At 39.5% G+C, this 238,999-nt stretch overlaps 4 protein-coding genes and 3 long non-coding RNA genes across 9 annotated transcripts; 3 read left to right on the forward strand and 4 right to left on the reverse strand.

The window, feature by feature from the left end:
• Positions 1-5,984: 5,984 nt before the first annotated feature.
• On the forward strand, positions 5,985-226,857 carry plpp4 (phospholipid phosphatase 4). Of its 2 annotated transcripts, XM_065249199.1 has the most exons (7): positions 5,985-6,260; positions 33,072-33,180; positions 34,545-34,635; positions 119,298-119,361; positions 140,504-140,628; positions 184,077-184,247; positions 223,645-226,857. In XM_065249199.1, exons 1-7 carry the CDS (start codon positions 6,172-6,174, stop codon positions 223,854-223,856), a joined length of 861 nt encoding a protein of 286 aa, XP_065105271.1. In that variant the 5' UTR covers positions 5,985-6,171; the 3' UTR covers positions 223,857-226,857. The 2 variants fall into 2 exon arrangements, with proteins under 2 accessions (XP_065105271.1, XP_065105281.1); XM_065249209.1 differs by lacking the exon at positions 184,077-184,247.
• LOC135731215 (uncharacterized) lies at positions 25,094-27,071 on the reverse strand. 2 transcript variants are annotated; one of them, XR_010526230.2, is made up of 4 exons: positions 26,573-27,068; positions 26,162-26,307; positions 25,448-26,001; positions 25,094-25,233 (listed from the first exon to the last, which is right to left on the reverse strand). It is a non-coding gene; the product is annotated as an uncharacterized lncRNA (long non-coding RNA). The 2 variants fall into 2 exon arrangements; XR_010526229.2 differs by having other exon boundaries at positions 25,448-26,307; positions 26,573-27,071.
• Positions 157,041-159,085, forward strand: LOC135750827 (uncharacterized). Its single transcript, XM_065269842.2, has 6 exons — positions 157,041-157,259; positions 157,335-157,463; positions 157,611-157,804; positions 157,941-158,088; positions 158,447-158,651; positions 158,734-159,085. The coding sequence occupies exons 1-6, from the start codon at positions 157,041-157,043 to the stop codon at positions 159,042-159,044; spliced, it is 1,206 nt and encodes a 401-aa protein (XP_065125914.1). The 3' UTR covers positions 159,045-159,085.
• On the reverse strand, positions 159,218-162,155 carry LOC135750855 (uncharacterized). The gene is made up of 5 exons (XM_065269876.2): positions 161,020-162,155; positions 160,664-160,854; positions 160,456-160,546; positions 160,109-160,296; positions 159,218-159,618 (listed from the first exon to the last, which is right to left on the reverse strand). Exons 1-5 carry the CDS (start codon positions 161,103-161,105, stop codon positions 159,422-159,424), a joined length of 753 nt encoding a protein of 250 aa, XP_065125948.1. The 5' UTR covers positions 161,106-162,155; the 3' UTR covers positions 159,218-159,421.
• On the reverse strand, positions 174,836-176,065 carry LOC135730147 (uncharacterized). The gene is made up of 4 exons (XR_010525908.2): positions 175,973-176,065; positions 175,781-175,875; positions 175,559-175,677; positions 174,836-175,474 (listed from the first exon to the last, which is right to left on the reverse strand). It is a non-coding gene; the product is annotated as an uncharacterized lncRNA (long non-coding RNA).
• On the forward strand, positions 175,469-178,902 carry LOC135730133 (uncharacterized). Its single transcript, XM_065247991.2, has 3 exons — positions 175,469-177,107; positions 177,422-177,513; positions 178,059-178,902. The coding sequence occupies exons 1-3, from the start codon at positions 176,972-176,974 to the stop codon at positions 178,512-178,514; spliced, it is 684 nt and encodes a 227-aa protein (XP_065104063.1). The 5' UTR covers positions 175,469-176,971; the 3' UTR covers positions 178,515-178,902.
• LOC135730126 (uncharacterized) lies at positions 184,570-185,877 on the reverse strand. Its single transcript, XR_010525891.1, has 3 exons — positions 185,625-185,877; positions 185,479-185,533; positions 184,570-185,053 (listed from the first exon to the last, which is right to left on the reverse strand). It is a non-coding gene; the product is annotated as an uncharacterized lncRNA (long non-coding RNA).
• Positions 226,858-238,999: the final 12,142 nt, after the last annotated feature.

Here is a 238,999-nt window from a genome sequence, read left to right on the forward strand (position 1 = left end):
CTGAACAAGATGATCAAGTTAAGTTGGATTTCTCCACTTAAACGCAATTGTAATTGCCATCTTTGTCACTTTCACCTTTGGCTTGCTCACTGCTAACATTGCTAACATTATGTTTTGGGTCAGGGTTGTATACTCTGTTAATATCAATTTACATGTAATTGTCTAACTGCAAGCGTGTAGATACTTCACATTTTTTTGGGTTAAAAATGCTATTGTAGTTTTTTTTAAATGTTATGGTATTTTATGTACCTATCATGTACTGTAAAACGCAAAAGCAGCTTGACTTAAAAAACTTACTTCAATTGGTAACACCTAATATTTAAACATTTTTAACTTTAATTATTTCACTTAAACTGAGAAAATTTAAGTTAATGTGAATATCAATTTTATTTGTATAGCACTATTAAATTCAATGAAAGCATGGTCACCCCTGCATTTTAACCTCAACTTAGGAATGTATAATAACAGTGTTGGGGGTAACGCATTACAAGTAACATGCATTACGTAATAATATTACTTTTCTGGAGTAACGAGTAAAGTAACGCATTATTTTTTAAATGTAAACATTTATATTTGAGTTACTTTTCTAAAAAAGTAACGCAAGTTACATTTTAGTTTAATTAAGTCAATAAAAAAAAATTATGCACTGAATTAAACTGAACGTAGTCACATTATGCACTCGCCTGTCTGGGAATAATTTGAGTCAGAAACTGAGATGGCAGGCCAGAGATCGACATTTTTGTGATAAAATATGCAATTTTTTGAATGCAGAACTTTTCAGTCATAAAAAACACCTGCAAGGCATGAAAGAGATCAAGCCTCAGCCAAGAAAAAGTAACGCAAAAGTAACTTAAACGTAACGTAAGCATTACTTTCCATGAACACAATTGGTTACTTTTTTGGGGGAGTAACTTAATATTGAAATGCATTACTTTTAAAAGTAACTTTCCCCAACACTGTATAATAATCTCTGCTTGGACAACCGCAGAGATAAACGGGGCCGGTGTTCGATTAACAAGTAAGAGAGATAGCTGGGGGCCAGACCGTTCAGTGATTCAAACACAAAAAGTTGAATTTTAAAATCCACTCTATAACGTACAGGTAGCCAAGTTGATAAAACATCAAATTTTTGTTATTATATTGTGTAATTTAATATACATTGTATAAAAACCCTATACTCTTTATTTTTCATAATGTTATATAAATTGCTGTCTATTTTCTATATACTACTAAAATGTATTTACTGTAAATTTTCTGCTCTGCAACAATGCAACAAGAAATTTGTCAAAATGGCTATAGAAATACATTTGAATTTAAGCACAACCCCAAATCAGAAAAAGTTGGGACACTATAGAAATTGTGGGTAAAAAAGTAATGGAATAATTTTACACAATAAAATATAAGATAGTGAAACTTATTCAAGTGCTTGCACAGTACCAAGATTTTTTATGGGACTATCAAGAGAGCATACTTAAATGGTATATAAATTTGCATAATATACACTTTAAAAAGTTAAAGTTGGATCAAATTATTGATACTACCTAAAAATTTTATATTTTTTCAACTTACATTTTCTCAGTTTAAGTGAAATAATTAAAGTTAAAAATGTTTAAATATAGGTGTTACTAATTGAAGTAAGTTCTTTTAAGTACAGCCATTTTTGGTTTTACAGATTATGACAGGTAAATAAAATACCATAAAATGTAAATAAAATCTACAATAGCATTATCAACTTCAAAAATTGCTAAGTATATATAAGGTTGCAGTGACATCATTACATGTAAAGTGATATTAATAGAGTATAAAACCCTGACCCAAAACATGATGTTAGCAATGAGCAAGCCAAATGTGAAAGTGACAAAGATGGTGTTTAAGTGGAGAAATCCAACTTAACTTGATCATCTTGTTCAGGCTTGGTCATCAAAGTTGTTTTTATCTAAGTGTTTGCAAACTTTAGTATTTTCTTATCAACAGCTTGTCAGTGAAATCAAAATGATATGATTAATCATCTTCATTTTTTAAATAGCACTACATTTGTCTATTTCATTAACATGTTATAAACTTAATCAAGATCGTGTAAAATAAATGTATGTACTTATTTGTAACATTATTAAACATTTCTTGAAGCAAATTTAAATTAATATATTTAAATACAAATATAATTGTAATGTCTTCATGATTCATGAATGTGTGGTGTCACATGCTGCTGTGAATGTACCGTTGCCGGCTTTCTATTGGCTGATTCAGAGGTGAAGGGCGGCCATTTTAGGTTGAAATCATTGTAGTCCTCAGTTTGCTGCATTTAAGACAGCACTTAAGAATGAGTCTTACACTTTACTGAAAGTTGCTTTCAGCTTCTTTATAAATGTCTCCTATTCTCAGACTGGTCCTTCTCCTTACTAAGAATTTTTTGACACTTAAGTCATAGCTTAAGACTATTCTTAAGAGCATTTCTGAGATGTTTTATGCATACAGGCCCAGATCATAGATTGTTTTGCTTTAATCCAATTTAAGCTTCAACTTTATGTCATCAACGTGTGTTTTTTTTATAAATCTGCAATCATTGGAATTCGGTAATCCTTGAGAAGAAAGCTTACTGATCTGTACAGCCTTAAAAATCACTTATAACATCAATTTTCTATTTGTCCAAATGTCTTATGTCTGTCTATAAATCAGACACTGTGTGCCCTGGGCTCTACAACCCACAATCTAATGGAAATATGTGGTTCATACTTGAATAGCATGCAAACTTTAAATAAAGTCTGAAAAAGAGGATAGATTTCTAACTAGAGAATATTTGCAGTCTCTTTTTAAATTTTTTAACATATCTAGTTTTATGGCTTTAATGCAAATATATTTTCTGCTAAATTATTTATTGCTCCTGAGAACGTCTGGGTTAAGTATGTAACCCTCGTTCCCTGGAGGAAGGGAACGGAGACGTAAAGCTGTGACCGACGAATTGTGAACTCGCTTAGAAACCAATTTACTTCGAGAACCTACCAAAAAAAAAAGGGCGTTCCATAATGGTGGTGCATTCACCCTCTCCTGGAGCAATCCTCTCCATCTCCAGGTCGCCGGTCTCAGGTCCTTTTACCTCCATGTTTGGCGGGCGGTACAGGTTGCTGATGGCCGGTTCCCTTGCACTGCCGAGATGTAGTCCGAGGTGGGGGAACAGACTGAGGAGCCAATGTAGATGCACCAGGGGCAGCTTTTTTCCGTCGGGGCATGATCTGAGCGATTGACTCAGTCTGCTTCTGGGCGGCTGAAAACTGTTGGGTGAAGCTCTCTACCTACTTGCCGAAGAGGCCTGCCTGGAAAACCGGAGCATTCAGGAACTTGTTCTGTAAAAGTCCTTCATGTCGGCCAGGCACAGTCAGAGATGTCATTCTTGGACCACCAGGGTGGACATCACATGTGCGATGACCTTGGTCGCACGAAGCACCAGGTCGGTGGCCACATGGAGTTCCAAGAAGCCAGCTGCGTCGTTCCCTCCCTCATGCAAATCCCTCAAAGCCTTAACCTGATGGACCTCAGCATGCTCGAGGCCCTGGCACAAGAGTCAGAGATCATGACCATCCTTGGGACCCATGTACTTGCCACATCCAGAATGGCCGGATGAAATGACATCTTGAAAAAGACGCACCTCGCGTTGACACGAGAGAATGGCTGCCTTGACAAAGACACAAATTCTACTAGTGCTGCTCTTTTAGAGAAATCACTCTTATAAGGTAAGGTAAGGTAAACTTTTATTGTCCCACGTGGGAAAATTTGTCTTGGGCAATCACCCATGCTGCAGCTGTACAATACTGTGGGTGATTTAGACAAATACAATTCACAAATACACAGAATATTAAATAAGTAAAATTACAACTCTATACTTCCCCTATTTAACAACTTTACCGTCACTGGGATAAAAGAGTTTTTAAATCTATTTAATCTGCAGTGAGGAACTCTGAACCTCCTGCCAGAAGGCAACAATTCATACTCTGTTTTTAAAACATGGGAAAATCACAGACAATTCTCTCAGCGTGTCTTACAGTAGCATGTTCGTAGTCTGCAATGGTGTCAATTATTAGATTTCCAAACCATACTGTGATACAGTATTTGATTAAACTCTCAATTATTGCCTGGTAAAATATTAACAAAAAATTTTTATCAACCCCATGAACTCTCAGACAACGGAAAAAAAATGCAATCTTTGTAGTATCTCACAGAGATTATCTACATGGATATTCCATGTTAGTGAGTCATCAAAAGAGACACCAAGGTATTTATATGATGAGACCTGTGTTACATGTTGATTGTGGATGCTCAGTGGTCTTTGATCACCCACTCCTCAATCAAACACCATAGTTGCTTAGTTGATGAAGCACACAGGGGAGAGGCAACGCACACACTCAAACTCAGGTTTTAAATCAATCAAAAGAAAGACATGGAACCCATGAGTGTCCACTTTGGTGCTGTCTGTCAATCAAGGTCAGCAAACCGGTGTACTCCGAGCAGGAAAGGAAAGCTTCTCAATAGCAGATTACTACTGGCTTTCGAAGCTATAAAAACTGCCTCTTGTTAAGTACTTGCACAGTGTGGCGGTGCCAGCAGATGCAAATACCTGCATGCCAACGTTATTGGCACTTTAGTAGCTTCTCGAAGTAGATTGGTCTCTCTAAGCGAGTTCCCAATTCGACGATCATGACGTGACGTTGTAGTGACAGACTGAAAGGGAACTGCAGCTGCTCGAATAACATGTTATGTCTTCAGTCATATGCGTGTGTTATTTATGTCTGTCTTGTGTATATTTTTGTGTGGATATGCATTTCATGTATTTATTTTATGATCCAGTTTAGTTTTATGAGAAATGTGCTTGCAAACACAAATACTACCATACATGTTATTTCGAATGACACTATGCTGTGTAATTTATGTGCAATGTGCACCACAGAATGGGACCCACGTAACAGATATTCCATTGCACACAGCCTGTGCTACATAAGCAGAATGCATCATCATTTAAGCTCAGATATTTGTTTATTTCAGCTGCTTGGCATGAACTACTGGAAATTTGACAGTACACTCAAATGGACCAAAGACAAAGTTATGTTTGTGTTAAAGCAAGATTGTTCTTTAAAGATTATTGATTAATTCTTAATTTTAAAGCCAAAATGTTATTTTAAAACAAACTATTATGTACCATTGGCTTTATTTATACTGTAAGACACTACTCATATAAGAGGATGGAACTCCTAATATGCAAGTCTGGGTAGTACTTCATTACATGCTATTTATTATTAGACTTCTATCAACCGACTGCAGTACATGTGCATTATGCTTAATGTATTCTGAAGTGTTTCTTAGATGATCATTTATGTTGTAAGTGTTGTACAATAAACAAGCAAGGCTATCTGTTGTGTATTGGTCTTTTTTGGCAAGAGCAGCTGGACTAATTAGCTGTCCAAGCACAGAGAGTAATTGTAAGTTATTTTCTTGATAGGGCCCTGGCATCTAGTGGCAAGCTGGAGGTGCCTTTCCAAAGTCCCAGAAAACGCTGGAAATGCAGGTGTAAGTGTAGAAAAAGTTACAGTATGTCTGTCAAAATTTGGATATATTTTAGAGTAGTCAATGTGCTGCTCAGTTTAATTAAAATATATTATGTGTTATCAATTGAAATATGTTTTTTTTTTTTTTAAGTAGAGCTGCTTTTACGTTTTACAGTTTATGACAGTTAAATAAAATACCATAAAATGTACAAAAGCATTATTAACCTAAAAAATTGTGAAGTATCTAAGATTGCAGTCACACCATTACATGAAAAGTAAACCCTGACCCAAAACATGTTACAGTAGCAATGTTACAAGTGAGCAAGTCAAATGCGACAGTGACAAAGATGACAAAAATTACAATGGTGTTTAAGTGGAGTAAATCATATGCGAGGAATCCAATCACTGATAAGCACGTAGATCTCATAGGGAAGAAACAAAACGTGTATTGTACGATACATGCTGTAGGGTGGATTTTAGCAGTGCCTGGTATTTATCCAAATGTGCACAAGACGCCAGACTGTTGCTGAGTAGGCTACAGTTTCGCGTTTATAGGACAGCTGTGCACTAGGCAACCACTGACTTCTCTGGTTTGTGATCGCGGTTTCTTCAGCAAAAATCGGATTGTTTGGAAAACATGAAGATGTCTCCTCCAGACAGAAGGAACTATATGCTGGATCTGGGGCTGGAGGTCGGCATTAGAGTGCTTCTTTTCGGAGTTTTTGTGTAAGTAGGCTATTTGTGTTTGGAAGATATGCATCAAAATGCCTGCATATTATAATGCTTTATTATATGCACCTACATTTGCCTATATAGTGATATACTTAACTAGAACATTTTTGTTTGTTTAACCAGAGAATGCTGTTCTTCGTTTCTGTAGGCTGATTTGTATTTGCCAAATATTTTCAATACATTATTGTACAGTATGCAAAGAACATGATCGTGTACAAGCTAAATTATGACAAATAATAACAAAATACTGATACATATTTTCCTAACAGTAATACAGATAGGCCTATTGATCATATTTTAACATACTTCTCCTGGTTGGAAGTGTTAATGAAAATATATTTATTTGATATAAATAACATAGGCATATGTGTATGAGCATTTCTATTTTCTTGTATTCTGTTATTCATTATAATCAGTTGTAGACTAGTTACTGTTTCTTGTCAATAATTCTACGCACAGTTATATTACATAATAATATTTTACAATGAGTACAATGTATTTACAAGACGTGATTAACACAAAATCTATTTTTTATGTCAAATTTTAATATACAATATAATTGGATAAGCATGATTAGGGTTCAAATATATTTGACTGGAAAATATTGAATGCATTACATTGTGTACTCATTGTATACATTCATTGTAGATGCATATTAGAATGATGCATTATAAAGGATTTGTAATTCTTTTGTATGTATTATACAAGCTTCAACCATAGGGTTACCATAGCTTCCTGAAATGTGTGGTGTTGAAAAAGGATAAGCAAGGATAAAAGATGAGATGCAAGAGCAACAGAATAAGATTTGATTTTGTATAGCTGTAGAAATCCTGCAATCACGGTGAAAACAGTTGCCATTGTTCTATAAGTTCATTCATAAATTACTGAAGGCAGACATACATGCAACAAAGGACAAGCCTGTAATTCTCATAACTGACTCTTTTTTATTTTGTTAAAGGTTTTGTAAGGTAGGCACCACCCACTGGTCCAATAGCGGTCTCCAGAGGCGTGGCGGAGGATTCTTGCGCGTTTCAGTCTTTCCTTTCACATTGGATAATAAGATATGGATTTATACATTCTTCATTTAGATTATTAAGCTCTTATCTGACTCCAATTAAATAAGACATAATTAATATTTATGTGGATTGTTATTTATTAATAGTATAATTTGAATGGATGTTTGTTTATTTATTCTGATAAAGCTCTGGTATTACACTCGTTCATTCGGTTCTCACAGTCGCACATGATCCTAGTATGGGCCTCATAATTAATATACTGGTCAACGGTCATAAGCGAATCAGTGTTGGTCGCTGCCAGAGGTTGGACTATACGCTTAAGCGGCCGCTTTCTGCGTGCTCAACTTTAAACATACTTTATTTAGTCCCCTTAGAGGTGACACTTAATTATTACAATTATTATTTCTAATCAAGATTAATGAATAGAATAACATTGAAATAAACAGAGGTTGAGGCTGACCCTATTTAGAGTAATCAGAAATGTTACTCTAAACGGAAACACAGCCTCCACGCTTCTAAGTACACTTAAACTAACGCCAATTGCTATTCGTATCTCACAAATCCTCAGCTGATGTATTATTCACTATCTAACTGGGTTTGGGCCGATCCTAGCCTGATTTCAGTCCTTACGGTAACTACGGATACAACGATATTACTTGCAGTGTCAACATTTACCGAGCAACACAGAATAAATCAAACTTAACAATTTATTAACCAGGTAAGAAAATCACAATTCAAAGCCAATTCACAGTTCAAATAAAATGTAACACAAATACAAACCAATAGTATTTACATCAAACAGGAAATATAAAAACCTTTCATACCTGGTAAAGACGACACACAGTAAATTGTGCGGGATATCTGGTTACAGATTCCCAGAAATGTTTTTCAGCTCTCCTTATATACCCAGATAGAATAAACATTATGTAAACATTATTTATCAATGGAAGTTTGCAGTGATTGGTTCTTACAGACCTATGGGAGGCACCTCGTCCTGGATACATTTGTAGTGGGGTGTACGCCCCTTGGGTAGAGTTAAGTTTTCTTAACTCTATTAAACCTTTTTACTATTTGTTTTATTGATGTGAGAATGAGACCTGTGTACCAGTCGCGATAAAACCTTCGTAATGAAATGAAACATGAATATTTTCCACTGTTATTTACATTTGATATGACCTTTCTTACACATAATCATCTGGTGTGCTGTAGACTGTCCTGTGTTGAGGAGGTAACAAGGAAAGGAGGGGTAGAGGGGTCAGACATTTGTCTGCAGGTCCATCATTTGTATGGAGATGTGGTGTTTGAAAATCAAGTGTAACTCTCCAGGGAGTCTCCTGTAATCGAGATAAAGTTCTGGTTCCCGAGAGGGGTGTTTTGGGGGTCTTGGTCCCCTGCCGTGAGTCCTGGAGGAAAGTTGTTGTGTTGCAAAAGTTCTCTTTTGATGTCCTTGCTGCCTCGGGCACCTACAGGGCACACACACTGCACTCTCGGGCATCCATGCTGTGTTCCCAGGAAGGGCTGACCTTTTGGTCAGGATCAATCAAAATTCTTACAGTATTTCTCCGCTTGGCCCCGCGGGAAAATTGTAATAGGGTACCTGCGGGGTCAGACAAAGCAAAGTATTTTTTTTTTTTTTTTTTTTTTTTTTTTTTTTTTTTTTTTTTAGAGTCTTTGGAACACAGGTATCTGCAGTGGGCTGAGGGCAAGGGCAGCGTGTGTGGATTCCTGTGTAGATTGGATGAGATGCCTGAAGTAACAACACTGGAAAATGGTGAAGGTGAAGATCAGGGCACTGCCAATGGCACACCCCCGGAACACCCAGTCCCACCAGGTGTATGTGTACTGTGCCGACCGAGTGGATGAACTGGATAACAGTTGTGCAGTCTTTCGTGCCAGGTTAATCTCAACCTGCGCTTGGTTGAGGTGGTATTCAGTTTGCAGGATCAGTCTTTGTGTTAGCTCCATCGTGTCAACCACAGCTTGGGTACTTTGTTCGTAGAAAGTGTCATCCCACCATGGTGAGGTCTCTGTGTCCAGTGGCACTCTTCCTAAAATGTTGACTTGACCCATCGAAAAGTCCTCTGTCACTTCCAAGCAAAACGAGTGATTAGCAGAGCAGGCCAGTCCTCCGTAGGTAAAAGAGTTCATCTCACTGACCACGCACCACTGTGAATGTGACACCTGGATAACATCATAGTAACCATGCAGTGACTGAACATTTATAAGTTTGGTGTCATTGGGGGAGAAAGGTTGCAAGGTGTTACATGTACAGATAACATAATTGTGTGTTTCATGGCAACATGTGCGACTGGTAAACAAGGTCTCATTACCCTTTTGTGTCATGTATCCAGTGAGGTGATCCCATTTAATTACCTGATCCTTCACTACCACGCCCATAGAGCGTATGGTAGTGGAATTTGGAAAAACCTGATCTGGGTGTATCAAAGGAAAACTGACGAAAAACCCAATGCATCCATTACATTCATTTCCTGTAAACATCATTATGGTGGATAGTAGTTTAGAATACCTTACATTTTTCATTTTTTCTGATTCATACCACCTATGTAGATCTAAGATCTCTATGAGGTCATTTAAAACATGTCTAGGTGTCTTGTACAGACGAAGATCTAGGATTTCTTGTCTAGCAGCAGTGAATAGATCTTGTGCATATGTCCTACAAGCTAAGTCACGTTCGATGGTACGGGTCTGATTGAATAATGTGTGGCTGATCGCAAGAAGCGCCTGCGCTTCGGATCAAACCGCTTTTATGATATTTTCATTGCTATTTGTGATATGCTGAAAACCAGTGGCTACCTGGTTTGCCAACCATGTTGAGTATTGTGATTGTTTGGTTATTTTGTAGTTGTTGGCAATGGAATTAATGGAGCCGAAGAGACCCGCTATGTTTCCGAGCAGGTCTCGTTTCGAGCGTGCAGGTGAGATTTGCACGGCAAGTCTGTTTTTGTAATCAGAAATTAAATCATCGATTCGTGACTGTAGCCATGCATATGTCTTGTCATTTTTATCACAGTGATTAACATAAGCAGATAAAATGTAACACAAATACAAACCAATAGTATTTACATCAAACAGGAAATATAAAAACCTTTCATACCTGGTAAAGACGACACACAGTAAATTGTGCGGGATATCTGGTTACAGATTCCCAGAAATGTTTTTCAGCTCTCCTTATATACCCAGATAGAATAAACATTATGTAAACATTATTTATCAATGGAAGTTTGCAGTGATTGGTTCTTACAGACCTATGGGAGGCACCTCGTCCTGGATACATTTGTAGTGGGGTGTACGCCCCTTGGGTAGAGTTAAGTTTTCTTAACTCTATTAAACCTTTTTACTATTTGTTTTATTGATGTGAGAATGAGACCTGTGTACCAGTCGCGATAAAACCTTCGTAATGAAATGAAACATGAATATTTTCCACTGTTATTTACATTTGATATGACCTTTCTTACACATAATCATCTGGTGTGCTGTAGACTGTCCTGTGTTGAGGAGGTAACAAGGAAAGGAGGGGTAGAGGGGTCAGACATTTGTCTGCAGGTCCATCATTTGTATGGAGATGTGGTGTTTGAAAATCAAGTGTAACTCTCCAGGGAGTCTCCTGTAATCGAGATAAAGTTCTGGTTCCCGAGAGGGGTGTTTTGGGGGTCTTGGTCCCCTGCCGTGAGTCCTGGAGGAAAGTTGTTGTGTTGCAAAAGTTCTCTTTTGATGTCCTTGCTGCCTCGGGCACCTACAGGGCACACACACTGCACTCTCGGGCATCCATGCTGTGTTCCCAGGAAGGGCTGACCTTTTGGTCAGGATCAATCAAAATTCTTACAGTTTCATTGTAAAACTAAATGTGATATAGCAAGAGCTGATGTCTTAATGAGATCACATACTGTGATGATTTGGAGGCAATAATGAAATGAGATGGCTAAGGGTGGGGGCTTCCATTAAGATATAAAGAGTGATACCTGAAATCCCTTATTTTTTGGATGGGAGTGTCAGCTCCGTTTCACCCAGATGTATTTTCAATCTCTGGAAAACTAAACTGCTCCCAGAAAGGTTTTCAGCTCAGCTCTGGTTTGTTTAAAAGGGCTCTTCTTTTAAAATGTTTAGAGATATATGTGCAGTGCCTGCTTGTCTGACAGACCTATTTGTAGCAATTTTGAGAGAAAGATTTGTGCGTGCATTCGTGCGTGTTTGTGTTGTGCGCCCTAGCTGTCACTTTTGAGAAAATCAAATTCGAACGGATTTCGAATATCATGAAATGTATCCGAAAATATTCAAATATCTAGGCACCAACCAAACCCCCCCCCCCCCCCCCCCCCCGCGCATCAAAAACCCACCGTAATGGAGATTCAGGCTATATCCACACGAAGCCGGTGCATTCCCTATCCGATCATTTTTTTTCCTTGCTCTAAAAAAATAATCCGTAAACACGAAACCACTGAAACCGACTGAAAGCGGTGTAGTATATATGCCGGACCAGTATGGGGCGCTGTAATTCTGCCACAGATATACACTATACACGGAGAAGAAGACTTTGAGCATGCGCATAGCCAACGTATGGTGTTGTCCATTATCGCTTGTTGGTCACCACAATTGCATAGACGCAATAGATTTTGCTGTAATAAAGCTAGTAGGCTTTAGTAGCTTCTGTAGCACGAACACAATCACGTAATCCGCCGTTATTGTTGTTGCTGTTACGTGGGACGCTTCCGACACGTGATGTGATGACGTTTTCGCTTCACAAAATATACGGATTGGCTGTACAGACGAAACCGCAAAGGTGTCGGTTTCAGATTTATCCACTTTAGGACCAGGTTTCAAAAAATAGCGGTTTCACTCTCTGAAATCGCCGGATCCGTGTGGATGAAACGCCAATACGATAACAAATTTATGCGTATACAGTGATTCGCGTCTCCGTGTGGACAGCCCCTCAATCACAAAATTATTAACAGTGACAGTCATAAACTGGGCTGTCTGGATTACCTTTTTACTTAATGTTTGAAACAGCAGGTTATCAACTTATGAATAAAAAAACTTGTATATGAAAAAACGATTCAGAACAGTTACAAACAATAACGTGTCAACAGCAGCAGGAGTATAGGAGCCCAAACGGAATTCGCGCCCGCAGATTTCGGCAGAAAACTCCGCGGAATTCTGCGGATGTAATGCCCGTCATTGACAAGCACATATCCCAAGCGTGTTTGTGAGAAGTAATCTCATTGACAACAAGTACACATACATAGCCTATGCGGCGCATTTGTGAGCAGTCAGTGACAAGTACATTAACCCTGCGCGTGCTGTTGCTCGGCCGTTTTCAATGACGCGTCATCAGAGCGGCAGTCGCCATATTGGAGTCACTCATCACAACAGAGCACAGGCACTGATGTATATCCCGAACGTCGTCAAGGAAAATGGTTAATTATTGCAGTGTTTGAGGTTGTACCATTAGGACAGTTTGAGAAAAACATTCGACTTCCAAATGTATTAAAAACCAGGGCCCGTATGTATAAAGCCGCTCAGAGTAAAATTTTAGTCTTAAGTGTGTCAAAATTCTAAGAATGACGTCATATTCCTAGACTTAAGAATAAGTTTGATTTATAAAGCCTTCTAAGCAGGGGCGTAGCCAGTAATGGGCCAGGGCGGCACTGGCCCGCCCACATAACTCCCTGGCCCGCCCAGGCAAGTTTAACCAAAATACATTTTTAGTTTATTTTTATTATTCAAATGTATTTAAGAAAATATATTAATATAAACCGGATTTATTGTTGACTGGTGTGTGTTTAATTTGCTTTCTAAATAAAATGGAATTGTTGAAGTAAGTTAGGAAGCCTCCAAAACGTAATTGGTTGCTTGGTTGCTAGGAGTTCTGACAGATAGACTCTGTGGGGGGGCGGCTGGCGGGCTCTAGCAGTTTGCCAGCTAACTTTGCTAACTGCTTTTTTAGCTAATATAAACATTGCCACATTTATGGCTAAAGTTTCTTTAATGTGTTATTAAAAAAAAGCAAGAGTTGATGAAGAAGATACTCCACTGCCTCCATCTACCGAGTCTTACCAGCCCAGTTCTTCAGACTCATTAACCCACAAGAAGGCTAGTCAGGCGCTGGTGGTGCCGGCTGCCGCTTGCTCCCTGGCGGCAGTTCCAGTGCTCTCTCCCGGTCAGTCTGACACAGGTTACCCGCCGATCTAACTGCAATTGATGAACCACCTTCGCAACCCAATTTGCATCCATGAGTTACTACCCGCCTCAACAACCTTTTGTTTTTTTGATTGTGAAAGGCCCAAAACAATCAACACCTGTCGAATAAAAAGCTGGGCGGTAAAGACGGAGTCGAGCTGGTGGTAGATCAGCCATTATTGGCACTTCAGGCTTTCCACGCCATTTTTTGCATTCATGACACTGGTGCTGATGCAGCCGTACTGCTTCTCGCCCTCTAATGATCCAGTATTTACGGCGTAACTCAGCAAATACTCTTTCTGAGCCAGGATGGTGAAGTTTCCCATCATAATGTTGGATCAGTAGTTGACTGAGCGGGTGTTTGGGATCAAGAACGATTGGATGGGCAGTATCTGGCCTAAGCAGCTCACTTCTTCGCAAACGGCCACCAACTCTTATGAGCCCAGTAGACTGATCAATCTCTGGTGCGATTGAGACTAATCTGCTGATGGAAGGCAAAGATTTGCCACGTATTAATGCATCGAGCTCAACTGGAAAACTCATAGCTTGGGCTTGTTTCAAGAGTGAGATCTCAGCATCTACATAGTCTTGGGCGGATAGATCCCTTATCTGATTGGCTTGTTTTAACTGTTCCTGTGCTTCATGTTCCACAAGTTGATCAAAACTGCAGTATGATGAGAATTTTTTCCTTACATCTGAGAAATCTACTATGGTCAGGCTGCAGAAGGTTACCTTCTTCTCTTCGTCTGTTTCCTCTGGGACCAATTCCTCTGGGTCCTTAGACCAGGTACTTGGGTCCTGCCACAAAAATTGTGGTCCCTGTTTCCAGTGACTCGACACTGATAGCTGATGAAGTGTCTTACCATGAGTAATATCATCTGCAGGGTTGTTTTCAGACTTCACATAATGCCATGCTTGAGCAGCTGTCAACTCCTGGATTTCTGCAATCCTTGTGCCTACAAACACTTTATATCTGCAAGAATCTGATTGGATCCAAGCTAAAACTGTCTTCGAGTCACTCCACAATGTCACCTGTCCAATTTCCAGGGTGAGTTCCTTTTCCAGAAGTCTTGCCAATTGAGCTCCACTTAATGCTGCACAGAGTTCTAGCCTTGGAACAGATAACTGCCGCTTTGGAGCCACCCTTGATCTCGCTGTGATAAATGCAACCTCGACTTGGCCTTGAGGACTCTCTGTTCTAAGGTATGCCACGGACCCATAGGCATGATTTGAGGCATCACAGAATATGTGAATGTCCCTTTTGCACATTTTAGAATCCAGTTCCATGCTAGTGTAGCATCGAGGTATAGCGATCTTGTTCAGGTACGGCAATTCTGCTTCCCATTCACGCCAGGCTTGTAGGAGATCACTTGGTAGCAATGGGTCATCCCACTCACGTTTCTTATCCCAGAGTCGTTGTATCAGTACTTTGGCTCTAGTTGTGAAGGGGATGATAAAGCCTAGTGGGTCGTACTGACTAGCTAAGACCTGATAAATATACCTCATCGTAGGAACTTGTGGTTCCTTCAGACGAGCTTTGTAACCAAGTGTGTCTGCCTGGCAAAGCCAATGTAGACCCAAGGTGGATTCAGAGGCGTCGTTCCATTGCTTTTCAGTAAGCCAAAGCTCATTTGTCTCAGATCTGGCGTCTACAGGTAGGTGTGCAATGACAGAAGGAATGTTGCTAGCCCATTGTCTTAACTCGAACCCACCAGATGCTAAGAGAGCTTAAAGCTTGTTCACCAGTGCAGTCGGTTTGTCAGTAGAAGTTACACTCTGCAGGAAATTGTCCACATAGAAGTGTTTCTCCACAGCCACACGTGTATCTTCTTCTGGATCAGTGTTGTCATGAACATGATTTTGGACAGCAAATGTTGCGCAGCATGGGCTGCATGTAGTCCCAAAAGGCAAAAACTGCCACTCATAGACACTGACTGGTGTATCACGCTGCATATTTCCGGCTCGAAGGACCAATGATAAAGAGGTTTAAGGACTGTATTGACTGGTTCTGACTAAATTGGGATCATCACGGGGCATCGGTAAGAATGCACAAAGTCCAAAGGTCCAATCACTATTTTAATGTTAGTGTGGTTTCTATAATAAACAAAAATATAAATAATCAGTTTACAACAATAATGATAAATGTTTAAATCAAAGAATAAACACGTGATGATACATGGCTATAAATGTAAACAATTTACTATCAATGTACACGTGATTACCATCTTATAACCATATCTCAATCGAGTGTAATCTCACAAACCACATAAATGTATAGCTCAATAACATCTGTAAAGTGTAAATACTTAAGTAAACATATGGAAAATAGATCGTTATTACACTTATGCAGCGTGCATCGGAACACACGTGCATATATAATGCACACAGTCATACCGCTAGCATTAGCGTCACGGAAATCCAAATACACTTGACATCAGAACGTTTCAACACATAATACAACAGTATCAATATAATCGAGAGTAAATACGGTAACATATATGTGGAAATGAAACTTACTTTTAAATGTACGCACACTTTCCTATGGCTTGAATACACGCGAGCCCTCTACAGCTTTCAAGCGAAACATAACAAGTTGCGTCAACTCTGGGGCGGGACTAAGTAACGACTGTCAATCAATTACAACACACCAATAAGAATGAACTTACAGAGCCTTTTCAACAGACGTATTTTAAGACCGATTGCGTCACAGCAGCGCGACTTGAGGCTGGTAAAGGCCGTCCCAATTCAAAGGATGCTTAGAATGAAGCCTCAAAATGCGTCCTCATTTCTCCGCGCTTTTAAGGATATAACAAATGGACCCTTAACAGCCGAGGATATCCCAAGAGTCATTGCGCGTCTGCATATAATGGCTTGATCATCTTAAATAAACAATTAAAACCTTTATTAAATAAAAGTGTATTTATCAGAAAAAAAAATTTCTTGTCACTGTTTTAGTATTATAAGTTATGTTTTGTGTTAATATTATTCTTTTTATGTTGCAAATATTTCTAAGGTTGATTAATTTGATAGTTTAATCTACATCAACGTGTCATCATTTCTAAAATAAATTAATATTTTTCTGATTTCATATTTATTTTAATAAGTCAGAAACGTCTCGCTGTGTCCTGTTGACAGGCGCGGTGGGCGCGTGCAGCAGGTAACGCCAATTATGGGTCCTCCGAAGGTTAGACCGTCTCATTTCAGTTCTCTTCGCGAACTTCTGAGGCTTCCACCTTGAAAGACCAAGTGCTCACCTTTTAAGGTCGAATGCTCATAAGGTTGCAGCCCTTGAATTGGGACACAGCTTAGGTCTCAGCTCCTAAATTATTTAAGAGAGCTGGTGAGGTCTCTTAACCTAGTTAAGAGTAACAAGAGGGCAGCAGAGAGGCGGAGATCATGCACTTTACAACGAAGAACAAAGAACCCAGGGGGTCCGTGACGGAACTTCCGGGGGTCCGCCGAATGATGTTTAACAACAAGCTATTTTTTGCTTAAAACGTAAAATATATGTACAAAACATTACATGTCCCCTTTAAGTTGTGCACGTGCGTGGCCGCATAGGTTTGAAGGCCCGCGTTCAGTTTAGCCAGCGGACCAAAATAAAATATCTATAGATTATAAATGTCCACTCAGGAAGCAGCAGTAGCAACAGAAAAGTCATCATAAAACAGGTACATCTTATGTGTGTCTTTCTTTCAGAATGTCATTTTAGAATCAGCGCGACATGTTGTCTCATCTGTAATGCCTGGCTCACACTTCAGGATCACAGGAATCACAGGGGTGTGTGTAGAAGGACCTGGCAAACCGTGACACATTCCTTTATATACTCTTCTCCTGAGGTGACGTGAAGTGCTTGCTCTGGCAAGATAATCTTAATAATATCCTGTAGTGTGTGATGCACTAGGATTTTTAAATCCTGTAGTGTGAGCATGTTTAAGATTTGAGAGAAGAATATTTAACTGAGTGTCACCTCTGCAACCTGGAGAGGGGGAAGGGTATGACGTGCATTTAAAAAGACAGTACCAAAACGACTTGCTCTCAGATGCACATCAGAAAAGGGGTAGAAAGTGGGCCTGTGGGGCTATAATAATGAGGAATTCAGACCCAAGCATTGCAGTTTCGCTTTATAAAGACCACAAATAGATGATTTATATGTAAAAAGAACAGATTTAAAAGCATGATATGTCTGCTTTAACAACTTTGCACATTGTTTACATTGATTGACAGCTACATGATACACTGCAATACAGGAAATGTTTGATTTTGGATCTGTGTGGCTCTTTAACAAAACGTTGATATAAAATACAACCAACAGAACATAGAACTGAATCAAAAAGTTAAACAAACATCTTGAAGATGTTAATATGTGAGATAAGGAAAACAGTTAACTTACAAACTAAAACAGGAAGTGTTTCTAGACCACTGTTGTTTGCATCTTGCAAAATGGTCTATAAAAAGCTGCTTTCAGATGACTCTTTTCAGATGCCCATCCACTGATTGTTAAAAAATTCTGTTTTTAACAATGTTTTAATGCATGTGTTTCTGTAAGCGCGTATAAATGGTTTAAAAACACGGCACATATGGGATCACGTGCACGTGCCCGAGTACTCGCGTCTACTCCCGCATAAACAATTGCTTTGCATGTAAACAATATATGGAGTCATATTACATCACACACTTTAAAGATCCTGCAGTGCTGTGCAACCTTACTGAAAGTTGCCATGAAGCATTCGACAGTGAGTTACTGTGTCTTAACTGCACGGATTGTAGAGAGTTATTCGCCAGTATGCGAGTACACGCATCCTCGTTTGTAAACAATGTTAAAATTTCTCAATCCGAAGCGTGCAGTCTGCTGAGGTTGCTTATTTAGGCTGAACTGCACAAGCCATAAGCATGTAACATGATAGCAAATATAAATGAGGATAAATGACTTACTTCAGGAATATTATCCTCCTCTAGTGCGTCTTCCATTTTTCTTCTGGTAACTTTAAAGATGACCGATTCTTTGCTCTTCCTCATTGTCCAGACATAACTGAAGATCTTCCTCATGTGTGTGTATAATGTTTATCATCCAAACACAAAGTCTTTAAATCTGATAAAACTTTATGCTTTGTCACTGTTTGAACTGTTCGTCTATTCATTCATTAACATGTAAACAGCGGGTACCACCTGTGGACGTGACCGCATTAGAGATAATGAGCTCAGCCAGAAAAAAACAGTACTCTCTTTACTTCACTACAGATTATATAAACAGGCAATATTTATTTTAGATGATAATTAGTTTGTTTAAAAGTAGACATTTCAGGCTTTTATGTTTGTGTGACGAGTATTTGTCACACGGTGACGATTCCCGGGGGCGGAACAAAAAAAAAACGCAGAAGATTGGTTCCGACCGGAAGGTTTCCCACCCGGAGGTCAAAACTGGAACACCGGACTTCCGGGTAAACACCGCGAAGGAAAATCAGGCAAACGAGACCCAGGTGTAACAAATAAATGCAGCGATCGGTGATTGGAGGAAGAGACGGATAGAAGGAGGATAAAGAGGACCTGAAAACGGAGGTTAGGGGCAGTGGGTTTTCGGGGAAAGCAGTTGACGTTGGGAGCAGTTGACGTTGCTAAGGGCGGATTAAACGTCCACTCTTTAGACGGCGCCGTTGATCCGGGGATTGCTCCGCGAACGGAAAGAAGACGGCTGAAGGAGCCGACAAGGAGGAGGAGGACGTTTATTTAAAGAGTCCCACAGAGAAGTTCAGTTTGTAGTGTTGTTGCGGAGTGTGACGGTACGGTTTGGCTGTGTATTGTGGCGGTGCAGTTTGGCTGTTTGGTGGACTGTGCATTAGTAACATTTGTATTGGAGTAACAAGCAAGTGTCTGGGACATCAAGACGGATTAATCTTTGGCTGGGCTGAGTATGATTTAAACCCCTGTTGCATGTAAGATGTCTGACTCGCTTGATATGTAGAAGTGTATGTGGAGTTCTCTTACTACAGTTACCGAACTACATGATACACGAAGGAGAAATCGAACTGTGGGGGAGCTAAGAAGACGCAGAGAGGAAGTATTATTCAACACTTGTGAGTACCAAAAGCGTAAAAGGGTTACTTGTATATGAAGTATACCAGCTGATTCATGTGTGAGTTTTAGCAACAGACGTAGCGGCCCCATCACGGAACGGAGCGGTGGGAGAGCTGGGAACGCAACACCATTGGGATTTTGGCATCAGCAAACCCTTTCAACCTCTGGCTTATTCGTTGCAGTGCCCCGCGGATTCTTCAAACCGACCCCACGAAAGATCCATTGGCCTGACCTTATTTATTCACCAAGTGTGTCGTGGGTGAGTCTGGATTTACAGAGTGAGTGTGTTCACGTGATTGTATTGCAGTGAAGTGCTGTGTACTTGTTGTCAGAAGCTACCATTGTTTGGAGCCGGCCATATTAGAACGGAGAAGACGCTGTGTGGCGAGCGAAGAGTCAGCCTATCATAAGCTGTCCATTAACCCGGAGTGTGGAGGCTGGTGAGACACTACGAAGTCTCTGGCCCGAGCAACGTGTATTACGGTGGAAAAAGGGTACAGGAAGGAAAGTTCGCACGTGAGTACAATTCAGAGTGTTGGTCTGCCTGCGAGTGAAGCTATTACATTGCTGAAGCTTAGTCTGCTATTCACTGCCTGTCATGGAGTCTCTTCAAAGGTGCGCCCCTGTTCCGAGTCCAGCAGATCCCACGTATGGGAAGGAGAGGGCAGTGTTCGGCTCGGCAGTGACGGCATTCATGTTCTCTGACTAAAGCCCGGGCAAGAAGGATTGCTGACCTACTACTCACCGTGCCCATCCGCCCGTTCACCACTTGTAAGTAAGAAAAGCACAGCTAACAGAGAAAGTGTGATTTGTGTTACAGCCCCGAGCCCTCTAAAGGAGGAAAACGACGAATCAGTTACCTGAGAAGTACCTACCGTATCCACTGCTACCAGCCATCTGCAACCCCGAGCCCTCTAAAGGAGGAAAACGACGAGTCAGCTACCTGAGAAGTACCTACCGTATCCACTGCTACCAGCCACCTGCAAGTAAGAAAAGCACAGTTAATGGAGGAAGTGTGAGTTGTGTTCCAGCCCCGAGCCCTCTAAAGGAGGAGAACGACGAGACAGTTACCTGAGAAGTACCTACCGCATCCACTGCTATCAGCCACCTGCAAGTAAGAAAAGCACAGTCAATGGAGGAAGTGTGAGTTGTGTTACAGCCCCGAGCCCTCTAAAGGAGGAAAGCAGGCTGACGTCATCAGAGAGAGACGCTGAGAGAGAGACGAAGAGAGGAGTCGCAAGCCCGAAGCTCCGTTGAGCTTATCAGCTAAATCCTATTTTTTCACTATCTTATTCCTATCTATATAATATAACTTATTAGTTTATCTTAGGAATACTTTACCTTGACGATTACTGAATTGTATTACTAAGCGAAACGATTTTATCACTAGTAACACCCAGTGTTAGCATATAGCCCGCTAGCATTTCTTACCGTCTGTTTACTTAAACCTGCCTTCGTTGGCGATCTAATGGCGGATTCATCCGAGGTATGCTTTTCTGATCTGTCCACACCAGATCGGGAAGCTGTGAAGGAGGTGCTGCCCGGCCTTCGCAGAGTCAGCATGCCTCACATCACCCTGACCTCAGACGCTCGTAGGCGGCCGAGGCGTACTGCGAGCCAGCACCCGTCTCGATGCAGCTTCACGGACCGCGTTCAGGCGAACGGAGACGCCATCGCCCAGCATGAAAACGGTAAGACTCCGCTTGTCATTGTAACCTGCACTACTTGCCACATGTACAGTTTAGCTTCTTCCGTCAGCATAGAGGGGTTTACATGTGCTAAGTGTATTGAAGTAGTAAGGCTGACGGAGAAGGTTGCTGAACTAGAAGCGCGCATCCGAACGCTAGTTGAGGACAGTAAGACCGCTAATGTTAATGTTACAAACACTGTTTCGGGTGCGCCTAGTGTTAAGCGTAATACACATGGCTCGGTTCCGACTTCAGAGTCAAGGCGGCTGACTAACTGGGTGACTGTCAGGCGGCATAGTCACATTCGGCACCCAAATCACGCTCCTGTTTTAATATCAAACAGATTTTCTCCACTCAGCAATACACCGGCTGAGACGTCTGTTAAAAGTGCCCTGGTTATTGGAGATTCTATACTCAGGAACGTTGACATTGAGGCACCAGCCACCATAGTCGATTATATACCGGGAGCCAGAGCGTCTGACATTAGATCCAAATTAAAAGTGCTGGCTAATGCTAAACGTAAGTTTTCTAAGATTGTTATTCACGCCGGCACGAATGACACCAGACTCCGCCAGTCGGAGATCACCAAAGATACTATTAAAGAGGTGTGTGAAATTTAATGTAATTTGCTCTGGTCCCCTCCCCGCCTACCGGGGGGATGAAACTTACAGTAGATTAGTGTCTCTTCATGGCTGGATGTCAAAGTGGTGCCCTCAGCATAACGTAGGGTTTATAGACAATTGGAAGCATTTCCGGGGAAGACCTGACCTGCTAAAGAGAGATGGCCTCCATCCGTCTCCGGAAGGTAGTGCTATACTCTCTAGAAATCTGACCAATAGTCTTACTTTTGATATTGTCTGACTATCCAGGGCCCAGGTCAGGAAACAGACAGATCGGCTTACCCATCAGTCTGTTAGCTGCCTTGACATGTCAAGATCACATATATCCCAGCACATAGAGCCTTTTTTACCAGAGTACCAACACATCTCGACTGTGTCTGTTCCTCAAACAAATAAATACAGAGCACCGTTTACCTCGTCTCGTACAAATCTTATTAACATAAAATTAGAACACAATACATTAAAAGATGAAACTCAAATGTTAAAATTCGGCCTTCTTAACATTAGATCGCTTACCAATAAAGAACCTATTATCAGTTAAATAATTACTGACCAAAACTTAGATGCACTCTGTTCAACAGAGACCTGGCTTAAAGCAGACGATTACATCAGTTTAAACGAATACACCCCACAAGACTATTATTATAAACACGTTCCTCGTCTAAAAGGGAGAGGGGGTGGTGTAGCTACAATATACAACAAAATGTTCAAAGTAAACCATAAATCAGAACTAAAATTTAATTCATTTGAAATAATACTGTTAAACATGGAAATAACTGATCGTAACAACAAACAGCTTTCGTTCATTTTAGCTACCATATATAGGCCTCCGGGCCACCACACAGATTTTCTTAAAGAAATAGCAGACTTCCTATCTGAGCTTACAGTCACTGTAGACAAAGCTCTTATCGTTGGTGATTTTAACATCCATGTGGATAACTCAAAAGATGCATTAGGACGTGCGTTTATGGATGTTCTAAATTCTCTCTGTATTAAACAAAACGTGTCTGGACCCACGCATACTCGTAAGCACACATTAGACTTAATTCTGTCACTCGGACTCAATATTAATGACATCGAAATATCACCCCAGAGCGATGCCGTTTCAGACCATTGCCTTGTGTCATACACAATACTTCTAGATAGGACCGTTCAGTCTACAACATGCTACCGATTAGCCAGAACAATAATTTCCACCACTAAAGATAGCTTTATTAGCACTCTTGCAGACCTGTCTCAAATGAAACATGTAGCAGATAACCGTGAAGATCTGGATATTATAATAGGAAACCTGAACAACGTTTGCTCTAGCACGATGGATGCCGTTGCTCCCATGCGAAAAAAGAGAATCAAAGAAAAAACGCCAGCTCCATGGTATGACCATTATACTGCAGCCCTTAAAAAAGTAGCTAGAAAAATGGAAAGAAACTACCGAAACACAAAGTTAGAGGTATGGCGTTCAGCATGGAAAGAGAGTGTTCAACACTACAGACAGGCTATTAAAACCGCCAGATCTACCTATATCAGTACGCTTATTAAAGAAAATCATAACAACCCTCGTTTCCTCTTTAGCACAGTTGCGAAACTGACTAGAAACAAAGAACAGACAGAAACCAATAGTAAATTCCAACACAACAGTAACGACTTCATGAACTTCTTTACTAACAAAATTATTTCTATTAGGGAAAACATAGAAACTACGCAAGCAGCCACCACTCTACCCAATAGTACATTGACCACTAGATTATCATACGAACATCTTGAGTCATTTAAACCTACTACAATAGAAGAGCTCTCTAAATTAGTAACGTCATCTAAATCATCGTCCTGTATATTAGACCCCATTCCCACAAAATTACTAAAAGGGGTATTTCATGTAGTGTCCGACACGGTACTAAATATATTTAACTCATCGCTAGAATTAGGATACGTTCCAACAGCTTTCAAACTAGCAGTTATTAGACCGCTCATTAAAAAACCAAACCTTGACCAGGGAGATCTTAAAGAGCAACTTGTAAGTTATACCACCCATTCACTCAAAGTACAGAAAAATACTGTAGGAAATAGATTAAAAAAAAAATATTTTTCAAAATGCACTAATTAGGCTTCTGGGGTCATTTTTGTAAGAAAATTTTAGACCCGCCTCTAAAAACCGCCAAACCGAAAGTGACATCACGAGAGGCGCACGATGGATCCCAATGACAGTTCTTCGGACGCTGAGGAACGAGTAAATGTTTATTCATACTCGTATGGCGAACTACAGCCATACAATTATGAGTTTGCTATGCAGCCAAGAGTGCAGGGACTGGTCAGGATTAAACAGAACGATCAGAGGAGACAAATTGAAGTGTTATGTGAGGAGAAGAGGACAGATGTCTGGGTGAGATCAGTGATCTGGCGAGATGTAATACTGTGCTCAGATCACAAGATTGTACAGATTATTATCATATATCATGCAATAGCAAAGATAGTATTGATACTTTACGTCTTTTTAATGCTTATAAATTATGTTAATAACTTATATGACTAAATGTAAATGTTAATATCCATCCACACTTACGTTACGTGATACAGATGTTGCTCATCACCGCAGGAGAGGTGAGCTGTCTGAACCCATATGTGCTACAGGCCAGGCCAGTAGAAATGAGTATGTTTATGGCAGAGATTATTTATTAGTAATTTATTTAATATGCATGTATAAATGAACAGTAAACTAAAGATTTGAATGTTAAAACAATCTTAATAAATTTGTTTTAAAACAATCTTAATGAATTTGTTTTAATTACAAGTTGCCTATAGGTCATGACTAAGTCACAATTTTTGCTGGCACTAGTCAATATTCAAATTAACAATATTAATAGTTTTCCCATCTCCAGACAATACCACTAAATACAGCATAGGCAAGTTATCCGCTGGGTGTCTAAGGAACTCTGTGCAGGCGCCCTTACCTGCATGTGTCAGCCATTCGAGGACAGGTTCCAGAGGAAGGAGGACTTTATAAATGGTTTGAATACCCCCATTTTGTGACAATCAATAAACAATAATCACAAATTGTCTTACCGTATAAAAACTGGTTTATGAAGTTTAGATCAGATATATACAAAGTAGATCTGCATTTGTAATTCGATTTAGTTTTATTTATGTAGCACCGAAAGGAAGATATACAATCTGACCCATTTAAAAACATTTAAAAAAAAATTCAGTATCTTTCCATCATATGTGCGGGTATTATAATAATGTGTTAAATTGTGAATGCTGTGATTAATAGATCCCAACAGCTTCATCCTTGTTGATCCTCTGGATGGCTCTGGAGAGGGGAGCAGGTGTAGTGGAAGACAGGACAGTGCTGCATTCTCGTAGAGCCTGTGGTGACCTGGAGTATTCCAGAACAGAATATTTAAATAGATTAAATTTATTTGTCCCTGTTAACAGTGTACACCAAAGTAATACAGTTCTGATAAAAAAATTATAGTCAAAGTGGTTTTGATGGTTTTGGTGATGAGTCAGTTTTATATTATTTTTTGAAAACGATATACAATGCTATTGTTCAAACATTTACAATCTTTTAACAAAAAACAACCGCTTACTGCAAATCTCTCATTCTGCCACGCCTTCACGATGGTAGAAATTGTGTACTTGGTGGAAGAAGGTGCTGACAAGATGCTCTGAAGCCCAAACAGCTTTAACATCTTGATGATCTGGGTCAGTGTCGGCCGGTGACTTTTTTTCGAGGGCACACGTTGCGAAGCTGGTCACATGCATTGAGCTCGTCATGTTGCTTGTCATTTCAAAATATGTGTTCAGCGCGTCATGTAAACTTATGTGCATCACACGTGATGTCAAAATCTGCTGCACACGCATGTAAAGGGTTTATGATAAAAGATACGCTCACGTTTGCCTGATACTCACTTAATCTCCTGTGTAATCACAGTTTAGTGTCTTGCGAGTATTTTGTGAACATGAGTGCTTCTTTTATCATAAACCTTTTCAACGCGTGTGCAGCAGGCACGTATTGTGACAAGAGGCATGATGCACATGGTTCACACACGTCACAACAAACACATATTTGGAATTCACGCCCCTCAGAAGAGAATTAAGTCACTGGTCACAAAAAATGCTGATACATGCATGCTGCACAGACCTAAGAGATGTATATAAAAAGCAGAAAATTACTATACCATAGCATATAAAACAAAAAATACAGGTTATGGTACAACAGACATCAGCTGGCTTTAGCAAACAATGAACTTGCCAACAGCCCTGAATAAAAAGAAAAAACATTATTTTTGAATAAGTCTTACTTGTGTGAACAGGATGAGATTCTTGCAGTGGTTTCTCATCAGATGAGTCTTTTTTGTTTTTCCTCCTCCATAACACATCACCAGGTTCATCCATGACAACAGAGGATGATTAATCATACTAAGCATCTTAATCTGTAGCTGGACAACTAGAATTAAAACAGATTCACCTTTATATAATTGTATAACAGCATGTCACTTCTTGGTTACATACATGAACACACCACATGACAAAAAACGAATTACGAACTAGCTATGCAAACAAAGTAAATAAGATGTAACTCGATTTGATGGTTATACTATTTGCAAACTAAGGTTATCAGTTAGTTGATTTCCTTATTTATAAGAAACTTGAATGAAATCATTATGTTAAATGATTTGGTAGTTAGCAAATGTTAAAAAAACAAGACTTACTGTGCATAGTTCACGTTATCTTCGAGCTGCATCTCAGACGGACCGTGATCGATTCATGTTTTCTCGCGGTGGCAAAAACACAGGCCTCACGTGGTTCTTGCTTCGGCATCCAATGTTTAACTCCATCATATTGCCGGGATGATAATCCTCCGATCAAATGTGAACGCTATACACCACCGCGTTTTTCTGAAGCACATGCTGAAGTGAAGTCGCGTCTCTCGTCTCTTTCCTCGTGCTGCGCTAAACACACCCAGACACGGAAGATAGCGCGGTCTTTATTCTTCAAAAGAAACCTGTAGACTCATTGTCCTGACAGGCTGGAGTTTGTAAAACCTCCACTAACACAATTATTAACCATGACGATGCTAAATTGAAACTACGAAGAATCACATCAATTTGCGACTGCTTTTGCTTAATACAACCGCAGCACTGAGCCAATAGAGCCTGTCAGAAGAACGCCTCTGACTACGTAATATGACGCGTTGTTAAAAAAAACAGGGAATTTGAGAGCGGTCTTTGAAAATTTCACCTTTTTTACTAAATTTATGCGCTTAGAGTATTGTAAATGTTTTTTTGCTTTCGCATTTAATTTTCATATGGTACTTTCATACAAGGTTATATATTTATCTCACAGAAAATGGAACCTGAAAGTTGCACTTTAATAACTTTAGACCAATCTCAAATCTACCTTTTCTTTCTAAAATATTAGAAAAAGTAGTGGCAAGCCAGCTACGCACATTCATAGCGAATAATAATACATATGAAAAGTTCCAATCAGGATTCAGGCCCCACTATAAGCACAGAGACAGCGCTGCTTAGAGTTACAAATGACCTCCTATTAACATCCGATCGTGGTGAAATCTCAGTCCTTATATTACTAGACCTTAGTGCAGCCTTTGACACAATAGATCACAGAATCCTACTCAATAGACTAGAAAACTATGTTGGCATCAGTGGTCAGGCGTTAGCCTGGTTTAGATCGTATCTAACCAATCGATATCACTTTGTTTATGTAAATGAGGAAGAATCCTATCACTCCCCCGTTAAATACGGTGTACCTCAGGGATCAGTTCTAGGCCCTATCCTATTCTCGTTATATATGTTACCTCTAGGAGACATTATCTGGAAACATAACATAAGTTTTCACTGCTATGCGGATGATACCCAGCTTTACATCTCGTCACATCCTAGCGAATCCCACCAGTTTGCTAAGCTAACAGACTGCATTAGTGATATTAGGGACTGGATGGCACATAACTTTCTTATGCTAAACTCCAATAAGACAGAGATACTTATTATTGAACCAAATCGCTCCAAACATAATATGTCAGATTACAAGTTGCCCATAGATGGCTGCACGGTGGTGCCATCTTCCACGGTTAAGAATTTAGGCGTAATGTTTGACAGCAATCTATCTTTCAATAGTCATATCTCCAACATCTGCCGCACAGCATTCTTCCATCTTAGAAATAGCTCAAAAATACGCCATATGCTGTCTGCATCAGATGCAGAAAAGCTTATCCATGCTTTTATGACCTCTAGAATAGACTATTGTAACTCGTTACTCGGGGGATGCCATGCAAATCAGGTAAACAAGCTACAGCTGGTTCAAAACGCCGCCGCAAGAGTGCTTACTCGCCCTAAAAAGTATGACCACATTAGTCCAATTCTGGCATCTTTACACTGGCTACCAGTTAAATATCGCATACAATTTAAAATATTACTAATCACCTACAAAGCCTTAAATGGCCTAGCGCCCTCGTATATTAAAGAACTACTATCAGAATACAATCCACCACGTAAACTGCGATCACAAAATTCGGGTTACTTAATTATCCCTAGAATATCAAAAGTGTCTAAAGGTGGTAGATCCTTTTCCTACTTAGCCCCTAAGCTCTGGAATGATTTACCAAATAATGTTCGAGTATCAGACACAGTCGAACAATTTAAATCTAAACTTAAGACATTCTTCTTTAACAAAGCATTCACATAGAATGTCCAGTAAATGTACTTTTCCCGCAGTAGTTATTTTGTCTAAAACAAAGCACTCACATAGCTCATTTGGGTAATTTACTCTTGCCGCAATAGTTAGCCTGTGTGGAACTGAGCTGAATTAAACCACTATAATGTATGACACTTGCATTACATGCGAACGGCCCCTACGCTAATGGAATTCTGTTTTTGTCTCCCTGTCTCGTCCTCGACCCTGAGGACAATGAGACAAACAGACCCAGTTCCTGTTGCTGTGAAGGTCATCGCACCACTGATCTACTGGCTGTCCTTCAACGTGACGCCCAACCGATGCGCGACCAACGGCCACCGGCTGAACCAGTTTAATCCGCTTACACGCTTCCTATCCCTACCGTGTCTATATATTATAAATATTAATATTAATTTCTCCCTAGGGTTTTTTGTCTTTCTAGGATTTTTTGCCATTGGGTTTTCTCCTAGGGGGTTTTTTAGTCCCAGGGAGAGTCAGCCAACTTTGGCTTAACTTAGCACTTTACTGTATACGTTACATTATTAATATGCTCGCTTACACGGTTTTTTATCCTTAGCCGCTATATTCTACTTCTTATACTATCTATTGATTTTCAATGTTCTCCTCTACATCTACTCATGTAAAGCTGCTTTGCAACAATTAACAATTGTGAAAAGCGCTATATAAATAAAATTGAATTGAAAATTGAATTGAAAACGACGAGTCAGTTACCTGAGAAGTACCTACCGTATCCACTGCTACCAGCCACCTACAAGTAAGGAAATCACAGTTAACGGTGCAGTGTGATTTGTGTTGCAGCCCTGAGCCCTTTAACAGAGGAGAACGACGAGCAAGTTACCTGAGGAGTACCTACCGTGTCCACTGCTACCAGCCACCTGTAGGAGAGGGAGAGAGAAGAGATCACAACCATAGTCCATAGTCCAGTGTGCTTTTGTGTCCACAGCCTCGAACCCTCCAAGCGAGGAGATCACGAGCCCACCACCTGTAGGAGAGAGAGAGGATTAAACCGCAGTTAACCGTCAGATACCTATTCTGCATCACCGCCTGGTGAGGTTCTGCCTCCAGGACACGAAGGGCGCCACGGATAGAGAAGACCCCCCTGAAGATCTCGTCCCCTCTACGCTCTATCAACCTGCTTGGAGGCCAGAAGAGGCCATTTATTTTAAGTTCCCCTTTCCCCTCCCCAACTCATTTTAAGTAATTTAAATAAAGTTTGTTTTAATTATACGCTTAGCTTGTGTGTCTGGTCATTGGGGTGGCTTTGGGAACCTCCTCGAGGTGGAAACTAGGAAGGGGCGTGACCCTTTAGCTATCTCGGGTCTGCTCCGACCTGTGACATATTCACAGTTTCAATAGATTTTTGTAACGTGTTTTGAGAGACAGCTGGTGAAAACAGAAATGTCTGAATGCGCACCCTGTTTATGTGCGTGATTTAAGTTTCTTAAATAGACTAATTAAATTATATTAATAATAAATGTATTTAGCAAACAGTTTTTATGTACCACAATACTGTATGTGCTGTCTTGAAAACGTTGCGTCAACTGTTTGACGGAAGACAAAGAAAACACTCGCGTCTGGAGATACTGACACACATACGCAAGTAAATAAGGATTTAGATGTCATGTGTGGTGCAATCGGAAGGAACAACAAGGAATGGAGAGACTGGATTGTGGATTGCATATCCATTGACTGCAGGAGGCACGAGTCATGCATATGGATGTTTCTGCTCGTTCACTTCAATGGCGCGGGGGTGTGGCGATCTGATCTCATTACAGATAATGAGGTAACTGGAGAAATATGGTACTTCTCCTCCTTTTCATACAGTTTACACCGAATGACAATATCTGTTTTCAATCTCACTTACATCATTTAAAAGGAGACATTCCAAGCATTATGTAGACATTTGTCTTTTGTTTCTACGACAAGTATTTGTTAAGTTACAGTTTATTTTTCTGACGCGTTTCTGAAAGGAGAGAGAACAAAACGCGCATCATGTTTATTTTCTTAATTTTGCGAAAAGCACAACATTCTGTTTTTATTGGGAGTGGACAGAAAAAAACTAGACACTTTAACGTTTTAAATGATGTATAAATCATATCTGTATGTCAAAAATCAGCAGAGTAATTTAAGTCTCTTTGCGGAGTGATTGAAAAATAAAGAGTTTGCGGCGCCCGCGCCGCCGTCGACCCCAGAGTGTTAACATATTTGTCTCTATACAGCTCTTTTCATGCAGTGTCCGCTCTGTAAAATATTATTGCAAATTTATTTTATGTTTTACTTTGATAAATAATCTAAATTTTAAGGCCTAAAATTCGCTTAAGCATTGTGTTTTAGGTCTTAAATCATTTTAATTAGGTTATAATTTTCTACGTCCATGTAGCGCTAACTTACCTGTAATGTTTATTCAAAAATGCTCTTTTTTGAATCCGTGGCCTTGTAAGGTTAATTAGGGGTGTGGGAAATCGAGTCTCATGTGTATTGCAATTTAGTCTTCTAGTGTTTTGCATCGATTTACAAATTTCAAAAAAAAAATTTTTGTTAATTTAATAATAACGTGAATAATTGTAATGATAGCTATCATGACTCTCTCTCTGCTGGCCTTCAGAGGTTACATCTATACATCTGCCTCTGCAACCAAGGTCACTACAAAGTCCTGGAATGCCATCTCTGGCTGTGTCTTGCGAACATAAGGGAGGTCGATAAGAATCGTCTCCTGAATGCTCTGATTTCCCAGACTGGCCTTTTTGTTGACGCGGTCAAGAGCTCCGCCCAACAGTTCTCGGCCGCCCAAGAGTGGACTGAGGCCATCATGCCATGTCGGAAGCCAGGTGCCCCTTCCAGCTCGTGTGTCGGCTTGAAGCCCCATATTGGCAGGGGTTTTTATGTGTATTTTTCCATGGGGTTAACACTACCAGCCAACATTTTCACTTAGCTCACTATTTGTCTCTATCTCTCTATTATGTGATATTACTTAGAGACTTCACGTGTGTCAACCTATCGATTGTTCATATCTTATATGCCACCCAGTATAAACTTCCTTAGGGGGTGGCTTCTGCAGCGTTCCTATTTCCGCCAAGGTGGGTTCGCTTTCCAGTTTGCTATTTCACTATCATGGGTTAAGGAACAGGTAGTGACCAGCCTTCTGTAGTAAGCTAAGGTCCCACCTCTTCTCATCTAGAGATGGAAGGTTTACCCAGACACTGGTAGGCAGCTTCAGTGGCACTTTGGTAGGGATTCCCAATTCGACTGAAAAGGAATGTCTCGGTTACGTGTTTAAAGACGTCATGTCCCGTCCTCACAGTTTGCTGTACCATTGCTGATGTCAGCCGGGCACTCTTCCGGCACTTGTAAATTATGTTTTGGCGTTACGTAATTTAGGTACATTTATCTGACTCCAAAGATAAAGATCTCATTTATATTATAATACAAACGGATTAATTATTACTTTTTGACACCTACAGAATTTGGATGGATGTTTGTTTATTCTGATTAAGCTCTGGTATTACACTATTTCATGCGGTTCTCATAGTCGCACATGATCCTAGTATGGGCTTTATAATTAATATACTGGTCAGCGGTCATAAGCGAATCAGTATTATACATATACAGCATCATGGGGTTAATTAATCCAAGTACAGAAAAGACCCCCTGAACCATTTACAACATTTCCTTAAATATCCAGAGAGACAAAGCATATAGGAATTTGGTATTGATTGGTTGTTGTAAAACTCAGGCTGTCCTTAGTTTGCATACAGTGGGTGACTGGTTTATGCCTAAGATGGGAGGTGTCTATCAACATTGAATGAAGTTTTACTTACACTTTAACATTGAATTATGTTGTTAACATATTACATCTATTTTGTTTTGTAGATCTACAAATTGAACTGGTTACTGAATCTTCTTCACAGCGGTGAAACTAGGATGTCTTAACTTTTTGTACATACAATGGCTTTAGAAAGCACCTAAACACTGTGCATAGATTCTCTGCCTGTCAACAAGTGGATATATGCCAGAATTTCACTCCTCAAAGAGAGAATGAAGAGAAAGTTTTAAGTTGTGGGGCCTTCTGTAAAGCCACTGACACTGACCTGCAGGTTCCTTCTACTTCTTCATAATGTGTTCCTGAACATCAGCTGTCATCCATGTGTGGTTCAATTGTTGCACATTTGCAAGCTTCAAGTCTCACTGAAAGCACTGTTCAAACAATAATCTATAGACAATGTGCTTTTTACTGCATGTGATGTGTTATATTTTGACGAGCACATTAATGCATACAGCATCGAGGAGAATTGTGACATTCTTTTATAACTACACCCTACAATATTGAAATTTAACTTACAGGGGCGTAAACAAATGAAATGTTTTTATAGAGCATGTAAATGTTGAAGAGCCTGATGGCCTGAGGGAAGAACTTTTTCATGACTACGAGTGAATCAAAAAAATCTAACAGGTTTCTGTGAAATGTATGTGGTCTCATCCTCTCTGTCTTCTCTTTAGGTTTACTGAGTTTCTGGAGCCCTTTGAGAGAGTGATTCAACCTGAGGAATTATGGCTCTACAAGAACCCCCTGGTGGAATCTGACCACATCCCAAAAAGAGTCATGTTTGTAAGTGCACAGTCATCTATATTATTATCATATACATATATATTAGGTTTTAATCCCCATAAAATTTTTAAAAAATTACTTTAAAAATGACCTATTATATAAAATATCCTCTATAGAATCAACTATGTCTGGCTCTCTCCCAAGGTTTTTTTCCCTCTTAGAACTTTTCGCCCACAGGGTTTTTCTCCTTAGCGCAATATCACCAGCATACGCTAGTGGTAAACAAATACCAGTAGCAGGTCGTAGCAGCAAACACAGCTGTGCGTTGATCATGCTGAATTTCTGACACTGTCAGAAAACTATCGTAGGCTTTTCTCACTGTACGACATAGGATCACCGATAAAGAGCCACAATCACAGAAATTGTGACGATTGCTTCACGATTGCAATCTTTCGTCTGGGACAGGCAAAAATCGTGCAATGTATTCCGGGCTTTACCTAGGTTACATTTTTACTACCCTCGAAAGTATGGTTAATCTTAACCGCTGTATTCTGCTGTTTATGTTTTAAGATTTTTCTGTTTTTTCTTGCATCTATTAAAGATATAGCAGAAGATTTTCCAGATTTTTTGTTTTTTTTAGAACCGCCCTTCCACTTTAAAAAAAATGCACATGCGAAACACTCTACATGCTCCAGAGAGGGAACGCCTATTAAACACGTGCACGAGAGAGAACGTTGGACGTTGGAAGCCCAACCTGTGCTTTTAGCACAAGCCAGCGTGTGAAATATTCTCCCAAAAACACTTTGTCTTGTTTTTTTTCTTCAGAGGCCTTTCTCTTCTTGTCATGCAATTCATAGACACTTTCTTTCTTTCGACCCTAAGACATTTTGAAAAAACAGGGTGAGAATGCGAGCTTCAATGAATGGTTGAAACCATAGCCCACCACACATATGCACCTGATAGTGCGCATGTGCAGAAAGCGAACCTAGGGACGAGCACGTCCGATAGCCTTACGTCAACATATCATCAGAATGATTGACAACTGGGATGACCAATAGTTTAGATGATCCACCTGGAAAAAGAAAATCTTCCGCTATACCTTTAATGTAAAGCTATTTTGAAACAATTAAACAATTGTGAAAAGTGCTATATAAATAAAATTGAATTGAATTGAACTCATAGTTGTTTCCCAACTTGAGAAGTCTTGTTACTTTTGACTCAAAGAGAGTATTACATAACATATTCTGCAAATAATGCAGGTAGAGAACTTTTTATGTCTACATAAAATGTAAGCTGAAATGAAACATTTACTGAATAAAATGAAGAAGCTATTGCCTGTGGCTGGAGAGTGAGCTTTTATCATAATTATATGTTGCAGTGTTTAGTAAGCTACAAAGGGATGTTGTGTCATTTTGTTTTTTCAGGCAATTTCATTTCTCACCCCACTGGCTGTAATATTTGTGGTGAAAATTATACAGAGGACAGACAAAACAGAAATTAAAGAAGCTTGTTTAGGTGAGTACCCCAGTACAATCCCAAATAATTATTTTTGGATATTTATTAGGGCCCGAGCACCAAGCAGCAGGCCAGAATGTAAGGTGCAAAGCTTTTCCATCTCAAACCTATTAGCTCCACACAACAAGAAGTTGGTTATTTTGGATTGTTTCAAAAGTGCATGCGGTGAACTTTTATTTACATTTTAAAGTACATTGGTAACACTTTAATTGAAGGGGTGTTCATAATACTGACATGACACCTTCATAATCATGACATATGTCATGAAAATGAAGGAGATTTTATGCACATTTATGAAAACGGTCATTCGCTCAATTATGTAATTTTTAATGCAAAGATGGCATTGTTTGTGATGTCTTTGTTATGACAACTTGACATAAACCAATACATCATAACTCGGTCTCATCTGTTCTTATGCATCTGATTGGACAACATTATGATCTAGCCCAGGGGTTCTCAAAGTTTACATTCAAAGGTCCAAATCTGAATTCTCATAATTTTCATAGGTCCGGAAAAACTAACCAGGTGCAAAATACAGAGCAACCTAATGAGAGAAATGGCACAGTTTGTTTTCCATCAGATGCATAAACCATGCCAAAAAAGTGTGGTTTGGTAGGCAGAGACACTGACCAAAATTAGGGGTGCACCTATAAATTGGCTGATGATGCTTGCTATGCTTCTCAATGAATTACGGTGAAATGCCGCTACATCCAAAAGCCAGGGGGCGCTCTCGTGCAGAAACTCAATATGCGCTGCAGACGAAGAACCAGACACACGCAGCTCCAGGAAATGTCTTAAGGATATATTTATATTGCTGTTCTTCAAACCTTTTCAGGTATTTTCATAATAATAAAGAATATGTATAAAGATTATGTTTGATGAGTGTTGCTTTTTCAAATGCATGTTATAAACGACTCAAACCAACAGTGATTTCAGATCGATAAGGACTTACTGATCAAAAGCCGTAGTATATGAAGTAGCTGTGCATAATATCTGGGTGTGATGGCTACAGCGTGACACAGGAAATTTTTTAATAACTGGTTTTATTTTCGGACCAGGAATACTCTTAAATGTAAAAAGAAAAGAAAACTAAACGAATGGTTTACAAGTTTAATTTGCATTTGTAAAGTAGCAAATGCACAAATTTAATCAATCACATAGAAATTAATGCACTTGTACTATGAAGTGGACGCGGGTCCGATCAAGTTCCCGTCGGGTCCGGATCCGGACCGGAGTCCGGACTTTGAGAACCCCTGATCTAGCCTGAGTATGAACATGTAGCATGTAGTCATTATGTGTTAATACCAGAGGTGGAAAGTAATGAATTACATTTACTCGTGTTACTGTAATTGAGTAGTTTTTTTTGTGTACTTTTACTTTTTTGAGTAGTTTTTAAAATCTGTACTTTTACTTAAGTATGTTTTGTTTAAAGTATTGTACAAAACAATTTAAAAATAGCAAGGTGATAAAGACGCGCCATTGATTGATGGGCGGGGGAACGCGCAAAAAGAACCATGTAGACGGACGAGACAGGCGCGCACTGATGCAGACCCTCAATTCAATTCTTATGAAAGAAACCCATAGCCATATTTAAGCGACCACTGACGTGAAGCAATTGTTTCAATCCTATGAAAGTTAGGATTCATGCTCTTGAATACAGAATTGCCGATTGGGTTTTTCCCGCTCATTTGCAAAACGCTTTTTTATACCATGCGCATTATCCTCCGCAGTCTAGCAGCTTTGCGTCAAGTCAAACACAACTTAAGAACGTCCTCGAGAATGCGCAGGTCATTAAACATTGCAGAGAGAGAGAAAGAGAGAGAGAGAGATGGGGGGAGGGAGTGAAAGAAGAATAAGGGCACACTCACATTATCCAAATCGAACCATGCCCCAGCGCGATTGTCACCCCTCCCTACTCCCCCAGGTGCCAGCACTCACACTGTACTTTTTATCGATCCGAGTCCGGGCGCGCTTTCATCATTAAGATGCGATTGTTTTGAAAAAAGCAGGAAGTAAAGTTCTCTCTTAACACTGGAACCCACCGCAATGATAAGTCGTTTGGGGAGCGATTACAGACAGCCCTCTCACATGTCATCATATTGCTTAGTTGATCTGTCACGTGCGCAGCTCGGACATTCGCATAACCCCGCTGCATGCATCAAAAAGTTTTTACGGAGGCAGATGAAGGTGAGTGGTCGCGCAGATGAAGGTGAGTGGTCGCGCAACTGACGTCTTCACCTTTTGAAAAGCGCTCAGGCGCGATTGCGCTCACACCACAGCCTTCCGCGCCTGAGCCCAAGTGAACCGCGCTCCGGCCCACCTCTGCAACCCGGCCGCGGCGCGATTAACCAATCCGGTCTCACTAGTCAAACAAACCAGGCTTTGGGGGTCAAACGCACCTGAGCACGGTTTGGTTTGGATAGTGTGAGTGCGCCCTAAGGTCTTTAGACATCAGGCACCCAGGTCAGCGGAGCTAGTAGACAATAAACGTGTAATGAATAAAAGTATATAGCCATGGCACTTCATCTCATTATATGCTCATTTAAACTATAGTTTAATAAAATAATGCATGTTACCTGCATACAACCTTACAGTGATTGTGTTTACTAGCTGCTGACCTCATATTTTTTTGCTTCAAAAGTGCATAACTCGCCTGTAAAAATTCTTAAACAATTCCATAAATGTTTCTTAGTTTAAAAAAAGGTTTTTATTTTATTAACTTTTTGTTATTGCACTTTAATTGTAAAGATGTTCCTACAATTAAAAACAACTAGTTTGAGATTTTATTCCCTTGTAGATACATTAGAATCCTCCACCTTTCTGCGCTGTAAAAAAAGTAACTTTTACTCTGGGTAAAGTTAAAATGACTTACTTTTTACTTTTACTTGAGTAGATTTTTAGACCAGTAACTTTACTTTTACTTAAGTACAATATTTTATTACTCTTTCCACCTCTGGTTAATACTAATTGTTAATAAACAGACTCATCAAAAGATTAAATTGAACTTTGTGTATATGCACAATACATAAAAAACTGACAACTAATAGAGCTTGTTCTTCCTCATAGAGAGGGTTCTGAAATTTTCTGACATTAAGGTTTTTGCAGCAACACTGCATGGCTTAACCCACCATTGTACTGTTTTCATTTTATTCTAGGTGAATCTGTCTTCTCCAAATGCAATTAAATATATTTTTATCAATTTTAATTATTATTATTAATATTATTATTATTATTAATTGTCATGCACGGTGAAACACAAGTTAGATCCAAATAAGATTGTAATGTCTGGCTGGTGTGCCATGACTTGTGGATCTAATTCAAGGTTGCAATATGATATCATAACTAAGGCCCTGTTTACATTAGAGCATTTGCGTTTTAAAACGGCATTTTAAAATGAAAACGATCCACGTTTATATTGGCATTTTAAAAAGAATCTTCATCCACACTACACATGACCATAAACGCATGAAACATGACCAATCACGTAACTGGGCATGTGCATAAATGTGTAAAATACCTTATTACTCTAATAATAGCTTAGCTTTGTGCATTTATGCAGCCTAGAGGTGTGCGATATTGACAAAAATTCATACCTGGATCCTTTGCCGTCAACTACAATAGATACTATTTTTGAACCTATAAAAATGTGTTTGGGAAAGTCTTCAGCTCCACCCTACAACATATTAATATGATTAATAGGTTAATGTTGATGTTATAAACTGTAAGGGGGTGAATTTTATGTCCCCATCCATCCGTTGGCCCAATGGCGGAACCAACGGCATGGCGAAGGATTGATAGCGCGTTCGGTCTTTTCCGGCGCTTTGCAGATGACGTTTTGGCGTTACGTAATTTAGGTATATTTATCTGACTCCAAAGACAAAGATTTAGTTTATATTATATTACAAATCGGATTGATTATTACTTTTAAAACGTCTCGGTTACGTATGTAACCCTCGTTCCCTGAAGGAAGGGAACGGAGACGTCACGTCGTGACCGACGAATTGGGAACTCGCTTAGAGAGACCAATCTGCTTCGTACTCTACTAAAACGCCAATGAACTTGGCATTGAGATATTTGCATAATGCTGGCGCCGCCCCGCCAGGTGCGTATATAAGCCACAGGTGCAAATATGGAAATTAGCTTCATTTCGCTGAGAAAGCCGGAAAGTGTGACCGGCCGATAAACAGCAGGGAGCAGCCCTGTGGCGACGGGACGTGACGTCTCCGTTCCCTTGCTTCAGGGAACGAGGGTTACATATGTAACCGAGACGTTCCCTTTCAGTCGGTCACTACGACGTCACGTCGTGACCGACGAATTGGGAATCCCTACCAAAACGCCACTGAGGGCTGACATCTTCCAGTGTCTGCGTAAAGCCCTCCGGTTCCACTTAAGGATAAGGAGAATTAGGTTTTAAGGCAGAAGGCCGGGCACTAGATGTTCCTTTAACCCCACAGTAGTGCCAGCGACTGGGAAGCGCCCTATCTGAGCGGTATAGGGACGCTGCGGAAGCCACCGCCCCGTTAAGGGCTATTGGTGGGCGAAAGTCAACCGTAGTTGAGGTATAAATGACAGCCGTGGCTGTATAAGCAAAGCAGTGCTCTGCTGAGGGAAACGTGGGCTAGTAGGATTAACCCCACGGAAAAATACTCACAAAGGGACCCGGTGGGACGCAATGTGGATGCCCGAGCCAAACACAGGTTCGCGAGGATGCAGCTAGTGAGAGGCTGGCAGCGGATGCTCCGCAACATCAGGCTGCCAAGGCAGCGGAGGAAGGCAAAACAATTTATTAGGCGTTTTTGCCTCGAAGGCCTTCCATACTGAGCTCAGTTTGGAGCAGCAGTCGGAGGCTGCAAGCCGACCTGCGAGCCTGTTCTCTGTGCTTCCCCTAACGAGGAAAGAACACGAGAGGAGACAGGCTCGACACGAACACTGTAAAATCTAATGAACGTATTAGGTGTCGCCCAACCAGCAGCTCTGCAGATGTCTGTTAGCGAGGAACCACGAGCGAATGCCCAAAATGAGGCAACACTTCTAGTAGAGTGAGCTCTCAAATTAAATGGACAAGGAATGCCCTGCAGATTATAAGCAAGGGCGATAGTATCAACTATCCAATGAGACATCCTCTGCTTAGTGACAGCTTTCCCTCCGCTGACCACCATAACAAACAAAGAGCTGATCTGAGGTCCTAAGGCTTTGTGTGTGATCCACGTAGATGCGTAACGCTACGGGGCATAATAATAAAGCCATGGTTGGGTCTGCCCTCCTCCGGGGGGCAGCGCTTGCAAGCTCACCACCTTATCTCTGAAGGGAGTGGTGGGAACTTTGGGCACGTAGCCTGGTCTGAGTCTCAGTGAGACAGCAGGACCAAACTGAAGGCACGAATCATCAACAGAGAATGCATGTAAATTCCTTACTCTCTTCACGGAGACCAATGCTAGCAGGGTCAGAGTTTTCATTGACAAAAACTTCAGACTCGCAGACTGCAAAGGCTCGAACGCGGAACCTGTAGTAGGGCTTCAGCACCATGGACAGGTCTCAGGAGGAATAGAGGGAGGGCGCGAGGGGTTTAGCCTGCGAGCGCCTCTTAAAATCTAATAACCAAATCATGCTGCCAACTGATCTGCCGTTAATAAGCGAGTGATGAGCAGAAATAGCGGCGATATCAACTTTAATGGTGGAGGGTGACAGCCTACCATCTAACCTATGTTGAAGATATATAAAAGCACAATGTTAAGCATTCTCTGGGGTCCTCGCGTTGCGAAGAGCACCAGGTGACGAAAAGGGTCTCATTTAAGCGCGTAAGCCCGTCTTGTGGACGGTGCTCGTACCTCGTCGATGGTGTTAGATACCGCTTGCGATAAATCACCTAAACCTTGCGCGCACTCAACGACCATACATGGAGATCCCACAGGTCGGGGTGCGGGTGCCATAATGTGCCCCTTCCCAAAGAAAGAAAGTCCTTCCTAGGGGAATTCGCCAGGGAGGGGCTGTCGCGAGGAGCATTAACTCTGAAAACCAATTCCTGGTCGTCCAGTATGGGGCGACTAACGAAAGGCTCTCCTCGTCCTGCCTGACTTTGCACAGTGTCTGTGCGATTAAGCTCACTGGAGTGAATGCGTATTTTCGCGTCCCCCGCGGCCAGCTGTGTGCCAACGCATCCACGCCGAGGCTGCCCTCGGTTAGTGAATAAAAACCGGCGACAGTGGGTATCGTCCGGCGACGCAAACAGATATATCTGCGCACGACCGAACTTCTTCCAAATTAGCTGGACCGTCTGGGGGTGGAGTCGCCATTCACCGGGGCGCGCAGCTCGGGAAAGCGTGTCTGCCGCTGTATTGAGCGAACCCGGGATGTAAATGGCACGAAGGGACCTCAGATGCTTCTGACTCCAAAGGAGGAGATGACGAGCGAGATGCGACAGGTGACGAGAGCGCAAAAACCGCCTTAACGGTAAATAACGCAACAGTCGCAATGTTGTCGGTGTCGGCTAATACATCCTTCCCTCGCATCTCCATAGCGGAGCGTACAAGTCCCAGATATACAGCGCACCGCTCGCGGCAGTTGGGGTGCTATGCACACCCCTGAGACTGCAAGCCCGTCATACGTGGCTGCTCATCCCGTGCTGGGGGCATTGTATGTGCTACAGAATGCCAGGAGACCCGACTCAGGGGCATATCTTGCTATCAGAAATGCTGGGTCTGCCACGGGGTAAAATTGAAATGACACGCAGGTGTAATGGTTACACAGTGTATGCCGTTGCGCCACGCTCTCCTCGAGACTCGATCGTAAAACCAATGCTGAAGCGGTCTCATATGAAGCAGCTCGAGCAGTGTCACAGCCGCAGCATGCTGTCATATGTCCAGGAGCTTCTGAAATTGTTTCAGAGGGACAGCGTACTTCCCTCGAATTAAACCGAGGCAAGTCAGAACTGACTGGTTGCGCGCTCTTGTAAAACACGCCAATAAATCGATCGAGTCTATTTCCATACTGAGAAAAGGATCCTCTGCACGGGGCAAAGTTGCTCTTTTCCCAGCTGACCTGATGACTAAAACGAGCGAGATGCTGAAGCATTAAATCTCTGTGTTCGCGCACGTCTGCCGAGAACGAGCCATTATAGTTGACGTAAATATAAGCAGAATGCGAACAACGCTCTCTCTCTCTGAGATTTTAATGCCATGACTAGCACTTTCATGGAGACACGGGGAGAGAGAGACAGCTCGAATGGTGTACTTAGTATTAGTATGTCCACTCCATGAACACAGAGCGAAAAACGGTCTAAGGCGAGGGGAGATGGACACATGAAGTACATGTCTACAGGTCTATGCTGCAAACCGATCTGAATATTGAAATACGAGCCTCGGCGTATCATCCTAAAGGATCACATTTGTAGAGCCGGTGCGTAAATAAATCGGTCGTAACCCACCGCGTATTTTGGGTACTCTGAGTTAAAGGCTGGAAAAACCCTATCATCATTCTCGGTAAGAGGGACCGGCTCGAAACGTCCTTCGCCAGCAGGACATCGACTTTTGCACGCAGTACATGTGCATCGGACGCTTTCACTATAGTGAAACGAATGCCCGAGAATTTGGGGGAGTGCCGGTAATTGTATTACGTAACCGAGGCGGATAGTGCGTAAAACCTAACTAGACGGGCTGGGAACTGAAGCGAAGCATCCCGGGACCGTACGAGGAGAATTAACGACACTACCGAAGTACCCGCGGTGGGGCAGCGAAGCAAGACAGGTGATACTGCCGGTGCGTCTGCTGTGACAGCATAAACATCTACAGTATGTGTGTGTGAGACACTGACCTGAGCCCGCTGAGGGTGACGGTCGTCTGGTCTCCTCTGCGGAGAGCGCAGACTCCGATGAGGGTGCTGGTGGTCCGGTCTCCTCAGTGGAGAGCTCGGACTCCTCAGGACACCCGCTGGCGATAGAGGAGAGGTAGGGTGAGCAGGTGTACGCTCACGGCTCTCTCGATCCTCCGGAGACCTGGAGAGGAAAGAGGAATGCACTCTTATGTGTGGTTAAGTGGGTACCGGCTGGACAGCCGGTGGAACATATGCAAACCAAGGATTTTCCACCCGACCCTCTACCGGGGGAAGGAGCGAATCACTGTCTCCTGAAGAGTGATCCTCTGCCACTCCGGGTCGCCCGTCTCTGGCCACTTAAACTCCCGATTTTCACGGGAAGCGGGCGGGGCTACCTAGGAGATCGCCTAGGAGATCACCTCAGTCTGCGCAGCGGAGCTGTACGACTCCCCGGGCTCGCCGAAGAGGCCGGTCTGTGAGACAGGAGCATTCATGAAGTTGTTCCGTCATATATTCCAAAACATGGTAAATGTCATTAATACTCTTTAGTAATATGCTGAAACTTTGCATTGGTTGTCGATTGAGTCTTAATTGCCAAAGATGGTCGGTTTGCAATTTTTGGCCTTTTCCCCTGGCCTTAAAATAGTATACAGAACCGCTTGCCACTGTACGTTAGTATTAACGACGGCAGTGGGGCCTCTGGCCTTAGTCAAACGAGCTCTGTTTCTAAAATCATCAACTATATGTAATACACTTAACCAGCAATAGTTAGCCTGCCCGGAACCGAGCTGACTAAAATCCACATTACTGTGTAACACTTGCTTTTTATGTGAACGGCCCCTACGCTAATAAGATTTTGTTTCTCTCTCCCTGTCTCGTCCTCGATCACGAGGACAATAAGACAAACAGATCCAGTTCCGGTAAATGTGAAAGTCGGCACACCACTGATCTACTGGCTGTTCTTCAACGTGATGTCCAGCTGATGCCTGACCAAAGACCACCGGCAGAACCCGCTTAATCTCCGCTTAATCTCCTTCCGTTTCAATGTGTATATATATATATCTCCCAAGGGTTTTTTCCTCCTAGGACTTTTTTTTTACTTCCCCGGAAAAAATTCCGGGGTTTTTTTTTTTTTTTTTTTTTTTTTTTTTCTCCTAGGGGGTTTTTCAACCCGGGGAGGCAGCCTTTTTGGGCTTAACTTCTATACGTTACATTAGTAATACGTTTGCTTATAATGTTGATTTATAGCCGCAGCAAATTTAGCTGCTTGTGCTATCGTGTATTATGTTATGCTATCTGTCGATTTTCTGTGCTTTTCACTACATCTATTATGTAAAGCTGCTTTGATACAATTACCAAATTGTGAAAAGCGCTATATAAATAAAATTGAATTGAATTGAATTGAATTGAATAAGCCAGACATAGCCAAAGGTGGCGATCTTGAACACTGTGGTGGACATCGCACGACTGAAGGTCGCGGCTTCCCTCGTATATCTCTAAAGCCTTCGTTTGGTGAACCTGCAGTACGTTAATGCGTGCAGGGCTGAAGCCGCGTCTCCGCATGCCTGATGGGCAGCGCCCGTAACCGGACGACTGTCTATACAAACACGGGAGGGAAGGGTTGGGTGGTCCCTCCAGGAACGCAGCTGCATCGCAACCCCCCGCTCAACTGAAGGGATCCCCCCTTAGCGGCTCCGTTAGTGAGGGAGATGAGGGGTGAAGCTGAACGGCCGAGACGGCCGCAAATCACGTCAGCTCTTCGTGCCGTCGGGAAAGGCAGGCACAGGAGGTGAGGACCGTAGAGGCCCGGGCAGCTCCGAAGTACCAATCATGTGGGTGGAACGGTTCGGGCGGAGAGGGATTAACCCCTCCAACTCTACCGTTTCCGCCGCTCGAGCGGGCACGGCCGCCATCTCCGGGACGACTCCGCCTCGGAGGGAAAAAATGGGCACCCCTCTGATGCTGTAGAAGTGACGGGACCAGAAGGAGGTCCAATGGATTCGGCAGAAATCGCAGAACACGACTCTGCAGTCTCCACCGGAGCCTCAACCGGCTGAGGATGAGAAGGCCGGTAGGTGAAGGACGCATCCTCCGTCCTACTCAGCGTAGTGATGCGAAGAGTGTCCTGCGAGCGCTTGACAGCCGCACCATGGCGGCGTTCAGCACTGCAAAGGCGCGGACGCCATTCCCGTAGAAACGACAGTCGTCTCCGCAATCCAAGAGGGTTATGCTCTCACAGAGAGAGCAAAAGCTCTCCACGAACGCAGCCTCGGAGTGCTCGATGCCATAGCACGAAGACAGCGCTCGTGACCGTCACTGGAATCCCTGTACTTCTCGCATCCAAGATCGCACGGAGGAAAAGCTATACTGAAAAGGACGCTGATCTCCGAATATACGAGAGAGTGGCTGTCTTTAAAAAGACACAGAGCTCTCACGTATCACTCTTTAGGGAAATCACTCTTTAGGTGCTCAGCTGATGATGCGCACAGGGAGAGGCAACGCACACACTAAACTCAAAACAAAAAAGATGCAGAGCAGTGGAATACTGCGAGCATCCGCTGTGTCAGTACTGCTTGTCAATCAACTTCAGCAACCGTTCCCAGAAGAGCAGAGAGTAGCTTCTCAGTAGCAGATAATGCCGGCTTTCGAAGCGAAAAAGCTAATTTCCATATTTGCACCTGTGGCTTATATACGCACCTGGCAGGGCGGCGCCAGCATTATGCAAATATCTCAATGCCAAGTTCATTGGCGTTTTAGTAGAGTACGAAGCAGATTGGTCTCTCTAAGCGAGTTCCCAATTCGTCGGTCACGACGTGACGTCGCAGTGACGACTGAAAGGGAACTTACAGAATTTAGATGGATGTTTGTTTATTTATTCTGATAAAGCTCTGGTATTACACTCGTTCATTCGGTTCTCACAGTCGCACATGATCCTAGTACGGGCCTCATAATTAATATACTGGTCAACGATCATAAGCGAATCAGTGTTGGTCGCTGCCAGAGGTTGGACTATACGCTTAAGTGGCCGCTCTCTGCGTGCTCAACTTTAAACATATTTTATTTAGTCCCCTTAGAGGTGACACTTAATTATTACAATAATTATTTCTAGTCAAAGTTAATGAATAGTATAATATTGAAATAAACAGAGGTTGAGGCTGACCCTATTTAGAGTAATCAGAAATGTTACTCTAAACGGAAACACAGCCTCCACGCTTCTAAATACACTTAAACTAACGCCAATTGCTAGTCGTATCTCTCAAATCCTCAGCTGATGTATTATTCACTATCTAACTGGGATTGGGCCGATCCTAGCCTGATTTCAGTCCTTACGGTAACTACGGCTACAACGATATTACTTGCAGTGTCAACATTTACCGAGCAACACAGAATAAAATCAAATATAACAATTTATTAACCAGGTAGGTAAAACATAATTCAGAAGCCAATTCACATTCCAATTCAAATACGAGGAAACAAACATAATCAAATGAGAATAATGCATAACTGGGAAGTGATGAATATCTGGTTACAGATTTCTCAAAGTAAAATAAAATACATGATGCTATATCAAAGATACAGCATCATGGGGGTGAACTTCCATGAACAGAAAGACCCGCCGAACCATTTTACATCATTCCCTTAAATATCCAGAGCGACAAAGCATATAGGAGTTTGCTACTGATTGGTTGTTGTAAAATTTAGGGGTGTTGCCTAATATACATACAGTGGGTGATTGGTCAACATCTCTAAGGTAGGAGTTGTCTCCCAACATTAGGTTAAGTTTACTTATTGTCACAGATTAACATTGAATCCTGTTGTTGTATGGAGATGTGGTGTTTGAAAATCAAGTGTAACTTTCCAGGGAGTCTCCTGTATTCGAGATAAAGTTCTGGTTCCCGAGAGGGGTGTTTTGGGGGTCTTGGTCCCCTGCCGTGAGTCCTGGAGGAAAACTTGTTGTGTTGCAAAAAAGTTCTCTTTTAATGTCCTTGCTGCCTCGGGCACCTACAGGGCACACACACTGCACTCTAAGGGCATCCATGCTGTGTTCCCAGGAAGGAAAATTACAGTCTATCTTTCGTAATAAACTAACTAAATTTAAACAAAACATAAACAACAATACAACAATATTCAAACCCAACAATACTCAAACATAAATATAAAACAGACATTATCTATAAGGATATAGCGTTTATAATAGCTGGTTGGTAGATGTTTACTATTTTTGGCAAAACCTCTGTTGCAAAGGTTACTCATTTACCTGAATAAAAAAAATTTACTTTGAAAATGATGTGCTGTCACGTTAACACCAGCTGTTCGTTTACATAAGACTCCGTCTACGTTCATTTACCCTGCAGTGCAACGTCTGAGTTCTCAAGCTAAAACAGGGTCTGCAGCGTTTGCGAACGAATCCGTTTATGAGGGTCAAAAAGTGTAGTATAAATGAAACAAGTAGAGGTAGCTGCAGGCTGGAGCAATGGGCGTGGCAAGAGGTCGGAAAGAAATAGGGCGTGCCACGAGGAATGAGGTGTGCCGTAAGGTCTTTTCAATTGGACGCGAAAAGCTTCCTGATCCGCATAAAAGCGAGCCATAAACTTAATCACTATATATTATGTTGCTTGTTGATGTATGTATATAAACAATTTTATCGTAACACATAGAGCAACACTCACACGCTGTTTGCTGATTCACTCACTTCTTTTACTGCTTTATTCAGTACAGAACTCAGTCTAATATAGAACACTCAATGTATGACACTTGCATTACATGCGAACGGCCCCTACGCTAATAGAATTCTGTTTTTGTCTCCCTGTCTCGTCCTCGACTCTGAGGACAATGAGACAAACAGACCCAGTTCCTGTTGCTGTGAAGGTCATCGCACCACTAATCAACTGGCTGTCCTTCAACGTGACGCCCAACCGATGCGCGACCAACGGCCACCGGCTGAACCAGTTTAATCCGCTTACACGCTTCCTATCCCTACCGTGTCTATATATTATAAATATAAATATTAATTTCTCCCTAGGGTTTTTTGTCCTTCTAGGATTTTTTCCCATTGGGTTTTCTCCTAGGGGGTTTTTTAGTCCCAGGGAGAGTCAGCCAACTTTGGCTTAACTTAGCACTTTACTGTATACGTTACATTATTAATATGCTCGCTTACACGGTTTTTTATCCTTAGCCGCTATATTCTACTTCTTATACTATGTATTGATTTTCAATGTTCTCCTCTACATCTACTCATGTAAAGCTGCTTTGCAACAATTAACAATTGTGAAAAGCGCTATATAAATAAAATTGAATTGAAAAATTGAATTGAATTGAATAGAACACTGTTGCCCCCTAATGGCAACTCTTCATATAGCACAACATTTAGCTGCATATATAACACTATACAAAATACATTTCTTTCACTGTTAAAATAACAATAATGATATTGAGAATTCATTCAAAAGTACGTTACCTTCGACACCTTCTGTATGGCGCGGGTTACATGACGTCATCACCACCGCAACTTTTTCAGGATCAATCATTAAAAACATTCGTAATGTTTGTGATAAATGCACTTTTTGTAAAACATCAATTAAAGATATTAAACATTTATTTTTGCATTGCCCTTTTTCTATTTCATTTTGGACTGACTTCCAAATAGATATTCCCTTGAATAGAAATTCCCAGTATTAGAATTTAGAACCTCATGACATTTTACTTTGTTTCCAAAACCCATATTTTTCTGGAAATAAATTATATAATTAAATTATTTTGTTGACGTTTTATATGCATAATACACAAATAAAAGAAACCCTTCTATATTACCTTTTATAATCCTTGCAGTATACTTTGAAACCCGTTCAACCATGAGATCACAAAACAAAAAGTTTTTGAAAATATCTATAACTACTTTGATTCATAAACTTTTATTTTTGTATTAATTTGTATTTTTCATTTTATACTTGTTATTCTCCGATTTACACATTTAGAGCTGTATTTACAATGCTTTGTATTCATCGTTTTTTATTGCACTATACTTGAAATGTCTGTATTTGAACTAAATAATAAAATAAAAAAAATCATTAAAAAACAAATTATTATTTTAAAGATAAAAATGTCTCTAAAAGTAATGTTATTTTTATAAAAATGGTACAGCAAATGTTTTGGCTGTATAAAGGCATATACGTGTTTGATCAAACACTCACCATTATTAAATGAAGTAAAAGTAAAAACGGTTTAATAAACTTCTTTTTAGTGACATTAATCAATTAAGCAAAACAAACACCATTTTATCCAAAAAACATTTATTCAGTCATTTTTACAATAATTTTTTTGAAACGTCAATTGAAGTTGTCATCAAAGGCTTGTGTTCTTGTGTTCAAAACTCATTCCTTCGAACAGAAGCCATCAAACTCTCTATCTAAATAGAACGCACAGTGACCCCCTTTATGGCGAACCGCGCGAAGTCTGTGGCTTTGCAAATGGCTTTGTATCTTACAATATTCACGATAGGTCTAACAACATTGAGAGCACAGAACCGACATCGACATAAATCGCAGACTCGGATGTCTTCGATGCAAATGCTGTCATTAATTTTTCTCACTGTAACATGTATCTGTCAACAACAATTAAATAATCCCCGAAGCTGAAAAGACGTCAAGCAAAGAGAACATCAAATTATATCGCACATGTATTATATCCATCTTCTTCTTTCCATCAAAAGAAAATTACGATTTATTTTTAGCTAAAGGAAATGACGTATAATTATGGTTACGGCTGATTGGCCAACGCAGTTGCCAGGAGGAAGCTCCTTTAAACAATGAGAAACCTCTTACCACGCCCCATACCTCCTGCCACGCCCCTACCTCTTGCCACGCCCATTGCTCCAAGCTGCAGCTACCCCTGTCTCAAATGAAAGGCGTAAATAACGCGTTTTAAAGGATAAACGCATTAATGTAAACATAGCCTTTATTTCCCTCTTAATCTCCTAGGGTTTCTTGATATCAACCTCTGTTCCTAGTAGAGTCAAACTCCCCCGAAAGCATCCCAGCAATCTCATTTATGGCCCCTTTTGAAGCTCAGCAGAGAGCTGATAAGGTGTGAATGGTCCTACAGAGATGAAAGGAATGTCTTTGATGAGACCATATAACCAGGGTTTAAATTGGGCCGGGGCCGTCCGGGGCTAAGCCCCGGCACATAGGCTGAAGGTCGCGCTCTGCTCTTGCCAGTGTACCCGCTGTGCTTGTGCGTGTGTACTCGCTGCGCCGGTGCGTGTGCACTGACGCGAAGGAAATAATGCGTTTTCATTCATTATGGGGAATACTCACCAACGCAAGTTAAACAATTTGCGCGAGCAGATTACATACAAAGTCAATGCAAAGACGCAACCAGGCGCAACCTCGCACGGGGCGATGAAAATGACGCGAATTGGGCACCGCAATTGCCGCGAAAACACGCGCTTTTCCCTTTAAATGCGTCTTCGCGCAAGTTATGCAACTCAAGCGAAAAAACTCAGAACTTCAAGAATGTCATTGAAACACGCCAGTGGCTTTGCTATCATCAGTATTAAACATGTTACCCCTTGAAGTACCCCTCCACGCAGAGCCCCCCCACATAACAAATCCCAATTTAACCCCTGCATATAACATATTCTTTTAGATCTTGTCTGTAAATACATTTATGCATTTGTGATGTATGTTGGTCCCCTCTTTTTGAAACTTTTTGAAATAACCTGTATTCTCATGTACAACTAGGCGGCTACTGTAACGTCCATACAGCCGCGCCACCAGATGGAGCCCTCTCCGGAGTTCTGACATGGCGCCACCCTGTGCTTCTCAGATCATTTCCTGTCCTGCCTTACTTAAGCCTCAAGCTAGCCTAGGTCTAGCGCGAAGTATTGCCAGCTTACCCCTGCATACCGAGCATGTATAAAAAAACACCTAAACCTAAAAAAAAACTCTTACAAAAGGTTTCTGAGCTGGGTTTTTTGTAGTATTTGGTGTCCCTAATAACATACTAAACGTTTACCAAAGTTTGACCACTAGAAAGGTGTAATTTTCAAGATGTCATCCAAGACAGGCAGAAAGCCCTAAAAATATCCTAACTCCTTCATTATTTGACCTAGCCAAGTAATCTTGGTGTCTAACCCCATGATTTATGGCAGGGCCGTGCACAGACATTTTGAGGGGCAGTGGCCCAAACCAAAAAGGGGGCACTGGGGGAGGGCACAATTTATATGGTTTTAACAATATGATGTGTTATAGATTAGTATCAGAAAAAGAGAAGTGATTATAATGGAAAATATACTTCATAACAAGAATTAAAGTGTGACAAAACTGCTTAATATTCTATATGATTTACGTGCTGAAGCTTTGAATCCATGTTTACAATTTTGAAGAGCTTTTGCAGCCTTCCTTTGCAGTCTTCTTTTTTTTGTGAAAAAACTTGTTTTTTATTTTTTTGTCTACAAAGTGTGCCAACAACAGCAAATTTGGTGTTATTTATATTAGACAATCACTGTAATTCTAAGAATGTTTACTTGCTAAGTTGTTAGCACTTTTAGAAGACCAAGAGCACATCATTATCCACAGAAATACAAAAACATACGAAAGCCAAGAGAGGTCATCCACATTTTTATTTTTGCTGCTTGTTTTCTCATGATCTCGAGATAACAAAAGTTGTTTTCATGTTATCCTGACATGATAATCCAAATGCCATAATGTAATTTCCTGTCCATAATATTCGTTTATTTTGAAGTGGACTGCTGATGCATATATGAGTTGGGTTACCACGCGTAGCTCATTGTCGATAGACTTAATAAATAAATAAAGTTTGATGTTCGTGAATTTAGGGACCATCTCTAAAGGAACAATGTACACGTTTCTATCTTCAATAGTATTTAACAGTTTATTTGAATAAAAATAAAAAATCTAAAAAAGTGTGCATAGTTGACAACCACATGAACACTTTACAGTTGGTTTTGTGACTGTTTGTTGACTTTAAGTAACTCCATGTTAATGCTGTTTAAGTAGAAACGTATATGGAGATACTTTATATACGGTCCCTAAATTCACCGCGCTATCAAATGGTCAATTATTGGCAAATCTGTTTCATCTTGAGCGAATCCCTGATCCAAGTAAAATCTCATTTGTTCATTCATGCTAATTTAGCTAAATATGCTTTTGCTGTCTAAAAATTATGTTCTTTTGTAAGCTTTAATCACATCACAAGGATACAACTGTTATCTCGAGATAAGGAGAAAATTAAGTCGTGATCACGAGAAAACAACCAAGCAAAAATAAATATAGTACACAACTTCTCTCGGCTTCAAACTACCAAATTACTAATTGAGCAGCTTAACAACTGAGGTAATGTAATGAATCTACCTGTTAATACAACAAATTGTCGTCTCCGCCCTTCAAAGAGTGGACCAGATTGTGAGAGATGTTGCGTAGCGGGTGGATTACCAGAAAAGGTGGATCTTTAGACGAGCGGTAACAGAACACTTTGACCCGGGTTGGCGGTTGGTGAGAGGGGCACCTCAGCTGATTAGGGCAGAGGGGCAGTTGCTCTAGCCACCGGGCCACACCCCTGTTCACGGCCCTGATTTATGGGTCTATGAATCCATTGAACTTGTCTAAAATGCACTGACATGATTACATATTTATGGAATACATGATTTTGTGAGATTACTGTAAGGTTTTATCTTTGTTTGGGGTGAACCAGAGATGTAAACGATGTAGCCTATGCCATGTAACTCCTACTCAGTATGTGTTTTAGACACATCCCCTTTTCTTGCTAAAACACAGACTTGACATTCAATGTAAAATGTATTGCACCAAAAAATAACTTAAATTTGAGTTTTGTAACTTTGATCATGAACAACTATGAATTAGCCCGAACAGAGGCCTGTGTGTGAGCCCTCTAAAATGGTTATTCATTTCAATTTGAATAAGGTATTACATATGTAATGCATCCTCTATAGATGTTTTTGAGTTTAAAAGTGGCATTATAATTAGAGATCGACCGATACTCATTTTTTTAAACCGATACCGATAACAACTATTTGGATGCTTATGTGCCTGATAACCGATATGCTGAACCGATTTTTATTTACTGTTATACTTCTGATTTTGACATAATTACTACAACACTACTGAACTGAACAAACCCTTATAATAATACTCATAATCACTCACTTTTTGCATACAAAGTAATAAATAGAGGGGTCTGAAAGAGTGAAGAATAATATAATATTAATTTAATGAATAATGTAGAAACTATATTCCCAATACATGGACCATTCCAAACACCCCTATCATTTCGTCAGAAATGAACTGATCCAAAGTTCGCGGTTGCCAGGTAACGGAGCGGGAGAGAGAGGGAAGTATAGCGGAGTTTGCAACATATTCTAAATAGTTTATAGAGTAAAACAGGTGGATTAAGTGCCTTTTTGGGATATAATATCTTTGTCTTGACCAGCAACCTGTAGCCTTCAGCAATCCAACCAATAGTTAGCAAAGAGATTTTACAAATATAATCACTGACTGGAATACTTCATTCAGGAAAGTAACAATCAAAATAGCTTATATATCATTTAATTTCTTAACTGGTAATGTTTATTGATGTCAGAATAATGAATATTTTGTTGTTATAGCTAATGAAATGGCTGTTGACAGCGCTGTTTATCTATGCATTTACTCACGCATTAACTGTATCAAACTGTGACCGCTTGCGGAGGTAATAAATAATTAATTAATATCCACAGACATTTATTTAGATATTTTATCAAAATAATGTTGATCTGGCAAATGTTAATATGATAAATCTTGTTAAAAGTTAGCTACATGTGATGGCTGTGCTTCAGCCTTCAACCCCGGTAACTTAAGTGAACAGCAATATGAACGTGATTTTACGATGCTAATGATAAGCATAAATAAAAGAAAAACAAATTTAATTTAGCGTTTTTAATGCCACAAAGCATTAACTCATGGTTGTTTTATTCATGCAAAGCTACGTCGTTATTGGGACCGGATTTTATGGATCAGCGTGACTTTGTGAGTTCGTCTCTATTCTTGGACAAGCTGCATACGTTGCTTTTAATATATCAACTTATTTAACATAACATACATTAATGCACAGATGAGATGTGTTGTAAATGCCTCATATGCAAAGTAAGTATACTCAAAGACCTTTTAATGAAGTCGCGTCACCTTCATATTTGCTGTGCACGTTGCTGCTGCTGTGAGCTCCTCTCCTCAGATACGTTCAGCGCGCAATTCTCAATTCTCTCGTTTATCGGTCAATCCGATATTACAAAACCGATATCCGATCATCGGAAAATGCTCAAATATCGGGGAAAATATCGGAAAACAGATATATTGGTCGATCTCTAATTATAATAAACCTAACAAAACTAAATTCACAATTGTTAGCAATTAAGAAGATGGTGGAAGAGAATACTGACATTTGATATTGCTTGTCTCATTGAAATGTTGTTGGCAGCACAGTGTACTCCACACACCCCCACACAGATTTGTGGATAGAAACTGGTGGACAACCAGGATGAAGCTTTCCATATCACTTTTGGGGGCTTTTTCACTGGGTACAGTATGTAGTACACAATACTTTTTTTAGTACAACCTTGGTTGAGGTTCCAAGAAAGCTGAGCTGATGCTAAAACGTAATGTGAAAGCACTGTAGGTAACTGATTTGTCTGAGAGAATTATCATTACTAGCGTCATTGCTAAATGCAAGATTACCGTAGGAGCCGATGGTGTAGTGGGCAGCGCTCCGACATGTGGTGCTTTCGCACTTTCGGCGACCCCAGTTCGATTCCCGGCTTGTGGTCATTTGCCAATCCCATACCCTCTCTCTTCCCTGTAATTTCCTGTCCTCTGTTCTATCACTGTTTAAATAAAGTCAAAAAGGCCAAAAAATATAACTTTAAAAATTTATATTTTTATATATAACTTGAACCTTTAACCGCACCCCACTTTTATTGGAGTTAATGGTTGACAATTTTGCTTCTTTCTTTGTGAAGAAAACTAACACTATCAGCAGTCCGTTCATTGCGCTCCCACCTCTTGCACATGCTCAAACTCCTGATGCATACTAGTTTCTAAACACCTGACTACCTGCCCGCTAGATCCCATACTCACCCATCTCCTTCAGGCCATTACTCCATTGGTTATCCCTGCTACCACCCACATGAACAATTTATCTCTTTCCACTGATACATTTTCCACAGGTTTTAAAGAGGCCAGGATAACACCACTGCTGAAGAAAGGATAAGGTTACTCACGTAACCCTGGTTCCCTGAAATAACGGGAATGAGCATTGCGTCAGTTCCTGACGCTATGGGGAAAACTCCTGTTTACTTCGCGATTGAAGCCTATTGGTTAACGTCTGTAAAAATTACAGACCTATGGCGTTCAAGCCCGTGAAAGGTGCGGGGCTAAGCCCTTTATAGTCCGGGAGAGAGGGCCATAAACTCACTTGCATCCGACTGAAGCACGTAGCCGAATGAAGCTCGCTGTGTAGGCATTTGTAGCACAGCCAGCTACGCAATGCTTGTTCCCGTTATTTCAGGGAACCAGGGTTACGTGAGTAACCTTATCGTTCCCTTTCAATACAGTTAAATTCGCATTGCGTCAGTTGCTGACACTATGGGGGAGCGTAATCCCATCACGCCGTGCCTACACAATGGACTAAGTGCCTTACCGGAGAGACAATGCATGTGGCCCTATATCCAGCATATTCACAGCTTTATTAAAGTGCCCGTATTATGAAAAACTCACTTTTTCTGGGTTTTGGGATGTTCATTTGTGTCTCTGATGCTCCCACACACATACAAACTTGGAAAAAAATCCATCCATGCTGTTTTGAGTGAGATACAGGTTTCTGAATGTCCTCTGCCTTGAGTCTCAGATTGCGCTAGTTAAAACTCAGCTCCGTTGTGACGTAACAAACCGTTTCGTCACATTCAGTTTGAATTTTCCCGCCCACCACCCCACTCGCAGGTCTCCACCCACCAGGTAGCTAGAGAGCATAGAGCAGTCACTTGAATGAGACCCTCTGTGCTGTTATCATCACTCACAGAAATAACATCGCTATTTGGATATTATGGATTATACTCCCACCTACTTTTAAAAACAAAGTTTTAACGCGTGGTTATTGGAACCCGGAGTAATCTTATATACACTGTGTTACGACGCAAACAGTCCTCAGATTGTAGGCGATAAGACCTTCATGCGAAATCTGATGTAAACAACAGACTATGTATCTATATTTCACGGATTATAAGCATTTGTGGACAAAAATGGTAATTGGATGTATTTTATTGGACTTTCATTGATCATTCACACATCTGAAACAGACTGGATTCGATTCGCGATCGCGTTGTTTCATCACAAAAGGTAAGAAGTCACGTTATATTTTGCATGTTGTCATCTTCTGTCACAATACTACATTTATGATGCTAGAGCTAAAAGCTTTTTGCCAAACTAACCGAGACCGTACGCCCCGGCTTTTCTGACGAGGCGAGCCTCTAATAACTTTACGGTCCGCATAGATATATACACGGTCCGGACCTCCCGCTAGCTTCTAGCAATTAGCACGCGGTCCACAAGCAGTATACATCCCCCGCCGGGTCTTAATTTCTGTAATTTGCGAAAATAATGCGTTTGAAAATGTTTATAACGGGAATATGTTAGTATTGTCCAGGGAAAACGAGTGTATTGTTCAGACTGCTACATCACAATTTACGCTGGAATCTTTGTGTGTCATGATGAGTTTGACACACCGAGACCGGGCCTTACCGCCCCGGCTTTTCTGACGAGGCTAACCCCCGAGCCTCTTATAACTTTACGGTCCGGACCTCCCGCTAGCTTCTAGCAATTAGCACGCAGTCCACAAGCAGTATACATCCCCCGCCGGGTTTTAATTTCTGTAATTTGCGAAAATAATGCGCTTGAAAATGTTTTATAATGGGAATATGTTAGCATTGTCCAGGGAAAACGAGTTTATTGTTGTGACTGCTAACATAACATCACAATTTACTCTGGAATCATTGTGTGTCATGAGTTTCTTCTCCTGTAGTGTACTTATTAGTGATACTTTTCTGCATGATTTGTCTGTTGGCAACATAAACCGTTAATAATAATAATAATATATAAAATAATAACACAGTATGGTCTGTACTGCTCACGATACCACTGAGCACGCGCACGGGCGCATGACGTTAGTAGTGGGGCGTGATCGAAGGAGCAGCAGCTCATAAATATGTAAGACTAGCTCAAAACGGCACAATCTGAACTGCCCTGAAACAGAGGCTACTAGAGATGGGTAACAATCTTTTCCTACAAGCTATTTCGAGCAAACAACTTTTGAAACATGCTTTATGGAACTCATACACCTATATAACTTGTGGAAAAGCAGTCATAAGATGGGCACTTTAAACAAAAGTGTAAGCACAATATAAAATGTTAACGCGCATACGATGGGGTTTTAAACGCACCGGGAAGCACATAACATAGCACAAGACGGCTTATATATAAGCACGGTAGGGATAGAAAGCGAGTAAGCGGATTAAGCTGGTTCAGCCGGTGGTCGTTGGTTGCGCATCGGCTGGGCATCACGTTGAAGGACAGCCAGTAGATCAGTGGTGTTATGACCTTCACAGCAACAGGAACTGTGTCTGTTTGTCTCATTGTCCTCAGGGTCGAGGACAAGACAGGGAGATATAAACAGAATTCTATTAGCGTAGGGGCCGTTCGCAAGTGGCATACAGTATTGTGGTTTAAAAACGCTTGATTCCAGACAGGCTACCTATTGCGGCAATAGTATATTACCCATATGAGGTATGTGAGTGCTTTGTTCTAGACAAAATAACTATTGCGAGTACAATTACTGGACATTTTATGTGAATGCTTTGTTAAAGGTGCTCTAAGCGAATTGACACGTTTTAGACCATACATTTTTTTTGTTACATACAGCAAACATCTCCTCACTATCTGCTTGCTGCCTGTCCGCTGATCAAAAAAAGCAATCTCTGTAGACAGCCCAGGCTTCACAAACGGCAATAACAAAACAGTGGCCAAACCTACAAACAGAAACCATAACAAAGTGTATCAGCCAATAAACGACAAGAAGGATTTGGGGGTGGGGGTTGGGCGCGTTCATGAAAGCACGGAAGGGAGGGGGAGGAGTTAGCTACGCTCCGCTCCGTCTGTTTGAAAACAATTAAAACGTCAACAATAACTAACGTCTCGCAGATTCGCTTAGAACGCCTTTAAAGAGGAATGTCTTAAGTTTAGATTTAAATTGATCGACTGTGTCTGATACTTGACCATTATTTGGTAAATCATTCCAGAGCTTAGGGCTAAGTAGGAAAAGGATCTACCACCTTTAGACACTTTTGATATTCTAGGGATAATTAAGTGACCAGAATTTTGTGATCGCAGTTAACGTGGTGGATTGTATTCTGATATTAATTCCTTAATATACGAGGGCGCTAGGCCATTTAAGGCTTTGGATGCACTCTAGCCCATGATGAAGCCATACCTCGCGTAGAGTGGGCTCTAACACCAACAGGACAAAGCTCATTGAGGAACGACTGATCTGACTATAATATGTGGCAGAACGGTTCGTGTAATGTGGGATTATACAGATACCACAATAGTGTGAACCCAGGTGAGCCCTCGAGCGCACCGGGGATGCATATAGGTAATATTATAGTGCACAGGTCAGTGAGCTTCTCAAGCGCGCCGTAAATGTGTACTAACAATAAATTGCATGGACACAGGTGAACCCTTGAGTACACCGTGAATGCATATAGATGAATCAGTGCACAGAATGCGCCGTGAATGTGTACAGATATAATTGATAAACGTAACAGTGGGTACCCAACGCACCGTGAACATACACAAATGAACAATAATAGTGCAAGAGCACCTTTAGTGTATACCGAAATCTTATAGCGTGCATAGGTGAGCTTCTCTAAGTGCACAGTGAACACATATAACTAAACCACATAGCGGTCATACAGGTGAGCTCTCGGGCGCACCTTTTAATGCAGCAAACCCCAGTAGCACGCAAGGCAGAGATGTCGAAGCTGTAAATTTGACAACATGGACGGCGAGGACCAGCCGGCCGTGTCACAAATGTCAAAGAATGAAAAACCTCTAAGACTATGCCCAAGGTAAAGCTAATCCACACATATGGAGTAGGTTAAACCACGAGTGAGCATCGTTTGTTAACTCTTTCGCCGCCAGCATTTTTTTAAAAGTTGCCAGCCAGCTTTTTTCATGATTTTCAAGTTTAATGCCTTCCAGAAAATGTTCGTCTTTAAAAATATAAACATACAACATACCAAATGAAAGAACAGACCCTCTGCTTTCAAAAAAAAAAAAAAAAAACGTTTCATCCTACTGTCAGTAGTTTTTTTGTAATCAGCTTTTGAATATGGGTAGGTTTCAGCAAAAACACCACATTTTGAGCAAAAAGCAGAGATAATTCCATTTTTGTGACGAACTTTTCATAGAGATCCCATTCAAAGCGATCTTTAAAACAGACACGGACATGCAGCTGCTTGCCATAGGGCAATACTTCCGGGTTTAAAAAGTTGCGGAAGGGTGCCACCTGGTGGATAATAGCGGTATTGCGGAAAGCCGGAAATACTCGTCATTGGCAGGGAAGCGTTAAAGGAGGTGATAACTTCAACGATCCATAGATAGCATGTGTTGATAGGTGTGTTAGTGAGTGATCTGTGAAGCAGACAAACAGCTGATTTGTGAACCACAGCATTGACGAGGCAGAGTGTTTTGTTTTCTTTTTTAATGGTTGTCCTCCGTTGACCAAAGGGAGGGCGAGAGAAAAACCGTGTGTCTTTTAAGCGGTGCTTTCTGCACCCACCTTCAGGACCTTGGACGGTTCCAGAGCGCTGCACCTCGGGCACTGTCCACATCTGAGAAATGACAGGTTTGTGATTTAAATAGAATGTCCGGCCATAAAAGCTAGGTTGACTGTTATCGCTGCCACATAGATATTAGCGTAGGGGGCGAGAGCCGGCATGCAACAAGCTCCTGTAGTGAGGAGAAAAATTTTCTACACCACAATTCGTGGGGTCTAGACTTTTCGCCATACACCAGACAGGGACAGATCAGACTTTGCATAAGGATGCCTCGTGAAAGGGGTCCTAGCTGCTGTAAAGTGTCATCGTGTCATAAAGGCACGTAGGTCATGCCTCTCGGATGCAGTCTCCACACTCCCGTTGCAACAGGAGATTATGTCTGCACCGTGGTGAGAGATGTGTATCACTCTGATTGAACATAGCTTAAAGCGATGCAATGAGCTCATAAAAGGAGATGACTCGTCAGCTTGTACAGGGGGCGAGATCTCAGCCTGTCTCGGTGAATATGAATATGACTGTAGTTTGCTCGACCGCATTAATCACGTATAACACGGTCTAGAATGCTGCAGTGTTAAAATCACCCCATTAAATGGACTGCATGTACAGTACCAGGTGATTGATATGAGACAAACGAGCGTTCCACGCACCGAAGGCTGGCCAAAAAACTTCATAAATCGCTTGGCTGTAAGCCTTTTGAATGGCCGTCTGGAGTGGGTGCGATTCAAAAGTCTTGGAACTATGAAAGGTCTGAGGCTGCCGTCTCTCTAGAAAGAGAAAATAATGGCTGTAAGACCCTGCTCGCTTGCACTGTCAGTACAATAGCGGAAAAACTGGGGTGGTCAGCGAGCGAATTTCGAGCTTCTCATTTTCCGCTTGAAGTGCGGCGCATGTTGTTTTGATCGCCATAATCCTATCGCTGTGGTCGTTTAGCCCTTCCTCCATGTCATGGATACGTTCTTCGTGGGAATCAAGCGAAGATTTTACCAGTTCCAGGGATGCCGAAATTGGTGCCTACCGGGACTGGGTCTGTTTGTCTCGTCCTCGGGTCGAGGACGAGACAGGGAGAGAAAAACAAAATCGTATTAGCGTAGCGGCCGTTCATATGTATTGAAGTGTCACACAGTGATGTGGTTTAACTCAGCTTAGTTCCAGACAGACTAAACATTGCGGCATAATTATGTTATCCACAGTTGAGGATTTAGCAAATTGGGGGCCCAATGCGAGGGTATATATGGTAAATAAGGGTCACCTTCCGATCTTTAAGAGAAAATGAAACCTGACGACCCGTTTGACTAAGGCCTAAAGCCCCACTGTCGTCGTTAATGCAGGTTCAGTGGCAAACGGGTCTATATTGTATACCATTTACAGGACCAGGAGAAAACGCCAAAAACATCGCAACCCGACCATACGTGTTAACCCGTTTGACTAAGGCCGGAAGCCCCACTGTCGTCGTTAATGCAGGTTCAGTGGCAAACGGGTCTGTATGGCATACTATTCATAAGACTTACGATAGCGCCAAAATCGCAACCCGACCATACGTGCCAACCCGTTTGACTAAGACTGGAGGCCCCACTGTCGTCGTTAATGCAGGTTCAGTGGCAAACGGGTCTGTATGGCATACTATTCACAAGACACACGAAAGCGCGAAAAACGCAACCGGACCATACATACCAACCCGTTTGACTAAGGCTGGAGGCCCCACTGTCGTCGTTAATGCAGGTTCAGTGGCAAACGGGTCTGTATGGCATACTATTCATAAGACTTACGATAGCGCCAAAATCGCAACCCGACCATACGTGCCAACCCGTTTGACTAAGGCTGGAGGCCCCACTGTCGTCGTTAATGCAGGTTCAGTGGCAAACGGGTATGTATGGCATACTATTCACAAGACACATGAAAGCGCGAAAAACGCAACCCGACCATACATACCAACCCGTTTGACTAAGGCTGGAGGCCTCACTGTCGTCGTTAATGCAGGTTCAGTGGCAAACGGGTCTGTATGGCATACTATTCACAAGACACACGAAAGCACCAAAATCGCAACCCGACCATACGTGCCAACCCGTTTGACTAAGGCTGGAGGCCCCACTGTCGTCGTTAATGCAGGTTCAGTGGCAAACGGGTCTGTATGGCATACTATTCACAAGACACACGAAAGCGCGAAAAACGCAACCCGACCATACATACCAACCCGTTTGACTAAGGCTGGAGGCCCCACTGTCGTCGTTAATGCAGGTTCAGTGGCAAACGGGTCTGTATGGCATACTATTCATAAGACTTACGATAGCGCCAAAATCGCAACCCGACCATACGTGCCAACCCGTTTGACTAAGGCTGGAGGCCCCACTGTCGTCGTTAATGCAGGTTCAGTGGCAAACGGGTATGTATGGCATACTATTCACAAGACACACGAAAGCGCGAAAAACGCAACCCGACCATACATACCAACCCGTTTGACTAAGGCTGGAGGCCCCACTGTCGTCGTTAATGCAGGTTCAGTGGCAAACGGGTCTGTATGGCATACTATTCACAAGACACACAAAAGCACCAAAATCGCAACCCGACCATACGTGCCAAACCGTTTGACTAAGGCCGGAAGCCCCACTGTCGTCGTTAATGCAGGTTCAGTGGCAAACGGTGGCAAACTATTTAATGCAATTCATTTTAAGTGTTCATGCAGAAAAGGTTTTTATTTATTTATTTGGTTGGTCTGTGTTATGACCGTGAGTGCTTTGTTCCTTGAAAATAACTATTGCGAGTTAAGAACCTTTACTAGACAAATTATGCAAATGCTTTGTTGAAGAGAAAAGTTTTAAGTCTAGATTTAAAATGATCGACTGTGTCTGATTCTCGGACATCGGTTGGTAAATCATTCCAGAGCTTAGGGGCTAAGTAGGAAAAGGATCTTCCACTTTTAGACACTTTTGATAGTCTAGGGATAATCAATAGGCCAGAATTTTGCGACCGTAGTGTGCGTGATGGATTGTATTCTGATAGTAATTCTCTAAGATATGAGGGTGCTAAGCCATTTAAAGCTTTGTAGGTGATTAGTGATATTTTAAATTGGATGCGATATTTAACTGGTAGCCAGTGTAAAGATGCCAGAATTGGGCTTATGTGGTCATACTTCTTAGATCGAGTAAGTACCCTTGCAGAAGCGTTTTGAACTAGCTGAAGCTTGTTGACCTGATTTGAATGGCATCCCCCGAGTAGCGAGTTACAATAGTCTATTCTAGAGCTCATAAAAGCATGAATAAGCTTCTCTGCGTCAGATGTAGACAGTATATGCCGTATTTTTGAGATATTTCTAAGATGGAAGAATGCTGTGCGGCAGACGTTGGCGATATGACTATCAAAGGATAAGTTGCTGTCGAACATCACACCTAAGTTCCTAACCGTGGAAGAAGGCACCACAGTACAGCCATCTATGTGCAATTTGTAATCTGACATATTATGTTTGTAGCGATTTGGTTCAATAATAAGTACCTCTGTCTTATTGGAGTTGAGCTTAAGAAAGTTATGTGCCATCCAGTCACTAACATCGCTAATGCAGTCTTTTAGCTTAGAAAACGTGTCTGTTTCGCTGGGATGCGAGGAGATGTAAAGCTGGGTATCATCCGCATAGCAGTGAAAACTTATGTTATGTTTCCTGATAATGTCTCCTAGGAGTAACATGTATAACGAGAACAGGATAGGACCTAAAACTGATCCCTGCGGTACACCGTATTTAACCAGGGAGTGATATGACTCTTCCTCATTTACATAAACAAAGTGATAGCGATTGGTTAGATATGACCTAAACCAGGCTAGCGCCTGACCACTGATACCAACATAGTTTTCTAGTCTATTGAGTAGGATTCTGTGGTCTATTGTGTCAAATGCTGCACTAAGGTCTAGTAATATAAGAATTGAGATTTCACCACGATCGGATGTTAATAGGAGGTCATTTGTAACTCTAAGCAACGCTGTTTCTGTGCTATGGTGGGGCCTGAATCCTGATTGGAACTTTTCATATGTACTATTATTTGTCAAGAATGTGCGTAACTGGCTTGCCACTACCTTTTCTAATATTTTCGAAAGAAAAGGGAGATTTGAGATTGGTCTAAAGTTATTAAGTTCTCCTTGGTCAAGCTGTGGTTTTTTAATCAGCGGTTTAATAACTGCTAGTTTGAAAGCTGTTGGAACGTATCCTATTTCTAGCGATGAGTTAAAGATATTTAGAACCGGGGTTGACACTACAGGGAATACTTCTTTAAGTAGTTTTGTGGGAACGGGGTCTAATATACAGGACGATGATTTGGATGATGTGACTAGTTTAGAGAGCTCATCTATTGTAGTAGGTTTAAATGAATCAAGATGTTCGTATGGTAGTCTAGTGTTAAGTGAACTAATGGGTAGAGTGGTGGCTGCCTGGGTAGCTACGATGTTTTCCCTAATCGACGAAATTTTGTTCGAAAAGAAGTTCATGAAGTCGTTACTATTGTGTTGAAGTTTACTATTGGTTTCTGTTTGTTCTTTGTTTCTAGTCAGTTTCGCAACTGTGCTAAAGAGGAAACGAGGGTTATTATGATTCTCATTTATAAGCTTGCTAAGATATGTAGATCTGGCGGTTTTAATAGCCTGTCTGTAGTGTTTAACACTCTGTTTCCATGCTGCGTGCCATACTTCTAACTTTGTGCTTCTATAATTTCTTTCCATTTTTCTAGCTGCCTTTTTAAGGGCTGCTGTGTGATGGTCATACCATGGAGCTGGCGGTTTTTCTTTGAATCTCTTTTTTCGAATGGGAGCAACGGCATCCAATGTGTTAGAACAGACATTGTTTAGGTTTTCTATTTCAATATCTAGATCGTCACAGTTATCTGCTACATGTTTCATTTGGGACAGGTCTGGAAGAGTGCTAATAAAGCTATCTTTAGTGGTGGAAATTATTGTTCTGGCTAGTCGGTAGCATGTTGTAGATTGAGTGATCCTATCTAGAAGTACAGTGTATGACACAAGGTAATGGTCAGAAACTGCATCACTCTGAGGTGATATTTCGACGTCATTAATATTGAGTCCGAGTGACAGAATTAAGTCTAATGTGTGATTACGAGTATGCGTTGGCCCTGTCACGTTTTGTCTAATATTGAGAGAATTTAGAACATCTATAAACGCACGTCCTAATGCGTCTTTTGGGTTGTCCACATGGACATTAAAATCACCAACAATAAGAGCTTTATCTACAGTGACTACAAGCTCAGATAGGAAATCTGCTATTTCATTAAGGAAATCTGCATGGTGGCTCGGTGGTCTATAGATTGTCGCTAAAGCAAAAGAAAGCTGTTTGTGGTTACGATCAGTTATTTCCATATTTAACAACATTACTTCAAATGATTTAAATTTTAGCTCAGATTTTTGGTTTACTTTAAACATTGTGTTGTATATTGTAGCTACACCACCCCCTCTCCCCTTTAATCGAGGTTCGTGTTTATAATAATAGTCTTGTGGGGTGGATTCATTTAAACTAATGTAGTCGTCTGCTTTAAGCCAGGTTTCTGTTAAACAGAGTACATCTAAGTTTTGGTCTGTAATTATTTCATTGACAATAGGTTCTTTATTGGTAAGCGATCTAATGTTAAGAAGGCCGAATTTTAAGATTCGAGATTCATCTGTTAATGTATTGTTTTCTAATTTTATTTGAATCAGATTTGTACCAGATGTAACAAGCGGTGCCCTGTATTTATTTGTTCGGGGAACAGATACAGTTGAAATGTGCTGATATTTCGGTAAGATTGACTCGAAGTGCTGGGATATAAGTGGTCTTGACATATCACGGCAGCTAACAGATGGACGGTTAAGCCGATCCGTCTGTTTCCTGACCTGGGCCCTGGATAGTCCTGGATATTTCAGCAAGAACCATCTGAATTATTGTTTAGAATCCAACCCGGTGTCCCAGGAATGGATCGCCAAACCTACGTTTGACGGCGAGCATTGAAACAATTATGGACACCGGGCCGTGTGTGCGAATATTGACTGCTTGCCAGTAAAAAAAAGTGTTTTGAGACACCGCACTAGCGGACAGACTAGTCCTTACAAGTCACTTCCTTCAGAGGCTAGGCGAGGCTCCTCTTAAGCATTCGGAGAACACGTTAAATGGAACAGGCTAGCAGTGCACGTCATTCCGTCAATGAAAGGTGTGCTTTCGGTGCTGCGCGCATAGGATTGTGGGTGATTTGAGCGCGCCAAGAGCTCGAAGGATACACATATGCATTCTTTCCTGTATATGGGATATTTCTCGAACGAAGGACTCAGTCCTTGGCTGAAATTCCGAGGAGCCTCGACATTGGAACAGTCCTTTTGACGGACGTCGATGACGTTGCATCCTTGAAATTCGAAACAAAAAGGAAATATCCTCCTACCAGTTCTGATGAGATCAAAGCACAATTCAACAATCAAATCAGATCCGTGGTTGGCTCGCCTTTTTGTATACACCTTCAGTATATACTTAATTGTCTCGCGTGTCCAAGATGGAACAGGAAAACTTCACAGATGTTCACAACTCTCACAAAAAAAACCAGCCTTGTAAAAACACAAGGCAGAACAGTAATTAATCTTCAATTAAAACAGACTAATCAATAAGCAGTGGCGGTTCTAGACAAATTTCACTAGGGGGGCCAATGAAGGGCCAGTGTTTCACCAGAGGGGCACATAAAAAAATGGCCAGAAATTATACTTAAAGATTATAGGGGTGGTGGTTACAGGAATTAGTTTAAGACAGGACTTACTTAGGAAATATAACTAGTTTTAACAAACAACTAAATACATTACTTGTGTGCATTTTGAAGCAAAACAAAGGGCACTGATGTATTTAAGATATGGCATTGCAAGTTGTTTTCAGTTTGGACAGCTCTTACATTTATTTTAGTCTAGGACTAGTCTAATCCCTTTCCGGGAAACTGCCCCGTAAACTTTATTTTACTTTACAATCATTTAAATATGTATTTAATACAATAGAGTGCAGGTGCAAAAGGGGAGCTTGGCTCTTTTCTAAAGCCCCCCAACCGAAAATCATGCGAGCCTACTCAATAAACTTTATTAAATGCAAACTTTTATAAAGACAAACATTTGTTTTAGTTTACATATAAACACACATTGCTAGACAGTTAGAGACCACAATCTAATCAGCATTTAAAATAATATTTATTTTAAATTGAATTTTTTTTTATATGTAACATTTAATTATATTCCTCCAATTTTGCACGTTTATGTAAGAGCATAATTACAGCGCTTTTTACAATGTGTAAACTTTAAAAAGTTAGCAAGATGTTGGTTTTGCCGGTTATTGACGAGTAACAGCTGTGAATGATCAACGCGCTTAAAGCTATGGTCTACGATTTCAAAGATTGTTCATTATTAATAAACTCGTTTAGATGCTGGTTATGGTTCTACAGTAAAATCCTAACAATATGAAGAGAAAAAAGAATTAAAAAAATCCATTCAGTCTATTGGGTGTACAGCGGCAGATAAATTGACCAATGTAAACTGTCCGGCCGGACAGCTTACATTGGTTAAATGCTCTCATCAAATCCCCGTACACTTGAAAATCCACCTCGCGATCGCGTCTCCACCCCATCGCTCACCACCCCGCCCCTCTCGTGCCTGCGACATGACATTTGTGTCAGTGTATGTTAGCTAGCGAAGCAGCAACATCTCACTAATGGAAAAAAACTAACCGACAGCAGCAAACTTCTTGTCCCCACAGTAAAGGTTAGAAGAAAAGGGAAGTCTGTAGAGGAAAGAGCAGAGGTAAAAAAAGTGTGAAAAACGCCAGACTCTAAGTAGAATCAATAGGGGTCCGCAATTGACCGTTGGAGGAAGCTTCAGGGAGATTTGGGGCTGAAAACCGACGCCGACACGGCAGACTTTTTGTTGAACAGGTACGCATCTATTTATAATTTTATTGTGTGAGGTTACATAAATATATTTTTACCGGTCGGCAGTGGAATGTTAGCCGTTTAGCATCGCGTATCACGGGTCAAAGTAATTATATTTACAAAGATTGTGTGTGGTGTTACATAAATCTTTTTATCAGTCTGGCAACAACATGCTCATGCTGCTGGTCGGCTTTGGAATGTTAGCTGTTTAGCATCGCGTATCACGGGTCAAAGTAATTATGTTTACAAAGTCATTCCTTGAAGCTCAGGAGGGGAAACGTATGCCAAACGTTGTTGTGAATGTAAATAACGTCAATTGCAATCATAATTGTAATTGTTCATTCCTTCAAGGCTTTATGTGTTTACTGCTCGGTAAATCTCTGTTCTGATGTTTACTACAAGTGATCAAAGCTTGAATGAGTGACATTGTTCAGTTCGTTTCCCGGTGGGAGGGATCAGGTAGCACAGAGGGGCGGGATGAGTTTTTTAAAACTTACTAACCGCCTCAGGCTTTCTCCACCGATTTTCAACATCGTAGACTACAGCTTTAAGCAGCCACGTCACAGGAGAACAAGTGAACAGTGTCCCAATGTCAGGTCAGCTAGAGTCCTTACTAGTGCCCAAACCTGCATACACATTCACAACATCGGGAGATTGGGAACAAAATGAGTCACTCGCCGAGCAGCACCCGCGGGCATCTACAGTGGTTGGGTGCGCCGCTCTAATTTGCCCGTGTAGAACGTTGCGTCGCATTAGTTCCGCTTTTGGCGCTCGCATGTAAAATCAAAATAAATTTATACTTTTTTTTATTTGGTCAGCACGGGGTGGCCACAGGGGTGGCCAGGGACATGTCTACAGAGGCACGGGCCACCCTTGGCCTCCGTGTAGAACCTCCACTGTCAATAAGCATCATGTAAACATTTCAAATAATGGGGCGGTTTCCCAGACAGAGATTAGACTAGTCCTAGACTAAAATAAATGTAAGAGCTGTCCAAACTAAAAACAACTTGCACTGACATATCTTAAAATACATCAGTGCCCTTTGTTTTACCTCAAAATGCACACAAGTAATGTTTTTAGTAAGGCATGTTTGTTAAAACTAGCAATATTACCTAATTAAACTAATCCCTGTCCGCGAAACCACCCCATAAACCTAACTCAGGGTTTCAACACTTATTGAACATATTGACACTTAAATGTTATTTTTTAATCACATTTACGTTACTTGACTGATAACTTTCAAAAGTAAATAGCTTTAGCTTGTTCGTTATATAGCAACCGCCAATGTAAACAAACTAATATAACTCATAGTTTGCTGCCAAATTTGCAACACTTATGGCATAATTTCAAGTTAATATTCAGAATATAACTCACCAAAGCATACATTTTAACTTCTTATTCAAATGAAAAATTTCATTCGCAGTGTTTTGATGCTGTGATTCTGCATCTGCCTCCGTTCTAATTCTCTATTTTGCTCTCTCCTCACTCCAGCCACAGTATTTCCAAGTTATCGCATCACCTCAGGAATCTCACTGTTTTAATCACTTTTCTCTCTAAATGAATATTTCAGTTTCTTGAGATCGCTCCGTGCAGCTGCTCATCTGACTCGCTCTCGCTCTGTGCTTGTGCTGGCAGCGGCACCCGTGTGTACTGAATTCGCTGTTACCATTGGCTCATAGAAGTGTCTGTCACCGCAGCAAGATCAGCGATTGGTTAAAAGTTTTTTTTTCCTTCTAGAACACTTGCTTTCTCTTTCTCTTATCTCTTGTATCTTTTAACTCATTAATTATAGCCTGGGTTAACCGAGTTACAGTGACCAGCTCTTCTCCTTCACACAAAATAACCTCCTAGACAGCAACCAGTCTGGTTTCAAGAGCGGTCACTACACTGAAACTGTGCTGCTCTCAGTCATGGAAGCTTTAAGGCCGACAAGGGGCAAATAATCTGTATTGATCCTACTGGATCTATCTGCCACTGTTGATATTGTCGATCCTCACATCCTCCTGTCGACCCTCAAGGCTATGGTTGTCTCTGGCATGGCGCTATTATGGTAGGTCTTACCTCTCAGGGAGGTCATTTATAGTATCCTGGAGAGGTGACGTCTCTGAACCCTAACGTCTCAATACCGGGGCACCTCAGGCTCAGTGCTTGGACCACTGCTCTTTTCTATGACATTGACATGACATTCCTGGGTTCTATAATTCGGATTACTCTTGTATGAAACAATACGCTCACACTTACTGATAATTAAATGAAATAAGTAAAACTGGGTGCTAAATCCCTTAATGTGAATAATGTCAAATAGTGTAAGAAAAGGACAGCACTCACAGTTCAAATTGCAAAATAGCGTTTAATCACCAACAACAAACGTTTATTGGCGGTTTCCTCGCTTTTCTGTCACTGGGGCTGTACCCTTTCAAAAAGTACAGCTTTGCACCTAAAGATTTAATTTTAGTACCTCAGAGGTACATACTGGGACCAAAGAGAGCTTATTAGTACCTCAAAAATACATATAAGTATTTCAAAGGTACATATTGGTACTAAATGTTTACATATCTGTACCTATGGTCCATACAATTACCTTCTTAAAGGATGCTGCCCCACTGACAGCTAGGGTACATATTTTGACTTTTTTCTAACAATGTGTTTTTTAGAATTAATTTACAATTGTGGATATATTTGCTGGATGAATTAATCAATTAATTGCTATTATTAATTCTGCTAAATCCTACTATATATATATATATATATATATATATATATATATATATATATATATATATATATATTTAATGACGATTAAATGTATGTATTTGCCTTTGAGCTAAATCAATTCCCTGATTTAATCCCTGAGTGGTGATTTAAACAACTTCGTTCCCTTAACATGTCTCATTACAAGAACATTTTCTAAAAAACATGATAATTTTATGATAATTGATCATTTTACGCATCAATGTCCTTATAACATTTTCCTAATGTGACTGTAAGAATGTTCTTACTTAGTTTTTATTAAACATTGTGACAATGTGTTCTAAGAGAACATTGTTTAATTTGATGCCTTACCAACATTCCCAAAATGTTTTATAAATGGTGCTGGCAGAATGTTCTATATTTGTTAACATGTCTCATTACAAGAACATTTTCTAAAAATCATTTTATCATTTTAAGCATCAATGATGTCCTTATAACATTTTCCAAATGTGACTGTGAGAATGTTCTTACTTAGTTTTTTTGAAACATTGTGACAATGTGTTCTAAGAGAACATTGTTTAATTTGATGCCTTACCAAAATTCCCAAAATGTTTTATAAATGTTGCCGAAGAATTTTCTATCTTTGTTAACATGTCTCATTACAAGAACATTTTCAAAAAATCATTTGATAATTTTAAGGATCAATGATGTCCTTATAACATTTTCCTAATGTGACTGTGAGAAAGTTCTTACTTAGAACACAATGGCCCTCATTTATCAAAAGTGCGTACACCAAATTTCCAGCGTACACCCAAAACCACTGTGACTTTGAGATTTATCAATATGGACGTTGGCGTACGGCACGCTCAAATCCTACGCCAGCTCAGGAGGTGGTGTACGCACATTTTGAGTTAGTGCAGAAATGCGCAAACACTTCCTAACACCACAAAACGCACTGACAAACTAAAATATATGATATATTATGACCCACTGTTAAAAAAAAAAAACTAAAACATAGTAATTATAAACTTCAGTGTTTATTTTTATGCAACATGAACTTCAATGTTGTGTGACTTTACCAAAGCATTTGATTTGTATGCATATGTATTCCTTAAAGTCGCCATGAAACGGAAGTAGCGATTGCCTTATTTTCCCCGTGGTGACGTATATCCGAATGAAACGGCTTTTGAGATGAAATAAGGCAGGGCTTGATTTGAATTTGTCCATCGAGATCTGATTGGATCGTTTGAAGTTGGGTCGTGTTGCTAATTGCTAATCACTGCGATCTTCTCCCGGACCCCGCCCACCTGCCATACTTTTGACCGGAAGTGAAGAGAGATCGTTTTGAGGAGGGGAGGAGATTTGCATTTTTGATTAAAGATTATGAGCACACACGAATTTTTAAAAAATAATGAAGCTCACAGATAAATCATTTGTTAATAATACCACAATATTAAAAATACATATATAGTTTTTCATTTCAATTTCATTGCGACTTTAAGTTGCGAGCCGTTTCAGGGCAGAGCACGTGAGCGGATTGGAGCGTTGAGCGGTGCGGTAATACCATCAGAGCGCCTTTTTCCGAAAATTCCGTTCGCTCAGGACCGCTCGTTTAATCCAGAACGCCCTTTGATAATTTGTTCGAGAATCTGTAGAAACGTCTAGCAATAAGTTATGGAATTCAAGCCTTATACATAAATGTAAAGTAAAATTCAAAGTAAAGATTGGACAGGAAGAAAACATTGAAAGGGACTGCGGAGAGACTGTAAAAGTTTAGCAATCCTGGAATCTGAAGCGGCACATTGCAAGAAAGCCCAAGGATGTGCTACGAAAACATGGTAATAATGCATCAAAAGGTAAGCTAGTTACATACTATTCGATGATAAATAAATAGCTACACATGAATAGGTAAGGTAAAATGCTTGTGTTGAATGGAGCCATAAATCCGATCATATGATAACATGCGGACAAAATCATGGCCACGAATTATCTTTTATGCTACATTATGGACACTTCCTTTTCTTATTTAGTCTAAAGTATGGCCATAAATATAAAATTCGTTCCCAATATTCAACAGTTTGTTCCTTGGAATTAATTATTATAATATTTTGTAATTACTATTACAAGTATTATTACTTCAAATTATGAATTAGCCTAGTAAAACATGTGGATGTCGTGGCAACAAATTGTTAATTTGAATTATATCCGGAGCTCCGTATCAAACTGGATCTTAGCTAACAAACAACTGTATGTAAATACAGAAAAACACACTACAAAAGTTACTACATCATTTTAAAATATTATTTAAAAAAAACTTAACCGAACCATTAAGCAGACATATAATTTAGATGTAGGCAACAGTAAATAATAATGATAATAATAATAATAATAATAATAAATAATTATTCTTCTAAATATCATTTAAGCGTCATTAATAATAAAAATAATAATACAAATATTACAAAATGTCATGCAATTATTAATGTCTTTAATCCCGCTCTTTAAACTCCCAAATAAAATAATTTTGTTTCTTTCCACTTCCCCGGTTTGTCTTCTTTGCCGTCTTCCATGTGTCAATGTCGTAAAATGAGGGCGTGGGGGAGGCGGAGACTTGAATTTATATGGGCTTGTTATTCTAATGACGATCGTTTTCAGCCGCGGCATTTATGAAGGGCAGGTATTGCGTACACCTGAATATCATCGGTACGCACAGTTTCATAAATCAGGCGGTGAGAGGAGTGTAAGCATAATCTTACGCCAACATATACGCCCGTTTCTACGCAAGAATGATAAATGAGGGCCATTGTCACAATGTTTCATAAAAACTAAAAGAACATTGTTTAATTTGATGCCTTACCAAAATTCCCAAAATGTTTTATAAATGTTTCTGGCAGAATGTTCTATCTATGTTTACATGTTTCATTACAAGAACATTTTCTAAAAAACATTTGATCATTTTACACCTTAGTGATGTCCTTATAACATTTTCCTAATGTGACTGTAAGAATGTCACAGCAATATCACCCTGTAGCCCAAGACAGCTTGCCCACTGAAGCTAAGCAGGGCTGAGCCTGGTCAGTACTTGGATGGAAGACCACCTGGGAAAAACCAGGTTGCTGCTGGTAGAGGTGTTAGTGAGACCAGCAGAGGGGTGCTCACCCTGTGGTCTCTGTGGGTCCTAACACCCCAGTATAGTGACGGGGACACTATACTGTCAACAAGCACCGTCTTTCGGATGAGACGTTAAACCGAGACGTTAAACCGAGGTCCTGACTATCTGTGGTCATTAAAAATCCCAGGATATCCTTCGAAAAAGAGTAGGGGTGTGCCCTGGCATCCTGGCCAAACTTGCCCATTGGCCTACTAATCATCCCTCATACTAATTGGCTATGTCACTCTATCTCCTCTCCACTAGTAAGCTGGTGTGTGGAAGGCGTTCTGGCGCAATATGGCTGCCGTCGCATCATCCAGGTGGATGCTGCACATTGGTGGTGGTTGAGGAGAGTGGTTCATATGTAAAGCGCTTTGAGTACTGAGAAAAGCGCTATATAAATGTAAGGTATTATTAATGTTCCTACTTAGTTTATATGAAACATTGTGACAATGTGTTCTAAGAGAACGTTGTTTAATTTGATGCCTTACCAACATTCCCAAAATGTTTTATAAATGTTGCTGGCAGAATGTTCTAAGTTCACAAGTCTCATTACAAGAACATTACATAGGAATGTTTTCATAAAAACATAAATACAACTTTTAGGGAATGTTATGCAATATTCTGAAAACGTTCCCTGCTAGCTGGGATAGTATGTAGGCCCCGGGATCAAATCTCTGGCTGCTGGGAAGTAGCGGAGCGTCTCAGTGTTTGTGGGAGACCAGAACATTTTTCAATTTTTGACGTCCATCCTGCCGCTACTTCATACAAGCCTTCTGAAGATCCCTCTGATGAATTAGACTCCAGCTGGTCTACTTCTTCATCTGAGGCCTCCTCTGTGTCAACCTCAGAATCCTCGGAGGAAGATGAGAAGCCATTGTAATGATAGTAAGTGATTTTGACCACTAGATGTCACTGTAGTCATAACTAGCTTCATGACTGATCTGAGGCTCAAGGCACAGACATGCAACTTTGAACAACTCAGTGATTCAATGATAAGGGATAAAATTGTTTTTGGCATACATGATGTAAAAGTCACACATATGTGCTGAGAAGATCGACCAGACACATTAAAAAACCTGAATCTGTAAGAGATTGCTGAAACCATGTTAAGTTAGTGATGATTACATGGACAATGTTAATAATAGAATTGTTATACTCTGGATATATTAAGTTTGAAACGTTTCACCGAATGCAATTCTTTATGTTTAAAAAAAAAAATGCTAAATTGATTTGTGGTTAAGTATGTTAAGTTTACTTGTTTCATGTTCACTTCTAAAGAAACAGGGGGATGTAATGATAGTAAGTGATTTTGACCACTAGATGTCACTGTGTATAGTTACATGTTAAAGAAGTGCAAGGCACAGAGGGCGAATAAGAGTTCCACATGGACATAAAAGACAACACACATGTGAAGATGATCCAGTGAATCATTTTATTGTTTTTTGAAATAAAGAAACAAAACATGGTACCAGGAGTGAAATCAAACTAGGCTGCAGCATCAAAATGGACACTTTGAAACCACAGGTGAATTTGAAACTGACTGGAAATGTCGACAGTAACTGGCGCAGTTTCAGGCAACAGCTTGAGTTGTACATGTCAGCCGTCGGGATGGACGCAAAGCCAGATGCACGTAAGGTTGCTTTACTTTTAACGATTGCTGGTCCACAGGCTATTGAAGTGTACAATACCTTCGTATTTGCAGAAGACGAAGATAAAAACAAGCTTGATGATGTAATGACCAAATTCACTGCTCACTGTTTGCCTAAAAAGAATGAAACTTATGAAAGATATATGTTTCGTTCACGTTTGCAGCAGCCCGAAGAAATGTTTGATATCTTCATGACTGATCTTAGGCTCAAGGCATAGACATGCAACTTTGAACAACTCAATGATTCAATGATAATGGATCAAATAGTTCTTGGCATATATGATGTAAAAGTCAGACAACGTTTATTGAAAGAAACTGAGCTAACTTTGCTAGGGGCAATCAAAATCTGCCAGTCTAGTGAACTTGCTCAATTGCATGTCAAGACGTTTGGTGAAGTGTTGCCAAGGAGCGTGTCTATAAGCACAGATGCTGCAATTGGTGCTGCATCTTCCAAATGGAAAAGACGCATAAATAGACCTGTCAAACCAAAAGATGCTGCTTATAGTTGCAAGCATTGTGGTAATGAGCACCAGCCTAAACACTGCCCAGCTTATGGAAAACTGTGCAAAGTGTAAGGGTAAAAATATTTTTGCCAAACAATGTTTTTCCCAAGGAACGGTGAAACAGAAGGAGCGATCAGTCAAGGTGGTAAATGAAACAGACCTGGAAGATACATTCTTTGTTGGAATGGTCCTATGTGAAAAAAGATGGAATCAGAGACTATTCAAAACACACCTTCATCAGTTAATGCTAAGAGTAAAAATGCAATCAAAGACAAATGGGTAGCACCACTAGAGATCAATGGGACACTGGTTACACTTAAGTTACTCGATGGTGTCCATAAACAAAAATAATGGCGATTTAAGGGTGTGCTGTGATCCTGGGGATCTGAATAATCACATAAGGCGTGAGCACTATCAAATACCAAAAGCATGAAGAAATCATGACCGAAATGTCAGGTGCTAAATACTTCACAAAGCTAGATGCTTCCCAAGGCTTTTGGAAAATAAGGTTGGATGAAGAAAGCACAAAGTACTGTAATTTCAATACTCCATTTGGAAGGTATTCTTTCCTCAGACTACCATTCGGAATTGTTTCTGCATCTGAAATTTTTCACAGAGCGACAAAGAATATAATTGAAGGAGTTGATGGAGTCAGAGCCTACATAGATGACATTGTCATGTGGGGATCCTCACTACAAGAGCACAACGACCGACCAACAAAAGGGCTACAGAAAATCAGAGAGAGTGGATTAAAACTAAACAGAAACAAATGTCAGTTTGGTGTACAAGAACTTGTCTTCCTTGGGGATAAACTGTCACATCAGGGGATACAGACAGACGTTGAAAAGCTCAATGCTATACTAGAAATGAAAAGTCCCACGACAGGAAAGGAGTACGACGTGTGATGGGTATGGTGAACTACATAGGGAAGTTCATTCCAAATCTTTCTGCAAACACATTTTGCCTGCGAGAACTCCTACAGAAAAGAACTGACTTTGTATGGACAGACAAGCATGAGAGTGAATGGCAACAGCTGAAAACAGCATTGACCTCTGCACCTGTATTGCAGTTTTTTGATCCTACAAAGAAAACCAAAGTGTCTACGGACGCCTAAAAGAATGGTCTTGGTGCGGTGTTATTGCAAGCTGATTGTGAGATTTGGAAACCAGTCGCGTATGCAAGTAGATCCATGACTGAGTCTGAGTGTCGATACGCTCAAATTGAAAAAGAATGTCTGGGATTAATTTTCGGACTGGAGAAATTTAACTATGTATATGGTCTTCCCACCAGAAACAGATCATCGTCCATTAGTTGCAATAATGAAGAAGAATCTGAATGAGATGACACCAAGAATACAGCGTTTGATGATGAAATTGCAGAGGTACGATCTCAATTTGATTTATACACCTGGCAAATACTTAGTGATGGTTGATACAGTCTCACGAGCACCCACAATGAACTGTGTGAACACAACTGAGGAGGAAGTTGAGCTGCATGTGAATCTAGTGTCTTCTACGCTTCCTGTGTCAGATGCAAAATCCAAGCTGATAGTGGAGGAAACCAGGATGGCCAAAGGGTTCTTGTTCAAAGTACTGTGACATTAGAGGTGATCTAAGTGTGGTGGATTGCATGCTTCTGAAACAAAGTAGAATTGTAATACCGCAAAGCTTGAGGAAAGACATGCTGCACAAAACCCATGAAGGTCATCTCGGTGTCAAAAAATGCAAGAGGCGGGCGAGAGACCCAATCTTTTGGCCTGGGATCAACAAAGACTTTGAGAACATGGTAAGACAGTGTGATACATGTCAAAAACTCAGAAATAGGCTGACCAAAGAGCCAATGTTAATACCTGACTTACCAACAGCACCCTGGGAAAAGGTAGGAATGGATCTGTTCCATCTGAAAGGCAATAACTATCTAGTGGTGATTGACTATTACTCAAATTACCCTGAAATGGCCTTACTTTCCAGCATGTCTGCAAAATGTGTGATAATGCACTCAAATTCAATCTTTGCAAGACATGGCATACCCCAGATTGTTGTCAGTGACAATGGTCCATGCTTTAACAGCAAAGAGTGGCAAGAGTTTTCAGTGCAATATGACTTTAAGCATGACAGGTCAAGTCCAGAAAATGCTCAGTCAAATGGTAAGGCTGAGAAAGGGGTCCATATCCTTACGCAAATTCTCAAAAGGCTGCTGACAGCAAGTCTGATCTTTACCTAGCTTTGCTCAGTTACAGAACCTCACCTCTCAAGTGTGGTGTGTCTCCAGCCGAAATGCTGATGAAGCGGAAACTTCGCACTACACTTCCATGTTGTTTAACACAAACAAGAGATGCCAAGTTGAACAGGAAATTCAAGCAACACAAACAAAAACAAAAGTTCTACTATGACAGAAATGCAAAGTGTCTACAACATTAAGAAATGGATGACATAGTCAGAGTCAAAAGTGATGAGAATTGGGGTAAGAAGGCCACAGTTATGCAGGAAGTAGCTCCAAGATCATATGCTGTGAAAACGATGATGGACAAATAATCAGAAGAAATCGACGTGATTTGCTAAAGGTTGAAGAAAAAGAACAGATGATTCAAAGCAACATTCAGGAGCAGAATCAAAGCTGTGTTGTGCCTGATTTATCCACATTCTCCACAACAAGTAACTGTAACAATGACTCAAATACAGATACACAAATATCAAACAGTCACACATATGTGCTGAGAAGATCGACAAGACACATTAAAATACCTGAATCTGTAAGAAATCGCTGAAACTATGTTAAAGGAACAGTATGTAAGAAATGTATATCAATTAATCATTAAATGGCCCTGAAATGTCACTAGACATTAAAAAATCATTTTCATTTCAAATACTTAGATCACTGACAACAGTGGTCCGGCCAGAATATTGTCATTGTCATTTAAAAAGTGGAGTTGCAGCCCTCAACTGATGTTTATGTTGTCGTTTGGTATATTGGCCACCAGCTGTGTGATTGCAGTACCAGTTTTAGCCACACGATTTGTGATTGCAATTCCAGTTTTGGCCACAATCCTACATACTGCTCCTTTGAGTTAGTGATGATTACATGGACAATGTTAATAATAGAATTGTTACTCTGGATATATTAAGTTTGAAATGTTTCACTGAATGCAAGTCTGTATGTTTTAAAAAAAAAAATGCTAAATTGATTTGTGGTTAAGTATGTTAAGTTTACTTGTTTCATGTTCACTTCTAAAGAAAGGGGGATGTAATGATAGTAAGTGATTTTGACCACTAGATGTCACTGTGTGTAGTTACATGTTAAAGAAGTGGAAGGCACAGAGGGCGAATAAGAGTTCCACATGGAAATAAAAGACAACACACATATTATGAAGATGATCCAGTGAATCATTTTATTGTTTTTTGAAATAAAGAAACAAAACAGCCATCTTTGCTCTCGGAGTGCGTGATTATTTTTTAGAACCTTATGTGTGCTGTAATGCCTTGCCATTTCCACTACTCTTGCTATACTGTTTATACTTATAGCAGTGTACCTGCATAAACAACATGAACAAACACCAAAATGAAGATTGATTTTGTTTCGGTTCTGCCCTCTCATTGTTATTATTACTGAATTAGTTTATAACGCAGAATGTGGCCTTCAAAAAGAGAAGACTTTGGATATGTTGAATATGCACCCCTGTCCCACTCAACACCGACCCCACCCCGATATCATCCCCACCCCCTTACCACTCAGACATACTTTTTTACCCACACACCATTTTTCAACATTAAAGGTTTTTTCTTTTCAGTAGCAATGCGGCCCGCAGAAAACAGCAAACATTTTGACATTTTGATGAATGCATGAAATGGTAAAAAGTATGGCCACCTGGTAGACAAGAATAAAAATTAAAACTTGAAGGCCAGTAGTTTAAATTGACATATTGACAAAAAGGTATGCATTCGTTTATGTTAAGATAAATGTGGGGTCAAAAATTGTAGTTTTTATCATTTTTTTATCCCTAGGATCACATGTGTCGGTTTTTGGCCCTAAATATTTATTGAATAGCAAAGTATGCCTAAGTATACAAGACTGAACCACATAGATGTGAAATATAAAGGCTATCATGATCATTTTGCCAACAATGAACCATGGTTTTAATTTAAGTTTATAATACGCCCTCTTCAAAGACCCCACCCCTTTTTAAACCTTGAGCTATCTAACTCCATAATTATTTAATAAGAAACCCATCAGAAATGATTGACACATTATGAGACGGGAGGGAGCGGGACACATGAACAGAGATGGAGAGCACTGGAGAGATATATATGTGGATTGTTAGGCTAAATCTGTACTATCTCTTTTAATATAATCACTTTCTTATCAACTATATTTGAGTTTTAAAAATCCACATAATTACATACCATATGAGCCTCTGGAGACGACTGACGGACAATGAACCTTAACACTCCTCCATCCTGTGCCCGCAGCCTCTCGCTCCTCTTTTGATTATCTCCTTATGCGTGCTGCTTTATATCACACACTCCGCCGTGACAAACAGAAAAAACGCTACGGCATATGGTACAATTGGCCTTGTATTCATTGTCCTTCATGCATTCCAGCCACGGGTAGTCATTTTCCCATTCAATTCTATATTTTTGTGCTCGTTTCTTTTTCGCCGGCTGCTCGGATGCAGTCATTTTTACATTTCCCGCTGTTGTCACTTGTCGTCATCGTTGCTATGATACGTGACATCACAATGACTGAAACGACCAATGGGCATTCCCTGATGGGGCTGCAACGCTACGCAGATCAAAGACAAACAGAGGGAGAAATTACCGCACCGTCAGGGTTTTCTTATACAAATGACGCGGTCTTCGTTCATGGCTGACATTATAAGCTATGTGTCTGTCATGTATTTGCACTGAATTAATTTTCATAAAATACGGAACAAACTGCGTTCCGTATCAGTTAAATACGGAACAAGAATTGTATGTGTCAAATACGTGACGATTCCGTATTATACGGAACGGTTGGCAACCCTACCTTTATCTGAATGCCATGCGGGCTAGAATTGCCAAACATTATTGGATAATTCTTATAATTGACATACTCTGGGCCAATCGGAATCTTAGCATTTGCTTTTGTCTGGGCCAATCGGAATCTTAGCACTTCCTTCAGAATCTTGAAGACAGCGCGGTCCTTTGGATGAGAAACACACCTGGCTACCACGCGAGTCTGATGGACACTTTTAACATGAAGGAACCATCTTATTCAAGGTAAGTCAACTTTTTTGGAGCAAAAACAACAACTATTTGTTTGCTTGATTTAAATTAGCATTAGCTACCGCTTATATTGTATTTTTAGGAACGAGTCAACGCCGAGTAATGCACAAATGTAGACCTTGCATAAAGTTTGCCTATGCTTCGAGCAAAATGACTAATGTTAGCTAACTTAGCAGGACGATTGTTAGCTAGGTTTATCGTTACTTGGGTGCTCTGCCCTGAGTTCCGAGATATACGGCTACTACTCGAATTCTGAGCTAATGTTACCCTGAATAACTTCATTACGGTGGCTGTGGTGCTCGCTTGCGCAGGCAGTCATTCGTGATGTGGGTAAATGTGACTGTTTACACAATAGCTGATGCGAGAGTAATGTTAAAGGAAAACCCACCGTTTTTCAATATTTACTATGTTCTTACCTCAACTTAGACTAATTAATACATACCTATCTTTTTTCAATGCATGCACTTAATCTTTGTACATCGCATTGTGAATGTGTTAGGATTTAGCCTAGCCCCATTCATTCCTGGTGGCTGTATACCTGGTAAACAGTCATTTTAAACAACATAGGGCTGTTTAGATAAAACAATCTGGGGAGGGTGTTGTCCTAGGCTAATACACCAACAGCGAATTTCTGTATAATAAAGGGCTACATTTTGCATCAAAATATGTCAATTAAATCTTTACATTGTGTTGTTAGTTGAATTTACATTATGAACACTAGCACTTGGAGATTGTTTATTCAATGTAAGGAGCCCTACATATAAAATGCATTATTATTATAATTATTGAACAGAAATGTATGTTGATATTCACTGCATATCAGCCATACAGTATGGAGACACGTTGTTTTATTATATTAGTCCTATGTATGATAGTTTGCAAGGTTTATTTTAATGATTTTAATTTACTTTCAGGCAATGGTTCTGGGCACTTTGGTGGAGCACTCACTGCCATTCACAATGGCCCGTCATCGTCAACCTTGCACAAACGCCGGCTGAGCAGGGGCGGATCTACCGGGGTGGCACGGGGTGGCAGTTGCCACCCTAAATAAAAGCATTGCCACCCCATATGCCACCCCAGCGCTGATATTCTAAAATATCTAATATACCCCCGAGTAGGCTCTTTTAACCAGAAACGCTATGGAGTTTTTCTCTGCGTGAGTTTAGGGGTGGGAGACACATATCTGACGATGATTGGTGTGTGTGTGTCTTAGAGGTGGTGGGACAACCACATAGCTGATGATGATTGGCTTAATTTCCATCGTTAGCCAACCAGAGGCAGCAGAGTTCATACACAAGCACGAACAGTCAGTCCCAGCAGAAAGTCTTTTACAGTATAAAAAAAGTCCGCACAGTCTTGCGAACTTGGTGACTTTGTCGCTAGATTAAGAAACTTTTTAGACCCCTTTAGCGACTTTATTAAAAAAGCGACACGGACAAATCTAGCGATCTTTTCTGGCGTGGTTGGAGACTTTTGGAAATCACGCTGGTTCTCGCGCTGCAGTCCAGTCCCTTCCGAGTCGCACAAACCGCAACAACAGAGCGATGACAAGTACAACGATCTCAAAACAAAGGTAGCGGACGCAAGCACAAAGTATAAAAAGCACAAACGTTACTTTTCCATCGTTGCGGTGAAAGGCAAGAATGTTTATGAACGTGCAACTTATGCCCATGAAGAAAGAGTCTCTTCACGTCTGTAGCGAGTAATTCTGATCTAATAAAGCACCTCACATCATCACATGCTGCCAAAAAATTAGTGGTTTCTCTTTAGTGTCTTAAAGTGATTAAGTTGAGCATCACATCAGCAAATCAGAGTACTGAATACGGTCATATTTTCAAGATAAATGTTGCTTAAAATACAAAAATTAAACTGTGATTGTTTAATATTGCCTGAGGTAACGGTAGTTGCTTGGTAGTTAAAACTGAACTGCAGGTTTGTGTAAGCAGTATCTTTTAAGCAGTTCTTTCTAGCTCGTCATGTCTTGTTAGCTACTGCAGCAATCAAAATATTCCATACGTGCATATGAAATCACTCGTTATGATATAGTCTAATGTTTTTATTTGTCTTCATTAAGGAGACAAAACTATTCAGTGTTGTGTATGTTTAGAAAGCTTGAAAGAACTTAATGTTGCATTTTCCAGGATACTATGAAAAGAAAGGCTGATATCCATTTTTTAACCAAAAAGAATAGAAAAATCAAATACTATGGGAGTGGAAGGTACAAATAAAACAGAAAATATGTTGTGGAAGGGAGAGGAGTAGATGAAGTCATGAAAGAAAGAAACATAGAAATGGATGGTGAAGAGCTAAAAGAAGTGAAAAAACAGAAACAATCCATCATGAAGTGAGTGAAAGGATTAAAGAAGAGGGTTATGAGAGAAAGAGATGTGTGCCTTTCAAATATGTTTTACATTAATATAAACTAGGCAAACCTATTTTATTTATATAACAGTCTTTATACCATTTTGTTCAACCTTGCTCATCATGGTTACAGTCAGTGATTTTAGATAATGGTAAGTATACATGTAATGAATTAACTTAGTATTAAGAAAAAGTAGAGATGCTAAAGGTAGCTGCTTGGGTACTTATAGGAACATTTGTTGTTGCATTTTTTTATGTTATAAAAATTTGAGGTCCAGTGTATACACCGAATATAGTATATACAGTATATAATTTCTTGTATCCACGACAACCATGCAAGGATGCTTACTTCATTGCCACCCCTCCTAGTTCTCATGCCACCCCCTTGCCACCCCAAAAATAATTTTCTAGATCCGCCCCTGCGGCTGATGACAAAGTGGCTCTGTTGCACGAAGCTTTCGCGAACATCAGCAAAATATATATATATCTGTCTGTCTCTTGTTATTTTTTTATTTCAGTGTCATGCTTCACAACACTTCCAGGCGTTTCCGTGAGTTGTAAATAAAAACATTTGTAAAATATTAAATGTGTCATTCTCTTTAAGCTTCAAGGATGTTTTAACATTGATTTTTGATTAAAGTATGCTGATTTTTTTAGTCACGCTCAGAATCATATTAAAATCACAGCTGGGGTAACCCCCCACAAATACACCACCCATACCATTATTTTGTTACACTAAACAACATGGTGTCAGAAGTAAACAATGACTGCACGCAAAAGTGAGTTTTGTCTTCGCTAAAAAGTTCTGTGCATATTAATCGACTTGTGATCTACTAGCCGCTAAGCTATGTAAACAAATCGCATGCGCCAGCCATGGCAGGGGAATTCCGAAGACCGGATCCTCTCGTTTTTGATGAAAACATTGCAGAAAACTGGCATCTCTTTGAACAAGAGTTTGACATCTTTATTGCTGCAGCTCATGGAGACAAACCATGTCGAACACAAGCTTTCATTCTCCTTAACTCTTTCACCGCCAGCGTTTTAAAAAAAAGTTGCCAGCCAGCGCCAGCGTTTTTCATGATTTTCAACAAAGTTTAATGCCTTTCAGAAAATGTTCTTCTTTAAATATATAAACATACAATATACCAAATGAAAGAACAGACCCTCTGCTTTCAAACCAAAAAAAAAACGTTTCATCCTACCTTTAGTGGTTCTTTTGCAATCAGCTTTTGAATATGGGTAGGTTTTTGCAAAAACACCATATTTTGAGCAAAAAGCAGAGATAATTCCATTTTTGTGACAGACTTTTCATAGAGATCCCATTCAGAGCGATCTTTAAAACAGACACGGACATGCAGCAGCTTGCCATAGGGCAAAACTTCCGGGTTTAAAAAGTTGCGGAATTGCGGAAAGACGGAAAATCTCGTCAATGGCGGGGAAGCGTTTTCTCTTAATTGACAAGATATCTCGTCAATGGCGGGGAAAGAGTTAACCTCGCGGGTCCCGAAGCCATCGAATGTGAACGGTCCTTTGTTTATGCACAAGAGGTGAGGACACCCGGTGAAGATGACACCATTATTATTACGCCGGCTGAGTCCCGGGAAGACCCAGACTGCTTAAAAAGAAAGTTCCGTGCGATTTGTGCTCCACATGTCAACATCACCATGGAACGACACAAGTTCAACATGAGATCCCAAAAACCCAGTGAGACTTTTGAATCTTACATTAGCGATTTAAAAGTAAAAGCAAAAACCTGCAAATTTGGTGCCTTACAAGACGAGCTGATTCGTGATCGAATAGTTTGTGGAATACACAATGATATTCTGAGAAAATCACTGCTGCGTGATTCAGAGCTTACTTTGACTAAAGCCATATCAGCATGCAGGATATACGAGCAAACTGAACAGCATACTAAAGACTTAGTAACACTCCAAACGACAACTGCTTCAGTCGATGCTGTACACCAAACGTTTGCAGGAAAGCACAGAAATTACAAATCGAAACACAGAACACAAACCATAAAGAACTGTAACAATTGTGGTAGTGAACATCCAGCCAAAAAAAAATAACACAACAAACCAAGCGATGCTACAGCAAAACCGTCCATAATGTTGAACCACACCAGACAAACAGTGATGAAAGTGATTCGTTCTTTATTGATGGAGTAAATGCTGGAGTAAATTGATTCCATATCTAAGCTGACACAAAAGAATGAACTGTACACATACATGGCAAGCTGGTAGAACTAAAAGTGGATACTGGAGCCAAGTGTAATGTAATGGATTCAGTGGTGTCAAAAGTATTCATATTCATTACTCAAGTAGAAGTATAGATACTAGGGTTTAAAAAGACTTTTGTAGAAGTTGAAGTATCAACTCAAGCTTTTTACTCAAGTAAAAGTGAAAAAGTACTGGTTTTAAAACTACTTAAAGTATAAAAGTAAAAGTAATGTAAGGAAAAAAATGTCATTACGGAAAAAAGCCTAGGCCGCGCCACAGGGGCCTTTTGTGCACTACCCTATCTCCTCTAAAACATGTTTCTAAAGGCCATAATAACTATTGTGTTATTTTAAAAATGTTAATGTTAAAAAATGTGGGATGCACTAGGGCCAGGGGTAGGCAACGTCCATCCTGGAGTGCCGATGTCCTGAAGATTTTAGCTCCAACCCTTATAAAACCTTGGCTACCTGTAGTTTCAGGTGACTTTTTAGACCTTGATTAGTTTGTTCAGGTCTGCTTGATTAGACCTGGAGCTAAACACTGCAGGACATCGGCACTCCATGTTGCCTACACCTGCACTAGGCTATCTGTTTCAACCACATACGGTATATGCCCATTAAAAATGAACGCATTTTACTACAATGCAAACAAATAAATTAAAGCAGTGGTTCTCAAACTGGGGGCCGCGAGATGGTGCCAGGGGCCCCAGTTTTATAATATTTTATGAAATACATTACTTTATTATAAATTCTGTGTAATTAAACCTCAAAAAATAAGGCTACTAAACAAAAGCGATACATTGTATAATTTAATATGTTTTGTTTAATTCAAATTGTAAGTTTTAGAATGTTTATGTCATACATTTTCTTTGGGGGGTCGTGAAGGAATCCACTGTACACAAGGGAGGCGAAAAAAAAGGTTTGATAACCACTGCATTAAAGAACCACATATGTGTACTACTGAGCATTAACATGTGTTCCATAGAGAGGAAGGTATGATGACTAGTTGCCTATAAATATTGTAATCAAAAATAAAAGTCAAACTTCAGAGCAGGGCCGCTGGCAAAACTTTTACAGTGGTGCCCTCTTTAGTAAAAAAACAACAAAATCACACACAACTATAGTATGTGTGAGAATAGAAATATGCTATTGTTATCATTTATAATTTTATTTTGACAGCAACACAAACTACAATTATACAAATATGCAATTATATAGTATAGCCTATATTCCTGTATCTGTACTTGTTGGACTTTAGTATACTTTACTTTAGTCAGTATAAATCCAAGCAATTTTGGAGAATTACTAAATGTCTTTCTAAGTAAATTAAAAGTCAGGTTTAAGGAAACAGCTGATGTCTATTAACAAAAGCAAAAGTTGGTATGTGTGGTTATGTGTTTCATTGATTTAACACTCAAGCATTCAGCTAAGTAGGTTTTGATAATGCAAATAAAATTTAGGGCAGTTATAAGCATATACAAAACAACAGATGTCTTTAGCATAGATATCTTTGCCATGCTTCAAAACGCAACGCAGCACAATGTCATTTAAGTTGAACAACTGAAGTTACATGATATAAATTGGTATTGTTACACTATTTAAATCACAGATGAGTTGGTGTCAGCAGCCAGCTATACATTTACACAGGCTTGTGAATGTGAACTGACCTGAAAGTGATGCGCGAGTTTTATTTCGTACTTTTCCATTTGAAGACAGAATGCCGCGTTCTGTTACTGTACAAACGGATGGTGGATGATATCAAAGCATCGCGAGAGGAAACTGCTCCGCATGCTTTCTAATCGCTCTCGCGGTTCTTTTATGTTTCTCTGTGCAGCGCTAGAGAAACAAACTTTTGATCATCTGCAGTCAGCTGGGGGCGGGGATTGCGTACAAACCAATAGAGAGTCGGAATCATAGACAGTAAAAGACAATGGACACTGCGACCCCGTTGGATTCAATGGAGACAAGTGAAGCCAATTAGAAGCTCACACTTCCGGGGGGTTGAGCGTACTGCGCAGACTCAAACTGAGCTTGGTGACGTGAGCAACCTGTCTGACAATTGTAAGTCTTCTAATAGTTGTGCCAAGAGAAATCTGAATCACCCACCGAATCTTGCAGAAACGGCGAGCGTGAACAGGAGTACATTTTGTATTAAGTATATTTAGTATTCTGATTAATTACTTTGTCATTTTGCATAGTATTTATTTATTTTAAAGTTTAACGCCAGTACGCCATATTCTACATGCGCTTCTCCTCCTGTCCATACGGTAATTTCTCTACTGTGCGACAGAGAGTCGCGTGGCTATGACGCAATCGTTAGCATAGTTTTACTAAAACTGCTTCTACTGGGCCATAACGTAAGATACAAGGTAATGGAGCCTTTTAAATATTTTCGTGTTTCTTTAGAAATAATTGATGCACAAATTGAGTCTTTAAACGCCTCAGATGTAAAGTTATTCACTGTCAAAGTGACGCCAAAATGAATGGGAGTCAATGGAATGCTAAGAGCAGGTGGGGGTCCGCTAGCTAATGGCGGTGCCCAGGGCTGCTTCAATAAAATATGAAACCCTGCCCCCCTGGTCGGAATGGTGTATGTTTATACTTCTCATCCAACCACAATCGCATTTATCTGGATGATGCAATTTATCAAGATAGGTTTTTTTAACGATGACAAGCCGTAATGTAAAAAAAGCAAACAAGCCGAAATAATAGAAGTAACGAGCGATTTTTAAAATGTAAGGAGTAGAAAGTACAGATAATTGCGTGAAAATGTAAGGAGTAGAAGTAAAAAGTCGTCTGAAAAATAATTACTCCAGTAAAGTATAGATACCCAAAATAGCTACTTAAGTAAGGTAAAGAAGTATTTGTACTTCGTTACTTGACACCTCTGAATGGATTTACAAACGTTCCAACGCCTGCGAAAGGAGGAAGAACTAAATGTGTCAAACACAACAAAGCTCATAGCATATGGTGGCAATGAACTACACACACTTGGAACAGTCACACTACCATGCAGCTTAGCCAGTCAGACTTACAACCTGTTGTTTTATGTCATCAAAAGCTCTGCACAGCCACTTTTGGGCTTACCTGACTGCCTACAGATGGAACTTCTAACTCTCAACAAAGAAATCCACCAGCTGAGCACATGCAGTCAGGACGAATTCACAGACAGAATTCTCACCAAGTATGCAGACCTTTTCAAAGATAAGGTGGGTAAACTACCTGTTACATATTCCATGAAAATCGACCCCACCATCCCTCCTGTTGTCCGACCGGCAAGGCGCATTCCAGTTGCTATGCAAGAAAGGGTTAAAAAGGAGCTTCAGCGAATGACAGATCTGTGTGTCATTACACCCATTTCTGAACCGACCGAGTGGGTATCTTCCATGGTCGCTGCTCATAAAAAAGACTTTAACAACATCAGGATTTGAATAGATCCTAGAGACTTAAACATAGCAATACAAAGACCCCATCACCCAATGAGAACGGTTGAAGAAGTCGCTGTTTAAATGTCGAATTCCACCATCTTCTCTGTGCTGGATGCAAAGAATTAATTCTGGAAAATCTCCTTAGACAACAAGTCATCACTATAAACAACATTCAGCACCCCTTTTGGAAGATACAGATTCCTGAAAATGCCTTTTGGCATAAACTCAGCTAGTGAAGTTTTCCAACGTGCAATGGAACAATTTTTCACTGGATACCCTTGTGCTGTAATTGTAAATGACATACTGGTTGGTGGACACACAGAAAAAGAGCACAACGACAACCTAGAAAGAGTGCTTGAGCGGGCCAGACAGGTAAACCTCCGGCTAAATCCACTGAAATGCAAATTCAGACTGAAAGAAGTGTGCTATGTGGGACATGTCTTCAGCAGCGATGGCCTACATGCCGATCCATCAAAGACTAAAGCCATCAGTGAAATGCCAGAGCCCACAAACGCCACTGCTCTTCAGAGATTTCTCGGCATGGTCAACTATATGGGCAAGTTTATCCCCAACCTCAGAGACACATCTGCCCCGCTCCGCCAGCTAACACACAAAGACTCGGCATGGTGTTGGCTACAACAGCATCAGGACGCTTTCAATGCCCTAAAGAAACACCTGACGTGCCCTCCTGTCCTGTCATACTACAACGTTCACAAGCCTGTCACCTTGACATGTGATTCTTCACAGTTCGGTTTAGATGCGGCATGCCTGCAGGACAGCAAACCCATCGCTTATGCTTCACGAGTTCTCTCGCAAACTGAAATGCGCTATGCACAAATAGAAAAAGAACTCCTTGCGGTTGTTTTTGCTTGCACCAAATTCAACGATTACATCTATGGCAAACCAGTGACAGTCGAAACAGACCACCAGCCTTTAGTGACAATCATGAAATGTCCTATACACTGCACTCCTGCCAGACTCCAAAGAATGTTGCTTCAGCTCCAGCGCTACAACATCACACTGGTTTACAAAAAAGGAAAACACATGTACATTCCAGACACCTTGTCGCGGGCCCCACACCCATCCACACAGCAAAAGTTCAATGAGGAAAAAACCTTTGAGGTAATGAATGTCTGCAACATCGCACCATCACGCATGGATGAACTTAAACGCCACACAGCAGACAGCCACACGCTTCAAATGCTTGTGAACACAATCAGACAAGGATGGCCAGCCAAACTGCACAGTGTTCCCCCAGCAATACAGTTGTTCTACCCATACAGACATGAATTGGTCATAGACGATGGTATTGTGTGGAAAGGCCACAAGGTTGTCATCCCAGACACACTCCAGTTGGAATACACAGATTGGTACATAGGGGTCACCCTGGAGCTGAATCTACCAAACGACGTGCACGTGGTATATTCTTTTGGCCAACAATGACAAAAGACATTGATGCTTACATTTCATTTTGTGCCACTTGCAACAGCACCAAGCCACACCAGCAAAAAGAACCTCTCCATCTGCATACAGTTCCGAGCCTACCTTGGTCGACAGTAGTGGCTGACATCTTTGATTGGAACAGTCATCAATACCTGGTGCTTGTCGACTCTTATTCTGGCTGGTATGAGATTGATCAACTCCACAATTTGACCTCAGCATGTGTCATACAAAAACTGAAACAACACTTTTCCATCCATGGGTCACCACAAACCCTCCTCGCAGACATTGGGAGACAATTTGTGAGCAATGAGTGCAAAGATTTCGCTATGGCCTGGGACTTTGTTCACAAAACTAGTAGTCCAAATTACCCTCAGTCTAATGGCCTAGCGGAATGCGCAGTTCGCAGTGCTAAGCAACTCATGGAAAGATCTAAACGAGATGGCACTGACATCTATCTCAATCTGCTGAATCTGCGAAATGTTCCTCAAGATCCTAAACTCGGCTCACCAGCTCAGAGACTATTGTCCAGGCAAACCCGTACCACCCTGCCTCTCCACAGTTCTTTGCTGGAACCTAACCCTCTGGCCTCCAAAGAGATTCATGCTCAGCTCTCAAAGAAAAGACAGTGTCACAAGAGCAGCTATGACAAAACCAGTAAACAATTGAGTGTGCTCTCAAAAGGGCAAGTAGTGAGAATGCAAACCCCTCGTGGTTATGACATCAAAGGAACAGTAAAGGAAGTCTGCCGAGAACCAAGATCTTACATTATACTGTCGGGAGGAAAGGAATATAGGAGAAATCACGGACACCTCCTTACTGTGAAAGAACCTGTGCCAAGTCAGTATGATGATGATGATGGTCAAGATGATGGACACCAGGTAATCCATACTCGAACCCAAGAGAATGATCCAATTCCGAAGAGACCTGATCTACCCATTCAGACAACCACAAGTCATTCAAACCCTCAGAAACAAATAAGAGACAGTCCTTATGTAACAAGATCGGGACGTGCTGTCCGCCCTAACAGAAAATAGGACTGAAGTACTTAATATGCTGTTAAATTGCACATTGCTGTTTTATATAGTTGTTTATTTAGATTAAATATGCCTGTTTTGTTAATGTGCAATACATTTTGTTAATGTGCAATACATTTGAAGCAATATTTAAATTTTCTGATATTGTTACTGTTGCAAAACCAATATACCTTTGTTGTTCTAGGAAATGAGTATGTTAAAGAAAAGTAAACTGATGTTCATTGTGAAAAGGAATTACAATGTTATTGAAACTGTGGAATATAAACCAATATAGCATTTTGATACTATGCTTAGGAAAGGGCAGGGGCGGATCTACCGGGGTGGCACGGGGTGGCAGTTGCCACCCTAAATAAAAGCATTGCCACCCCATATGCCACCCCAGCGCGGGTATCCTAATATATATAATTTATACCCGAGTAGGCTCTTTTAACCAGAAAGGCAATGTAGTTTTTCTCTGCGTGTGTTTGGGGGTGGGAGACACATATCTGACGATGATTGGTGTGTGTGTGTCTTAGACGGGGTGGGACAACCACGTAGCTGATGGTGATTGGCTTAATTTCCATCGTTAGCCAACCAGAGGCAGCAGAGTTCATACAAGCATGCAGTCAGTCCGAGCAGAAAGTCTTTTACAGTGGAAAAAAAGTCCGCGCAGATTTGCCAACTTAGTGACTTGATCGCTAGATTAAGAAACTTTTTAGACCCCTTTAGCGACTTTATTAAAAAAGCGACTAGGACAAATCTAGCGATCTTTTCTGGCGTGGTTGGAGACGTTTGGAAACTGCGGTGAAAGGATGCATCGCCCCATCCAAGGCACTCACATGCAGCCCGGTTCTCGCGCTGCAGCCCATCCCTTTCGAGTCGCACAAACCCGCAACAACAGAGCGATGGGAAGTACAACGAGCTCAAAACAAAGGTAGCGGACGCAAACACAAAGTATAAAAAGCACAAACGTTACTTTTCCATCGTTGAGGTTAAAGGCAAGAATGATTATGAACGTGCAACTTATGCCCATGAAGAAAGAGTCTCTTCACGTCTGTAGCGAGGAATTCTGATCTAATAAAGCACCTCACATCATCACATGCTGCCAAAACAAATTCTCTTTAGTGTCTTAAAGTGGTTAAGTTGAGCATCACATCGGCAAATCAGAGTACTAAATACGGTCATATTTATAGATAAATGTTGCATCAGGATAAATAAATAAAAATTAAATTGATGTTAAATATTGCACGAGGTAGTTGCTTGGTAGTTAAAACAACTGAACTGCAGGTTTATGTAAGCAGTAAATATCTTTTAAGCAGTTCTTTCTAGCCCGTCATGTCTTGTTAGCTACTGCATCAATCAAAATATTCCATACGTGCATATGAAATCGCTCGTTATGATATAGTCTAATGTTTTTATTTGTCTTCGTTAAGGAGACAAAACTATTCAGTGTTGTGTATGTTTAGAAAGCTTGAAAGACAACTTAATGCGGCATTTTCCAGGATATTATTAAAAGAAAGGCTGATATCCATTCTTTTTACCAAAAAGAATAGAAAAATCAAATACTATGGGAGTGGAAGGTACAAATAAAACAGAAAAATATGTTGTGGAAGGGAAAAGAATAGATGAAGTAATGAAGGAAAGAAACATATGGATGGCAAAGAGCTAAAAAGAAGTGAAAAGACAGAAATCCATCATCAAGTGAGTGAAAGGATTAACGAAGAGAGTTATGAGAGAAAGAGATGTTTGCCTTTCAAATATGTTTTACATTAATATAAACTAGGCAATCCTATTTTATTTATATAACTGTCTTTATACCATTATGTTCAACCAGTCAGTGTTTTTAGATATTGATAAGCTGTATGTATTAACTTAGTATTAAGACAAAGGGTGCTACAGAGATGCTAAAGGTAGCTGCTCGGGTACTTACTTAAAGGAACATTTGTTGTTGCGTTTATTAATGTTATAAAAATTTGAGGTCCAGTGTTCACAGAATATAGTATATACAGTATATAATTTCTTGAATCCACGACAACCATGCAAGGACGCTTACTTCATTGCCACCCCTTGTAGTTCTCATGCCACCCCCTTGCCACCCCATAAATAATTTTCTAGATCCGCCCCTGGGAAAGGGGATGTAGTACATCAGCATATGTGACATCACTATATGTTTAAGTAGTCACAAAACCTCTCTACTTAGTGCTTGATGAAATTAAAGAATGTATTGGAAATCTTAAAGACAATCGATCTCCAGGCAATGACGGTTTTATTTCTGAATTTTATAAGGTCTTTCAAAATGAATTAGCCCCATTTTTGTTGGATGTATATAAGGAATCTATAGAAAAAGGAGAATTGCCCACTTCTTTAAAACAAGGTGTCATTACCCTAATCCCAAAGCCAAACAAAAATAATTTTCATTTAGAGAACTGGAGACCCATTAGTTTATTAAATAATGATGCAAAATTGTTTGCCTTAATATTTGCCAAGAGAATGAAGAAAGGATTAAAAGATATTATAGATGAGGAACAGACTGGATTTATACAAGGAAGACACATTAGTAATAACATTAGACTGGTTCTGGATATGGTGGACTATAATGAATATATTTTAGATGAAAGTTTTATTTTATTAATCGATTTTCACAAGGCATTTGACACAATAGAGCACAGTTTTTTGTTTAAAGCAATTAATTTTTTTGGATTTGGTAACTATTTCTTAAATTCTATTAAAACTTTATACAAAGGTTGTACCAGTTCTGTTAAATTAGCAAATGGGACATCTGGAAGATTTGAAATGGGTAGAGGAATAAGGCAAGGATGTCCGATTTCTCCTTTTTTATTTTTGTTGGCAATGCAGATAATGTCTCTTCATATTAAAAAAGGAAATTTTCCGGGTATTACGGCTTTAGGGAAAGAATTTCGGTTGTGTCAGTTTGCAGACGACACCACTTTGTTTTTAAAAGACAGAAATGAAATCTTTAAGGCAGTGAATTGTATGAAAGAATTCTCCAATGCATCTGGGCTAAGAATGAATGTGAATAAATCAGTTTTGTTTCCTTTGAAAGAATGTTCGGTAAACCAAATATGTAATATTCCAGTTGAAAATCAAGTAGTGTATCTTGGAGTGGTGATTTGTAAAGATGAACATTTACGGAATAATTTAAATTTTAACCCAATTATTGATAAAATTAGTAAGAGGTTTAATATTTGGTTGCAAAGGGACTTGTCAATTCAGGGACGGGTATTATTGTCAAAAGCTGAAGGGGTTTCTAGGTCAGTGTATACGTCTTTATCATTGGATGTTCCTCCCAAAGTCACAAAAAAATTAGATCAAATGCTTTTTCAATTTATTTGGAGGAATAAACCACACTATCTGAAAAAAGAAATCTTATGTAATTCCAAAGATCACGGTGGCTTAGAAGTACTGAGTTATGACACATTAAACAAGGTATTTAAAATAAATTGGATTATTCAATATCTAAAGAATAAAGATAGTATATGGAATTCGTTTCCAAACTATTTGTTTAAACAAATGGGTGACCTTGCATTTTTAGGGGTCAACCCCAGAATGGGCGAGACCCCTATTGGGATTGTTAGTTTTCTTATTATTATTATTATCTATTATTCTTCTTCTTCCGCCATTGCGTCTATGGCAGCCCATAGAACCGTACGTAGGAAAGTTATGAAATTTGGCACACTCAAAGAGGACATTCCAAATAGTCCCGACACCAAATTTGGAGTGTCTTTGTCAAACCCGATAGCGCCACCAACAGTCCAAATTTTCACTTGCATTTTTGGTTGTAACTGCTGACCCATACGTCATAGAAATGCAATTATTGTTTCTTCTGATTCCTTGGCTCATGCCGATTCGATTGCACCATATGACGTCATTTCCGTTATGCTAATTATTTTGATATTTTGAATTGTTTGTAAAACCTACTTTTTCGAACTCGTCCTAGAGCTTTTGTCCAATTTGCGTAAAGAATGGGTGTTTAGCATCTAGAGACACTAATGGCAAAAAGTTATGGAATTCGTGTCGATTCGCCAATCCGTTTCCTTATACCGCGTCATAACATTTTACGTAGAGCGCGAACAAACAGATTTGAGGCTGTATCTTTGCCAAAATAGTTTTGATGGCAGTCATGACATGAGGGTGCGTGCACAGTTTCATCACAGTGCCACATAGTTTTCACGAGATTTGAAAAATTGCTATTTTTGCTTATATCTAATTATAACTTGATATTAAATTTATGGATTTGTGGCTATATCTTCGCAAAAGTTTTGCACATTAATGTGTGCATTGCCAGTGGTTCAGTGGTTAGTGTAGGTTGTCTACAAATCGGAAGGTTGGTGGTTCAAACCCCAGCTCCACCTGACCAAGTGTTGAGGTGTCCATGAGTGAGACATCTAACCCCAATATGTCATGAACTGAGGGTGCATGGAATGGTTTGTCACAGGGCCACCTAGTGGTCACGAGATTTGAAAAGTGACTGTTTTTGCTTATTTACTGCAAAATTGAGTCTAAAATCATGAAATTGTTATTGTTAGATTCCTTGAGGCATGCCGAGTCAAACGATACCAAAACGTTTTGCCATTTTCAATTACAAAGCATACCAACTTTTCAAACTCTTCCTACAGCGTTTGTTTGATTGGCTTGGATTTGGTACACACAATCTAGACTCTAGACAAAAAGTCACAAAAAGATTTTGATAGACCAATCAGTTATTGTATAGCACATCAACAAATATGATGGCGAGCACGTCGAAATGGATTTGAGGCTATATTTGGAAAAGTTTTGCATATTGATTTCCGTATTTCCAGTGGTTCAGTGGTTAGTGTAGGTTGTCTACAAATCGGAAGGTTGGTGGTTCAAACCCCAGCTCCACCTGACCAAGTGTTGAGGTATCTTTGAGCGAGACATCTCGCGAGTCTCTCGCATGGCTGACACTGTATGAATAGGTGAATGTTTAATAACTTGTAAATGTAAATTGAGGGTGCATTGAATGTTTTGTTACAGCGCCACCTATTTCATCAGCAACATTTTTTGAAAGCCCTTGTAAACTTTTCAGTGCCCCCTAGTGGTTAAGAGTTTTGAGGCTTTATCTCCAGATCGCTTTATTGTGTGTACACCATATTTGGTGGGTGTCATCACAATCATGACCTGAGGCACCATCTATTGTTTTGGTGCAGTGCCCCCAGTGGTCAAGTCATTTGAGGCTATATCTTAATATTGGTTAATCATATGTATATCAAATTTGGTGGGTGTCATCACAATCATGACCCGATGCACCATCTATTGTCTCGGTGCAGCGCCACCAAGTGGTCTCAAGATTTGAAAAATTGCTATTTTTGCCTTAATCTACTGAAAACTTAGATCTAAAATCAAGACAGTCATTACTGATATTTCATTCTGTGCCCTTTTTGGCTTGACCCCGCCATCGCTGCTTTGCAGCTATATTTATTAAAATGTAATTATTCAATTGAAAAACTACCAGTTAAACTTGCTAATTTTCATAAACAAGCTCTCTTGGCTTGGACTCTGGCCTATGAATACAACTTTTCCCCTAGGAGATTCTACATTTGGAACAATAAAGATATGCTGTATAAAAACAAAACACTTTTCTTTGACCATTGGTATGAAAATAATATTGTACTAGTTAGTCAGTTACTAAATAAAGATGGGAATTTATTAACGTATAAAGAATTTTTGGATAGATTTAAAATACCAATTAAACCCAAGGAATTTGCTGTTGTGATGGATGCGATTCCCCAAAAGGTATTTACTCTTTTTAAAAATGTATCACAAGATGGAGATCCAAACCTTATTGACATAAAGAGCAAAATATTTATTGGTGATATAAATATATTGCAAAACAGAATCACAAATAACTATATTAGAAACAAATTTAATAGAATTGTTTATCCTCCAGCTCGTTTTTTTTGGACTTCTGTTTTTGGGAATGTGAATTGGCGGAAAGCTTGGCGAACAGTGGACAAATTTTTTATAAATAATAAAATAAAAGAAGTCTCTTTTAAAATAATGCATAGGATATACCCGGTTAAGCATGTGTTGGAAAGGTTTAAATTGGATATTGATTATTTATGTGGTTTTTGTCAAGGTGAAAAGGAAACCATTTTTCATTTATTTTTTCATTGTATACACACAATGATGTTTTGGGTTGAATTGGAAAGATTTATTGTGAAAAAACTGAATATTGTTTTACAGCTAACTGGACTGGACATATTAATATACTTCAATGATCAAACACTTGATAAAGAAAAGGAATATCTTATTCAGATGTTGATTTTACTGGGGAAATTTCACATTCATAAGGTAAAATGGTCTGACTCCAAACCAAACTTCGTGCACTTTAAAAATGAGCTTAAGAATTACTGTACTATGCTAAAGAACTGTAACAGTAAAAAATCTGACAGAGCTCACATGATTACAAGCAAATATGACATTGCTAGTTGAATGACATCATTTTTTTCCTTCTCTCTCTCTTTGTTAATTTATTTATTTTAAATAACTCTGGCTTGTTGATTTAAAAATTGTATACTTTTGTTTGATTGAATATTTCTCATTGTACTATTGTTGACTGCAAATAATAATAAAAAAAAAAAACTCTCTACTTATTAGGTCCCGCCCCCCTCGGGTACCGTGTGTTAGATATGTACAGCTGCAGGGCAATGTTATGTATGCGTGAAGTGTGATTAATAAAAACACACATAAGGAGTTCCTGACAAGTTTATTTTGTTACACTAAACAACAGTAAGCATAACAGTATTGACATTTATCAACCTATTGCATTAGCCAATATCTTGTCTAAAGTACTGGAGAGAATGTATGTTCTCATTAGTGAAAATCAGTTTGGGTTCAAAAGGCAGCATGGAACTAATATGTGTATCTATGCTCTTAAAGAGATTGTGTTTAGGTACACTAGCCTGAATTCATCAGTAGTTATTATCCACCAGCAACTGTCCAAATATGACCCTGTCAATCACATTTTGACAGGTGGGAGGGGATATCAATCAAAAGGTGTACATGCTGTCCAGTTTTGAGTGTCGTATTTTATGGTTTTCAGTTGGCTGTCCGCAACGTGTTTTACGACCGGTGTCAATCAGCGCGTTGTTTTTCCTCTGTGTGTGTTTTTTGTCACGCGAATGTTTGTCATATTTATTGATGTGTAAAAAAAGTTTGTTGTTTTGGCTGTCCAGTTTCTGGACTGTCAGTTTTTACGAGCGGTGTCTCTCTCTCCCTCCGTACTCACCCGCCCTCCCTTACCCAGTGCCGGTCTTTCCTATACGCAAATTACGCAATTTGCATAGGGCCCCGGACCACTAGGGGACCCCCTTGATCTCAGAATTATTTAAAACCATTATACCAAAGAAAAATTATTATTATGTTTAATCAAAACAAGACGCTATAATTTAAATAATTTGCACACTTCCAAATTTATGCGGGTTTTTAAAAATACTTAATGATTTCTTAAATCACTGATATGTACTCGGACAATATGCAGGCAGTTTCTCAATCCGAAGGCTGGTCACATTTGTAGGCTGCATATGCGTCTTAAAAACGTATTTCAGAATATTAACAATTATAATATAATTATAATATACCTTTTAACATAGTTTGGACATGTAGCCTTTAAATGAGTACCAATAGATTAAAAACATTGGCAAGTTGTAGATGTTTGCATCTTAATTTTTATGGGGTTTAACAAACGTAGCCTCTCTTGTTTTGAGGTGTTTCATCGTGTCGTTGCTGTTACATACCACAGACTCTCTTTATGTTAAAAGGTTTACCAAATAAAACCCTAATCAATCTTTATTATTTTGCAGACTTTGTTATGTACACCGTGCTACTGATGATTTCACATGTTTACGGATTCAAACATATTGCTATCCTCACTGTTCCGACAAAGGTATGAAGACTGCCTAAGTTTGCAAAATAAAAGTTTGTCTAAGAAAAATACATCTGAGAACCTCTAGTAAATTTGCAAAAATCTCAGACATAAGTTGACACTAGCGAAGAAAAACCTATGAACAAAGTATGAAAAGACAAAGGTATGAAGACTGCCTAAGTTTGAAAAGAAAAGTTTGTTTAAGAAAATAGATCTAAGAACAACTAATTAACTTACAAAAAATCTCAGACATAAGTTGACAATAACACAGAAAACTATGAACAATGTACGAAAAAGACAAACGTATGAAGAATGACTAAGTTTGCAAAAGAAAAGTTTGTCTAAGAAAAATACATCTAAGAACATCTGATGAGTTTACAAAAAATCTCAGACATAAGTTTACAATAACACAGAAAACTATGAACAACGTACGAAAAAGACAAACATATGAAGAATGACTAATTTTGCAAAAGAAAAGTTTGTCAAAGAAAAATACATATAACATTAGAGAGATACTTTGATTTCTCAGATCTAACACTCCTCTGATACCTTAACAAATTATTCTGTAAAATATCAAATGAGATCTGCAGTTTATCCTTCTTCCAGCGGCGTTCCGCCCTTCTGCATTCCAATCTTAGAGCTCGGCTAGTAGCGTTCAGCCATGGTTGGATTTTAAGTTTTTCTCTGACTGTCCTAAGAGGGGTGACTGTATCCAGTATACTTTGGCAATTAAAAGAGAACAAAGAGATTAATTCTTCGGTATTTTGCCCACATAAGGGAATTGAATAATCAATGTCAATTTCAGTAAAAGCCTCAGAAAATACTTGAGCCGTTGAAGGGTTAATCACCCGACGGAGACGTTTTGGTACAGTCACTTTTAAAACACGATGAATACAAATTTCAAATAAAACTGGCCGGTGATCAGAAAAGGTAGCATCACAGACTTCAATATTACTAATAGGCAAGCCATATGTCAAAACTAGGTCTAGAGTATGTCCACATATGTGTGTGGGACTACGGACAAACTGGGTTAAGTTAAAAGACTCCACAAGATTTAAAAAAGCATTGGCCAAAGGCTTTTCAGGACAACACACATGAATATTAAAATCACCCACAATCAAAATCCGATCAAATTTGGTCTTGACTCCAGCTAAGAAATCAGAAAAGTCATTGATAAAGTCCTTATTATATGTTGGTGGCTGGTAAACGACAGCGCACAACACTGGATAACCAAGACTTAGTTCAAAAGCACTGAGTTCAAAGCTAGAGTAGGAGGATGATGTCCAACGCCTACAGGATAAATGTTCTTTAAAAATAGTTGCTACCCCGCCTCCTCGCCCCGATAGCCGAGGGGAGTTTAAATAAGTACAGTTCGGAGGTAAAACTTCAGCAAAAACACTCGACTCACCAACACCGATCCTAAGGCCTCATTTATCAACAGTGTGTAGAAAATGTTCTATATTTGTACCTACGAATGAAATTTAGAATGTGCCTAATTCCAAAAAATCGGGATTTATCAAGTTAAAGAAAGTGAGTGAAAAATTATTTGAAAAATAAGTTGACTGCAGAGTCTGTTTTAATGGTACACTGCTGTCTTTAAGACAATGAAGTCATAGTTTGGAAAGTAAATCTAATCCCATACACATACTAATGCTGAAGCAATCAGAAACAACCATAATATAATTTCATGTTTGCTTATTACACAATGATACATGTTAACCTAAGTTGATCCTAACCCCACAGGCTGACCAGGGCCTGCTCCGCTTCACAAAACCCCGTCCAATGATCATTTGGGACCCCTACCACGTGATAACTACCAACCCACACACACACCCAAAGACACGAGCGCACACACAGACACAAGCGCAACGCGGTGCTGTTCATGTGACATCAGTTATAAGTTTACTCAGACACGTCTAAATGTTTAATTCTTGATTGTCTATAAGAAATTTTTGATGTTAAAAACAAATGTTTAGATCGAATAGTATTTGTCATAAAATACACGCTGGGGCGCTTCACCTTATAAACGTGACATGTTTAAACCACAGATATGAGAGGGCATGCGCTTTATTGCTCTATGCAATAACATGTTTTAATCATGATCTTGTGAGGGTGGCATAATGATATGCCTAAAATAAACCTTTATTTTGCCAGAGCGGACATAATTACATTTATTGTGTAATAAATATTCACAGATGGGTTTAAGGAGACATTAATTAAAAACAAAACAGAAAATGAGATAAAAATGTTTCTTTTAAAATGACAGATATGAGCTCGCATCCGCGAATGTTCTCTACTGGGACCGCCGATGCGCAAGCTTTATGGTGTGAGCAATAGAATGCGGTGCATGAACAGATTCACGGAGTTCGTGAAGTGATTAAACTTTTATTTAGTTTAAAATAAATAACCTTTAGTCTAAAGAAAGTAGTATTGACGCCCCGAAGATTATGGCATAGGGGCTTTGCTTACGCTATATACATACTGAATATTTCATTAAATAAATTCATGGTGTTACAAACAAAAGTTTAGATCTTGCAGTGTTTCCCATAAAATAGGCGCTGGTGCTCCACCTAAAATCTAAAATAAAACCTTTTACTTTTTGTCAAAGTGGCAGTATTACATTTTATTTTACCAACACAGAGTTTTAGAAACAGCCCGGTCCGCTGAACACCCTCGCTGTTCAGACACGCTGGGGGCTGCGGATGAGAACAGAGGGTGAGAGAGAGAGCCTCTTGTAAAAAACTGACAGTCCAGAAACTGGACGTCCAAAACAACAAAAAAATTTTCACATCAATAAATATGACAAACATTTGCGTGACAAAAACACACACAGGAAAACCATGTACAAGAAACCTTTTATTTTGACAATGCAGACCATGTTACATTTATCATAAATACACATATACACACCTGGGGTTAGGAGACATTAATCAAAAACAAACCCCAGAATGTGAGATAAAATGTCTTTAAAACGTTTAAAAGTTTCTTAACGACAGATATGAACGTGCACCCGGCGCGTTCTCTGGCACAGCCGGTGAGCGAGCTTTAATGCGTGTGAACATAGAGAGCGGGTCGTGAAAAGACTCACGGATCTCTTGAACCGGTTAAAATTAAATTTACTTTAGACTTTAGTCTAATGAGAGTAGTATTGATGGCGCCGAAGGTTATGGCATAGGGCATTGCTTAAACTATACACGTATACGGAATATTTCATTAAATAAATTGTATGTTACAATCAATAGTTTTAATCACGATCTGTGTAATGAAACCTAAAATCTAAAATAAACCTTTACTTTTTGTCAAAGTGGGCAGAATGACACTGAGTTTAGAAATCTTTACTCGTTTACAAGGGCACCCCACAGTGAAAGAATGCAGGGCTGGGGGTGAAAGAGAGGGAGAGAGAGAGAGAGACACACACACACACACACACACACACGGTCATAAGCGCATCATCTGAAAGTTTGTGTCTGATCAGAATCAAAAACTATAGCCTATAGCTCAATAGATAATATCAGATTTAGCTTTAACCAGATACATCTAAAATATTTGATTCTTGCTTGACTTTAAAGAAGCTTTTGATGTTACAAAACAAAGATTCAACAGTATTTGCCATAAATACGTGTGTCCGCTATACCTTAAATCTAAAATAATACTTTATTTTTGTCAGAGCAGGCAAAATTAGATTTGTTGTATAATATACACATATTCACAGATGGTTTTAAGGAGCCAATAATTAAAAACAAACCCTGAAGATGAGATAAAAATGTCTTTAAACGTTTAAAAGTTTCTTAACGGCAGATATGAACGTGCACCCCAGGGCGTTCTCTGTCGGCGAGCGCATTCACATGTTTTAATCAGAGACTTGGTTCAAGAAATCCCTAAATCCAAAATAAACCTTTATTTTGCCAGAGCGGACAGTATTACATTTATTAAAGAGCACCTATTATGAGATACACGTTTTTAAACATCCTTTTGTGTGTAAGTGTGTATTAGTACATGCTAACGATATTCAAAAAGTACATACCTCAAAGAAAACGATGACGCGAGTTATCGTCTCTAAAGTTCGAGGACTACAAAAAACACTCGGATTGTAGGCAACAGTTTACTTCCTGGGATTAGTGACGTAGATAAGACCAACATTATCATAGTTCAGCCCTCTCTGCTTTGCTTGGGTACGCCCTCAAAGACGGGGGTGGGGAGCGCCGAGTCAGAAGAGAGCTAAAATGGCGGAGGTTGGGAGTCCCTGCTTTGACTCTGTTTGCAAACTCTTGTTTCATCGTTTAAGCGATTAAATCTCTCGAGTAGACGCTGTCTCTTTAGATGCGAGGGCAAAATAGCACTTTATGGACTTCCACAGAGGACACCATGTTTAATACGGTTCCGGAAAAATCCAGTCAGAAGTTGTTCACGGAGTTTTCACAATAACTGCTTCTCATGAACCGAAGCTGGATTTGCGCGACGTCTCCTTCTAAAAGTTGGATTACTGTGCACTTCTGGATCACAGGCTGTAAGTATTCATGTTTATTATTTGCCTTTTACTGTACATTACGTAACCGGTAACCAGAGATTAACATAATGTGCGTGTAGAGCTAAGCTTGCAAGTTAATTGTTTTGTGTTGTAATACTGTATTTCATAAACAACGTACCATATTTACACATGTGTATGTTGAATTATGCAGACTATCGTTTTTTTATCGATGTTGGTTTAGACATGTTTACAAACTTGCTAAGTTGCTAAGCTAAATACAAATACCAGCTAAACTGTTACCGGTAAAATTTGTTCTCATGATCAAACTCTAGAAACTCTAAGTACAGATGATTTGTTTAAAGTTATATGTATTTTACTGTTGTATTTACTTGAAGCTTTCTTAGATTTTGAAACGAAGTAAACACGTAATGTGTGTTGCTAATGTTGGGCCATGTAACATGTAATACATTTACGTTTTAATGAATAGTCTAACGATTTATAGTCATTGTACTCTATTGTTATAATATGTCTTTTTGACTGAATACATGTTTGTTTTATTTGTCTATATCCTAGATTCGCAGCTGGACACATTCTTCTACACTGTATGCAAACATGCAACATCATTACACACAGTACAAGGAGTCAGACTGGCATATGAGGAGCAAAGGTGTGTAACACATATGATGTATTTAGCTAGTGAAACCACTACCAGTCTTAGATGTATAACTGATGATGACAAAGTTTTTTTTCTCTGCATAATAATAGTAACCCAGGCAGTAGCATCGTTTCACAATGTTTCCATCACCATCATCAGTGGATGCCTTTGCCGTCCGTAGCCTGAGATTTCACATTTGCAGCAACATTTTTTTGATTTTCTCATTTATTGGAATGCTGTGCAGGTATTTAAGTATTTTAGTAACTGTGTTAAATAAAGTAGTATTTACTTTTACAATAAATATATTGCTAGTTTATATTTTTACAGGTTGTACCTTGCAGCCATCCATTACAATGTCACCAAGCCGTAACAAAAGCAGGAGAGGGAAAGTACAAGGCTATGTTCCCAAAACACACAAGTGACATACCGTAAGCAGTAATGTTTTATTTCAAATACATTCATAATTAAAAACTTAATGTATGAAGCAGGGAAATAAATGATCAAAACAAAAGATTTATTGACTGCAATATTTCTACAGTTATGTGGATGATGTGATCAGGCTTGTGTTTGATGAGGTATTTGAAGATAAGCTGAAGGAAACCCCGATTCCAATGGACCTGGCATCACAGTTTGAGAGACCTTCAAAGGAGGACGTGATTGCATGCCATCTTCAGTGCAGGGGTCGTCGAAAGCCAAAATTGTGACCGATCTGATCAGGAAGCTCTAAGCATATCTGGAGAACAACACACGACAGGATGATAACCTTATAGTGTCGTCTTAAATAGCACCAGCTGACAAAGCTTTGATATGCCATTTATAGATAGCTGTAAGAAATGAATTGAACAATTTTTGAAACAAGAGCACAATATGGTTACTAAAGTATGTTTATTTGTATATTGTTTAACATTTAAATATATATTTGTAATAAATAAAAAAAACTTTTGACTGACTGTTATATTTTCTTTAAAGTTACATCTTTTGTTCTTTTGGGTACTTTGTTACTATAATGATACTTAAGTGTTATTGGTTTAAAAATGTAATAAAACTTACTCTAGTCCTGCACCTCAAAGGCTTATAGTCGGTACAATAAATGTTCTGTGTGTAGGGATTTAGACAATTTGTGCAAAACCTGGATGATGAATCACGCAGGTAAGAGGCCCTGGAACCTGTTGCATTCTCCTTAAAACCTAATAATAAGTAAAAACATAGCACTTATAAGTAATATTATAATAAAGTTTACCATAGTGAAATAATGTAGAACATTCATTTCAATTAATACTTTCTTTGTGCTACATTTGGTGTTTCCATATAGTTTGCACAGTGATATAGTATGTAAGCAGTCTTTTATAATAAAGTTTACTATAGTAAAATAATGTTAACAAATGAAATAGTTTTATAATCATTTCAACAAATACTTTCTATTTGCTACATTTGGTGTTTCCATATAGTTTGCACGGTAACATAGTATGTAAGCAGTCTTTTATAATAAAGTTTACTATAGTAAAATAATGCTAACAAGTGTAATAGTTTTATAATCATTTCAAAAAATACTTTCTATGTGCTACATTTGGTGTTTCCATATAGTTTGCAAAGTAATGTAGTACGTTATAATTACCTTTTGGATGTCTTTGCAACACATTTTCGTCTTCGTTTAGCATTCTGGCAGAGCTAAGGACACCTAAAAAAGTTAAATCCAATCGCGTTCATTGACGGAGATCGTTTATATTGTAACGGCCGTCTGAACTCTCTGGATCGAGCTTGAAGTGGTAAGGCAGTACAGACACCATCGTTTATAGAGAAATATAGTGCTTGTTTACGTTGCCTGTGACTCTCAGTCAGAACCGGAAAACCCACGCGTAGTCAGGGGCGTAACCTTTCAAACACACGCCGAACCCAGTTGACCAATAACAGTTGAGTAGTCATCTGACCAATCCGAGTACACTAGACATGAAATAAATCCGAGCGTTTTACAGACAGGCAGAAATCGGTGAGGTATGTAAGCAATTTATAAGACTCGCAGTGCATTAGTTCAAGTTTTAATAACATGTATGTACTATGGGATATTACAATAACGTGCTAACGTGCTAACTTATTAGCATAATTGGTGCTCTTTAAGTTTATTTTAAAACGGCAGATATGAACGCGCACCTGGCTCGTTCTCTGTCACCACCGGTGAGCGAGCTTTAATACGCATGAACATAGAGAGCAGGTCGTGAAAAGACTCACGGATCTCGTAAAACGGTTAAAATTTTATTTAGTTTAAAATATACAGATTTTCGTCTAAAGAAACAGACAGGACCGCTGTACACCCTGCTGTGAGACATGCAGGGGTAAGGGAGGGCGGGTGATTACGGAGGGAGAGAGAGAGAGACACCGCTCGTAAAAACTGACACTAAAGAAACTGGACAGCCAAAGCAACAAACTTTTTTACACATCAATAAATATGACAAACATTCGCGTGATAAAAACACACACACACAGGAAAAACAACGCGCTGATTGACACGTCGTAAAACACGCTCCGGACAGCAGACTAAAAACCATAAAATACGACACTCAAAACTGGACAGCATGTACACCTTTTGATTGATAGCCCCTCCCACCTGTCAAAATGTGATTGACAGGGTCATAAATCATATTTTGACAGTTGATGGTGGATAATAACTACTTCCATCTGTATTTCTTTGTTTTTTTAATGTAAAAAAGCATTTGATCGAATTAATAATGAAAAATTGTTTGTAAAACTGTTGAAAAGAGGTGCTCCCAATTGTTTTGTGAGAATATTAGTGTTTTGGAATGCTCATCAAATATTCCAGGTTAAATGGAACTATGCTGTATCTGCACCATTCTGGGTCAGTAACAGAGTGCAGCAAGGAGGAATTTTGTCATCTATACTATTAAATGTTTACATGGATGACTTATCAAATCAGTTAAATATGCTAAATACAGGCTGTCTTGTAGGCAACACTATTGTTAATCATTTTATTTATGCAGATGACCTGGTCTTGCTCTGTCCATATAGTGCTGGGCTGCAGCAGATGCTGAAGGTGTGCTCTCAGTATGGCCTTGATCATGATGTAAAGTATAATGCTAAGAAAAGCCATATAATGATAGTTAGAAGTGTTGAGGACAGGAAATCAACTTTCCTGACCTTTTATTTGTCAGACAGCCCTCTTGATGTGTGTGAGGAGGTGAAATACCTAGGTTATGTCATAACTGATGACTGGACAGATGACAAAGACCTCTACCGACAGCGATGTAATATTTATTCTCAAGCTAACATGCTTATAAGGAAGTTTTCTATGTGCTCTGACTCTTTGAAGTGCTCCCTGTTTAGAACCTACATAACATCGCTATATACTGCTCAATTGTGGTCTAACTATAGAAAAAAGTGTGAGCAGAGGCTTAAAGTAGCATATGATGCAATGAGGTTGCTGCTTTGTGTCCTTAGGTGGTATATAGTGCCAGCCAATTGTTTGTGTCCAATAGGGTACCAGTGTTGGGAAAGTTCACTTTCTATATGAACTAGTTCAGTCCATAGTTCATATTTCAAAATTTTTAACTAGTTCACAGTTCCAAAAATAAACTAATTTACAGTTATTTTTTCCCACATTATTATTTTTTTAATTATAGCCCATATAGAACCACAGACAGCAATTATTTTATCAGTTTTAACACTGAAGCTAAATGCGTCAGATTTCATCTTCATATCCAACTTTAAATCCTTATCCAACCAGGGTTTACATTAGCATTGACTGTCTTTAAATTTTTGTGTTTGCTTGCACATACATTGAAAGGCTAGCCGGGTGCTTCAAGGAGGGAGGCAAGAAGCACTGCGAGGCGTCGCGTGTATAACAACTCGCAGGTATTGCACACCGCACGTGCACGTTAAATAGCGTGAGCTTACTCAGAGTCTATTTCAAGATCCAGAATATGCGTTAGCAGCCTGTTAATCGTTAACGATTTAGGACAAATATGATGTGATTGATTGTTAAACTATGTGAGTGGTGCGGCAGGGATTTCAGCAGCGTGTGGTGTTTATTCCGCTATACATTAAGGCCTGTTTACAGTGTGTTTCACATAGAAATCAGGCACCCTATTGAACGACGTTAAACTGAGAGAATGTGCCGTTCACAAGCACCAGAATGAACAAGTTCACAGTAACGTTCATCAGGCAGTAATACGGTACGTTCACGTTCACCCAAAATATGAACGAGTTCATGAACTTTAGTTCAGACACAACGCTGTAGGTGTGCTGGACTTTAATTTGTGTTCTAAAGAAGGACTTTTATTTTGATATAGTTTTGACTTTTTTCCATAGTTCTTCCTATTGTTTCCTGTTTTAAGAGGAAGTAGGCCATATTACTTTACTGCTTTAGTTTTACAAGGTGCTACATGTGGTTGCAGTCATCAAACATCATCATGCCATTTAAAGCCCTTTAAAATGCAATATCTGTAAGTGTGTTTGTTTAACTTTGTTTTGTGAGCATTTTGAGGTCTTTATTGCTGTGCTATTTGTTAAAGTATTCAGTTAAGCATGTTTGTAACTTTCTATTTAAGTTTGCAAAGTATTCATCTATGCTGTTGATATACAACCTTGTGTACTTCAGAATGTTCATTTATTTGATGATTTGTTAACTTTATGAAATTTATATTTGTGTATTTTTCTATTTTTTGTAGTTTCACATTTTCAAGATTAAACTTCATTAACTGCATTTGTGGAGTTTATTGTGGAAGTGTTTAGCGGCTAGATAACTGAATTTATTGAAAACAGTGAGGCCAGGGACAGTAGGGTACCTACCTGTTTGGCTTTATATGTGCCACCTGGACAAGTCAGAGAACCAAATAATTGAAGCTCTAGTCAGCCCTTTGAAAAGCTGTTATTGTTGTGATTTGAGGCAGAGGCGAGTGAGGATCCAAATGCAGTTAAAGTATTTAATAATATAAAACAAGTAAACAGACAGGCAGGCAGAACACAGAGCTCCCTGCTGAAAAAAACAGCATACCAGCAAGACCAGCATATGTTGTGTTTTGGTGCTGGTTTGCTAGTGAACACCAGCTAAACCAGCATCAGCACCAGCATTAGCACCAGCTAAACCAGCACCAAACCAGCAATAGCACCAGCTAAACCAGCATTAGCACCAGCATCCCATGCTGGTCATACCAGCATATGTTGTGTTTTGGTGCTGGTATGCTGTGACCACCAGCTTAACCAGCATAGACCAGCATAATTCCCATGCTGGTTTAATGCTGGTTTTTTTCAGCAGAGATAACATACAACGACTAGCAACAGGGAAGTGAAAAAACAGTGTAGATATAACAGACAGGAACCAATCACAAAGCAGAGACAATGAATAACAACACACAAGATGGAAGGAATGAGTCTAATGAGTGTCCATGGCAACTAACAAAGGGGGTGGAGCAAACAACCAACAGCAGGGCAAAACACAGACAGGATCATGACAGTTACAGATTCACTTCTAGGTTAAGGCATTGGTGCAATTGCCTGTATGTCCTATAGGCTAATATGTGATTTCTTATGTATTTTGTGTCTCTTTTATACTATTTATTATTAGTGGTGGGCAGAGCGAGGCTTCGTGAAACACTGAAACAGCTGAATTAATTTTGCCGTATGTTGCGAGGCTTCAAAACATCAATCCGAAACCGCCTCCACAGTGACACCTAGCGGTTTTTTGCATGTCTTTACATGAAGCAGCCGTGGCAAGATTTTAGACGAGTGCCGACAAATTGTATCTCACACGTTGTTTGATTGGCACACAAGTGATAGAATGGGAGAGTGGATGGTGTTCTCGACTCTCATGCAAAGATCTAATGATCGAACCCGGCAAATGCATGCGCTACGTCATCATAATAAAATAAAAAATTTGTTGTTGTTTTAACATCTGTTTGACAACTACATGAGCTTTTAGGCTTACAATTGTCGATAACTATAGGCTATTCAGGTCTATTTAATTAAAAAAATGGAATTGGACATACCAAATAAATAAGAGATTCATAAAATAAATCAAGCCATAATATTCCACATTGTTTACAACTAAAGATCTTTATTCAAATATATAAATTGTTCTGTGTTGATGGACTCAGCCAGCTTCTTTTTTACATATAAAGTCTCCAGCCTCACACAAGGGACACTTGTTGCTGACATGCAATTGTTTGTAAGTAGCCTAACTGTTACATACAAATGAGGAAAAAATACTTATTTTCAGTAATTTAAAGTACTTGATCTTGGCAAATACGCATCTATGATGTATTGTCAGATTTGTTTCGCCTCTTCTTCTATACTCTTTTTATACCCTCCTGTTGAGTTTGGGTTATGCTGCGACCTCGCTTATAAAGTTGAGAAACACTTGCCTTGTTATTTAAATACACCACAAAAAGTATTGGAAAATGGTCTTAGGTTTGACAAGTAGATACATGTAAAACCTTAAGCTTACCATGAAATGTGTCACAAGCCGAATGTCGAGTAAAATGGAATGTATATGATATGTTAACAGCGTGACTAGTTACCTTTAAAAAATATTAGTGTGAGCCTTCAGGTGCCCCTTGAGGTTGTGTGGTATTCTTCCCACCTAATTTGTGGCCACATTTACCGTCATCTCCCAATATGAATTCCGTTTTTCTTTCTGATGGATTATACTGAAAATATGTCCATAAATCATCTTGTTGTTTCCGTTTATTGGCGTCACTGCCACGGTCCTTCGAACTCGCCACAGCCGCAGGTGCAGGGCTCTCAAGTCTCACGCATTCACTGTGAGACACACGCATTTCAGTCAGTTCACACACTCACAAACCACACATTGTATTTCTCACGCTGAGAAGTAAGAGATAAACTGTCCTGCTATATACAATTCAAATTGTATATATTCAAATTGCTCTCGCGTTACTTTGATGTCATCCACTTGTCGTTCCTTGCAGCGCCTCATGAATGCATCCTACCAGGCAATAAGAAATGAGAAGTTGTTTTTGGTTAAATTCAGAGTAAAAGTATCAAATCTAATTATTTACTTGAGTAAGAGTAAAAAACTATTAGAGGAAAAATCTACTCAAGTACTCAGTTACTTGTTACTTCCGAGCTGATGGAAAAGAAGTGTAAAAACACTGAATTTCAGACTACTTGGAGGGTTTTTACAAACCTCTCCTTGAAAGTCTCATTGTTCTGCTTATATACTGCTTATAAACCTAGGTTAAAGTAAAGCAGCCTATCTCAGTACTGCAACATCACATAACGTGTCATTAAAAAAAAATTGACAGTTAACTGTGTCTTTATTTTCACGTTCACAACACAATCTTGGCAGCATCTGCCTTTAAACAAGCTAACAGTAAACAAAAAAGAATGTGTGTGTCGGTTTTTTATCATGTTTTTATATGAATAGCTTATTTTCATTGCCATTAAAGTGCAATTACTCAACATAAGCAGCTTGACAAAATGCTTATTTTAGAATTTCAAATGGAACTATTGTTTTTGCAAATCAACTCTACATTTATTATAATATATTAATACATGTTTCTTTAAAAACATAGGCCTACTTTATTCTTTTATTTTCATAAGTATATAGATTCTTTAGGAAGGAATTAAATAAAATCCAGTTTTGATTCGTATGTATTTTCTACACTTAAGTAAGGTGTCCAGTTATGTGTAGGGGAGAACAGGGGCGAAAGTACAATTTTTTCAGAAAAAAGATAATGTTTAAGACAGAGATATATTTTACTGTGGTCAGTAACTCACAGGTGTGGTCTATCAATACCAGGTGGAATTTTGAACAACTGTAAAATGACTAGTATAATTTCACTTTGAACATAAGTGTGGTGAATTGTTACTTTTTAAACACAACAAAACAAGATAGATTTTTGTGTTACACTTGTTTTTATTAATTATACATGACTATGACCTCTTTAATATGTAACTGCAAACATATTTTGTAATTTATCTTTGTAAAAAATAATTAAGTTACATTTTCATTTTAAATGTCAGTTTTATCAAATGTTTCAAAAGCATCCAACAGTACAAACTTAAATTCAACAGTTTAAACACTATGAACATTAAAGTAAATAAATTAGAATAATATACTGTAAATGGGACAAAAGTAAGTGTTACTTTAGTCTCGACAGGATCTCCTCACATTTAAACCCGATTTACTTTTATTTTGTAAAACTCTTGAAGTCAAACTTCAGGATGTGTTAGAGCACTAAATAACCTGTAGATTGATGAAACGAGAAACACAACGTGTTATAAGAAAACAATGACCGCTTTTGGAATTTACTTATGGTTGAAAACACCTTACTGGATGTACACGCGGAAAACTGTGAGTAAATAATGCAAATTTGTCAGCTCTGTCAAGGGTTGTAAAGATGCTGTTTGGGATGCAAATGTTATCAGTCCTCTGAGAAAATCGCTTTGTTACTTTCGTCCCGTATTACTTTTGCCCCGGTTCTTCCATATTATTAATGCAAGACGTAACATTATGCTGTTCAATGTGTTTAGCTTTGTGGGGAAATTATATGGAAATGTGCAGATGTGAGTGTTGTTTGTAAGGTAAGACTAATTTTCATTGCTTGTACAAGAGCGCATATGACAAAAACACTCGGACAGTGTGTGACATAGTATTATAATAAGGTAAAAGTGCCCATGGTTACCAAATGGCCAACAGTAGCCGTTTCTCAATGTCAAGGAAGGATCCTCGGAAGATAGAATTTCGAGGATGCTACGTCATCGACGTCCGTCGAAGGACTGTTCCAATGTCGAGGATCCTCGAAATTTCAGCCAAGGACTGAGTCCTTCGTTTGAGAAATATCCCATATACAGGAAAGGATGCAAATTTGTATCCTTCGCGCTCTTCACGCGCTGAAATCACCCACAATCCTATGCGCGCAGCACCGAAAGCACAACTTTCAATCACGCACTTGCTAGCCTGTTCCATTTAACGTGTTCTCTGAATGCCTAAAAGGAGCCTCGCCTAGCCTCTGAAGGAAGTGACTTTTAAGGACTAGTCCTGCCAAAGGAAGTATCCTTGACATTGCGAAACGTCTACTGACACTTACCCGTGTTGTTTCAGGTTGGAGATTGAATTCCTTCACATTGAGATGTCAGTTCGTTTTGGTGCACAAAGCATGCATCGCATTATGAAACTATTCTTTTTGACCTTTTGTAGTGTAAACATAGACCGAACTTGAGGCCACGCGTAATCTGCCTCCGATAGATTGCATAGGTCATCCTCCGCCTCAGTCATCTCCTTTCATCTACGTGCGCTAAAGGGTGATGCGTAGCCACCTCTCGCAACGCACACATCCTCTCTAACGTCTCGCGAGACTTTCAAACAAGCCATATAAACTTAAAAAATATATATTCATTAATTATGCGACAGTAGCGCAGTAATGCCACCGAATGTAGCGAAGTAAAAGTACAGTTTTTTCACTAGAAATATACTTGAGTAAGAGTAAAAAGTACCCAATTTTAAATTTACTCTAAAAGTACTAGTTTCCCAAAAAAATTACTCAAGTAAATGTAACGGATAGGGGTGGGAATCGCTTGGACCCTCATGAATCGCTTCAGAATCGATTCTTAGGGTCCCGATTCGATTCAGAATCGATTCTTGACATAATAATTTGCAAATCTGTGACGTCATTACATCTCATTTGCTCTCAAAGCCAGGTTAATGTTTACGCTTTTGCTACTAGTCTCTGAACTGTCATATACTGTACTTTAATGCAACTAAGGGATAAATAATGTCATTCTTATATACATATATGTCCTGTTTCTGTAAGACATTAAAACCAGTAAAAATAGTAATTAAACGTGACATTAATTCTATATGTTAACCGGCATTAACTTCCACGAACTGACTAACGTTAAGCGTCTAATCATCATCATTATACACAGTGATTGGCAGCATTACTGTATTTATATAATGCAGCGCACCCAGCGACTGAATAACAAACTATGTGCATATTTTTACAGAAGTATTCATGTTATATCTAAACAGTCAGTGGATGGTTTAGGGCAGGGGTGTTCAATACGTTGATCGCAAAGCAGTGGCGAAGCCAGAAATGTTCAAGTGGGTGGGCCTTTATAAAACAGGGTGGGCAAAGCATAGAATGTACATATATTGGGAGTGTTTACGCCCATGGCCGGCATCTTTTTCCCAATTTAAGTGCAGCTTTTTTCAAAACAGCCAGCAGCTGTCCATTTTTTTTCCGCGCTGTGGTCTAAAAATATTAAACTCTGGATGAATAGCTCAGCTTGTCAATGTAAGTTCTCACACGGCCGTCCAATCACAGTGGGTGAAAGGGCGGGACTAATATCACAACAACCAACCGGCTCACAGCTCAAGTATCACAGGGGCTGTTTACACTTGGTATTAAGATGTGTTTTCATCGATCGGATCACAAGTGGACGAGAGAGACACATTGCGTTTACACCTGGTATTTAAATCCGTCTCTTTTGTCCACTTTCGACCGCATCTGTCCTGAATACTGTGAGGGGGTGGTCTGTGAGACGGTGGGCGAGTCTCTCTGCTGTCATTCAAACGCGAGCGGGAGTAATTATGAGTTTATATGGAAGCAAACTTATATTATGTCGGAGCCCGCTGCTTGTTTAGCAAGTATACATGCTGCACAGTGTTTTGTACGTTTATTTGTTGGAGCTTTCTCTGAATTTTCAGCGCAATTGATGAAATAGGATCGCGCAACTTTCACGCTTTCAAAACGAAACTAAGGAGAACACCCCGCAGTAGTTTTATCAATGAAAGGCTAAAAATAGCGCTGTTCAACGTGTGTTCGCGCCAGAAGTAAAAAAAAAGACGTAAAACTTGTGTTTAATACCTCAGATTAGATAAATGGGCGGAGAGAAGGCGGTCGCATGTGGCTGTTCGAACGCATTCAACCACATTGCGTTCCGCAACTCCAAAGCGATCCGATCGAAAGTGGTTTCGACTACCTCTGAATGTGGTTGAAAGTGGTCGAAAGTGGACGCGTTCAAAACGTTTTGAACAGCGTTTACACCTGGCATTAACGTCATCCACTTGTGATCCGATCGACGAAAACGCATGTTAATGCCAAGTGTAAACAGCCTCACAGACACCAAAGCGCTTGGCTGAAAAAACAGCTGGCATTTGGCGTCCTCCAGGCGTTTTCAGCCGCGTTTAAAAGCTTTGGTGCACGCTACCTAAGCCAAGTTACCTTGATGCCATGCAGGCAGCACAATGTTTCAAGGGGAAATTTATAAAACAACTTAAATAACCAACCAGCTTGTCTACAGTATATGGGCAGGTGGGGCTGTGCCTGTTTTATACAGTCTATGAGCAGTGCCCCACCAAATTATTAATCCACTTGAAAACACAGAACTCAATATAAACTGAATTAGTAACGGAATTAGTTTTTACGTTATTTACGTTGCGTGAACGTAGATTCGAACAATATGTCATTCCTCCTCAGCAAAATGCATGACGTGAAAGCATCATAGGCTACGACAGATTCAACAGGTAGTGATTTTACTAAAGAACTCGTTCGAAAGATTGTTATTTAATGAGACAATGGCCATCAATGACCATCACTTCTGACTGGATTTTTCCGGAACCATATTAAACATGATGTCCTCTGTGGAAGTCCATAAAGTGCTATTTTGCCCTCGCATCTAAAGAGACAGCGTCTACTCGAGAGATTTAATCGCTTAAACGATGAAACAAGAGTTTGCAAACAGAGTCAAACCAGGGACTCCCAACCTCCGCCATTTTAGCTCTCTTCTGACTCGGCGCTCCCCACCCCCGTCTTTGAGGGCGTACCCAAGCAAAGCAGAGAGGGCTGAACTATGATAATGTTGGTCTTATCTACGTCACTAATCCCAGGAAGTAAACTGTTGCCTACAATCCGAGTGTTTTTTGTAGTCCTCGAACGTTAGAGACGATAACTCGCGTCATCGTTTTCTTTGAGGTATGTACTTTTTGAATATCGTTAGCATGTACTAATGCACACTTACACACAAAAGGATGTTTAAAAACGTGTATCTCATAATAGGTGCTCTTTAAATTGCCTGAAACAATGAAAAGTATAGGCTTTCTGAAATTAATAAAGATGCATTTCATTATTATTGCCCTTTCATCATTAAATGTTCTGCAATACTGTATGTGTACAGTAAGCTCAAGTTAAAAAAGTACAAATCCATAATCTATTTAAAGTGATCCATTTTTATGTACTAATTTTGTAATATAGCCTAATTTTTTTTGGTTCTTTAGTACATTAATATGAAATATGCTAAAATGTAATACACAATCAACTTGTAATACATTTGAACCCATCTTTGTATGAAAGATGAGTAAAAAATTTCCTTTAAATGTATACATTTTTGTAATACGAGATAGTATGCTAAATGATTTTCAGTTCATATTCATTACATCTCAAAATAACACCGAATACAGCACTTTACAGTGCTCCCCAAAAATAAAAATTCTGTCATCATTTTGTCACTCTCATGTCATTATAAACCTGTATAAATTTCTTTGTTCTGAAAAACGCGAAGATATTTTGAGGAATGTTTGTAAGAATACTATGGAAGTCAATAGGGCTCATTAACAATTTGTTAACAAAACATTAGGTAAAATTAAACTGTTAGCAAAAACTTGAGAATTGGGTGGGGCCGAGGGGTCGCTGTCGCAAATACCCCCTCCCCGACCGATGTAATCTCACTCCAAACTTTTGGTAAAACTTAAGAGCCCTGCGCAGGTGTGTTGTTATGTGGAATCTGGTGTGCGTGCGTGCCATGGCGGCAGCCAGGTGGTGGGCGTGAGTGAGACTGTGTTGACCCAAAACAAGGATAGGAAGGCGGCATTGCTGATACTTTTTAGCTAAAAAGAGACAGATTTCACGCAAAATTGGCAGAAATGACATGAATTGTGAACGTCAGACTTATAATCATTTTCGTTCCGTCTCGTCAACAAAAACTCGAAAGCGTCTTGTCATGTTTTCGTCACCTTAGAGACATTTTTTAGCTAGTCATAAAAAAAAGGATGCGTCTACAAAATCATTTCGTTATCGTCATCGTTGAGGAAAACAACACTGGGTCGAAGTCTTCTGTAATGTGTCTTTTAGGTTTGGGATCCATTTGCAAGTGTGGCATAACGAGGGGGTTGGGGGATAGCTTTGTGACGAAAGCAAAGATTTTGCATAAACTCCGACTACGCCACCCCGGGACTTACACCCAGGGAAATAATCCTTACGCCCAAAAAGGCGGTAAGGCACACAAGTTCATTCCTCAGAACAAGAGCAATAAGCAGGAGATCTGGGTATAATACAAAAATATAAAATTTATTTTTGTAACCTTCATTGAGGTAGGAGAATGACTTAAAACAGGCCTAGACTGATGTTACTCCACACAGCTCTCTTTTATACTCCAACAAGAAAAGACACAAAACAAATTACATAAAACATCACAACATCACAAAACATAATTATACAAAAAGTACAAAACAACTGTAGGAAAAAAAGAAATATCCTTACTGCAAAGAATGCAGCGACTGGCAACAGTCAAAATAACAAATAAAAACATAATACATCAACTTACAGGGCTGAAGTTCCCACAGGAGTGATCGCTGGCGTAAATTATCATAAAGCACTCACACACACCACACCGTGAATTCAGAGCACTCATACACATCAAAATGTGTAGCACGGCAACCGTTGTACCACCACCATTAAAAGATCCTTTGCCCGTGGAAACCCCCAGCTCCTGAAAGCAAAGCAACACACACCAATAAATGACAAATGGGGCTACACAGAAGTCGTCATACGGCGCGAACACAAAGTTCATATGCCAGCTTCAATGTGCTGGACAATCCTCCACTCAGAAATAGGATTTTGCAGTAAAGCTTAGAAACCAGACAGTTTACAGTCCATGATACCACTGTAAAGATAGTGACAATGTTTCAGCGGTGCGACACAGCAGCGCGAAAATCAAACTGGAGCAACAGAGGAAACACAGCATAGGACAAAAAGGGAGAATCCTAAAATGAATAAATATAATATTAAAACTAAATCACAACGTCATACTCAAACATTTCGACTTTGGGCTGAACACTTACCAAACAGTAGTATCACCTCAGACACACTACAGTTTTACAGCACAAGTTTACCAACATCAGGTAAACAGCAGCTAGCTGAGGGTAAACAGTAATTTAACCCACTCAAGTACAGGAGGGCACCAGCACAACAGACAAAACGCTCTAAAACCAACACAACATTAGTTTTAAATAACAAACAAATTAAAACTACTAACATTTACACACAATCCTCACCTGTCGCTATCGTTGCGAACACCAAGGGGAAAGCCGGACATGACGCATTCCGGGCAGCAGCCAATCGCCGCTTAAAAGGGGACTGCCACTCCCTAATAGGTGGTGATAGCTGTCAATCACAGCTCACCTAATACTGCTACAAATTACACAAGCTTTTATTAAGCACGATCGTAAACAGACGGGCAAGGTCAATCACCAGCAAACACAGCAATATGGGCAAAGCAAAACTCATAGTCATGGAACAGGCAAAAGGGTCAGGGCAGGTGGCAAACAAACAGTGTAAACAATCCAAGAAAACACAGGTAAACTAAAGTAAATATAACGCTCAGACATGATGGCCAGGGCAAATCACGACTTCGCAAATACTGGCAGTGAACGTGTGGTTTAAATGTATGCAGAATTTATTGTATGTCCCTTTGAGCACACAACCCCTTAGCAGGAACTGCAGCATACCCGGAAGTGGATGGTATTACCGCCATAATAACCCTAATAGGACATAACACAAATCAATAAATGGTAACGTAAAAATAAACCAGTGTGTTTTGTCATTATTGTCAGAAAAGTTTAAACGCATCTCCGTGCATATCTGCAATTAAATCTAAATTATTTAACTATAACAGAATTAATGATCTGTCGGGCAACCAAGAAACACAACACTTAGCAATGGTGAAGATGTCACATAGCATCTCATCATCACAGCCTGTATGTGGGTCCGAAAGTATAGTCAATATTTAGGGGATGGATCCCTCTGGTGGCAATCGGGAAGCAGAACAGGAGCTTCATTCTTTACAGATAGTAACTAGTGAGACTGATGAACAAGACCATTTGATTGTTTGTAAGTAAGACCATTTGTAAGTTATTAGCGAGATTTTGAAATGCAGTCAAAACTTAACTGGCATCCATTGCAGTGAAAATTTATATCAATCACAGTAATCAGTTTTTCTCTTGGTTTATTTGTAATCTACTTTTCTTCTTGTTTTTGTGTTTTTCAGCTGTATCTCTTGCATTAGCTTTGAATGGTGTCTTCACAAATACCATCAAGTTGATAGTTGGAAGGTAATGTACAGACACCACTTCCATTAGATGTTGTGGTGTTTACTGCGAACCAGTTTATAAAGTTCATTGGTATTCCACAGCTACCATGACTTTCACATACATTTTTACTCAATTTAAAGAGGACAACTTCTTCATAACCACTGGTCAGTGGCATTTTACAGAACTTAAAGATGTGCAAGATAGGCTTATAATCAATCCTGTACTGGACAGGCAACCAGCCCAGAGAAGAAAAGATTGGTGAAATATGGTTCCACTTGCGAGTCCTCGTCAGAAGCCTAGCGGCAGCATTCTAGAGTAATTGCAGTCGTTTTAATTCCTTTTTCACAGACACCCACATACAAAGAATTACATACAAAGAATCAGCTTTTCACAGTAAAGGAAAGAAAAGGTTTAACCTTCGCCACTAGGTGTAAATGATAAAAACTTAACAACCAAATGTATATGTTTATCGAATTTTAAGGAGTTATTATCAAACAGTACCCCCAAGATTTTTGGTAACAGGTATACAAAGAGGGGTCAGCTCACCTAAAATTGAAAATTCAGGAAGAGGAGTGTATTATAATCTATGTGCTTTCTTAATAAACACGCAGTACACCGTCATGTCCAACTCACATGGTGAACAACTGTTTATTCTTCCGCTCCCTCCCACATACATCATCACACCGCGCTCTCCTGTGCATTATGGGTAATGCAGTCCCTATTGTTACACCTCCCCCTTTAAGCTAAGCAATGCAATTCTTTTATCAGCCACACATATTAACATATTAACATTTCTCTTTTAAACATATTGTAACATTTTCCATTTCAACACATTTTTATAACATTTTCCTTCTCTATATTAAATCCTCATAAACATTTCCATCTTATCCTTCTTCTTTTTTTTTTTTTTCAGTCCACAGACTTAATTGATTGAACTATAAATTAAGTCTTTCTGGGGGCCTGTAAACCCTGCTTACTCTAGAAATGCCTCCAATGGGTCGAAGATGTTTTCTGTTTCTCCGCAACACCCCTTTGTCAGTTTCTACAATGTATGATCTTGGGGTCTGGGCTGGTCTGCGCACTAATCCATGAATCCTCTCCGTGACCAGCCACACCTTTTGATCCGTCTGCAAAGGAGGCACGTGACGTGACTTATGACGACAATTGTAGTACATAGCCTGACGTAGTCTTGTTTCCTTATCCTTTCTTCTGTATTCCTGTAGATCTGGCCACTCAGGATGTAGTTTTCTTGAAATTTGTGGTAGGGTGGTGCGGAGACATCTGCCCATGAGAAGTTGAGAAGGGGAGAACCCGTGCTCCAGAGGTGTTGCTCTGTATGTAAGCAAGGCTTTGTTGAAATCATTTTGTTTAGCCCACAGTCCTTTAATTGTGCGTACAGCTCGTTCAGCCTCTCCATTTGCTTGGGGATAATGAGGGCTGCTTGTGGTGTGTTTGAAATTGTATTCCTGTGCGAACTCTTGGAATGTATGTGATACAAACTTTGGTCCGTTGTCAGAGATTACCTCCTCTGGAATACCATGCCTAGCAAAGACCTCTTTAACAGCTTTGACTGTGACCTCAGCTGATGTGACATTAAGATGTGCAACTTCAATGTATCTGGAAAAATAGTCCACAATGAGTAAGTATGTTTTCTTCTTCCATTCGAACAGATCCATTCCGATTCTCTGCCATGGACGTGCTGGGAGTGAGGAAGGTAAGAGTGGTTCGCAATGAACTATTTTGTAGCGACTGCATGTGTGGCACTGTTCCACCATTTGACGAATGTGTGATGAAATACCTGGCCACCAGACGGAGTGTTTTGCTCTAGCACGGCACTTTGTTATCCCCTGGTGTCCATCATGTATTCTTGTCAAGATGTCGCCCTGCAGTGTCTCTGGAATGACAAGTCTGTCACCTTTAAGCAAAATGTCATCAGGTACAGTCAATTCTGCTCTCACATGCCAGTACGGCATCAGCTCTTTATCCACTTGATGTTTCTCTGGCCATCCTGCAAGACAGTGTGCTTTTACCTTTTTGCAGGTGACGTCCTCTGCTTGAGCTAGTTTAATCATTTGCAGTTTGTTGTCCGTTACAGGGAAGGAAGACACAACTGTATCCACAAAGACATTTACATCCTTTTCTAGCTGCAAGTCAGTCTGTGATGGACCCACTTCTAGTGGTGCCCGTGAGAGTGTGTCTGCTGTGATTAGGTTCTTTCCTGGAACATGCTGGATATCAAAACTGAAGCGCAGCAAGCGAAGGCGGAATCTGAGAATTCTAGGTGGGAGTTCATCTAGTCCTCTGCTTCCCAGCAGTGGTATGAGAGGTTTATGGTCTGTAAGCATTGTGAAGTGCAGACCTTGTAGAAATGAAACCAGTCTCTCACATGCCCATGTCACTGCTAATGTCACAGGTGACGGTTTGTAAGGGCGGAACCAAAAGCATGGAAGACGATGGTTCCGCCCGGACGCTTTACTCTGAACACCGGAATTCCGGGGTTTCCCCGAAGACAAAATCAAGCCTGATTTCGCCCAGGTGGGGATAATTTACACAGCGGTTGCTGATAGGCTGATGAGGAGAAGAGGTAGAGAATATAAAGACCTTTGAAGACATCAAACGGGGTGCTTGTGGTGTACTTTGTATACGCTGTGTTGCTGCTTTGCAGACGGACTATGCTGGCTTGATCGTTTCCCTGGGGAAGAGAGAAAGGCACAGTCAGCTAGCGAAGGAATACTGGGAGACTTCATTCGTGAGAGAGCGGACACAGAGCATTCAACAGTGCAGATATTAGAAATCATTGACAACGAAGAGTGAGTCACAGCTGTAATACTTATCTGTATATTACTTGGAAGAGGAGTTGCTGGGTGTGTGTTTGCCTTGTGTTTGAGGTCCCTGGCCCCACTGGAGAGGGGAACGTGGGCAAGCCGCGGGGTGACCGGAAGCACGGACGAAGCAATTGGTAGGAAGCACCGTTCTCCAATCGAGCAGTGGCCCTGTGGAAAAAGGAAGCGCAGGTGAGCCAGAGGAGTGATAAACAACACGCCGGGCCTGTGAATAACACACATCTCACTCTCATCGGTGGTCTAGCTATCGCCCAACTATCCTCTCGAGGGAGTCGTAGCCAGGTGGCGAGGGCGATCTAAAAACCACGTGAAGTTGTATAAGAGTGCTGTGGGTGAGTTTCACTGATTGATGGTGTTTACGTTTTACTTGCTGTGTGTATGCTGTGCTTGTAGCGCCCAAACTGCCTAGCCTCGGACGAGTCGCGAGACGACATCTGTTGTGGCCTGGGTCCTACGGAGAGTGAGAAAATTAAGCCCTGTGCCCCGGGTGTGTCAACGAGAGCGTCGCTCCTCCAAAGAGCAGACAGTGGTGAAACCCAGTGAGTAACGTAGGAAGTGTACCGTGCGGATTGAGGGTCATAGCTGTGTGTGTACTGACCTTTCCAACAGAAGCTCGTGGTGTGCGGGGCCCCGACGAAAGTTCGCCCCAACTCGTGACCCCGGCCGTGGAAGTAGGAGGGGGAGTTCGGGAAGCGTTCGGCTCCGTGCCACTGAGCCCATTAGTCCTTTCAACGCCCGGACAGCTTGAGTGGATGGGCGAAGGATCACGGTGCACTGACGCTGTAGTGAAAGTCCACTGTCTGCGAGCGGACGAAGATCCTCAGTACTGTGAGTAACATACTCTGGAAGTGAAGTTAATCTGTGCTCATAGCAAATACTTACCTGTGTTCTAACGAAGGCTCTGTGTGAACGAAGGTCCCCAGTGCTGTGAGTAATATATCCTGTGAAGTGAAATTAACCTGTGCTTATAGCAAACGCTTACCTGTGTTCTAACGAAGGCTCTGTGTGAACGAAGGTCCCCAGTGCTGTGAGTAATATATCCTGTGAAGTGAAATTAACCTGTGCTTATAGCAAACGCTTACCTGTGTTCTAACGAAGGCTCTGTGTGAACGAAGGTCCCCAGTGCTGTCAGTAATATATCCTGTGAAGTGAAATTAACCTGTGCTTATAGCAAACGCTTACCTGTGTTCTAACGAAGGCTCTGTGTGAACGAAGGTCCCCAGTGCTGTGAGTAATATATCCAGTGAAGTGAAATTAACCTGTGCTTATAGCAAACGCTTACCTGTGTTCTAACGAAGGCTCTGTGTGAACGAAGATCCTCAGTGCTGTGAGTAATATATCCTGTGAAGTGAAATTAACCTGTGCTTATAGCAAACGCTTACCTGTGTTCTAACGAAGGCTCTGTGTGAACGAAGGTCCCCAGTGCTGTGAGTGATATATCCTGTGAGGAGAAATTAACCTGTGCTTATAGTAAACGCTTACCTGTGTTCTAACGAAGGCTCTGTGTGAACGAAGATCCCCAGTGCTGTGAGTAATATATCCTGTGAAGTGAAATTAACCTGTGCTTATAGCAAAGACTGACCTGTGCTCCAACGAAGGCTCCGTGTGAACAAAGACCCCCAGTGCTGTGAGTAATATATCCTGTGGAGCGAAATTAACCTGTGCTTATAGCAAATACTTGCTTGTGTTCTAACGAAAGGCTCTGTGTGAACGAAGACCCTCAGTACTGTGAGTAACATACTCTGTGAAGTGAAGTTAACCTGTGCTTATAGCAACAACTTACCTGTGTTCCAACGAAGGCTCTGTGTGAACGAAGACCCTCTGTGAACGAAGAACCCCGGGGTTGATCCAAAGAGCCACGCAACTAAGACCTGAGGGAAAGAAAGAGAAAGAAGGGTGAGAAGAGTAGCGACCTAGAACAACGTACCACTGCATAACTTTTATTTGATTCTGCCTCCAGGAAGAAGCGGAGCGCGCCACGGATTCTCGGACTAGAGCCCCAAAAGAGCCCCTGTCCCCAGTCCTTGTCCCAAGTGGCCCTGGAGGCGAGAAGAAGACTCATTAGTTTTAAATTGCCCTTTTCCCCTTCCCCCTTTCCTTTTAAATATTTAATAAAGTTTATTTTAACTGTAGTTACTCGTCTGTCTGGTCATTGGGGTGGTCTTGGGAAACTCCTCGAGGTGGAAGAGTTGAGAGGGGCGTGACCTTTAGTTATTCGGGTACGCCCCCAGCCGTGACACTAACGCTTCTTTTTCGATTTGCGCATAGCGCTTCTCTGTGTCGGTTAGACTCCTGGATATGTATGTGACTGGCTTCCATGTTCCATCGTTTTGTTTCTGCGACAACACAGCGCCTATGCCGTAAGATGATGCATCTGCAGCAACCTTTGTCTCTCTGTCTGGGGAATAAGCGGCCAGCACTTTTGGTGAACTCAATTCCTGTCTTAATCTGCAAAATGCTTGTCTCTGTGGCTCATCCCAGAGCCATTCATTTCTCTCCTTAAGCAGTTCTTTTAGCGGGACGGTGAATGAAGCAAGTTGAGGTAGGAATTTAGCAAGGTAATTTGCCATTCCAAGGACTCGGCGCACATCTGCCACACACCTAGGCTCTGGCATATGCAGAATAGCATTGACTTTGTTTGGGTCTGCCTCCAACCCTTTTGTTGTGATTTTGTGTCCGACGGAAAGCATTTCAGTCTTTGCAAACTCACATTTTTCATTTAGGGTAAGTCCCACTGATTGTAGTTTTGTCAAGACTTTGATCAGACGCTGGTCATGTTCAAGTTTGTCTAGGCCGAAGACAAGAATGTCATCTGCATGACATATGACACCACTGAAATCCTCCAGCAGCTGTGACATTCGCCTTTGAAAATGTTCCGGCGCCGATGCAATGCCAAATGAAAGTCTATTGAAAAAATATCTGCCAAATGGAGTAATGAATGTGGTGAGAGGTCTTGATTCTTCTGTGAGGGGGATCTGCCAGAAGCCTGATCTGGCATCCAGTTTTGTAAATACTGTAGCCTCTGACAACATGGCTAAAGACTGATCAACCGCTGGAAGAATGTGGTGCTCTCTCTTGACCCATTTGTTTAGATTTGTCAAGTCCACACATATACGTATTTTACCATTTGCTTGGTAAACCACAACCATTCCTGCGCACCATTCTGTGGGGCTGCTCACCTTTGAGATTACACCCATTGACTCCATTCTGTCAATCTCTTCTTTCACTTTCGTTCGGAGGGGTATGGGAACTCTGCGGGGTGTTGACAAAGCGTATGGTATTGCCTCTTGCTGCAGCTCTATGTGATATGGGTCTTTCAGCAATCCTAGGCCATTAAACACTGATGGAAATGCTTTAATGTAGTCGCAGTCCTGTTGCGTGACTGTTTCCATTCTGTGAATGAGATTTAAGGCCTCAATAGCGGGAAGACCGATAAGAGATTTTGTGAGTTTGTTTACAACATACACTTCCTGAATGCTGTTTTGCCCTTTAGCACTCAGCACACACTGGAAGCATCCTTTAACATCTAGAATGTTGTGTCCTGGGCCATACAGTATTTTGGGGGGTGTTTTCAGCTCACCAAAATTATTAGCTTTGAAGATGTCCTCTGGGATCGCAGACACAGCTGCTCCTGTGTCGAGTTTAAAATGGACAGGAGTTCCATTCACAGTGACAGTCTCGGTCCATTCTGTAACAGTCCCTGTTGACAGTTCTCCGAGAAAAGCATAATCCTCACTCCCTGAAGATTCTCTATCCTGTTGTGAAACGGAGTCCAATTTGTACGTCCGACACACAACCGCGTAATGACCCTTTTTCTTACATTTTCGGCACTCAGCATCTTTTGCCGGGCAGTCTTTCCATGAATGTTTCTTTCCCAGTCCACATCTACCACAGTCTTTTTGTATTGACTTCTGTTTCTTTTTATCATCCTGATATGTGTCCTGTCTCTTATACTGGAGCATTTTATTGCATGAAGCATTATGTCTGATTGCATCCATATTCAAACTGTGAGTGACTGGTGTGTCTGTTCCGTGTAGCACTGCTTGTTGTTTCTTGACTGTTTCATTTTGGCGCACTGTTTGGATAGCTTTGGCTAACGTTAGCTCCGCGTCCAGCTGTAAACGTTCTGACAGTCTTCTGTCACTGATGCCTACAACTATCCTGTCTCGGATTAACTCCTCTTTTAATGCCCCGAAATTACAGTGTTCTGCCAGCTTGTGTACTGCTGTTATGAAAGCCTCTACATTTTCACCGTTGTTTTGGAATCGCCTATTAAACTGAGCCCGTTCAAATATGACGTTGTGTTTACCGACACAGTGTTGTCTGAATGCTTCCACCACAGAATCATATTTCTTTCGGTCTGACTCACCCAACGGTAATAGAGCGAAGATATCATCTGCTTCGTCTCCCATGGCATATAACAAGGAGTTTATCTGGTATTCCTCTGTCTTTTCATTTAATCCAGACCCTAGACGAAAGCGCTCGAACCGTCTGATCCATCTCAGGTACTTCGCCGAATTTGAGAAATCAAACGATTCTGGATGCGATATCTGCACTGCTGCAACAGCCATCATGCAGTTTGCTTTATGCCCGCGGTTCTCTGTAACCTAGTCTTTAGGTTCACTTCTGACACCATGTATTATAATCTATGTGCTTTCTTAATAAACACGCAGTACACCGTCATGTCCAACTCACATGGTGAACAACTGTTTATTCTTCTGCTCCCTCCCACATACATCATCACACCGCGCTCTCCTGTGCATTATGGGTAATGCAGTCCCTATTGTTACAAGGAGGACCACCAAACTAAATGAGCTCAGTTTTACTTTCATTAAAGCAACACTATGTAGTTTCCATGTAAAAATGACTTACAGCTCCCCCATGTGGTTGAAAAGTGCAACAGTGCCTGGTATCAGACACTCTTCTGCCGGCAGGGGGAGGGGCGGAGCTGTGTTTCCTACCCTCCACCGCCACTTTCAGAGTGTGTTTGTAGCAGCTAGGAGGCTGCTCAGGTTGCAGCAACAGTACAATTTGTCCAGTTAAAAGTTGTTCTATCACTCAAATAATTTTAGAGACATTATTCAAAGGTAAAAAAAAACTACATAGTGTTGCTTTAAAGTAAAAAAAAAATTGCTGACATGCAGGCTTTAACCTCATTTAAACAGTAGACAAGGGAATCTATAGCATTTACATTGTTTTTCCTCAGAGGCGTGTAAATGTAGCTTTTAACAAGAAGTTGTACTACAGCATGTTTTAATGACACCGGAACCACACCAGAGTTCAAACTTCCATTAATAATAGACACAGTACTCAGGCCAATGATGTCAAAGACCTTTTTTAATAGCCATAATGGAATACTATCCAAAGGACAATTTGTGGGTTTCATCCGATCTACAATATCAGATGGAGTCTCAAGGCATACTGGCTCAGAATGTGGAAAAGTAGCATGGTACATTAAAGAAATCACAGGACACACATTAGAGTTTCCAATCTCAGATCTGATTTTGTGATCTTCTCTACCAAAAAATTTGCAATCTTTCACTTGAACTAATCACAGAATTAAGTGTGTTGAATAAAACTCATAATTACTATGGTGGTTACTAGCAATTAATGTTAAACAATTAATTGTGTGCACATCCCACCTTCTGGCAGAGTTTTCTGCACCTCTGTGATCCACAACAATCCGATGCAACCAGGGAAGATCAAAACAACATAGACAAAGGAATCGCCGGTGCAGTACAGATGTCTGTTTAAAAATAATTTAATAAAGGTGCCCAACAATGGCTAACGTTTCGATGCACAATTACATCTTCATCAGAGTCCTGTCTTCATCAGAGACATCTGTGCTGCACCAGCAATTCCTTTGCCTATGAAAACATTTAATGTCTGCAACACTGTTTTAAACTCCCATTTTTAATAAAAAACAGGGTTGAAACGTTGTTTTTTATTAAATATGGGAGTTAAAAATAGGGATGCGGACATTAATTTTTTTTCACTCTACTAGCAATTAAACCTGAAAGATAGTTCTTCTTTGCCTCTTTCACAGAATATTGATAGTGGAAAGTGATTCTCTAAAAATGCCATAAGACACCTAAAGTTTATCCCTCTTCCATTAGTGCTCAGCTTTTCTACAAGCCTGTCTAAGAGTCCAAGTGGCCTTATTAAATCAGGGCTCTGTCAGGTCTACAACAGAATTTAGAATGTAAGAGCGCAAGGAATTAAATTAATTCAAAGGTGCAGTGTTTAATTTTTAAAAGGATCTCTTGACAGAAATGCAAAATAATATACAAAACTATATTATCAGGGGTGTATAAAGACCTTTTTATAATGAACTGTTATGTGTTTATTACCTTAGAATGAGATGTTTTTATCTACATACACCAAGGGTCCCCTTACGTGGAAGTCGGCATTTTGTGCCCCATGTTTGTACAGAAGCCCTTAACGGACAAACTTTTTTTACTATGTTGTCTCCGTCGATGACATGTTTTTCCGGTGGCGGCTACCGTAGCTTTTTTATGCGTTTCAAAAGCGAGGGGTGAGCAGTGGACTGAGCCATTGGTTGCAATTCACAATCTCACAACTAGATAGTGCTAAAATGTACACACTGCACCTTTAACAACAATTCTATGTCTAAGGGGGATTTGCAAGAGTTGTTGTATGGGGGCCCTAATAAATGCATTTTCAAATTGCTGTAGGATCTATTTTCCGCACACGATGAGTTATAACACCAGCCTTACTTATTCATGATTGAAAGATATCTCAAAAGTGACTGATTTATGATCCGAAAAAGCCACGTCATCTATTACAATATTGCAAATTGAAAGAACGTGTAATAATACAAGCAGTGGCACCCCTAGAAAAATTTAAATGGGGGGCAGAGGGGGCCATAGCAAATCATGGGGTGGCACCAAAAAATTATTTAGTGTAAGGTGTGTTATATTTATTTACTTTTGTTTCTGGTTAATGTAACATTACAGTATGCTTTTAATTAGCAATTAATTGCTCTTTAAATAGTTTAGTCCTTTGCTAATTGACACATTATGGATATGTCGACTGCATTCCTCTTTATTTAGATTTTTGTAATATACCTACATTTTGAATGAATGAATGAATGATTTCAGACTGACAGTCAACACAGTTGAGCTAACAAGCAACCAAATATATTCTTCAGTCTGAAACAGGTGTAGGCTGAAGCCCTTGCTTATAATGCCTACCCTTTTTAAACATCATATTTTAACAACATAAAAATAAAATAATAAGATAAAAAGAAAATTATTACCCTATACCATGTTATCAATCAAATACTGATACAATTATAAACATTAATTTTGCATATGCATACAGTTTCATAATCCAAAATTCAACAAAGCAACTTCTTCAGTTATCACTCTTTAACAAGTTTCATATAGTTTCAGTGCATTATTTTTAAATAATTTCTTTAATTTACTAAGTGTCCCACATTTTTTTAATTCATCATCACAGCTGTTCCATAGATTTACACCTTTTACTGACAGGCAATGGTATTTTGCGTTGGTCCTCACTTGTTTCTTTTTAAATACACAATCTCCTCTTAAGTCATGTTGACATTCTCTTACTGTAAACAACCCTTGGATACTTTCTGGCAATTGTTGTTTTTTGCTTTATACATGATTTGTAATGTTTTTAGTTCTACTAATTCTTTGAGCTTTAGAGCCTTTAATTCAATTAATAGGGAGTTTGTTGGCTCCCTATAGTTGGTTTTCTTCACGATTCGTATTGCTCTCTTTTGCAGTTGAAATATTGGATTGATATTTGTTTTATAAGTATTTCCCCATACTTCCGCACAATAATCCTCAAACAATAATTTGAGTGTAAATATGTTTTAAGTGTTTAATCTACATAATCTACACGCACGAAAATTCACTATCTGTCCTACACTGTAAAAAATCCGTAGAAATTACAATGGTATTGCAGCTGGGTTGCCGGTAAATTACAGTAGATTTAAATTTGTTATTTACTGGCAAGAGTTTGTTCAAAGTTGAATAAATTTTAAATATGAACAAGTCTTTATCTTTACAGAATAAAACTATACAATAACAGCCTCATGCAAAGCATTTTGGGAACCAGAAATCATCATAAAACTTTTTCTGTTTTTTTGCCTCAGATTTTGTTTCCCAGAATGTTTTGCTTGATGCTGTTTTTCTAGTTTTATTCTGTAAAGACAAAGACTTGTAAATGTTTAATGTTCATTTAACTTTGAACAAAATGTTGCCAGTAATACTATAAATTTAAATCTACGGTAAGTTACCGGCAACCCAGCTGCAAATTTCTACGGATTTTTTTTACAGTGTACATATGTGACTCTAAGAGCTCATGAAGTCCATTTAATATTACTAAAAACTGCTAATCCAATAATAAATTGGTATTTTTGGTATATACCAAAAACATATATAGTGTTCAATCCACATGTAAGCAACAGAAATAGCTCAGTAAACCAAGAGATGCGTAATCTTAAGCATAAAGTTAAAGCCAAACAGTTGTGTATTATGTGAGTGTGATACCGTAAACAATGTTTTATATAGGCTAACATATGAAACACTAACTTACTTTGCTGCAGGACTTCACAATAAGCATAGCACTATACTTGGGCCAGCTGACAGAAATGACAAATGACGCGAAACAAATCTCAACACTTTCTCATCACCATTGTGGATTACATTGACTCTATTGACTGTTTGTCTCTAGGGACAGCTGGTTCGCTTCGTCATTAGGCGGTTATCAGTTACTTCCGGGTGGCTTCATCTACATCAGGATTCCACAGTGGATTACCCCGTCTGAGAACTTTGGATTTTCCACCTTCCATCTCCGCCTGTCATCCACCTTCAGGGCAGTGTGTTTCATCCCTCTGTTGCGTGTGGTGACTGTGCTGGTGTTCTCGACGGTGTGCGTGGGTGGCTCTCTCTCTCTTCAGCTCTGTACTGGACTATCTTGTAGTGCCGACTCACTCTCTCCTACTGTTGGGCGTGCATCATTCCCACAGTAGTGATTACATCCAGAGTGAGTCGAAAATCCTCTTGCATGATCCACCCCTGGAATTCATCTACTGATATGTCAATCTGTGTGGAAGGCAATTGATGCATTTATTTATTCCAGTAGCACAGTCCAACAGTGTATGCACACTAAAGTTACTGTACAGAGCAGTCTTACTGTAAGTACATCTATCTGTTTTCCTGCCTGAAGGCTCTGAAGATGTAGGCAACAGTGAAGCGACTCAATTTAGGCTTTACTCGTTGCTTAGCCTCCCTCGTAGTCATACCATGGACAAGGACATGGTCAGCTAGAGTGGCTAGAATTTCATCTGAGACTGCTTGTCACCTTGCCCTACATCTCCCTCCTCCTCTTTCACCATGTCCTCCTCCTCTCCCTCCTCCTTCACCACGTCCTCCTCCTCTCCCTCCTCCTTCACCATGTCCTCTTCCTCCTCCTTCACCACGTCCTCCTTCTTTCCCTCTTCCTCTGCCTCTTCCTCTCCCTCCTCCTTCTCCTCGATTTTTCTTCTTATTTTATGCCCGTATGAATTAAAATAGTCAGTATAAAAGTAAATTTATTTCAGAAAACATGATTCCCTTAATATGTCATTGTAAAATACCATCTTTTAGGAACTCTGCATCTTTTAGGTCCCTGAGGGTGTCAAAAGGACATCTAGAAGATAGATGTCCTTTTGACACCCTCGGGTACCCTAAAGGGACCTAACATCTTACTTCCCAATATTCCAGTCCAAATCATTACTCTAGCACATCTCCCTAATGTTACAGTCTTGTTTGAACAAAGTGGCTATTCACCAACAATCCAGAATGACAATTATCTATTGTCTTATCTATAATCTATTATCAAAATTGTGTATGTCAATAAATAAAACTGTGTGAAAAGTCTTCTTATATTCTGAGCTAACAGCAAATGTTTTACTTTTGCAAGTTTTGGTTCACTAGACTGGTAGAAATTTTGGTTTTGGTTCACGGGACTGGTAGAAATACATATTTATGCACTAAAGGATCTCGTATTAAAGGGGTTCTTGGAATTCCAGAGACTTTGCTTCTTAACTGTGGCTTTTTATGCTGCCTTTTCCTAATATTTTCCTAAAAAATATTTTTTTATACTTTATATAGTCAAATCTTTCTGTACTGTGAAACACTCATAAATCTTATAATAGTTCAATAATTTCAATTTAGATCCACCAAATATAAATTGTTTTAGGAAGTAATTTGCTTTTTTTAAGATAATACACTTTTTGTCTTAAAAAAAATCTGTTTTCATACCCATATTCTATGATAACTACAACTTGCTTAATCATTTGTAACAGCATATTATTTAAAGTATTAAAGTCTCTTCTTACATTTTAATTTAATTTAAATATAATAAAATCCACACTCTCATATAAGTGTTGAGGGTAAAATAAAATTTCTAAACTTACTGACTGTATTAGAAAAATAAACAAAACAAAACTCGCGCATCGCTTTCAGGTCAGTTCACTTTTACAAGCCTGTGTGTATAGCTGGCTGCTGACCAGTGGCGTGCACAGACCTCCTCAGGGGCAGGGGCTGACGGACTTAAAAGGGCATAATTTTTTTTACGTCAAATAACAATCAAATGTATTCATTACTTTGGTGTTTTTATTCTTTCTTTCCTTGGCATTATTTAAATAATGTTGTTACAAATGAATAACACATCAAACTAAAATAGGCAAGTTAGGAAAATATTATTTACTTTCGCAAACAAAACAGCGAGAATGAAGTTTTGAGGACTTCATTTTCATGTTGTAAACTTTATATGTGTATATGTATAAAAGTGTTAGCTATCATTAAATCAGCAAGTTAACCGGTCTATCACAGTGTTTTAATTGCTTATTTCTTTGATTAAATGTCTCACTTACAAAAAAAGAAACCATAAGCTTAACCATTTGAAATTATTCCTAAAACCTATTTTTCATAGCTAAAACACACCACTTTGTTAGTTTAGCACACCATCAAAACACGACAAATAGTGGGATTAATATTTTTGCTCCAAACTAACTTTACAGCAGATCAAGTGTTTTGAGCTGATGTGGCTTCAGATCGCAAAATGAAACAGATAATACACTCTTTCTTTTTGGTATTCTGCACAGTGCTAAAGTGTTGCATTATAATAAATAAATATACTGCATTATGAAAATACCCAACATGACCGGAACAACACAGATATACCATATATAATCCTAATTAAGTTTATTGTCTTCTTGTTTTATCCATCAGAACATCTTTATTTGCATGTTATTGGCAGCAGGGTAGATAAATGCCCTTAAAAGTGTAAATTCTGAATCGGACCGCAGCGTTCTTCGTGTGTCAATTCTAAAGTGTCTCTGCACGATGGTGCACGAGGGCGCCCTCAGGTGTCACATATAAATGAACAGACTCGTGTAAAGGTCAGTTCAACAGTGGCTGATATCACCGCGTTTGGAATAAAAAGAGTAGGGGGAGGCTGCAGACCTGGGGCCTCATTTATCAACATTGCGTAGAAAATGTTCTATATTTGTACCTACGAATGAAATTTAGAATGTGCCTAAGTACAAAAAAATCGGGATTTATCAAACATGCGCACGGGGTTCGTACGCACATCAGTAAGTAATCCTTGATGATAAATCCCACTTGTTCTTAAGCACCATGCTCGTGCACGTTCATGGTCATTTGCATTCCGAAACGCCTCCAATGAACCTTATATGGTCACAACACCTCCCGTTATAAGTCATGTGGTTGTGCTTTTTCCCTCATCGCAATAATGGCAAAGAGAGCGAAAAAGAGGAACTTTACAGACACAGAAATTGAGTTACTGGTGGATGAGGTTAAGTAAGGGATAATGTAGAGGCAGCCGGTAGTTATTGGGAAATAAGCCCCGACAGTGTGATCAGGACCCGACGCGAAGCGGAGGGTCTTGTATCACACTGAAGGGGCTTATTTCCCAATAACTACCGGCTGCCTCTACATTATCCCGCTTATTACACGGCTACTTGCCACATAAGAAAAAAACTGGACATGAATATGAATTTGAAACATTTTAATGGCATATTTGTTTTAAATTAACATTTTTATCCTTCCGCGAAACTTTGCACAGATGCATAAAATGATCGTAATACCTTCTTAAGATCCTCTGCTTCATACTTGTCTGTCTCCATTTTTTTCTCTTTAACCAGTCTTTGAGAAGTTTTAATGCCCATTCTGTATTTTTTTGTGTGTTGGCTTCGTAGCTGTCATGCTCTATTTTGTCAAGTTCAGTCTCAGTAAGCTGTCTGTGTCTTGTCGTGGTTGTCGAGTATTTGTCACAAGATGGCGCCAAACAGACAGTAATCTTTATTGATCTTTATTGGCGCGGAGCGATTTTACTCGTGCAAGTAGTCCGGCTATGCGTTATTATTTTGGAGCGGTTATTATTTGAAAAGAACGAACCTGCAAATGTCTCAACTGACCAATCAGAATCAAGCATTCCAGAGAGCCGTGTAATAAATCCTAATAACACATCCTGTTTGGTTCACGTAGTGCGGGAGGAATGACTAACAAAAGAAAAAAAATCTGCATGGGAACATGTTACCAGTGAGTTTAATTCCATTGGGTATGAGAACACTTCTAGGAATAAAAAAGTAGTTTGACATTAAAGAGTAACTAAACCCTAAACCAACTTTTTTTAGTTAATGATCTGTAAGAATGATCCTTTATTAGTGCTGTTCATTGATTTTAGTAAGTTTTTTGACATTTGGATATAAAGTGTTTCAATACTACAATATATGGTGTAAAAACGTCTGAGTGCTGCCCTCTTCAGGTTGAACGGTGGCTACTGCAGTTGAATTTTCCTATTGGATGTTGGGTCCAAGAAATAACTCATGACGTAAGCAGGTTCAAGCTCACCACGCCCTTGTTACGATCTCACCACACACTTAGTTCGTCCCCTCTATCTCCGTTGGGATCTGCCCACTTTTCTTGCATTTTTCAAATATTGCAGTGGGTGGAGTCAGGCTCTGACCAGGGGTTTAGTTACACTTTAAATAATCAGCCAAAAAAAAAAAACGCGTCACAGCACACCGACATGAAATCTGTAGGAGTGTCACAAGGTGACGATCTTTTTAAGGGCGGAACCAAAGTTAGGGAAGTTTTGGTTCCGCCCGGAAGGTTTCCCCACCGGGCCGCATACGAGAACGGACCTTCTCACTTCCTGGTTTCCAGGACAACGGAATCAGGGCTTTACGAGCCGCAGGTGAGAGGAATTAAGCAAGCGAAGTGTGATTGGAGGCTGTGTGAAATAAATAGCTCTGCTGAAACACAAAGAGGGGAGTTCGGGCACGAGAGGGGATCGACGCGGGGAAAGCTCCTCTGCCTAGGGCAGAAAGTAGATAAGCACCTTTTGAAGAGCCCGCAGGCTCTGTTGATCCGGGCGGCGCTTGGAGCGCGCGGAGAGAAGACAGGAGCTGCCTGGGGCGAAAGAAAGGCGATACGTGGATGGAGTAAAGGAGCACCCCGAAGAGAGCAGTGTGTTGTCGTGCTCAGTGTGTGTTGAGGTGCGGAGCTGTGCTCGTTCGATACGCATTGGTGGCTGTCTATACTTTCTCTCTCTCTCGTTTGCAGTCTGCGGTGCCGACGCTGGAGTTCATAGGAAACCCTACGGGTAGAAGAAACATCAGTTTAAGTGACACATTAAAGGAGCAAAGGAGGAAGGGAACGGATTGTACTTTGCAACGTAAACAAAGGCGGACCGCTGTGAGTATTAATTCCTGTGTTGGGACAAAGTATAAAAACTAACCTGTGCATTCATTGAATACCTCCAGGAGAAGGAGGGCGGCCCTACCCCTGAACCAGCGCGGTAGGTGAGCCGCGGGAGCGTTTATCCAAGCAGCCATAGCAACGGACTCACTCATTCAGGCCGTATTGTCATTGCCCTCATCAAACCCAAGTGAAGTGGAGGACGTCTGGCGTCTTTTTGTGGACACCTATAGGGTGGTGGGTGAGCCCTTGTATTTTGCAAGACTTTTCACGTGAAGTGGTGCTGTGTAATTGCCGTGGGTTGCTGTGCAAGTGCTGTGTGTTTTGTCAGACGAACCCTCACATCATCCATTTTCACTGAGCAAGGGACAGAGAGGCTAACGACCCCAGGAATTACCAGCTATTATACGCAGTGTGCTGTCTGGAGTGTGAAGTGACGCAGATTAAGAGCTGTCAGCGAGTGTGAGTACGAAATTGGATTATTTGCATTGAAAACTTACCTGTGTCTGCCCTCGTCGCAGAGTCAGAGGCGAAAGAGTTCCGCCGCCCCGTGGTCTCTACAAAGGGGCGCCCCTGTCCAGTATTCGATCGCCCTACGGGTAGTGGGGATAGGGCAGCGCTCGACCCGGTGAGGCGGTGTGTCATCTTCGCCCCTCTGCTTGACCTGTGGAGAAAAAGGAGAACGAGAGTGAACATTAGGAGAACCAATTGTGGGAAGCTATACCTACCGAGAGCTGAAAACAGCAGACCAGGTGAGAAGCCTCCAAAGTCCAAGTTAACAGTGCTTTTGTGTCCCAGCTGCCACATGTGGAGTGAGCATTAGGCAGATAAACTGTGGAAAGCTGTACCTACCAAGAGCTGTAAACAGCAGAGCAAAGTGAGAAGCATCCAAAGCCCAAGATAACGGTGCTTGTGTGCCCCAGCCGCCACCTGTGGGGAAACAGAAGAACGAGAGTGAACATTAGGAGAACAAACTGGGGAGAGCTATACCTACCAAGAGCTGTAAGCAGCAGAACAGGTGAGAAGCAACCCAAGTCCGAACTAACAGTGTCTTTGTGTCCAGCGGCTGCCTGTGGAGAAAAGGGGAGGAGTAATGAACGCTAAGAGAATGAACTGTGTGAAGATCCAGCTGGTGGTGAAGGAAGAGAGCCTAAAGTGGCCGTTATTTTAAGTTCCCCTTTTTCCCTTCCCTATTTATTATTTTAAGTAAATTAAATAAAGTGCATTTTAAATTATGCTTACCTTGTGTGTCTGGTCATTGGGGTGGCTTTGGGAATCTCCTCGAGGTGGAGAAAGGGGCGTGACCTTATTTACATCTGGGTCCACCCCGACCTGTGACAGGAGGACAGACAATGACAGAAATTTCCTTGGACAGCCGCATAACCAGCATCATCGGCGCGATCTCTGAAAACGCACTCCCGTCAGAATGGATGATTTTCCAAGTCTTCCAATAATGCAAGATAAGCCAGTGTGTCAAGCATTTGACGGAGCTTTCTTATATAGGGTTAGACAGTAATTTCATAAATTAACTTCAATACTGATTTGCAGTTACTTTTATTAACAGTAATAATTTTTAACACCTGGGGGTGGATAATAAATAGGCAAAGGGTTCTTTTAACTATGGGGATGGACGGTCCTGTGTAGTATCGCTAGATGCTCTGCGTACGCATACTCCGAGGTGTGCGTATATTTACACACATTTCTAAGTATAAGTGCAATTTAATAAATTCCACACTTTGCGTAAAACTGTTCCTACGCACACTTATGTTAGTACGCACGCTTGATAAATGAGGCCCCTGGAGCCGGTAGATCTACGCCCCTGGCAGTTTTACGTCCCTGACAGTTTTACGCCCCTGTTGTGTGAAGAGTGGCAAACCAACCAAGTCATGGTGTTAAGAAATAACCAAGTCATGGTGTTACAGTAATAAAATTTTTTGTGAACCACAATATTGTCTCTTTCTTTTAAATGACCCTTGGAATTTTAGAAAAGTTACATTGTGTTTGTCTTCATAAAATGCTATGTAGGACATGTTTTTTAGCTGTATGACAACCTATTGTGAATTGTACAGCAGATATTTCATTGAGGATCCATATGATTACACAGTACTTTATGTCTAATGGCCTAGATATGGTTAATATCTAAATGTAACTTAATATAAATTCACAACATCATATATCAGTCAGTCTCTTGTATATAAAAACAGTTTATAAATAAATATAAATAGTTAAGTGTGACGTCATCATGCGCCACTTCCGGGTCTAATCGTTTTCAAATGCCACAGGAAAACACGCTAATATACACTCGTATCATAAAGCAAAACTATTTAAACCCATGATCCTTATTTTTAGCTCCAATAATAAAAACCAAGATGACCAGATCTGGACTATATGGATTTTTCCGTAGTGTGCAGACTGCAGTGTACACTGTAAGTTTATACAATTTTCGTTTAAATGTGTAATATTAATAAATAGTGCTCATAAACAGTTGTTTAAATAGGCTAGTATCCTAGTTGTATTTCCCTCTCCCCCTACTGGACGCATGAGGAGCAACAGGGGCGCAAAACTGCCAGGGGCGTAGATCTACCGGCTCCAGGTCTGCAGCCTCTCCATATAGAATAAAAATGGAATAAATATTACTCTTTTCTTTAGAAATTAGAAGTAAACATATAAAATCAAATAATATGTTTCCAAACATGCATGCCTCTGAACCAGAAGCCCAGAGAAATGTTGTTTTGTGAAGTGCTTTCATGACGACCGCGGGTCATATTTTATTTTACAGGTATGGAGTCGATTTTCATTTTCATAACTTGTGACACAAATTAAGACATTACTGTCTCTAATTTTTTTTTAAATAATATAAAGGTCAAATACAAACACTTGAGCCTTAGACCTTTCTAATGATGTATTGTTTGTTGTGTTAAGTACAATCTTTTACATTAAATAAGTAAACAACAAGAATCAGGCTGCGCTCGCGATGAAATTTGATCAGTAAGAGCTTTTAACTACATGTTAACATGAACCTTTAAACTAAACATGTAAAGCATTACCATGAAATCAATGATAAGTTCCATCCTTACAATTTAGAGATGGACATGGTCTTAGATTTCATTGCACTAGATGAATTTCTCCAAACTAATAACACGAGGATGTAACGTAACATTGGCGTTCGATGAAAACATTACAGGAAGTATGAGAAGATTTTCAGAAAGCAGCTGAAATCTAGTTTTACGAATTAGTTAAGCATAACTCACATGCTGTCGCAAACCTTACAGTAGCAGCATGTAGGATAAATGTCTATTTTTCCCTATTAGCTTACCTGCTGCCCTGCTGCTCGTCACGCTCGTGTAGCTATTTTTGAAGACTCGCGGCTACTGCTACGTAGTGCGTGATGCAAAGGGAACTCCGCCTACCGCCCCACCTCCGCCAAAGGATAAAACATTATATTATTTTTTTGCATTATTAATGTTAGTGGCAGTTGTATATAGACGCGTATTGTTATTCATAATAATATTTATAATAATAATCATTATTATTTACTATTACTGGAGAGGGGCACATTACATTTTGAAACAAAAGGGGCTTGAGCCCCTGCGGCCCCTCCCCTGTGCACGCCACTGCTGCTGACACCAACTCATCTGTGTGATTTAAACACTATAACAATGTATATAACAATGCCCTGAAGTGCCGATGTCCTGCAGAGTTTAGCTTCAGCTCTAATCAAGCACACCTGAACAAGCTAATTAAGGTCTAAAAAGTCACCTGAAACTACAGGTAGCCAAGGTTTTATAAGGGTTGGACTGACGTTGCCTACCCCTGGCCTAGTGCATCCCAAATTTTTTAACATTAACATTTTAATATAACACTATAGTTATTATGGCCTTTAGAAAAGTTTTTTTTAAGGAGAAAAGTTTTTTTTAAGGAGACACAATAGGTCCCTGTGGCGCGACCTAGGCTTTTTTCCTTAATGGCATTTTTTTCCTTATATAACTTTTACTTTTATACTTTAAGTAGTTTTGAAACCAGTACTTTTACACTTTTACTTGAGTAAAAAGCTTGAGTTTTTAAACCCTAGTATCTATACTTCTACTTAAGTAATGAAAATGAATACTTTTGATACCACTGGTAGTATTTGGTAAATGTCCAGGTAATTTTGAAAAACTAAAGTTAATTAAAAAAAAAAAATTCTGGTGGGGGCCAGTGGGAGGGGCAGTGTATTTTTTATGGGGTGGCACTCAATACAAGATTCAAAGAATGTCCATGATCGGAACATGTTGCAATAACTTAAGAGAGTCTTTACAAAAAATCTTTCAATGGGCAGCAGACATGGATGTTAAAAAGACCAAGTATTAAGAGTTTATCATACCTGGATAAAAGTTCACTCACGAAGTCAGCAAATTGCTAAAAAAAAGACCTTATTCAATCTCGAATTTTAGGCCCCTGGATAGATGACCAATCGATCACAGTTATAAGATTAGGACATCTATAATTTGATTTTGATGTTATTGATAAGTGGTCATGCTTATTCTATTTGCTTATGTATTTAACCTTCTCTGATCCCAGGCCAAGGCCAGACTACTTCCATCGCTGTTTCCCTGACGGTCAAATGAATGCAAAGATGATGTGCACTGGAGAGCCAGACCTGGTGTCTGAAGGACGCAAGAGTTTTCCCAGCAGCCATTCCTCTTGTAAGTGCCAGTATGTTTCTACCTTGTTAGTTGTTATATGTCTTTTTGTGTTGGTCTATGATCAAATAATTTTTTTTTGTATAGCACTTTTCCAAACAAATTAATGCAGTTCAAAGTGCTTTACAGGTTTGGAAAAGAAAACCAAGTACATAACAATGAAAAATGCATAGAATACACAAACACATAAAATATGATGGCTTCGATAATAAAAGATTTATGTGCAGATTCCTACATACATTGACAGCAATGCTTGATGTGTGATATGGCACCATAATAACCCTAACATCCACAGAACATTAATTATGGTAGAACACCATTCTTTAGACTAATAAAATTAGTGTGAAAATAAGGATCCATCAGATAGGAAATGTTATGCATGATTTTGTCCAGTGAATCAGTGGAGGAAATGTTATTTAAAACATTAATGAAGTTCCTACTGAATATGTAAAAGGAAATGTGTCAGGGATGTGGGAGATAAACCAAAGCGCAGACAGCAGAATAACACTGATACTTTATTTCGACATCACATAAACAAAACCAACGAGGGGGCAAAAACATTGACAAGTTTCCTAACAAGACTTAACTGCAAACTACATAGACTATAAACAATAAACTTGAATACAAATAACATACAATAAACTTGACTTGGCTACAACACTAGACTAAATACTCAAAGGCAGAATGACAAAAGACTTCACCTGTGAGAAAGCAAAGCAAAACGTACAAGCACAGAACAACAAACACAAGGGCCGTTTCTCAATACCAAGTACGGCAAGTTCGGACTTGCGTCCTTCGTAGTTCGGACTTGCAAGTTCAGACTCGAAAGAACGAACTCCCGAGGACGCGAGTCCGGTTATATTGCAAATGGAACAGCAGAGTACTTGAGGTCGTCATTTAGTCTAACCAATATGTGCAGTCCTGGCTATTCTTATTTTAATGTATTTTTAACTAAATATATCAAATGCAAAAACCCTTATATGTGGTTAAGGCAACATGTGAATATGCTGATTAGCTTTAATGTATTTATTACAAAATGAAGTATGATATAAAACACATGTATTTATTTATTTTAATAAACCATTTATTTTAATACTACTAAACGATTGTACAACATGAAATAAACACAAGAAAAACATACAGTTAACCCTCGTGTGGTGTTCATATTTCTGTTACTTAGACAATGTTTGTGGGTCTAGTGGACCCACTGCATTATCCGTATCTTAAAACAATGCAGTCATACAAACTTATGTATAACTGTTTACAGATGTTTACTTTAGCCTTATTGCAAGTTATATAGACAGAATTTATGGTTAATATTTGTCATTTACCACTAGTAGAGGACTTTTTATAGATTAAAGTGCTATTCGTTTTTGTGATAATATGAAATAAGAGAAGAAAATTCTATTCTCCCCCAGATATTGGGGAAAAACATGTTTATCTTAAATAAGTATTTATCACTTTTTCATCTCAAATAAGTTTTTCATCACTTTGATGATTAATTCTTTGAACTTAGTTTGAAATTGTACACATTTGTGTCAGTTTACATAGCACAAGCCCCATCTGAAAAGATGCGGTATCATAACACATCATCCACATTGAACACATAAACTGTTCATGCAAGCCTACACAACACATAAGAAGAAGATTTTTACTGTGTAGTTGTGTTGCATATGCATTTCTTACATTTTATAGACATACTGTGTTTTCCTGTCCATCTTATGTCCACACACACTGCAGTACAATGTGTTGCTATTGGCTACAACCCTAAAATGATGAAAATGCTTGGATATAAAATTTTACTTTCTCTATTTACTTTCTCTCTCTCACGCACTCATACACACACAAACACACACACGTGCGTGCACACAACATAGGTTTTGTGGTAAACCCATGGTTTTACAAATGGTAATCAATACACCAATTTACCATGATTACTACACTTTTACTATAATACAACCATTCTTATTTTTTGTAAGGGAGATAACGAGAAAATGTAGAATGGTTCCTGTTAGACAGAAGGTAAAGTGTTTGGGACAGTGGGGGGCAGACAAGTGTTCATGCTTGATATATAACATCATGTATCCTTGCGCTACTACAGCAAGTGCAGAAGGACAAAACTCTGACATGCATCCATCACCTATGTACAGACATATATACAAACACACTCATGCACTCACAGGAGTCCCAGATAGGAGAAAAACTGAGTAAAGTTACATAGCACATTAAATTTTTACACTCTCATTAACCCCGGGTCCAGTGGACCCGAACACCATATATGTAATATAAATGTGTAGGGGGGTGTACAGTGTACAGTCATTATCAAGTTGTTTATTTTTATGTTCTTTATAGAAAATGAGCCAAGGCCAATGAATCTGAGGTTGAAACAACAATTAATTGCATAATTTTTCTTTTAGTAAACATTAAAAACGGGTCCCACAGACCCGAACACCACACAAGGGTTAAAGTAAAGTGCAGTAATTTATTACAGTGTTAAGACTATATAAAAAATATGTGATTTAAGTTATGAAACTTAACTTTACCATTGGTTAAAAGTATAACAAAAACAGACTTCATATGAATAATAAAGATAAATAAACTGATGAGACAAAAAATGCCAGTTAGATATATCCAAAGGGAATGTTTTGTTTGTTCATCAGACAGGGCTGAGCAGCTGCACTCAGATCGCGTCCCTCATCGGTGCATATGCCGCTGACCACCCGCTGATTCACCGGAACTCACATATCTAAAAGGAAATTTTAAAATAGGCACTATCTTTACTAACTGACCACATATTTGTAGTTTATTCATCTATATTCTCGACTGAACAGCTCTTAAAACTACATTTTATGACACTGAAAAATTAATATTTTGATATAGTGCAAGCTTTAAGCGTCATTGCCGTTGACGCAAAATGCATTCTGGGAAAGTTGGCTGCTATTAGAAGTCCGCACAAGTCACCTCTGGATGCATCCTCGATAAAATGGGCGGATCAAGAACGCATCAGGGGATGTTATGTGAACTTGGCTTGATGCAAACTTGGATTTGGAACAGTACTTGGGCTGCGACTAATGACGTTTTACAAGAACACAGGTACAGACAAGAACGCATATTGAGAAACTTTAAATAGGGAGAAACTAATGAGGAGAACAGGTGACAATAATTAAACCATAAAGACAAATAAGGGAGTGGAGTAAAATGGACGAGACAAGGGAAACACGTAGTCTGACTTCAAAACAGCATGACCACGTGTTCCCACACAAAACATGGTACTGACAGAACCCTGCCACAATGGACTAAATATTACAGTTTTTCTCACTTGCTAAAACACTAAAACCCATTGGCTGAACAAAGTTCTCAGTTGCCTTAACCCATTTATCTAATTGTGCAGTCTGTTGTTAATACCTTAAACCATTTCACATCATAAAACACAATTTGCATGTCTCACATTCAAAACTCCAAACCATACTCATTCTCAAAACACAATCTGCTCTATAATGCACATGTCTTGCATACTAATCAATTACAAATACAGCACACATGTCATTGATTAAACACAACCACTCAAAATGGATTTAACCTGTTACAATGATGTGACAACCAATATAAGCCAGTTCACTGTTGTATACAGTAGTACAGTGCATTGTAGGCTGTATACTGTACAATGAACAAATTGTATGATCCTGAACATTGTGCATTACTAACTGCTTTACAGTTTTACAGTATCACAGAAACAAAGGACAAGTTTGTGGGATGCAGGGTAGAGTACTGTTAAAATAGGGGTAAAAGTCTCAAAAGTAAATTTTTACATTGGTGAACATGTCAATCCCATCAAAATGGCAAGACTGTGTGTCATTGTTCCTGAACAAGACGTTGCAAAAATGTTACCATGTTGTCAATATACCAAGTGTACACAATTATATGTGTCAGTATTTTTTATGTAAACTGTGGATAAATTTACATTTTCACCTTTTTTCTTTAAACAAATTGTGATTTTGAAAATTTTTTTTACAGTACAAATAAAAAATTACAAAAAAGTATACTCAAGATTTACTTGACAGGAATTTATCAATTCAGTTCAGATTTTTACGATTGGTTAAGCACAATTTTGAAAACAGGGCACGGTTTGTCAAAACACTACACACAATTAACACAACCCTACATCAAAGTAGCACAACACTTCGGATCATTTGCAAAATGGAACACTTTTGTCAAAACTATACACAACTTTATAAAAACAATATTTTGTTACCATAAGAAACACACACATTTCATAAGACTTCAATCTTTTTGAACCAGTTACACACTGCTGTTGCTAACCTAAAACACTTTTATCAAGTCTAATTCTTATTGATTAGAGTACTGCAAATGAAGTACAAAGAGAAAGTGCAACTATACAATAGTTCACCAAACACTACACAAGACCAATATTGCAGAGGAAAATATAATTTATTTCTCTCCATAAACCCAAATCAGTCAACATGGAAAACACAACCAAACATGTCCCAGTTGTCATGCTACTACAGTAGTGTGCATAACACTGTTATCCCAGCAAACAACAGACAAACATAAAATACTGTATCCAGTACAGGTTATAATTACAGTAAATAACAATAACAACCATAACAAATAATCAGAAAAAAACTGACAATATGTAAAGAAAATACTACGGTCATCTCTGCTGGAAAAAACAGCATACCAGCAATACCAGCATATGATGTGTTTTGGCACACCCGTCGCTATGGGCGGGCCTTAGGGGGCCGGGCCCGCCCTCAAGGACGCTTGTGCCCCCCCAGTATTTAAAAAAATACTGTCATTTTAAATTATTAATGTTGCTAATTTTGTGTTGCATTAATGTTGTATTCTTTATAATTAAAACATTAAAAATATAAAAAACAATGGTGTGATTTTGTTTGATTGATGGGAATCTAGCTACACTGCAACAGCCTATCACGAGGCTACGTACGACACGTACGTGACGTAGCCTACGTCAGTGTAGCCGCTCAACTATGCGCTCAACAGTTACCGCACTTTTTTTAAACTGGATGAGTTTTCGCTTAGCTATACTGCTTTAAGATGGATATTATCCGCAAATGGTTAAAAGCCCAACAACAGTCTCCAAAAGACGCGCAGCAGTCAGACAGAAAGAAACTCCGGTGGGCTTGCAACCAATTTGGCGAGCTGCTCCATTGGTTTTACTTTGTTATCTGACGACGACACCAACGTAACCGCTAAAATGTAAATTTATAATTGACTGACATGTTTGTCTCAACGAAAATAAACCTTCCGACAAACAAACAATGTCGCAAGCGCTCTTGGCAAACAGATGAGAGGTTTGAAAAGGACATTGACGCACACAGGCGAGAGAGTTCGGGTCTTCTGGAGTCCATTCAGAAAAAACACATTCATTTTTAAATTACCCGAGACCGCTATTGTTGTACCCGACCCGTGTCCGAGGCACATGTGAAACTTTTAGACCCGAACCCGATCGGGTCACGGGTCGGACCTCGGGTTTTCGGATCTAAGTGGACCTGTGAAGACCTCTACCGTGGAGCCCGACACCGGGCCTAACAGACTACTACATTCAGAAGATATGGACTTGTTCACTGGGGTGATTCAGCTTGCTTCTGAAAAGGACCTCACTCACAAGTTTAATTCCGAGTGGACACTTTATTAATGAGGAGCTTCTGCTCGGAGAAACGCCGCCTGCCGCTGTACTGACAGGAGGGAAGGGAGAGACGACAGCGCTGCCTCCACAGTACCGTAGGTTCAACGTCTGCGTGCGTGTGTGTGTGTGTGTGTGTGTGTGTGTGCACGTGTCTCATGGCAATGCATATCCCTCTGTTGACTGCTTTAAAATGCAATGTTTGAGAGATGTCTGGTGTCACATGTAATATGTTGTATAGATTTATGGATATTCATAAAATTGTTTCTATATGTAATGTGGTGTGTAGGCTATAGGCTATCTGGTCATATTGCTGATGGTTGTTTAACGTGATGATTACGTGCTGCGCGAATAGAGTATATATTATTATAAGTATACGTACTGTAGGCTAATAATAAGTGTGCCCTCCCATGCATTTCATATGCCCCCCTTAAGACTGAGGTCTGGCGACGGGTCTGTGTTTTGGTGCTGGTGGTCATCAGCATACCAGCATCAGCATCCCATTCTGGTCATACCAGCAAGACCAGCATATGATGTGTTTTGGTGCTGATATGCTGGTGACCACTAGCTAAACCAGCATGTGAATGATACTGGTCTGTGCTGTTTTTTCAGCAGGAATACTATACATTATCTCTTCGCCTAGCTGGATCTGGCCAGAGAATTTCATTAACATCACAAGCAATATCCTCATTAGCAAGACAAAGCGGGAAGAACCATCTTGAATGTTGAATCCATCATTGCACAGCTACGGTGTCAACTTGGTCACAGGCGTCCTCTCCTCCATGGCCTGAATGAGCGGTATCTGAGCCTGGAGATCGTAAACCTTCCACCGCCATGCAGAGAAAAACTCTTCAATAGGGTTTAGAAATGGAGAGTATGGTGGAAGGTATAGTACTGTCAACTGTGAATGGTGTTGAAACCAGTTCTTGACCAAAGCAGAGCGGTGGAATGACACATTGTCCCAGATGACAGTGTATTGTATTTGGTGCATTTCATACCTGCTGTGACAATGTGGTGCAATCTGTCCAAAAATGAGAGAATGTGAGGTGTGTTCTAAGGGCCCATTTTGGCATGACGGAGGAGAACCCCATGCTGTGAAATGGCAGCACGAAGGGCGATGTTACCCCCACGTTGCCCTGGGACATTGATTATAGCTCGGTGGCCAATGATATTTCTGCCTCTCCTTCTTGCTTTTGTGATTTTGAACCCTGTCTCACAGGGCCGGCCCTGGCCCCTAGAATCACAGACAATTGTGTTGCGATCATTTTGTTCATAAACACAGAAACAAACTGCACAGCTTGTCTTGTTTTTCTTTATTTTTAAAATATTTTAAAAACACACACAAACACACACATACACACACACACTTTCAGGCATTTGATCTTAACATTGTTCGAATCTTGTCTTTGTTTTAACACTGTACATTTAACTTAAAATATTAAATTTTGTACAAGAAAACAGCCCTTATTAATAAATTATTAGAAGCATATTGTAGTGTCTCGGGAGATCGTGCTCATTGTTAAATAGCTCTGTGGCTATACTGCAATGAAGCGTCAGTTTAAAATAAAAAATCCAGCATTCAGCGGACGTCAAGAACAAGAAAACAACAGAAACGCGGGATTTAGCCTACGTAACGTTACACAAACCATGTTTAAATTTCGATGTTTCTGTCCAGAACCAACTTGTTCACTTTGTCTGGTATTAATAAGATGCGCATTTGAGCGCTGCTGGCTCATCGCCGCGGTGCTGAAGACCAAGACCTGCTTGGACAGAGTACTGGTGGCACACTGTAAATTCTAACAAGTTCAGTTTACTTAAAAAAACTAAGGAAACCGATTGCCTCATTTTTCGAAAGCAAACTTAAAAGCAAATTTTAGTTTTTTTAAAAAAAAATATAAGTAAGTATAACAAACATTTTCTGAGTAAATTTACTAATACATATCAATTTAGTTTAATATGTAATTTTAAGTTAAAGGATAATTCCGGTATTTAACACTTTGAGTCTCATTTCTGGTTTGTTTTGGATGAACTACAGTGATGGACAGAAATTTTGACAATTCCTGCTTTGGCATTCACGCTAATAGTGTTGTAAATAACATTCAGTTTCTTGCAAAAACTGATTGATTTGCTTCACAAGACGTCAATATGTCACACAGAGTTATGGGGGATTACCGTTGTATTGGATATATATGCTTTTGCTCTTAAAGTGTGCGGATCGGTTTACTTTCATGACGGAGCACTGGGGTTTCTGCAAAATATCTTCTTTATTGTTCTGCTGATGAAAAAACATACTGGATGGTGTAAGTGTTGTAAATAAACTTGATTTTGAAAGTATGCTACCGTTTTATTACAGTTTGTTGAACTTTGTTCATTTATTTTCGTTGTTTTATTTAAACAGCCTACCCTTTACGTTGTCAGTAATTACTGTGCTGCTATTTCTGATACGGGAATGTTTGTTTGTCAGAAAAATGTTAGGCTACCTTATTAAAAGTATTGCTCTTGTGTTTTGTTTCACTTATGCTGTTCTCGCAGGACGCGTGACAGGCACGCCGCTTCCGGCTTGCGCTGTTCTGTAGTATTTTTAAAGTTTATTAATTCTAAATGTGTTGCATGTCCATATTGCAAGAAAAAAAGGCACTACACTCCCTTGGGTCCGCAGTAACACATCCGCCAGATAATAAAACTGTAGACAGACAGACCCACACACAGAGATTCCTGCCTTTATTAAAGAGAGAGAAAGATACATATTTGATGGCTCAGTGACCAGCTTTAGGTTTGAAGTTGAGCTTGATTGTGACTGTCTATACGCTAGACACCGAGCGTACTTGTATTGCAAAGTGGTTGTCAATCACCAGGCTAGAGATTTTAAACATCATTAATCCACACTTACTAGTCTATCAAATAATATCTAAAGTATATTGTTTTGTGAAAAAAAAGGATGATCTGTTATATTGTTTTTGCGCTTTTCCGCAGGAAGTGTCAATTACACGATCATTTTATAGGCAAAAGCAGCGGTCAGCAGCTGCAGCGAACTGCAAACAGAGTGTGAAAGCACAACGCGGCTGCTTGACAAATCTAACCGCATACATACTGCAATAAACAGGTGCTTTTACATCAAAGGCCAACAGGATATGCCATTTGGTGAGGGGTCGCTCACTGATCCCCGTATGTTTGTAAATCCTAGACATGGTTGGATCTGCCGAACGGGTTGAGCACTTTTATATTTTTTATATACTGTGTTGAGCAGAGAGGCTGCACAGTTCGACCAGCGGGAATCGGCCGCACATCAGGTGGCCAGATTGTGTTGCTAACTCGCAATGTATAACTATTATCAGACCGGCTTTTGCCGGTTCACCGGCGAAAAGTCCCGACTCTCCCGATTGCCACTCCGCTACTGTTTGTGGGCTACTTGAATGCAAAGGCACGAAATGCAGCCACAGGACAGTGCGAGGTGAACTAGTGACCAAACATTTGTCAGCGTTTGATAATGGCCACAATTCGGTGAGAGGACCAAACAATGCTGTAGTTCTGTCACCTACAGACACGAAATAATCTCCATAAACACTAATATTTCTCTGTTTATGCTTCACTTAATCGGTCAGCGAATATAACACTCTCAATCAGCCCTGCTGCCGCCATGTTTCCCACGTGAGAGGCCAGGCAATGGGAGTTGTTGGCCCGCCTTGACGCAATGATTCACGGGGCGGGGGCGTGGTCAACTCGGAATGCATTTTCAATTGAATTTTGCTACATCCGTTGCTCTCTATGTAAATGAAAATGCAATCCCAAGTTTCCCACCCGTAAATGTAAATGCATTCAGGGAAAATTACATTTAAATGATCATTTTGCTACAGTTTTTGCTTGACCATGTAAAGCACATTTAATCAATCCAGCTAATACATTTCCAATTTAATTTTGCTACATCCGTTGCTCTCTATGTAAATGAAAATGCAATCCCAAGTTTCCCACCTGTAAATGTAAATGCATTTAGGGAGAATTACATTTAAATTATAATTTTGCTACAGTTTTTGCTTGACCATGTGAAACACATTATATCAGTTCGGGTAATACATTTCCATTTTAATTTTGCAACTTCTAAAGCATTAAAATATGTATTTAAAACAGGGCTGTAGAAAATGGAAAATGTAAATTAAAGTATTGCATTTTCATTTTTATTTTGCACCAAGCATTGCACATACAAGCATGGAAAATGTAAACTTAAATACAGAAATGCATTGCCATTTTACATATTGCATTGTCATATTGCATATTACATTCTAAATTGAATTATGCTACCCATATGCTTCCATACTTGTAAAACTGACCATTCGATGTTGAGGTGAGCGGCTGCTTGCTCACAAATACAATACAATTTATTTGTATAGCACATTTAAAAACAACTTTGGCCAAAGTCCTAAACAAGGCAAGAAGATATACAATACATAACACAGAACATCAACAAAACACACAGCAGAGACAAATGACAAAATACATCAAGGTATATTAAAAGCTAATGCAAAGAAACACATTTTGAGAAAAGTTTTAAAAAGTGTCAAAGTTTGGGTGTATCTGATGTAAGGCGGTAAGCTATTCCATAGCTTTGGTCCATAGGCTGCGAAAGCACGGTCACCTTTATTTTTAAACCTGGTTTGAGGAACAGATAGTAAGTTTGAGTCACCCGATCTAAGCGATCTTGACTGAGAGACTGGGTGAAGCAGTTTAGATAAGTACTGGGGAGCTTGGTTCTGTAGAGACTTAAAAACAAAGAACAAAACTTTCAAATCTATTCGAAATTTAACCGGTAACCAGTGATGCGAGATCAGAATTGATGAAATATGGTCAAATTTACGTTTCCCTTTGAGGAGGCGTGCAGCTGCATTTTGAACTACTTAGAGACGGGTGATGTATTTCTGAGAAGCACCAATAAATAAGGAATTACAGTAGTACAGCCTGGATGTAACGAAAGCATGCATGGCTATGTCAAAATGCTTACCAGACAGAAATGGCTTAACCTTAGCTAAAAGATGGAGGTGAAAGAAACAGGACTTTACAACAGCACTTATCTGCTTTTCAAATTTAATGTTGTTATCCATCCAGACCCCCAGGTAGGGCCGGAGTGGAGCCACTTTTCAGCCCGGGACTTTCAGGCCCAAGACCGGCCCACTTTTTCCATGGTGAAATTCTAAATTATCACTTTTTCCAAATTGGATAAAAGAACCAACAGTTCAGCTCTTACTATTGTGCAGCTTTTATTAATGTCATTTTTCAACAAATAATGTAAAGGTAAAATAATAATTCACTGAGAAGTTAACAAAAATATTCCACTATTCCACAAGGATGGTTGATAAATAAAGAACAAAAGTCGAAATAAATAAAGCCTTTGAAATGTATCCCACTGTTCCACAAAGAGGCATATTGAACACATTTTTGCAGTTCAAGTCACAGTACAGTTTACATTGTGAATAGCATCTACAACATCAGTAGCCGCCTTAGCAGTGCACTGGTTTCAGCCACTTTATCGATAACCGTGTCATTGCTAATTAAATTTTTCAATTCAATTCAAATTTATTTATATAGCGCTTTTCACAATTGGTGATTGTTTCAAAGCAGCTTTACATTAATAGACGCAGTGGAAAGCACAGAAAATCGGCAGATAGCACAACACATTACACGATAGCACAAGCAGCTAAATTTGCTGCTGCTATGAATCAACATTATAAGCGTGCGTATTACTAATGTAACGTAAAGAAGAGGGTGCTAAGCTAAGCCCAAGAAGGCTGCCTCCACGGGTTGAAAAACCCCCTAGGAGAAAAAAAAAACAGGCTTAGCCAGGGAAGTAAAAAAAGTCCTAGGAGGGAAAAACCCTTGGGAGATATATATTTATATATACACACTGAAACGGATAAGGAGATTAGGCGGAGGTTAAGCAGGTTCTGTCGGTGGTCGTTGGTCAGGCATCAGCTGGGCATCACGTTGAAGATCAGCCAGTAGATCAGAGGTGTGCCGACTTTCATATTTACCGGAACTGGGTCTGTTTGTCTCATTGTCCTTGGGGTCGAGGACGAGACATGAAGAAAGAAAACAAAATCCTATTAGCGTAGGGGCCATTCATATGTATACACATATACAGGGGCGCCGTAAGGGGGGGGAAAGTTAGGACGATTCTAAGGGCCCATGAACTTTTGAGGGCCCCAGCCAAGGACTGTGCCGCACACGCAACCCCCTTAGCTGAGCCCTCTTAGCTCTGCCCCGTCTTTACTCTGCGTTTTAGCGCCGTCTTCAATCCACGGTCTCACAGTGCGCGTGAACTTCAGAAGAGAGCAAGGTGTGTGTATTTACTGCTATTTCCTATTATATCTGCATATGTGCACTTCCTTACTATAAATGCAGTTTACACAATGTGATGCTGTAGCAATACAATGCAGTTTTCTTTCCACTGTAAAGTCTTCGCTCTGTTCACCCCAGTTTAAAAAAACACAAGGTGATTTACGTTCCCTGTTTTATGTTATGATTCTAACGCGAAGTCAGCCCTTATAAGCTGTTTAAATTAACGTAGCCCGTATAAGCTAATTAACATAAACTAGAAATGCGATCGGTTACACACTGTTTTGTTTTGTAACGCAATATGCCAAGGAAGGATTTTTATGCAGTCGTAAATCGAGTTGGTTGTGATAAAACTGAAATGCAACTAAGGCTAAACTAGTCAAATTATGTATATTAAAGCTTCTCAACTTGCAACAGTGTTAAGAAATCAATGGAAATTTATGTCGTAATCTGCTATAGTTGTCATTCATTTCATTTTAGAGCCCCGTTGATTAAAAAACAGTGTGAAGAATCCAGGGCCGGCGCCACGAGGGGGCGTGAGGGGGCATCGCCCCCTCACTGGCACTATCCCGCCCCCTCAGATCACCATTAATGTTGAATGGGATTTTAATGATAAATGCGCTATTTAAAAATCATGTTTGCCTTGTGTATTGTCTTCCTAAAGTGAATTTTAAAGTCTAATTATTTAACAAAACAAAAAAACAAGTGTGCGTGTATTCTAGGTCCGTGTACCTTCGGATAATTCAGTTATTCATTTTTTTCTTCAAAACGAAAAAACGAATAAACCGTTCATTTATCACAATTCCACTCTACATGTGAACATAAAAAAATCATTTTAGAACTATTTTCGGTTTGTTTCTGTCACATTTTGTTTTAATGCATAAAATGAATTTACAATAAAACCAAAACGAAATAATGGACCTTTTTGGGACCTGAGCGCGTTTTCGCCCACCGGAAGTTTAGTGTACGGACTGCCAAGTCTGCTATAACACGTGACTTTGAGCTTCTTTTTGTAAAGTCGCCGTAAAAAATCATAGGTGACGAGTTGCGCGTTCCGGCCTTATAAAAATATGGTTGACGAGGAACTTTTTTCTTTATGGTGACTGTTTTCCCTTACGAAAATTAACCATGGTTTACTACAGTTAAAACCAAAAAACCATGGTTACTGTAGTAAAACCATGGTAACCACAAAATAACCATGGTTTTGATAACCATGGTTTTCAAAAAACATAGTTAAACCATGGTTAGTGTAGTAAAACCATGGTTTTGCTCATAGTAATCAATTCACCAAAAAAACATGGTTACTACACTTTTACCACAATAAAACCATGGTTAATTTTCGTAAGGGTTCTACAAATTATAAACACTCCAATGATAAACAAGCCAATGAGTTTTAACATATAAGTGTTGTAGCGTAATCATTCTCCTCTCCCACTCTATGCAAAAAAAATATGTTCAACCAGTAGGCGTGACGTTGGATATAATAGTGATGGAACATGAAGCCTCGAATGGAGCGCCGATACTTCTCTTACTGTTTCGAACCATGATTCGAAGCCGCAAAGAGGGTGTCGAAAACAGCGCCATCTTTTGGTTAATAAAGCATATAGCAGGCGCCTCTGTCAGAAGCCCCGTAAATGCAACAAAAACTTGATGAAAATCAGATGAATATTAATATTATGTGTACAAATAGCTTAGACAAATGTGTGTGTATGGTCAATAAATAAATGTATTTTATTCATTCAAGGGTGGCAGTAAATTCCGGTATGAGTTAGTCATACCATTTTATACTGTATTTTATTAAATAATGTTCACACGCACAAGTATATGTTCATACAATCATATCTATACAATGTTATGGGAGACTAAAATGTATATAATGAAAATAACTGATACGGACTGAACGGGGTTCGAATGTTCAGACACGCAAAGCGAAGCGCGCAAGTGACTGAGCAGAAAGTTAAGCTTCGTTTGTCATTGGTCATGTGATTTCAACGTTAACAACACAAGCTTCGAATCGATGCTTCATCTGTCACGGCCACTTTTGCTCGACACAATTACTAATAGGCCTACAACCAATGTTAGTAAACGATATTGTGTACACTGTTTAATAATCTATGTCTTGAGGGTCTTTGTGAGATAAAATGCAGATTTTACCAAATAATTCAGATTTTATATATATATATATATATATATATATATATATATATATATATATATATATATATATATATATATATATATATATATTTGTTACTGGCCCAATTTAATGCTTAAAACTATGGTGTTAAGATAAAATGGGCCATTGATTTCAGTTCAAATGGGCCACCTTCTGAGTTGATTTTAAGCAGATTTTCTGGTGGTTACTCTTAATAAAACTGATTTTTTATTATTGAATTGCTCATTAAAAAAATGGGGGAAAGAGATGATTTGATATAAAAGTGAAAGGTACTAATATCCTAATGTTAAACTATTTATTATAAACTATTTATTATTATACCATGTAAAACAGAAAGGATCAGAAAGGAAATAATAGGGTCAGAATGGGTCAGGAATGGAAAGGAGATTGGAAAGCTTTATCTGTCAGGTTACCAAATGTCCCGAAAAATCTGGGACAGTCCCGAAATCTAAGCTGCTGTCCCGAATCCCGAATACTGCTCTAATTGTCCCGAAAATTATACTGAAGCAAAATCATGAGTAGTTATTGTCAGATAAAACATGAGCGAGGAGGTTGAGTCATCCTGCAGCCAGCCCCTGCCGGCTGCTCATTGGCTGCAGCATCTTGTTTGTTTTTTTATATAGGCGCGCATTAAGATATGCACTGATAAGGCACCGGAGTTCTGGCAGCAGTTAAAACCTCCGCAAAATATGCTAACGTCGAGCCTCCACAACCTCGGTAGCTTATAACTCAAGTGTGAATTTAAAGTTGGCAGTGACAGTCAGTCGCGTGAAGGAGTCAGATTGGTCGAGGGCGAGGCACATGTGTTCAAAAAAATACCTCTATACGTATATACATTTATGTAAAGTTACTTATTTTAAAAATAAATGATTGGTTCAGTAACTTCAGTTTGAAATGCATTATCTTTTATTATTGAATAAAATAAAGAAAACTATTATGATCTAACTATTATTGTATGAAAATACTTCTATACGTATTATATCAATTTACTTATATGCATATGTATTTATTTTTTTATGATTGGTTCAGTTTGAAATTAATTATCTTTTATTATTAAATAAAATAAATAAATTAAACTATTATTGGACGATCCACCCGTAACGGCTGCCCAATGTCCCGAATTTAAGCCAATCTCATGTTTTTGAAAAACCTTCAGATCTCACACACTTGTTGTTCAGGTATTGTTATTTTTTTAAAGAGTGTCTTTGACATATCTCAATATATTCTTACATATCACTAAGAAGCCTATAGTAGCCTAACTAGCCTATTGTTATGTTAATTGTTTTTATGTTGATGAAAATGACAGAAATGTTTTAATGTAATGGATGTTGTAGCTTACAGATATTTAAAAATATATAGTAATGTATTAATCATTATAAATGAAAAAGTATACCTAATATTATGAATAATTAATAATACAATTAAAGACATTTAAACCATATTATTATAGTACATTTTATTACTTTATATATTATTATAGTGTTTTTATTACCGTGCTGTCCAATGATTCATACATTATTTTAATGATCTCTGCAAAAGTATTTATTGTAGTAAATATTTAGCTGTAACATAGCCACATATTTACAATAAATATGTGCCAATGTTACAGCTACATGACACCTCCCCCCACCAAATATTTATATAATGATTAATATATTGGGGCTGTTGATTTAACCCACCTGCTAAAACTTAACAAATGTGAATGACTCTCCAATCGATTAAATGAAAATCTTGCAGCCACTTTTAGTTTGATATTTAAATCACAATTGTAGGCCTAATTTGTCACTTCAGATGCAGCTTCTAAAAAATGTCATGGCCATTGTAGCCTATGTCATATGCCTATAATTGTAGATAACAAAGTCTATGTTGAATCTATTGATATGCCTACAATAACAGTCTATGTCTAAAGTCTATGTTGAATCTAACAAAATAATATTTTATCTGCTATAGGAATAGAAAACAATTTAATTTGATGTAAGATTAATTTGATTCATTACATTATGTAATTTTAGATTAAAAAAATGAATGATGGCCTACACAATGTTCAAACCAAATCTGCCCCCCCCCCTTGATCATAAATAATTTAGAGGATAATAATAATAATAATAATAATAATAATAATAATAATATAGCGCTTGTTTTTGAAGCTGTGGTTAGCGGCAAACTTGGTCTCGCGAGAGTTGGAAACTCTGGAAACCTCTTGTTACGTGCGCTGGCGAAACATCAGATGGCAGATTGTTGTCAGTCAAGATGGGGTCAGTGCTAGAGAACCACGTTGAACTCATAAATGATATGATAAGTAACGGAGCAACTTATTCTGATGTTTCCAATGCCTTGACGGCTATTGGAATAAATAGAGGCCAGTCAGTATCCAGCATCAAGAAGTTTCTTGGCAGCCGCAAGCTGGTAACGAGGGGGCAATTGTCGAATGATTCTTTGGAGTTGGCAGTGGCCAGTGCGATTCAAGAGGTGGGTTTAGTTATGAGAAATATACTCTCTGTGCTAAGATTGAGATCTTACTGTATAATGAAAATTTGTTTACAGACAGGACCGACGTTTGGACGAAAAATGATGACAGGTTACCTGGCCTCAAAGGGTCTCCATGCTTCAGAGCGCCGCGTGGGAGCAGCACTGAGGCTTGTCAATCAACCTTACCACCAAGCTCGTTTTCAGGTGTCCTACATCTCATAAGGCTAAAGTGTTTAATATTGTTATTGTAGTATTGTACTATTGCCCATTTGGTAATATGTATATTACATTATAAATCTTAAATTTGTAACCAGTAGACTAAAGATCATTGGTTACACTTTACCTTTCCAGGGTGCACGAAACCTGAACCCAGTTCCGTACAATGCTGAATATTTTGGTCACAAAATGCACATGGACCAAAATGAAAAACTTGTGATGTTTGGGGTTACACATGTGATTGCAGTTGATGGATACAGTTTCAGAGTCGTGGGTCATGCAACCATGCCTATCAAAAACAACCTCACCATCTATGAGGAGGTTTTCAGGTGAGTTTGTTAGTTTATAGTAAAAAATAACTTCACCTTTATGGTAAATTAAATAGATAATTTAAGATTAGTTCATGTGTTTTGAAGTCAACTGTTTGCATTTAGAATTTTATTAACATTTTCTGCTGTATTTTAGACCAGCTGTTCTTTCTAATGGAATGTGGGATCAAGTACGTGTAGACTGTGGGAAAGAGTTTTATTTATGTCTGTTTATGCAAGAGATCCTATCACCATACAGATATAATACAGGAAGGGAGCCATACAAGCAAACACCTTCAACAAGTGTGAGTATTTTGTTTTTATAAATAATGTAAGAGCATTTATATACCTGATAAGACCCTATAGACAAGTTGTCTTCAAGTTGTCCGCCAAAGCACATTCTACTAATAGCCTCAATTTGAATATTTATGACAGTTTTATATTAACTTATTGGTTTATTTATTTTATGTTAACATTTGAAACAATAAAACGTATCAAGTAAGATAAAACAAAAGTTTTGAGTAGACTATATCATCAAAAAAGTAGCCCCCCCCCAGATTATGTTATTCATTGTTGTAGCCCTTGTTCACCAAAACACTGCTATAGACCATTTGTTTTACATTCATTAAAATAGAAGATGCCAATATTGCTTTGTGTTAACAGAACCACAGAATTGAGCGTATCTGGCCTGAGATAAACAACCGGGTTAATTACCCAATTAAGGAAGCCTTGATTCAGCTGACTGACCAAGAAATGATAGACATAGAAGACAATACCACTCGCTACTGTGTATCAAATCTTGCCTGCCAGATGGCCAGTGTTGGTGTAAAAAGAGTAGTGGACTCATGGAATGCCCACAGAATTCCAGGTATACTTAAAGCATTTACTTAAATTATACGTATATCAATTTTTGTGTGTATGTCATTTTAAACAAGAAACATTGATTGCAGGGAAAGGTGTTCCAAATGTTTTGGGGGAAGGTGGTTGTTTTAAAAAGATACATGAAGATTTGCTACCCAATTCCACAGTCGCAGCAAACATGTACTTACAAGAAATGGGATCTGCGCTCACCACACCAACAACATATGGCGTCTGCCCTTTCCAAACAGAAGAGGAATGTACATATGCAGAGCAATACTTTAATGAGCAGTTTTCTGACCTGTCCATTCTGTACAACGATGTAATTAACAACAATTACAGAGTTTTCCAGGAAGCAGTTATGTCCCTTATCAATATTACTCACAGATATTCCAATCATTAAAGCAGGTCTGTGTACTCCCATGCATTCTTTGTAAAGATTTATAAGAGATTATAGTTTGATAACTGTTATAAAACAAGTTCGTAAACGTTTGTAAATTTTTTATTTTCACAGTTATTAAATGGTTAAATACAATTGTAATTTTTAACTGAGGACAGGCAAATAAAACAGCTTAATCAAAACTTGTCTTGTTGTTTGCCTTGGAATGCGTGTGTGCATCCTGCAACCTTGAAATACTTAACATGAACATAGTCTTACTGTGAAACAAAACTACATAACACATGTTAAACAAACATTACTAGGGAACAATTTTTCTGTGTATAATTTGACAACCTGTAACCAGTTGAATTTCACAAACTCGAGAAAAAAGATTAAAGCATTTATACACTTCTACTTTCAAGCTCTTTCACAACATCTAAAACAGCTGACAGACCAACTACCCTGATGATGTTGTTCATAGAGAACTCAGACCTGCACTTCACGCACTGGTTTGAAGTTGATGCCCACTGTTCTATGCAACCTCTACAGCCAACAAGGCTCCGGCAACACTCAGACAGCACAGGTTCACTGATGATGTCTGTGAAAACACAGGATACACATGATTATTTCAGTGCCATCATTCAGTTTTGGGTAGACTTTTTTTTTTAACTTTCTCAGGTCACAAATGGCCATGTAGAATTATCTTCATCAGAATTAACTTTTTATTCAAAGTGAAAGCACTGCACTGGAAAATTGAGTGCATAAACAATGTTTAATTTAAAACCCTATTTTGCCTTTTATTTGATAGTTTACTTAAAAATGAAAATTGTGTCGTTTACTTACTCTCATACCGTTTCAAACCTGTATACATTTGTTTGTTCTGCTGAACACAAAGAAACATTTGTAACAAAGCAGGAAACAGAGGCATTATTGACTTCCAAATATCTACCTTTGTGTTCAGCAGAACAAAGAAATGTATACAGGTTTGTAATATAATGAGGTCGAGTAAGAGACAGAATTAATTTTTGGGTGAACTGTAACCTTTAAGAAGCCATATGTTAATACAACAAACACCTGGCGTCTCATACCTCTACAAACAAGGCAGGTAAAAGCCTGTTTGAGATGCAATGCCTGCTGTGTGTTGACTTGGTTTCTGTCCCTTGTGGCCAGTGTGGTGAGCTCTCGAAGTGTAGCAGCAACACCCTCTAGACCATGCGATGCCTCCAAAACCTCCTCAATCTTATCCAAAATATCCCTTAATCCAGAATCTTCTTCCCTACATACAGAAAACAAGGTATAATACAGCTCATTCTTAATTAAGTAGATCAACATAATTTAACTAACATTAACCTGGATTGTAAAAATAGATAACATGTTTCTAGGAAAACAGAAGAATTTAATCTCTAAAGGCTTATAAAATAAGCACATTTTTTACCTCATCCTTTTTTGGCGATGATGAAGCTTGGCAAACTGACTAATGAGCATTGCATTAATTTTTCTGGAGTTTTGTCTCCAATATGGAGAACCTTCAAAAGAGGAATTAGACAAAGGTTTGGTCAGTCACTTCTATTTTTACATACAAATACAAAAGCACACCAAAACCAATACTGAGTTGTGACATGAACTTCAAGTTAATTTGTTACCACGTGTCCCCTCAGAATCCATTATTTCGTTCCAATTAGCATCCAGCAAAACAGGAGGTTCTGTAGCCCTTAAGTCCACTTGAAGCTTCTGAACAATGCCTGGGACGTTGGCCTCAGACTCCGAAAACCGCACCATAACAACACTTTTTGGGACAGGTTTCCCATCTTGCACCTCTGCAACATTTATTGCTCTAAAATTTGAAAACAATAGACTCAATAAAAGCTTAAATAGTTAGTGTGTATATGTGGTACTTCAAAGCATATGTGATGCTTTAAAGATTTTCAAAGCATCATGACATTTACAATGCTGTGTCACAATTTGATAAGGTAATAATAATTAATTAAGTTTTGCAAACCTTGTCCAGGTTCGGCATGCATGGGCTGTTGTTGCAGATGCAGATTGTGATGGCCTTGTGAAAGAGAAGCGTCGCTGACCTGGCATTGAGGCAAATGCAGAGGTTGCTGGGCTGTTTGTAGAGGTCTCCAAAGAATCCCCATGGACCTCATAGTGGGCCCTAAAGGTCAAATCCAATGAACTGAAAGACCCTTCAGCATTTGGAAAAATTGCCACATTTCTATCATCAGTTAAATACAGACTGTCAGTGATGACCTACAAAACAAAACCAAACAGTACATAGTAAGAACATAAGGTAAACTGTCACAGACATGTTCTTGTAATTAGAGGATCACAAATTTCTGCAGTTGGTGATCAAAAACCACAGTTTTAAAATAATATTAACTTCAAAGTAAAAAATACTCGTACTATGCGTTTGTTGTGTGATTTTATATGGGTGTTGTGGGTTATTTGTGCACGTGTGCTTGGTACAAGACATTAAGGAAGAGAGAACTGCATGGGGAGTATTTTGCCTTTGTTCTTCTTTTGTCTCCCATATCAAACACAGTAGCATATTGGCTCACTTTAAAACATAAAAAATGTGAACATGAGATGTGTCGTGATACATGTCATGATACAAGGAGGTAGGCCTAACGTTACTGTCGTCGCCCAGAAACAGGGTTTAGAAACACATTTGTCCTAACTTATCAAAGCATGCATACGATTCATGCAAACTTTATAAAGATGATTTACTAAATTTACTTAATCAGACAAGGTAACCTTCGACAATCTAGCGACAGTTGTCTAGTCACAAAATGGGCTAAGTTAAAGATAGTTTAACAAATTAGACACGAAAACATGTACAAACCTGAAATATTCGCGAGATTTTCTCCACCCGCATGTCATCTTCCCTCAATGTAACGCGTTTACTTCCGTAGAAAATCATGAAGTTATCCATATCCATCTTGATCAGGTGTGATACTAATTAGGCCTGGCGGGTGGTTGGTTCAGGTTCATCGATCAGCGTCAAAAGATAGGCTCCTTCACTTCCGGTGGGCGAAAACGCGCTCAGGTCCCAAAAAGGTCCATTATTTCGTTTTAATTTTATTGTAAATTCATTTTATGCATTAAAACAAAATGTGACAGAAACAAACCGAAAATAGTTCTAAAATGATTTTTTTATGTTCACCTGTAGAGTGGAATTGTGATAAATGAACGGTTTATTCGTTTTTTCGTTTTGAAGAAAAAAATGAATAAACGAATTATCCGAAGGTACACGGACCATTCTACCGTGACACACGCCCACTCATGTGTAGCCTATAGGCTTGTTCGAATTCATCAGGCGAAGACGTCAAAATGCCGCGAGAGCGAGACGAAACGACACATAGTATGATTTCTCGAATCGTTCTCGCGGTACTTTGACGTCATGTGCTAGTTGGTTCTTGCAGCCGCGCCTGAAGTTGAACAAGTTTGTGTTGACGGCTTGAGGCACGCCGACAATGAGCCCGCGTTCTGAGGGAAATCAAGATGTCGAAGTGGGAAATTATATAAGAATTTACATACAGGAGTGTGAGAGGGACCTGGGCCTGCCCTGTAGCAATGGATATATGGAAAATAGCATTGGAAGTTCTACAAACCGGACTCTGGATTGCCGTGGCGTGGATGAATTATCGGAGCATTTCAGGTGCAAAGATCCAAATGTTCGGCTGTCATTAAGTCAATTCGGGCACCATGAACTTCAGCCAGACTATACATAGTTTTGAAAAGTTCAGATGTTCATGTTCTTCTGCATCCTAGCAAGTTAACGTACAACCAACAGCCTATTATTGTTCTGCATTTAACGTTAAAGGTAAGCCGGTACGATCTCTCTCTCTCACACACCTTTTTATCAGGAGTAAATAGATATAAAACAGACATTGATAAATTTATAATTAACGAATTTGAATTAGCCTATCCTACAGCATAGCTGTATATGTAAACGAGTTATTGTCATTTTGCTATTGTGGCTCTCTAGCTGCTTAATCGCTAGCTTATGGTGCATTACTTGGCAGTTAAAATTACTACGTTATATGATCAAATTGAACCAAAATGTTGATAAAATCTTGCGTTTGGACCGTTTTTGGGCTGAAAACCATCAACTCTATTTGCCAACACTGCCCCCCACCATTACGTAAAATTTATTTCTACCTCTGGGTCTGAACTTCAAATGAGTAGTGTTGTGCTAATATGTAACGTTAGGTTAGGTATGCGTTTTTTGTTGTTGTTGTATTGTTCAGAGCTCTGTACGTTGCTCACTATAGCTGTAGTTTTTGTGGTTGTATTACAGAGATGTTTGTTTATAACACTTTAAAACTTAATGTACCAAACCTATGTATTTTCTAGCTGGGGGAATTATATGCATTCATGTGATCGCCCCCTCTGGTATTTTAGACGCCCCCTCATCAGCGCTCGGCTGGCGCCGGCACTGGAAGAATCATTTAATAACAGTATAGCTGTTTTCTTAAAGAGTAACTAAACCCTAAACCAACTTTTTTTTAGTTAATGATCTGTAAGAATGGGGTTTTATTAGTACTGTTCATTGATTTTAGTAAGTTTTTTTGACATTCAATACTACAATATATGGTGTAAAAACGTCTGAGTGCTGCCCTCTTCAGGTTGAACGGTGGCTACTGCAGTTGAATTTTCCTATTGAATGTTGGGTCCAAAAAATGCCTCGTGATGTAAGCAGGTTCAAGCTCACCACGCCGCTTTGGTCAAGCATTGTTGACCCAGTCTTATTTCAGAGAGATGTACATAGAAAAGATGCATTGTTGTTGTTCGCCATTTTTAAATGTTACAATGTCGTGTGTGTAACAGCTCAAGTATACAGTATGTCACTGAGACGGTCTCTGAAAATCAGACTAAAGCCTCAAATCTTATTGTGAGATAAAAAGCATCACAGTTTAATTTCAAGCATTAATTTCACTATGATTTCAATTGCTGACATGACATTACTCAGTCAACATTAAAAATATCAAGTTTATATTTTCACAAATGTTCTTTACATTATATAGGATGATTTTATGTAGAAAACCGTAAACCACAAAGAAATACTTCAGCTGGGTTTTCACAGGCATGGTCACATTTATCTTTAATCTTTAAGAATGTTGCATTTTCTCTGAATATTTGATTTAATGTACTGTATTTTTCAATTAAATTTACATTGCACTATAAATTATCTTAGCTGCAGACATTTTAGGTATCCATAAATACTAATAACTGTGGTCAAAACAATAGCAAAATAAATAGTTCTGTATTATTAAATTACAGACAAAGATTTTGAATAGCTACAGTAGGTTGGATTTTATGTTTGGTACGAAATGGGTATGGGGGGGCCTGACCCCCTATTTTTTCATAGGGCCCAAAATTGCTAGCGGCGCCCCTGCACATATACACAAACATATATATATATATATATATATATATATATATATATATATATATATATATATATATATATACACACACACACACACATACACACACACACACACACACACACACACACACACACACACACACACACACACATACACACACATGTACATATAGGTATTGAAGATACAACGTCACCCCTGTGACAGACTCTGCACAGTTTGGTTTAGGGAGAACCTGGAAAATGCACGGGCCTTCGAATGTTTTTGGAGATCGACGCACTGACACCCTTTTAAGGACTAAGTCCCGCCCCCGCCCAGTGGGATTAACACCACAAATCTATACCCACCAAGCTTCATTGAAATCCGGTCGAGCAAGGGAGTAAAGGGGAGACGGGGACGAGACTGTGCCAGCCATCTCCCTGATGCCTGTCTGGGCTTCACAGTACTCCCTTACTCGACACCCTCCTCCTCAGAAACCTCAGGAGGAGGGCCGAGCAAGTAATAACATTGGCCTGATTCGGGGTTTTTTGGTCTAGTTTTGAAGTTTTGGCCTTGTATTGTCGTTTGTTTGTGCACAGAGTAGTGTTTCTTTTTCTTCCTTTCCTTATATTTAGCCTTTTCTATTTTATACGTGACATTTGTTTTTGAAAGTTTATGCCCGACTCATGGTTTGCTGCACATATGTGAACAAGTAAAGAGAGATTAAACATATTTCTTAAGAATATTAATAGCATTTACCATGCTTTGAAGTGTTGACGAAAATGAGGATTTAATTTATTTATTTATTAGGTTGTACAAACTATCTATTGTGAGATGAGTACCATTACTAAAACAAATTATGTAAATGCCTTGTTAAAGAGAAAAGTTTTAAGTCTAGATTTAAAGGTATCTACTGTGTCTGATTCTAGGACAATGGTTGGTAAATCATTCCAGAGCTTAGGGGCTAAGTAGGAAAAGGATCTTCCACCTTTAGACACTTTTGATATTTTAGGGATAATTAAGAGACCAGAATTTTGCGACCGCAGTGCACGTGATGGATTGTATTCTGATAGTAATTCTCTAAGATATGAGGGTGCTAGGCCATTTAAGGCTTTGTAGGTGATTAGTGATATTTACCTTCTGCCCACAGATAAAGCGGGGTGCGGGTCTACGGTGACGATCAGCCGCAGCTTTGGTTCGTCTGGAAGTCTCAAGTAGAGTATTCCTAGCCCTCCTCCAGGTGCATCTGCAACGACGGACGAAGGCTAGTGCAGACGGAACCGCCGCATCGGGTTCTTGAACTGGGAAAAGAGGAGGTTGAAACCCATGGAAGCCTCAAACAGGGACATTTTAAGAGAAGAACGGGAAGTGAGTTGTGCGCGTATTCTACCCAGGGTAACTGTTGGCACCAAGAGCTCGGATATTGTGATGTCAGACAGCGGAGCGCACGACCAAGATCCTGGTTAGCCCGTTCACATTGCCCGTTGGTCTGGGGATGATAACCTGAAGACAAGCTGGCTGTGGAGCCGATCTGTCTACAAAACTCTTGCCAAAAACGGGAAATAAACTGAGGACCCCTATCAGAAACTACGTCAGAAGGCAGACCATGTAAGCGAAAGACGTGTTCTATCATCATCTGAGCCATTTCCTTGGCAGAGGGAAGCTTGGGCAGAGGGACAAAATGCGCCGCTTTGGAGAAACGATCGACAACGGTCAAAATTACAGTGTTACCTCTAGAACTAGGTAAATTGGTAACAAAATCAATGGCTATGTGAGACCAGGGACGGGAAGGGACAGATAAGGGCTTAAGCAGACCAACCGGGGCTTGATGAGAGGCCTTATTACTGGCACAAACCTGACAGGCTAACACAAACTGTCTGACATCAGAGTCCATAGAGGGCCACCAAAATCGCTGACGGACGGCAGCCAGCGATCTTCGAACTCCAGGATGACAAACTAAACTGGACTCGTGACCCCACCGGATGACCACGGAACGAAGCGATTCCGGAATGCAAAGCCGACCCGCTGGACACCCCTCTGGCACTTCCTCCTCCCGTCCGGCCTCCCTCACTCGCTGTTCGATGCCCCAGCGCAGAGCCCCCACCACCCGCCCCACCTCGAACAGACGAGAGAGGGCATCGGGTTTTGTGTTTTTAGAGCCAGGCCGGTACGAGAGGATGAAGTTAAATCTGTCAAAGAAGAGCGCCCAACGAGCCTGACGTGATGTTAACCTCCTGGCTGAACGGATATATTCTAAATTCTTGTGATCCGTCCAGACCAGGAAGGGTTCCGAGGTCCCCTCCAACCAGTGGCGCCACTCACCCAAAGCCAGTCTGACGGCCAGAAGCTCCCGATTCCCTATGTCGTAGTTTCGTTCTGCTGGATTAAGCCGGTGTGAGAAAAAGGCGCAAGGATGCACCTTGCCATCCTTAGATGATTGCTGAGACAGAACGGCACCAACCCCGACATCCGATGCATCCACCTCAACAATGAATTGGGAGGTAGGATCTGGAATAGAAAGAACAGGAGCAGTGATAAACCGGGACTTTAAATTATCAAAGGCCTCCTGAGCTTCCCTACCCCAGACAAACCTCTCCTTAGTGGAGGTGAGAGCCGTAAGGGGCTGAGCAATCTGACCAAAGTTTCTAATGAATCGCCGGTAAAAATTGGCGAAGCCTAAGAAACGAAGTAAAGCCTTACGTGAGTCGGGGACAGGCAACTCGGCCACCGTTCTGACCTTGGCTGGATCGGGACGTATCTCACCCTCGGCTATCACAAAACCCAGAAACGAAACCGACCTCTTGTGAAACTCGCACTTCTCCGCCTTCACATATAACTTGTTCTCTAAGAAACTGGCGTAAAACTCGGCGGACAAGCTGAGTGTGTTCCTGCATAGAGGGAGAAAAGATGAGAATATCATCTATGTACACAAAGACAAATTTGTTAATCATGTCTCTCAGCACATCATTAACCAAAGTCTGGAAGACAGAGGGAGCGTTACAAAGCCCGAAAGGGAGAACGCAATACTCGAAGTGTCCGGTAGGGGTGTTAAAGGCTGTCTTCCATATATCACCCTCTCTTATGCGCAGGAAATGATAGGCGTTGCGCAAATCTAGCTTGGTGAAGAATCGCGCTCCCTGCAAAAGCTCGAAGGCAGAAGACATTAAAGGAAGTGGGTACCTATTCTTCACAGTAATGTCATTCAGTCCCCTATAATCAATACAGGGACAGAGGGAGCCGTCCTTCTTCTTAACAAAGAAAAACCCCGCCCCTGCGGGAGAGGTGGAGGGAGGGATGAGACCGGCACGGAGGGCATCACTAATATAACGGTCCATGGCCTCTCTCTCAGGACCAGACAGAGAATAAAGTCTACCTTTAGGCGGAGAAGTGTCTGGGAGGAGTTCGATGGAACAATCATATGGCCAGTGGGGAGAAAGGGAGGTGGCCTGGGCTTTACTGAACACCTGACCGATGTCGGTGGCCGGTTCCTTTTACCGGACAGAGCTTGGCGAAATGTCCTGGCTTGCCACGGTAGAGACAGAGGGAGTTTTGTAGACGACGCTCTCTCTCCTTCTGCGATAATCGATAATCGCATCCTACCCAACTGCATGGGCTCACTCTCCGCAGTTAAAGGAACACTGCACTGACTAGACTGGGAGACCTCGCTCTGAAGAACACGATGACAAAGAGAGCGGCGCTGATCATGAAATAGCATCCGGGCTTCGACCCTCAAAGCAAGCTCAAAGATGCCGTCAAGAGAGTGGGGCATTTTGAGGGCGGCAATCTCATCCTGGATACAGTCGCTGAGACCCTCGAGAAACTGTGCCCGGAGTGCCGCCTCGTTCCAGCAGCAAGCCGCTGCCAAGGTCTTAAACTGGATGGAATAGTCAGTAACTGAGCCTGTTCCCTGAGAAAGACGGGCCAGCCGAGCCGCGGCAGCATCCCCACGGACAGATCGGTCGAAGAGCTTCACCATCTCCTCCCGAAACTCCTCAAAAGACTGGCAGCACGGATCCTGGGCGTCCCAAACAGCGGTGCCCCACTGACGCGCTCTCCCCACCAGCAGGGTGATAACGTAGGCGACTCGGGTGCGCTCAGTAGAATAACGGCGGGGCTGGAGAGCAAAGACCAGCGAACATTGGGACAGGAACGCCTGACAGGAAGCGAGATCACCGTCGTAAGGAGGGGGGTTGGCAGCATGAGGCTCAGAGTCGAGGGTGTGATGTGTCCGGTCGAGACGTGACGAGAGCTTGCTAAGGCGAGCGGACAAATCCTCCATTTCCTGAGCTGTGGTGGTGGCTGAGCGGTGTGTCGGCCCAGCCAAGCCTCCTGCTGAGCGATCGCTGAACGGACAGAATCTGCATCTGCGGGATCCATGATTGGCAAGTTCGTTCTGTGAGGCTGAAGAAAGCAATGGATCCCAGTGCGGATAACAGAAAAATTTATTTAAATAATAATGTGTGAAAAAGACAGTTGCACGTCTGGGCGCAAAGGCCACTCCAAGACAGACGGCTGGGGCGGGGAGCACACACACAGGCACTGGGGAGACAAGCCACACATGTTCGGGCTCCGGCCAGACAAACGAACGGTGGGAGAGAGTATCTTACAACAGTAAATACAAAAACGAAAGATGATCCACAATCAGCCCAGCAGCAGGCACCCGAAGTAGATGAGGAGGGGAATCCTGCGGCGGACAGAGAGATAGACAGCGTTAGTGGTGCTGACGGGTGAAGCTGGACAGCTCCAGAGACGGAGAGCCGTTCGGCAGGACAGCGGCAAAGCCGCACAGAGCGTCCGCCGCTGCAGATAAAAAAGGCAGTCTTTGAAGCTGGTCGATGGTGACTGCAGTCCTTTAAATAAGCCGATGATAAATAGCCCTTGGAGCCACCAACAGTCACAGAGTCTCAGAAGTAAATCCTGGGCAGCAGAGAGCACAGGTTAGGGAGGTGGGAATATATGAATAAACTGACTAGAACAATAAAGAGCACACGACAAGACTGGACAAGAAACTAGCAAAGCTAGTAGCTGGCGAGAACATACACAAACGAACTTGCAACGAGACACTGAACACGCAGGGAATAAATGGGGAACCGATTGGCCATCAAATGAACAGCAGGTGAGGGACGCAGGTGAAGGAAATAACCTAATTAAACCAGTGAGAGGATCACGCACGTGAGAACTGTCAAAACAAACACAAACACAGAGAAACCAAAACAAAGCAATCAAATGAAACCGAAGTCATGACAGTTCCATGGTATAGTCACAGAATTTTTTGCTCATTCATCCGTTTTATTGTCACGAATCTCCACATTTTTCTGTGTCTGTACCACGGACTTTCTTTTCCGTGTCAGTTTCACATATGTGACCCGTCACGGAAACCAGTGACACAAGTTGGCAGCACAAGTTTCGAGAAAATTAGAATTTCAAAATTTGTGATTTTCGTTTTATTGCAGAATCTGTTAGTTGAGATCACGAAGAAGCCTCTCCATGTTTGAGATAGCAGTTTTTGTACATTTAAAAGCGTACATTTTGTGGTTGAAATCGGCTTGTTTTTCTGGAGATTCTAGCGTGCAGCGGGGGGCGTCATGTGTCATTTACATACTTTATAAGTGGCTTGTGTTTTCGCCCCCGCCCCCAAAGGAAACAGCGTTGCTCCTGAATAGGGATAGTTCGCCCAAAAATGAAGTCACGTGACTGTAGTGATGCGGCTGACCTGTCCCTCAGACTTGTTTGCTAAGTTTTTTTTTTTGCGTGCGTCTCCCCAGACTGTAAACAAAGCTTGGGCGCACAAAACAAAAGAAAAATAAAAGAAGCTGAGGGGCGGAACAGATGACAGTCAAACGCGTCGTACATCAGCCGCGTCGTACATCAGCCGCGTCGTACGTCAGTCGCGTCACTGATTTATGCGGCGCCGCAGTCGGATGACATCAAAGTACCACGAGAGATCTTCAAGAAATCTTACGGAGTAGTTTAATTTGACTCGCTCTAGCGGTACTTTGACGTTTGGCGCAGCATGAAGTCAAACACATATAAGTTACACAGAGATCGTTGAATTCTTTATATAATTGGCTACATGTTTTGTCTTTCAATATTTTCCATGAAGTCATTGGCTGATGGAGGAACGTGTGAGCGATTGGTAACATCTCTAAAGGATGTCACGTTTTCGACGGCACTGTTTGGATTACCTACCGCCCTATTTTAAATACAAACTTTGAAGGCGGGTTCATGTGTTTAACGGAACGTAAATTACTGGGGTGTAATTTCATATACCCTTACATGTTACGATGTAAATAGTCCTCAGATTGTATATTATATTCTATTACCAAACGGTCATAGGAAATCCGATGTAAACAATAGACTATACATCTATATTTCACAGATTATACGCATTTGTGGACAATCATCCAAATGTCATTGGATGAATCACACATCTGAAACAGATTGGATTCGACTTGTGATCCCCACAAAGGTAAAAGTCCTGTTTATTTTTGCATGTTGTCACCTGGACTTCTTTTACAAAATACTAAATAAGATGCTAGAACATCTGTATCTCAAAACGGCTTTACATGGGGTATGGCTTAGCTAAATGAGATGTAAATGAGCCCTATTGTCTCTCCTGGCAGGGAATAAGGAAAAGTGTTTCTTTCTCAAATTTCTCAGCATTCTCTTTCTTAAATGTGTTACATTCAAATGGCCACAACTTCTCCAAATCTTATCAGATTTCCATGTGTTACACATCGTTGGAAAGCTTAGAAGCTGCACTTTCAGAATATGTGAATAACTCAAAATGCCCCGACTTGTGTCACTTCTTTCCGTGACTGGTAGAATATTGGTTACTCAATTGTTTTTCCTATTTTTAAACAATTTTCGCATGGGTTTGGGTTAGATTTGGGGTTTGGGTTAGGATGTCACTTTAACTATTGGTTTAAACTATTTTTTCCAGACTTTTTTTGTCGCCTGATGTTGGGTTTGGGTTAGGATGTCATTTTATGTTACAGAAAGTCTTTCTAACCCCAAACCCACGCGAAAATTGTGAGAAAATAGGAAAAACAATTGAGTAACCAATACGTGAGACTGACACGGAAAAGAAAGTCCGTAGTACAGACACGGAAATATGCGGAGATCCATGACAATGACACGGATAAATGAGCAAAAAATTATGTGACTATAACACTGAAATTCGTGAGACCAGGTTGCTAATTTCAGTATGCAACATGCTACTCAAAATTGTAAAACCTCAATTTTAACTTAAATTTCAAGCTCTATCAAGCCTCTCACAGGCAACCGATGCAGGAAGAGGTGTATTAGACCTTGTTCACACTGTCAGTCCAAATCCGATTTTGGTGCATATCCGATAGGGATCCAAACACATTTAGAATGTGTGAACCATAGACTGTAAAAAAAGATGGACGACGCAACGTCGCCTCCCTCCATTGTAATGAATTGAAGCCAAAAATGTCCGTCCATGGTCGCCGCCATGTTACGTAAAAACGTCAGTTTGGAGCCAGGGCATGCGCAGAAGGAATCGTCCGTGGAGCCAGAGGCGGAGCCGCGGTATCAAACTTCCGCCTAAACGCTCGCGCGACCAATTAAACCACGCCAATCTTAACGACACGCCCAGTTTCTATAGCATCAAATAACTAGCTAAAATGAAAGTTATCACAAAAATGAACACTTGAACATATATCAATGTGATAACAACTACTTAAAAAGGACTAAAACTATCTTTCGGAAACTTTTATTGGAAGTGTAAATAATTTTTTTATTTAGAGCAGAGTCCCATTTGTTTGAATGGAGAGGGCGGGGTTATGACTTGTACTGCAGCCAGCCACCAGGGGGCGATCAAAAAGCCAGAGGCTTCACTTTTCAAGACTTATGAGGCACACCCGGTGTGAACGGCTAAAAACCAGTTTTTTTTTCAAATACGTTTCAGGCTACATCTAGAGGTGGTTCCAGAAATCCATTTCAGTCTGACCGCCCTGATCGCATTTGTGTATCTTCTCGGTTACGTCATGCTGTCACCTCATGTAAAACACGTCAGATGTCGAGACAGATTGTCATGCCAGCGCAACGTCATTGCCATAGAAACAGTACTGATAATCCAGTAAACGGCTACAGGATGCACAGATCGGATCTGAACAGTTGTGATACACAATGTGGACAGTGAGTCTGTCAAATTGGATATGCACCAAAATCAAATTTGGACTGACAGTGTGAACAAGGTCTTATTGTTGATAGAAAGGCTGCAAATAGCAGGGAATGTGTCACACTTCATATGTTGTCGGTTTCAAAGAAGGGAAAATATCTTCATCATCAGATGAACTGTTGGCCAAAGGCTCCAGAATAAAAAACATTTAAATTAAACTGGCCATCAGCGCAATTCAATTGGTTTGGTAGAGCAAGGGAAAATAGATCTCTAAAATAGAAGTACTTTTTGACTGTAAATAAAATTGTAAGGAGTAAAAAGTACTTTTTATCTTAATTAAATTTTTTAAAGTATTGATTTTTAATTGTACTCAAGTAAAAATCCCCAAAAATAATACTGAAGGACAGTAATCAAGTAAAATTACTCAAGAACTTTACACCTCTGTGCGTAACTAAGTCTTTAATCATCTAAGAGCACTAAAGCTCCTCTCTGCCTCAGAGGACGAGACTGGTACCACAAGGAGTAATCTGATCAGAGTTTCAACTTTAGTAAATAAGCCTCGCACCTCTACTGGCAAATCTTTGAGAATGTTTGTAGCCTCTCCACAGGAACTGTACATGTAATTATGTTTGACAATAGGTAGCTGCATTTCCAGCAGCGTGGCATTAATTTCTGGGTAGTCATGAACCACCGGATCAATCTTTCCAGAAAGCAAGGTGTTCTTCAGCTTTTGAAAGGTAAGAAGACCACCCTGCTGGAAACATTCTGTGAACTGTGTGTGAATGGTGTCAAGTACCTTATAAAACTCAACTCTCTAGTATTCCATTGGAGTTTTAGGACTGAAACCACTTGATTCTCCACTATAGCGCTTGGGTGGTTGTCGAACTCTAGGTATTGTTATGGGTTCTTAGTCTTAAAAATTAACAACTGTAGATGCTCTCTCAAAAGGGTGTTGGAAGGCATCATCACTCCTCTTGCCACTGAGAGTAGACTGAACCTTACAAACAGCAGCCTGCATGCCAGAAACAGTCTGTGTCCTTCTCTGAAGAGACCTGTTGAGACACTCTAGCTCTCCAATAACTGCTTGTGCCATCACAAGACCAAGTACAGTACTGCCTCTCATAAACTGCTAAAATAGACCATCTGCAGTGGGAGAGTTAGTCCCTGCCATTTCCTCCAAGGCAGTGAGGATAGAGTCATACTGTGTTAAAGCAGAATGGATGGCACCGTGTCTAACAGTCCACCTAGTTTCACAGAGTGGTTTCAGGGCACTTGAGGTTCCATGGTCAGATATTGCACTCTGATGAAACATCTGTTTGAATTTGCCAGACTGTCCAGTGTCCACACAAAACTCCTAATTGATGAACCCAGTCAAGGGCATCTCGCACAACTATAGAAGCTGTGCATGCCTTCTGTGCTATCAAATTAACAAAGTGTGCTCCACAGTGCACATATAAAGCAAGTGGTTGTTTCTTCCTAATGTGAGCCTGTGTTCCAGAATATTTGCCGGACATATTCGCTGCACCATCATATGTCTGAACACGCAGGACTGACAATGGCAAATTTTGTCTGCAGAGTACATCTTATGCTACATTTGCAAGAGATTATCCTGTGGTCTCAGGCACTGAATACATCCCAATGAATTCCTCATGAGGATTTAAGTCATTATCCACATAATGAAGACATACAGATTCTTGTTCTTGACCTGATATGTCTTGTGTCCCATCAACAATCAAGGCAAACTGTGTGACTGGGAGGCATCTAACAGTTTCAGCTATTGCTCTCACTGCATGAAAAGTGGGATTTTCGTCCCCGTAAGCGCCTGTAGGCTCCCGAAAATCTCCCGAATTTTCGGCAGCTTTCCTCAATCTACAGGCAGCGAGCGTCGCGTTTGTCTGTGTCACAAATTGTCATAAACGAACCATGACGTAGGTGGAGAGCCCTGCGCGGGTGTGATGCCTCTAATTAGCATATGAATAGCAGCGAAACCTCTGCCGGCCAGGTAGAGCGTCTCTGGTCTAATTAGCATGTGAATAGCAGCGAAACTAGAGTAACGGCCCACTTGAATGTAATCAATCAGTATTGGCTGAAGTCACAACTTTTAAACAAGTAAAATCCCTCGTGAATGGTTGGCAGATCACTTCAAACCAATCACAAGGGATTTTTCTTGTTTAAAAGTAGTGGCTTCAGCCAATACCGAGTGAGTAAATTCAAGTCGGGCCGTTACTCTAAAGAGGGGGGTTATTGGGCACCCTGGCTCATTATAAATGTAACCCCCAATAACAATAATAAATATATAATTTATGTTATAATAATTTATTATATATTAATTTCATTGTGCTATGTACTACACTATTCACACCATCAAGGAATATAAGAGAAAACAAAGAGGTTTATTTATAAACACACAGCTGTTTATTCAAAGAAAGAGCTTTATTTATAAACACACATCTATTAAGTCAAAGAAAGAGCTTTAATTGTAAACACACAACTATGTACAAAGCAGCATAATGTCTCTCATGTTCTCCAAACACGTCAAAAAGTGCGAGACATTCGGGAAAGATCCCTAAAAAACTTTTTTAAAGTGATCAAGTGTTCCTCAAAATCCTCAAAAACGTTGAAAAAAAGAGTCACTTTTGCAGGCGCATATGGCGAGTTGCCCAAGAAAAACAACAACTCTAAAACGTTGGGGAAAAGTGTCAGTTTTGCAGGCGTATATGGTGAGTTTCCCTGTATTTTGGTGTCGCCTCTAATCTGGATTGCAGCGTTGCACAGAGCTCGGAGAGTTCAAGGCTGCGAGAGGGCGGTGGCTGCACAATCCACCCAGACACCCCGTCAACAATACGGTCTTCCTCATCAGACATGAGATCTATGGTGGCGCACCTCCAAATTTCCATCTCATCCTCAGCCAGCACACTTCGTCTCGCTTCCAGCAACTGTAATACAATCAATAAAGACAATAAGTGACCTGAAAAATACTCACATTGACAAAAAAACTGATCTAATATAATAAATCTTACCCTTTTTCTTCTGGATCGACTCCGAGCTAAACGTTTCACATTTTCCGCCCGCGATGCGAGTTCAGGTTGTTTGTATCTGAAGCTCCGGCGTACCGACTCATAATACGTCTTACAGGCAGCTGGAAAACAATTAAATGAGACTGGTATTAATAAAAACAGTCACGGTACAATTAAACAAGAAATGAAGAAAAAACATTAGTTTTACAGAGAAGTTATACTTACAAACAATGTCGTCACTCTCAGCAGTTAAATCGGGACTTGCTGAAATAGCCCCAAGCAAATAGGAGGTCACGGCTTCGTTGTGAGGCGACGTTAGTCTGTGGAAACAAAATGTGCGGGTTTAAGCTCAGATCTATCAACGTATCTATTTCCTTATACAAGAAAAAACATTCTTTAAATCATAACGTTACATACCCTTGCTCTGGTTCATAGCGCCTGCAGTTTGCCTCAGAGTTATGAAGATGCCGTACAGCCTCCTGAAAATTACAAGACAAAAAACACCTCCAAGTTATAAAACACACACTGGTTCTGCTAACGTTACTTTTAGCTTGGGCTACTTAAAAAAATATGCTTATACATAAAGTTATTCTTACCGCAATCTTGGGATTGTGCACCAGTCTTCTCTTATTGGAGTTATTTTCTTCCACAGTACCGTTACAGTTTTTCGACTCCAAAGCAGCCAACCTATCCTCAATGGTCAGCAACCTGGAGTTTACTGCGGCAAACTGCCCATTCACATTGGCAAACTGCTCATTCACATTGGAAGTAAGCAGAGTAAGCTGACGAGACAGTCCACTCAAAGCATTCAGCAGTTTCTTCTCATCGGTCAGCGGACTGGATGAAAGGGGTTGGTCGCGTCCATGCAGCGGAGTTGAAGGAGAGCTGAAGGCTAGACGCCGTCCTGCCATTGTAGATCTCACGAAAGCGCAAAGTAGCAAAAACACAGGAAATGTAGAAAAATGTTTGAGTCAAACACCAAACTGTGTCTGTTATATGCTCGTCTTGTACCGCTGTATGACGAGTCATAGGCCGTGACCTCGCACGTGATTGGACGAAGGCGACAATCTCGTCTGGCTCCTCCAATCACATGCGAGGTTATTGTTATAAGGAAGATCTCGCGAGACGTGCGCGCATGCGTATATGATATAAACAAGCGCGGTGGCTTGACTCTCTGTTGTGATATCAACACAGTGTGCTGTCAGTTGAAAGATGGAAGTCCCAAGACTGAAGAAACGACCTCGCCGCTTCTGTGAACATTGCAACACTTAACTGTGTCATACACAGTATTTTGACCACAGAAAGCGCTTTTTCAAAAATGGAGTTTGGGAGAAAAAATTCAAAAGGGCTACGTCAGATAACGTACAGAGCCAGCTGCTGTCCAGTCATGAACCCGCTGTGAGTGATGACCCGTCAATGTGTAAAGACCCGGAAGATAACTTTACTGGAGTTAGAGAGATTGGTGAAAGTGAAATGCACTCCGAGGACCCAGAAAAAGAAGTGATTGAAGAATTTGAAGAAATGCACCCAGCGAATATCAGTTCAGACAACGGTGAGCTTAATTACATATTTTTTATATTAGCTTTGCTTGGTTTACGTATGTTACAATATTTTAAACAATACTAAAACATATCAACAAGTAAAATAAAATCAACAAGTTAAACAAAAAAGTTTTGAATATACTATATCAAAAAGTAGCCCTCCAGCAAGTTTTATCCATTGTGGTAGCCCTTGCTAACAAAAAGGTTGGAGACCCCTAGTTAAATGTGGTTGATTTTCACTGTTGTTGTTATATTAATAGTAATTTATAATTAAATAGGAATATCACGTTTTAATGCATAACGATATATTGTTGTTGTTTTTCAGACGAAACAGCAGATGATCAAAGCATTCATCTTTTCCTGGACTCCAGCGATTCAGAGTCAATGCAAGAAGATGAAGACATCTCCTGTTGTGTGGTAAGCATGAAATTACGTTTGGATATACTAGTATAAAGTTCAATACATGCTAATCCAGAGCTGAAACGGGAAAACCTATCATGTTTCACCCACATGATCTCCACTCTCAAATTTCTGTTAGTTAACTAATGAAAGCAACTAAAGTATTAAACACACTTTATAAAGTATAAAAAATTCCTAAGATGAAGTTCCCACAAAGTACTTAACTGGTTCATTGCACTAAAGCTAGCTGTTTGAGATGCACATGATCTTTTCAAACTACAGTTTTCAAATCTTTTCATACTCAAATGGCCATATTGATGAGTAATGACCATATTAATTGTGTTCTTTTTAAATCTCAAATGACCATATAAACGATGGGCTTTCCAATCAGTAATGGCCATATTCATGATGGGCTTTTCAATCTGTAATGGCCAAATTCATGATGGGCTTTTCAATTTCAAATGACCATATTAACTATGGGCTTTTCAATATCTAATGGTTTAATGGTGGTGATGAGTCTGTGCATTGCATGTGTTTTAAATATGTCCTTTACATTTCCATAGGATGACTTTGTGGATGCAGAGGGGGAAATCCTTGCTGAGGAGCAGAGTGAAGCATATCCTCACATACAAGATGGGGAGGAGCATGGAAGTGATCAGTCCAGAAGTGAAAAACCAGAACACTTGTTGATGAAACTTTTTGCCATGATGCTTTTGTCATGGCAATCAACCTTCAAGATTTCTGATAATGCCATCACATCACTTCTTCTGTGCATCAAACATTTCATGTGGATAATTGGAAATGTTCTCTGTGCTAATACCCTCCCTGCCTTTTCAAGCAACATTCCAAAGACTTTATGCTCCTTGAGGAAATGGACTGGTATACTTCGTGACGACTTCTTACAGTATGTGGTTTGTCCAAAATGTATGACAGTGTACATGCTTACTGAAACCTATGAGCTCAGACGGGATGGTACAAAGGTTTGCAGGACTTGTGGTCACATCCCACATCTCAATTGATGCATCTAGAGCAGAAAGGTCAGCATATGTATATGCTAAGTGGTGTGGAAACACAAACAGTTTTGAGGAACCCATCATTGACCCTCTAGCCGAACTACGACCAGCCATTATAAAGCAGTTTATAGTTGTTAATGTTGTCTCAAAAGGTACTGCAATAAAAACATGTAATTGCACAAGTTTCCTGGCTTCATCCCCATCCGGACAGACATTTTTATAGAAAGCCAATAGAAGTTTGGGCGCATCAGGGAACAGACTTGTCATACCCAGCATCATTTCTGCCTGTTGAGCGATGTGTGGTTCACACATCCACTGTGCATTTAAGCAAGACCAAAGAAAAGGTCACTGTAGTCATGCCACTATGCACAGTATTTGAACTGTGATGTAATTGCACAAGTTTCCGTCCTTCATCCCCATCTGGACAGACATTTTGTTGTTTTTGACATGTTGTTTGCATAGAATGTACAAATTGCGCCTGATTATAACTATTAAAATTGTTGAAATAAATTGTTTTGTTTATCTTTTTTTTTTACCTAATAGTGGTTATTGGTAATGACATGCAGAGTAATTAATCTACACTGTTAGCCTGGACCAATTGAATCTACTTAAAGGGATAGTTCACTTTAAATTGAAAATTCTGTCATCATTTACTCATCCTCATGTTGTTCTAAACCTGTATGAATTTCTTTTTTCTGATGAACACAAAAGATATTTTGAGAAATTATGAACATTGAACTTAAATATACTTTGTACTAGCCCGTATAATAAAATTGGAACAAACTTGGTTGCCCTAAAAAAAATAAGTAATGTGAACTAAAACAAGTATATTTAACTTAAAATTTCTAATAATTACAATATTATTCAGAAAGTGCTTTAAACTTAATTTTAAGTTAATTTTGAATTACTCTGTCCAACATCTCTGCTTAGTTAACTTAGTTTAAATATTTTCTATTTTTATAATATTTTTTATAATTCTTAAAATTTAATATTTATAATTCTCTTAGTGTTATAAATGGTATTGTAACACAAAACTCGTGACTAAGTCAGTCATAAAACTTGATTTTCCCCTGAAACACACACAAAACTGCGTTTTTGACAACAATTGTCAATAAACACTGATCACCTGAACGGTGACTTTCAGTTACAAAAATGGTAATTTATCATTTGCAACTAAACAACATGAATAATATAAGAGCATAAACCTCTATGACATTTTAACAAATATTTAAGTAGTTAAAGTTCTTATTAGTTCTTAATTCTGTAAAAAAGCTAAAATAATCATTATATTCAGGGACAAAGGATACTGGGTATTCCTTACAACATATACTGATAAAGTTAATTCACTTGAATGTTTTAGTTTAATTCATTTTATACGCTTAAAAGTTAAATGTACATGTCCAAAACTCAAAATATTAAGTGATGTTTATATAATTAAGACAATATTTGGGTTAACAGTGTAGCATACTTTAAAAATGAATTAATTCAAGCTAAAATTTAAGAGTCTGTAATTTGGCTATACTGATACAAGAGATTTTCTTAAAATCAAAGTTTAAAACCTCTCAGAATGTCACCTGAGTAAAACTCCCCCAGCTGCTACCTGATTTGCATTTGTATAGCTCACAGCATGTTCATTTACATGTTAAAGCCTCCCCTAGAATTAGGGGAAGGGGGGACAACTTCCAAGCAAGGCCCAAGTCAATTTCTGACAATTTCTGACAGTTTTCGATGTTGCTTGCAAATTGTCATGCGCAGTCGTAAACTTGGAGTTTCACGCCAATCTACATTGCCACATTCTGACGAAAATTCCACTTTTCATGCAGTGTCTTATTATGTCTTTGCTCATTATGCCTAGTATTTCGTTTTGAATGAAAGGACTTGTGTAATCCTGCTTGTGTGTCACTAACCACTTCTGAAAAGCAGGGTCATCTTCTGCCTTTTCTTTCAGATGTTGGGATATATTACCCTTCTCTTCCACATGACCTTGTAGAGCTAAACCTTGCCTAGCTAATTATTTGATGGAGCCTATAATCTTCATCAATCCATATTTTGCTTCCTTCTGTTGTCTGGCAACAGCTGAAGAAAGCTGTGAAGCCACAGTGTTACCTTTTTGTGCACAGATTTGCATGTTCTGAGAATCTCTGGATAGCCTTTTTCCAATTTCTAAAGCCTACACTTACAAAGGCAGGGTCACGCTTGCAAATGTTGACTAATTAAAAAAAAACCTTGGCACAGTCAAAACATATGACCCCTTGTAAAGTGGCACTGTAATGCAACCAAGGAAAAGTTTTGAACCATTTTTGCTGAAAAGACAACACACAGTTAGCTTGCTTCTGCACTACTATAAACTTAGGATCAGGTTGTGCGGCTTTGTGCAGGTGATGATGTCTGAAACATCAAATCCCTCTCTGTCCCTGTTGTCGGTGTTCGACTGGTCCCTGACATGGGGCTCAATATTCTGTGTTTAACCCTCTGGGGTCCGACCATTTTGGGACACTGCCAGAGGTTCTGACATGCTCTTACATTTGGTCTTTTTTCAGTTACTTTAAACATATTAATGGCAAGTGTCTCATAACACTGCGTTCAGCACAAACTGGGCTACAATGTTATATGAGCTATATGTATGTACATGTTTGTATTTTTGAGAGAAAAATGTTTATGCATGGTTTTTTAAAAAGCAACAAGTACAGCATGTAACAGTCACATGCTGTCTAACACTGTAACAGTCACATGCTGTCTAACACGTCCTCCTTTGTAAACAAGCATGTAAACAATATATGGAATCATATTAAAGCACACACATAAAAGATCCCGCAGTGCAGTCTTACTGAAAGTTGCCATGAAGGATACGAAACTGAATTACTGTGTCTAACACTGTACAGCATGTAACAGTTATTCGCCATTACACGCCAGTACATGCATCCTCATTTGTAAACAATGCAAACGTTTTTTTCAATCCGAAGCGTGCAGTCTGCTGAGGTCGCTTATGTAGGCTGAACTGCACAAGCCATAAGCATATTACATGATAGCAAATATAAATGAGGATAAATTAACTGTTACTTACTTCAAGTATTGCGGATAACTGTTACATGCTGTACAGTGTTAGACACAATAATTCTCTCGTATCGTTCATGGCAACTTCCAGTAAGGCTGCACTGCAGGATCTTTTAAGTGTGTGCTGTAATAGGATTCCAAATTGTTTTCCTGCAACGCAATTCCATACATGGCACTTTACATGCAAAACCATTTTTTATGAGCGCCGCATTGTTTACGTGGAGACGCAAGTACTCGCGCACATGGACTCCATATGCGATATGTTTTTACAGTTAATACGCGCTTACAGAAACGTGTTAAAAACATCTGAAAACAGCTTTTTATAAAACTAATCACTGCAGATGTTTATCTGAGATGTTCTGAATTAATGTACAAGTTTATGTACATGATAGTTTATCTGAATGTAGTGCTATCAGTGATATTTACCCATCAGTTATGTATGTAAGGGTATTTCTGTGGACAATTCATGTTAACAGCTGTTTATAACTCTCTTACATGTCTGCATCCCTCTCATCAGTACAAAACTATGAAGTGGAAAAACATATTCACACTTTTTGGACATTAGTTATTTGGTAACATGAGCGATATGTTTACAACTCTGTTGTTTATCAGTTTCTTAGTTTATACAAGTAACGTTTTTGAATAGGGTTTGTTTCCAATTAAACTGAATATGTCCTACTGACCTTCATTTCTATTTTGATTATAGTGTTAACTTCTTAATAAACCACAAACGAACATGTATATATTTCTTTTGTCCTCACATTCTTTACTGTAGTTTCTTCTCACATTCCTGCCTCATTATGCAGCTCATTATGAGAGTCTTTTGTTTGCTAGCTGTCAATCAATCATTCTTGCATACCGCCCCTCTAAAAAAAGTGTTTTACAATTTCTAAATCAATATATTGTTTTATGTGAATGAGAAGGCAGGATGATTTCCACATCATTTTAAAGAAAAAACTCTTGACTACTAGATCCTGTTTAGAAAAGTTGTTTAGTATGGGTTTTGTGGACTTAAATCAGTGACTTAAAAATGTTACTTTTTTAAAAACAACGCATAAACATTTTTCTCTCAAAATCACAAACATGTACATACATATAGCTCATATAATATTTTAGCCCAGTTTGTGCTGTTATGAGACACTTGCCATTAGGGCTGGGCGATAATTCGATAACGATAATTTTACCGATATAAACTTTTTCGATAAAACGATAAGGACAGTTCGATAAGTGATCGATAATGTTTAAGCACTGTGCGTAATGTTGCGCGAGAACTTCCGGATGCGGCACGCGCTCTTGGTTTACAATCACAGTGACAGTCAGACTTGAAGGAGTGGAAGATGAGGCAAGTTATTCATTTATTAGTAGAGACCTATGATTTTCGCGATGCGGATAACGCGGACGGAATCACGGAATCCAAATGCGCGGAAACATTTTCTTGTGTGTAATGTTGGACGCGCAAACAGGGTTCGTCAAACACAGCAGACACAGGTGCGTGCAGTATACTTTACTTTCATTCAGCGTCCGCCTTGCGCACGCACACGTCCGCCCAGCTTTAAAAGTATATTTACAGGACATTCACAAATTCAGGAAACTGAGGAAAAGCAGCAGATCCACCACTGCAGTGAATATAGTGTTTGGGTATGTGCGCTCCCACAGCAACGTGACAGTCTTGACATCCATTTATCAGCGTGTATAGCTCGTATATGTATAACACACGCGTGATCACTGAACTAAGTTTTCTTTCTTGTTTAAGTGAACATAAACAGCTGTTACTCAGTATGTTGAAACTTAAAGCAGTCTGTCTTGGGTCTTAAAGGGACAGTAGTCTGCTGCTTTTGTGTCAGAAATGTGTTGATTTCATAACAAATAGATTTACATTTAATACAGATGCATTAAAACAAGATTTTAGTTTTTGTATTTGTCATGTTCTGAATAAAAAGTAGTTTAAAACCATAATTAACTGTCTGGTTTTTACCATTTTCATTCAGGAGCAAAAATCTGCCTTTAAATTTGACAGGAGTAAAGATTTGTTATTTATCATGATAATTATCGATATCGACTGATATGGAAAACATTTTCTCGATATTTTTTTTGGTCATATCGCCCAGCCCTACTTGCCATTAATATGTTTAAAGGAACTGAAAAAAGACTAAATGTCAGAACCTCTGGCAGTGTCCCAAAATGGTCGGACCCCAGAGGGTTAAAGAATGTACTGTCATTAAACTAATCCCAAACTTAATCCTAACCCCAACCATCACTACATTGCCTCCACGATCAGAGAATTTGATGTCACATGCCCCATCCTAATTGTTCTCGTATGTGTTTGTTACATCTGATTAGATCATTTAGTTTATTAAAACCCCAGTTTTATTTGTGTAAGCTTTATTTCTAGGTTACATTGTTGGATTTTATTCTATCTGGTTGCACTTGAATCTAGTACAGTAATAACTATTATTTTTTATGAAACTATGCCTTTTTACCTAGTTTCTTCTTTTCTCTCATCTGTTGTCTTAGTTGCTTTCTCTGGCCTGGGTTTTACCTCTTTCTACTTAGCGGGAAAGCTACAGTGCTTTACAGATGCTGGACGTGGCCGCAGTTGGCGTCTCTGTGCCATAGTCCTACCTCTCTACAGTGCCATGATGATTGCCTTGTCCCGTACCTGCGACTACAAGCATCACTGGCAAGGTCAGACATTTGCAACAATGCACTAAAATAATTGTACTTTTTAGCCAGCACACATTTTTTCGTAATTCAATGTCACTAGATTTGCAGATGATGATTTAAAGCATTCAAGCTAAACATTAAGTCAAAGCCATGACCTTCATACTGAAGTCAGTCTATCAGACCACAAGCAGAGTTTACTTGTCACAACTGCCAAATTATTTGTTTATTTGGGTAACACATTACAGTAAGGTTGTATTAGTTAATGCATTAGTTATCATCAACTAACAATGAACAATACGTAACGGGGCCTTCAGTGTTACAGAACATATAAAGTGTACTCTTATGGATGTATTAGATAGATAGATTAATAGACTGATTCACTGGCAATGAATATAGAAGATACTTAGTTTGTCTAGGGAGGTAGGGGTTAATACTGATGAATGACAAGAGACTGCTTGTGAAGTAAGTAATTTGTTTATAAACATTTCCCCCTTGTTTTTATAGGCATTTTCCTTGAAAGGAAAATTGCACTCCTTTTTTCAACCTTGACTAATATCAGATTTATTTTCAGTAAAATACTAGTTAGAACAGCAATGGTAAAATACCATCCACTTCAATACAGTTCCAACTAGGGCAGTTCTTAATACTGATCAGTTCTCAGTTCCAGAGGTAAGTATTTACTGGTGTCCACTAAATTGTAGAACAGTTGAAAACTCAAAGTGCTTTTTATTTTGAAGATGAAATAAACCTTGAATGGATTAGATGAATTTCCTCTTCTTTCCTTCTAGAATTCGACTGGGTTAACTCGCCATCAATGAAACTCTTAACTCAAAAAAAAAGCAGGACAGTATTTAGTAAGCAGTCATATTTTTTACATGTTACTACAATCCAGTAGATAACATTAATATAATCATAATAGAGTATTGTTTACATACATCCACTTTTTAGGCATATTATATCAACAAAATTTTACCAGCATATACTTTTGGAAAGTATTATTTTACAGTTTAGTTAATAAATTACAAATAATTTGTTACAGCATTAAAAATGTATTGCATTTACTTTTGCAGACACGTGCGTTACAGGTACACATGCGTTGGCTACACCACTGCACGTGTAAACAGCTTAACATTGATTTATATCACTCAAATATATAAAATACAACATTTGTATAACAAAAATAACATAAACATTTGCTTTGCTGGTGTCGTTTTATCATTTAAACATTTATATTTACATTAAATAAACTCACCACGTCCAAATGGTTTGTTTCAGCAACTCAACTGAATAATGAACCCATCGAAAACCTTTTGAAACAAAATAAAAGCTGAATACACTCAATCTCTTTGTGTTATGTCAAACTTGAAGTATATTTAAGATTATTTTCCACTTTCTTACTCAATTACATCCAGGGTGCGATTTGCCAAAGAAATGCGTGGGATTCCCCGTTTCTGGTCAATGTATCCCTGCCTCTGCTTAATAATTTTTATCCCCGGTGGGGGTAAATTCCCCCCCCCCCCCTCAAAATGATCAGTGCTACTACACTAGTGGTGAGACGGAACATAAAACTTATCACGGATCCGTGGTTTGATTAAAGTCAATTTTATTTTAAATTGTGCTACTTTGGCTGGCTCTACAGCTGCCGCGCAGCCTCTCTGTATTCACCACTCTGCAGACTTGCTCAATGTCCCACCCACGGCGCTATCTGATTGGTTACACATCCGGTTACACCCAGAGCCATATAGATAGAGAGTTATGTCAACTCTGTTGACTCCAATGGAACGTTTTTTTTTTTTTTACAGCAATGGCGGACCACGGAGTCTCTCCAGAGTTCCCTGTAGTCACAGTCAGCTCCATAGAGTTGCATTAGAAAGATTGAATGTGTTGAACTTAATACAAGTTTTAAGACTTAATACGCTTGTGTAACACAGGTTAGAATTCAGCAATATATGAAACAGAGAGAAAATAATATAATTTTCAAATAATTTTAATTCTAATAAAATGCTAAAAGTATTAAACAAAAAGCTGATTAAAGTCATTGTAGTTTAAAATGATAAAATAATAAATTGATTAAAAATGACTAAATGCTTAAGTGATGTAATCAGTCTAAGCCGAGACTGCGTGTGATATCTCATGGCGCTTTTCCATTGCATAGTACCCCACGGTTTAGTTTAGTTTGGGTCGGGTCAGCTCACCTCACTTTGGCGTGGTTAGCTTTTCCATCGAGTTTTATAGGGATTATAGGGATTATAGGCGTGTCGTTATATTTACGCTGCCTACTGCTGTGACATCATACACGTGAGAGCGTTGTTGTACATTCCCATACATTCATTTATTTCTCAGTCTGCCACAAAATTAAAATTGGCCACCACAAATAGATGTTTGCACATCGCGTTTATAACTACCTCTGTCTCACATGACAGTTTCTGTTCAAACACCCGACCCGTGGCGTCAGTCGACGGCGCTCCGCTGAGCCTCATTCAAGTTGCATATAAGCATATATAATGCGGACGTGCACGTCGCGAATGTGCCGCCACAAACTGCAAGTCTGCAAAAAACTGTTATGGTGTCCCGGATTCTCAACCTGCGGATGTTTTTCATCGCTAAAAGGGTGTTTGGAAACTTATAGCAGAACACAGATAAGAACATGTTTGCTTGAGACAGCGCTAGCTAGCAGTAAGCTAAAGCTAATATTTACATTATAGCGATGACGTGACGATTCTCTCAGACCAATCAGTGATCTACAGTGTTTTCGCGTCACGTTTGGTATCAGCTCGGGTCGCTTGGAACCCCAAACGAGGTGGTACGAAAAAAAGTATCGGGTACTACGTACTGCACCCAATGGAAAAGCTCCCAAAAGTAAACTGACCCGACCCAAACTAAACTAAACCGTGGGGTACTATGCAATGGAAAAGCGCCAATAGACGTGAGACGCAGAGCACTGAGAGACACGCACATAGATATCATATAGAGGACTAGATGCCCTATTGGCCGCTGGGGACTGAGAAATACGGCGGCCATCTTAAACCGGTCGTTCTCCTAGTTTCGTTGTATGGCAGCAGATAAGATGTCAGAGCACTGTGGAGCATTTTCCTGTTCTAATCGGCGGACGATCGCAAATAGAGCCCGGAGGATTATTTTCACAAGTACTTTTTAACATCGCGGTACTATTGGTTGTATTTTGTGAATAGAATATTACCAGAAAATTGAGAAAGAGCCAGCTTATTGATTTTACTGTACTGAAATTGTAGCCAGCTAACGTTCGCTAGGCTATGTTTACTGCACCAGTCATGTTGCCAAACTCACCTCTCTTGAACTACAGAAAGGGAGCACGGGAAAGAAGCTCTGGAAAACAGTCCTCTTTCAGGGGGGTGTGTGTGTGTGCGCGTGCGTGCGTGCGCGCGCGTGTGTGTGGGGGGGGGTTTACAAATCATTTTAAATTGTTTCTTCACCATGTTAAAAAGTCTTATTTTATTGCAACTATCTGTTTCTGCATCTTTGTCATATTTATAGTGTGTGATTTATAAAATATCTTATGTCCTACACCACATATTTTGATTTTGGACTCACTTTATATCTTAATCAGAATATTTTATTACTGTTTAGTGAATATTCATTCATTCCAACATTAAGTGGCGCTGTCCACATTAGTGTTGGTAACACTAAGATTCTAAACCTAAATATTGACAAACTATATATTTTTGGAAAGCTCAAATAGTATAATTTTCATATTTCATTACCATTTGGGGAAAATTATGACACAGTGAGAGTCAGTTTCTAAAAATGTTACGGGCCCACAGGTAGGCCAAATTTGTTTTTGCATATAACACTAAAACCCTACTCTAAACCTAAAAAATCATGGCAAGCTATATATCACCGGAAAGCTCTCAGAATGTAGTTTTAATATTTCAAAATCTTTTTGCATGAATAATATTGCGGTGACAGTAATTTATTAGTTTGTGAGTATACAAGAGTACAAGAGTATGTGGCAAAATCTAGTGGCAGTTGTTGGTAAAAGCATTAAAATTGTGACCCAAACATAATTTTTTTGTGATTTGGATCACAACTACTTGAGACATATTGCTTCATGTTAACATTATTTATTGTGTGAAACATTAACTTTTATGTAATTTTATTTATAAATTAATATGTTAGTGCATAATTTGATATATTAAAATAAAGGTAAACGGCTATAAAAATATTTATATTTAATATTTTTACGTTCTAACTCATTTGTGAAAAACCCCTAAATTGTCTTCTTTAAAACAAGACCAAGATTAGGTTTCTAGCCCAAAGAATCCCAGAGAAATATTCATTTAAAGATGTACATCACATTGTCACCCCCACTCAAACGGGATTTGCGGCACATAAGGGGTTAAAATACGCCGAACCATGTGTCCTGTATCATAGCTCCATGAATGACCTTTGCAGCAAAAAAACCCGCGTGAAAATCTGTTCGGTATTCACTGAGATATGATTAATTAAATGCGCTGATAGCTCAATCCACCAGTCATACAGATTACACTGAGTGGAGCGGGTGACCGATCTAAGATGGCGGCCCCATATCTCACCGCGCCAGTAGGCAGTAGCGGTCGATAGGGCGTCTACCTATATGATGTCTATGGACACGCATGCATTGCTGATCGCGAGAGAAACACCAAAGTGAATCTGAGAACGTGATTATTGATATTGTCGCGGATGATTCCTGATTGAGAACCCCTGTAAAATCCAATGCGGGTATAAAAGTGTATGAAACCCCCCGGATTTGGTCAGTTTTTTGTGCGATTGGATCAAACCCTTCATATACCGTGATGGCGAGCCTCCCAACCGAACTGTTGATTTGAGAGAACTGCAGACGGAGAAATCCTTTGCAAACCCTTGGATTAGTGTTTACTACTGATCAGGTGGAATTCATTTCATTGTGTATATTCTGATCGGAGGGAAATCAGACTTTCCTTCATTGATTTCTTTGCACTACTGACTGTTGAAACACAGTTCTCATCTACACTAAAGGACTTTTGCATACACCAACATATCTTTTCATTCGGATGACAAAAGAACATTCATACACAGAAAGATATTGACTGATATTGCTTGATTGTTCAAAGAGTTAAACTGTTTCTAATTGAGCTATTGTGATGATGTACTTTTGATGATGTACTTTTCTTTATTTGAATTGTTTTATTTGGGTAAATCTTTTCTATGAGTAAAATATAAAAGGTTGAACAGGAAAACACTAAAACCCAAATATAAGAAAAGCTCTTATTAAACTGAAAATTAGCGAAACTAAGTATCTATAAACCAAAATAGAAACTAAACAACTTAAATATAAATAAAATAACTAGAAGCAAATAGAAGAGAAACTATTTAAATAGTTAACAGAGCTCAAAGATAAAAGAAGAACAACAGAACAATTATTTCATTTGTTTCATTTTATTATTTTTGTGATTGTGTTACATTTGTTTCCAGTATTATTTTGCACTAACAAAAATACATCTCAGTCGTTTCTACTTATTATCTGTGTCCTAGTGTGCCTTAATTACTTACCCTCCTGTAACGAGCCTAATCACTGGTCCAATATCAGGTATCTAGAGCAACCTGTACCTGTTTTAGAAACTGTTGTTACACTTGACAAATAAGATTGTATGTTAGCAATACATATGAATCAAATGTATGGGTGGAGTGTTTTTGACACTGTGGTTTTGCTGGTTAATAAATTAACTAAAATAAATTAATTTATTAATAACTTGTCAAATGTATACTTACATAGTTAAGAGATTAGTAATCATTTAAAGTGATGATGATGTTATTTCCCATCAGATGTTTATATTAACAACAAAAAGAAAATTACACTAAGCCAGAAATATTATTATAATTTATAATAAATTAAACAAAGTACTTTGTAAGTCTTTTTTTTAATGTTGTGCTTTGTATATTTATAAATTAAACCAGTATGAGTTACATACACAGCACATTCACTTTGTATATATAATGTTTATGCCTGTTAATAATATTATTAACAGGCATAAACATTATAAACTTACATTAGTACACATTGTGATGCATTTTAAAGCTTTAAAGTTTCTAAAGGCAGCGTAAAACATATTAACAAGCCACAAACCAGCAGATGACCATACAAATGTTCCTATATTGGTGGATTTAATTTGTCAAAAAACATTGTTATATAACTACATAACAATACTACCTTCACATTTTGATGTGATATTAAATATTGTAAAAAAAAATGCGTTTCTTGACTATAAATTAAGAAAAATCCCAGCTATTTGCCTCTAACTCAATGTTTTTCAATGGCTCACTATGGGCTTCAAGGAACTAACTGAAGTCTCCGTGAATCATGTGACGGCCGAGCTTCTGGACTTCCAGTGGCACAACTCTGTTTATTTATGGCTCTGGTTACACCTCATGAGTAATAGTATCAACACTTGCGACATGGTTGTGGAGCTGTGTGTCGAAACGAAGTAAGGCAGCATATTCAGCACCATATTATTCAGCATAATAATAATGCGAGAATAAACATAAAAATCTGATTATCTGTTTATGATGACAAGCAGAGTTAGTGTCCCAGTCACACCACTGAGAATGGTCTTTTCTATCTTTTTTACTGTAGCTCAGCATTGCGGTGTAAAATTAACGTTATCACTTTAAAAGCAGCAGTAAAACTGTTTCTACTGTAATGGTTTAACTTTGCAATCAATACATTGTTCATATTTATGTTTAAGTTGACACTACGTTGTGCCATTTAGTTTTGCCATTCAAGATTTATTTCTTGCGTGTTTTTTCGTTGTGCATGATCACCGTTCATATGTGTGGGGAAAGATAAGCTATTAGGGTAAAAATATTGTGTTAGGCTGCTTCATGAGTTAATAAGAATTTTTTTTTTACAATTCCTGCAAATGCAGTGATGAGTTCATGTTCTCATGATTTATTTTTATGAATTAAAATGTTTTGAAATGTGCTGTGGACAGAGATGCATTATGTCAAGAATTATAAAAAATCGTCAATAAGCTCATAATTTGTGCGAAAATAGTCTAAATGTTTAGTTTTAAAACCATTTTTAAAGGCTGGTTATATTTTGATGTTTCTGTGCAAGTTCAGCAGACAGTGAGGTTCAGGTTTTTTCCGATCAGAGCTCGTGAGCGGAGAGCGCATTTCTGAATATTAGAAATATTTTAATTAGAACTATAAATAATAATAATAATAATAATATTATTATGGATTTTTGTTAGGTCGGACAATGATTATCAAATTTCTCTCTCACATTGCTCTTCATAACCACTGAAAACAGTCAAAAAAGTTAAAATTAGTGGTGGGTACAAAATGACTAATGACGAAATATGGTGGGTACCCACCGTCACCGGAATCGACGCCTATGAAAACATGCCCCCTCCGTTTTTTTCACAAATCCCTTATCGCACGTTGTTCATTATATTATTTTAAGGGCGCATGCTTGACCATAATGTATAGCGTGCACAACGCGCATACACTTTGCTTATCTAATCTACACAGATGCAACAGTTATTTTTGCAAATCATAAATTGTTACACTAAAAAATATTAATACACGAGATAAGGGAAATCATAGTGGTGAGCATTGTGGTGATAGTTTTTATTTAAAGAATTCTCATGCAAATAACGATTAAAATATTTTCATAAGTTTGTTGTGTGGCTGTATTACGTTTATGTTATGTAAATAATAATTAAAATGTTTTCATAAGAAACCTTAATGTATATGAACTTGATTTGTAAGAGTACTTTGGGGTTGGATCTTGCTGGCGTTTCTTCGGTCTGATTTCAAAGCCCCCAAACCCTTTCAGCGGTAAGGGTGGACGCAGCGATGTCCTCTGCTGGCGTCTGTGTAGAGGCAGATCCACCTCCCGTTACACGGCGTGCCCGATTTATGCTGGCAAGCTTGGGATTCCCCGTCTTTTGGCGCAACGATGGGGATGCCAGCTGATGAGACTGTGGCTATTTCCTCTCACGCCTGTTTAACCTATGCTGATTTGGGCGGGTTTCTCCTATCCCCATACAAAACAGCTTCTCTGTCTTTGACTGCTCTTACAAGAACGGGGGTCTCCTCGGCTGTAAGCCGCTCCTGGCGTATGCCTGGTAAATCCGTCATAATAATAGCAACCCGCCATGGAACTTGCGCCCTTGCGTTTAAAGGGAATGTTGGATAGCGTTCTGATTGGTTTATTTGACGTTACGCCCACAACACACATGAATAATGAACCTACTTCAGACCAACCCCTTATTGATTTGCACCCGCCGCAAGAGTTATTTCTCACGCCGGGGAAAATAGCAACAGCACCCAAGATCCGCCCACAAACTCACTTGCGCTTTGCGCTTCGTACTTGCGTTTCAGATCGTTAAAATAGGGCCCAATGAATATACGGCTACTTAAAGGCATTCTAAGCGAATCTGTGTGTTTATTTTTGAAATGTGTTTTCAAACAAACTGAGCGTAGTTAAATCCTCCCCCCTCCCTTCCGTGCTTTCATGAACGCGCCCAAACCCAACCCCCAAATCCTTCTTGGCGTTTATTGGTAAGAATACTTTGTTATGGTTTCTGGTGTAGGTTTGGCCAGTTTGTTATTATTGCAGTTTGTTGAGGCTGGGCTGTCTACTGAGATCGCTTTTTTTACAGTTTGATCAGCGGACAGGAAGCAAGCAGATAGTGAGGAGATGTTTGTTGTATGTAAAAAATGTTTTATGGTCTAAAACGCGTGAATTCGCTTAGAGAACCTTTAATACAGTTTAAACGAGCTGTATGTAGGTAGGGATGGTTAAGGTTTTAACGGTATTACTACACTTACCGATACTGCTTAACAGTCCGGTACTTTAAAGGTATTCTTAGCGGTACTTTGCCCAATTTTATCATTTGATCATGAACCTATGTTCACATGATTAAGTTAAGGTGACGCAAATTATGGGTCCTCCAAGGGTTTGACCGTCTCATTTCAGTTCTCTTCGCAGACTTCTGAGGCTGGCACCTTGAAAGACTGAGGGCTCTATCTTACACCCGGCGCAATGCAGCGCAATGCGCGACGCAAGTGTCTTTCGCTAGTTTCCACCCTAATTTTCACGTTTAGCGCCGCGTTGTTTAAATAGCAAATGCATTTGCGCCCCCTTTTGCGCCCATGGGCGTTCTGGTCTGAAAATGAGGTGTGTTCAGGCGCATTGTTGGCGCGTTGCTATTTTGAGGCAACTAAAATAGACTACGCCATTGACCAACAAAAACCTGGTCTAAAGTCTAAAGTCAATGGCGCAATGTGTTTTATGTTATTTAAAGAGCGCATTAGTAAAATGCGCCTATACACGGAAGGACAACGCGGGTTTGCTTATCACAAGGTACATGAATGCGCAGCAGCACAAAAATGCTTTTAAATATGAAAGATTAAAGGATTGAATGTAAAAGATTATTATTGAGTCTCTTGGACATAAATGAGGACTAATTATGAGACGTTAGAAGGCGCAAAGAGCTGCTTCACCTGGTAAGTAAATAAATGCTTTGCTTTGAACAAATGCGTCTGTTTTTAAATGTTTTTTTTAATGCTACCTCACGGATTTATTGTATATGATGACTCTGTACCTGCGGATATGGTGAGATGAGAAACATTTTTAAGTAATGCTTAAAAAAACTCTTTGCTAAAAAAAACGCTGTCCAAAGTGCTGAAACGTGAGGAGAGCCGTTTGTAAATTCTTTATCTCCTGTTTGTTACAAATAAAGTATTTTTAGAGTACAAACCTTATCTTATATACTTGTAAATTATTTTTTGATGATATTGGATAGCCATACATTTAAAGCAATTAGAAGCCTGCTTTTTACTTCCATGACTAAAAGAAAACAGGTTTTAAAGGTTTTAATAAAAAAATAAAAATTTCAATACAAGTGAAAAACAACACAATTATTTAACATTAATCTTAAACTGGGAATCTTCTTCCTCCGCTTAGTTTTTCAGTTTACAAAGTCCGTCATCTAAATAGGGATTAGACATAACGCCAGCGCAACTGGCTTTTAAAGGGGATGAGAGCTGTGACTCTCATTGGTTTATTGCACGTTACGCCCAAAATACTCCCATTACAATAGGACCTACCCTTTTCGACCATGCGCTCGGCGCAAAAACCATTTTTCCCGTCGTTAAATTAGCAAAAGTGGATTCGGACACGCCCATTTAGACGTTGCGCTGTGCGCTTTAGACAATGCGCTTAGATCGTTAAAATAGGGCCCTGAGTGTTTTTGTCTGCACGTAATACACTTTTGAAAGATGCTTTAACAGAGATTGCTTGTGTTTCCGCCCTTACATGCAAACATCTTATTGCAATTACCTGTATGACAACGAACGTTGTCTGCATCAACTCTAGTAAAGTATAACCACATTTTTTAACGTTTTGCTCTATCTGCCATCATCACTCTTTGTATTAAGCGAGAGTTTTCGTGCTATTATGTGTGTGCGTGGGACGCGCTCGTTGTTGTTGTGTGACAGACAGCCTATGGGGCACGCATGAGAGATTTTGCAGATCTCACACACAATCGTCTTAATATTATTGCAAAAGAGAAATGTTTGGTGAGATAAAATGTGCACGAAAACATAGTACATTTATTTTTATTTTTTTCTCCAGTACCGAAAGCAGAACCGATAGCGTCTGATCTTACTGATACTACGGTCTTTCATAATTTAGCACCGGGGTCATTTTAGTACCGGGTTTCAGTACTGATCCCTATATATAGGCCCATTGCGGTCTCATTTAAGCAACCGTAAAACTGGCAACCAAACTATTGAAGTACGTTATTGTGTAAATTAGCAGTGTTCAGGATCATATCAGTGGCGTGACTTCTCTCCAGAGGAGGCAGGGATTCAAAATGTGTGTTTATATGTGTGGCTTGTCACGTCAAAATATTTTTTGCGGCATCATGTGAATCTATGTGCACGTGCCTGCTGCAGCTGCATCGAAAGAGTTTATGCTAAAAAAGAAGTTTGCCTTCATGCAATCTTTGCAAAACACTTGCTTAACCCTTACTGTAACACAATTTTTCAGTTATTTTCCAGAGAGAACTATCCCTTTAAGTGAGTATCTAGCAAATGCAAGTGTCTCCTTTATCATAAACCCCTAAAGCTTGAATTTAGTGAGGAGTTGCTATAAATTTTGAAAGATTAGTAGATTAGCATTAGGGGAGAGCAGGGGCAAAAGTACCATTTTTTAGAACGTAATTTTTTTGTTTAAAACGTCATTTTAAAATATAGTTGCAAGCAGTGATACTGGTGTAGGGAACTTCATCCTACTACTAGTGTAGAGCTTCATCCAAAAGGCTATCAGAAACAAAAACCTGTTTTGCATTCCTGTTATACTGATGTTAAAGAACCCTTTACATCAGCACTTTTCAGAACCAGAACCATTCCAGATCGACACATCCCAGATCTCAGTGTGAGAACGTCATCAGCTCCCTTAACTACGAAAGTTAAGCTTTGTCTTTCTGAATCCTTAAAAATTCTATTTACTTACCATCCCTTTAACAAGAAGCCATGGAAAAATATATAAATGAAGCCCTCAACCAGGGTTACATCCGTCCGTTGACCTCGACCTCCCCTGCTGCATCACCATTCTTTTGAAATGCCTCCTTCAACAAAACCTGTACTTAAAGGCTGAGAAATATGAGTTTCATCTTCAATTCAATTTTTAGGTTACATTGTTTCACAAGATCGTGTTATTATGGACGAGAGAAAGGTGGAGTCTATCAAAACCTGGCTAACTCCCACAACTTGGAAAGACCTGCAGAGATGCCTTGGTTTTGCTAATTTCTATTGTCAATTAATCCACAACTTTAGCAACATTGTTTCACCACTCAATTACGAGGTAAACCTAAAACTCTGTCATGTACTCACGAAGTGGATCAGGTCTTCCAAAAACTGAAAACTGCCTTCTGTACTGCTCCTATTCTTGTCCATCCCAAGCCAAACAAACCTTTCATTGTGGAAGTCGACACATCATCGACAGGGGTCGGAGACGTCCTATTTCAGCAACAGGGAATCCACCAGCATTACACCCATGTGCTTTCTATTCCCAAAAATTCAACCCGGCAGAAGCGAACTACAACCTACGTCATCGGTAACCGTGAGTTATTAGCAATAAAGCCAGATTTAGAAGAATGGAGACACTGGCTGGAAGGTGCTAGCCATCCATTCTCAGTACTTACAGACTACAAAGATCTGCAATACCTGCATGAAGCAAAAAGACTGAACATGGTTCTATTTTGACATAACTTATAGTCCAGGAAACAACTGCAAGGCTGACACTCTATCTGAAATCCATTCTCCTGGTGAAGACACTGATCCTCCTAAAACAATCCTCCCCGGCAACTTATTAGTTTGTCCCATTGATTGGAGTGAGGAAGATCTGAAACACAGAATGTTCCGCTGGTTTGCCCTGGTACTCACAAGTATGTACTGCTACACCACTGGAATCATGAAAGCACATACTTTATATGGCACTGGTCACCCTGGTGTACATCAAACCCTCTCACTGCTTCAAAATTGTTTCTGGTGGCCCAACATGGCTCAGTATATCAGACGGTTTGTGAGTAGATGTAAGGATTGTGCCATCTCGAAAACTCCTGGACATCTTCCCATTGATAAACTTAGTCCACTTCCTTTTCAACGCCATCCCTGGTCACATCTAGGAGTAGGCTTTGCAACTGACCTCGGAGCATCTCAAGGTAACACATGCATTTTTTTATTGTTGACCGTTTTTCCAAGATGATTTGACTGATAGCCATTAAAGGGTTACCTACCACCATGGAAAATGCAAAACTCCTGTTTCAGCATGTGTTTAGATATTTCGGTATACCCGAAAACATTGTTTCTGACAGAGGTCCTCAGTTTATTTCTAGAGTCTGGAAGTCCTTCATGAAGTTCCTAGATGTGACTGTGAGCCTGTCATCACCCACAAACCAATGGCCAAATGAAAAGAGATATCCAGAAAGTCAATCGATTCCTCCGAACCTTCTGCCGTGACCACCAGAACTCCTTGAGCCAATTCCATGGTGAGTGTCCACCGTTCCAGGACATCCACCTACGAAGTGGGACTGAAGGTCTGGCTGTCCACAAAGAACATCCGCTTGCATCTCTCCTGCACTCCCTCACTGTCGGATACCCCCTGCATTTCATGTATCTCAATTCAATCCATATCACTCACCCGTTTCTCCTTCTCTCTCCACAGAGACAGGTGAAGAAGCCCCCCTCTCGCAGAAGATATTAGAGTGCACCTTTCGGGAAGTTCTAAACTCCAGATGCCTAGGTGGTTAGCTAGAATACCATTGGGTGGGGTTCGGACCTGAGGAACGTTCCTGGGTCCCTCAAGATGACATCTTTGACCCGGAACTATTGAGAGAGTTCCACACAGCCCAAACCAGAGAATCCCGCTCCACGTGGCAGAGGTCACCGCCTTGGTGCCGGAAGTTTTAACTGTAGTAAAATCATGGTTAATTTTTGTAAGGGATGTGTAAGCGATAAATGTACCCTAACCTGTAACCGCAACACGCAACTAAAAGTACAGTCACAGGTATTTATTGCATAGATTGACCAAAAAACAACAGTATAAAAGTATTACAAGTCATTTTACATCACAAGCCATTCAAGTTGCAAACATTGCGAACTGAAGCCAAACGCTTATGTTATATGAAGAAATCTATTTACAGACTTCCGGTTGGCGAGCGGAATGGAGTAGCGGTGTTTTTCCGGGCTCCCGCCACACAGTCCCTGTTTTTCAGTATTACCCGGTCGGATTTATCCTAAATTTGCCACATTCGCCTCGTAAACGTTAGTTTGTCAGTAATAACCAGCTAATATGTCCAAAACCGCCAAACAATCAAAGAAAGAACCTGCCCCACCGGACTCTGCTATCGATAATGCTACTTTAGCCTGCATGCTAGCTGAACTACGGGCAGACTTGCTAACGAAGCCTGACTCAATATCCGTCAGATTTGAAAACAAACTCGCGGCCATCGACACCAAATTAGACGGTATGCAGACCACGGTCACTAACCATGAACAACGTATTTCCGACCTGTAATCCGGGCTGAACCAGCTGCAGTCATTGGAATCCCAGCTAACCAACATGGCTGACGACAACGCTAAACTGAAAGCTAAGATAACTGACCTGGAAGGGAGAAGTAGACGGTGCAACGTGCGTCTCATTGGAATACCTGAATCCGTGGAGGGATCACGACCAACAATATTCTTTTCTAATCTCTTGGTGGACTAACTGGGCAAAGATGTGCTGACTTCTCCTCCGGAGCTTGACAGGGCTCATCGGGCGTTGAGACCCAAACCAACAGAGGGGGATAAACCTAGACCCGTAATCATTTGCTTCCACAAATTTCAGACCAAGGATCTGGTAATTCGCACTGCCCGCAAGAAACGTGACGACCTAAAATATGACGGCAAGTCAGTGTTTCTATATGAGGATTACTGTCCGGAAGTGATGGACCAGCGAGCAGAGTATAAAGAAGTCATGCATCAGTTGTTCACTCGCAAGCTTAAACCCTCACTTCTATATCCGGCGCGACTGTTCATCAAAGCTGGCGACGGAGAGAGACGGCGCTTATTTTCGGTGAAGGAAGCCAAACAATTCCTGGCATCGTACCAGAAACCCTGATCTTTGATGTCAAATGGTGTCTGATCCTTACGAGAGGCGATTTGCTATCCATATTACCCATATTTCTACTCACACACTTTGTTCCCTTTTTCCTGACATGCGTTCTTCTCTACCACAAATGACTAAGTTGCTTAGTAACCAAAAGCCCAAGCTAAACTATGATCCCAGACGGTCTGATGACTTTACAGGTAGGCGCTTGGTTTTTTTTTTTTTTTTTTTTATATATATATTTCTTATTTTTTTTTTTTTTATGTGACATTCCGTTGATACTTTGATCCAATTCTAATTTAACCTATATATTTTTTATGTAACCTTTGTTTGAAGTAAATATGGCCATGGACAATGCAATACGTATGTGGTTTTCTTTTGGCCAAGCGGGAACGCATGTCAGTGTGAGTTTCGGTGCGAGTTGTAGTGGAGCGTTTTCTCTCCTCCTGGACTGTAACAACTATCAGCTCACCGCTTGTACAAACTGCTTAAAAAGGGGGGGGGGGGAGTGAGAATTCACTGTTCAGAGGTGTTTTGAAAAAGTTAAAGGTGAATCACTTGTTCATATTACTGTGTGGGGGGGCGGGAGGTTAAACGACAGAGGAGCTCCGGGAGAATCTTGATAAGTAGAGTACATGTCTGTCTCTGGGGTGGGGGTGTTTACGGGTTGGGGGGTGCTACCTGTTCTTTCATTTACAAATATTTGTCTGGTTGCTTTTTTTGTTATTATTTTTCCTTTTTTTTTTTTTTTTTTTTTCTTCACAAACTGCTCATATCTCATTGTATATCTTAACCCACTTTTGCTTTAATGGAAAATAGACATACAATAAACAACATTCGCTTTATATCATGGAATGTCAAGGGGGCAAATCGACCTACTAAGATAAATAAGATTATTTCTCATCTTCAAGATTTGAAAGGAGATATAATATTTCTACAAGAGACTCACTTAAATAATGGAGAGACCATGCGCATCAAAAGGAGCAGATTCAGCCAATTATACCACTCTAAATTTAGTGCAAGAGCCAGGGGTGCAGCTATTTTGATTCAAAACAATATTCCATTTGAAGCAGAAAATGTTATTGCGGACTCAGCTGGTCGGTTTGTTATTGTGTCAGGGACACTTTGTCACATTAAAGTCATCCTAGCTAGTGTCTATGCACCTAATTGGGATGACGAAAAATTTATTTCAAGGTTTTTTACTTCTATTCCCAATATTGAAACACACCACATTATCATTGGGGGAGATTTTAATTTTGTACAAAATGCTGATTTGGACAGGTCTTCCAATAGACCGCATACCCTTACAAAGTCTGCTAAGTTACTAGCATCCTTTGCAGAAGAGCTGGGCATGTCTGATCCATGGAGGCATAAATTTCCTGGAAAAAAATCTTTTTCCTTTTTTTCACATGTCCACCGCACCTATTCGCGAATAGATTTTTTTCTGATAGATAACAGACTGCTTTCAAATGTCTTATCATGCGATTACAGTAGCATTGTGATCTCAGATCATGCTCCCACATCGCTAGACATAAACTTCCCCAACTACAACCGTTCTTTCAAACCATGGAGATTTAACTCGAATCTGCTTGCCAATGAGTCAGTACTGGACTTTTTAAGATCAAGCACTGAACTATTCTTTACAATAAATGACAAACCAGATGTGACAAGGGGCACTTTATGGGAGACTTTTAAAGCGTATTTAAGAGGTCAGATAATTTCCTACACAGCCCACCTCAGAAAAACTGCCATGTCTGGTCAAACTGAGCTAGCACGAAAGATTCAGGAAATTGACGACGACTTTGCAAATAACCCAGACCCCTCACTTTATAAAAAGCGTCTACAATATCAAACGGAGTTCAATCTTTTAACCTCAAATGATGCAGAAATACAGCTACTTAAGTCAAGACAAAGAATATTTGAGTCAGGGGACAAGGCTGGTAAACTCCTTGCCCAACAAGCCAGAGCTGCAGCAGCATCAAGGTTCATTCCTAGTATTAGATCCTTATCAGGCGCCATTACCACTGACCCAAAGCTTATAAATGAAACGTTTTCTAAATTTTACTCTGATCTATATGCCTCTGACCACCCTAATATTAGCTTAGCCAATGGGTTAAGCGCCATTGAGCTTCCTAAAGTAGATCAGGGGCAAGTGGAGAATCTAGCTGAGCCAATCTCCACAACTGAGATTATGGAGGCGATAACTACACTGCAGAGTGGGAAATCACCCGGTCCAGATGGATTCACAGTGGAATTCTATAAGAAATTTGCCCCACTTGTCTCCACAGTTTTAAGTGACATGTATAATGAGGCTCTGTCACTCGGCCGACTTCCTCCAACTCTGACCAATGCCACAATTACACTACTCTTAAAAAAGGATAAGGATCCCTTACTTTGTAGCAGCTTCAGACCCATATCATTATTAAATGTAGACTATAAAATTCTTGCTAAAATTTTAGCCCTCCGCCTTCAGAAGGTCTTACCAGGAATCATTTCAGCAGACCAAACCGGCTTCATGCTGGGGAGACACTCTTTCCACAACACCAGGAGACTCCTAAACATTTTGAGCATGCCTAGCTCCAGCACCCCTGAGTTATTGGTGTCGCTGGACGCTGAGAAAGCTTTTGACAGGGTGGAGTGGGAGTTTCTTTTTGAGATGATGGATAGATTTGGTTTGGGTTCAGGTTTTATATCATGGGTAAAGTTGCTATATTCATCCCCAGTTGCATCTGTACAAACAATCAATGTGCTCTCACCCTCTTTTCAACTTCACCGTGGCACAAGACAAGGGTGTCCGCTCTCCCCTTTACTGTTCGCCATAGCCATTGAGCCTTTGGCTATCTGGCTAAGATCTGAAGAAAAATTTGAGGGAATTCTACGTCAAGGAACAGTACACAAGCTATCACTGTATGCGGACGACCTGCTTCTGTACGTATCTAATCCTTCTACCTCCCTCCCCACAATTTTAGAAATCTTAAAACAATTTGGCCAACTGTCAGGCTATAAATTAAATCTTGGGAAGAGTGAGTCATTCGCAATCAATAATTTAGTAGGTAAATTGCCAAACCATATAGCCCCTTTTAAATGGGTAGACCAAGGTTTCAAATATTTGGGTGTTTTTATTACTGGAACCTTGGCAAACACTTTCAATAGCAATTTTGTCCCTTTGCTTAAAAAAGTCGAGGCAGACTTCAATAGATGGTCTACTCTCCCCCTCTCTTTAGCTGGTAGGGTTAATTTAATCAAAATGGCCATTCTCCCCAAGTTCCTTTACCTATTTCAACATATCCCTGTACTTATTTCTAAGAAGTTTTTTGCTAAAGTAGATAAATTAATCTCACATTTTCTTTGGGGCAATAAACCAGTGCGCATGCGGAAAAACTTATTACAGCTCCCTAAAATGTCTGGGGGGCTAGCCCTCCCCAATTTTTTACATTATTACTGGGCGGCTAACATTCAAAAAATCCTATATTGGACAATTGAACCTGCTGCTAATCAACCAGCCTGGGTCCAAATAGAATCCTCCTCCTCAAAGACCTCATTACGATCATGGCTATGCTCCCAATTCCCAATGTCGGCCATGGACATAAGTGTCAACCCTGTAGTCACCCAATCGCTCAAAATATGGATACAATTCAGAAAGCACTTTAGCCTGCAGCATGCCTCTATCCATGCCCCAGTTTTTCATAATCATAGTTTCAAACCATCCATTATGGACTCGGCCTTTCGACTTTGGAATGACAGAGGTATCATGGCTATCAAAAACCTCTTTGACAAAGGCACCTTCATGTCTTTCGCCGACCTGACAGCCAAGTTTCAACTCCCATCTGCTCACCTTTTCCGCTTCTTTCAAATTAGGCATTTTGTACAGAGAACCTAACCTGACTTTCCAAATCTCCCTCCGGAGTCCTTGGTAGACATGCTTTTCAAAGTAAGCCCCAATCAGAGAGGGGCTATTTCTCATATCTGTAAAGCCCTTGACTCCACCTTCTCTAATTTTCCCCAAAAAACCAGAGACTTATGGGAGCAGGACTTGGGGCATATTGAGGAAGACCAGTGGGAACGGATTCTGGAGTTAGTCCATAACTCCTCTATTTGTGCCCGCCACGGACTGATTCAATGTAAACTAATACATAGGACTTACTACACTAATCACAGATTGTCCAAGTTTTACCCTAATGTTGCTGATGCCTGTAATAGGTGCAAACAATCTCCCGCAGACTTCATCCATATGTTCTGGTCATGTCCCAAGCTGGCAAATTTTTGGTTTAAAATATTTGACACTCTCCACACGGCTTACCATTGTGTAATAAACCCGCATCCCCTGTCTGCCCTTTTTGGTATACCACAAGGCAATGCTCTATCAGCTGAAGCACAACATTCTTTGGCCTTTTGCACCCTGCTTGCCAGGCGTCTGATCCTTCTTAACTGAAAGCAGGCTCTGCCTCCGTCATATGACAGATGGATTAAAGAAGTTTTATATAATCTTAAACTTGAGAAGCTAAGATTCTCTCTTAGAGGCTCCTTGAGTAAATTTTTTAAAACTTGGAACCCCTTGCTTGCCATTATAGACTCCCTAGACATCATGCCAGATGAGTGAAATATTCAAGACTGTTGTTGTTTTTTTTTTTTTTTTTTTTGCCTATGTTTGGCTCTTATTTATTTATTTATTTATCGTATGTATGTATATGTGTGTTTTGATATCCAGGAACAGGGGGCCTAGGGTGTGGGTCTTCATGTAGGGGACAGGGACGTTGTGCAGAGGGAGGGGATGAGGTGAATGGGGGGGGAGAATTGTAAAAATTGAAAAAATTGTGAGAACTGTATTATTGATTTTAAGCATTGTTTCATTTGATGTACTCTTTGTATGCTTCGTGCTCAATAAAAAAAAAAAAAAAAAAAAAGAAATCTATTTACAAAACGCATACACAGTCAGATCTCATTCAAATATAAACTGGAACATTAGAGCATGATGCAATCGGTCATGACAGCCAATAGCGCTTTACATTCTTCACATGCTGCTAACATGATGCAACTGGTCATGAGACACACGAAAGCCAATGCAATTTCACATTCAAAGATGCCATATTATTGCGGCAGTTTTTGAATTAATGTACACAATTATGACATTAACAGTGGATTTTAGGGGTGTCCTCAACTAAGGATTTACATATTAGAATCAGAATTGTCAAATCATCTATGTGTGTGTGATTGGGAGGGGGCAGACCAGTTAGTAAACAAATGGTTAACTTTTTTTTTTTCAAAAGCAGCACAAAGAAACAACTTTCTGATAAAGTGACCCAAACAGTCTTTCAAGTGACGAACGAAGATAAAACTGACAATGCATTTTTATCTTTTTTAAGTTAAAATGAAAGGCAGTATAAACATTTTAAAGCCAAATTCTACAGAACATCACACAAAGACATAACATATACAAACCGTTTGTGGACCCCATTCACTTCCAGTGGTGTCAAAAGTACTCATATTCATTACTCAAGTAAAAGTATAGATACTAGGGTTTAAAAAGACTTTTGTAGAAGTTGAAGTATCAACTCAAGCTTTTTACTCAAGTAAAAGTGAAAAAGTACTGGTTTCAAAACTACTTAAAGTATAAAAGTAAAAGTAATGTAAGGAAAAAAATGTCATTACGCAAAAAAGCCTAGGCCGCACCACAGGGGCCTATTGTGCACTACCCTATCTCCTCTAAAAAATGTTTCTTAAGGCCATAATAACTATAGTGTCATATTAAAATGTTAATGTTAAAAAATGTGGGATGCTCTAGGGCCAGGGGAATGCAATGTCAGTCCTGGAGTGCCGATGTCCTGCAAATTTTAGCTCCAACCCTTACAAAACCTTGGCTACCTGTAGTTTCAGGTGACTTTTTCAGGGGCTTTTGATTAGACCTGGAGCTAAACTCTGCAGGACATCGGAACTCCATGTTGCCTACCCTTGCACTAGGCTATATCTGTTTCAACCACATACGGTATATGCCCATTAACAATGAACGCATTTTAGTACAATGCAAACAAGTACATTAAAGCAGTGGTTCTCAAACTGGGGGCTGCGAGATGGTGCCAGGGGCCCCAGTTTTATAATATTTCATGAAATACATTACTTTATTATAAATTCTGTGTGATTAAACCTCAGAACAATAAGGCTACTAAACAAAATCAATACATTTGTATAATTTAACATGTTTTGTTTAATTCAAAATTTATGTTTTAGAATGATTTATGTCATACATTTTTTGGGGGGGGGGCTGTGAAGGAATCCACTGTACACAAGGGAGGCCGCAAAAAAAATGGTTTCATAACCACTGCATTAAAGAACCTTATATGTGTACTACTGAGCATTATATATAAATATTCAAATATTATAATGGTGCAAAAAGTCAAAATTCAGAGCAGGGCCGCTGCTGGCCAAACTTTTACAGTGGTGCCCTCTCTAGTTAAAAAACAACAAACTATAGTATGTGTGAGGATAGAAATATGCTATTGTTATCATTTATAATTGTATTTTGACAGCAACACAATCTACAATTACACACATATGCAATTATATATTAAAGCCTATATTTCTGCATCTGTACCTGTGTAGCTAATGGACTTCAGCTTAATCTAATGTGACAAAGCTGATCTTACATGTCAGTGTAAATCCAAGTAATTTTGAAGACTGTCTTTCTTGTAAGTAAATTAAAAGTCAGGTTTAAGGAAACAGCTGATGTCTATTAACAAAAGCAAAAGTTGGTATGTATGGTTATGTGTTTGATTGATTTAACACTCAAGCATTTAGCTAAGTAGGTTTTGTTAATGCAAATAAAATTTAGGGCAGTTATTACAAAACAACAGATGTCTTTAGCATAGATATCTTTGCCATGCTTCAAAACGCAACGCAGCACAATGTCATTTAAGTTGAACAACTGAAGTTACATGATTTAAATTGGTACATTGTTATTCTATTTAAATCACACAGATGCGTTGGTGTCAGCAGCCAGCTATACATTTACACAGGCTTGTGAATGTGAACTGACCTGAAAGTGATCCGCGAGTTTTATTTCGTCCTTTTCCATTTGAAGGCAGAATGCCGCGTTCTGTTACTGTACAAACGGATGGCGGATGATATCAAAGCATCGCGAGAGCAAACTGCTCCAACTGCTTCGCATGCTTTCTAATCGCTCTCGCGGTTCTTTTAAGTTTATCTTTGCAGCGCTATCGAACAAACTTTTGATCATCTGCAGTCAGCTGGGGGGGCGGGGATTGCGTACAAACCAATAGGGTGTCGGAATGGTGTATGTTTATACTTCTCATCCAACCACATTCGCATTCATCCAGATGATGCAATTTATCAAGATAGGTTTTGGTTTTTTTTAACGATGACAAGCCGGAATGTAAAAAAAGAAAACAAGCCGAAATTAAAAGAAGTAACGAGGCGATTTTTAAAATGTAAGGAGTAGAAAGTACAGATAATTGCTTGAAAATGTAAGGAGTAGAAGTAAAAAGTCGTCTGAAAAATAATTACTCAAGTAAAGTATAGATACCCAAAATATCTACTTAAGTATTGTAACAAAGTATTTGTACTTCGTTACTTGACACCTCTGTTCACTTCCATAGTAGGATAAAATAATATTATGGAAGTAAATGGGGTCCCTGAATGGTTTGGTTACAAACATTTCTCAAAATATCTTCCTTTGTGTTAATCAGAACAAAGAAATGTATACAGGTTTGTAACAACACGAGAGTTCATTTTTGGACGAACTATCCCTTTAATGAATCCAGCTGCAATAAGTAGGCTGCTATTTAGGGGCCAAGCCCGCAGGGCGGCAGGCCACTATTGCGTTTGATGGTTTTCTTATTAGGGGCCAAGCACCTATGGTGCTGTGGCACCTATTGTTTCTGTTAGTATTATTAGGGGTCAAGCACCGAAGGTGCTGAGACACCTATTGTAATTGTTAGTATTATTATTATTATTATTATTATTAGGGCCCGAGCACACCGGGGTGTGAGGACCCTATTGTTCTTCAAGGAGTTATTAGGGCCCGAGCACACCAGGGTGTGAGGACCCTATTGTTTTTGCTCCGTTTATTATTCTTCTTCTTCTTCTTCTTCTTCTTCTTCTTCTTCTTCTTCTTCTTCTTCTCCGAAATGGATCGCATTTTTGAGGGCCTAAACATACCCGAAAACTCATGAAAATTTGCACACGCGTCAGAAGTGGCGAAAATTTACATGTAGTATAGGCGTCAGAAGTGGGCGTGTAAAAATGGCTCGATAGCGCCACCTGCAAAATTTCAAGAGAACAGCCCCCCCACTACGAAAAACTTACAGATACGAAATTTGGTAGGATCATCTATTACTCCAGGACCTACAAAAAAGTCTCTTGGAGCTAAGCTGTAAACCCCACAGGAAGTCTATTTTCTCTGTCATTTTTTGACATTTCCAAGCGTCGTACTTTAACGAACTCCTCCTAGAGATTTAATCCGATCATCATCATATTTGGTCAGTATCATCTAAAGGCCTTTGCGATGCTAAATTGCGGAGCTTTTGACTTTTCATTGGAGGGCGTGTCCGTGGCGGCCTGGCAAAGTGTAATGTTTCGCCATGAAACAGGAAGCTGATGTAATTCAGGCATACATTGTCCGATCCGCCCCTGACTTCACACGTTTGATAAGGGTCCAGGCCTGAACACATCAACATGGCATAATTCAGTAACACTCATAGCGCCACCTAGAGGCAGCAGGAAATACCATGTTTGACGCTGTGACTTACTGCTCTTAGGTATTTAACCATATCAACATCATATTTCACCAGTGTAATCTCAAGACCTTGTGTGATGATAAAAAGCAACGACCTTGACTTTTCATTAAAGGGCGTGTCCGTGGCGGCCTGGCAAAGTATCGCTAAATGAATCGCATTTTGACAGGCTAAACAAGCTCAAAAAGTCATAAAACGTTGCACACACGTCAGAAGTGGCAAAAATTTACATGTGGCATAGGCGCCAGAAGTGGGCGTGCAGAAATGGCTCGATAGCGCCACCTGCAAAATTTCAAGAGAACAGCCCCGCCGCTACGAAAATCCTACAGAAACGAAATTTGGTAGGGTCATATATCACCCCAAGACCTACAAAAAAGTCTCTTGGAGCGAAGCTCTAAACCTCACAGGAAGTCAGCCATTTTGAATTTTTGCTGTGATTTCTGTGCAAATTTTGTCATTTCCAGGCTTCGTACTTTAACGAACTCCTCCTAGAGATTTTGTCAGATCGTCATCATATTTGGTCAATCTCATCTAAAGGCCTTTGCGATGTTAAATTGCGGAGCTTTTGACTTTTCGTTGGAAGGTGTGTCCGTGGCGGCCTGACAAAGTTCAGCGTTTTCGCCATGAAACAGGAAGTTGTTATAACTAAGGCATACAATGTCCAATCTGCCCCACACTTCACATGTTTGATAAGAGTCTTGGCCTGAACACATTTCAATGCCAGTATTCAGCTTCAGTCCTAGCGCCACCTAGAGGTAGCAGGAAATGCCTTGTTTTACGCTGTGATTCACTGTTCTCAGAGATTTTATCAAATCATTATCATATCAAGTGAGACTAATCTTAAGCCCTTTGCGATGATAAATTGCGAAGATCTTGACTTTTCGTTGAAGGGCGTGTCCGTGGCGGCCTCGCAAAGAGTGATGTTTCGCCATGAGAAAGCTGTTGTAACTCAGGCATGCAATGTCCGACCTGTCACAGACATCATACGTTTGACAAGGGTCCTGGCCTCAACACATCAATGTTACAACAATCAATTACAATCATAGCGCCACCTGCTGCACAAAGGAGGTGTGGCACTTCAAAGTTCCTTTGAATATCCGCCTATATTTACCCACTGAAATTTCAATCCCCCTGGTTCATTGCTTTACTAAGGCCATAGAGTGGCGGTGCACATGCGTGCGAGGGCCCTTCCATCACTGCTTGCAGTTTTAATTATTATTTTTTTTCTTTTTCTCCGACTTCAGCGGGACTTTAGAGGGCCTAAACATACTCGAAAACTCATGAAATTTTGCACAGATGTCAAGAGTGATGAAAATTTACATGTGGTGTATGCTTTAGAATTAGGCGTGAGAAAATGGCTCTATAGCGCCACCTACAAATTTTCAACGAAGCAGCCCTCGGACTGTGTTTGACGTACAATTACGAAATTCGGTACGCGTCTGTAGCATGACAAGACCTACAAAAAAGTCTCTTGGAGCGAAGCTGTAAACCAAACAGGAAGTCAGCTATTCTGAGTTATTTTTGTGATTTGGGCGCAGTTTTTGTCATTTCCAGGCGTCATACTTTAACTAACTCCTCCTACAGTTTTCGTCGGATCATCTTCATATTTGGTGAGTGTCATCTTAAGGCCTTTGTGATGCTAAATTGCGAAGGATTTGACTCTACGTAAAAATTTGTGTCGGTTCTGGCCCGACAAAGTTTGATGTTTTCCAATGAAACAGGAAGTTGCTGGAACTCATGCATACAGTGTCCGATCTGTCCCAAATTTCACATGATTGCTAAGAGTCCTGACTTGAACACATCTACATAACAATTTTCATTTATAGCCATAGCGCCACCAGCTGGCAACCTGAAGGAACATGTTTTAGCGCCACTTTCAAATATTGAATGAAGCAGCCCTTGGACTGTGTTTAACTTACATGTACGAATTTCGGTATGCTCATGTATTATTACAAGCCCTACAAAAAAGTCTCTTGGAGCAACCCCCTAAACCAAACAGGAAGTCAGCTATTTTGAATTATTTCTCAGATTTTGGCTCAGTTTTTCTCATTTCCAGCAGTCATACTTTAACTAACTCCTCCTACAGTTTTCGTCGGATCATCATCATATTTGGCGAGTGTCATCTTAAGGCCTTTGTGATGCTAAATTGCAAAGGATTTGATTCTATATTAAAATTTGTGTCTGTTTCGGCCAGCCAAAGTTTGATGTTTCGCTATGAAACAGGTTGCTGGAACTCAGGCATACAGTGTCCGATCTGTCCCAAACTTCACATGATTGCTAAGAGTCATGACCTGAACACATCTACATGTCAATAGTCACTTATGGTTATAGCGCCACCAGCTGGCAACAGGAAGTGACATGTTTACAATGATTATCCAATGTCTGATCTGTCCCAAACTTCACATGATTAATAAGAGTCCTGGACTGAACACATCTACATGTCAATAGTCACTTATGGTTATAGCGCCACCAGCTGGCAACAGGAAGTGACATGTTTACAATGATTATCCAATGTCTGATCTGTCCCAAACTTCACATGATTAATAAGAGTCCTGGAGTGAACACATCTACATGTCAATAGTCACTTATGGTTATAGCGCCACCAGCTGGCAACAGGAAGTGACATGTTTACAATGATTATCCAATGTCTGATCTGTCCCAAACTTCACATGATTAATAAGAGTCCTGGACTGAACACATCTACATGTCAATAGTCACTTATGGTTATAGCGCCACCAGCTGGCAACAGGAAGTGACATGTTTACAATGATTATCCAATGTCTGATCTGTCCCAAACTTCACATGATTAATAAGAGTCCTGGAGTGAACACATCTACATGTCAATAGTCACTTATGGTTATAGCGCCACCAGCTGGCAACAGGAAGTGACATGTTTACACTGATTATGCAATGTCCGATCTTTCCCTAACTTCACATGATTAATAAGAGTCCTGGACTGAACACATCTACATGTCAATAGTCACTTATGGTTATAGCGCCACCAGCTGACAACAGGAAGTGACATGTTTACACTGATTATGCAATGTCTGATCTGTCCCAAACTTCACATGATTAATAAGAGTCCTGGACTGAACACATCTACATGTCAATAGTCACCAGTGTTGGGCAAGTTACTAAAAAATTAGTAATTAGTTACAGTTACTAATTACTTCTTTTAAAAGTAACTGAATTACTCTACCGGTTACTGTATATCAAAAGTAATTAGTTACTTAGAAAAGTAACTTTTAAGTTACTTTTATGTCTGCTTTTTAAATGTAAATATGAACAGTACTGAACAGTCAAACAGTAAAATGATATGGATGGGCTATTTTACACATAAGACTCTAATATATCACATACTGTAGGAGCCTATTTTGCTTTAGATTCAACCTTTGAATATTTTTGTTAGAAATTATCTTAATATTTAAACTTAGTTTATTTATGTATATCATTTAGACCATTTAGACAAATATTCTGCATGTTTACAAAAATATAAAATGTGTTAAAATTGTGTAGTGTCTCTTTAAAAATTTGGAGACAATTGTGTCAACATGTCAAATTTTCTAAAATAAATTATAATTTTTCTGATTTCATATTTATTTTAATAAGTTAGAAACGTCTCCGCTGTGTCCTGCTGACAGGCACGATGCGTGTGCAGCAGATGAGGCAAATTATGGGTCCTCCGAAGGTTAGACCGTCTCATTTCAGTTCTCTTCGCGAACTTCTGAGCGCCTTGAATGGGCAAGTGCTCACCTTTTATTGCATGCTTAGTAGGGTGCAGCACTTGAATTGGAACACAGCTTGTGAAGCTTGCCACAGGGACTGCGCTCTTTGGTCATATATTGTTTGTTTTCTGTTGGATTTAAATGATACACAAGGAAGATATTTATTCAGAAAACGGAGTAGGCTACGTGGATTGTTTTGTCGGACGGACACAGAGCGAGTGGATTGTTTTGTCAAATGGACACAGAGCGAGTGGATTTTTGTTCGGATACGGAGAGACTGAAACTAAAACTAAAAGCGAGCTCACACATACTATGGAGTTTTAACACGGGTGTACACCGCAGTGTGAATATTTTAGTGGAAACAACAATCGCGGATCGTTCTCTTCCATGAAGCCGATGTAAACATCTAAGAATATATGATCATTTCTTAGATTTATTACCTTTGTGGACTACAAATGCAAGTTGATGTCATACTGCGATTGCTTGGTGAAGATAATTTACAAACATGAGACCGGATGGATTATGACTTGCGCACAATTTTTAAACAAAGGTATGTTGTCCCGTTTAGATTTTTCATGTTCATTCTATATGCACTGTCAGCTATGATGAAGTGTAATGAATCATTGCGCCGCCAACTACAGTCCTGCGACGTCAGATATGTCTTGTCTATTTTTTACAAAATAGAGTAACGCGCGTAACAAACTCATTTAAATTTCAGTAATTGTAATTGCGTTACTTGATTTAAAAAAATAGTGGAGTTACAGTAACGCGTTACTCCCATCACTGATAGTCACTTATGATGCCAATAGTCAGTAACGGTCATAGCGCCACCAGCTGGTAACAGGAAGTAACATGTTTACAATGATAATGCAATGTCAGATTTGTCCCAAACTTCACATGATTGATAAGAGTCCTGGACAGAACACATCTACGTGCCAATATTTACATGTAGTCACTCATACACACACACACTCGCTCACTCACTCTCTCTCTCTCTCTCATGCTATCTTACACGATGCTACCTCGCTGTCATTTGTAATTAGCAACAGGAAATGTGGCACATTATACTACACTTTTAAATGGTTCACCTATGTTTACATGCTTAAATGCCTATTTACTACTGTTCCCTTTAATTCTTCTCATGCCACGGCGTGGCGGTGTCAGGTGTGCGAGGGCCCTTCCATCACTGCTTGCAGTTTTAATTATTATTATTCTGCTTCTTCTTCTTCTTCTTAGCCATAGGCGTCTATGGCAGCCCTATGAACCGTACATAGGAAAATGATGAAATTTGGCACAGTTGTAGTGGTGGTCTTAAAAAGTCATGTGACCAAAAATGGGGTCTCTAGTACTAACTCTATAGCGCCACCAGCAGTGCAAAAATTCAATGTTCAAAGGGTTATAACTTCTGACCCGCTTGATCTATGAAAATTCTACTTAGTACACGTGATTGCTCTCCTCATGCTTGTTGCTTTTAATACCTTACAGTAAAACTCCACCCATTACAGTAGCGGCCATTTTGAAATGTACAGTATTCCATTTTTTCGCTACTCCTCCTTCAAATGTTGTTCAATTCTTATGAAATTTGGCACAGATGATCTTTGGAGTGAGCCGCATAGAAATGACCGAACAGAATTTTGATATTTATCTTTGTTCAAAAGTAATAAATGCGCAAACTTAACGAGGTTGACGCAAAAATGGTTCTGAAGCTGTAGCTCAGTCATTCTTTGATCAATTGAAATGAAATTTGGTACACTTCATGTGGACCATGATCTTGGGGTCCATGCCAAATTTGGTGACAGCGCCACCTATGGGTCATGAGATAATAAAATAGGCTATTTTTGCCCATAACTTCTGAACTGTTTGTCAGAAAATTATGATCTTGATGTCTATGGATTGCTTACCTCATGCCGCATCTGTTGATGTGAATTATGCCAGGTTTGACTGAACCGACTGTCCGCCATTTTGAAATATGACATAAATTGTTATATTTTTTGAACTATTGGACATATCTGCGCAAAAATTGATAAGGAGCTTTGACATGATATCCTGAAGGTACCTGAGAAGTCAGAGTACAGCGCCACCTAGGGTTTATAAACTAATTTGACATATGTTAATCCTTGTAGCTTTCTAATCTCTTTTCTGCTGCCTCATGAGCTGTGTCATCTGAGTGGCGCATCAAGTTAATCATATGTATTGAGATTCTGAGTTCCTGGGTTCGAAACCCACCTGAGTCAGGTATTTTGTTCTTCCTCATCAGTTCTTCTCAACCTGTCTGTAGTTCAAATGTGTTCTATTTTTCCATGTTTGCTGTTGTTGCTCTGCATTGTGGGGGTTCTTGCTGTGCTTTGTGTGCTTTGTGTGCTTTGTGTGCTTGCTGTGCTTTGGGAGTTTGCTGTGCTTTGTGTGCTGGTTGTGCTTTGTGAGCTTGCTGTGCTTTGTGAGTTTGCTGTGCTTGCTGTGCTTTGTGTGCTTGCAGTGCTTTGTGTGCTTGCTGTGCTTTGTGAGCTTGCTGTGCTTTGTGAGTTTGCTGTGCTTGCTGTGCTTTGTGTGCTTACTGTGCTTTGTGTGCTTGCTGTGCTTTGTGAGCTTGCTGTGCTTTGTGAGCTTGCTGTGCTTTATGTGCTTGCTGTGCTTTGTGAGTTTGCTGTTCTTTGTGTGCTTACTGTGCCTTGGGTGCTTGCTGTGCTTTGTGAGCTTGCTGTGTTTTGTGTGTTTGCTTTGCTTAGTGAGTTTGCTGTGCTTTGTGAGCTTGCTGTGCTTTGTGTGCTTGCTGTGCTTTGTGAGTTTGCTGTGCTTTGTGAGATTACTGTGCTTTGTGTGCTTGCTTGCTGTGCTTGCTTGCTGTGCTTTGTGTGCTTGCTGTGCTTTGTGAGCTTGCTGTGCTTTGTGTAATTGCTGTGCTTTGTGTGCTTGCTGTGCATTGTGAGCTTGCTGTGCTTTGTGTGCTTGCTGTGCATTGTGAGCTTGCTGTGCTTTGTGTGCCTGCTGTGATTTGTGTACTTGCTGTGCTTTGTGTGCTTGCTGTGCATTGTGAGCTTGCTGTGCTTTGTGTGCTTGCTGTGCATTGTGAGCTTGCTGTGCTTTGTGTGCCTGCTGTGATTTGTATGCTTGCTGTGCTTTGTGTGCTTGCTGTGCATTGTGAACTTGCTGTGCTTTGTGTGCTTGCTGTGCTGTGTGTGCATTGCGCCGAAGGTGCTTGACCCCGTGTTGCTGCTTGCAGCTATATTTAGGGGTCAAGCACCGAAGGTGCTGAGACACCTATTGGAATTGTTAGTATTATTATTATTATTATCGTCCCATGGGAGTCTATGGCAGCCCTATGAACCGTACATAGGAAAATGATGAAATTTGGCACAGTTGTAGAGGTGGTCATAAATAGTCATGTGACCAAAAATGGGGTCTCTAGCAATAACTCTATAGCGCCACCAGCAGTGCAAAAAATCAATGTTCAAACTGTTATAAATAGTGAACCATTTGATCTATGAAAATTCTACTTAGTACACGTGATTGCTCTCATCCCGCTTATTGAATTTGATACTTTACAGTAAGACTCCACCCATTACAGTAACGGCCATTTTGAAATGTACAGTATTTAGTTTTTTCGCTACTCCTCCTTCAAATGTGGTTCAATTCTTATGAGATTTGGCACAGGTGATCTTTGGAGTGAGCCGCATAGAAATGACTGAACAGAATTTTGATATTTATCTTTGTTCAAAAGTAATAAATGCGCAAACTTAACGAGGTTGACGCAAAAATGGTTCTGAAGCTGTAGCTCGGTCATTCTTTGATCAATTGAAATGAAATTTGGTACACTTCATGTCGACCATGAACTTGGGGTCCATGCCAAATTTGGTGACAGCGCCACCTATGGGTAATGAGATAGGAAAATAGGCTATTTTTGCCCATAACTTCTGAACTGTTTGTCAGAAAATTATGATCTTGATGTCTATGGATTGCTTACCTCATGCCGCATCTGTCGATGTGTATTATGCCGGGTTTGACCAAACCGCCTGTCCGCCATTTTGAAATTTGATATAAATTGTTATATTTTTTGAACTATTGGACATATCTGCGCAAAAATTGATAAGGAGCTTTGACATGATATCCTGAAGGTACCTGAGAAGTCAGAATACAGCGCCACCTAGGGTTTATAAACTAATTTGACATATGTTAATCCTTGTAGCTTTCTAATCTCTTTTCTGCTGCCTCATGAGCTGTGTCATCTGAGTGGCGCATCAAGTTAATCATATGTATTGAGATTCTGAGTTCCTGGGTTTGAATCCCACCTGAGTCAGGTATTTTGTTCTTCCTCATCAGTTCTTCTCAACCTGTCTGTTGTTCAAATGTGTTCTATTTTTCCATGTTTGCTGTTTTTGCTCTGCATTGTGGTGGTTCTTGCTGTGCTTTCTGTGCTTTGTGTGCTTTGTGTGCATGCTGTACTTTGGGAGTTTGCTGTGCTTTGTGTGCTGGTTGTGCTTTGTGTGCTTACTGTGCTTTGTGTGCTTGCTGTGCTTTGTGAGCTTGCTGTGCTTTGTGAGTTTGCTGTGCTTTGTGAGCTTGCTGTGCTTTGTGAGCTTGCTGTGCTTTGTGTGCTTGCTGTGCTTTGTGAGTTTGCTGTGCTTTGTGAGCTTGCTGTGCTTTGTGAGCTTGCTGTGCTTTGTGTGCTTGCTGTGCTTTGTGAGTTTGCTATGCTTTGTGAGATTACTGTGCTTTGTGTGCTTGCTGTGCTTTGCGTGCTTGCTGTGCTTTGTGTGCTTGCTGTGCTTTGCGAGTTTGATGTGCTTTGTGTAATTGCTGTGCTTTGTGTGCTTGCTGTGCATTGTGAGCTTGCTGTGCTTTGTGTGCTTGCTGTGCATTGTGAGCTTGCTGTGCTTTGTGTGCTTGCTGTGCTTTGTGTGCTTGCTGTGCTTTGTGTGCTTGCTGTGCTTTGTGAGCTTGCTGTGCTTTGTGTGCCTGCTGTGATTTGTGTAATTGCTGTGCTTTGTGTACTTGCTGTGCATTGTGAATTTGCTGTGCTTTGTGTGCTTGCTGTGCTGTGTGTGAATTGCGCCGAAGGTGCTTGACCCCGTGTTGCTGCTTGCAGCTATATTTATTATTATTATTAGGGGCCAAGCACCTATGGTGCTGTGGCACCTATTGTTTCTGTTAGTATTATTATTCTTCTTAATCTTAATCTTCCCCAATGGGAGTCTATGGCAGCCCTATGAACCGTATATAGGAAAATGATGAAATTTGGCACAGTTGTAGTGGTCGTCATAAATAGTCATTTGGCCAAAAATGGGGTCTCTAGCAGTAACTCTATAGCGCCACCATCATCTCAAAAATTCAATGTTCAAATGGTTATAACTCATGATCCATTTGCTCTATGAAAATTCTACTTAGTACACGTGATTGCTCTCCTCATGCTTATTGTTTTTAATACCTTACAGTAAGACTCCACCCATTACAGTAGCGGCCATTTTGAAATGTACAGTATTTCTTTTTTTCGCTACTCCTCCTTCAAATTTGGTTCAATTCTTATGAGATTTGGCACATGTGATCTTTGGAGTGAGCCGCATAGAAATGACTGAACAGAATTTTGATATTTTTCTTTATTTAAAAGTAATTAATGCGTGAACTTAACGAGATTGACGCAAAATTGGTTCTGAAGCTGTATCTCAGTCATTCTTTGATCAATCGAGATGAAATTTGGTACGCTTCATGTCGACCATGAACTGGGGGTCCATGCCAAATTTGGTGACAGCGCCACCTATGGGTCATGAGATAGGAAAAAAGGCTATTTTTGCGCATAACTTCTGAATCGTTTGTCAGAAAATTATGATCTTGGTGTCTACGGATTCCTCGCCTCATGCCGCATCTGTCGATATGTATTATGCCGTGATTGACCGAACCGTCTGTCCGCCATTTTGAAATTTGTGATAATTTGCTATAACTTTTGAAGTATCGGATATATCGGCACAAACATCGGTAGGGAGCTTCGGCATGATGTCCTGAGGAAATCAGAGTACAGCGCCACCTAGGGGTTATAAACTATAACAGTTCTTATCGAATTGCTTATAACTTCTGAATTCTTTGGCATGTAAGCTCTTTTCTGCTGACCCTTGAGCTGTGTCTACTGAGTGGCGCATCTGTTAAGTCGTATGCATAGAGATCCTGAGTTCATCGGTTCGAATCCAGCCTGAGGCAGGTGTTAATTTCTTCTTTAAAAGTTTTGTTCTTTCCCACCTATTCTTCCTGACCTGTCTGTAGTTCACATATGTTCTATTCTTGCCATGTTTTCTGTTGCTGCTCTGCACTGCGGTGGTTCTGCTCTGTCATTGCAACGCTTTGGGTACTTGCTGCGCTTTGTGTTCTTGATGCACCTTGGGTGGTCAATTCGCCCTGGTTGATTGATAGGTTGTATGTTTCTTGCTGTGCTTCGGGTGCTCATTGCGCTGATGGTGCTTGGCCCCGAATCGCTGCTTGCAGCTATATTTATTATATTTCTTCTTCCCCAATGGGAGTCTATGGCAGCCCTATGAACCGTACATAGGAAAATGAAAAAAATTTGCCACACTTGTAGTGGTGGTCCTAAAAAGTTATGTGACCAAATATGGGGTCTCTAGCATTAACTCTATAGCGCCACCAACACTTCAAAAATTCAATATTCAAATGGTTATAACTCTAGAATAATTTGATCAACAAAAATTCTACTTAGTACATCTGATTGCTCTCCTCGCGCTCATTACAATGAACACCTTACATTAAGACTCCACCCATTACAGTAGCGGCCATTTTGAAAAGTACAGTATTTTGTTTTTTCGCTACTACTTTTGCAGCGTTCATTGCATTGTTACGCAATTTGGCACAGATAATCTTTGGACCGAGGTGCAGAGAAATGACCGAACAGAATTTTGATTTTTATCTTTGTTCAAAAGTTATAAATGCGTACATTTATCGATGTCATTATCTCGGTCATTCTTTGATCAATTGAAATAAAACTTGGTACCCTTCATAAGGACCATGAACTGGGGTACCATGTCAAATTTGAGGACAGCGCCACCTATGGGTCATGAGATATGAAAAATGGCTATTTTTGCCCATAACTTTTGAAATGTTTGATAGAAAATTATGCTCTTGGTGTCTATGGATTCCTTGGCTCATGACAAATCTGTCGATATATATTATGCCAGAAATTACCAAACCGCCTGTCCACCATTTTGAATTTTGTCATATATTGTGATAACTATTATTCGATATAATGTATCGGCACAAAAATCGGTAGGGAGCATCGGTATGATGTCCTGAAGGTACCTGGGAAATCTGAAAACAGCGCCACCTAGGGTTTATAAACTATATAAAACAGCCTATAACGTCTAAAAACTTTGTCCGATATTCATTTCTTTGTGAATTTTTATTCACTTGTTTCTGCAGATTGCAACGATATCTCATTTGTCAGTTTCCAACATTCTGTTAATATTTTATTACATAGCATATGTGAAGTAGTTTTTTCGCTACTACTTTTGCAAATTAAGTCTATTTTATGCCGGGCTCTGCTCACATAAACTTTAGAGCAATCCGCATAGAACTGACCAAACACATTTTTTATATTCTCTGCCATTCCCGAGAAATACCTCTCCAAAGTTGACTGTCCCTGTGACATTGTCTCTTTGTCATATTAAATTATTATGACTGTATTATAACATGTTGTGCATTCCTATACAACATGTTTTTCTTGACTTAAACTTTAACTGTTCTCACTTAAACTATCTTATTCTCATATAAATTGTAATTTTGTTATTTCTGCTCTGCATTGTCATGTCTGCATCTTCCTTGATTGTGCCATTTGAATGTTTGCAGCTCTGAAAACCTTGGCTAGCTACACTGCCTGTGTAGCGCAGTCTACTAAACGCATGCATCAAAACTCAGTGGTTGAGGGTTCGAATCCCACCTGATGCATGTGTTATGTTTTACTAATAAGATTTTGTTTTGAGTTAATTCTCACCTATTATTCTTAACCAGTCTGTTTTCCATGTTCTGCACTGCTTGTCATAATTTGGTTGCCAATCGCCACCACCATTTCAAAAATGCAGTAGCAGCCATTTTGAAAAGTACAGTATTCAGTTTTTTTGCTACTACTTTTGCAGTGTTTCTTGAATTGTTACACAATTTGGCTCAAATTTTCTTTGGACGGAGCCGCAGAGAAATGACCGAACAGAATTTTGATTTTTATCTTTGTTCAAAAGTTATAAATGCGTACATTTATCGATGTCGACCCAAAATTCGTTCTGAGTCATTATCTCGGTCATTCTTTGATCAATTGAAATGAAACTTGGTACCCTTCATAAGGACCATGAACTGGGGTACCATGCCAAATTTGAGGACAGCGCCACCTATGGGTCATGAGATATGAAAAATGGCAATTTTTGCCCATAACTATTGAAATGTTTGATAGAAAATTATGATCTTGGTGTCTATGGATTCCTTGGCTCATGACAAATCTGTCGATATATATTATGCCAGAAAATACCAAACCGCCTGTACACTATTTTGAATTTTGTTTTAAATTGGGATAACTATTATTCTATATAATGTATCGGCACAAAAATCGGTAGGAAGCATTGGTATGATGTCCTAAAGGTACCTAGGAAATCTGAAGACAGCGCCACCTAGGGTTCATAAACTATATAAAACAGCCCATAACTTCTGAAAACTTTGTCTGATATTCATTTTCTTTGTGAATTTTTATTCACTGGTTTATGTCGATTGCAACGATATCTCATTTGTCAGTTTTCAACATTCTGTTCATGTCTTATTTCATATTATATGTGAAGTAGTTTTTTCGCTACTACTTTTGCAAATTAAGTCTATTATATGCCAGGCTCTGCTCACATAAACTTTGGAGCAATCCGCACAGAAATGACCAAACACATTTTTGATATTCTCTGCCATTCCCGAGAAATACCTGTCCAAAGTTGACTGTCCCTGTGACATTGTCTCATTAAAATTATTATGACTGTATTATAACATGTTGTGCATTCCTATACAACATGTTTTTCTTGACTTAAACTTTAACTGTTCTCACTTAAACTATCTGATTCTCATATAAATTGTAATTTTGTTATTTCTGCTCTGCAATGTCATGTCTGCACCTTCCTTGATTGGGCCATTTGAATGCTTGCAGCTCTGAAAACCTTGGCTAGCTACACTGCCTGTGTAGCGCAGTCTACTAAACGCATGCATCAAAACTCAGAGGTTGAGGGTTCGAATCCCGTCTGATGCATGTGTTATGTTTTTCTATTAATATTTGTTTTGAGTTTATTCTCACCTATTATTCTCAACCAGTCTGTTTTCCATGTTCTGCACGGCTTGCAGTAATTTGGTGGCCAAGCATCATCACCAGTTCAAATATGCAGTAGCGGCCATTTTGAAAAGTACAGTATTCATTTTTTTTGCTACTACTTTTGCAGTGTTTGTTGAATTGTTACACAATTTGGCTCAGATTATCTTTGGACCGAGCCACATAGAAATGACCAAACATAATTTTGATATTTATCTTTGTTCAAAAGTAATACATTTCCAGTAGCTCAACCAAATGCGTGATGGGCATGAAATCCAGAGGTTGCGGGTTCAAATCCACCATACGGCGGCAATCAAAATGGTTGACAAATTTGTGTCATGTAGAGTCAAATGTTCGAACAGGTTTGACTACCTACAGGGGTTTTAAAAAATATTCTCTTCTTGAGAAAAATCTCTCCAAACTTGAACATACACATTGTCACTTCAGCAATCTAACTTAAGCAGCTGTCAGAATGTATGTCTCCCCTGTAGCTCAACCAGATGAGTGACAGGCATGACACCTGGAGATCATGGGTTCAAATCCTGGCTAGGGCAGCAATTGAAGTCTCTTACTTTAGAGTCAAAAGCTTCAATTCATTATTTGTATTTTACTTTATTATTTTAACAGGTATTATTTCGTTTGTGCTCTTTTGGTTTAAGTCTCATGTGTAACATGTATGATGCTTTAGTGGTTCAATTGTTTTCTAGGTCAGCATTGGACTAATCGGTCCTTCTTTCAACATGCACATAAATATTATACTTCAAAATTTTTATTTTTTCATTATGTTCATTCTCATCTCTGAGTCCTGTGTGCTGATAGTTCCCATACATATCTGCTACATTGCATTCTTCAATTGCATGTCCTTTCAGCTTCGTTGCGTGTTGCAGGACCATTGTTGCTTGGCCCCGTATCGCTGTCTACAGCTATATTTTTTGTTGTTTTTGTTTTCAAAGTTTTCTTTTTATGAGTTGTTAAAAGTTTACAATTTTATGACATGGTCTAATTGTCTTTTCCTTGTTATGACAATTGAAAACACCACACTGGAAGTTCCTGTTTCAAACTTACTTGACTGCTTTTTTGCACTTTAAAATTAAAACCTAATCTACGAGGTAGATAGGTGGTAGCATAAAGAAATAAAAAAAAATAGATGTGAAAATATATGTGACCTTAGTCAAGGTCCAGCTGGTGCAATTATTTTTTTAAAGGGAGTTTAAGGTTACGTAACCCAACTAATATCTCTACAGTTATGATTAGAGATAAAATGGTTAATTGTTCATCAGTAATTGTTTAATAAGCAGTTATGGCACTTTTTCCAAGTCTTCATTTTTTCCCCTTTAAACATTTCAATAAATACCGTACCATGGCCTGTCTACCGAGGTTCTGCCGTATCATGGAATTTTGATACCGTTACATCCCTAATTGTTACTGTAAATTATAAAAACTACGATTTATATACAATTCCTTAAATGTTAATTTATAACAAGAAAAACACTGAAATTAATGATTTGTTTGAGACACTACGCTTTATTATTTTGCACAGAAATACCTGCTTGCTTACTTTGACTTTGATAATCTCTGTTTTCACTTTAGATACAGAAAAACCTGATGATTCCTATATCATTTGTTTCAGGAATCTCTTTTCTATCATTTCAAAGTGAACACCGACCATAATATTGAATTACAAGAGAGACAGTCATGGCAGGCATAAATATAGGTTCGGTGCAATTCTTTTTTGTCATTGCAAAAATGTAAAGAAACAGCTTACCCGTTTTGTAGTTTAACTTTGGACAAGATCATCATCAAATACATTTTAAAACATATACCTGTATAAAAATCAGGTTTCTTGATGTTTAGTTTGATGAACTCCTAAATATGATCCTAAATTTGACACGCAGAGAGCACCTAGCGCGTTCGGCTAAATTGCATTCGCCAGCACCATGGCGTAGCACTAATACAACCAAAATGTACTAACTTCAATTAGATCAGAATTTACGTTTATAAGAAATAAATTATTTTAATAAAATAAGGTCAGAAGTAACAAAGTGCAGAACAAATATGTGCAAAATGCCTGAAGGGCACGGAAACAAAACACAAGCCAAATAGTTAAATCAGATAACCCCAAGTGATATATAATAATAATTAAAAAAAAATTGTTATAAAAATAACGAAAGTATAGCCAGAATTGCCAGCTTTGTCTTTTTAAATGCAGAGGTTTATTAACCTGTAAACCTCTTTGCATATGGAAGTGTAGCCCTGTCAGGGGGTTGTTAGATTTATTAACGCATTTTATTTATTGAAAGCTACTTCACATATTATTTGCATAGCATTATCATAATAGGCTGTATATTAATATATTGGGAGAAAGCTGTTATATGTGAAATCGGATAATGTGCACCCATAAACAGCTAAAATTAAAGGATCCTCATTTCATAACACATCTGCGATGATTCGACTATGAGATTGGTAGTCAGGCTTCTCCTATCGATGCATTGAATCTTCGACTATTCGAGGTCACCCCTAGTGGATTGTGATCACTTTTGCATCTTTTTTCATATAAAATTATTGATTGACCTCGGTAGACTTGGAATATTAAAAAAAAGTTGTGATTGTTTTGTGTGCTGGGTTTTATATCATATAATAAATAAATGGGTACGTTTTTGCCCTAAATGTATGAATAGTGTAATGTCTAATAAAATACAATTAATCTTGGCCATTAAAATCCAAAAGCATATCCCAATACATTTCATCATAGCAAAATTATACCCCAATATATAATTTCATACCCTAATATATTAAGTTTAACCTGCTGCCGGTAAAGCCGCTAATTTAGTAAATGCATCTGTTGGTCGTATTTGGGAGAATGGACAAACGACCAAAACAATCTTATGGGTTGCAGGATAGGTTGAAAGTGATTACAAATAAATCCAATGAACATGTTATACTTAGTTATATAATTTGTTTCTCACAGATGCTTTTGTTGGTGGCGTGATCGGCCTTCTGTTTGCCTACATCTGTTATCGCCAGCACTACCCACCATTCCTTCACATAGACTGCCACCTACCATATGCCACTCTGGGTGCATCAGCTGCGCACAACATGCCAACATCTCAGGATCAACCTCAGCTCACTGACAATACTACCATCCTGCCCCTGGAGAGTATGAACAAAGGACCAGTATGACTAGTAGAGACATCCAGAGCTTTACCCCCTTCCAAGTGGTGTTAAACACACTTGACTCACACTTTAAAGCAACACTATGTAGTTTTTTTTACCTTTAAATAATGTCTCTAAAATTATTTCAGTGATAGAACAACTTTTAACTGGACAAATTGTACTGTTGCTGCAACCTGAGCAGCCTCCTAGCTGCTACAAGCACACTCTGAAAGTGGCGGTGGAGGGTAGGAAACACAGCCCCGCCCCTCCCCCTGCCTGCAGAATAGTGTCTGATACCAGGCACTGTTGCGCTTTTCAACCACATGGGGGAGCTGTAAGTCATTTTTACATGGAAACTACATAGTGTTGCTTTAACATTCCAATGGATTGGTTCATGCCATTATGATTACTTTTTCAACCTTCCAACCCTTGATCAACCCAGTTTATTAGGCACTGAGATATACTGCTAGTTCCAGATTAATAATAATAATAATAATATGTTTAACAATGTTTAACAATATAAACAAGTTGTAATTTAGGAAAGTATGTATCCTTTATATCGTTGTCTTTTGATTCAGTGTCAAGCGTGCATTCAAAAGATGGCATTTTACAGACACAGCAAAATTACACTACACTTACAAAACATGCTGGGATGGTATCCTTTAAAAAGGATCAAATATGTACATCTCGGTACAGATATGCATACTTTTGATAACAGTATGTACTTTTGAGGTACTAATATGCAGTCTTTAGCAACACATATGTACTTTGTGAAAGGGTACTACTCAGTGACAGCTTTTGAAAGTGTACTTTCAAAATAAAACTAAAATAACAGCCTCAGGCAAAGCTAAAATCTAAAGGAAAAAAATGAGAAAAAGGTTTATTGAGGATTTCTGGTTCCCAGAATGCTTTGCATGAGGCTGTTTTTTATAGTTTTATTCTGTAATGATAAAGACTTGTTAATGTTTAATGTTAATTTATCTTTGAACAAACTGTTGCCAGTAAATAACAATGCCGTCATCCTTGTCAGTTTGCACACACATTCTAGCCTGGGTTTCCCCATGCTGCCTTGCGCGCAAATTTATTCACGCTGCAAGTCTAGCATGGAAACTATGGCCCTTTTTTGCCCCTGAAATAGGGAACCAATCACAGAATGGGGAGGAGGCTGCAAGACGATGACGACGTCTATGCGACACACCGAAGCATTTTGTTATTTTTTTTATAATACGGCAACAGATGCGAAGTTACTTTTCAATGCAGCCTTAGACAGTGTTCTAAGTAGTTTTGAACGCAAGTTTATTAAAAAAAGAGAAACTTTTGGGGTTAAACAATTTCATATCCAAGAAGGATGTTTGTGTATGGTAAGACATGATAACCACAGAGTTTTATAGGACCAACCTGCTAGGCATCGTCATCGACGAAGTACAATTAACTTATACATGGTAAGTGGTATTTATTAATATCATATTGTCATTATGCCTGTACTGTGGTTGTCATAGTGCCACAAAAATGTGTTGCTTTTCAAAACAATATACAGCTACCGGTTTAAGTTGCATAGCTTTTAGCTGCACTCGTACAAAATAAAAGTCATTTACTTTTAAATTGATGTCACTCTACATACGTCATCTGGTATAATTGAAATGATTGGCTATGAGCTACGTACAGATGCTTTTGATAGACATTCGTAGTGCCCAATAAACGCCTCTGGGCATTCGTAAACCACGCCTCAAATACGAGAAAATGAGCATATGGTTTCCAGACCATGTGTCATTCTCTATGACACTGGTCTGGTGTTAGCTAGGCTAGAAACGTTCTGTGACACAAAAGGTTCTTAAAAAAAAGTTTTTTTCTTATAGTGTAAACCCACATAGCAATTTTCTTCAGGCCCACACAGACAGTTTTTTTCTCGGCCTACAAAGAACGACGGCCCTACAGTGGTCCAGATCTGGATTACAGACAAGGGCCACACATGGGCCACAACTGGCACAGGTCTCAACCGGTTAATAGCCCACACAGACCGGGGCCAAAAAAGGTTCTTACATCTGTACCAGTTCTCAGCAATAGATAAACCATATCAAAACCAGCATTTAAAGGGGCAGTGAATCAAAAAATTTATTTGAACTTGATATTCTGTAATATAAGAGGTCATCATACTTAAATGAACATACTGCAAGCTTGAGAACTGAAAACATCCTATTTACTAAAATATAACAGTTTTTGGCACCAAACCATTAAAACTAGGGCCGGGCCGATCCACTTTTTCTATTACTGATACGATTTCGATACCTGTATTCTGAGTATCGACCGATCCCGATCCAATACTAGTATTTTTCTTGATCCATTTAGAATTGTGTGTGTATAAACACATAAATATATATATATATATGCACACATACACACAAAACATGTTGCACAAAATCAGGAGAATATCATGTCAAGTGATTTTTTTTTAATGAGATATAAGTTAAAAGAATGTAAGTGTTCTTAAATATTTATTAATTGTTTTTGAGTGGACATACGACTGAGCAAATAAATTGTTCAAGTACATTTTTACTTAATTGCGCAAACTGTCACAACATGAAAGACTTTTTAATCAGATGTTTAAAATACGGCTTTTGTGTGTGTCTGTGTGTGTGCGTGCGTGCGTGTGTGTGACATATTTAATTCACGCTACTCCAGTGTATTAACTCGGCGAACACCAAACCATTCAGTTTTTGTGACCTTAAATATCTTCATATATGCATTTGTTTTTCGCATAAGGCTGTTGAATATATTAGGAAGATTTTGAATATAGTGTATAATACCATTTATGGTGCTTTTATAATAGTTTTACTTTTCTGTAGCATGAAAGTAACAACCACAAGTAATGCACAGTATCGGATTTGGATCGGCCCCATTTTTCCAATACCCGATCCAGCAAAAAAGGTCCGGATTGACCCAATATCCCATCCAATGTATTGGATCGGCCCACCCCTAATTAAAACAGTCGATTCAGGAATGTGCTGAAATATGACATCAGATTAAAGCAATAAACCCCAAGAAGCAGTGGGTTACCAGTGCATTTTATAACAGCTAAGGGGCGTTGTTAGGCACGACGCGAAGCGGAGTGCCTAAAACCCCCTTAGCTGTTATAAAATGCACTGGTAACCCAACGCTTCAAGGGGTTTATTGCGTTTATAAAACGGTTACTTCATATGCATAACGTTAGCGGGATTTTATAAAATAAAACACAAATAAGTTGTAATTATATTAGTACAAATATTATTCTTCCGCCAAACAAAGTAGTTCCTCAGAATCAAGTGTGACTGAAACAGAGCGCAGTTCCAAACCAACAGAGATGCAGCAAAGACACAATGAAAATATGATTTAAGACTGTGGTGTTTATTTTATAAATCACCATTTATCTGTTTATACATTAACATTTATATTCTGCAACTGTTGAAGTGATGATCAAATAAGCTTGGAAGCATGCTGAACTCTTTCCCCGTCAGCGTTTTTTTTTTAAGTTGCAACCCAGATTTAGTTTAATGCCTTGCAGAAAAATTATCTTCTTTAAATAAACATAAAATATCAAATGAAAGAACAGACCATCCGCTTTCAAACAAAAAAAAAAAAAAAAAAAAAACGTTTCATTCATCCTACCTTCATTTGTTCTCTTATCACCTCTCAAATTTTTTAGCTAAAAGCGGAGATAATTCAATTTTTGTGAAGAACTTATGTAAGAGATCAGATTGAGCCATCAAAACTTACACGCTGTGTTTTTAGTGTTGAGTGAATGCGTCAGTGTTTAAGTTGGGTAAGATCGCCACCCAGTGGATAATAGCGGACGTATGAACTTGAGTTATAAACTCTTCAGACAACGTTTTCACTTTATCGACGAGATGACGCAAAAATATTTATTGACATTTATCTGGATATCGCCATTAATTGTGCAATTGTAGACAAATTAAAAATATGATTAAAGACTGTGGTGTTTATTTTCATAAATCAGTACGCAGCAACAGTGGCGCAGTGATACTTATGTAATGTGGTCTGAACCGTGAGGTTACCAGTGTATTTTATCACGCTTAGAACGCGTTTCAACCAATCAGAATGAAGAACCAGGGGCCTCATTTATAAAGCGTTTTTACGCACAGATTTGATCTTAGACCGTGCATACGCTCAAATCCACTCAAACGCTCAGATTTATAAAACTCGTCTTTGACGTGGAAAAGTACTTACTTCCACGTCAGGTTCCGACTTGACGTACGCACATTTCCTTGTGGCAATATTGCAGTATTGCAGGTAGGCATATTCGAAACTTTTTGTTTTGTACCTTTTGTGGTCAACATACAGAAACATTTTTTCATTTGTTTTGGAGTTGTCCTTAAAAAAAAAAAGGTTAGATTTGTGCTCTTCTGTTAGAATTCATATATTTTGCTTAAGACTTTGTTTGGAAAATATTTAATTAGTTTTTTTTTCTCTTATGATATCTTATTACATAAGAAATATTATTTGATTAATGTGTTACTTTTGTTTGCAACTTTTATTATAAATAAATGTAAATATGGTGATTATAAACCATTATTCCGTATTTTTTATTAGAAGTTAAGCAATAGGCTACCTAAAATCTATTAATAATCTGATAAACTAGAAAGCTGCTAAATGTATGTATGTCAGCATTTCCATGTTTTTATTTAAATCTTTTTCTCTTTCATCCCCTGGCTAATGTAAAAAAATTGTTGAATATGTTTGACAGACATGGGGACTTGTGACTTGGACTCGAGTCGACTCGAGTCGCTATTTTTGTGACTTGTGACTTGACAAAAAATAAAATACTTGAGACTCGACTCGGACTTGGAAGTTAAAGACTCGGGACTTGACTTGACTTGAGACACGATGACTTGAATGACTTGAGTGTTAATCACATCATGTTTTCAGTTTAAATATAAAATATATAAATTATTTAAAAAAATTAAGTTGACCCAGCTGGAGCGCAAGCTGAGAATGGCGTTGTCATGACTGAATCACGACACTATCATTCGTCATGCCCTCTCGTACCTTACGCACACCACGCCCACTTAGATCAGATATCAACATGTCAACCGGAGGGGTACGGAGGGTAATCGCTTTTGGCTTCAACAAGATTGCAAAAGACGAACAGTGCTTTGCAAGACATGCAACATTAAAATCACAAGCAGCCAGAAGGCAACCTCCAATTTTGGTCGTCATTTAAAGAGCCATTATGCCCAGTAAGTGCTTGTCAATTTGTTAATATCTGGTTAGTTGGTAGTTAGCTAATGTAATAGCTAATGTAGCCCTGTGTAACGTAGCATACTGTGTTGGGGACAAATGTGGGCAAAATAATTTTGATTTATTTTTTTAAATACTTATTTTTGAATACTTCTTTTTCAAGTTTGCCACCTGAACACACACACAGAGACAAATTCTTGATTCTACAATGTTAGGGGGGGTTCACATGTCGCGTCTTTTGTGCGCTCAAGTTCGTTATTTCAAATTTAGGCGCGCGAACGGAAGAGGTGCGACGCGCTCGTTTTTTCTGGGCACATGTTTGAGAGAGAGAGAGAGAAAGAGAGAGAGAGAGAGAGAGAGAGAGAGAGAGAGAGAGAGAGAGAGAGGGGAGAAATGTAACAAAGTTTAATGTTGTACGTGAACTGTGTTTGAGAGAGAGGGAGGTGTTCAGAGAGGGGTCTGTTGGATGTTAAGCTGTTATTTGTTTTATTTGTTAAATAATTTATGAAGTTACAATTTTGTTTGATTCCAAGATGTATTTTACTGAACATGAGTATTTACAATGCAAATCCAAATTATTGTAATTTACTGATAGTTACTTACTGTATATCTTGTCACTTTATTAAGATCAGATTCTGCAGGTAAAATTACAATAATAAGGTGACTTGACTTGGACTTGACTTGACCTACTACAGAACTTGACTTGACTTGACATAGCCTGTGACTCGACTTGACTTGACTTGCCCAAGAAAAAAAATACTTGGGACTTACTTGAGACTTGAAGGTTCAGACTTGAGACTTACTTGAGACTTGCACATGTGTGACTTGGTCCCATCTCTGATGTTTGATGAAAAATAAATAAATATTCGAAACTTTTACAGCGTCAACATCATCTGTATTAGAGCTTAGATCGGGCACAAAAAACCATAACCGATGCTCCTGCACGTTGTGTCCGAGCGCGGCCCGACCGACACATTACCGACAATGTTTTAATAGTGCGCCGTGACGTTCTCAACTACAATTCAGAGTTGTTTGAATTACAGAAATCTGTTTAGAATGATCTTAATGAACTAATGCAACAAGGACGAAGCATGTAAACTGCGCTGTTTGTTTATTCAGAATGGAAACCTAAAAACATGCAACAATGATGCACACAGAAAATGCGGAAAGGCATACTACTCCAAAATAATTTAACCAGGTTTTAGAATATATTTTAAAACAAAATATGTTGGCCTATTTTGATATTTTAAAATGTAGGCATATTCTAATGCAAAAAGATGGCGCCCAGGCTATATGTTCATGAAACGATTTTTCTAGTTCGTCATCTTTTCAAAAAATATTTAAGAATATAGCAAAATTGTTTCGCGGTGTTTAACGCACATGTAAATGTTACAGAACATGTGCTTTATTGAATGAAAGTAAAACGGATCGAATTTAAAGATTAAAACGACTTGAAAGGAACTAAATTGTGAAGCCTCAATGTATCCTACAATAAGGGACATGCGACATTTAAGAGTGATGGGTATTTCAAAAATTAATATAAATTATTCCCATGCATCGATTTTAATGTTAAACATCTGTAAATCCAAATGAATCCATATGGAATATATTCCGACAGTTTAAGATACGATCGTTGAATTTTAAAGCCGAAAATATCTTATTTTGACACCGCTGCGCAGGAGGCATGGCAAACTGAAACAAAACTTTAAAGACACAAATATTACGTTTAGCCTACGTGTAAAACTATATTTAAATGAAACTCGTGAACGGAAAGATCCACTAATAATCGCCTTATCTTGAATGATGTCAATAAAGTTTCCATGTTAGAATTTAGAAATATTAAAAACTTAAGCAAACGACAACAAATATGTTTTCTTACCACTCGCCATTGTAGCAGTCAGAGAATTTGGCCTTTGAAAATGTAATATTTATATGCTAATGAATTAAATTAGGGGCGTTTAGAAGGCGGAGTTCTAAGAGCATTCAGCTGCGCACATATTTAAGATCATTTGCAATTTATAAACCGCACATCTGGAAAAGAGGCGTACGCACGGTTTTTTGTGCGTAAGCTCCTTTTCTCTGAATCACACTTACGATCATTTCAGAAATGGTCTTAGATGAAATGTAGGATAGTTCCTACGTCGCACTTTTATAAATGAGGCCCCTGAACTGCCCGTTTTATAATAGAATTTAAACACCTCCCCAAACCCAAAACATAACGACTACTTTTGTAGCCCCACCCACAGCTTCACGTGACACACGTGTGGGCCAGGGGCAAGGCAAACCATGCAGTGTCTCAACAATCAGTAAACATGTCTTTAAAGATTGGCAAATGAAACCATAATTACTTTTCAATACATTTTTCCTGAGGGACTTTTATTTTGATGCTGTGACCTGGAAAGAGTGTTTAGTTGTGGAAGAACCGTCTGGGAAACAACACAGACGTTTTATAACCTTAACTCAGAGGCTCAGAACATAACGTTAGGAATGTGTTAAAAATCTCATGTTGCGCTGTCACAAAGCGATAGGCTACTGTCTGTTATTTTGCCCAATTTCGCAATAAACAAATTCAAAAGATTTCTGTCTGAAATAAATATAAACTCCCAAGTGTGCCTCATGCTGTTTTCTGGAGGAAATGACAGACGAATTAATCTCTCTGTCTGCGTGTGGATTATTTTCACCTCAGTGACGGTAAGAATATTTAGTAATCTTTAGGGTTAGGGTTTTTTTTATTCTTCTCAAACTTTTATTTCATAACAGTGGTGAGGCTACACACTCAAATTGACAGCTGGTCCACCAAGTCAAAAGAAACACAAAATATTTTATTGGGAAAGCAGAAGAAATCACGCATTAAATGATAATTAATGATAGTCTCTTTAATACTAATCGCTCAAATATGCATCATTCAGAAATAAATAACTATTTATAGAAAGTTAACTTTTGTATGTGTTTTTTAAACTTTGCAAATGTTAACATGCAAGCAATTTTAAACTATTTGAGTGCAAAATGTTAAAGTGAGCTGTTTTGTGTGCTCACAGACAATGAGGCACATACATACTGCACACTCATAAGCGGATGCACGGAGACGCACAATTCTAAAGCATGCAAACTTAAAATTAGCGCGAAATACCACAGTCTTGGCACCTATTCTCATAAAAACATTCAGTTATGTTTTAAAGTGAGTGCAAACAGTTCAGAAAGAAGTCAGATCTTTATGTTGGTCTGAAAGTAGCAGTTCTTATCTGCTTATGTTTCATTTATATTAATTAAACAACAGAAAACAAAGGAAAATCACTTCTGTATCTTTTAAAATATTAATTATATTTAATTTATATAATAAAGAAGACAGTGTTGATGTTTATTTGATCCTATTTATGTACCCAAATACTACTGTTAGATCTTACTTTATTTGTAACTTTGTTCTTTTCTATTTTTATATGCTCATAATTTCTTAATTTGTTCTTATTTTATTTTCCCAACCCCAGTTTTGCTGATCCGAAAATTATTCGATCTATGATTTAAAAAATGCAATGTAATGCATTTAACCAATACTTTATAGTAAAATTATGTAATTTGAGAGTAGGCATTTAGGTCCACCCTATTTTACCCCTATTCTGTTGAAAATTTCTGGCCTTGCCAGTGTTTCACACTAATTTGAAGGGTAAAAACATTTAAGGTTTGAGTTTAGGGTAATTTGGGGTTTCTTTGATTAAAACCAGGATCAGATGATTGTTGATCCAGGATCACATCTTACTTTGTCAAATCACAGCGACCCTATAATGACGGGGTGGGGCTTGGCCGAGGGGTGGGGCTTAGCTAGGGGACCCCCCATAAGCTTTGACATAATTCGAAGACTGTGTAAATGTCAAGCCCTGGTTATGTGTATGTAAGAGCAACCTCACAAGCACAATAAAAATATACAAAGTTATTGATAAGGACTTATCAGTCACGTTTTAGATTCTGATGCGTGCATACTGTGTGCATACAGTATAAGTTTAAAGTTTTGTTTCTACTTTACTGTCATGATAAGTGAGTATTTCATGATATGTGTATATACCTAGTCTAACCACTAGATGTCAGTAGTGAAGCACTTACTGGTATGTTGATACTGCATGAAGAAGACAAGTTGTTATGTTGTTGTGGTCTAGAGTTGCGCCATGTGCACATCGTTCTGAAATAAAGATATGTTTGTCAGACAATGTTTATTTAATTAAAGAACAAACATTACATGGTACCAGGAGTGGTAAGAAGTTCAGATAGTCGTCATCTGTAAAAATTGGAAAGTGTAAAACCGCCTGACGCTGTGAACTGGATTGGAAAAATCGATTGTGAATGGCGAACGTTTAAGCAACGATTTACACTGTATTTGCAAGCAGTGGGACTGGATGATCAGTCGGATGCAAGGAAGATTTCTTTATTGCTCACCGTCGCGGGGGACCGCAATCGATTAAGGTATTCAACACTAGAGCCCTGCACGGGCCAAAATCTCTAGCCCTAACCCGGCCCTGGCCCGTAGTGTTCAAGCCCTACCCGAGCCTAGCCCGACAATGCCTGCAATTTTTTCAGCCCGAACCCGAAATGACCCGAGACCAATATCAATCACTTTTAAGCTCTCTCTGACGCGCGCGCTCTTTGATGCGCGGTCTCTCTCTCGGATGTGCGCTCTCAGATGCGCGCTGTCTCTGCTACACACGCAAAAACACACACACGTCACACGCTACTAAGAAGTTAACTTTTAATATATGTTTTATTACAGGCCTGAAAAACATCATGCTCAAAAATATTGGACAAACTGTCCATTACACAAAAGCATAAACATGAATGAAGGGAAAACATAGTGCTACGGGATCAAACCGCAAAAATAAGTAAATAAACGGCCTACCTTTTCTTTGCTTTTCAGTAACTGAATTGAAGAAATATTTTCAAAAAATGTTCTTCACCAACTGGCAAATAATAAAGGCTTAAATAAAATAAATAAAAATCTGTTGAACTGTGTGTGTGTGTTTATAGTAGGGTAGGCAGCTAGCTATATACGGTGGTCATCATTCAGTTTATTCACGAGTGCTGTGAAGAAAAAGAACAGCATCCACTGTTGAAGGCTTCAGAGATGTCCTCCTCCCTGCTGTGCTGCTTGCAGGTATGCTCAACACATGACGGGCGAGTCTTGCCAACAAAGGAATGGTCTTCACATGTTGACTCCACCAACCAAGCAAATCTCGATCGTCATATTCATTCTTGTCCTTGCTAGGCTTAAGGTTGAGGTATATGTGGAGCTCATCCTCAACAGCTGTGTCATCACCCCAATCAAAGTCTGACAGAGCTCTCTTTTTTGCTGCAGGTGGCAGAGTATCTGACGTCACATCTGTCACTGGCGGCACCGGTTGCTCTAAAGTTTGCGATCCAATTATTTGCATCTTGCAGGATAGCATTTCTCTCATTTTCACAAAACATCCGCAGCTGATTGTATTTTGGCCACAGGAATACTGCCAGCTTATGGAGTGACTGAATCTGGACCTTTTTACCAATCCATTCCAAGTGGCGCGCAAATTGTGGCTTGATAAGGCATGTCAGTGCTTACTGGCTGGCAATGACGCTTCAGCTTCTCGTGCCACAACACAACAAGGTTCAAGGTTGGATATTGATCACCTTCCAACTCCCGCTGGGCTTCCTAGAAAGGGTGGAGAAAACCGACCAACATCTGGGGACACATCAGCCATTCTTTGGGCCTCTCCACGACTCTCCAGCTTTTCATGTAGTTCAGCATACACGTCTTTGATAGACTTCAGTGTGAGAAATACAGTGCTGTAACGTGTTTCACCCATCTGCAGAACGGTCTTGGATAACTGGCTTGCCAGACCGCTTTGTTTTACGTAGCGGACCACTTTCTTAACAGCCAGTAACGTTCCAGCAACCTCTGGGACTGTTACTGACAGCTCATTGATGTCCAAGGCATGTCGGAGGACCGTGTTGTAGATGTGATCCTGACAGTCCAAGCACCGGTAAGGTCGTAATGCAGCAACAATATTCGAACCTTGATCCGTTACCCACACCACCTTACTCATTACAGAGGGATCAAACTTAAGAACTGTCACAAGCTGCTTCTGCAATTCCTTGCGGATATTTTCAGCTGTTTTTGCATCATCGTGAGGGAACATGGCAGTTGTGAGTACATTACTTTTCAACTTGAAATCTGACGTAATGAAGTGACATGTGATCGCCATGTAACTGACCTTGCGGTAATCATCAGTCCACATGTCTGTAGTCATCCCAACATTAACTGAACACATCACCTCTTTTATCTCAGCAACAATCAATTCTCTTTTTGTTGTTGCCTTTTCCCGGCATCTGCGTGAGATAGTCGTGGGGTCAGGTGGCAACTTTTCTGCAGACAGGTGACCATAGGCTGCTCCGACGTTTATTAGTTCCTGGGCTAACTTTATAAATCCTCCGCAAGCCACCGTTTGGAATGGCCGTATGTCTTTGCAGCAGAAATCCACACATTTATCAAGAATTTGAGATCTGGCATTAGTTGGCACTGGCTTTGAAAAGAACTCTGACATTGATAACTGTCTGCTTGTGCTAGCAGAGTTACTAGCTGCAGCGCAGCCGCGCTCGACATGTCATTGTAGATGTGATGACCCAGTTTTTTTACTGTCAAGTATATGTTTGCAGATTCTGCACTGCACATTACCAATCGGTTTATTATCTCTCGTCGTAATCAAATCGAAATTTTTCCAAAATGCAGCTTTCCCCGAGGTATTCTGAACTTTTATCAACTCCCCACGATCCAACTTCTCTTTGATGCCCTGCATGGTCTCACCTGTTTAATGCACGTGAGTGACGCACATGAGTGACGCGCGTGCACGCGTGTTGCGTTTGTGTTACATTCTTAGGCGATGTATAATATTTATAATATAATAATTATAACGTTATTTCATACACACTTTGTGATGTCGTGTGCTCTGCTGCTGCACGTAAATTAAATGCACAATGAGGAGAGACCCTGAAATAAGCCAGAGTCCGACCCGAGCCCGGTCTGTAAAAAAAAAAAAAAAACGGCCCGAACCCAGCCCAAATGGGCTTAGCCTGTCGGGCCCCGTCGGGCCCCGACGGGCTTGCAGGGCTCTATTCAACACGCTGGTGTTTGATCGAGCAGAAGATTCAATTCAATTTTATTTATATAGCGCTTTTCACAAAAGTCAATTGTTTCAAAGCAGCTTTACATAAATAGAAGCAGTGAAAAGCACAGAAAAACGACAGATAGCACAACAAAATACATGATAGCATAAGCATTTAAATTTGCTGCGGCTATGACTCAATATTATAAGTGAACGTATTACTAAAGTAACGTCTAGAAGAGGAAGCTAAGTAAAGCCCAAAAAGTCTGCCTCCCCGGCAGTGTTGTAATATAACGAAGTAAAAATACTTTGTTACTGTACTTAAGTAGAAATTTCACATATCTGTACTTTACTTCGCAATTTAAATTTATCTCAACTTTCACTTTTACTCCACTACATTTTCTAGATAAAATTTATACTTTTACTCCGATACATTTTCACTAAGCATATTCGTTACTCGTTACTACAAAATAAAATCAGAAGAATTGTGTGCGACCTCAATAAGGGAGGTTTTCACACACACTCTATTTTAGCGTAGTGTTGCCAAAGGAGGAGGAAGCACAACTGTAACTGCAATGAAAGCACCTACTGGAGGACCTCCTGTTATCGTAATCGAATGAACATGGTGAGGAGGATAACGTTATACACCCATGGCCGTATTTGTAAGAAATGTTTTTGTACCTTGGAATTAAAGATTCTTACTACCGAATAAAGACCTCTTATGCCTACCGAAAATCACTTAAATTTTGTCATTTAAAAACTCCCCGTCCAACCTGAAGAATCACATAAAGGTAAGTTAAAATAATAGTTATTAAGTAAAGCCACAATGTCAATGTGATTCAACATTAGTTATCATAAGCCGTATGAGATAATTATCTGTCTGATGTGATGGTTTAATAAACGTCAACGTTACCGTTACACCGCTGATTTTATTTATTTAACAGAGAACTCTCAACTGAAACACGCTTAACTGTTTATGGTAACATTATAGCATAACTGCCGGCCAAATATTCCCTCCGGTAGGCTAATGAGAAATATTTTTAAAAACTGCTAATGTTACGGGTCCCAGGTCACGTGGGACTCGCGAACAGATTACTAAATTTAAATAGTTGAAATGCCCTGAGTTAACAGGAAAAAACAAAGCAAGGAGAAACAGAGTTAAGTGGCTTTCCTCTGCGTAGCTCAGTAGTTTCTTTTATTAACACATATCTATAATTTAACAGCATACAATAAATCCTATTTTAATATCTTCAATCACATGTCACACATAAATCACAATTATCTATCAACACACAGTTCTGCCCTACTACAATAAACAATAAAATGTTCAAAAGATGCATCTTCTTAATACACATTAAAAGTACTTCTCAACTCAGAATAAATCTGTTTAAACACTGGCTCAATGTGACCAGTCAAAATGATACTTTGTATCTCCTGCATTGTGATACAGCTGTTAGTTTGCTTTTACTCAAACTGCAAGTTACATTACAAAATGTATTATTGTATGCTGAAAGTCTCTAAAATATATACATATATACAAATAAAATCACAATTTCTGTATCTGTTGTTTGTATCCTAAACCCCTTTATATTTTTACAGTCCAACTGAATGACAAACATAACACAGATTCCCCATCGCTATAAACTAACTAGAAATCAATTTACTAAAATTTATATACTATCAAGATATGCACTTGCATGTAGTTGTTGTTCATGACTATAAACCAGGTTTCATTTTGTACAGTAAATTCACATACCTGAGTTAACAGGAAAAAACAAAGCAAGGAGAAACAGAGTTAAGTGGCTTTCCTCTGCGTAGCTCAGTAGTTTCTGGAGTACACACAACGCATCACCATGGTAACCTGCAACTGTTACTCCCCCCTACTGGCTGAACTGTTTTGTTTTAAAACTCAGCTTTAATATTAAAGTCATGAAAAGTGCAATATCATCATTAAATTATATAAAAAAAGTAAATACATAAATAAATTACAATCAAAACAATAGACATTAACATTGTGATACTCACAACAAAGAAAAAAGATAGCTCCTGCTACATAACTTTTACAATAACTTTTCACTTGTTCACTCTATTAGTATCCAATCGTCAAAGGTGATACCCAGTAAGCAAGTGTAGGTGGTGGTGTGAGGATAGGGTAATGTATACTAGGGTAAGTATTGTGGATGGTGTAATACGGTATCTGATTTATCTCATAAGTCTCAAAACTATTTACTGTTGGCTGACCTATTGTGTCGTAATGAAGCCTATTTGTTGGCTGTCTCTTACGGGTAGATCTCCTAACTTGTCCTGTGTGACTATTTGCAATAGGGGTCAGAGAAGGTGTTCTTAAACTCTCTCTTGGTTGAGAGATAGTTGGTTCAGGAATCTGATCACTTTCTTCTTCTGATGCCTCTGTTTCCGTTACAAGACACTCCTTTTCTTGGATTTCCACTGACTCATCCAGTTCATCAGATCGTTCTGCAAATATCTGTACTTGTGTAAATCTCTTTTCCTTTACAGGATTCTCCCAGGATCGTCGTCGTGAAGGATCACAGGTAGGTAAACAGGTTTGTTGTTTTGGTTCACATGCTTTTTGATTTGGAACTCGTATCCAACCGTAATGTCCATGACTCCCTTCGTCATCTGTATCGGTGCCAGTGTTTTGTGTTTGTCTGTCTTGTCTTCTGGTGTCTTGACGCCTTATTTTCTTTTCAGGTACTGCAGGTATATCAACAGGTAAGTCATTCACTTGATGTAAAAGATTCTGATGCAATACTCTTGACTTTGAACTGTTTGTTTCAGCTACCACTCTGTACACAGGAC

Source organism: Paramisgurnus dabryanus, chromosome 20 (assembly GCF_030506205.2).
Source record: "Paramisgurnus dabryanus chromosome 20, PD_genome_1.1, whole genome shotgun sequence".
NCBI lineage: Eukaryota > Metazoa > Chordata > Actinopteri > Cypriniformes > Cobitidae > Paramisgurnus > Paramisgurnus dabryanus.

Excerpts from the sequence above, each read along its gene's own strand:
- LOC135750827 (XM_065269842.2), top strand. The coding sequence starts at position 157,041 with ATGGGGTCAGTGCTAGAGAACCACGTTGAACTCATAAATGATATGATA. Across the intron at positions 157,260-157,334 it reads TGGCCAGTGCGATTCAAGAG|ACAGGACCGACGTTTGGACG; the intron begins GTGGGTTTAGTT and ends ATTTGTTTACAG. Across the intron at positions 158,089-158,446 it reads AGCAAACACCTTCAACAAGT|AACCACAGAATTGAGCGTAT; the intron begins GTGAGTATTTTG and ends TTGTGTTAACAG.
- LOC135730133 (XM_065247991.2), top strand. The coding sequence starts at position 176,972 with ATGTGTAAAGACCCGGAAGATAACTTTACTGGAGTTAGAGAGATTGGT. Across the intron at positions 177,108-177,421 it reads GAATATCAGTTCAGACAACG|ACGAAACAGCAGATGATCAA; the intron begins GTGAGCTTAATT and ends GTTGTTTTTCAG. Across the intron at positions 177,514-178,058 it reads AAGACATCTCCTGTTGTGTG|GATGACTTTGTGGATGCAGA; the intron begins GTAAGCATGAAA and ends ACATTTCCATAG.
- plpp4 (XM_065249199.1), top strand. The coding sequence starts at position 6,172 with ATGAAGATGTCTCCTCCAGACAGAAGGAACTATATGCTGGATCTGGGG. Across the intron at positions 6,261-33,071 it reads CTTCTTTTCGGAGTTTTTGT|GTTTACTGAGTTTCTGGAGC; the intron begins GTAAGTAGGCTA and ends TCTTCTCTTTAG. Across the intron at positions 140,629-184,076 it reads TCCCAGCAGCCATTCCTCTT|TTGCTTTCTCTGGCCTGGGT; the intron begins GTAAGTGCCAGT and ends CTGTTGTCTTAG.
- LOC135750855 (XM_065269876.2), bottom strand. The coding sequence starts at position 161,105 with ATGCCAGGTCAGCGACGCTTCTCTTTCACAAGGCCATCACAATCTGCA. Across the intron at positions 160,855-161,019 it reads GCATGCCGAACCTGGACAAG|AGCAATAAATGTTGCAGAGG; the intron begins GTTTGCAAAACT and ends TTCAAATTTTAG. Across the intron at positions 159,619-160,108 it reads TACCTGCCTTGTTTGTAGAG|ACATCATCAGTGAACCTGTG; the intron begins GTATGAGACGCC and ends GTGTTTTCACAG.